At 44.3% G+C, this 285,054-nt stretch overlaps 12 protein-coding genes and 5 long non-coding RNA genes across 28 annotated transcripts; 7 read left to right on the plus strand and 10 right to left on the minus strand.

The window, feature by feature from the left end:
* Nucleotides 1-227: 227 nt before the first annotated feature.
* Nucleotides 228-21,955, minus strand: HNRNPR (heterogeneous nuclear ribonucleoprotein R). Of its 4 annotated transcripts, none has more exons than XM_081015423.1 (11): nt 21,830-21,950; nt 13,755-13,920; nt 11,649-11,767; nt 11,054-11,161; nt 9,401-9,514; nt 8,005-8,181; nt 6,260-6,395; nt 4,556-4,761; nt 3,598-3,747; nt 1,676-1,797; nt 228-1,509 (listed from the first exon to the last, which is right to left on the minus strand). In XM_081015423.1, the coding sequence occupies exons 2-11, from the start codon at nt 13,909-13,911 to the stop codon at nt 900-902; spliced, it is 1,899 nt and encodes a 632-aa protein (XP_080871549.1). In that variant the 5' UTR covers nt 13,912-13,920; nt 21,830-21,950; the 3' UTR covers nt 228-899. The 4 variants fall into 4 exon arrangements, with proteins under 4 accessions (XP_080871549.1, XP_080871550.1, XP_080871551.1 ...); XM_081015424.1 differs by having other exon boundaries at nt 13,755-13,923; nt 21,830-21,930; XM_081015425.1 differs by lacking the exon at nt 21,830-21,950 and adding an exon at nt 14,504-14,646.
* Nucleotides 21,956-24,724: 2,769 nt separating this feature from the next.
* Nucleotides 24,725-27,410, minus strand: ATP5IF1 (ATP synthase inhibitory factor subunit 1). Its single transcript, XM_081015479.1, has 3 exons — nt 27,250-27,410; nt 27,000-27,112; nt 24,725-24,976 (listed from the first exon to the last, which is right to left on the minus strand). The coding sequence occupies exons 1-3, from the start codon at nt 27,340-27,342 to the stop codon at nt 24,835-24,837; spliced, it is 348 nt and encodes a 115-aa protein (XP_080871605.1). The 5' UTR covers nt 27,343-27,410; the 3' UTR covers nt 24,725-24,834.
* A 2,855-nt stretch (nt 27,411-30,265) lies between these two features.
* DNAJC8 (DnaJ heat shock protein family (Hsp40) member C8) lies at nt 30,266-43,592 on the plus strand. The gene is made up of 9 exons (XM_081015474.1): nt 30,266-30,413; nt 33,210-33,311; nt 35,228-35,284; nt 36,796-36,862; nt 37,090-37,184; nt 38,760-38,831; nt 39,859-39,950; nt 41,961-42,036; nt 42,813-43,592. Exons 1-9 carry the CDS (start codon nt 30,345-30,347, stop codon nt 42,933-42,935), a joined length of 753 nt encoding a protein of 250 aa, XP_080871600.1. The 5' UTR covers nt 30,266-30,344; the 3' UTR covers nt 42,936-43,592.
* Nucleotides 43,593-50,121: 6,529 nt separating this feature from the next.
* Nucleotides 50,122-60,753, plus strand: LOC308482398. Its single transcript, XR_013989250.1, has 2 exons — nt 50,122-50,462; nt 60,587-60,753. It is a non-coding gene; the product is annotated as an uncharacterized lncRNA (long non-coding RNA).
* A 7,556-nt stretch (nt 60,754-68,309) lies between these two features.
* Nucleotides 68,310-69,371, plus strand: PTAFR (platelet activating factor receptor; the record flags this gene model as incomplete). Its single annotated transcript, XM_081016764.1, has 1 exon — nt 68,310-69,371. One exon carries the CDS (start codon nt 68,310-68,312, stop codon nt 69,369-69,371), a length of 1,062 nt encoding a protein of 353 aa, XP_080872890.1.
* Nucleotides 69,372-75,309: 5,938 nt separating this feature from the next.
* Nucleotides 75,310-130,494, plus strand: EYA3 (EYA transcriptional coactivator and phosphatase 3). 5 transcript variants are annotated; one of them, XM_081015428.1, is made up of 19 exons: nt 75,317-75,466; nt 79,681-79,820; nt 96,784-96,878; nt 102,072-102,115; nt 104,064-104,143; nt 106,398-106,464; nt 108,081-108,223; nt 111,735-111,872; nt 115,414-115,499; nt 115,695-115,878; nt 117,612-117,751; nt 119,356-119,439; nt 120,535-120,624; nt 120,931-120,989; nt 121,894-122,051; nt 123,964-124,078; nt 125,703-125,824; nt 126,872-126,972; nt 128,192-130,494. In XM_081015428.1, the coding sequence occupies exons 3-19, from the start codon at nt 96,846-96,848 to the stop codon at nt 128,270-128,272; spliced, it is 1,725 nt and encodes a 574-aa protein (XP_080871554.1). In that variant the 5' UTR covers nt 75,317-75,466; nt 79,681-79,820; nt 96,784-96,845; the 3' UTR covers nt 128,273-130,494. The 5 variants fall into 5 exon arrangements, with proteins under 5 accessions (XP_080871553.1, XP_080871557.1, XP_080871554.1 ...); XM_081015429.1 differs by lacking the exon at nt 75,317-75,466 and adding an exon at nt 75,666-75,958; XM_081015427.1 differs by lacking the exon at nt 79,681-79,820 and having other exon boundaries at nt 75,310-75,466.
* A 4,773-nt stretch (nt 130,495-135,267) lies between these two features.
* On the minus strand, nt 135,268-142,205 carry XKR8 (XK related 8). Its single transcript, XM_081015448.1, has 3 exons — nt 141,021-142,205; nt 139,859-140,049; nt 135,268-138,210 (listed from the first exon to the last, which is right to left on the minus strand). The coding sequence occupies exons 1-3, from the start codon at nt 141,341-141,343 to the stop codon at nt 137,438-137,440; spliced, it is 1,287 nt and encodes a 428-aa protein (XP_080871574.1). The 5' UTR covers nt 141,344-142,205; the 3' UTR covers nt 135,268-137,437.
* Nucleotides 142,206-144,771: 2,566 nt separating this feature from the next.
* SMPDL3B (sphingomyelin phosphodiesterase acid like 3B) lies at nt 144,772-160,397 on the minus strand. 3 transcript variants are annotated; one of them, XM_081015438.1, is made up of 9 exons: nt 160,076-160,397; nt 157,971-158,191; nt 156,348-156,564; nt 155,251-155,348; nt 152,395-152,538; nt 150,925-151,097; nt 148,646-148,826; nt 146,687-146,820; nt 144,772-145,724 (listed from the first exon to the last, which is right to left on the minus strand). In XM_081015438.1, the coding sequence occupies exons 2-9, from the start codon at nt 158,104-158,106 to the stop codon at nt 145,353-145,355; spliced, it is 1,455 nt and encodes a 484-aa protein (XP_080871564.1). In that variant the 5' UTR covers nt 158,107-158,191; nt 160,076-160,397; the 3' UTR covers nt 144,772-145,352. The 3 variants fall into 3 exon arrangements, with proteins under 3 accessions (XP_080871564.1, XP_080871563.1, XP_080871565.1); XM_081015437.1 differs by lacking the exon at nt 160,076-160,397 and having other exon boundaries at nt 157,971-158,691; XM_081015439.1 differs by lacking the exon at nt 160,076-160,397 and having other exon boundaries at nt 156,348-156,561; nt 157,971-158,689.
* Nucleotides 160,398-160,539: 142 nt separating this feature from the next.
* RPA2 (replication protein A2) lies at nt 160,540-169,929 on the plus strand. Its single transcript, XM_081016620.1, has 9 exons — nt 160,540-160,679; nt 164,103-164,194; nt 165,043-165,144; nt 165,469-165,582; nt 166,162-166,236; nt 167,031-167,144; nt 167,436-167,549; nt 169,088-169,182; nt 169,283-169,929. The coding sequence occupies exons 1-9, from the start codon at nt 160,661-160,663 to the stop codon at nt 169,365-169,367; spliced, it is 810 nt and encodes a 269-aa protein (XP_080872746.1). The 5' UTR covers nt 160,540-160,660; the 3' UTR covers nt 169,368-169,929.
* Nucleotides 169,930-172,203: 2,274 nt separating this feature from the next.
* On the minus strand, nt 172,204-191,804 carry THEMIS2 (thymocyte selection associated family member 2). The gene is made up of 6 exons (XM_081016616.1): nt 191,648-191,804; nt 185,525-185,665; nt 182,557-182,787; nt 178,331-179,361; nt 174,334-174,505; nt 172,204-172,591 (listed from the first exon to the last, which is right to left on the minus strand). The coding sequence occupies exons 1-6, from the start codon at nt 191,739-191,741 to the stop codon at nt 172,494-172,496; spliced, it is 1,767 nt and encodes a 588-aa protein (XP_080872742.1). The 5' UTR covers nt 191,742-191,804; the 3' UTR covers nt 172,204-172,493.
* A 5,476-nt stretch (nt 191,805-197,280) lies between these two features.
* Nucleotides 197,281-210,707, minus strand: PPP1R8 (protein phosphatase 1 regulatory subunit 8). Of its 2 annotated transcripts, none has more exons than XM_081016617.1 (7): nt 210,578-210,707; nt 206,235-206,295; nt 204,846-204,999; nt 201,857-202,077; nt 201,229-201,373; nt 200,965-201,029; nt 197,281-199,734 (listed from the first exon to the last, which is right to left on the minus strand). In XM_081016617.1, the coding sequence occupies exons 1-7, from the start codon at nt 210,655-210,657 to the stop codon at nt 199,381-199,383; spliced, it is 1,080 nt and encodes a 359-aa protein (XP_080872743.1). In that variant the 5' UTR covers nt 210,658-210,707; the 3' UTR covers nt 197,281-199,380. The 2 variants fall into 2 exon arrangements, with proteins under 2 accessions (XP_080872743.1, XP_080872744.1); XM_081016618.1 differs by lacking the exon at nt 210,578-210,707 and adding an exon at nt 208,477-210,547.
* An 895-nt stretch (nt 210,708-211,602) lies between these two features.
* Nucleotides 211,603-226,784, minus strand: STX12 (syntaxin 12). The gene is made up of 9 exons (XM_081016619.1): nt 226,521-226,784; nt 222,134-222,203; nt 221,324-221,423; nt 219,422-219,559; nt 218,217-218,260; nt 217,111-217,216; nt 215,773-215,845; nt 214,534-214,616; nt 211,603-213,078 (listed from the first exon to the last, which is right to left on the minus strand). The coding sequence occupies exons 1-9, from the start codon at nt 226,627-226,629 to the stop codon at nt 212,986-212,988; spliced, it is 816 nt and encodes a 271-aa protein (XP_080872745.1). The 5' UTR covers nt 226,630-226,784; the 3' UTR covers nt 211,603-212,985.
* A 113-nt stretch (nt 226,785-226,897) lies between these two features.
* Nucleotides 226,898-239,250, plus strand: LOC308483073. The gene is made up of 4 exons (XR_013989578.1): nt 226,898-227,382; nt 236,368-236,576; nt 237,222-237,308; nt 239,080-239,250. It is a non-coding gene; the product is annotated as an uncharacterized lncRNA (long non-coding RNA).
* LOC308483072 lies at nt 236,559-252,219 on the minus strand. Its single transcript, XR_013989577.1, has 4 exons — nt 251,828-252,219; nt 250,096-250,188; nt 241,424-241,549; nt 236,559-236,693 (listed from the first exon to the last, which is right to left on the minus strand). It is a non-coding gene; the product is annotated as an uncharacterized lncRNA (long non-coding RNA).
* LOC308483075 lies at nt 245,100-247,112 on the minus strand. The gene is made up of 2 exons (XR_013989580.1): nt 246,302-247,112; nt 245,100-245,294 (listed from the first exon to the last, which is right to left on the minus strand). It is a non-coding gene; the product is annotated as an uncharacterized lncRNA (long non-coding RNA).
* Nucleotides 250,195-256,351, plus strand: LOC308483074. The gene is made up of 3 exons (XR_013989579.1): nt 250,195-250,700; nt 250,812-250,942; nt 254,901-256,351. It is a non-coding gene; the product is annotated as an uncharacterized lncRNA (long non-coding RNA).
* Nucleotides 256,352-256,360: 9 nt separating this feature from the next.
* CITED4 (Cbp/p300 interacting transactivator with Glu/Asp rich carboxy-terminal domain 4) lies at nt 256,361-261,493 on the minus strand. 2 transcript variants are annotated; one of them, XM_081016622.1, is made up of 2 exons: nt 261,230-261,493; nt 256,361-257,947 (listed from the first exon to the last, which is right to left on the minus strand). In XM_081016622.1, the coding sequence occupies exon 2, from the start codon at nt 257,932-257,934 to the stop codon at nt 257,260-257,262; it is 675 nt and encodes a 224-aa protein (XP_080872748.1). In that variant the 5' UTR covers nt 257,935-257,947; nt 261,230-261,493; the 3' UTR covers nt 256,361-257,259. The 2 variants fall into 2 exon arrangements, with proteins under 2 accessions (XP_080872748.1, XP_080872747.1); XM_081016621.1 differs by having other exon boundaries at nt 261,167-261,492.
* Between the last annotated feature and the right edge of the window lie 23,561 nt (nt 261,494-285,054).

The following is a 285,054-nucleotide window of genomic DNA, read 5'->3' on the forward strand; positions in this document are numbered from 1 at the left end:
AAGTTAAATGCAACTAGATTAGATTAACAATTATGAAATTTCAATTTGATGCTATGATTAGACCTAGCTCTGACTCATATGCCACAAGTGCCAGATGTTGGAAATTGCAAGAAATTTGCATGAATTTGATCACTCACATAGGCAGTTTTTTTATATCTAAAAAAGATGTTTCTTGCAAGAATTACCAATAAAATGTTTTAGGACACAATTGAATTTGAAATAGGTAATGTTTTGAATAGATTTTTGAGTTTTATTGAAATCTTACATGAACAAGAAGAAATTGGAAATACAATCACATCAAGGAACAAATTGCCACGGATTTGACGTTTAGGCCAAACAAATTTTGTAGGGCAGATTTTCAAAAAGGTGTGAAGTTATAACAATTTAAAAACACAGTTAACCTACTTCTAGGAATGCAAAACATACAGTCATGTTATTTTCAATACAAGAAAACTTAATTTTGTTTTAATTTCTTAAAACTACGGAGACAAAGTACTAGCTTTACTTTATGTACAGCATATGCCTATGTAGTCTATTCCAAATCCAAAAAAGAAAAAGGAAAAAATGAAACTGTCCAAAAACAGAAGGTCTGCAAAATCATGATTTAACAGTGTCGCCCATCCTGCTGATAAACTGCTAAAATGAAGCCTAAAACGATAAAAAGCACTGTCTCCCAAAACTGTGTTTGGGAATTCTGCAAGCTCAGTAATGTCCAAGTGCATTTATGAGAAAAGAAAAAAATAATAAAAGACTTGAGTATATACACAATCGAGTGATTCTTCAGCCCAATACAAATGGCAGCCAATCACTACTGAAGGATGAAACATTAATTTTTGGAAGGATGTAGAGCTATAGCCAAATTCTATCTTTCCAATATTCCCACGCCCTCCTTATTTGTCTTACTTCCACTGTTGCCCATACGTATCCTGATAAAATTCCTGGTTGTCATTATTGTAACCATAGTTACCGGCATAGTCACCACCTTGCTGAAGCGGCTGCTGAGCGATGGGTTGGGAGCCCCAGTTTTGCTGGTTGTTGGTCTGGCGGCGCTTGGAATCCGGTTGGTTGTACCCATCAGCCTTTCTCTTGCCTCCCACGTTGCCCCCACGGTTGCCCCTGGCTCCACGAGCACCACGTCCTCTCTGCTGCTGGGCAGGACCCCCTCTCCCACCCCTGGCTCCTCTTGGTGGTCCCATTGGTGCCCCCCTCTGGGAATAGCCAGCTCTACCTCTTGGTGGTGGTGCTCCCCGCCCCCTAGGTGGTGGAGGTGCGCCTCGCCCACCCCTTCCTCCTCCTCTTCCTCTTATAGCATAGCCATCATCATAGCCGTAGTAAGGATCTTCATAGCCACCACGGTAGTCATGATAGTCATAGCCATAGTAATCATCATAATAATCTTCATAGCCATAGTAATCTGGGGGATAGCCATAGCCGCCTCTCCCTCCACGCCCTCGGCCTCTAATTGGAGGTGGCATACGAGGTGGAGGATAGTAATAATAATCTTCATACCTAGTGAGCAGGAAAAAAGCATTAGCATTAGTTCATGCTGCTTTCTCAATTTAAAAGTTCAAGCGGAGTTCAGCATGCCAGATTAAAGTAGATTTTTACTTATGTTGCTATCAGACAGAAACTCCCGTCTTTGAACTACAGTACAGTTAATGAAGTTAACACTCACGCAGTACTTCTGGAGGCTTGTCTGGCAGCCTGGCGTTCTTTCCTTTTCTTATCTGGAGGCTTAGCTAATACTATTTCAATTTCTTCCCCCTCTATCTCTTTTCCATTCATTTCGTTCATGGCCTGTTTGGAAGGGGAAAGAAGTTTAAATTCCATTCTACAGAGAAGAATCCTTCAGGATTTCCCACCTTTCCACTCTTCTAAGTTCTGATATTCTCATGTCCATAGTAATTCCATTTCAACACAATGCATATTTACATACTGAATGTTTTATGAAGTGAATGGCTTTAAATTTGCCTGGGACAAGAACAGAACACCTGTGTGTCTACTCTGATGTAGGAGAGACTTCTGTAACAATGAAGAGCTACTACTAGCTCTTTGTTTTAAAACAGGGCATTGGACTGAAGGCTGAATACCCTTTCTGGAAGGAAGAAAAGACAGTCTCCATTTGTGTTTCACAGTGAGAAACACTTTTTCTTGCTTGAGCTGCTTTTAAAGAAGGAGAAGTCTGGAAAGCAAATACAGTGGTACCTTGGTTCTCTAACGCCTTGGAACCCAAACACTGCAAACCCGGAAGTACCGTATTTTTCGCTCTATAAGACGCACCAGACCATGAGACGCACCTAGTTTTTGGAAGAGGAAAACAAGAAAAAAAATATTCTGAATCTCAGAATCCAGAACAATAGGGATTGCTGTGCAGCGAAAGCAGCGATCCCTCTTGCTGTTCTGGCTTCTGGGATAGCTGTGCAGCCTGCATTCGCTCCATAAGACGCACACACATTTCCTCTTACTTTTTAGGAGGGAAAAAGTGAGTCTTATAGAGCAAAAAATACGGTAAGTGTTCTGGTTTGCGAACTTATTTCAGAAGCCGAACATGCTCCATTTTGAGTGCCACGCTTCCGTTTTGAGCGTTACGCTGAGGTCTGTCTGTTTTTGCTCTTTATTTTACATTTTTGTTTTTGTGGCTCTTTGTTTTTGTGACTGTGTGGAACCCAGTTCAGCTACTGATTGATTGTGTGACTGCAATACATTGTTTATTGCTTTCATTTTATGGATCAATGGTCTCGTTATATAGTAAAACTCATGTTAAATTGATGTTTTAGGGGTTGTTTTTAAAAGTCTGGAACAGATTAATCCATTTTGCATTACTTTCTATGAGAAAGCACACCTTGGTTTTGGAACAGACTTCCAGAACGGATTAAGTTTGAGAACCAAGGTACCACCGAAGATGAAGCAGGACGAAAAGATTGGGAGTCTTCAGTGGGAGGGGAGAGAACTTTTTTAATACAGGGCAGCATATGCTGTTTAACATATGCAATGTGAACAATGCACTGGTAAAACCTTTCCAACGTACGGGGGGGGGGGGTGAGGGAGAGCAAGAAGATTTAAATGGAAAGTATCAGACTAAATGAACCAATTACAATATTCAGCATTTATAGAGCATTTTTAGGGGGTTCAAAGCATATACATTGGATTGCATCCAATACCATGCTTGTACTCCTCCTGCCAGTATGCCCTGAAAAACATCTCCTGAAGTTAGGAAAGAGTCTCAAGAAAGGCATGAGATGTGAGGTACAGGCTGTAGCGGGAGGGAGAAGTCAGGTAGAAGCTGACTGCAAAAGATGACTGCAACTACCATTTTGCTGCATAACGTAGGTCTGTATGCATCACCACGACATCAAATGAAGAGTTTTCCTTTGCCCATGCAGTCTGAAACAGGGAAAGGAACAGCAAACTCCAGTTTTGGCTGGGAGCTTTGTTTTCATCTACAGTGCACTTAATGTTATATATGACCTCATGTGCTGGGCAGGTGGGCGTGGCTTGGGGGAAACGACCTCACAGGCTGAAAGAGGATCCTTGCCAGGCATAATCAGGGACTGTTCCCCACCCACTGGCCTAGATAATGAAATTGTGCATACCTACCTTGACCGCTGCCCCCCTATCTTCAAAATGAACAAAAGCATAGTCTTTTAATTTCTTCACTCTTTCCAGCTTTCCAAATTCTGAAAAGGATTTCTCCAGTATTTCTTCCGTCACTGTAGTGGCCAAGTTTCTCACAAATAAAACTTTCACCTGTTAAAAAAGGGGGTGGGATTTTGACATCAGCTTCAGAAATCCAGTAACTCTTACAATACATGCTTGCTCAGATGCAAGAGTGCACTAAATATCCATCCAGGAAAAGATGGCTTTATCTCTGTATCACAAGAGGCGTTAATTTTATCACTAAAACTGAAACAGCAACTAACAACACGGACCACTGACAGCATGTTTCAGTGTTGGCTTCTGAATTAGGCCCCCATCAACTTTTACTTTCAAGATTTCATTTAAGAGATACAGGCACAATTCCATGTTGCTTATTTTTTGTAAGATTCCCAGGGAACGGATGACATTGACCAGCATCAGTACATTAACCCTACTGCCAGGTGGAGGAAAAGCATGGATGTACCTGGAATTGTATACTTCAGTAATTCTTACACCCCAGGGAGGGGGAAAGGCAAAGTATCATCGCAGACATGGGCACCCTACTGTAATGGCAAACTACTTTTGGCTCAAAGGGCTGCGTGTTCATTCTTGGCCAAACCCTCTGGGGTGTCCAGGTCAGTGATGGGCGTTGTCCCCCACACCTCAGTTGATGCACGCCAATCAGCTTAGGGGGATGTGTTATTGGCCCCTCCAGGCTCATCAAATGATTGATCCGATGACTGGGGAGAAGGCAATTCGTATCCCCATCAGGGTGCTGAGGTCCACCCACCCAAGCATAGTGTCTTTTTTATTTCCTTTTTCTTGCCCCCCCCCCCCAAATTTGTGAGATCTTGGGGGATGGGATCTGTGTCCCAATCTGGAGTTAGTCACTTCAGCAGTACAGCCTTTGCTCTATTACCTTTGCCATGACTTCTGGATCTGGTTCCTCTACAGGGTCAGCCCATTCCACAGTAACGACGTTTCCCCAGACTTTTACTTTCCCACTCATCAGCCGACGCCGAGCTTGAGCAGCTGATTTGTGATCCTCGTATTCCAGGAAGCAGAATCCCCGATTCTTCTTTTTATCATCAGGTTGGTGATACAAGATTACATCCACTAAACCCTCTGTAAGAACAAGACACCTGGATGTAACACAGAAGCCTATTTCTGGCTTGAAATGCGAACTGGAATGCAGAAGCTTCAGCATAAGCAGATCAAGTCTTCAGCACACTCAAATGATGCAGTGCCAGAATACACCGCACAATTAAGTTCTCCCTTCTCTAGGCACTGGCTCCATCGACTTTTGAACATAAACTTTCTTCTAGCATGAGGAGATGGTAGAAGTAATGTTTCTTTGCCCAGCACTCAAAATCTGATCCAGGGCTGCCATTCCTCTTCTTTTATATGGCCTCCCAGGTTGCAAGGTCTGCACCAATGACCATAAAGATGACACCATCTACCAAATCTAACGCCATCCGGGCGGAGGGAGATTCCTCCAATGAAATGGCAGCGCTCCAAATAGTCAGGGCCCAGGTCTTACCCATAGGCGCTAGGGGTGTGGGGCACCCAGGCTCTCAGGGGCGCCAGGCCGAGAGTCTGGGGCCCAAGAATTGAGTCCGGGGAAGAGCCCGCCCGTCGGTCAGAGTGCCACAGCTGGCTCTTCTGCTGCAGGTGGCTCTGCACCGCGAGTTCGGGGGGCGACCGAGCCAGTGAGACGCTGAGGTGGCCGGCTGGCTCCGCCCTCCTGCACACCTGGGACTGGGCAACCTGGGGGGTGGGAGTGCCAGGCAGATCTTTGCATCCCGGCATCGCATATGCTTAAGACAGCCCTGCAAATGGTACTGACATTCTCATTTTGCTGCCACTGGGAGACTCATTTTTACCATAGATGACCTCAACATGCATTCAAGGGATCACCAGTCCTGACTGGATTTGAACTTGGATGTTCAATATTGTACACCCCACTCCTTGCACACTCTCACCCCTTCTTTGCTACTTGGAAGCTTCCCCACCTTATCAAAACCACTTCTGGCCATTACAGGAAGGCAAAGAAGCACCTGGTACAGCACATCACTTCCTCTAAAAGTGGGAAAGCACTGGCACCCAAATGTATAGATTCTCCCCTTGCCACCTTCTCCCTTCCCAGTTATTTTAAGCCAATGGAAGCGGAAAGGAGGGGGGAAGCAAACTTGTTTTAAATAAGTACCAGTGGTCCTAGGGTTAAGAGAGAGAAGCAAGACCAGCCTGCAACCCTCTCAAAGACCTCAATTTTCATTAGACTTCAAACACCCTGAAATTCCCAAGTCCAAATGAGTGCCTGCGACTCCTACAAAATGTCTGCTGGAAGTTCAAGTAAAATGCAATTTAACTGCACAGCCACTTCAAGATGGATACCATTCAGGCCCTATGAAAAGGAACTGGGTGGTGTTTCATAGGTTAATATTGTTTGGTGTGTGCATTTTAAGTGGTGCCTTAGAAGGGTTTATATTCTGAAAGATAGAGGATATAACTGTACTAAATAAATTCAGAGTCTTAACAGGCATGTTTATTATCAACACTAGTCTGCTTGTTTCATGAGTGAAATGTTAATGCCTTACAACACGTCATATGCTCAACTCCTTACCTGTAACTTTGCTGAACTCTTCTAGTATGTTTTCCTTGGTCTTGTTTTTTGGAATTGAGCCAACGAACAGCCTGTTGTTTGCCACAGAGATGCATACGCCAAGGTGTTTACCAGGACGGATTTCATAGTTGTCACACTGAAAAGAACGTTAAGCTGAACACTCATCTTAAAGTTCCAATTTAATGGTACACAGATCAACAAACTCTCCACCTGCTCCAGTGGGGAAGATCTCAAAATAAAATGCTATCTACTACAAAAAAAGCTTCATACCTGCATCCCACTTTGGAAAGATTTAAGGTTTCCAGTAATCTAGCTCATTTCCCAATAATAGGCGTTTGCCGGCTCAAAATACACTGTCTAAGGAGACTTCTCAGGTTTAGAATGCTAAATCCAGCCTCACAAACTTCAGGCTAGATGTCTGAGAAGCTCACATGCACAAATCTCCTGTTTCATCCCAGTACCTGGTACTCAGGGGTACACTGATTCTGAACATGGAGGTTAGATTCTTAGCTATCATGGTCATTGTTATTCATAAATGTCTCTATTAAAGAACTGTGTACGTTAGTACAATTCACTGTAATGTAGCTCTGAAGGCTATCTTCAAAAGAAAGATGCTCCATTCCTAAGCACATCATCTACTGTTACTTCACTATCGATAAAACATCCTTTTTCAGATCAAGCAGCCTGGACTCGGGAGATTTTTATGACAGTGAACACCCCAGAACTTATATAAAGTCATCACTATTATCCATTTCCCAAGTGTGAATTTTCCTTTATCGCTGCTGGTACACACTAACATTTTCAGTAAGCTTTCTCCTTAAGAAGGGTTTTTTTAGGCTGTTACCAACAATTTACAATCCATTAGTGTATCAGCGAAGTTAGTATTCCCATTTACCCACTCAGTACATCACTCAAGATGCTCTTACATAGCATTTCAGCTTCTGCTCTGTTTGAAGAGAGCTTTTTATGGAACAATCCAATTGGTACTTACTTGAGAGTAGGTCCTACTGAGAGTAAGTCCTACTGAACTCAAAGGAACTTACTTCTGAGTAGACTAGTTTAGGACTGTGTTAGTGCCCGATTGGTAAAATCCTAATTTGCTATTATCTGCACACTTAGCTAACTCACCAATTAACTGTGCCTCCAGTTAATTTATGAAAGATAAATACCATCAATTACAGATCAATTACAGATCCTTGGGGACCCTTCTCTGTACTTGGAAAACTTCTCTGTACTCAGAAAACTATCAGTTAATTTTCCCTTGCCCCTTTTTAGCCAGTTTTATCCATCATTTTGTCCCTTTTCTATCAAACTTTAGGAGCTTCAGTGAGGAACCAACCATCCTTACCTACAACTGCAAATAATTCAAAAAATGTTAACCAAGCCTTTGCAGATGCCTTGCTATTTCATGTTTTCAACTAAAATTTACCTGGGCTGAAAAACAGCTATCAAGGAGGTCTCAATAATAACTGTGTCCAAGGTCCAAAAGGAGAACTCAAGTCAGATTCATCCTGCAATTTTCCTTATTAACATCAGATGGCATGGTTAAATTGAGAAGTGCCTTAAGTAGCAGCAATTAATGACTAGTTGTTTATAACTAGCTAACTGCTAATTTATAGCTCATGACTGAGTGATCTAGAATACTATGGGAGCCCACCTGCAAAGAAAGTATCTATGAGTTACAGTTTGTGACCACAGCGAAGTCATTCCATCCTCCAAGATATATAGCATAGCATAGTAATTACCAATTTGACTGCTTCTTGTGCTGCATCTTTACTACAGAAAGTGATGAAAGCGTAGCCTCTGTTCTGGCCAGAGAGGGGATCCATCATGAGCCGCAGGTCCCAAATTGGGCCTGCCTTCTCGAATAGTGGTACCAATTCATCTTCATACAAATCCCTAGGAATTTTACCAACAAAAACCTGGTGAGGAAAAGAAAAAAAATATTTTGTTTGTTAGTAAATGACATTTAAAAAAATAATTCTTAATTCAATAAAGAAAAACGCAATAGATTTGTGTGAGGTGATATTTCAAAATAGTTGATCTTCCTTTACAAACACTCAGAACAGAGAAGCTCCCGCTCTAAGCACATGGGCCACTACCTAGAGCTACTTTAGGAATACCCTTCCTTTAATCACTGCACACAACACAAATACTGGCTCAGTTCAGATGTAACAGGGAACAATGGTTTCCCACTACACAACCTTGGGCTTATGCACTTCCCCTCCTTCCCACCCGAAAGGACAGCAAAAGCTTCTGTTTTCAATTTTAAACTAGCCGCAGTTCCCTGTGATGGCGAATTTGTGGAACTCTGGTCATTTAACCCAGCGGTGGGAACCATTTTCAGTCAGAGGGTCACATTCCTTTCTGAGCAACCTTTTCAAGTGGGTGAGGCCAGGAGCCAATAGGGGCAGCCCAACTGATGGGACTCTTACCTTCACAATAGACTACATTCCAGTCAGGTAAAAGTCAGAGGTTTCTACACACACATTTCTCCATTCCCATCCAGGGAAACAAGAGGAATTATCATAGTTCAAGGACTCATTCCAGCTAGGCAAAAACACTTGGGAGGGCATGGAACACGGTCAGGGAGAGGTGTGGCCTGGGGAGAGTCCTATGGGCTGGAAAAAGAGAGGCAAATGACCGCATTTGTTCCCCACCTGCTTTGTGAACAAATCAGGATTTGAAACCTAATTTGATCCTGACTTGCTGTCACTAACCCTAGTTTAAACAAACCACAGTTCCAAGTTGGGCTGTCACGGGGCACCAAGGCTAGTTTAAAAATGAAAGCAGAAGTTTCAATCTCCTATTTGCAGGGGGGTGCGATGAAGAGTATGTGAGCTCATCGCTTACCGTAGCTCAAAGCTGCAGTGAGTAAACCACTGTTTTCTATTACACCTGGAGGGCCACAAGTTAGCCAAATGAACAACAGCTCTGAATATTACTGCAGTTAAAAGACAGGCTTTCAAAGTGTTTCCTGTCAAAATTTGGTTGGAAAACTCAGCTTAACAATTATTTTCATTATAGCTAAAACTAAATAATTAGTTTTTAAGTCTTATTAGATGAAATAGGCAACCATTGTTAGGTAAGGGCAATCTTTATGTATCTGCAATTTATGTGTAGCAGTATGTACATACAAACCTCTGTGCCGATGCCAGGCTGGGATCCTGAGTAGACCGTATCTGGAGGGGGGCCACCATACTTCCGCTGGCCTGTAGTCACGTCCAAAGTATAACCAGTCCTCTCTAGCAAAGCCTGAATAAAGGATGAAGAATTAGAAGTAGATGTTTTCGTCGCACAAGTGGCATTCAACAACACATTCTTTACCAAGACAGAAAAACAAACCAGAAAGAGCCCCATCCACAGAACCTCTTGCATATTCTATCTATCTATGTATGTATCTATCCTATACACCACCCTATACCCCGAGGTCTCAGGGCAGTTCACAACAAGACCACAACATATAAAATCAAACCAAAAGCAGTAACCCAATAACCCCCCACAAAAAGGCCACATTCTAAAAGGGTGTTGGATGTCAATAAGATCAACCAAAGAAGAGTCTGGATTTGATATCCTTGCTTTATCACTACCTGAAGGAGTCTCAAAGTGGCTAACAATCTTTTCCCTTCTTCCCCCACAACAAACACTCTGTGAGGTGAGTGAGGCTGAGAGACTTCAGAGAAGTGTGACTAGCCCAAGGTCACCCAACAACTGCATGTGGAGGAGCAGGGAAGCGAACCCGGTTCACCAGATTACAAGTCTACTGCTCTTAACCACTACACCATGCTGGCTCTCAGGCCTGGTTAAAAAGGAACATTTTTGCCTGACACCTAAAGGTGTATAATGAAGGCGCCAGGCGATCTTCCCTGGGGAGAGCATTCCATAGACGGGGAACCACTGCAGAGAAGGACCATTCTTGTGTCGCCACGCGAACAACTCAGTGCTGCACCCAGCTAAACGAAGTGCTCTTCCTCTTGCTGCTTATTGGGACCACAGACTAGGTGTTGTATCCAACTAAGTACTACTCAGAGTAGGCTTACTGAAATTAATGACTAGGGCTGGGTAATACCTGCTTGCCATCGTCGTAATACACCGACAGCTAAACATTGTGATATGGTGGTATATTACGATGTTGGAAAGAAGGCGGGGAGGAGGAAGGCAGTTGCCGGCCACAGAGACAATTAGTGTCACTGTGCACAGCTTCTGCCTCTTCCAAAACCGCAGCCACCTCTTCCAGTGCACGGCGCATGGAGGAAGGAACCCAACCATGCAAGGAACAGGGCGAAGTCGCCTCCTCCTCCAGCTCCCACCCATTCTAAGGCAACTGAGGAAGGCTCACAAATGCTCCGTCCGTGCGCCTGCATCAGCCGCTGCCGCCTTTGCATGGACAGGTGGGGGAGGGCTGCCTCTTTCTCCCAGGAGAAAGAGGTAGCTTGCACATGCTAAAGTGATTGAGGAAAGATGCGGCCATCGAGTCCCTGTCAGGGAAAATGGTGGGGTATAAATTAATAAATATATAATAATAATAATAATAATAATAATAATAATGGAGGCACGTTTCTCTCCTATATATAGATAGGGCTCTTTTGCTATTACGCATTTGCAACAGTCATGATTTTAACTATTTAATGTCATACAAGCCTTCCCCCCTCAATACGATTCTTTCCTCCAGTACAAGTCCTTAAAGCAACATCAGAACAATGCAATTAATTACTTAAATACAGAAATATCTACATAGAAGTTCAGAAGAACCTTTATCTGTTCCCCTGTACACTCAGCATATGTATTCATTACCTTAATCTTTGCTTCATCTGGCCCCTTTGTTGATTCTTGTACTTTGCTTCCTTGTTTCTCTCTCTGTCTGTAAGTCTTCATAACTCCACATAAAAATGCACTTTTGTTCTGCAGATACAATTTATGACATCATTCAAGAGGAAGGCATAAAAAGAAACCTGAAGCCATTGAACCTTGCATAACACTCAACTGCTGCAACTTTTGACAGAACTAAGTAGAGTGCTTTAAAAAAAAAATCACTTTGTACAATTTATTTAACACAAACAACCACTCCATTGAACACCACATCAGGCCAAGGACTCTGAATATGAGAGTCTTTTTACACGCATGCAACTCTAGACTTTAACAGTGCAGCCCTATACATGTCTACTCAGCAGTAAGCCCCACAGAGTTGAATGGGATTTCCTTCCAACTAAGGAAACATAGGATTCCAGCCTAAATGCAGTGTTTGAGGGGTAAGGTTGTCAAAAAGACACAGTGCAGAAGAGTTCAGAAAAAAGTATGACAACCTTTGTTGGAGCTTGTTATAGTCATGTTAGAAAGAATGCTACATTTGTGAACCTATTTCTTCACACCACAGGAGCTCTTACCTTACCTGTACATGCGACAGGTCACTTTCCTTAAACTGCTGTAATACAGAGAGGGCTCCTTCTTCGTTAAATTCTCTAAGAGCATCTATTGCTCTCTCATCAAGATCAACATAAGCTACCAATCCTAAAAAATTAAAAATAGAAAAAAGTTACAGATTCCCATTTAATTATACAGAGGCAATTTCATTCAAAAACACTATTTTATTTTGCTAAATTTGAAGTAATTTGAGCTCAGTACATCAAGGTAACTACGGCAAACTAAAAAGTTATATCCAGAAACAAAATTGTTTGAGGAACTGTGTGGATATTCTGCTGCGCAAAGCAACACTACATATCAGGGTTTGAAACAATGAACTCTGGCTCACATTCCCTTTTAGGATATTTCTTTAAGATGGAGCCATTACAAACGATGCTTAAACACTACATAATCTAACAACAATTGTGCTACAGCAGCTATTCGAGCAACCTATAAAACCAACTTCTCCCCTTCAAAAAAAACTAAAGTGAAAAATTATCCCCATTTCTATAAAAAGGAGATTACAATGAATGTTTTTTACTACAGATAAATACCATTTTGCCACAACTTTCCAGCCAGTGACATTATTTCAAGCCCTGTTATGTACATCAAGTACACTAATATTAAGCTTACAGGTGCAGACCCACATACAGTAGGACCAGTTCTGAAGCATAAAGTACTTTCTTTTACATTAAAGTTAATAGAAGTTTATGAAAAATGTAGACAATTTCTAATTCCATCAGTATTAAATGGTAAGGAGCTGAGATATTTGTACCAACTTCCAATAACTATCCAGAGTGTTTTGAATACTTCAGGATTTTAAAGAGCACTGAAAACATCTTTATTCTCTATCACACAGAATAGCAGTGCACAAAGACTGCATTTCAGAATTGATCCTGCATTTTGGAAGGCATATTTTGTACTGGGACAAAACTCAGCAGAGGTTTTAAAAATAATGAAGTTCAGCCCCAAGTTTAATTATAAAATTAGTTGTAGCGAACACTACTAACGGACACCAGTGGGGCAGGTTTAACCATGAAGATAGTTGTACAAATATTGTTGAATACTAGGTAGTAAAATGTTTTAACAAGTTTAGATAAATGTCAAACTCCTCATGACACAACCTCAGTTGCAACACATTCTAAAATCCTGTACATGCATTTCTCAGACACCTACACTCAAGCCACTAAGTGTACATCATCATATAGCACCGCCTTAGAGAAGTGTCTCTCTAAGGAAATAAAAGCTATCTGGCAGGCACTCATTGGGATTGTCATTCAAGACAGATCAGCCACATGAGTCAAAATATCAACATAAAGAAGACAGATATGGTATTGTTTTGAACTGCCTTAAACTTACATAACTTTTGGAGTATTTTAGGGAAAAAAGATAAACCAGATCTTGCCACTCAAATATTTGAGATAAGGGCATGAAGCAGTTCCATTTATATTTCTAAATATATTCACAACACGCATACTAAAGAGGAAGAGGAAGTTTCTATTTCACACCCCAAAAAATATGTGTTTCCTAAGCAGAACATGTGTTCTCTCTCTCTCTTTAGAATACACAATAAGCCACTTGCTCCATGCAAGATAAACGTAATTCAAATAATAATTATTAATCTGAACACATCAGTGTAATTACTGATATGGACTGAAATATTCACTAGGAGCTGGACAAACATGAAATTCACTTACAGACTGGAATTCAAACGTAGCCCTAAGTCAAGCAAGCAAGCTATTTCCCTCAATAAGCCAAGCACCTATTGAAATATTAAGTGTTTAACACAATAACTATAAATTGGTGATGGTAGAAAGGTAGAAACAAATGATTATTTTATAGAGGAAACTTATAATTCAGTAAGCTGGAATGTCCACTTTTACTTGTGTCTATGAAACAGTTAAGTGCCCTGATGACCTAAGATACTGTCAACATGTCAAACCCAATTTGACCTCAAAGAAGTGAAAGCAGCTGTACATTCAAAGCTACACAGTACAAAACACAAGTAAATTTTTTCAACTTTAAAACCTAAAAATTTGAAAATCGTTTGCCTTCACTTTCATAACCAATCAGAAACAAGAAATGCATATTATACCTGTCTGAAATATTTCATCAAGTCTCTCTGCCACCTTCTGTGGGAGGCCTGCCTCTATCAGTGTCTTGTAGTGTTCTGTGTGAGTTACACTGGAAGTATCCATTGGTTCTTCCTCTTCTTTTAACTGTACCGCATTACCATTCACCTGATTAGCCATTTTATTATGCTGCTGGAAAAAATTCAGGAGCTATATTACATAAAGCCAGAAATAACTAATTTGTAGGACAATGCATTTATCTAAACTAATTTGTAAACATGCTGCAAGTGACTTGAATTAAACCTATTATTTAAAGCCTTTAGAATGCAGCTCACCTACATTAAATAAGTACAGTTCTAAATACTGTGGAACATGTACATGGAATAGCGCACAATTTTAAGCACTTCATGTACATCAGATCTAATTTTGATTTTGGCATTAATTTCTGTGATCTTAGTGGTGGGGAGTATACTGAAATGCATGAACATCTGCCATTATTACCCTGGTCTCAAAAAGATTTTAAGTCAATGTGCTTAATACAGAGGCCTACAGGGCAGCTTAATATGCAAATGTCAATACTTGCTTTCCATCTTTCCCATAGTTTTCTGGCTTATTTCCATACCTTCCTTCAAATCCTGTTACATAAGAGAAGCCATGCTGCTTTAATGTACACTAGTTGCCAGAACACTTTTAAAAATAAAATAAAAAACAACATGCCACATTAGGTTTTGCACAAGTGGAACAATCGATAAACGAATTGCATGTCACATACCAGCAAGATGAACTTGTATTAAATTCTGCATATCATAGCACAGCATGTTATTCCAGATATTAGAGTTTAAATGAAAGGTTTAAACGAAAGGCAGCACCTTCAATTTTCCATATCAGTGAGAAAGACTTGATGCGAAAGTCAATAAGAAGACTGCAGAGATATGAATAAAAAAAGTAGCACTATCTTCTCAAACAAATACTGAGGTATTTTGCCAAGTTATTTTATGTGTCTGATTACAAACTGGTGCTTAATATTCAGGCATGACAGCACAGGTGATATAAACAACTACTTAAGGAAGAGGGCTGGTTGACAGTGCCATATTAGCAGAGGCAAAGCAATCTTGATTTCACCAGAAAACTCAGTAAGACATATGAAACAAAGATTATTAAAAAATGTTTTAAGTGCAGAACACTAAAACTAGTCCTTCAAATACTAGATACAACTTTAAGATAATCATCCAATTAAAAGCATGCAATACAATTAATGTATCAAAAGCAAGACAAAAGATGTCCCACTCCAGAAAAGTTTTGCCATCAAAACATTTTAGTTCAAGGTCAATGAGTACTTTAATGGGCTATGACCATACTGTAGCTTGTGCAGAATAACTGGTACACTATTCCATTTTTGTAGCAGATGCCACCACACTCCTTTCTACTACAGACTGTATAAAATCCCTGAAATTTTTGCTACTGCATGTTTTTGAGCACATGTCCTACTTTAAGACCAAAAGCACAAAAAGCTTTCAAGCTGAACAAAACTGTTTTGGTGATCCACAAAACCGAGGCCTTCTAGTTTATTGAGGTTGCTCCTTAATACCTCTGCACTTACATGAAAAGCAGCAGTGGTGCATGAAGAGACAAAACCCCACAAAGAATTAAGACCAGTTGCTTCTTAGCAAATACTGCACCCTGAACACGGGATTATGATGCTACAAGTTTTCCCCAAAGAATTTCTCAGTGGTTAGTCTGGTTATATTAAACCTCATTCCCCCCCCCCTCAAGTGAAAGCATGTTTAGAAGTGTTACATCCACACTACATGCAGCATTTTATGGGTTCCAGTTCTGCTTTGTCACGTGTTACTTCCTTTGCGGGGAACACAACACCCAAAAAAGTAGGTCCGTCACACACAAAGCCATTTTTCTAATGAAAATTGTATCCAAGCAAAGGCTAGTGGGACAAATGTAACCCATTTTGGGAGATTCATTGTTTCTAGATACCTCATCTGCACTATACAGTGGTACCTCGCAAGACGAATGCCTCGCAAGACAAAAAACTCGCTAGACGAAAGGGTTTTTTGTTTTTTGAGCTGCTTCGCAAGACGATTTTCCCTATGGGCTTGCTTCGCAAGACGGGAACGTCTTGCAAGTTTGTTTCCTTTTTCTTAACACCGTTAATACAGTTGCGACTTGACTTCGAGGAGCAACTCATAGAACGCGGTGTGGTAGCCTTTTTTGAGGTTTTTAAAGACTTTGGTGATTTTTGAAGCTTTTCCAAAACTTTCCCGGCACCGTGCTTCGCAAGACGAAAAAAATCGCAAGACGATAAAACTCGCGGAACGAATTAATTTTGTCTTGCGAGGCACCACTGTACAGTGAACCCTTAGGTTACGTACCTCTTTGGATATGTAATCTTCGGGTTGCGAAAGCGGCAAACCTGGAAGTATTTTTCCGGGTTTCGCCACTCGCGCATGCGCGGAAGCGCTCTATCACGCCATGCGCAGAAGCGGTGCCTCTGGTTACGGATTTTTTGAGGTGCGCACAGACCCCCGGAACAAATTAAATCCGTATCCAGAGGGTCCACTGTATATTTAAAACAGCATCAGACCACTAAAAACAGCATCTTCACCCTAAGACTCCTAATTTATTAAGGGTGTTGAGAGTACTTAGGAGACCCCCCCGGTACCATCACAGAGTTCCAACCTCCAGTCATCCTCTCTTCCCATAGAACTCTGTGAATTGTGGCTCTCTAAAGGGAATAGAAGTGTACTAACAACTCTCAGCATCCTTAACAACGTACACTTCCCAGGATTCTTTGGAGGAAGCCATGACTGTTTAAAGTGATATAATACTGCTTTAAATAGAAAGTGCAGACGGGACCCTTCGCCTGATCACAGGAACTTGGGCTTGATTATCTCCAACAATGAAATGCCAAAACTACCAAAGCAAAGACAACTTGAGGGATATGGGGATATGTAGCACCCGAACAAAAATTAACACCACCTTTACTTCTTATTCTAAATACTGTCGCTTCAAAGCATTCTCCTCCAACAGAATGTTCATATAGCTGACATTTATAAAGATTCTCAGTGCACTTCAGTACATCTCTCAAAGGCTTGAAAAAGAATACAGAAGACACAAGCATGTCTATCAATGTTTTAGTGATAAAAAGACGACTGGTTGATTAAGATATTTACAGATAAGTTTAGTTACCCTATGTACATAGAATTCCCAGAAAATACTTCAAGGCCATTCTAATTTCTCTTCAGAGCTGGTAGCACAATGAAAAAGAAACTTGGCCCTCCTGGACAGAGCTTCGCTTTTCTGCAGACAGGTGTGGGTTCCACAAGGAATCAGAGTCTGGAGTGTTTATGGGGAAGGGTTGGTTGGTTCATATTTTATAGAACTACTTAGTTATTAACATTATTAGAAATATGCTAATACAACTTTATTAGCAAAGCAGTAACCTTGCTGAAGCTAAACAAGTCTGGGTTGGCTCAGTGGATGGATGAGAGACTCCATGGGAATCCTATGTATGCTGACTTTTAAGTGTCACAAGAGAAGGAAGGTAAGTGTACTAAATAACCTATTAAAAAACAACAATATATCAATCCCAAGGAAATGACACCTTCACCACAGTTCAGTTTGTTACACAAATTACTTAACAAATATTCATGTATGAAAATTATATACAGTATAAGCAGAATGTCAGAACAAGCAAAACTCAAGATTTGTCTCCATATTTTACCGTTCTATTCTGCATGCAGCTGTGGAAGAACTGCATACAAGCTTTGACATGAAGTAAGCTTTTGGGACCAGGGAAATCCTTTCTGGAGGAAATGTGATTGTACCCCCCCACCCCGGGCCATGCTGATAACATTCAGGCACCAAACTGAAAACATTTATGTCTAGGCTTTTGGAACACAGTTGGTATGGAGCCTAAATATTTACTGTAAAGTACTGTTTATTTTTCACTACATGGCATTATAGTTCTTCATATAGACAGCTGATGATTTAAATTGCTTTATCGTATTTGTTTTTTATAGTTGCTGTTAAGACACCCTGACCTTCTGTAGAAAGATGGGAAGAACAAAAAATAAACTAACAGTCACTGTGCAATCGAAACCCATCAACAAATTCACATGATCCAGTACCACTATTGTTTTTGAGTCTTACCTTCACAACTCACTATAATGGACTCATTCGCACTGAATTTACAAATGCAGATAAAAAAACATTCAATAACACAGTTTATGATCCAATATAATTAGTTAAGAATTTTCCTCACACATTTATCAAGCTTCTGTTCTGCCTTTCCATAAAAGGCATAAAATTTCTTCTGAATATACCAAACTATGGCAAACTTAAAAACTAAACTAACTCGTTACACAAATAATTACAGAAACTGGGTATTTACCAGGCTATTCTTCTCAGCCTTCTGCTCTAATATTACTACTACCACCACCAAGCACAGGTTGCTGCAAATACAGCAATGCATATAACTAAAAGCCTGATGCTATGCTCAGAGGTCCACAGATTCACTCATCGCAGTTACCATGGCAACCACCCATCTTCCCTAGACTCTGACTTCACATTGCGCTTTCGAGTCACTAAACTTCCAAAGCAAGATAAAGAGACTTACCCTACCTCCCGCTGCCCCAAGTCTGGAACTCAGGCTAAAGGCACTCAGAATGCCTCTAAGGCACAGTGTGAAATCAAGGGTGAGACCCTCCCACCTATTAACCTTATTCCAAGCTCAGTCTCTTACACTGCATGACACTGTGTAGTGTCAGAGACGGAGCACACACATATAGACACTCTGTGCAGAGGGGTAGGGGTGGGGCCAGGGTTGGAGGTGACCATAAATAATGGCTGGCTACCAAAGCCCCACATTTGTGGGCTCTTCCTACACACTACTTTTTTGCTTTCACCTAGGCAAAATAACCTGCATCTTATGCTCCAGCCATCACTCCATGCAAGAGCAGGGACAGGGGGTGGCACTGTGGTCTAAACCACCGAGTCCAGGCTGGAGTGTAAAGTGGGGTGAGGTCCTGCTGCTTTATCCCAGCTCCTGCCAACCTGGCAGTTCAAAAGCATATCAGTGTGAGTAGGTACTGCTGCGGCAGAAAGGCAAACGGCGTTTCCATGCACTCTTGCACTTGTCATGGTGTTCTGTGCACGGTGCACCAGAAGCAGTTTTGTCATTCTGGCCAGATGACCTGGAAAAGCTGTCTGCGGACAAACACCAACTCCCTTGGCCTGAAAGCAGAGGTGAGTGCCACACCTCATAGTCAAATTTGACTGGACAACCATCCAGGGGTACTTTACCCTTTTACCATGCAAGATTCCTTTGCACTAGTACTTGGCTGATATTCTGTCAATGCACCAGTGGCTTTTGTAATGCCCCTGTGAGATATATTTGCCACCCTATTCTATGTTCTAGCAACCTGCTCCAAGGTGTTAGACCAAAGATTTGTGGAATGACAGCAGGACAGGGCAGCTGTATGAGACATACTGAAGAATCTTCTTTTGACCATGAATGTTGTAAATTCTTATGTGCAGAATAGAGTATATGTGCTGCCTATCCTATGGGCCCCTGCACTTGGATATTAGTCTTATGCATTTAGTTCTCATTCACATTTCAAAAGTGTAGCCTTGCACTAGTGCCAGTTAGGGTCCCAATTCCAGCATCCTATGCAGGAGGGCCAACTAATTTTATGCCTCCTATACACACTGTTATCCACTTGGAACTGCTGCAAAGCTTTATAGTTCTATGTGTTGAACTGGGCTGCCCAAGTTCATTGCACTGGTGTAGGAACAGGGCTTACAGACACACTAATGCAGGGCACATCCAAAACAACCCTAAGCTTGTTTGCACTCAAGTCCCACTGTATTCGCCATGGGTTGCTTCCTTAATTGTGACCCTAATCAGCTCAGTTGTTTCCTGATATGACTATGACTCAAGAAATAAACTTATTCTAAGATTATAGAATAACATTTTACACTAGAGTAATGTGAGGTTTATTCTATTTTAGTGTTTTTATTTTTATACCAAGCAAAAATCTTAATACAGTAAGTTATCCTAAAGTTTGATCAATAGTTAAAATCAATTAAAATAGGCACACAACCAACAGACAACATTGTTCTTACACTGGAATTTTATATCCTACTTCAAGAGAAGGCAAATAAGCAAAATAGATTTATTGTTACCAGAGTAGCCCACTAGACTCTACTGAAATTTGAGAAATGAGAGACATGTATAGTGCAATCCTATAAAGAAGCAAGTCCCACTGAGTTTAATGGGGCTTATTCCCAGGAAAGTGAGTCAGTACAGAGTTGCAGGATTGTAGCCACAGATACTGATCTATAATAGAAGCTAAATTATAACTTAAACCACTGCAGTACTACTGACACCCTTATACAACTTCTGAAAGAGGATATAGGTATGACAAAATGCTATGACAAAAATGTTACAGACTACTGTTTAGCAAACTACATTAAAATTATTCGTGTATATTTTTTTGTAACTGAAAAGTTATTCAGCAAGTTTCCCCACTCCATAGCAAGTTACTATGTTTTTACAAGCTAACAACACAGCACAGCTGCAATCTTTGTATGTGGAGTTTTTAAATCCCTTCTAACTCACATCAAGATTTCAATGAGAGTTTCAGAAATAACCCAGTTATTTTCTGAACTTAAAAATGAAAGCCATAGCTCTCCAATGATTCTATATGTCACCACAAACTCACAATAAACTCTACACTGTCTCTGCATATGTAAAATAGGTATATATACCTACAATTACAAGTAACCTGGCCGAGTAAACCAAGTATTATCACACACAGTCAGGATGGACCATATACCTAATATACCTAAACAGGACATTTAAGTAATTCCTGAAAATAGCACATGCTGCAGAAAGAACTTAGCTAGCCTACAGGTCGCATGGTGTAGTACTGTTACAGTTAAAACATTCACAAGTGTAGTACTGTTACAGTTAAAACATTCCACCCCATTTCCTCTACCATCAAAGTTAAACAAGTATCAGCAGCTGTCAACAGCTCCTATGGTATTCTCACCAACCAGAATTCCCAATTAATCACTGTCTTTCACAAAGAACCCTTACCACAACCAAATCTGATTCTGACAGCGCCACGAAAAAGCACTGTGATAAGTTTCAAATCAAATGGTACTTGTAGGCGGGGCAGGGATATGCTCCATTTGCAAAAATAAAAAATGGGGAGAATCCAGGCTCCCCTTAGGAAAAGGAACATTTGGCGGATGGGTGTTTTTTTTGTTTTGTTTTTAAGGACAGTAACTCAAGGCACATATGCTCGGAAGCTAAAAACCGTGCTGTGTTTCCGCAGGCCGGCGATGCACAGGAATGCAGCCCTGCAGCTCGATCCCCGAGTTACAGCTTCGCCCGCAACTTTAAAAATCCCTGCCGGCTTCCAATGGGACTCATTCCCGGATTTCAAAAGGCGCCTAAGGCTTATCCGAGAGAAATATTATGCCCGCCGGCCAAGCAAACACCCCTTAGGGACCACGACATTCAAGGCGGCAATTCGCAAACCGGAGGAGGGGGAAAGGCAGGAATAATAATAATAATAATAATAATAATAATAATTTCCATTTCTAAGGGAATGGAAACCCCCTGCAAACACGCCAGGCGCTCAAAAAGAAATCGCCGCATTGGTTTTAAACGCCCACACACCTTCTTCCTTCCTCCCCATCCCAGGTCATGATAACGGGGTTAGGCCTCCTTCCTTTTCCCATTCTCCCTCTCCCGGAAAGCGGCGGATCAGGGCCCTCCGCACTCAGCTGAGGAGGCGCCTCTGGAGGGGGGGGTCGCACGCAGCCGGGCCTACCTTCCCCGCCCCCACGTCGACGGCGCGGGGCCTGCACCGCCCAGACGCATCCCGCCAGGCGCGCCGCGGCCACAAAAGGCGCCTCGGAGAGCGCGGGCCTGGGCATCTCTCTCTCCCCACCCCCCCCGCGCGCCGCCGCCAACTACGAGAGCGCGCACTCCTCTCTCCCACCCTGCCAACATCCCTTCCCTCCCCCCGGTTACCGGTTCCTCGGCCAGGCGGGCCTTGGCGGACAGACTCACCGGAGCGGGACCTGCGCGGCGCGGCTTGGAGGCAGCGGCTGCAAATGGCGCGCGCTCCTCCTCTTCCCTCCCCTCATGGACGGCGGGAGCGACCCCGGCAACGCGAGGGGTTTCCCGGAACTGTTTCCAGGGACTGCTCCCCGGCGTCCAATCCGGGGGAGGCGTTTCGGAGAGGCAGGCCGGAGACTCTATCGGCGCCAGGAGGCGGGAGCAGGCGGAGGGCCCCCGCGGCCAATCAGAGCCCGAGGAGAGCCCCGGCCAATCCGCACGGCTGGGAAAGCCATGGCGCGCCGGTAGGGTTAGGCGGGGGAGGAGGTGAGGGGGGGGAGAGAGGGAAGGAATCCAGCGCTTAAAAAAAAGAGCGGACGATTCCCGCTTTTTGTAGTTCTTATGCAGACAAAGGAGGCTCGCTGGTCGCCTGGCTCTTTCAGCCTTGCGAAGGCCTCTCTGTTGAGGTATCTGGCGGTACTTCAGCCTGGACGTCTTTGAAGGCTCCCTCTTGAAAAACACACAAAATAAATCCCTTCACAAGTAAAAACCAAAAACAAAGCCTAGTTTCGCAAGAAGTTTAGTACAGATTCTCTCTTCCTGACACGCTCCTCTTCTAGATTTAGGGATTTATCCTTCTCATTTTATGGGGGCGCAGGTGTATTTCTGCAGCAGAGGCAGTGGTCGGACCTTTTCGGTTGTAGCCTCTAAATCACGTCCTTTCTTCCCAAAGACGTCTGTGTACTAGGACCCTTTCTTAATTCCCTTTAATAAATGGATTGAAACCTTTCTATTCGAAAGAAAAGAAGATAGGGCATTAGCGTTTTATATTACGGCGGCTTTTTTCCTTTAATTTGAAATATATATATATTGCAGTGCGTTATTTTGTTGATTTTGTGTTGGACTGAATTTAGGTTTCAACCCCCTATTTAACTCAGTGGAATTTATTTCTGTGTAGATATGTATAGGGCTGCACAATATGTTGACAATATGTTGGTGGATTTTCAACTTTCTATACTATATGAAACGTTACACTATATTATATATTATGTGTAACATAAATTATAAACAATTGTGGGCTGCTTGGTCCTTATACTGCTTATTTAATTTTAATGTATTAGAAGTTATTTTGAGTTTTAAACATTTAAACACTTGTAAAGACTAGAGGCATGTGCTTTATTTGTGTTTAACCTGTTGACTGTATATTTCTTGATGATCCATTTTTATTTAATTTTGAATTGTAATGACCTTAGGCTATTAAGTTATAATTTGTGATGTAACATATCCAGTTACATTTTGTGGTTGTCATCTTCCTCCAGTGCCGTTTTTAATGTAATGAATATAAATGTTTCAGTTAATTAGTGAAACCACACCTGAACTACATGTCACAACGGATGCAACTTTAGCTGTGTACACATAATACATTTAAAGCATGATCTCCCACAAAACCAAATTCTGAGGACTGTAGTTTACCTCCTCACAGAACTACAATTCCCAGTACCCTTAACAAACTACAGTTCCCAGGATTCATGGACTGGACCACACTTTGAATGTCCTTTAAATGCATGGTGTACATGCAGCCTAAGAGGTGTTTATCATTTCAGTAAGAAGGAAACAAAATGGGAAATAACCCACGATGAATCCAGTTGAAGGTGCTTGGTTGTCATTTCAAAGCCTATTTTGTGTCAGTAATGGTGGCAAAGTTATTCTTAGTGGCACACTTGTGTTTAGAAATACAGGAAGCTGCCTTGTACCGAATCAGACCATTGATTCATTAAGCTCAGCATCATCTGCAGTGCATTGACTAGACTTTCAGAAAGTATTTTCCCCAGCTCCATCTGGAATTGCCAAAGTTTGGACTTGGAAACTTTGAATGCAAAGCATGCCCTCTTTCAACAAACCCTTCTCTTCTTTGCACTGTGTAAGGCTATATTACATCCTGTCTGAAATGTGGTTGGTAGGCATACTTGCCATGCTGATATAATTCTGTAGGGTTTGTTTGTGTCTGTTCAGACTTGGATGTTACTGATAAATCAGAAACCGTAGCGGAAGTGTCCCGATCTTTCATTCTCTTTGATTTCATTGAATTTATTCCAGTTGTTTATTCATACTCAATTTAGCAATTTGGTGTTGCCTGTGCTTGTTCCATGCCCATCTTGGCTAATGATCACTGGTGGGCAGTCACCAACATATCAAGCAGCTGACACTACACTTTGAAGCCCCAACTATTAGGACTAGAATGAGCAGCATGGGTTTTTTGAAAGCCCTTTTCAAACATCTCCATGCTGCTTTTTGATCCTCCAAAAACTAGAGGTTCTGAGACAAAACCTCTCCTTTTTAAAGGCAGCCTATATCAGACATCTAGCAGGGTTCTGAGGCAACTGTCCAAGGATACCAGGTTCTGATGCTGGCCCTGCTTTACTGGGCAAAATGCTTCTGTTGGGAATAATCATTTGGGCTTGATGAGAAATACTGGATTCTGATATAAAAGTGGTTTCTCTTAGCTATAATTTCACTAGTGTTCACAGTCCACATTCATTCTATGGCACTAATTGTGTTGCTGGGTGTCAGCTCACACCATTCTGGCCACACAGGCTGGAAGTAAAGGGAGTTTCAAGTCCAACAGCATTTGGAGAGGTACATGTTTCCCACTCCTGATGTAGTAGCAAGTGACTAATGCAAAGGGAGTGTTATATTTGCCAACAGTTACAAGAAAAAGGTGCACAAAACAGTAAGAAAAATGGTTTGGTAATGCAATCATTACATCCCAAATTGCTCCTCAATGTGAGACTTTGCTAGCAATCTTTAATGTAACCCCCTGCCATCTCACCCTGGGGGAGGGGGAAGATTCAGTAGACATAATTATGGCTAGATATGCTGCTAAGTAAGAAAAAAACTGAGCAGGAAGAGAGTGAGTTGTTTATTTCACACTGATAAGAGCAAGACCTTGGATGTCGGCAGACACCATATTTAAAGCAATGCCAGATACATCTCACACCGATAAGGACGGAATTTACTTAATCATCATCAGTAAGCTTCTTGAGCTTGTACTTATGGCGTTCAATTTCCTTCTGCAGGCGCTCTATTTCTTTCTTCTGATGTTGTATTTCATCTTCATGATGTTTTTTCAATTCTGCCAATTGTTCTCTCTCTTTCTCCCTGCAATAGTATGGTATGAATTAATAATGAAGATTACCACAGCTAATCATTCAAGTTTCAGCTAAAGACAATGCACAAAAGATAGGGCAATACAGTGTACCCCCATCTACATATGCAACCTTAGCAAGCCTATTAGATGTGTACAATTGTAGGTGCAGCCTCACCATTTCACACCTTCACCCATATTCAGCAGATACTTGTTGACATCTGTCTATCTTGAGAAACAATGGATTGCGCTGCATTAGCAACATCAATGTGATTTCTCCGGGGCGGAAGCCTGGGCTGTGTGTATGGAGAACCTGGGCTGCCCAGACAATAAAAACTCCCTCTTGGTCTTGCTGATGTACTCTAAACGTCTTGTATGCCCTATCTGCCAGAGCCTGTCTTCGCATGCAGGGGAAGTCCATAACCCCCTGACGGTTTGAGACCCATTGGCTACCCTCACCTGGTTTAGCTGACCAGTTGAAGCTGTTTCCAGGGCTGTGGCTGTTGTTGCATGCTGACAGTTTATAGGAGCCACAGATAACTGAGTGCATGGTGGGGACCAAAGATGGACAACCTACCCCAGAAGGAGCACAGTACCACTAGAGGTACTACCCCTCCTCTAACACCCCATACACCACAGTCAGCAGATACAGTAATATAATAAAAATAGTCCAGCTCATTCAGAGGGCACAAAACAAACCATAAGGTAGGCAGTTAAGCAACCGCTATTTTCCAAGGTTTGCCACGGAGTTTGATTCCTGTAATATTTACTATTACTACATTAATATTCTGCCTTTCCTTCAAAGAGCTCAAGCCATTGTGATGGTTCTTTCCCATCACAATCTTGCACCTTAGGCTGAGAAATAATAGTGTTGGGTCTTCCTAGTCCAATTCTCTAGTGTAACCAGTATACTGCACTGGCTTTTGGTTAACTTTCTAAGATAGTACCTGTCATTAAGTATCTTCAATGGAATAAACAGACTAAGCATTCCTTCCACATTTACTTCTACACAAGTTCCACTGAGTTAAGTAAGCCTCTGAGGATGCTTGCAACTACTACAGCCACATGCCAAGCTACATATTACAATATATTGTCTGTAATAAAAGCCCTGAACTGATGATTATTAATTTTTTGAGAAGACAAAAACATTAAAAAGACTCAATCTTCCCCCTTCTGCTGTTTTTCTGCATCAAATCACATTTCCACCTCAGCCCATCTCCTTAAAGGCTGGGGCAGGGGAAGAAGAGAAAGATGAACCATCATGATTTATGTTTCAATTTAACTCTTAGAAGAAAAGAACAAAAACTAAAAGAAAAAAAAGTAGTGCAATAACTAAATTTGTTTATTGTGGTATAAGCTTTTATAATCTATATCCAACATCAGATGAGTGAAGTGCTATTCTTAATAGAGGAGCAGGTAGCTCATTTACACAAACAGAGCAAAAATGTGATCAATGGGGCTAAACGTCCGTACAATTCAGGGACTGGAGTCTATGGCATTTCTGTGCAGAGTTCAAAATGTACATAAAGCAAAGTCACTGTTTTGTGTAAAAAAAAAAAAAAAGCCCATTAGTTTGCTTCCACCGAGTCACCAAAAGCAGGGGAGAAAGAAAGGGACAGGCATTTCCTTTAATAAATGTATGTCCTGCATTTTAAGTGGCAAAAACATGATAAGTTTTAAACAATATTTAAAACATTATAACAAAGAATTTACCAAAAAAAATCCACACACAACACTTAGGTAAATAACACAATCCACTAAAATAATAATCCAGCAACCTAAAACAATTCGCCAGTTTATTTTGGCACACAAGGCCAAAAGAGAGAGAGGAGCTGAACAAATCCTACGAACGCCTCCTCTCCCAAAAACTATATCCAAAAATACAAAAGTACAAGTTGCAGATCCGTCTTTTAGTAGCCACTACGTGGACACGACCCAGAACTAGGCGTGACGCTTCCACCAGTACATTTAGGCAGCAGGTAGGATGGCGGGGGTGGAGGGAGGAAAGAAGATGTCGACATGCAAGGGGCAACGTACCTGAAGTAGCGCTCCTCCATGGCGGCTTGCCGCTTCCCAAAGGCCCCGCCAGCTTCACGGACGGCGCCGCCTCCGCCGCCGCCCTTCCCAGCACCTTTGCCCAGCTCGCCCAGCTGAGGGAGGGAAGAGGGGAAACAAGGGGAGAAAAGGAGGATCAGGCTCCAGATTCGCTTCCCTCTTCCAACCGCGCCTGCCGAGGCCTTTCGCGGCCCCGAAGCCCTCCGCTGCCCACCTCACCCCAGCCCAGTACCTGGTCGGCGCCAGAGCTCCAGGCCCGCTGTTGCTGGGGCAACGCCAGGGCTCCTCGAAAACCGCACCTCAGGACGGAACCCACCGCAGCCATCTCAAGTCTGCCCTTGTCGAGGGGCGTGGAACCAGCCCCAGCAAAATCTGATGATGCGCCTTCCTGTCTGGGAACCGGAAATGAGGGAGGAGTAAAGCAAGGGCCAATCAGGGCGAAGGAACGAGACAAAGCGGACCAATCGACGTTTCGCCCTGAAGGTCATGCGGAAGTGGAAAGGGAGGAAGGCGAAATCATAGAGATATGAAAGGTAGAGGGGAAGAAAGGCGACGGACGCTCACATTCTGAACTTCCGGCATCAGATTGCAAGGCTCGTGTGTGGTTTTTTTTTGTCATGGTGGTGTAAGTTATTCCCGGCCAGTTCGCCGAAGGAGGAATGTAGTGATAGTTAAAAAATGTTTAGGGACACACTCATTTTCCTACTCATATTGAAATGCTGCCCCTCAAAGAGGCCAAACTTAGATTCACAAAACGTTTAGGGGGTATGCGTACCCCCAGGAAAAAGCACTGGGGTTACATAGACCTAATGCCATCCCCAGCACACGTGCCTTGAGCTCAGTAGTACTGTGTTGGGCATATTTGGCGATCACTAGTGGCCAAGTAAAATTGCCTTTCATGAATGCAGCTTTAGCAGTGTGTTCCTACATGACTCTGGAGGCCAATTCTGAATCCACACGTCCTTCCACAGTGGGGACATAGGTTTCCAGGTGGGAATTGATCACACTGAGGATTTTCCAGACGCGTCTTCCTCTTTGCTCATTTCTCCCTTTCATCCAATATTCGTGCTTCTTCAAAATCCATGATGCCTTGGGTAGAAGCTATTCTGCAATTGGAGCGCTCACAGGCCAGTGTTCCCCAATTTTCGGTGCTTATACTGCTTTTCTTTTGCCTTGAGAGTGGCTTTAAACCTCTTGTTGTCCACCAGTATTTTGCCTTCCATTCCTGAGCTGGGAATAGAGTAGGCCTCAATGGAATTTACTTATGAGTACAGTGGTACCTTGGGTTAAGAACTTAATTCATTCCAGAGGTCCGTTCTTAACCTGAAACTGTTCTTAGCCTGAGGTACCACTTTAGCTAATGGGGCCCCTCGCTGCTGCCGCACGATTTCTGTTCTCATCCTGAAGCAAAATTTTTAACCCAAGGTACTATTTATGGGTTAGCAGAATCTGTAACCTGAAGCGTCTGTAACCTGAAGCGTATGTAACCTGAGGTACCACTGTAGACATATAAAATGCAGGTTGCAAGCCAATTCATAAAAAGAGCTAGATTGCATTAGTCCATAGACCAGAGTAAAAACAGAAACATAAAAGCCAATTCAATCTGTAGGTAGTACATCCTACATGACTAGAAGGCACTGATGACATTAACTGGTTTACACCTCTTTTCAAGCTGTTCAAATTGGAAACCATCACCACTTCTCATGGCTCCATCATTTAAAAACGTACTGTGTGAAGTAGTACATCATTTTGTCTGTCCTGAATCTTCCACCATTCAACTTCATTGGATAGCCCCAGCGTCTAGGTTATGAAAGAGTGAGAAAAACTTCTATCTACTTTCTCCATACCATACATAATTTTATAAACCTCTCTCATATACCCCCCTTACTTGTCTTTTTCCCAACTAAAAAATCCCAAATGTAACTTTTTTCTCATAAGGGAGTGGCTCTGTCCTACCAATCTGTTGCCTTTTTCTTCACCTTTTCCAACAGTGCAATATCCTTTTGGTGATACAGTGACCAGAACCGTGCATAATATTTCATTTTATTTACAAGGCTTCACAAAAGCGGCCAAAAACACCCACCTTGCCTAGTTTCTCTAATAGACACTTGACCCAAGCCATATTCCATACTGCCACTGCTCTGCACCCTTCTCAGGTACTTTTGCCTGGCTGAATGTATCATTGAACTACAACAATGCCTCTTGCTTACCTGGATGCAAAGGGTGTGTGTGTGTGTGTGTGTGTGTGTGTGTAGAACCCTTTGGTTTTTCCTAGCAAGAAATCCACTTTTTCACAGCAGCTGCATACTGCATTGACATTTTCACTTGAGCTATCCAAATGACCCCAGTATCTTTTTCAGATATTGGGGATATATTTTACCAGCTCATGTGTATGTGAAGTTAGAATGTTTGCACAATACTTTATGCTTACTTAAATTGAACCACAGTAGTACCATAGAGTAAGTTGTCTTGCCAGGCTTATCTATGTCACTTCCCCTTAGCTTGGTGGGAGCAGGTAGGCAAATAAAGCATTTGTGTTGTCTCCCCTCTTAGTCTACCCAAGAAACACAGTCTGTGAAGAACTTTGAGCTGGTTTGCTCCAGCTCAGCCACATTGCTCTCACCAGCCATTCTTGTGTTCCCATACCAATAATTTAGAAACTTTCACTACTTTGTAACGAAAAAAAGGTTTTACTGCTTCTGACTGATGTATGGAAAACCACATGAACCAGACCTTTGAAGGGTTTGGTAAGTAAACCAATTTGTAACTTGCCAAACGTGTGGCCTTTTCCTGCGTGGGGGAAGAGGGACATTTTAGAACTCACTTGGAAGGACCAACAGCCTATATTTCCATACCCTACTTCACTGTCTATTTTGTGACTTTCTCTGCTGGGATTCTCTCACCCAGGAGTACTTGCCCCAAACTTGGAATATGTTTGTATGTATGCACCATTAGCATTGACCTGATAAGGATTTGGGTGGAACCCACCTCACAGGGTTGAGGCGGAAGGAGAGAAGGAGAACTGACCATAAGTTCAGAAGGGCAGGCTAACAACGTCCCTTGTGGAGGGGGAGGGGGAAAGCTGCCATGTCGCTTAGCCCCGTTGGTTGCTACAGCACACCTGCTGCCGGTGGCAAGAGACCTGCGACATAAAACGCACTGACAGCCGCTGCAACCCCGCACTGGCCCTTTAAGAGCCCCTCCCGTCCCCTCCGAGGCAAGGCGGGCAGCTGCCGGTCACGTGTCGGCGGCTTCAGCCGAGGAGGGAGAGGAAAGGGGGTCCGTATCACGTGGGAAGGTCGAGCGGAGGGTCACGTGGCGCGAGAGATGGCGACCCCGGCGGAGCGAGAGGCGGGCCGCGGCGCCGAGGAGGCGTTTCTCACTTTCTACACGGAGGTGCGGAGTCCCTGGGCCCCTTTCCCCCCCTTGCGCTTCGAGCCCCCCCCGCTTTCCCTCGCCCTCCTCGGGCCTTGGCGCTGGCTAGGCCGCGGGGGGAGATCCACAAGGCGCTCCCTCCCTTCCTGGCCTCTTCCTTTGGGGCTCCCTGCGACTCCTGTCCCGCGAGGGCGGCAGGGACGCGCCTGTCCCTCTGCCGTTCCCACCTCACCCCCCCCGCTCCCTGGGGCGGAGGGGCCCATTTATGGGTGTTACTGCGGGGTGCATGACTAGAGCATCGGCGGTTCCCCAGGGCCTCTCTTGAACCCCCCCCCCCCGACTGTCCTGGCTATGGCTGCCTGGGGTTGCCAATCTGGTGTTTTTGCGGGGACCCCGGGGAGGGTCTTTAATGGTGAAGGAAGGGGCAGAGGGACCCATTCCTCATCTGGTGTGCATGCAGGGCCGGATTTAGGTTTGATGAGACCCTAAGCTATTGAAGGTAATGGGGCCTTTTATATGTCCAGCTGTCCTTTGTCAACAACAAATAGTCGCAGTTTTTTGTGTTGAATACAGTCATACATCATGTTATGTTTGCTTCATGTTACGTTTTTTCAGGTTGCATCCCGTGGTACCGGAAAGGGTTACTTCCGGGTTTTGCTGCTTGCGCATGCACAGTAGTGCTAAATCGCGCTTCGCGCCTGCGCACAAGCACCAAATCACGCCACGCACCTGCACAGATATGGCGCTTCAGGTTGCGGGCTCTTCAGGTTGCGAACAGGCCTCTGGAATGGATCCCTTTCGCAACCAGAGGTACCACTGTATATGCTATATGGTAATTTCTGGACCTAATAAATATCTAAAGCCATTTGCACATGTTGCCATGAAACCAGTCCATGATGCAGAATGTAGTCACCCTATATATAGAAATGAGCACCTAGTGATATTTTAGGGAGCAGGCTCGTAGCCGGGGCCCATTACTTGCATCATAAGAGCTACACAACACAAAAGACTGTTGCTGTATGTAGGTCTTATTTGTTTTTTAACTTGTATTTTGGAAATGTACATCCAGGTTTTTTTTCTTTACATTTTTGGGGGGCCCCAAGAGAGTGGGGCCCTAAGCTGTATAGCTTGTTTAGCTTATATGTAAATGCGGCGCTGTGTGCATGGAGTTGTTGTTACAGCATTAATTGAATTTATATAACGCCCTATACCCTCAGGTCTCAGGGCGGTTCGCAGGATAAAATCAGAATATAAAACTGCAAAGTGCATAATCAAAATAACAGCAGCAACCACAACCCAGTATAACACCCCTCAACACATTTAAAAAGGGCATACTGTGGCCATCACATACTTTGTTAACTACAGGGCTTTCTTAAAAGTGGCTGTAGTCCTATTTCTGCTTATCTGGGACCACTAACCCACCGCCCTGTGGATAAGACGCATTGACTCACACTGCAGGGCTTGTTGGGTGTTATTTACTTGCATCCTGCCTTTCTCCCCAAGTGGGGGATCCGAGGCAGTTTGCAACATTTAAAAGCAGCGTTTATTAAATTACAGTATAATAACCATAAGTTGCACAAAACTGATAATTAAAATAACATCTCTGTGTATGTAAATGCAGCAGTTAAAATATTATTTGTCCTGGCAGCAGCTTGAAGATCAGCACAGTCTGTACGGCAGCCTGGGGCCCAAGCCCAATAGGGCTTAGGTCAGAACTATTATTTTGAGTTGTGTCCAGAAATGGACCAGTAGCCAGTGAAGTTATTTTAACAGGGGAGTAACATGTTCCCTGTAACCCAGGCATAGGCAAACTCGGCCCTCCAGGTGTTTTGGGGATTACAACTCCCATCATCCCTAGCTAACAGGACCAGTGATCAGGGATGATGGGAATTGTAGTCCAAAACATATGGAGGGCCAAAGGTTGGGGATGCCTGGTTTAATGTATCCATCCTGTGTAAAGTCTTCTAAGTGACTAACAGTTGTCGGTGCACACCTGGAATAATTAATGCAGCTGCAGTTGTGTGCCCTCTGGAATTTGATACCTCACAGTCCGATCCACATGTTTGAGTACTGGCACTTACTTGGTGCAGGATTGTACCATATGATTTCAATGTGCAAATGCAGAAACTGGTATCGGGCACAGAAATCGTCATTCAGAGAATATCAGCCTTCATTATAATAAATGTCTATACCATGGTTCAGTTAGTCATTTGGCAGCACCTGATGCTGTAACATTGCAGAAGCCAAGCAGGTATGGTAGACCTGGTTAACTCCTTTAATGGGAGACTTCTTGGAACTTCATGTAAGAGCAGAATGAAATAATGATAATAATATATACACTCAAAAGAAAGCCTATACTATATCACTGAATTCACAAACCAGTATCCATCTCCTTTATTTTGAAACCTGTTGCACTACAAATATGGTTCTGGCATGCACCATATATTATTCACACATCTGGAAAATATATTTTTTTCCAGCAATGTAATTTGTTTTGAGGAAGGGACAGGGAAGACAGTTTGTACCAGTTTTCCCTGAAGTACCCCATACTGCCTCTCATGTTGCTGCAAAGGTCTCCTGACCCTCCGGGGCAGCTGTTCAGGTGGCAGGGGCTTGCTGGAGGAGGAGGGATCAGTCAAAATTGCTTTCCACTCCTTCCAGCATGAGCAGCACTTCTCTGAGTGCATCACTGAATCCAACCCATAATGATGCTTTGCTCTTGGGCTCTGAAGATAACCTTTATTTACAGATGTTCCTTTCAACATATGTTTTAATAATGTACAGTTTTAATAATTGATGGCTGTTTAATTTCTGCAGGTGAAACAAATAGAAAAGCGGGACTCTGTTCTAACGTCAAAAAACCAGATTGAGAGGCTTACTAGACCTGGATCATCCTATTTCAATCTGAATCCATTTGAGGTAAGTCCAAGCACATTTTCATTCATACGATTTTTTTTACAGCTGTTAATTTGTTTATTGTGTGATTGACAGTCATGCTCAGTTCATAGCTAGCACTTTCTTTAAGGCAGATGGAAGCTGCAATGTCATACTTGTCTCTTGAGTTTGCACCTGCAAAGAGTACCTGCCACAAAGTGTTGCAGTGTAGAGTGCTCTTGTTCAGATGTTTTATTTATGATTTTTAGATATACACATTTCAATAGTTTTACAATCATTTTAACATTTCATAACTCGACTTACTCCTCTTTCTGTCCTAAATTTGCAAATTTCTTTTAATATCTTCCCAGGTTTTTACATAATTATCTTTATGCAGATTTATATTATTTGCTGTTAACCATACACCTAGATACTTAACCTTCCTTTCAGTCTTTAGACCTGACACATCTTGTAATTTATTTTAACTCTCATCATTCATATTTTTTACCATGAGTTTGGTTTTGTCTTTATTAATCTTAAGACTTGCTACATCTCCAGTTTTTTAAATCTCTTGTAATACTTTTGGGATTGACTCTATTGGTTCTACAGATATCACCACGTCATCTGCAAATGCTTTTAATTTAATATTGTCTCTGTCCCACTCTTATACCTTTAATTTTTTTTATTACATCTTATTATTTGCGCCTGCCAGCCATGCTGTTTTCTAGGATACTCCATTCCATTCTCCGCTCTGCCCTGGTTTTACACACACACACACACACACACACACAAGATGGGTGACACCTGGCTTGAGAGCAGTACATGTGAAAAGGATCTAGGAGTCTTGGTTGACCACAAACTTGGCATGAGCCAACAGTGTGACGCAGCAGCTAAAAAAGCCAATGCAATTCTGGGCTGCATCAATAGGAGTATAGCATCTAGATCAAGGGAATAGTGCCACTGTATTCTGCTCTGGTCAGACCTCACCTGGAGTACTGTGTCCAGTTCTGGGCACCACAGTTCAAGAAGGACACTGACAAACTGGAACGTGTCCAGAGGAGGGCAGCCAAAATGGTCAAAGGCCTGGAAACGATGCCTTATGAGGAACGGCTAAGGGAGCTGGGCATGTTTAGTCTGGAGAAGAGGAGGTTAAGGGGTGATATGATAGCCATGTTCAAATATATAAAAGGATGTCACATAGAGGAGGGAGAAAGGTTGTTTTCTGCTGCTCCAGAGAAGCGGACACGGAGCAATGGATCCAAACTACAAGAAAGAAGATTCCACCTAAACATTAGGAAGAACTTCCTGACAGGAAGAGCTGTTCGACAGTGGAATTTGCTGCCAAGGAGTGTGGTGGAGTCTCCTTCTTTGGAGGTCTTTAAGCAGAGGCTTGACAACCATATGTCAGGAGTGCTCTGATGGTGTTTCCTGCTTGGAGGGGGTTGGACTCGATGGCCCTTGTGGTCTCTTCCAACTCTATGATTCTATGATATCCATAGCCAGTGAACATTCAACGGTCACTGGGCTGTTTGGGGACTTTTTCACCTAAGCCCCCTGACCCAAGGTTTTATATTTTTGCAAACATTGTTTTCTGAGCCTGTTGGTGTCTACCTCTTAAACATGGATGATGTGGGCTACATATCTGTCATCACCTGGAAAATGAGTTTATTTGTATATAGGTTTTTCTGAGGCAGTCCTCTTTCAAGGAAGCCACTTCTGTCAGTTTCTCAGTCTGTGTACCAAAGAAAAAAATGCTCATTTAGGCACACACAGGCCTGGATCCAGTTGCATAACCAAAGATGTAAGCTTGGGAAAGAGCATGAGTTTTGGCATGACATGTTATCACAGCCTCGTCTGCTGGAGTGTAACCCTTCTGCTGAAGAAAGTTTTGTGTAGTTTCCAGATTGCAGAAAGGCTCAGAATGTAGCTGCTTATGATGATGTTACTTTGGTCTCTTCCAGGTGTTGCAGTTGGACCCTGAAGTTACAGATGAGGAGATAAAGAAGAGATTCCGTCAGGTACATGCCTCTGTTGTTATTTTTGTAATACAAAGAGCCTTGGAGCAAATCATGTGAGGAGAGGGGAAAGTACTTCTCCTTCAAAGACAATGGCTACTATATTAGCCAGGATATGGCAGAAGTAGGAGGAAAAGTGTTCTCCCCTAGTATTTGCAGACAAACAACAATGGCTTTGAAGTTGGATATGAGCTTCCCCTAGAAAAACTTGGGGTTTGTTTTCCCAGAATGTATACTTGGTGGCATAATTATACCCAAATTTGGTTTCATGTCCTACTGGTTACTAGGTAACCTGTATGTTCATATACACATGCCTAGCCAGAGTATTTGTTAGAGAACTAGTTATTTAACAGTTTATTTATTTTTACTACTACAGTGGTACCTTGGTTCTCAAATTTAGTCCATTCCAAAACCAAAGCGTTCCAAAACCAAGGCATGCGTTCCCATAGAAAGTAATGCAAAATGGATTAATCTGTTCCAGACTTTTAAAAACAACCCCTAAAACAGCAATTTAACATGAATTTTACTATCTAACGAGACCATTGATCCATAAAATGAAAGCAATAAACTGTGTATTGCAGTCACACAATTAATCAGTAGCTGAACTGGGTTCCACACAGTCACAAAAACAAAAAAAAAGAGCCACAAAAACAAAAAACACAAAATAAATACCAAAAACAGGCAGACCTCAGAGTAATACCCAAAAAGGAAGCGTGGCACTCAAATCAGAAGTGTGACACTCAAAATGGAACACGTTCAGCTCCTGAGAAAAGTTCGCAAACCAGAACACTTACTTCCAGGTTTGCAGTGTTTGGGTTCCAAGTTGTTTGAGTACCAAGGCAGAACCAAGGTACCACTGTATTTGTTTGGGATGTGCCATGTGTCATAGGTTGGGACTGTGCAAGTAACCCTGAAGCCCCATCTCCACCGCCGTTCTAATTCCTTGAGCACTGGAAGTTCAGTTCTGACTTAGGTTGCATCAGAGACTACTCATTTTTGCAAGCTATCTCTTCCAACTAAATAGTATGGAAGTTGTGTGTGTTGTTTTGTTTTATTTGAAATTGAAGCTGAGACTCTCAAAATGCCAAATTTTGCACCAGGTAACAAGTCCTGGTCTTGCACTGTGAAATCACAGATGTGAATACTTTGGTGTTGTTTTTTTATTCACAGTTTGAATAAATTGCAGGGGAGCAAGATTTGAGGGCCCTCTAGGAAATTAGTTTGCCCTAACTGAATATCTATACAAAGATTCACAGTATTAAGGTCCACAAATCCGTAGTTATTTGGGGTGGGTTTCTTCATTTGATCTACTCAGCTGCTTTGCTGAGATTGGGGAGGCCTGGGAATCCAGATGAAGGGCTTATTCCAAAAAGAGGAGAATGAGTGGCAAATGTTTGGTGCCATTTTATTAATAAACAAGGCAGAGAAGCGAAAGCAGAGCATTCTGTTATGGGTAGCCCTGTGATAACAGCACACCTTTTGATAAAAGTACATTTTTACTCTGTCTTTTACAGTTATCCATATTGGTGCATCCCGACAAAAACCAAGATGATCCTGAAAGGGCACAGAAGGCATTTGAAGGTACCTCGCTGATTTTCCTGTGTTTCCAAAGCTCCAGATGCTAGCATTGCACCAAATGAATGCGGTTGGGTTTGATGCTAGAGCTTGGAAAGAGAGCTGCCTACTGCTGCTCTGTTGGATCTCTGGAAATAAACACGGCTTAGTGTTTTCTCAAGCTCTGATCGCATAAGCAGTGTAGACCATTCAAGTTATGTTGAGTGTGCTGATAGAAATGTTTGGTTTGTCAGCTGTCGACAAAGCATACAAGTTGTTGCTGGACCAGGAACAAAAGAAGAGGGCCTTGGACGTGATACAGGCTGGAAAGGAATATGTAGAGCACATTGTAAGTACCGTGGGTGTGTGACAGCTAGCCTCTGATTTGAGGGAGGGGATTAAGCGACTGAGCTTGATGCCTAGGGAGGGGGTGCAATTTTATGTTTGCCGAGAGCTAAAGTGTTTCCTCATCATAGTTCAGGTTAGAACAGAGCTTTTCTGTATTTTATTCAACCATGATTTTGATTTTCTGCAAATATAACTAGAACTGAAATGTTAGAAATGGGAACGGGGAGGCATACCAAATGTAACTATTGGTGCTTGGAATTTGATGAATGTATATTATGCAGATGAAATCTAATAGATCATTTAAACTTATTTTGAAGCTGTCTTATTAAAATTCTGCTAGGAAAAAAATGTAACTTGAAATTTTTTGCGGATGGGAGATAGGATTGATTTATTATGATACTTTCTACCATATATCATCCTAGACACAAGCTTGAGTGGATTATGTTTAAACATTTACATGTGTTCAGTGCTTTAGTTTGGCTAGGCCATATCCCTTCAGAGCTCTCTGCTCCCACATTGCTCACATTCTTGCTGTTGAATTAGATTGAATTCTTGCTGTGCCACTTTACCTTTGAGTATGTGATGGGTGAGGAGCTTATAGAGGCACTAGAATGCTGCCTAATTTTCCATCCTTGTCTAAATTCCTTACTCCTCTCCTTTGTCTCCAACCAGCCCCAAAAGCAGAATATTGCAGAGCTAGAAAATGAGCTTTGTTAAAAGCAAATGGGAAACTGTTTGGGACTGAACTGGAATCCTGTATCATAACCAGGGTGAATCCAGCGGGGGTGGAGGGGGATGCATTTGGCCTGTGCCTAATTTTAGATGCTTTTCATTTCTTTGGCGTTCAGAATTTTTTAAAATGTGCATCACACACAGATGTGACACACTCTCAACTTAGAGATGCATTTTTAAGCAAGTAAGAGATGAGATGTAGCAAAAGACATGATTTGTTTGTTAACTGATAAAGATTTTGCCACGTTAAAGAACTGTAACTTATACATATGAATAAAAAGATATCAGTTCTTGATGGCACAAGATTAGACAGATCAGCATGTTCTCTTAAGATCAGGTGACTATCAAGCCAACCAACCACCGGCTTTTTTCTATACCTCCCTCCCCACATATGTCATCATTTTTAAATTATTATTATTATAGCTAGGGGTCCCAAAAGCTGGAGGTGGCCTGGGACTCTATAGACTTCTGAGAGGGCCTGACCATAATGACATATATGTGGGAAGTAAGAGAAAGTTACAGAGTGTCCAACTTCTGTTCAGCTTGCAGTCTTTTTAGCTAGCCTCCTTTAAGCAGGATAACTATAAACTTTTCTTTAAAAAATAATCCGTAGTATTATCACTGATCATGTCTCCTTGTACTTGCATTTTTATATTTTTAACTTGCATATCCAGGCAGTAAAAAGTAAACAAATTCGGAAATCAGTTTTCACTCGGGGCCCATGACATCAGTGCCTGTTCTGATTGATCTTGTGGCTGTTGGAATGGGCCGCAGAAGTGATAACAAGCCTAGTGCAGTTCAGACTCTAAGATTTCTGTGCTCCTTACCTGTGATACCTTTTTAGGCAAAAGAGAAAAAGAAACAGTTAAAGAAAGAAGGCAGGCCAACCAACATAGAAGAAGATGATCAAGAAGTAGTAAGTTGACCAGCAGGATATACTTGGTTGGCAGGGCTGGGTTCTCCCAGGCCTGGGGTGTATCTCGTTGATTTATGATTTGGGAGCAATGCACATCTTGGAACATCTGAGGCCTTGAGGCTGGAGGCTCCTGAGTGCCTTTTGGGTCCCCTCTTACATTTGTGGGCCCCCAGTAGACTTAACAGGTGGTGGGATGCAACATCACTCTTATGAGTGCTGGACAGCCAGGCTGTTGCTATGTAAATTCCCCCACAGTGCTACTTGAGGAACACCTAAATGACAGCACTCCCAGACCTGGTGCCTGATATGTATGGCCTCGTTGCCATTATTCTGTTAATGTCAATATGTTTACCACCTGCTCACTCAGACCCAGCCACTTGGTGTGCTGGGGAGGGCTTGAAGGTGGGGACACTGTCAGGTTGCTTGGGTGCCACAGCTGTCTCAGGCTGCTGATGCTGGGCCCAGTCTGTTTTACCATGTTTTAAATATACTGTGACCTGCTTGGGAAACCTCGGCTAGCAGGTAATATGGAAGTATTCCCAATAGATATATATATATTTGCGAAGTCCCTGCTCGCTCTCCCTTCCTTTTCATTATTTGGTCCTCATTTTACTGTTGTGTGTTTTTCTGCTTTTACTGCTTTTCACTGCAGTTTTACGGGACAGCCTTAACCATGTCTACTCAGAGATTGCAGCCTCTGCTACTTTTCCCAAACTATTAAATAATTCCATTCTTAAGAACTTTACTACAGGGTGGCGTCTTGTATAAACACTTGAAAGATTATTCTGGAATGTGCTAGCGGCGTGATGGGTTGGTAGAAGATGTAGTATTTCAAGTCCCGGCCTCCGAAGTGTCCAACTAGTGTGTGCTGCGGTGTCATTTTTTGGTGCATGCAGTCCTGTGGAAGGGGGTGGGGGAAGGAGTTTTGTATAAAGCTTTTCATTTTTCCAGGCCCAGGGGTTATTAAATGAAAGGTTACATTGCAGCTGGGCCCTTGGTATGAGTGCTAAACCTGTGTTTCTTACAGTTCAAACAAGCGGTGTACAAACAGACAATGAAGCTCTTTGCAGAACTCGAAATTAAAAGGAAAGAAAGAGAAGCAAAAGAAATGCATGAAAGGTAGGAGAAGCAGTGGGGTATTGTGTTTGGTTTTCTTGAAGCCCATGTAATTAGGAATCGTGGAGCATGTAGGCAGCATCTGAAATCTGAGTTGTTGGGGTTTTCCAAAAGTAGCCTCAGGGGTACTTAGGGGGAGGGAAATGCTATTTTATTAAGCATTTTTATAACGCTTAACCCATGGGTGGGCAAACTAAGGCCCAGGGGCCAGCTCCGGCCCAATCGCCTTCTAAATCCGGCTCGCGGACAGTCCAGGAATCAATGTGTTTTTACATGAGTAGAATGTGTCCTTTTATTTAAAATGCATCTCTGGGTTATTTGTGGGGCATAGGAATTTGTTCATCCCCCCCCCCCAAAATATAGTCCAGCCCCCCACAAGGTCTGAGAGACAGTGGCCCGGCCCCCTGCTGAAAAAGTTTGCTGATCCCTGGCTTAACCCAATGAGCAGCTTTACACATGCTCCCAGAGAGACAGCTATGTTAAATCTGTTGCAAGAAACATAACAAAGAGGCTTTTGACACCTTAAAAAGAACCCTAATACATCTTATTGCTGTGTAATAAGAATGTGTGGTCTAGAACCTACTTCATCAGATGCATGAACTGTTACCCTCAGTTAATTTTTTTCTTGTGTGTGTATATAAATATATATCACACACATACACCTACCTTTGTGTTTGAAATTGAAAAAATGGCCAAGAAATACAACACAATTCTACAGAAAGCTTAAACGTATACAAGACAGGCATGGTGACCATTTATGAACAGCTGTAAATAGGTGATAGCATAGCATGCTATAATGTGAGTGGTTCAGAAATCTTCCAAGATAAAATATGCCAAAACTAGGAAATAGTTTTGATTAGGATTCATTATAAAATAAATAATTCTATGCCTGTATGCATGAGCCCATACCACAATAAATCTCTTATTATTTAAGTTGCCACAAGATGTTTTGTTTAGCTTATGATGTATGTTACATTAAGGGATTGAATACTTGTCTTATGCAGCCCTCTGAGCTGTATTGTGGAGCAGGGATTTGAATTCACCTAATACATGACCAAAAGCAGTGCTCTGCCCACTTATACCGCAAACTTAAGTTTTGTAGGAGAAAAAGTATTGCACTACATAAGTTATTTGCAAGGTGATGAGGTGGGTTGCAGTGTGTCTCATGTACTGGAAAAAGTAATAATCTAGGATGACTAGAAGAAAATACATAATTTAGGTATACTGTATGAGAAAAGAGCTCTTGCATTGTAATATCAAGATTGGAGCTCCAGGTGGCAGTCTTTGTTTTACAAGGCTTGTAGGCTGAGAGATCCAGTTAATGTGCTTTCTGCCCTTTTCTTTGCTCTGAAGCCAGGTTTATTTTTGTACTAAGTGCATCTCCTCTGGGCGGGTCCAAGTCCTGCATTTTATTTTGGGCCCCAGCACTCTGCACCCAAGGCCCTTTTCATTGCAGCAAGCGTTAAAATATGCCAGATTTCAACCCATTTTCAAAAGTGTCATCTTATAGCAGGAACAAGCTGTTCCAAAGGGCTTTATACAAGACAGTGTGGGTGGCTTGCCATATAGAAGCCTAATGTAATATTTGCTAAATTTGTACCCTGTCCTCTGCCAAGAGTTTGGTATGGGCAATACGCTGTTTCATTTTCAGAGGCACACACTTAAATTTAAAAGGTGGTGGTGAGGAGATACATGGATGGTCATAGCATAGAGATGTGGATATACTGAGGAATCTCTGGCTCTCCAGATGTTGTTGGGCTCTTGACTTCCACCAGCCCCAGCCAGCATGGCCAGTGGCCAGGGATGATGGGAGTCATATACACAAATAGGACTCCTTTCCCAGATTTCTCCCATCTGTTCTGTCTCCTGTATCCTTGTCGAGGGAAACATCCAGCTGATCTCCCTTAACTCATCCTGTCTCCTTGCTGAGCAACGCTGATCCTTAATCTAGTCCTGGTCCCCATTACTCACAGGGAATGCAATGCTAATTTTTCTCCCTGGCTCTTATTCTAGGAAGCGGCAACGAGAAGAAGAAATAGAGGCTCAAGAGAAAGCCAAGCGTGAGCGAGAGTGGCAGAAGAATTTTGAGGTAATTGTTATTTGCAGCTTTGGCTGTCCCATCAGCATTTTAGCAGTCTAATCTCAAAGCACACTTATTCGCTAGTAAGTCCCACTGATTTCAGTCAGGCTTGTGAGCAAATGTGCTTAGGATTGTGCTTCAAGGCTTGTGTCAAAAGGGTTATTATACGTGTGTGTGTGTGTGTGTGTGTGTGTGTATGTATGTATGTACGCATGCCTACCTACATATACTGCCCTTTTTACCAAAGTGCACAGCTTTGTTCTGGATACTCCCAGCATTCCCTGCAGATTCAGATATTAATTCTAGAAGCAAAGGAACACCCACCAGGGTGCCTCAAAAACCGTATAGTTTAGTTTTTCTTTTGCATATGAAGCTGTCATGTCTGGCAGTGGCTTTCCAAACTCTTAGCCTGATGTCCCTTTCCCATCCCTGGTAGCTGAAATCCTGTTAACTTGAGATAGCATGTACTGAAACAAGAGCCTTTGACTCCAGAGCATGTGCTCTGCCACTGAGCTGTGGTTCCTCCCCATACATTCCCCCCGCTCGTTATATGGCTTTTCTGTTCTTCCCACAAGCCCTAGCTGTTGTTACTAAGACAGACTGCTACAAAATCTCTTCCACCAACTCGCCCTTTTAGTGCTTTGAAGCCCTTTCCCTGCTTCTGGCGACTTGCGCTCCTTGAAAGGCGTCTCAGGAAACGCTTCCCTTTTGATATAAACAGGAAAGGACACTCTGGCGTCATGGCACTTGCTTCTTGTTTACACTCTCATCTTCCTCATACCTAGGAAAGTCGGGATGGACGTGTGGACAGCTGGAGAAATTTCCAGGCAAATACAAAAGGGAAGAAAGAGAAGAAAAACAGAACCTTCTTGAGGCCCCCCAAGGTGAAGATGGAGCAGCGTGAATGAGCCTGGCTTTTTCAGACTCCAGCGGACAATCCCATTACCGTCACGTTGAACCCTTTCTTGCTTTTCCAGTAGGATCTTTGTTTTCAGTATGATTGAATCTTGGTCAAAGTATTTACTGTCTCCTGCCCATTTGCCCTGAGGTTCATGATGTGATGTCCAGGGCCAAGCCTACTGCACTTAGAACACTTGGCTAACTTAGGAAGACCCCCACCATAACTGCTGTTGCATTTCCTCGTAGTCCCTGTAATTTAATGTTCTGTATTCCAAGGATGTTGCTGTTCAAATCGTCGTTAGGCCTAACTTGTGAGTGTCCAGCTAAGGCAGATGCTGGAGAATCTGATGCCTGGTGACTCCCTTGTTCACCTAGGCCGGTTGTCATGTTTCTGTCTGCATCAGTTTCCACTGTCAGTAGTGAAAATTGGAGCCTGCCATGGAGATGGATAGCTGGACTTTGCAAAAGTTCCCAACTCAGCTGCATGGAGCTGAACGTATGCCCCAGCTGTGACTTGCAGCTTGGCAACTCCTTTCTTCCAGGATTGCAGATGAGTTAACTGGCCAACTAGACTACCAGACCCTGCCCCTTGTAAATAAAAAGTCTTGCATTGAATATGCAGTTAGTGGCAATGTTCAGTATGTAAAATAAATTTTTACCCAAAACCTTTTGGTGTTGATGCTTAAGTCGCTCCTGAAATGTGAGATTTGCCTGCTCTAATAACGTTTAATCTCATTTAAGAAACTGCGTTTGATTTGTTTAACTAGCATTGGTGGAAGGTTGCCTCTACTGCCCAACGTACCGAATGGCTTACCAAACTGCTCCCCTAACTAGGAGTACAATGTGCTGCACTAGCAGTGCCTTGACAGTGCCTTTCAGGTATAACACAGCAAGTGCGGCCTCAACCCTGGTTTCTGAGGAAGTTTCACACACCAGACAGTTGGCTGCAGTTCCAGCTCTGCCCCAGAACAACAATCGCACGCTAGAGGACATCTATAAATAGTTGTAGCACATAAGTAGATCTAACACATTTGGGGTTGTGGCTCAGCTGCTCACAAGCATACTAGAGTGCAGCTGTCCTGAGTGCATCCATTCAGCAAGCTTTTGTGATTTCTTAAGAAATAAATTCTAAGATTGTAGCATGCAAACCACTTCTTGTTATTGGGCTGTTAGTGAGGGGTTTTAGTCATCAGGTAATACCCAACTAGCCATTTACATGCTGTCAGCCATGCATATCAGTCTTCATGGTTGTATAGTCAAACACTTTCATCAGAAATCTTTCCTCTTACTTCATGCCTGAGTGCATGAGTGCAGGCATGACTTTTGAACATGAATGTTGCTACAGGAAGTCCTCAGTGGGAACACCCTAAGGCATTTTAGGCCAGACTATACAAATGGGGCACATTTCCAAAGAAGGTATCCCGCAGGGTGCAGCTTTAGCAAGCCTCCAAGATCTAACATCACCTTCAGCTGACACTCCTATTCTGATTCTGGGATTCAGTCTTTCATATAAGCCAGACATGGCCAAACTGGGCCCTGCAGCTGTTTTTGGGACTACAACTCCCATCATCCCTAGCTAACAGGACCAGTGGATGGTCAAGTTTGGCCATGCCTGATAAGCAAACATGCGAAGAAGCAGAGGTACACTTACAGTATGTGCCATCCCCCCTCCAGGGAGTCGGTCATCTGTACACAGCTTAGGTTCCTCTAGTTTAGCTCCCCCTATGAGGAAATATAAGAAAATTGGAGCTTTTCAGTTCAGAGAAGAGGAGACATGGAACCATATAAATTGATGTGTGGCACGGAGAAAGTGGATAAAGAAAAGATTTTCTCCCTTTCTCATGACAGTAGAACTCGGGGAGAACAAATGAAGCTGAATGTTGGGAGATTAAGGACAGACAAAAGAAAGTTTGGCTTCACACAGCACGTGCTTGCAACTCTTGCTTTCCTTTGGACCACAACCTATCAGGGACGATAGGAATTGTGGTTCAGAAACTTCTGCTTTAAAACTCATTATCCAGCTTCCTTGCTTTGTCCAGACTAATTGGCTGCTAGCATCCTTAATGCAGTAAGGAACGAAAGCAGACTTATCTCCGTTTAGGTTTGCTGAAGTGTTGTGTGTGAGATGGGGGAGGGGGCTTCTGTAACCCTCCCCCCCCAATCCACAGTGCTGCTTTGATGCTACGTTAATGACATCTCATTGAGTTGTATGAGCAGCAACATTCTGACAAATCCCAGCTTTAAAAAGCAGCACACTTTTATGCGCCGGCTTGCTACAAATGTCTTGGGAAACTCCCTAGAGCTTGAGCAACTGTGGTGAGTTCAGAGCACGTGTGAGAGCTCTTGTTGCAACACCGCGAAAGCAGCCACCCTTCCCTCTCCTGCTGAACTTCTGCAATCCACACATTGGCACAAATGCCTGGAGAAGAAGCATCCATGTGAAACTAAGAAGGGCAGTTCCTCAACTCACATTTAAAGCACATGACTTTCCTCCAAAGGATGCTGGGAAATGGAGTTTCCTACTCAGAGAGCTACAATTTCCAGAACTGTTCACAAACTACAGTTCCTGTAATTCATTGGAGGAAGCCATGTGCTTCAGGTTTATGGTATGAATCTGCCTGAAGAAGCCTTAAGCACAAAAAGGCTTGAACAAGTACAATCTGCCTCATCGTAATTGAGTAAGGGGGGGCGGATCTCAATATTGCATTTTGCTTTTATTTCTGTGCTGCTCTTGTTCCAAGGAGTTCATAGTGGAGTGTTGCTGGCTTTACATCTGGGGGGCCCTCCACCCAAGTGGTTGGGCTCTCTGTGTCCAGCAGCCTTCTCTGTTTCAGTCTCCATCACTGTCCAGAAGAACGGCAAGGCAAGTGAAGGCTGCTGCCCCTTCTCCCTAGCCACTTACTAGGGTGGCAACATTAACCCCACCATGTGGGAATCCTTTGTCGATGACCACAGCGCCTGGAGATGAGACAGTCCGGGTGTGTATGCAGAGCAGTGACCAGAGAAGGAATGATCACTGGGAGGAGAAGAAAAACTGCGGTACATCTGCATCAGCACAACCAGATGTCTTCATCTGCCCTAGCTGCAACAAAACATGTCTCTCCCATATAGGTCTCAATGTCGGACTGGACAGAGGAGGAATGGTGGATACCGCCTCCCTCTCCTCCTGAATCTTCCAGAGAAGAGGAAGATGGTACTATAGATTTACAACAGTGGCTTGAGGAAGGTCACGGCTCAGAGGTAGATGACGAGCAAAGTTGGGAAGTAATGGGAAAGGAAGGGGGAGGAAGCAGATCTGGCTGACATGTTATCACTAGGAAGCATTCCAGACCCCCCTTCTCCCAGAACCCAGCAAGCATTGAAAGCAGGATGGCAAAGGGCTCGTAGTCAAATGGCCCTAAGCGGCCACCATAAGGTGGGTGGTGCTGTTGACGGTTGAGGAGAGAAGTGGGGTGGAGTTTACTTGGAGCAATGCCATTACTCCAAGAGGCGGCATTTCTAAGCCTCTCTCTGTGAATATTTAATAAAAGACTTTGGTAAGAGCTTCCCTTGTCTTTCTATTCTCGGCTTCCTACCGGCGGGGAGTGTGTGGATCAGATTCCCTGACACCTGACATCTACAGCCACAACCGGCTCTGTAACTCTCCAAAGGTTTGACTTCACCCTCAAAGGCACACTCTTCCATTGTCTCCCAAGACAGACGGATGCCAATCGCCAAATCAAATCTCTTATTTGCTTAAATTTGCAGTTCCAAGCTGCAAGAGTGTTTAAACTGTGTGAGAGATTTTGGTCCAATGTGCATAAAAACACGCAGTGAACGTTATCAATGCCAAAAAAATTAACGTGTGTGTAAATTTGAAGTCCCCTTTGAGCTTGAAGTGGGACGCGGGTGGCGCTGTGGGTTAAACCACAGAGCCTAGGACTTGCCGATCAGAAGGTCGGCAGTTCGAATCCCCACGACGGGGTGAGCTCCTGTTGCTTGGTCCCTGCTCCTGCCAACCTAGCAGTTCGAAAGCATGTCAAGTTCAAGTAGATAAATAGGTACCGCTCCGGCGGGAAGCTAAACAGCGTTTCCGTGCGCTGCTCTGGTTTACCAGAAGCGGCTTAGTCATGCTGGCCACATGACCCAGAAGATGTACACCAGCTCCCTTGGCCAATAAAGCGAAATGAGCACCACAACCCCAGAGTCGGTCATGACTGGACCTAATGGTCAGGGGTCCCTTTACCTTTACTTTGAGCTTGAAGCCCCAGGCCAAATGGCCTTCCTGCCCTCCCCTTGTCCCATCCTACCCTGATAGTTCCTGGTTGGGGCTCTGCAGACCTGCAGCAAGATATTTGCTAGACCAAGGGTGAGGTCTAGCCTGTGGCCCTCTGGATATTTTTTGATGATTACTGCCATTATTCCTGAGCATTGGTCATGCAGATGTTCTTGGATGCCAACTCCCATCAGCCCAAAGTCAATGGTCAGGAATGATGGACACTGGAGTCCAGAATTATCTGGGGGAAGGGCTGCAGGTTCTCCATCTCCACCCTAAAGAAACAAGGAGTCATTTTATTCAAATAATCACAAAATGGTGCTTGTAATCCCTGGATTGTGAAGCTGTCAGATTGAGTTTACTGTTTAATATGCATAAACACAAGGGATAGTTCCTGCAAACAGAGGCATGGGGAATGTGCACAGCTCTTTTGGTTGCAAAACAATAAAAAATAATGCCAAAAAGTGTGTGTGTGGGGGGGGGGGGAATGCACTGGATCTCCATACACAACCATCAAAACAGAATACTATCCCAGCACATTAAACTGATTTATCTCTCCAAATACTGACCTTTCAAAAATGCCTACCAACTGTTAGCATCAATAGCAAATGTTGCAGACCATTTGCACGCATTATCCAGCATTGCTTGGAAAATGTACAATTTGACCAGAAAGTGTGGAAATCCTCCTGTTTATGTTGTCACTTTACAAGCATTTTTCACATTAACCGGAAGGGTGTGGACCAACAGCAATGTTTATGAAAATCCATCATTTAATTTAGATTAATCCCTGATTCATCAAACTGTGGTTACAGCAGTTGAGTATAAGGTATAAGAGCAAGGCTAGAATGTTAGACCAGGTCTGAGGAGACTTGATATCATGGGCTCCTGGGGCAAACTCTCCATACTTGAGGAATGAGGCCATAAGCACCAAGAAAGATGAAGAATGGAAGAGGGATTTGATCTCAGCGCAGACCCCAGGTGACCCCATTTACTGCAGCGCCCCTGAACCTGAGGGATGGTTGGATGCCATTCTGTCACTATGTCCCCACCTAAGATCACATTACCATCTTCAGATTTCAAGGACTTCATCAAAGAAACTGCAGTTGAGCCTTGATCCACTCACTGCTCCTTACGTCAACGCTATCTCAAGAGGATTGCACTGAGAGCTGATCTCTGCTGGCCCCCAGAACAGCAACATGTACCCACCACAGGAAGTGGAAGCCAAGAGCACTTGGATTGCCATGGTAGACTTCTACTTGGCACAAACTCTTTCAGGGATCAAAAAAATGCCACATTAAAAGAGGAAAAGGCACAAGACAGTGGTGGGATAGGGGAGACCATCAAGGGGATGCCTCTATATTAACGGTAAACAGGCCAATGCAAATCCACATTATGCTCTGTTGTGGGCCAGCAGCCCCAAGGGAAGAATGTCTTCAGAAGCTGGTGGAATGTCAATACAGAGGGGACCTCCCATATTTCAGCAGGGAGTGCAGTCCGTAACTCCAAGATGGCACTAGATCCAGACAAGCCAACACTGCTGGGGCGGGCAGGCAAGGTAAGTTTGCAAGGAGGAACAAGCCCAATAGAGGACACTTTGATCAAGATCCGCTCAAGCTGGAGCCAGACCTGGTGGCCTTGAGAAGACTGGAGCCAATGTACCTAACTGGTCTCTATTGAATTTTCATGCCTGGAATTGCTATGCCTGTCCTCTGCACATCACATCAGCGGTGATGGTTGCGTGCAGGAGGACCATGGGCTTAAGTGTCAGGATGACACACAGAGTACCTTTGGTGGTGTCACTTTTATTGCTATTGCACAGTTATTCTTCTGCAGAGAAGGAAGCTGTTTGCTGTGATAAGCGTCCTGGGTGTATTCCAGGATTAGGCAACTGCATGTTGACTTACCCTTTCATGCTATGTCCAGTGGACCACTTCCAGAGCCTTTTCAATATATACTTGTAACATTCTCTGAGGGGACGGCTTGCTTGTAACACAGAATTGGAACACAACTTTGCAAATCAGTACTGGGCTCAGGGCCAGCCCTACCATTAGGCAGAGTGTTATGAATCATCGGCCTCCTCAGGGAGTTGATGTGGGTGTCATGACAGGGCAGAAAGTTTTTGTGGGGTTGTTGTTTTTTTGTATTTTTGATGGTGTTTAATTTGAGCACTCTGTATGATTCTTTGTGAGGAGTTCCCTCCTTTAAAAATGAGATATGGCAGCGGAACCCCAGTGCTGGCTTTACTGAATTTGTTTCTGAAGTAAAACCAGGACCAGAAGCACAAAGTCCTAATTGGATTTCTGCTGGTAGCAGGGTGTAATAATGATCATCACCATGTTTTGGAAGGACTTCAAGGGAGCAATCCCAACATCTTGGTACAAGAGAGCATGGCAGATAAAGTAGCTCTCATGGGGAAATTAACACAGAAACTGAAATTAGCAAAAGGAATAAAACACAAGGATGCTTTTGATGGAGAATGTCGGAACCTTATTATGTACACAAACATTCCGGAAAGTGAAAGACCAATCTCAAAGCTGTATGCCGACTTGTGGATAGCGTAGCAAATAATAACCTGTGCTTTGTTTGTTTTACCTTCTGTCATAAAGCAATATGCTACAGTTGTAAGGGAAATTCTAACATCACATGGGGGTCCCCCAAGCTGAAGCTGGCGTGTGGTGTTTTTCTGATGAAGAGTCCTTGTTCAAACTGTGTTGTATGGGACTGTAGGTCCTGAGTTGCTGGAAAATAACAATGAAAGTGATTTTTTAAAAATGGGATGCAGAATTTGTTGGATAGGTTGCTCTCTCTGACACAAGGTGATACCAGAATAAAATTAGAAGCAGAGACCTGCTGAAGCATGCCATGGGGCTGTGACTCACACACCAGAGAGTCCACTCCCTCTGCGGCGTTTTTGTTTTTTTTTGCTTCCTGCTATTACTACTAGTAAATGAGTTGGGCAACACGTCCAACATGATGGGATTTCCCAGGGCTTAATCCGTAAACACGCAGAGAGGGAGTGTGTGCGTTTCGGTGCTTCCGGCACCCTACTCTTTCTACATAGGGAAAGCTTCCCTTTGATTTTCAACCAGTGATTATTCCCTTCCCGAATAAGTAAAAAGCCACGCAGAGCACCTCTGACAGGAAGAAAGCCTAGTAAAAGCCACCCAAGCCCTACCAAGGAAGACGTTCCCTCAGCTGTGGGAGAATGTGGAGCAGAATCTGAGAAGCAGCCTGAGGATAAGGTCAAGGACCTGGGCTGATCTATAGCCTGTGGAAAGCGGTAAGACCTCTGCTTGGTTTTGAGGTGGCGCTAAATAGGGATGGGTGAATCCGGCAGTTCCGCTTTCTCTCAGTTTCTCTTTTTTCAAGCCTTAAATTTAATCTCCACATTTCCTCATTTATTTTTTTTAAGTCCTCATGAAAGTTCATTGGCACTTTGTGTCAATTTATCCTAATATGCACACATTCACGTGTAGTTTTGCCTAATAGATACATTTTTGAAGAGCAGTGTTCCCTGATGGAATACATTTGTATGAATTTGAAAGATCCGAAGGTAGGAAGTGGGCTCAGTCAGAGTGTTATGGAGCCCTAAAATCCGTAACCCCCTTGAGTGGGGCATCTTCCTGGGCGGTTAAGTGTAACTTTAGGCAATTTATGGTTTCCACTGGCTCCTCCTGAGCCTCAGATTTGTGAGGGCTAGTAGTGGAGGCCTCCTTCCCTGACATGGGTCTGTTTTCTTACTCTCTTTATCAGTTGCTGGCATGATAGAGATTCAAATGGTTAATGATGTGAAGAGAGCAAAGAGGGTTTTTCTAATTATTATTATTCCCTCACTCTAAAACCCCCAATTCAGAATTATCAAATGTTTTGGGAGGAGGATGCTGGGACAGACAAGGCATTTTGTACTTCAGGCTTTTACTGAGCTTACTCTTTTAAGTTCTGGTACAGACCCCTGGCCATAAGATGTGCCGAGCAGAGAAAAGCCAGGATGTGCATATTGTCGAACATAACAAGGAACTATTTATGTCACATATGAAGAATTGCCTCATTAGAAGGGATGGAAGACTGTCAATTTTGGTTCTCTAGGTTTCTCATATTTCCATTCTTAAATTCAGTTCTCTACATTCCTGCTGCACTTTGCTTTTAAAAAAATCCTCATGAAAATTCATCAGCATTTTGGTGAGAAATTCTCCTAAGAAACACATTTTTGTATGCTGTTTTGACTAATATACACAACTTTTGCAAATGACATTTCCTAACGCAATGCATTTTTGTCTATTATTTTCACTAATTTGTTAAATTTTATGTGCACTTTTCCTGAACATTTGCATTTTTGGCAAATGTTGGTTGGAGAACCACATCACAAAATTAGGATAGGATTCGAAGAAGGGCTGTATTTTGGTTCTCATATGGTAGAGCAATTGCTTTGCATGCGAAAGGTTCCTGATTCCATTCCAGGCATCTCCAACTAGGGCTGGGAAAGACTCCTTACTGGAAACCTTGGATAGCCAGTCAAGGTAGTCTATATATAGCTCAATGGACCAATTGGTCTGACACAATACAAGGTGGCTTCCAACGTTTCTTGATTATGATTACTACTCTCCAAGAGACGCTTACTTCCACATGTAATTGTGTGTGTGTGTTTGCGCATTTCAAATTGAACAAGAGTAGCAGTGGCAGCTCCATGTTTTGGAGGACCCTCAGGCAAGACACCCTCCATGGGTCCTGTTGTGATTAACTGGGTCAGTTACCTATTGAACCCTTTTTGCATGTGGAATGAGCAACATTTGGCGAGTGAACCTTAAAGAGTAGACTTCACTCGTTGCAATCACAGCTATGCACAGTGATGTTTGTAGAGTAAGAAAAATATCCAAGTAGTTCATTGTAGGATGAACATAATAATAATAATAATAATAATAATAATAATAATTTATTATTTATACCCCACCCATCTGGCTGAGTTTCCCCAGCCACTCTGGGCGGCTCCCAATCAAGTGTTAAAAACAGTACAGCGTTAAATATTAAAAACTTCCCTGAACAGGGCTGCCTTCAGATGTCTTTTAAAGATAGGATAGCTGCTTATTTCCTTCACATTTGAAGGGAGGGTGTTCCACAGGGTGGGTGCCACTACCGAGAAGGCCCTCTGTCTGGTTCCCTGTAACCTCACTTCTCGCAATTAGGGAACCGCCAGAAGGCCCTTGGCGCTGGATCTCAGTGTCCGGGCTGAACGATGGGGGTGGAGACGCTCCTTCAGGTATACAGGACTGAGGCAGATAAGGGCTTTAAAGCTCAGCACCAACACTTTGAATTGTGCTTGGAAACGTACTGGGAGCCAATGTAGGTCTTTCAGGACTGGTGTTATGTGTTCCCGGCGGCCACTCCCAGTCACCAGTCTAGCTGCCACATTGCAGTTTCCGGGTCACCTTCAAAGGTAGCCCCACGTAGAGCGTGTTGCAGTAGTCCAAGCGGGAGATAACTAGAGCATGCACCACTCTGGCGAGACAGTCAGAATAGATAGAATGACAGTCAGAATGGATAGAAATGTTTCCTGGTCTATCCTAACTCAGGAGGTTAGAGGTACAGGGATAATCTGGGAATCTGGAGGTCCCTATATCGTGTTGAGGAAAGGGGAGGTGATTTCACTCACTTCTCCTACACCCACTCCCTTGTGTTTATTTATTTCATATGGAATTCAAAATCATTGGTTTTCTTTTAGACTCTGTTACATTTAGAGAAGGAGTGGAGGGACCTAGAGCCCTCCATATATTTTTAGACTACAACTCCCATCATCCCTCACTGCTGGACATGGTGGGTGAGGCTGATGGAGGTTGTGGTCTAACAACATCTGGAGGGCCACAGGTTCCCTGCCCCCTGCATTAGCACCTCTAATCGAGGCAAAGTTACCACCACCACCTATCTTCATGCACCTTGGAGCCGCAAACTGTCTCACTAGAGTGGTGCATGCTCTAGTTATCTTCAACTTGGACTATTGCAATGTGCTCTACGTGGGGCTACCTTCGAAGGTGACCTGGAAATGACAACTAATCCAGAATTTGGCAGCTAGACTGGTGACTGGGAGTGGCCACCGAGACCATATAACACCAGTCCTGAAAGACCTACATTGGCTCCCAGTATGTTTCTGAACACAATTCAAAGTGTTGGTGTTGACCTTTAAAGCCCTAAATGGCCTTGGCCCAGTATACCCGAAGGAGCATCTCTACTACCATCGTTCAGCCCAGACACTGAGGTCCAGCTCTGAGGGCCTTCTGGCGGTTCCCTCACTGCGAGAAGCGAAGTTACAGGGAACCAGGCAGAGGGCCTTCTCGGTAGTGGCACCCACCATGTGGAACGCCCTCCCATCCGATGTCAAGGAAATAAACAATTATCTGACTTTTAGAAGACATCTGAAGGCAGCTCAGTTTAGGGTAGCTTTAATGTTTGGTGTTTTATCGTGTTTTTAATATTCTGTTGGGAGCCACCCAGAGTGGCTGGGGAAACCCAGCCAGATGAACGGGGTATTATTATTATTATTATTATTATTATTATTATTATTATTTTCCAATTTTCACCCCTGGTTTCTTCATGCCTGCTTAACCCTTTGTTTTACACCCCATTGGCAATGCTCTGATTTATATCATACAACTTTTTCTTGTGCGGAGAGAAGGTATGATGCAATTAGTTGATGCCAGACTGTGTGGGGTGAACAGGTTTGTTGAGATCAGAAGGAAATTGCAGAAACAAGGTCTCCTGATGATTCAGAGCCCTATTCAGCAGTGGTGTTAAGATTTTGATCTGTTTTCATATCCGGCCGCCCTGAAATTTCAAGCACATCGAGACTCGGTCATAAGTCAAATTATGGTCATTCTCATCCTCACAAGCTCCAGAGTTCTTTGGCCTAGTAGCTCTCACAGCACATAACATTGTACTTTCATGCAAGTTAGCACAGAATTCTGTCTGTTGGGTGGCATGGGGAATGATGATGATGATGATATGAATATGTTACTTATACCCACAACCCATCTGACTAGGTTTCACCAGCCACTCTGGGCAACTTCCAACAGAATATAAAAAATATAATGAAACACCAGACATTAAAAATTTCCCTATACAGGGCTGCCTTCAGATGTCTTCTAAAAGTTGTCTAGTTATTTATCTCCTTGACAACTGCTGCAAGGGCGTTCAACAGGGTGGGCTTCTCTGCCAAGAAGCCCCTCTGCCTGGTTCCCTGTAACTTCTCTTTTCACAATGAGTGGGCAAGGGTGCCATCTTGAATAAAATATTGGAGGGCCCAGGTAAGTCCCGCACTGGATATGTAGCACATGCACACCAGTTGAATGGCAATGCTCATTAACTTTTTTGGGGGGCTGGCCCCTTGGTTGTTGGACTACAACTCCCACCAACCCTAGCCAGCATGACCAATTGGCAGGGATGATGGGAGTTGTGGTCCAATATAACATCAAGAAACCTACACGTTGTCTATTCTTGAATAGGGATGGGAGATGAAATATACTCAGAGTCGCAAAGTGATTTCATGCTCTTTATTCAGCTCATAGTGGTGAGGAGGAATGAATAAATGTCCCCTCACAGTATCTGCTTTATATACATTATTTACACAATGGGCTGCACATGATTGGCTAATTCTGGAATTCTACTGTAAGCCAATCAGGTTGTGGATTCACTTCTATCTGGAGCAGGATTGGGTGGTTCCTGCCAACCAATCATACTGCTGCATTGTTCTAGGACCAATCAGACTGCTGCATTCTGAATCCTATTGTTCTAGGACCAATCAGACTGCTGCCTTTTGGATCCTATTGTTCTAGGACCAATCAGACTGCTACAGTTTGGATCCTATTCAACTCAGTACATAACACCCCTCCCCTCTAAGTTCCAGTCCTGCCCGGGAGGTCGCATTCATAGTCCTCAAGGTATGCCGGCGGCCTACGTGTGCGTTGTGGCCTGGGGTGTTCCCTGGTCCGGGCTCCGGGTTCTGGCTCGTGTTCCAAGGATGCTGGCTGTGATGCGGCTGTTTGGTCTGGTGCAACCGGCTCGCTCAGTCGTGGTTCTGGTTCCGGTGTCCTTTCGGCCTCACGGGTCCTCTCTGTATTTACTGATTCTGCCTCTCCTGCTGGCCCCTCCTGCTCTATGGGCCTCACTGCCCCGCTGTTCCCTTGGGACTCCTCTGACCTGTCCTCCTCCTGGTTTTCTCCCGGGAATCGTCGCCGTATCTGGTCGCAGTGGCGGCGCCAGCATTGCCCCCCATCCGTTAGCACCTCGTACGACACGGGGCCAGTGACCCTGGTGATTGTGGCGGGTACCCATGCTGGGCCTGCCCCAAAATTCTTTGCGTACACTGGGTCCTGGGCCTCGAAGGTCCGGGGGTTCCTGCCTTCCCCCACCACTATCTCATCCTGAGCTCTATCGGGGTGAAGGCGGTCCAATCTGATTGCAAGGCGCCGACCCATTAGTAGTTCAGCGGGGCTCCGGCCAGTCGTTGAGCTGGGGGTGCTGTGCTGTGCTAGAAGGAATGTGGCAAGGCGGTACTCCCAGTCCCCTTGCGTCATGCGGCGAAGGGTGTCCTTGGTGGTCCGCACCATGCGTTCTGCTTGGCCATTGGTGGCAGGGTGGAACGGCGCCGAACGGATGTGGCGGATGGCGTTCTGCGCTGTGAAGGTTTGGAATTCTCCTGACGTAAATGCAGTCCCGTTGTCTGAGACGAGAGTGTCAGGGAGCCCGTGGGTTGCAAACAGCCTGCGTAGTACCCGGATGGCTGCGGACGTGGAAGTGGACGGTACCAGTGCGACTTCCAGCCATTTGGTGTAGGAGTCCACCACTATGAAGAATGTTTTCCCCTGAAAGGGGCCAGCGAAATCCACATGCAGGCGTGACCATGGTGCTCGGGCGGACTCCCAGGACTGGACTGGGGCCCTTGGGGGATCTGGGCGGGATTCTTGGCAGGCCTGGCAGTGTTTGACCCAGGCCTCTATCTCTCCATCGATCCCCGGCCACCACACATAACTCCTGGCAAGGGCCTTCATTCTTACTACCCCTGGATGTGTCTCGTGTAGGGCTGTGAGGACCCTTTTGCAGAGGGGCTGGGGAACAACGACTCTGCTTCCCCATAACAGGCACCCCTTGTGGGCCGACAGTTCATGTTTGCGGGTTGTGTAGCCGGCGAATTCTGGCCCGGGGCTGCTGCTGGGCCATCCCCTCCACACCCAGTCCAGGACCCGGGAGATGACCCTATCTTTCTTGGAATGGTGTGCAACTTCTTGTGCCTGAATGGGGCGGTCGGGAAGCAGCTCCAGGCTCATAACCTCTTGTGCAGGTGCTGGGTCAGGGCCTGTTTCCGGTAGTGGTAGCCTGCTGAGGGCGTCCGCATGGCCCATCGCCTTCCCAGGTCGGTGAATCAGTGCATACTGGTAGCTGGCAAGGAAAATTGACCACCTGAGGACGCGAGGAGACAGCACTTGGGGGGTCTGCTTTTCGGGGGCAAACAAGCCAAGCAACGGCTTGTGGTCAGTCACCACGGTGAAGGGCCGCCCGTACAAGAAATCATGGAATTTTTTTACTCCCTTTACGATTGCCAGACCCTCCTTGTCGATTTGCGAGTAGTTCCGCTCGGTTGTGTTGAGTGTCTGGGAAAAGTACGCCACCGGTACCTCTCTTCCATCCGGGAGTTGGTGCCCCAGGACAGCTCCAATGCCATAGGGTGAGGCGTCGCATGCTAGCACCACCGGCAGCCTCTCGTCGAAGTGTGCCAAGACCGAGTTTGAGACAAGCAAGTCCTTGACTGCCTGGAATGCGGCCTCCTGGCGCTGGCCCCACACCCAAGGGGCCCGCTTGTCCAGGAGTCTGTGTAGGGGCTCCGCTACCGCCGCCTTGTGGGGAAGGAAGGAATGGTAAAAGTTCAATAGCCCCAAGAAGGCCTGAAGTTCAGTCTTGCTCTTGGGCGCTGGGGCATCACAAATGGCCCGTACCTTGTCCCCAGTCGGGTGGACCCCTTCTGCGTCCACCATAAATCCCAGAAAGTCCACCTGAGGCACTCCTAATAGACATTTTTCCCGCTTCACCTTGAGACCCGCCGTCTGGAAACGGTGCAGAACGGTGCGGAGGCGGTCCTCAAACTCCTCTGGTGTGGGGCCGGCAATCAACACATCATCGAAGAAGGGGGTGACGCCAGGAATCCCTTTAAGGAGAGAGTCCATTATATTCTGGAATATGCCTGGTGCCACGCTGACACCGAATTGCAGCCGCTTTACCCTGAACGCTCCTCTGTGCGTCACAATCGTCTGTGCCTCTGCTGTGGCCTCATCTACTGGCAGCTGTTGATATGCTTGGGCCAAGTCCAGCTTGCCAAAAATTTTCGACCCAGCCAGGGTGGCAAGGACATGGCTGACCACTGGCACTGGGTATGCGTGGGCCGTGAGGGCCTTGTTTATGGTACATTTGTAGTCTGCGCAGATGCGGACCGAACCATTAGGCTTGACGGGTGTGACGATTGGGGTTTCCCAGGGAGCATTAGGCACCGGCTCCAGCACTCCTTGCTCTACGAGTCGGTCCAATTCCTCGTCTATGCGGGGTTTCAAGGCGAACGGGACCCGGCGGGCCTTGAGCCTGACCGGTCGTACTGCGGGGTCAAGCTGTAGCGCAATGGGGGGGCCCGTATACTGTCCCAATTTCCCATCGAAAACCCCTGGAAATTCCTTGCATATGGCGTCCACGTCCACTTGTAAGCTAGTGTGGTTCACCCCGGTGACAGCTAGCCCCAGTGGTCCAAACCATGCCAATCCCAGTAAGCTAATGTAGGGGCCCTTGACCACAAGCAAGTCCAGTTGCCGCGTCCGCCCTCGGTATTGCACCCTGAAGGTCCCCACCCCCATTGTGGGGACCTTACGTTTCTGGAAGTCCCGGAGGGTGAATGGGGCCGGCCTGAGTTTGGGACCCCCAGTGGGACACAGTTTCCTTAAGGTCCTTGCCGAGATTATGGATAGAGTTGAACCCGTGTCAAGCTCCATGCGGCATGGGGCCCCCTCTATCTGTACCTCTACATAAATTTTCTCTACGTTGGGGTGGGGCAACTGGTATACCTGGAAGTCCGTGAGCTCCGTCGAGTTGCCTTGGTGTGTTGGGCCCCGGGACCTGGGGCTCTTGGATTGGTCATCTGATGCCTGGTGTCGGGTGGGCCGAGCCCGACACACCCGGGCGATGTGTCCCGATTTTCTGCACTGCCTGCACTCTGCGTTGCGGAAACGGCAGGTCCTCCTCTCGTGACTCTCCCCGCAGCTTGCGCAGTTCCCTCCTTCTCGTCGAGGCAGCTGTGGTCTGTGCGCTGCTTGAGTGCGCTGCTGTACTCGGTGCACCTCCTCCCTGTCGGATCCTGAGTCGTCGGTGAGGTCTTCATGGTGGACCCTCGGTTGGGATGGCAGGTTCGGCCGTGCCTCTTGGGTCGACCTCTCGGCAGCTTCTGTTGCCAGGGCCTCCTCCAGAGCGGCCTGGAACGTTAGGTCCTTCTTAGCGTAGAGGCGTCGTTGCAGCTTCTCATCCTTCAGGCCACCGACGAGGCGGTCACGAAGCATGTTCTCCAGCTCTGAGAAGTTGCAGAACCGGGCGGCTTGGCGGAGAGAGGTCACAAACCCAGTTATGGTTTCCCCAGGGGCTTGCCGCTTTGCGTAGAAGGCATTTCGACGAGCCACCACTGAGGGCTGCGGCGAAAAGTGCCCCTTCAGCTGTTCCATTATTGTTTTGTATGGAACAGTAGCGACGTCTTCAGGCGCAAGGAGAGCCCGGGCGATTTCAAACGTCTCCTCTCCGCAGACGCTGAAGAATATCGCCCTCTTCTTGGCGTCTTCTTCGTCGGTGACCCCTTTGGCTTCTAGGAGGAAGGTGAAACGGGAGGCGTACGCTTCCCAGTCTCCAGATGCTGGGTTGAATGGCGAGAAGCTGCTGTTGGCTGCCATTCTGAGTTCCTTGTGCCCCGGAGCTGAAGCCTGGATACACGGTGCGAGGCAGCGGTGCGGCAGTTGGCGGTGCTGCGGTGCTGTGTGTGGCAGTCAGCTCAGCGGGATCCCATCCTCGTCGCCAGTGAAATATACTCAGAGTCGCAAAGTGATTTCATGCTCTTTATTCAGCTCATAGTGGTGAGGAGGAATGAATAAATGTCCCCTCACAGTATCTGCTTTATATACATTATTTACACAATGGGCTGCACATGATTGGCTAATTCTGGAATTCTACTGTAAGCCAATCAGGTTGTGGATTCACTTCTATCTGGAGCAGGATTGGGTGGTTCCTGCCAACCAATCATACTGCTGCATTGTTCTAGGACCAATCAGACTGCTGCATTCTGAATCCTATTGTTCTAGGACCAATCAGACTGCTGCCTTTTGGATCCTATTGTTCTAGGACCAATCAGACTGCTACAGTTTGGATCCTATTCAACTCAGTACATAACAGGAGACAAATTTGATTCCATTTGCATTTAAAGGTGAACACTTTCTGAAACAATACATAGGCCGAAACAGAGCCAGACTTCTAAATTCAAACTTCTTCTTCGAATTTGGCAATGAATTTATCCAGTCAAGTAACGTGTACAAAAATGCATACGCTACGGTAAAGTGTGCATAAAAATGCATATATTAGTGAAAGTAACATTCAGAAGAGCATTATACTAAATAAAATTTCTCTGCAGAAATGTGCATTTATACAAAAATGTGTATATTTGGGGAAATTTGCAATTAAATGCTGATGAGGACTTTAAAGGCGGGAAACCACAAACTGGTGTTGAAATGTGAAGAAATGATCTTGAGATAAAAAAAAAAAGAAACTGAAAAATGTTGCTGATATCCTGTGTACAGAGAGGTATGATCCAGTGCAGGAGATATGTGCCCTGCTTCTGACCCTCTCCAATATCTGTCAGGAAGCCTTGTGAGCATTGCATCATGTTTTACTGGTTCCATTTGAATCCTACCCTCTGAAGTGGATGAGATTGTTGTGAGAAAAGCGTGTCGTTGCAGGCGAAAGCGTGCCACTCCAAGGGCAGCTGGGCTGGGGAGAGAGGTTCTCCGCTTGCTGCAAACTGACTTTTCACTTGCAAAGGCCAGATGAAGGCGTCCGTGCAGCTTTGGGGCAACGGCTTTCTGTGCTTACTGGAAGGAAGTCATTAAACGTTGTCATTAGATTTATGACTAATGATAGCGAGAAGCTCTTTCCCTGGAGCTTTGGTAGCAGACAGACCGTGGCTTGGTCACAAGAGCCTTTCAGAAGCAAATCTAGGTTAGCAATGGCTTGTCGTGGCTCTCCCGCCCTCTTGCAGTTAATTGTCTTCCTCTTAGCCTTACTCAACATTGCATTTCCTTGGTGGCAGTGATGACACCCCTTGTTTCTTCACTCCCAATGACTACGCAGGTGCCTCTTGCAGGGTCCTTCTGGTTTGTGGAAGTTGGCAGCGTGGCAAAGAGCCTCAAGCTTCAGACTGGCAGAGAGTTCGTTCGCAAGCACCCAAGACTCGCCTATTGATGAACTCCCTCTATCAACTTGGATTCAGTGGAGAATATCCTTCCTCTAGACTCTGGTAAGTGGAGACTGCTCTTACAGATGCAATTCTTAGGGCATTTGCTGGGACTATCTTCTGATTTTGCAGCCCTTTCCCAAAATGCTCAGAGGAGCTTGGTTGCACTCACAACACTGCATTTCCATTGAAAAAAAAGTACAATTATTGTTGTGATTGTGATTATATTTTGATTTCTTTCCTACCCTTCACCACTAGGTCTCAGACCTTGTTTCTGCACTTAATATTAAAAGTGGTTCAGAAGAAATAATGGTGATGATATTTAATAGTGTTAAAGTAATTATTATTATTTTTCAGGTCAGGCTTCCATTGGACTTTTTAATTTGTCTCTTAAACTGTCTCAAGGACTAACCATTACAAACATATAAAATTCAAATCATGTTGTTGTTGTTGTTTAGTTGTTTAGTCGTTTAGTTGTGTCCGACTCTTCGTGACCCCATGGACCTCCACTATGACCTGTCCATCTTGGGTGGCCCTGCATGACATAGCTCATAGCTTCCCTGAGTTATTCAAGCCCCTTTGCCATGGCAAGGCAGTGATCCATGAAAGGGATTCAAATCCTACACATAGTAAATACTACAAGGTTGATGTATGCTAAAGCCCATAAACCATACAAATCAGATATAACGAGGGGAAATGGTGAGCAATAAAATTTTATTACATTAGCAACTATGTTAAAGAACAGAGGAAACTATCAATAGCAACTTGGCGAATGGCGTTTACTAACCAGTTACATAAAAAAGGGAACTGAGAATATCCAGAGGCTGAATGAACTACTTTCTATTACAATGGGTAAAAGAGGTTTATAAGTGTAATATCATAATGCTTGAGGTGTAAATATAAGATTATTTTCACTAAATGGTGTGTGTGTGTCTGTGTGTATGCTTAATAATGTTGTGTATTTTGATATGGTCCATTACAAATGCAAAAATTATCTTTTTTTGGTATGCTTCTTCTGGTAGAAGTAAAAGATTTTGAATTTAATAATAATAATAATAATAATAATAATAGCAGTGATTATGATGATGCACTCAGGGGGTCCCTCCCTGATTGTTCCCCTCCTCTTTGCCACTGTCCCTGCGATCCTAAGATTGCCCTCTTCCTCTGGGCCCAATGTGAATAACCGTCCATAGAGAACAGGTGGGGTGAGCTGAGGTTGTTCCTGTCACTGCTCACGCAGTCCAAGAGAGGGCAGAGGACCGGCCATGTCTCAGGGACAGAGCATCTGCTTTGCATGCAGAAGGTCCTAGGTTCAATCCCTGGCATCGCCAGGTAGGGCTGTGCATGCCCCCTGCCTGAAACCCTGGACAGCCACTGCCGATCAGTGTAGACAATACTGAGCCAAGTGGACCAAGTGTTTGACTTAGTTTAAGGCAGCTCCCTATAAGACGTCGGGGGTCAGCAGTGAGTATGATGAGGCATGAACTTCTGCAGGTAACTAGCACACAGGCAACAATATGCAGTGGTACCTCAGGTTAAGAACTTAATTCATTCTGGAGGTCCGTTCTTAACCTGAAACTGTTCTTAACCTGAAGCACCACTTTCGCTAATGGGGCCTCCTGCTGCCGCCGCACCGCTGCTGCGTGATTTCTGTTCTCATCCTGAAGCAAAGTTCTTAACCGAGGGCAGGGAGAGGGCTAACCCCCCCCCCCATAGCATTATCAAGGTGGGCCCTGACTGAGTTCTGCTGCCCGAAAATGCTGGCTACTTATGCTACGTCTATGAGCTGGAGGCTGCATGCACACAACGTATTTGAAACACATGACTCCCCCTTGCCCGAGAATCCTGGGAACTGTAGTTTGTAAAGCGTGTTGGGAATTCTAGTTCTGTGAGGGACAAAGTAGAGCTCCCAGGATTCTTGGGCAAGGGGAAGTTATGCTGTTTAAATGTTTGGTGTGTCCGCAGATAGGGTGTTTCAACTTCCTTTCAATGTATTGCAGAGCTGTACCTACTGAGGTAGGTGGGAATGTGACGGACGAGTCCCCTCAGCAATGTCCCAAACATCCAACTTTCATTTAAATAAAAAATCAAATTAAATTAAGTCTCCAGCCTTCTGAACGTGTGTGGAGAGATAAGAGGATCTGACTGCAGGCATTGTTCTACCAAATTACTCCCTCAGAAGTATCTTTGGAGTGCTCATGTGCCCCCCTTGACATTCCTTTTATCCGTAGGACTGTTCAGTCCAAGCCTTGTTTAAAGATAAATAACTCGAAGAAGGGCGAGATGGGGGTGGAGGCAACCTGGAGTTAACAGCACCTGGAGAATGAATTCTAGAGTGGGAAGAGAAGGGCCAAAGTTCAATTATGGTGGTGGTGATGGGACAAGGGGAGGGAGAGCGGAGAAAAGAAGAAAGATTTGTCCCACATTTTAAGACTTCTGAAAGAAAAATGACACTGTATTCACACTCCTACGCTAAACATTTTTTCTCTGAAGTTCCATTGATTTGGATAGACTTCGCTTATAAGGAAGCACCCTCAGAATTCAGGGATGTGCAAATCTATCAGTTTTGGTTTCTATCCATGTCCCCCCCCCCCCCCAATTCTTAAGTTTGGTTCTCCACATATACTTGTGAATTTAAAAAAAAACAACTTCCCATGAGAACTCACCAGCCTTCTACGGTATATTTCTCCCAATAAACACATATTTGTATGTGCATTTTTGTACACAACACTTCACTAGAGAACTGGATTGCAAAGTGCGAATTTCAACAGAAGGTTGTGTTTTGGTTCTCATATTGTTTCGGAAAATGCATATTAAGGAGGTTCACCTTTAAATGTGAACTGCTACACTTGGGTGCAGTGTTGAAGGAAGTATGCTGTACATGAAATGGAATGGGTGTGTGGATGTCAGGGATGAAAGGATCTACCAATTTCAGTTGGCTCATTTTCTCATTTTTCCAATCTTAAATTCAGTTCTCTACATTTTGCAGCTATTTGTGATTTTATTTTTATTTTAAATCCCCATGAAAATTAATCGGCATTTTTGTGAGAGTTTCTCCTAATAAACAGTTTATATGCAGTTTTGCTTTCTGTACACAGTTTTGCAAGACGTTTCCACTAATAGATGCATTTTTGCAAACACTGTTTGGTTGGAGAACTGAATTGCAAAATTCTGCTAAGTGTGCATTTCGAAGGATAGCCGTGTCTCGGTTGTTATATTGTTTTGAAAAGTGTGGATTTGATATGATTAGGCTTTAAATGCATACCAAATTGAACTCTCCCGCTCCTGTCCCTAGTCAGTGCCATTCTGCTCTTTGCCTCAGACAGCAAAATTTCTTGGTCTGCCTTGCTCAGGCCTAAGCTTCCTCATCCTTGCTCTAAAGGACAAGAGACGCCCAAAGTGTAAAGAGGCTTCCAGAGTTAATCATGGCACAAAGTTAATGGGCAGATGACCTTATCTGGAAAAAGTGGTAGAAAACGACTGTGAGAGGAGGAAGCTCAGAGTTCTAAGAAAGAAAAGGTGTTTGTGGTTCCACTTCCTCTTTCCAAGCAACAGAACTGAAGAAACAGGAGCTTACCAACAAAAAACAACAACCCCAAAACACACATTTAAAATATTTCATGCCAGGGCCAAATAAGGGCACAAACTTCTCTATTTTCCACTTAGTTACTTATTACTCTAATTCCCCACCCTTCCTCCAAGGAGAACAGGGAAGTGTATCTGGGTCTTCCCCCCACCCTTAAAAAAAAAAAAACTAACACCAATCTTGCAAAGTAGATTAATGAGAGAGAGAGAGAGAGACTTTCTCCAAGTCTACCAATGAGATCTTTGTAATAGCTGAATAAGGATTTGGCCCCATGTAACACCCATCCTAATCTGGCTCTGTAACCCAGACTTCTGAATAAAGTTACTAGCCTGCATTTTTTGCTTTTTTTACTACTCTGCTGGGAGCTGGCAAAAAAAAGGGAGGGTGAGTCCAGTCCAGAGGCAGATTTAGGGCAGTGCAACCGCACTGGGTGCTGAGCTCAAGGGGTGCCACAGGGCGTTGCAACTATGAGCTGGTGAACTGAGCAGAACGGAAGGTGAGGGGCAGGAGGGTGAATTGAATTTTGGCATTGCACAGGGTGCCATTGAAATCTGAAAGACCAGTATCTCCCCCGTTCAGTCCTCCCTGCAGCAACCTGTTTCATTTTGGCGTTGAGCGCAGAGGGCAGAGAGAGCACTCTGCCCATCCTTTCCCAGCCTTCCCACCTGCGTAGAATTCCAATAATTCACCTGCTTGCATTTCCTTCTCACCTGTGGGTATCCAGCTAGTGCTTAAATACAAAGCTGTTCTTACTACTACAATACACTCTCTTGCACCTTTCTTTGTTTAAGGCTGTGTCCACACTAGGGCTTTAATATGTGTGTTTGTGCACCTTCAGTTTTATGCCTCCAAAATCTCTCTCCGTGTTTCCCATCCACACTAGTGGGTGGCGCTTGTTGGGATATATTTGGGATGTTGTCTCCTCCCCTCAGTTAACAGTTCCCCACCCTCCCTAAGTTTCTCAAGTCTGAGATCTGTTCTGGGCATGCACCCAGGTATTTGTGCCAGACCCCCAGGGAAGGATAACCTCAAAGGGGACATGCGCCATGACTTCCATAAGAGGTCAAAACAGAGGCAGCAATGTATGTCTGCTCAGCTGTAAGTCACTTTTTATTCCAGAAATGCAGCTTCACTTTATCAGCTTGCACCTCAGGCCTATATTCTTCCAGGCACCAAGTCCTTCAGCAGACCTCTGCTTCTCAGGGCTACTTCAGCGTCGTGCTTTCTTCAGAGTGTCAAATTCTCCTTTCTCCAATATTGTTTCCTCAAGAGTAAGTCCCAAACCACAGGGACAGTCAATTCCACCCAGAGCTGCCTCAGGATTCCAGGGGAGGCTCTTCCCCAAAGTGGACAGGAGTCTTCTGTATCAATTCTCTAGGCAGCGCTTAAATCCAAGCCTCACAGAATAGCTCAATTGGTTAGACCGTGGTGCTGGCAACACCAAGGTTGCAGGTTTCAACCCAGTAAGGGACAGCTGCACTTTCCTTCATTGCAGGGGGTTGATCCTCAAGGTCCAAACTCTATGATTGTATGAGATTCTATGAGATCTATGCCTCCCCAGGATGCAGGGGGACTAGATAAACATGGGTTGTTGGTCTCACCCCTTTGGCCACACCCCATGATGCTTAGGGGAACAGCCTGAAGAAGACCTCCAATGTGAGGACCACCTAATTTATGTGGAGGTATCTAATTTAGGCATTCAGCATGACCAGCCTGTTCCCTGTGTCTCCATTAGGCTTCTTCCTCTTCTCCTCTCCCTCTGGTGCTTTTTACATCCTCCCTGTCTCCCCTTCCTTCCTTCTGCCTAAGATTCCACAGCTAAGCTCCTTCTCTGCCATTAGGTAGAAGGTGGAATATGCCCTGCCCTTCTTCTCACAGAGGAGGTGTGATCAGGCAATGTCCAAATGTGGTCTCCTCAGGAGTCAATGCCTGGTTGATGCCTGCTGGCCATGCATGCAGGTATTTGTTTAGCTGTGACTACACTTTTTTTTAAATAAAAAAATACGTTTTCCTGTATATGAGTTTCGCACAAAAGAGCAGTCAAAGATAAGTAAATAAACGAGTCACTTCAAATCAAGCAAGCATTTGGAGCTGATTGTATCAAAGGCCGCCACTTTCTGTCTTCTGTTCTTCCTTTCTGACATCCTGTAGTTGCATGAGTAAATGTTATTTTTATTTTCAATGCAGATATTTTGGCAAACGGTAGTTTTCCACAAGTGCTCTGCTGAAAGAATAAAAATAAAGCTCTGCAACAACTAGTAGGAAAGGACAGGCTACATCCTTTCCTTTGGGCTGATGGAAGCAAAATGGAAGCAGAATTGCCACCACACATGTAAAAGTATCTGTCTACACAGCATGCTTCACTTCGTATGTCCACAGCTGGGTAACATTCAAGTTTATATCAGATTTTTGTTCCCAGTCTGATTATCTGCAGATTGGGAAAATCTAAATTTAACAGGGGGGTGAGGAGGACATTAGGTGGACCACGCAAAAAAAATAGACACAAGCAGTTTCAATTCCACATTAAACTCCAGTGTGGATGAGTTGCTTGTGAAGACTGTACTCAAATCATTTTCACCCCTTGGCAAAATGAGTTTTGCAGGCTTTCTTACTATACAAAAAACGCACACAACCAAATCTGTTTGAATAGAAACAGTAGTATGGGGAAAGAGGTATGTACACCGTAAGAGGGTCTGGAAATCAAGCCTAACAGGGAGTGGTTGAAGGAGCTGGGTATGTTTAGCCTGGAAAAGAGGAACCTGAGAGGAGATATGATGACTATCTTCAAATATTTCAAGAGCTGTCACATGGAAGATGGAGAAAGCTTGTTTTCTCCTGCTCTGGAAAGTAGGACTTGAACCGATGGCTTCAAATTATAAGAAAGGAGATTCCGACTGAACATATGGAAAAACTTTCTGACAGTAAGAGCTGTTTGCCAGTGGAACAGACTCCATCGGGAGGCTGTGGACTCTCCTTCCTTGGAGGTTTTTAAGCAGAGGTTGGATGGCTATCTGTCATGGATGTAGGAGATTCCTACATTGCAGGGGGTTGGACTTGATGACCCTTAGAGTCCCTTCCAACTCTATGATTCTATCCTTTGAGAAATGAATGTGGGTTTTTTTCAGCCTGAGACTCAATTTACACCCTGTGAAAGGCAGAATCCTAAAATGTTTAAACCCAGTTAATTGATGTGTTGGCAGTGGTATTTACTTTCTTTCTTTTACAATTACTATTTACTTTTATTATATTATGTATTTACAGTTTTATGCTGTAATAATATAATAAATTATTGTTCCTAAGTAAGCATGCATAGGACTGCAGTGTTAGGCCTCATAAAAATAGCTGTTTTCAAATCTTTTTTTATTTTATTTAAATAACAGCATAGGCATCTTGTTGTTTTATCCAAGAAAACACGAACAATTTAAGCAGGGGATTTTTATTTTTTTTAACCACACCACATTGGCAAATTACACAATTCTTTCTGTGGTTAATGTGACCCGTGGGCACTTCTCAATCTCACGGGGAAAGATCCTCTTCTGCAGATGTCTCTTTTCTACAGAGCTTTCACTTCCTCTTAGGAAGCAGTAAGAGGTTTAACATAGTCACACTGCTTTACAAAGTGTCAATCAAGCTGTGTAGTCTGAAAAAGTCAAATGATTCTTCTGTTCGGAAACAGGTGTGGTGCCATTCTGGATTTTGCAGGGGCTGGTCTGGGGCCCCCAAACTCCAGGCCCTTTCATTTGGGCCCCAGATCTCCTATCCCTCCCCCACTTTTCAAAAACCTTTTTTAAAGCTAGGGATGTTAAAGTCCATCAAAAATGGAAATGGGAACTGAAATGCCAGTTTGCTTATTCATCCCATCTCAGGACAGCGGGGCTTAACCACCTCCCTGTCAGGGATTGAACTTCTGCATACAAAGCATTGTGTTTCATTGCTGAATATTGCCTCCCTCTTGTATTATTCATTTCCTTCTCTCTCTTTTCAGGATAAGAAAAACAGAGCTTCATTAAAAGAATAACGTGATTGCTGCAGCCATGTCCCGAAAGGGTGAAAGTAAAAACTTCTCATTGCTTCCTGTCGCGAAGGAAGATTGCCACGTGGATTCCGAGTTCAGATATACCCTGTTCACTGTCTACTATAGCATCATTTTCATTCTGGGCTTTATAGCCAACAGCTACGTCCTGTGGCTTTTCACACAGGTTTATGCTACAAAGAAACTAAACGAAATAAAGATATTCATGGTCAGCTTGACGACAGCCGACCTGCTCTTCCTGATCACGTTGCCAATGTGGATCGTGTATTACCATTACAGAGGAGACTGGATCATGCCCAGCTTTTTGTGTAACTTGGCTGGTTACTTATTCTTTGTGAACACCTACTGCTCAGTTGCTTTCCTGGGAGTCATAACGTACAATCGGTACCAAGCAGTCACAAAGCCCATTTCAGCAGCTCAGTCTACCACGCGAAGAAGGGGCATCTATGTCACAATAGCTATCTGGGTCCTGATCGCGGGCCCTTCTTCATATTTCCTGTTTGGCAGCGGCACTACCCAAGAGGGGCACGTGACACGCTGTTTTGAGCGCTACGACCCAGAAAGCAGTAACATCCCTGTTCTTGCCTCCCACATCGTCATTTGCATTTGTTTCTTTATCACCTTCCTGATTGTCGTGGTATGCAACGCCTCCATTATCCGAACTCTGCTCTCCCAAAAACCTCAAGCTCGGAAGAGCGCCCACATCAGGCAAAGGGCGCTCTATTTGGTGTGCACTGTCATGATTGTGTTTGTGGTATGTTTCGTGCCTCACCACATTGTGGACCTTCCCTGGACCTTGATGGTTCTGGGCAAATGGGATATAAGCTGTAGGAGCAAAAGGTGGTGGGATCACATCCACCAGGTGACCCTGTTCCTCCTGGGGGCCAACTGCGTTCTGGATCCTGTCATTTACTGCTTCCTCACCAAAAAGTTCAGGAAACACCTTTCTGAGAACTTGAAAAACATAAAGGACAGTCGAAAGTGTTCCAGGCAAACAACTGAGACCACCGTGGAAGGGATGGTGGCGATGGAAGAGGGCTTCCATGCCTCCATCAAACCTTAAAAGTCTTCTGTTCTGCTTATGCAGCAGCAAATTCAGGCTGGTGACTGGCACAGACTCTGCATTTCATCAAGAGCTTGGCAGATGCACACAGCTTTCCAGCTCTTCTCTAGATGCAACGGCAGGAACTGAAATCCACTTAGGAGAGCTAGAACACTGTGACTCAGGAAAAACGCGGACTATCTAAGTTGTCTTTTGTTGTTGTAACAAAAGGGAAATGCTTGGAATCACTTATGATGTCTTTTAGAAAGATGGGCATTACATTCATTTTCTGGTTTGGATCTAGATTGTAGTGACATTTAGTTCCATAATTTCATCCTGAAGCTAGCTCAGAACTCTCCGGAGAGGGTTGGACATCAGGGATGGGCATCCTTGGGCACCTGCTGAGATTTGTCTCTCATCGCAAAGCCCACTGCCAACCCTTAGAGCCTCCTGGCTCTCTCCTTATTCCCCCAGAGTGATTGAGCTATCTCAGCTGTGATAGGAACAAGGAAAAGGAACATCAGTCTTGGCTCAGCTCAGCTTCCTCCTTTGAGTAGCTATTCAGATTGGGTCTACAGCAGTGAAAAGCTGGACAATAAGGGCAAATGGGGCACAACCCCACAAATTTGAGCCTACTCCCACCTGCCTGCTTTCTTTTTTACACTTGGCAAGGGGGTGGCTCTGGCTCCTACTGCTGGTTTCCCTGACTTTCACCCAGTGGGCACCAGCCACCCTGACCCAGAGAAAGAGGATAATTGACTGGCAACGGTGACAGTGGCATGGAGAAGGCGGGCCTGTCTGGGAGGAGGCTCCACTGAAGGCATCTAACCTAAAACATGCACACTTCCCCCAATCACTCTTGAATTGATACCATTTGGGCTTCAAAAGCAACAGGGACTATTGCAACACTCAGTGGCCATAGAACAGGGGTGGGGAACCAGTAGCACTCCAGACTTTGATAGATTACATCTTCCATCATCCCATAGCTATCAACGTTTCCCTTTTTTTAAGGGAAATCCCCTTATTCCAAATAGGATTCCTCGCAAGAAAAGGGAAAAGTTGACAGCTATGTATCGTCCCTCATGCTGACTGGTAGCTGAGCCCAGCAACAACTGGATGGCCACGTTCTCCATCTCTACCATAGGCTGTCATCCAGAAATCATCATAATCTGAGAGCAGAGATTTTGCATAAATTTACCTACGCGTCTCAGGTATGCATTCAATGTACACATGGTAGAAATGTCAGGAACTGAGGGGAGGAAAGGAATGGGTTCAGGAATAGACCATAGCTCAGGGGTTGAGAACATGCTTTTGCTATAATCAGGTCGTTGACTGATTAATGTTCTCTGGCCTTCTAAATGTTTTTGTGGGGAGGGGGGTGTTATTGGTTTGTTTTTGTTTTATTGTATTATTTTGTATTCTCATTTTGTATTTTTATGCTGTGAACCGCCCCGTGATTTTTGGATGAAGGATGGTATAAAAATTTAATAAGTAATAAAAAAATAATGCTGCTTCTCATTCAGAAGGTCCAAGGTTAAATTCATGGCATCTCTAGCTGAAAAGTTCAGATAGCAGGTGTTGGCTAATATTCAGATTGGGTATAAGACTGCTTAACAAGTATTTAAAATATTTCCACATTACTGCTTTTGTGATGTGAGGAGGGTAGGAGAAAGCCCTAGATCAGGCATAGGCAAACTTGATCCTCCAGATGTTTTGAAACTACAATTCCCATCATCCCTGACCACTGGTCCTGTTAGCTAGGGATCATGGGAGTTGTAGGCCAAAAACATCTGGAGGGCTGAGTTTGCCAATGCAAACTCTAGATCATAGAGGGCTGGTCCCTACCCAAATAGATTATCCATTTTTCTGCTTGGCAAACCATAGCACCAATGAAACGGCACTCAGAAGTGAAAGTGAGAAGCCACTGTAAACACCATGCTTATTCACTGCATATACAGAAACTATGCTAACACCATACTATCATGGAAAGCCTGAAAAGTTGTATACCTGTTGCTTGTCTGTAGTTTCATTAATAAAAACGACAGCTCTAACCATTATAGCTATTCAGCACTGCTACTTCCAGCCCAGTGGGCATGTCTGTAGATTTTTTTGGTGTAGGATCATATTGAGGGTCACACTAGTACAGATGTCTGGAAAAGAATAGCAGATTCTAGGCTAGGGACTTTAACCCATGGGCTGAGAACACCAGAGAGGGGCAGGAAAACATGAACAGGATGGGAGACAGAAGACCACCAAGTGGAATGTCTGGGATGTGGAAGAGCTACACTGCAGCTTCTGGGTCCACTAGAGCATGAATCCTCACACTTCCTCCTGCTGTCAAATCCAGGGAGATTTGAGCACTGAAACTCAAACCCAAGCTTCCTCAATAGAACAGGAAGGTTGAATGACATTGTAGGGCAGGGATGGGGAACTTGTGGTCCTTGAGATGTTGTTAAGATTTCAATGCCAATTGATCCCAGCCAGTAAGGCTAATGGTCTGAGATTACAGGAAGCCAAAATTTGGAGGGGCATAGGTTGTTGACCTCTGTTCTAGGGAACTCTATGGTCAGGAGACCTGGTTAATTCAATCCCTTAAAGGAGAGACCCTCTGTGAATATAAAATTATCCAATGATGTTGGGGTGGGGCCCACCAATGTATGATGAAAGGAGAGAAAGTGGAGAGCCAAATGCATACCATCTAACATTTCACAGATGGAAATACAGACATGATTGCCATACTCACAGCGCCACATAAAGGTTACCACTGCAGTGTCCCTACGTTACACACTGGTGCTCTATGCTGCTTGCTGAATCTGTCTATTATGCAGTAGCTTTGTCCCAATGGATTTAAAAGCCAATAACGTGATTATTCTTAAAGTTAACAGTATACTATTGTCCTCCAATGTATCGTCAACAATTCGAAACACAGCCCAGCAGCTTCAATGGGTGAAATCAACCCTCAGGAGGGAAGTGGAACCTGAGTAGCAACTCACATTAACATTTTAACATATTTACTCATCTTTTTTCATATATATATCCGTTGAGTGCTTTCAGAAGTAAAGTGTCATTAAATCAACCAATAGGTTTATTTGAACCAGGCAGAGGGGAATGGAAGGATAGGAAGATAAGAACCAGAAGGGGGCAGCACAGGCGAGAAAATCAAATACCAGGAAGCTAAAAAAGCAACAGATGTTTTTGTTGCACAGGCAAAGGGCCAAGTACTTTCTTAACAAAGAGCCAAATATAGCAGGTCAGGTGGTGCAAGATGAGACAGTTCTTGCCGGGAGTGTCTGAGGAAACGGTGGTTGCTACTTCGGCCACACGCAACCAGGACTTAACATCCTCATCTAACCCTTTGCTGTTCAACAAGACCACTGCAGGAGGTGACCTCTGATCCTGGTTTCAGCAATCTACAGGATAGAAATGTTCTCCACCCCAAGAAAGTATAATATGTCCATATCATAATAGAAAGGGGTTTCGGCTTTTGCTCTCAAACTTTTTATTTGGGAAAGGTTTTGTTGTTGTTGTTGTATAAACTTTCTGTATTATTACAGAACAAGCCTTACCATCCTAATACTTAATCAGAGCACATCAGTAGCCTCACAGTAATAAAATCAAACCCATCTAGATGTTAGATGTATACTCATTCCTTTAAAACAGAACTACAGTTCTGAGCATGCTTACTCGCAAGTCAGTTCCACTGAAACTAGTGGGACGTGCTTCCATGTAAATGTAGATTGAATTGGGCTGTAATCCTAATTACTAGGAAGCCTAGGGCTTGCCGATCAGAAGGTCGGCGGTTCGAATCCCCGCAATGGGGTGAGCTCCCGTTGTTCGGTCCCACCTCCTGCCAACCTAGCAGTTTGAAAGCACATCAAAGTACAAGCAGATAAATAGGTACCGCTCCAGCGGGAAGGTAAACGGCGTTTCCGTGCGCTGCTCTGATTCACCAGAAGCGACTTAGTCATGCTGGCCACATGACGCCGTATACCAGCTCCCTCAGCCAGTAAAGCGAGATGAGTGCCGCAACCCCAGAGTCGTCTGCGACTGGACCTAATGGTCAGGGATCCCTTTACCTTTAGGTTCCACTGAATTCAGAGGAGAAATGGGATCAATAGGACCTTACAGCTGTTAAATTCTTTTCTGGGTGTCTAACAATCCTTGTGTGGTTTTCTGTGCAAAAATGGGAGGATGCCTTTTAAAATACGTTATTTCTTCTAAAGTAGCTTGGCAACTGAAGAATTATCAAGACACTCTGTTGGTTCACTACCCTTTTACATTACATTCATAGCATTATAAAGTTAATTGAACTTCCTAGTATTATAAAGTTTAAATCATGGTGACAGCCATTCAGCAAAGAAACGGAAGGTTTTCGTACAGTGTGAAGACTACAAATAAGTGGTTAGATTCTACAGCCAAATGTCGTACCTAGGCTTACAGAGACGCTACAGTGATGTGTTATAAATGTCAAAAATGTTAAGGGCAAGAGAAATTGGAAAAGACTAGTAAGACTGTGGAAAGGCTTTATTGTATTAAAATAAATAAACTAAGTTTACCAAAAAAAAGCATTTGAATCTTCAGTTTTAAAAAAATGAACATTGAGTATGGGTTGTTTTTACACAAGCATGGATTCTACAAAAAAAGCCTGAAAATACATTACATGAGGCCACATGTAAGGGAACAATGGGCAAATCTCCATCCTGGCAATTACAGGAAGAGAGGCAATCTGGCAACTCCACACACATCATTCTAAGATCCTGTGAGGAAAAGCTGGAAACTGGGAAAGCCAAAACCCCTCAGATGTAATTGCCCTCACTTAAGTTTTTCTGTGCCCAGACTGGCATACTTTTAATAATGGGTAAGGGAGATTAGCAGACTTGGATGTTCTGCACAAGACACCATTTCAGAGCATAGCTTGTTGTGAGGATAAAAGGCTGCTCTGAGCTTCACAGAGGAAGGGATTATACAAGTAGAAAGCTACAAAAACTCAACACTTTCTAAGCTGAACCCTTGCGATAGGCAATGGGTCCAAATACTTCGTTTTAGGAGTGTGCTAGCATAGGGCACCCCATTGCCCAATCCTTGGAACAGCTGCTCCAATTAAGGCAGGGGTTGCTGTGGCCCTGCAGTTGTTGGGGCTGTAACTCCTATCACCCCTGACAAAAGATTATGCTGTCTCAGTTGGAATCCAGCCGGTTCTGGATTGCCACAGGTCCTTCATCTCTGGTTTAAAATCCAACCTGCCAAGGGTTTCAGGATGGCTTGTGTAGGCTGACTAATAATAAAAATAAAAGTTCTTATATACTGCCCTATGTCCTAAAGCAAACCAGGGCAGTGCACAACGTAATAAAAATTGCATGCATGCATTTATGTTTAGTACAATCGGCTGCGTGCACACAAACTATCTAAAGCGCACGACTTCCCACAAGGAATCCTGGGAACTGTAGTTCACACTCGAGAGTTCTACCTCCCACCACTCTTGAACTACAGTTCCCAGGATTCCCTTGAGAGAAACCGCGTACTCTAATCGCACGGCGTGCAGGCAGCCGCTGCGGCGGGCGACACCTAGAGGCGGAGACGAGTAACGCCGCCACATCTGCAGGCGGACGGCCGTTGCTTCCCCGCCGCCCTTTGCTAACCTTTGGCGAAGGTCGGGTCCGCAAAAAAAAAAAAAAAAAAAAAAAAAGCGGCGCATGCGCTGTAATTGACCGGCCTCCAGCGGGGAGCGAAGGCAGGCGAGGCTAAGCGGGCCGTTGCTTGACAGTCACGCAGCCCAAGCCTCATTGCTCCTCTCTTCCCCCGCCCACGGCTACCAACGGTCACTTTGAAAGACAGAAACGAAGCGCCATGTGGGGGTGGGGGGGAGAGAGAAAGGCTCGCCTCAGAGAAGCCCATAGCAAAGATTTGGCCAACCAAATCCCCGCTTTCCCTTCTCGTCACTTCCGGCACAGAACTTCCGCTTCCGGGTGTGAAGCCTAGCCGAGGTTTGCCGAAGCGGGTCTCGGTTCCTTCCTTCCCTCCCTTCCTTTTTTCTTCCTTTCTTCCCTGAGAGTCCGGTCCGTCGCCGCTGCCATGTCGCCCAGTGCTGAGGTCGGCCGCGCAAACGACTCGTCACGGTGAGAGGGGAAAGAGCTCTTACTCCGCCTCCTTTCCTCCGCCCTCCCCCCCACCTCACCCGCTCCTCTTTCCTCTCGCGCGATCGGCTCGCGGTCGGTGGGCGTGGCCCGGGCAGCTGTTGGCGTGGCTCCTCCCCCCTCGCTCGCCGGTTACCTTGTCAGTCAGCGCAAGGAGGGAGGGAGGGAAGGAGAGCGGTGGGAGGGAGAGCTGCTCGCTCCCAGGAACGGCGTGGCGGACCTGTGGAACTCACTGCCACATCATGCGTGTGATGGCTTTAAAACATGGGCAGAGAAGCTGTGGCCCTGCAGATGGTGTCGCGCTACAGCTCCTCAGCAGCCGTGACCGTTGGGCGGGCTGGCTGGGGCTGGCGGGAATTGGAGGCTGATGAGGGCCGCAGGTTTCTCACTCCTGCAGCTAAAAGCATACTTCGAATGTCACAGGGTTGATAGGGGTTTTTTGGAGGTCAGACGAGAGTCACAAAGGTGAAGAAGGTGTGTGGTCCTCTGAAAGGAGGGGGAGGACACAGCAACGGCATTGCTTTGCATTGTGATTTTTGGAGGCTTAAATAGAGCCACCATGTGCAGAGGGAGTGTATCTGAATACCATGTGACTGTGGCGATGCACCCAGGTGGAAGAAGGGCTGTTATTTTCAGGTCCTGCTTGTGTACCCCCCCCCCTTCGCCATATTTGGTTGGCCAGTCTGGATTCTGGGCTAGATAAGAATTTTGGACTGATCTTGAAGTACCTCTTATATAGGGGTAGTTGGGTCCCTGAGGAAAATCGCTGTGGGTTAAACCACAGAGCCTAGGGCTTGCTGATCAGAAGGTCAGCGGTTCAAATCCCTTCGACGGGGTGAGCTCCCGTTGATCAGTCCCTGCTCCTGCCAACCTAGCAGTTCAAAAACACGTCAAAGCGGAAGTAGATAAATAGGTACCGCTCCGGTGGGAAGGTAAACGGCGTTTCCGTGCGCTGCTCTGGTTCTCCAGAAGCGGCTTTGTCATGCTGGCCACATGACCTGGAAGCTGTAAGCCGGCTCCCTCGGCCAATAAAGCGAGATGAGCGCTGCAACCCCAGAGTCAGCCACAACTGGACCTAATGGTCAGGGGTTGCTTCACCTTTACCTTAAAAGAAGATAGGAGTCTAATAATATAGGACTCATAACAAGTAAAATATCAGCTCAGTGGTCATGCCGTCGTAGTTGTTGGGCCTTTTCTCTGATGGTCTGTAGCTTTATAGTGGTACCACGGGTTAAGAACTTAATTCATTCCGGAGGTCCGTTCTTAACCTGAAACTGTTCTTAACCTGAAGCACCACTTTAGCTAATGGGGCCTCCCACTGCCGCCGCGTGATTTCTGTTCTTATCCTGAAGCAAAGTTCTTAACCTGAGGTACTATTTCTGGGTTAGCGGAGTCTGTAACCTGAAGCGTCTGTAACCCGAGGTACCACTTACCGTATTTTTCGCCCCATAGGACGCACTTTTCCCCCTCCAAAAATGAAGGGGAAATGTGTGTGCGTCCTATGGGGCGAATGCAGGCTTTCACTGAAGCCTGGAGAGCGAGAGGCATCGGTGCGCACCAGCGGCGTAGCGTGGGTTGTCAGCACCCGGGGCAAGGCAAGTAATTTGCGCCCCCTAACCCGGGGCAAGGCAAGTAATTTGCGCCCCCTAACCCGGGGCAACCTGCCGCCCCCTAACCTGCCGCCGCTGCCAGCTTCTTCTTGCTGCTGCCTGGGGTGGTCTGGTGTGGTTCTCTCCTGCGCTCAGCGCTGCGCTGGGCGGCCGCTGCACTGTCCCTCCCCCAGATAGTCCCTCGCTCTCTCTCAGCACCGCATGCCTGGCGCCCACCCCCTCCACAGTGGGCGGCAACCCAGCGGCTCGGATCGGATTCGCACAGCCAGCACTGCAGTGAGAGAGAGAGAGTGAGCCAGGTAGGGGCAGAGAGCTGCAAGTGCGAGCGCCCCCCCCAGATGTTGCGCCCGGTGCGGCCGCCCCCCCGCCCCCCACCCTACGCCACTGGCGCGCACCGACCCCTCTCGCTCTCCAGGCTTCAGGAAGCTATCCGCAAGCCTTGCAAGCCCGGCGGGAGTTCCCGCGGGCTCACAAGGCTTGCGGGCAGCAGCCTGCAGCCCCGGCGAGTGTCCCCAAGCCTTGCGCGCCCGGCGGGAGGTCCCACCGAGTGCGCGAGGCTTGGGGCGGCAGCCTGTCGGCCGAAGCACGGGAAGCCCTCCGGAGGGCGCCCCGTGCTTCGGGCAGGTGTGTGCAAGGCTTGGGGCGGCAGCCGCGGCGGGGGGGGGGGGGAATATATTTTTTTTATTCATTTCCCCCCCCCAAAAAAAGAGGTGCGTCCTATGGGCCGGTGCGCCCTATAGGACGAAAAATACGGTATTTGTTCACTGCTGATTTGAAAGGGGAGGAGGGTGGTTGGAAGTAGTAAGTGAAGCTGAAAAACGTGAATGGAATCAAAACAGGAATGGTCCATGCTTCTGTATTTGAGATAGGGAAACCTGTGGCCATTTAAATGTGCGTATGTTGGTCACAGTTGATGGAGTTGTGCATCTGTTTTGCCATTTATGTACCCCAAGTTAATTTCAACTCCCAAGTGTGTGTTCTTTGATTACCCTTGTGTGGACTCTGGGAATCTCAATTTGTTGAAAAGATTCCTGAACCCCGGGCACAAATGGGCAGTGGTACAACAGTTGTGGCAAAATGCTGTGCAGTACTGGTATTTCACCACATGACGATCTTTTAAATCAACTATACTGGATCCAGACCTGCAATGGGAGTAATACCAGGAATAACACTTCAAAAATAACTGTCATATCAAAACATTATTAAGACATCCCTAGGAAGGGATACAAAATGGAATGATACATGTCGCTGAACCAACTTCCTATTGCTATTTGAAGAAAAAGGTACATAGGTCAGACCTGAACCAGAAAAATGGAAAAAGTAATTAATTTTAAACCCTAATGGCTACAAAAGGTATTGGAGCTCCATCATGGACTTGCTCTACCAGCAGAGGCATTCTAACAGCTGTGACATACCACTGTCACTCTAGTATTTATTATTTTATTCATTCAACTGCAAAAATGTTACAGGAACAGGCAGTTCCCGTAAGTTCAGCTTGGGTAATGTAATCTTCAAACATTAACCTGTAAGACTGTTCCGAGATCTGAATTACATGCTTGTAATATAGAAGCGTAATGGGAGTGGGGAATGTGGTTTGATGCCTATTCCTGGATTTCAAAGTTATTTGCAGAAGATAAAATAAAAGGCATCTTTCTTTTAAATTAGATTGTTGACAGGAATAAAAGTGGAGTGAAGAGATAAAGATTGGGGGTACAAGCATACATCGTTTTTACATCTTCACATATATTGCTCCTTATGAGACTGTGGGTCCAATTGCAAGCAGCCCAGCCACATGGGGGAAGGAAGCCCCTTGCTGCCCCTCTTTTAGCCATGGGAGTGGAACTGGCTAGGGTTTTACCCCTCCAACTCCTGCACCCAGAGGGTGACTGGTTTAATAGACTGCAGTATAGTGTAATAATAATAATAATAAATTTTTATTTGTATCCTGCCCTCCCTGGCCAAAGCCGGGCTCAGAGCTGCTAACAACAAGTAAAAATAGCACAGTGTACATAAAATCACACAGTCAATTAATTAAAATATATTCTTAAATCAATTCAGAATCAAATTAATGGCAACCATTGAGTTAGAGTTCTATGAGGGTTACAGAAGGAGAGAAGGAGTCAGACTGTGCCTTGGCCGAAGGCCTGGCGGAACAGCTTCGTCTTGCAGGCCCTGTGGAAAGATGTCAAGTCCCGCAGGGCCCTAGTCTCTTGTGATAGAGCGTTCCACCAGATTGGGGCCACGGCCAAAAAAGCCCTGGCTCTGGTCGAGGCCAGCCTAACCTCCCTGTGGCCCAGGATCTCCAATATGTTTTTATTTGAAGACCATAAGGTCCTCCATGGGACATACCAGGAGAGGCGGTCCCATAGGTAAAATATAATTTTTATATGCATGAGGGAACCAAAAAAGTAATGAGTCACTTTACTGCAAAAATTTGCTTTACTGTAGTGGTCTAGAACTGAACCAACAATATATTCTCTGAGGTATGCTTGTAGTTTTTGTGGGAAAGAACAGCTCAGTTCTGGGATTGAAAACAAATTCCTGTCCTGAGCATGTAACCAGAGGTACCCTGTTTCTTAATTCTAGGAATATTTCTCCCCTCGGCTATATTTTTACACCTGGTTTCAGTTGGTGGATCTTGAGGTTCTAATAAAAACAGCAGCAAAAAGAAAATAGATCCTGCAGCAGCAGACAGAAAAACCCAGAAGCTAACTATGAAGACTCAGGTAAAATAACTGAGTAATGGAGGTGGTGGCCATTTGTGTACATGATCTTGCATGCTATATAGACAAACCTGGATTCCTTTGAAATCTGGGTTAGCTAGGAGATTGTAAGGTACACCTGACAATGCCTATGGTGTAGTGGAGCGTTCACACAAATGGTCACAATGTTAAACACAACCACCCCATCATAGAATTGTGGAGTTGGAAAGGACCCCAAGGCTCATCTAGTCCAACCCCCTGCAATGCAGGAATCTCAGCTAAAGCATCCATGACAGATGGTCGTCCAACCTCTGCTTCAAAGCCTCCAAGGAAGGAGAATCCACCACCTCCAAAGGGTCCATTCCACTGTCAAAACAGCTCTTCCTGTCAGAAAGTTATTCCTGATGTTTAGTCAGAATCGTTCCCTTCCTCAAGCAACTTGGCAGAGTGGCAGGGCCTTGTTTCTGAAGCCAGTCCAAACTTCAGAGAATATCTGAAGAGCAATTGCTAAGAGGGTTCTTTGCCCCAGTTCCAAGTTTGGGAGTAGGGCAAGAGCTTGCCAGGGGTGGGGGAGCATGGGGCCAAATGAGGCTCAAGGATTCTCTCCAGGCCACAGTAAAATAGGCTTTAACTCACTGTTAAACAGTGAGACATACTGATAGACAATCATGAGATTATGAGCGTACACTTGCCTTGTACTCAGATCTTAGTTTACATCAGTTTTTTAAAAGAGACAATATGATTTTAAAAGAAAACTTAATTAGATTTCAGTAAAGTTCTGATTTTCTTGATTTTTTCAAAATAATTTTTATCTGCATTGTTTTGAGCCTGTTACTATGGTAACATGGTTGCTAAAGCATAAAGCACTAGACCTGGTTGCTTACTGCCAAATCGCATGGCTGCTTCTTGCTTTGAACAGCGTTCTTGTCAGAGGAATAGGCTAATGCAAAGCACTAAACATGTTTTGGAAAACAAATATAAAAGATCTTGCTAGAGATCTATACAGGCAGGACGTGCAGAATCTTGCGGCCTTCAGTGGTCAACATGTGAAACTATTATGTTTAATTGTCTACTTACACATCTATGAAAACGAATAAAAATTACTTACAAAAAAACCCCAACAACATCGAAGCCCTGCACGCATTTGGAACATTTTGCTCTTGCTGGTAATTGAAGCAAGCATTAGCTAACTAAATTAAGACTGATAGCAGCCTTAGTTAAATAAATACAACTCTTGTTTAGTGCTTTGATTTTGTCAGCCAACTGCTGGCAACACAGAAAGGTTAAGGCTGCAGTCCTCAGTGAACTTGCTGAATGAGACTTTCTTCTGAGTAAACATGCTGAGGATTACACCAATAGCTCAATCCTGTGCATGTCTACATGGAAGTAAGTCCTGCTGTGTTCAGTACAGCATCCTCCCTTGTCAGATTGCAGCCAATGTGTTTCTTTAAAGCTGATTGTTTTTCTTTTAATTATCCTGTACTGTAGTTTGCAGGTGTTCATAAAAGATTTTAACAGATTATTCATAGATACTAGTTGATCAATCAGTTCATCTGTCAGTGGGTAAAAATAGCATTTCTGAAGCCAGGGACATTCTTCTTGTATTTTTAGATTATGCACATATATACCATAGTAAGCATCATCCTTAGTCATTTATCTTTCACTGGAAACAAGAATGCTTCATTTAAGATGCTGCAGTTTTTAAGCACTTGTACTAAGAAATTGTGTATATCTGCTGTGTGATAAATGGAAGTTCCTTTATAGTCAGTGTAAAAGTTTTAGAATTGGTTTGTCTGGCTAAGTAATAGACTAAATGTTGTAGCTGTAATTTTGACACAAGGAGTAGGGCAAAGTCTTGGTCTCATTTTTTGTTGTGTGTGTACAAACCTTGACATCTGTTTTTGGTGGGGGGTTTTAAATTGTGAATCAGTTTGGCAGCCTGGAATGTTACAGTGGCAATTCTTGGTTTGTTGCTATGCTCAGTTTTAAAACAGCAACAATAATTATCGTAAGATAATTCTAAATTTATCACACACACTCACTCTGTTGTTCCCCAGGAAGCGGTACTGAGTTTCTGAACTTGGAGGTAACATATTGATTTATTGACTAAGAGCCATTGATGGCCTTCTATTCCAAGAATTCTTTCAGTTCTCTTTTAAAGCCCTCTATAACAGGCATGTCCAACGATCCAATATAAAAACTGGCAGTGATCTACCACCCAGGGATGGGTGGGCACACGCTGCTGGCTGCTTCTCCCGAAGGGGCAGGAATGGGAGCAGAGTGGGTGGGCGGTTGCTGGCTCCTTCCCCAGAGGGGGCAGGGATGGGTGGGCAGGTGGGCGCTGGCTGCTTCCCCCAAGGGGGCAGGGATTGGTGCAGAGTGGGTGGGCGGGCGATGCCGATCCTGCCTTCTCCCCCTGCCTCCCTCCACCCCTCCCTGTCAAAGAGAGCCACTCAGGCGATCCTCATGCCGATCCTGCCTTCTCCCCCTGCTCAGGCGATGCTGTTGCTGGTCCTGATCCCGCCTTCCCTTGTCAGATACCCGGCTCCTTCATGCCCCAAAGCCATTGTCTTTATGGCTGTTGAAGAGCATGCTGTGTTCCGGCTGCCTTGGGCCGGTGATCGACCCAGATCAACCCTGTGATCGACGGATCGATCAGGATTGACGGGTTGGACATAGAGGCTCTATCTATAAGAATGTAATAAATCACAAAATGCTGATTTTTTTATTGGAGGTTTTGGGGTGCCCAATCATCGCATGGCATCTGAATTCCCAGTTGCGTCTGTGCCCTCTGCTGCTAGATTATGCATGAAAAACAGTGCATTCTGCTTCAGAATTTGGATTTCTGACTCCATCAGATCATGATTATTTATTTAATTTGTATACTGCCCTATAACTGTAGATCTCAGTGTGGTTCCCAACATAAAAGTAAAGAACCACAAAACATAAACATAAAACATAAACGTAAAAGAACCACAAAACACATAATAAAAACAAAAACAGAGACAACCCAATAATCTCCCCTTCCACAACACATTTTAAAAGGGCATTAGCTGTCAATCAGCCAAAGGCCTGGTTAAAGAGGAATGTTTTCACCTGGTGCCTAAAAGTGTATAATGAAGGCACCAGTCAAACCTCTCTGGGAAGAGCATTCTGCAAGTGCAGAACATTCCTTCCACTGCAGAAAAGGCCCATTCTTGTGTTGCCATCCTTTGAACCTCTCGTGGAGGAGGCACATGAAGAAGGGCCTCAGAAGATGATCTCGGGGTCTGGATAGGTTCATATGGAGAGAGGCGGTCCTTGAAGTATCGCGGTCCTGAGCCATTTAAAGTAGTTAAAAAACATAACACCTCAGTAAAAGTTGATTGCATTAGAAGTTATTCCAAAGGCATGTCTGAAAGCAAAGTTTTTAAAATATGCCTAAAAGAAAGCAGGGATGACTCCTGCTGAACTACTTCTGGCAAGGGGTTCCACAAGGCAGGGCCTGCCTCACTAAAGGGTTGGCTCCTGAGAAAGACTGCCCAAACCTCAGGGGCATGGGAGATTCCCAAAAGTGCCCAATCAGAAGTTGTCAGTGATCAAGGTTGTAGCAGCATGAGGAATCAAGCAGTCTTTCAGATACTACATTTATTTCTCACCTTTCCCCTAAGGAGCTCAAAGTGGTGTATGTGGTTCCCCAATTCCAATGTCATTCTCACAGAAACACTGTTTGCATTATGTTCAGCCGAGAGACAGTAACTGGCCCACAGCAAGATACAGAGCTTCATGGCTAAATGGGGATTTCAACCCGGTTCTCCCAAGTACTCCAACACTCTTAACCACTACAGTATTCTGGCTCTCAAATCCAGGGCTACCTTAGGAATGTGGAACTAGTTGTGTGGTTTTTTTGGCTCTTTCCCAGTGATAGGAAATGTAAGATATGTTGAATAATAGCTAGATTAGTGATAGTAATTTTAACGATTTATTGCTTTTTTTAAAAAAAAATGTTGTGGTTCCTTCATTCTGGCATCACAATATTTTTAAAAACGAAAACGGCAACATAGACAGTCAGCTCTGTAATGCAAGCTCATCTTAAATAAATTATAGCACTTTGAAGTTGTGCTTATGGCCAGAATGCCAGAATTATTTAATTTTTTAAAAAAAGATTTCATATTGAGTATTGTTACAAAATAAAACAAAGTACACTGTGCTTTAAAGGGTATTAGATTTGTTCCAAACATGAAGGTTTTTTCGGAAAAGCAACAGGCAGTGCTGTTGAAAATTTGTTTGTGACACCTCCAGGAAAATTAGGTCATATGATGTAATTATAAGACCAGAAAAAAATAAATCTCAAGCTTCATTGTTAAGCATGCTAACAGGATTTATTTTTGAGTAAACATGGTTAAGATCAGGCTACAAGTTGTTTAACAGATATTACTCTTTGTTACTTTAGTAATTGATTGTATTTATTATCTAAGGTGGTTGCATAAGAGTGAGAAAGCAACTTCAGAAATCCCTGCTTTTCCCCAGAGGTGTGTCCACACCAGCCAATTTTTCGGTGATCTGTTCTCATTTAATCCGTTTTTTCTGCAGACTGAACCAAATGCTGTATTCTGTCTGTGTTTGAATTAATGAAAAGCCATTGTTTCAAGACTCTGAATGGAAGCAAATAACCTCTCTATATATGTGCTTTGTTTTTGAATTTATAAAACATGAAAACGAATACCACATAATATTGGAGTCAGCCTGTGTGCTGTCTTTTGCAGTAGAAATGCCACTATGGAGAAGCATTTCAGAGTTTTGTCTCATTTTGTAGTTCTATTCCCACCTCCTCAACCTGTGTTGGAGTTCTGTTTAGGTTTTCTTTTTTAAAACAGTCTTGACTTTCCCCCTGCCTTCCTCTTCGGCAGTCTTCACAAAGTGATATACCGTATATTCTCTTCTCATTGTTTTGGTTTTTTCTGCGTTTTGTATGTGGATGTTACTTGGAACACCTTTTTTTCCCCCATTGTCTCTCCTTTAACATTTTTTTGCACACTCCCATTACTGTACTGTTGCACTTCTGGGGGTTTTGGCACCGTTAAAATAAACCCAAATACCATACTCCCCCCCCCCCCCAGCTAGAAAAACCTGCAGCTCTGTTCATTTGGCTTAAAAGGTACAATGGGCAAATCTCACAGAGATGTGAAGGAACAAGGAGTATGGCCTCTTCTTGGGTTGCTTCAGAGTTGTAGAATGAGTACTAATTAATTTTTTCTATGATTTTGATTACCTTTATTTTATACATGTATTTTTAATTTGTTTGTTAACTATTGCCTGAATGTATTTATTGAAAGACAAGCTAGGAGTATTAGAAAGAAGGAAATAAATACTAAATGGGAAAACAGAACATTATAATAGTGAAGGTCTCCTGGGGTAGCTGTGCTTCAAAATGGAGGCAATTGAGAGATACATGAATTTTCATTGGATGTATTTTAAATAGTTTTATATTCTCACCATCTCCCAATTTATACAGTGCTCCTCATACTGTTTTTTGAAGTGCTTTTCATTCATTTATTATTTAAATGACTCTTCTCCCACTTTTCTACGCCAAAGTGTACTTGAGGCCGCTCCCAATAAAAAGACACCTGCAAATCAATTTTTAAAACCCAGTTAAAAAGCAATAAAATGATGCAGGTCTATAAAAATCAATACAAAACAATAAAATGCAAAATGTTAAAATACAAATCATGAATAAACAGTTAAAATCCAGCTGTTAAAACATCAAAGAAGGCTAATCAAGAGAATGCTTACTTGAATTTTGTTATTTCTCATCTATCCAGCCAAAGGGTTCAGGGATGATAATGATGCTATTAAAAAAAAGTTACTTACCTATATGCCAGTGGCATTCATATAGCTCCTCACTCCTAATCAATCTCATTTTTCATTGCAGAATCCAGCTGCCTCTCCATCATGGTGTTTCCCAGATTGGCATTGTTCAGTAATACATGTCAGAAAGACGAGGGATGAGTGATTGGGGTGGGGTTTCAGTGGAAGCAGGATAAGCCATTTACTAAATATACTATAGCTGTGGTGGCTTGCACCTTAAATGGCTCTTTGGGGAGGAGAAAACGGAAGTTGATGCAGAATTCCTGAGTGCCTAATTCATGGACATGATGGAGTGGCTATCCAGGACAGCTGACCCAGAAGTGAGTCTGCAAAGACCACCTGGCATGTGAAGGTTGTGCTAAGACAAGCTGCTTTTCTGCAGTTGAGGAGAAGAGAGTCCCTGCCCGGGGAAGGGAAAGGAAGATTCCCTGAACATGCTCTGTAAATTTGGCTGGCCTCTGACAGTAAGAGGAGGGCACTAGGAATCAAAGAGATGTTTTAGTATCGACATATGCTTTTTGGAATGAAAGTAAATTTACCTGCTGCAGCGATCCAGTATCCCAAGGAGTGGAGACAGGCACAAGTCCCTATCGCATTGTCCTAAACCAAAATAGACATACTGCCGTTCTGTTTTAGCTTTATTTGAGAATGGTGCTATACTTTTCGCCCCAGTGTGTCAGTTTTCTACACATTTGAGAAAGAGGCTTGTTTCCTGAATGCAAGGATTTTTTATTTTAAATGGGGCAACCATCTTAAGTGGCGTAGACCGGGGACGACGCTACCATGTGGTTTTTCAAAGGTTGGCTCCAGTTCATTCCATGGGTGCAAGAGACCACCTTGGTTGCAAATCCTGGGGAACATGCTTCCTGGCTTGCATGCCTTTTCCACCTGGCCTAGGAAGGCAGGGTGGGGGTTCTGTTGCTGTTACTGTTGCCTTAATTGTTTAAAACTGCTTTTTAACTTGTGTGTTTTTAAATTGGCGGGTTTTGTTTTGTTTTTTTAAATTAAGGGACCTAAGATGTGCCTGGGAAGAGAGGAGCTGGGGAGAGCAGGGATGACCCCAATTGATGTGGTTCTGAGCAAGGGGAGGTATTGTGTGCAGGTGGGGCATACGGCATGCGGACAGTTAGCAACTGTGCTGCGTGCCAGCCTTCTTCCAACCTGAGGAGTTGTGGTTGTCCTTTCAGCCAGCCCTCAGATGTGCTTGGATGGTTGTTTTTGGAGGGTGATGCTTCAGGAGTGTTCTTTAGCCTTGTGAAGCCTTCAATGTGGGGTTCGATTTTATCCCCTATTCTGTTTTAACATCTACATGAAACTACTGAATGGGGTTATCCAGAGTTTTGGAGTATGTTGTAAGCAATTTGCTGATGACACACAGTTCTGATCGGCAGGTGTGGCTGTGGATATGCTGGACCATTGTTTTGCCCTGGTAATGGACTGGATGAGAGCCAACTAACTGAATCTCAATCCAGACACTGTTAGTGGGTGCTTCCGTAGCATGGTTGGATGGGAGGTGGCCTGCTCTTGATGGTGTTGCACTCCCTCTGAAGGAGCGGATATGTAGTTTGGGGGTACTTCTTTGCTGTCACTTGAGTGCCTTACATCAGCTTTAGTTGGTGGTTCAGTCACACAGGGATAGCCTAACTTCTGTCTTCTATGCTCTGGTATACATAGGGAATAACTGTCTGAAGATGATTCAAAAACTTAAGCTGTTGCCGAATTTGGTGGCCAGGTTGCTAACCAGGGCAAGGTGATTTAAGCATATTACACTGATCCTGGCCCAACTGCACTGGCTGCTAATTAGTTTTGTGTTCTCATTTTTTATTTTTTGTTGTGAACCGCCCTGTGATCTTCAGATGAAGGGCACTACACAAAATTTATTAATAATAATCAAATGCAAACATAAATAAATACATAAATTCGCCAAAGTATTCAGGGTTATATGTAAAAGAGGTTTTTGTGTAAACTAATTTATGTAAATCACTTCTGATGATTAAGTGGTATATAAATCCTGTTCAATAAATAGTAAAGGGGTGATTAGAATGGTGGTGGTTTTCTTTTCTTTGTTTTCCTTGCAAACCATTTTTTTTGCTGCTGCAGATGGAATAGAACAGTGAATTTCTTACTGGTGATTGTTTTGGTCAGCCCTAGTTTTTACCTCACTCCCCCTCCCCCCTTTTATGTTATGCTTTTGTCATTTCCAGTCTTACAAGTAGACTCTTTTCTTTAAAAGGCATCAGTTTTGTTTCTTAGTCAGTGAGGGGGTGTTTTTTAACATCTTAAACTTTACTATAGTACACCATAGAAGCTGGATTGTTTTTGAAATCTCTTTCTCATACCAGCCAGTTGCTTGAGCAGACTGCAGCCATGAATGCATACCCTCTGACATTTCACAAACAAAATGGGGGGGGGGGTGCCCTTATCTATTCATAATGCCTCAATTCTGACACAAAGGATTATTCCCAAGTACATACTCTGCTTAAATATTACTCATTGTGGATGGCTCCTTCTTGATTGCTGTATTAATTTACCTTGCAATAACTGCATGCTAAGAGCATTAAAAAAATAAGTTTCCCCAAAACCTACTGACACCTCCCTCTTATGCATTGGTGGCACCACTTTGGCAATACAGTGGTACCTCGGGTTAAGAACTTAATTCGTTCTGGAGGTCCATTCTTAACCTGAATCTGTTATTAACCTGAGGTACCACTTTAGCTAATGGGGCCTCCCGCTGCCACCACGCCACCGCCGTGCAATTTCTGTTCTCATCCTGAGGTAAAGTTCTTAACCCGAGGTACTATTTCTGGGTTAGTGGAGTCTGTAACCTGAAGCATCTGTAACCCGAGGTACCACTGTATAAGGATTCATGCTTGGAGAATTTGCTGTTAGTATACTTAGGAACACAGGAAATTTCCTTATATTGAGTCTTTCTATTGGTCTATCTAGATTAGTATTGCCTACTGCATGGACTGGCAGTGGCTTTCCAACATTTTAAATAGGGAAAGATCTCTCTCAGCCCTACATGCAATGCCAAGGATTTAATATGGCATGCAAGGCAGATGGTCTAGAACTGAGTTGTGGCTCTTCCCCTCTACTTTCCACTGGTTAACCTCTGCCTCTCTAGATGCTGTTGTGTTCCAACTTCTGTCAGCCCCAGGCAGCATAGCCAATGGTCAGGGATGATGGGAGTTGAAGTGCAGCAATATCTGAATAGCCACAGACTCCTGCTTTACAGGATATGAAAGGCTGTCTGGAAAAAGAAGTCTAAACACTCAGCAATTTGCACATACATCTGTGCACCTGAAATTGTACTAAATTGTGTACAATGGTACTAAATTGTGGTCACACTAAACAAGTAAGAAGCATCTTTATTGGTCAGAAACTAGGGGAAGGGAAACCACAACAACTCCCATTATAAGAAGACTGGGGAAGACGTATATGGCACAGAACGTTAATTTTTAAAACAATGTATACTGTAATAGGAAATTTTGGAAGGGATTTCTAAGGCAAAAACCCAATGCTCTTTGAATTGTCGTATATATATATATTAGGTATTGGAACCAAAAAACACTATCAGAGTCTTGGAAGTAAACGAAACAAACAGCGTGGAAACAGAACCAGTGTGATTTATATTCAAAAACATAGATAAATGTTATATATTTTATTATCTAGTTTGTTAATGTTTTTGTCTCTTTCATTTCTTTAAAAGGAACATTATCCCGTCTTAGATTACAGGGCTAAGCACACTCGTGTGACACTCAGTTCTATTACAGATGGAGGGATCTGCTCGATGTCATTTCTAAAAGAAATGGTTGAAGCCTAAAGGAAGAAGGGACAGATACCCAAAGTAGTCACTGTCCTTGATATATTGAGAAGACGTGTGTCTTTGATTATTTTCAAAAGCGAAAGGCAAACCTCATTCCTTTTTTTAAAAAAAGAACTTTGAACCATAAAGGCTTTTAATAAAATTGATAGACTGTTCATTCTTCAAATTAATTTAAAATACCCACTTCTGTTTTCCTTAATAAACGGACCATGGATTATGACAAATAGTTATATCATCTTCACTTAACTGATTTTAGCACAGATTGACACAGAATGTGAGGTTGGTCTCATCTTTGAATGTTTATTAATGGCAATAATAAGAAGCCGTAAGTGTTGAGTCATGGTATCTTTCTATAGAAGCACAAAAAATTGTATCTTTTGTTTGATAACCACCTTTTGATTCAATGAGTCTCAAGACAGAGTTAAAGGAAATGAAGCGAAATGCAGTCGATAATGTGTTTGTAATTTGTCGCGTTCTTTCTGTACAGCTTCTGGGGAAGCTCGTTCAACCAGAGGTTGGTTAATGAAGCTTGCTTTTTTGCTCTGCACAGTTTCACATGCATCTGCTTGTAGTTGCTGTGCGGGTTTAGCATTTAAGTAATTTGAAGATCTAAGAAAACAATTGGCATGGGCATTAAACGTTGCTAAGCAATAGGAAATGACACTTTGTAGCAAGGGAAATTTATACAACGTTGTTGGGTTTGGAAAACGGTGGCACATGCTTCATTAAAGCTGCCATTTAAAGAGAGAAAGTTGCTGAAAAGTGGCAAATCTGGAGAACGAGGCCTTTGGATTCTTTGATTTTTCTGGGTTTCTGTGGGATGGAACCGACCATCCAGGAAGCTGTGGTATCAAAATTACTATTTGGATCAAAGGGAGATTATTGTTCTTATTCGTGGTTCTCGGTTTAAAACTCTTTTCTCTTGACAGATAAATCTAGTGGGGTGGGAGCTGTACAAGAAAACAAAAAATAACCCCAATACTGCATCAGGGAAATGGGATTTCTGTCTGCTGCGTGGAATATGCAAATGAACTAAATGTGTGCGGTTTGTATGCTTTTATCTGTTTATAGTCCTGGTGATGTTTAAGAAGCTATGCAAGGGACTGAACTCCACCCCCTGGCCACCGGAAATCCTGTTAATCAACCCCCCCCAATACTTTGTATTGCCTATATCAGCTTCCCCAACCCAGTGAGCTCCAGATATTGGGGACTACAACCTCTTGTCTGTTCCAGCCAGCATAACCAGTTGGTAGAGATGGTGGGAATTGTGGTCCAAAACATTGGAGAGAGCCAGGTTGGAGACTGCTGGCCTGGACACTTTCAGGCCCATTATTTCAGCTATAAAGTTTCATTTGATTCACTCTAATCTACGAAAGCTTATGACATAATAAATGTGTTAGATGCCGCAATACTTTTTGCTGTTTTTGCTGTGTCAGATAAGGTGGCTGCCCCTCTGGAAGTTGCAGTCATAAGTTCTAGAAATGTGGCACTTTCTGCAAATGCAAAGCTGAGATTCTTGGGCTACGATGAATTCTGTAGCCAGAACCAAATCCCCTGCTGAAATATTATAATACACACACCTGTAGAGAACTGCTCTTAATAATTTCATCATAGTTTGTTTGGATTTATAAGGTATAAAAACTCTTTTGCAGAAGGGCCTACTTGCACATAAATGCCCAGTGACAATGCTGTTGTTTCTTTATTCACCTTGGGATTATTTGTAGTGTTTTGATCTGCCTTGAAGCATTTAATGTTTCAGTTTTGCCCTTACAACATCTCCTTACTAATTTCTTTAATTTTATAAGGTAGCCCCCCCTTTTTTGCATTGTTCCAAGAGTGCATTATGTTAGCCTTTTTCAAAAATTAAAAATAAAACGTACGTTCAGAAAGACACATTTAGCCTTGTTATAGACAGGAGTGCAGTTAAAACATGCAGTGAGGATTTGAGTGCAAATGATGCTGGTATTTAATATTTCTCAGATTACAGGCGTTTACCTTGCAGTTTGTATAAAATGATTTGTGTTTTAAGGATGCAACTGTAGCGTTGGGTAGAGTAAAAATATTGAAAGCAATATTTCTAATCACTTAGTTTTGCATCATCAAGATTTGTTTTCAGAGCACCAACATGATTCTGTTTTTGTTTCATTGAAGGATGAAGTGGGTATTAAATTAAAATCTGGTAATGTCTAAACATGGGTTTTTGGGCTTGGGCATACTTATTCATTGCTGTTAGATTTGAACACAATGTACCTTTAAGAAGGAAAGACTTACTATCTGTTATATTTGATAAAGTTTTGGAATAATGGATTTTGAATAAGATTATACACACCATGATTAGTCCAAATTTCAAAGAAAATGTGTTACCAAGCTATCATACTGCTACATTAAAATATTTTTATCAAATGGCTAATTTTGGGAGATGTAACCCCACCAATGTTGACTTATGTTTTGTTTTGGGGGCCTAAGATTAAAATATGTGGGGAAACTAGTGAGATCTAAAATAAACAATGAACGGGTTTTGATAATGTTTACTGTCAAAATATGTATCATTTTTTGGGTTTAATTAAAAGGGGTTTCCTTATTCCAAAGTAAGATATCAAATTTGTATCAAGCTTGTTAGTACCTTTAGTGTAAAATGTTTCCTATAACTGGGGGAAGGGGGACACCCACATTTATTCTCAGTATTCCTTACTGGTTTCTTTGAAAAGGGTTGTGGCATATATGGTGAAATAGACGGACTAAGGTAACTCCTGAGCAGGGAAATTGAAAAGTTCATAAATCTATACGGATCAATATTTATCATGTACTGGAAAGAGGAGTTTATTAAGCCGTGGTTTATTATCCTGAGAAGGATTTTCTAAATTTGGCCACTGAGATTGTAAGTCTGTATGTGGACTGTGTCACTTCTTTGCAAGGGTTCAAATAATTTAAAAAATGCTTTTCATGTAGAAAACCAGGATGGCAGGGAGAAGGTCCTAGCTTAGCCTTCTCCTTAGCATATGTGATTTTTAAAAAGGGGCATTTAGTCATGTGAGGCCCATTTAAAAAATGGGGAGGAAATTATTGCAGTTTGCAGCCCAGACACAACTTTATACTGCTTGGAGGAAATGTGACTTGAAATCACACTGCAGTAATTTTGCATTGAATTATGTACTGTGGATTTCAGTATTTCTTAGAATAAATGTGCTCTTTGCTTTTCTGGACTGTGTTTTTAGTTTCCTATGCAAAAGGGTCTCTTTTGGGGAAATTGTGAGGAAAAAAGGCATTAAACTGCAAAGCAGATTTTTCTTGCCTAGAATTGATTTTTTTGTTTGGAGCTATTAGGCCATTTGTGTTGCAGTTCTGAATGAAAAACTTCAGAAATATTTACTTTTTGGTGGTAATACAGAACATTTAGAAAGCTAAAGCTTATTTAACTTGTTCCTAATTAGTACTGCTGGAGAAGGTTAAAATGTGATGCTGGAACCTAAGAAAATATAGCCAACACTGTCGGAGGCTGGCACTGACAGATTTTCTCCTGGCTCCTAAAATTTTCTCACCTAGGAGCTTTATTTTTTGGTAAATTAACTGTTGTAATATGAGAAACAAAAGAACATAAATGCAAAAAGGATTGCATTTCTATTATAATACAGAAAACAACACATATGAATAAATAACATTTTGGAATTTACGGTTTCAGTATATGACATACCTAATTCTAAGTAAATTTGTGTGTGGTCGAGATCTTTTCTTCATAGATTGAATTAGTTTCCTCATCACATAAGTAAAGCTGCAATCAGATACACAGTTCCCTAGTGGTAAGTAGACTGATACAGCTAAGTCTGCTTTAGGAAATTTAGAAAGATTAAAGGCCAAAGTTGCAAAAATGTTTTCCATATAATATATATGCAGATGTTTTGTAAAATAAATGCATGAAATTCTCCACGGAAGAGTTAACCTTTGAAAGCCAATTGTTGATAAACTATCTTACAAATGCTAATGCACACTGGACATTGTTGTTGATAAACAATCTTACAAATCCTAGTGCAGGCGCATATTGGCGATAAACCATCTTACAAATCCTCGTGCAGCCGCAGAAAGACAGAGTGAGAGCAGAGAGCAAAAAGGTAGTAACATTATGTTTAGCAGAATCATTTGCTGTTAAATTTTAACCTTTCCATGGAGAGCTTCAGTACCAAATGCAGTTTTTAGTTGCTGTTGGGTTTTATGTTATCTTCTGACCGTTTATTTTAAGAAATTGTTGTTAGCCATCTGCCGGAGCCCTTCTCTCTGTGCGTTCCCATCAAGCATATAGCCATTTGACTGAGGACCTTTTCTGTGGTGGCACCACAAATATTATTAGTCTTCTAGTAATGGAAATTGGTTGAATTTTTTCTCTCCTTCTGAGTTAAATGTAATTGTGGTTGGTATTGGTTTTATTCGTTTGTATTGGCTTTGGAATTTACTGTTGACTATATCCTTATGTGATCTTGTTGTCATGAATTTGTTGTATGACATCTAGAGAATTGGTGTGAGACACAGCACCATAACAAATATACACACCGGGGGGGGGGGAATTATGGATAAACTGTGGAATGCCCCAGGGAGGTTTTCTGCATGATCATCATTTCCCCCCCAGGCAAAAATATTTTTATTCTTCAAGGAATTTTATGCATTTTAGATCTGCTTATGACAAAGTAATTTGCTGGCTTATTTTAATGTTGTTGTGACTCTTTATTGTCATTTTCTTTGTTTTTAGATTATGTAGGATATTTTTCCTTTTTTGAAGAAGAGCAGTATAGTAATATTTTGCATAAATATTACATAAAACTATATAAAACTATATTGAACTAGTCCAGAAATTTTGATTCATCTTTACATTGTTTCTGTTTATCATTTGTGGCTCGAGAGGATACTTTTTCCTGTCTGTTTTATACTGAAGTATATGCAACCTGTGCATTTTTTAAGACAAATATTATTTTATGCTGCCTTTCAGGCCAAAATCCTATCAAGAGAGTCTTTAATAATTATAGAACTATGAAAACCATATAATATAAGTTCAGGTAGGTAGCTGTGTTGGTCTGACGCAATCAAAATAAATTAAAAAAATTAAAAAATGGTCCAGTAGCACCTTAGAGACCAACTAAGTTTGTTCTGGGTATAAGCTTTCGTGTGCATGCATACCCAGAACAAACTTAGTTGGTCTCTAAGGTGCTACTGCACCATTTTTTAATTTATTTCCTATAACAAATTTGAAAACCACAAAACTACAAATGTCATGTTTATTATTATTTTTTCATAAAGCTAACAGCAGTGCCTAATGTTGTTTAAAACACATTTCAGTCTGTGTGCTGTGGTTATAATCTGGAAAGGGGAGCCCTCCTGATTTTGGATATGTATGTGCTGTTTTGACGTTGCACGGAGACATGGGCGTCAGGTATTGGGCTGCCCCAAAGTCTGGTATGTCCTTTGAAGAAGGATTTACGTAGGGAGCAATCCTATGCACAAGAAGCTGACGTAAAGCCAGCCGTTGTAAATTAAGTCGGCGTAAAGTTACGCCAGATCCAAACCCTGTTCAGCAGTGGGGCTGCTGCTGCTCTGCCTAAGAGAAAACGAGCCTTTAAAATAGTGTTTCTCGCCAGGTCATATAAATGAGCTGAATGAGTTTAGGATCCAGCCTATGCCCTCCCTCTCTGGTCCCACTCCTGGAATGCCCCTTTGGGGATTTAGACTGGTCTTGGCTCAGCCAACTGAACCCCAGCTGAGCTGGCATGAGCAAGTTACACCACGGTATCTTAGGCTAAGCCAGGGTTGGGGACTTCACGATGCCTGAGCCGGAGATCTGCTACATCCTAAACTGCTCATCTCAGTGGATCTTGCCATAGCATCACCCTCTTGGACTCTTGGACGTTTTGGGATTATATGATTATGTTCGTACAATATTTTTCACATCCCTTCAGAATGAAGTTACTACCTTGATTTTTTTTAATGCCTTTGGGAAGGCTTCAGCCCAAGGTTAGGGTAGGATAGCTATCTCTTTTTTATTAATTTTTTATTAGGTAATCCTTTCAACATAATATCTTTCCAAGGAAGCATTTTGTGTAGGGACTATTCGGATAAATCGGCACAAGGTGCTCTTCTTTCCATTTATTTTAATTTGTGAAATTTTGAACGAAAAATTAATTCTGAGTACATATTATAGGCCCGCCTGAATTATGCATGCATTTTAGAAAGGCAGGTTAAAAATTATCATAAAAATAAATAAACGGGAAACAGAATCAAAGAGCCGCTGCAGAGGCAAAAAGGCTTTATCCTTGAATATTTTGTGGGACAAAAAGGTTTTAAAACACGCCCAAAGACTGCAAGAAAGGAGGCATGATGGATTTCCTCAAAGTTGTATAGTCATGCCACCACCACTGAAAAGGCCCTGTTTTGAATGTTTGTTTGTTTACAAAAATTGCAAGATGTACTCTTTTGACTTTCAGCTGTTGGTGGCTTTCTAAATTGATAGTTGTCTTTTCCTGTTATTGTTTGTGTTATTTGTGTTGTTATTCTTGGAAAATAATTAGAGCAACTAGGGGAAAAGTGGCAAATAAAACAAACAAACAAGAAATTAAGAAACTGGATCCATCTAGTCCTGATTTCTCATTTCCCAGTGTGGTTCACCTGATGCCTCCAGGAAACCCGCTGGCAAGGCATGAAGACAATACCAACTTGCCCCAAACTGATTCTCAGTGGTATATTTGTTAAGAGCCATTGATAGACTTTTGTCTAACCCCCTCCTTTATGGCCATCTATACTAGTGGCATTTACCTGTTTGTGCAGCTGTGACTATAACTTTTGTCCTGGTTTTGCGTTGATGATATGTGCTTGCGCATGTGTGTGTGTGACGGTTATGTAAGTGCTCTACATTAAAGCAGGTTAGATTGTATCGTAGCGTTCACTAACAACATGGCCTGGACTTTTATCATTTTAATGTAACTCTGGTAATCCTGAAGTATTTCTGCAAGTGCCCCACACGTGGCTCTTCTGAAGTACTGAAAATGCTGTCTTTTGTGCAGGCTATGTTGCAAGGGAAATGTTGTGGAAATGTGCCACGTGCCGCGGGTTGCACACATACACAAGTCTCTGTTATCTTGCCCTATCTATTGTACCTTGGGGCTTAATGGTAAATCTTTGCTGTTTCCCCTACGTGAATGTGGTGTCTCTTTGTTTTGGGCAAGCCCACCTGTTTTGTTTTTAAAACTGTCACATTAGATATGACTGTAGTCACTGATAGCCTAGATGATAAGCACTTCCAAAAGTACATAAAGCTATGGCCATCTTTTGTTCCAGACTTTGAAGACAGCAGAGGAAGACACACATTCTGCCCACTGGAGCATTTTGAAAAGACATCCATGGAAGAGGTACAAGATTTAGCGGAACAGCCTGTGAGTATATAAGAGAAACTGCAACAGCTATAGACAAACATATTTGTGTTTCACATGAATGAGTGAGTCTTCTGAAGTGCGGTACATTGATTCTGTGTCCTATTTGGCTTGCAGGAATAGAAAACAAAGAAGTAGAGAATTTTATATTTGAACCCAGTGGTTAATAGGCAGGATATTTGGAACACCATAGAGTTCATTGATAATTATTTTAATGAATTAATTTTTGCCAGAAAAGAAATTTTAGAAGCAGTTATTTCAGCATTATTTTTTAATCTCAATTTTCTGTGATGCTGTGGGAAAACGAAGTTTTAAAATTCAACTGTATCTATCCTGAGTGCACCATTTGCGGACGATTGGAAGCTGAAATTTGACTTGGGAACTACTGACATACAAATGCATGCAAAAAAGGTTTGCCTCATAAATCTAAACAAGTATTCATCACAGTTATATGTATACCTTCTGTTCAATAGATACTGCTTTGGGGCAATTCTTTATTCAAAAACAGCTCTTTTTGCATTTGTACACAACTGAAATGCAAGAGGCAGCTACCTAAAGCATTTTGTGAAACTGTGGTCTCAATGCAGTCGTCAACAACAACAACAAAAATACAAGAACTTCCGATAGCTTCCCAATCTGACCTTCATCCCATTACTTCTTTATACTGTCTCCTGAAGGTCCCTAATTTGGAACACAAATAAGAGAATGGAGGTATAGAAATATTAAAAGGATGAGATTTCTGTGGTGAACACTCATATGCCAATGTCAAAGTGTGGCAATATTAGCAAGAGCCATAGGAGGAATATTAATTCTTATGAAGGTGTCAGATCTCTAAGACAACGAGGTTCCAAACAAGAGAGAGCTTTGTAAATTAAATTTAGGAACCTGAAGGTTATTATAGGGACTGGGGATCATGTTTTCTTCTTGGCAGATGTTCAGAAACATGGTGTTTTCAAAGTACCTTTCTTCTGTTTTATGGACATGCGTTTGGATTTTTCCCCCCTCCAATAATAAGCGTTAGGAAACAAAACGAATTTTTTTGATGAATTACTCTTACTATTTTCTCTCTCTCCCCCCAAATGTATCTATGGATCTTTCCCAACTGAAACATACAATTTAATAACAACTGAGAGGAAGGTTTTTGCGCATGAGAGAAACATTCTGAATCCTAGCTAAGGGATGCAGAAGGCTGTAGAGACATAAGATGTGAGTGCCGGGAGATGCATTACATAGGATGATGTCAAATACGATCATCTGGCTTCCATAAGATCATCTGTTCCCATCCCCCCAGCCCTTGGGTGCTTCCAAAATCTGCTTGAGGCAGTTGGGGGGCACACAGCCCAGGGTAGTTTTTTTGAGGAGCGGAAGGAGAAGTCTTGTTGCGCCCACTGGCATGATAATTGGATATCACCCATTGTCTTAATATTTGGAGAGGGGGTGTCTTATTTGTTTAATTTTATTGGTTTATTTAAAATGGGGCATTGTTATTACTGCTAACCACAATTGCTTAAAATTGACCAGCTGGTCATAGGATGCTGGGAGTCAGCATCTCCTTAGATGTCTTGCTTAGGAACTTTCATTCTGGCTGTTCTGATTGGCCAGCAACACTGTTGGCATCAGGGACCTGGACCAGGTGAATAGTTTACTTGATTTAGCAAGGCATTTCCTACATGGTTTTTTTTCAGAGATCTGTGTCCCATATTTTCCATTATAGCAAACAACTCACAGCAGCTAAGAAAGCATATCTGACATGCACTTTACGAACGATAAATGTCAGCCACTCATTAATGAGTCCTAGCAACAGTGAGCAATTCCAGTATAAAAACTGACAGGCAGAGCAAGAAACTCAGAGCAGCGTCCAAATTCAAAGTATTTATCGGTGTGTCCCTTCCAAGCCCTCTCTAGAAAATGAAAATATTTTATGCAGCCCTGGAAGGCATCAAGTCCAGACAAGCTTTCTCGAGGGAAGATTTCTAGAGCTTATTGCAAAGACCCTGCCTCATGTACCTGCTTGCTTCACCTCAGATGACTGGGAGAAACACAGCAGAAACTCAACAAAACACCCAAGAGCGAATAGATTTTTAGTATTGCTTTAAATTTATTGATTGTTTTTGTGTTTTAGCTATTTGTACATGAATCACCTTGAGACTGTGGTTTAGAAGACGTTTAACAAATCAGTGTTAATAATAATAATAATAATAATAATAATACCCATGAACAATGTTTTAAAATTGCATACTACACTGAAAGAACTGCACTAGCTACCTTTTAGCTGCCTGGCCAAGTTGAAGGTTTTACTGCGGAAATGTAAAAACCTAAACAATTTGGGATCAAGGTGCCTAGCAGACCACCTCTCCTCTCCCACCTCCAGTCCCAGACCAAGCTGGTATTTGAAATATTTCAAGGAGACCTTGTCGGTCATGGGTAGGCAAACCAAGGTCCGGGGCTGGATCCGGCCCAATCGCCTTCTAAATCCAGCCTGCGGATGGTCCGGGAATCAGCATGTTTTTACATGAGTAGAATGTGTCCTTTTATTTAAAATGCATCTCTGGGTTATTTATGGGGCATAGGAATTCGTTCATTCCCCCCCCCCTCCAAAATATAGTCCGGCCCCGCACAAGGTCTGAGGGACAGTGGACTGGCCCCCTGCTGAAAAAGTTTGCTGACTCCTGTTGTAGGTTGTTCAATACCCAACTGATCGTGACAGTGAGAGTACCACCTTCTGGAACGCCCTCTCTTGGGCAGTTTGTGAGGCAGAAAACTTTTAATGCTTCTCTAAAATCTTGCATGTTTACCCTTTAACTCTCTGTTTTGTACACTGTTCAGTTTTATTTGTGAAATAATGGGGGTTTTAAGGAAGTTTTGCTGAATGTCAGATTTGTAAAATGATTATTATGCACACCACTGACAGATTTTTTTGTCTCAAAACAAAATTGTGCTTTTGTTTTGATGCAGTTAATCTTTTTTTTATTGCACGGAGAGGAGCTTAGGAAGCTGCCATATAGCAAGTCGGACCATTGGTCCAACTTGCTCAGTACTGACAACACAGACTGGCAGCAGCTCTCCAGAGTTTCAGACCGGATTCTTTCCCAACCTTACCTGGGATTGGACTTGGGGCATTTTGTATGCCAGTCATGTGTTTTGCTATGGCACTTCCTCAATATTTTTGAAAGAACAGTGGGATATAAATCAATAAATTATAATTACTTGAAACTAATATCATTTATATGTTTAGATTATTTATATCTTGCTTTTCAACAAAAAAAAAAACCTCAAAGCAGTTTATGTAGTACAAAGGTGGCTATCAAACTCTTTTCAGTAAAGTCACAAAGTAATTTAACAATTAGTAATAAAGTAATAAATGTTAACACTAAGTAATAAAGCAATTTAACACTGTGAGCTTTCACATGTAAATCTTCTATCCTTCAATAAGTACTATTACTACTAATAATAATATTTATTACATTTATTTGCCACTTACGACAAAAATATCTCAAAGTCACTTGCTGTTATAAAAGCATATCTAATGCAACGGTGGCAGCAGCAACAACAACAAATGATCACCAAATTATCATGTTTCCTTACACCATTTAATGTATTGACATTCTTCACTTTTTGGCAAACTTCTTCAGCCGCCACTGAATCTCCTGTTTGCCACAAAATGTATGCGTCCCCCCCTTAAAAATATTGTTAGCTTTTCTGCCACCACCACCACCATAATAATAATAATAATAATAATAATAATAATAATAATAATATACCGCCCTTCATCTAAATATTGCAGAGTGATTCACAAGATAAACTTTCACTGAAAAAGTTCCAGCTTTCAGAATATTTGCAGTAGGGAGTTAGCAGATCATGGAAACTGTTGGGCTTTCAGTGGTTTCAACACAAGAAACTGCCTTACACCAAGTCAGAACTTTGGTCCATATTGTCTACACAGATTGGCAGCAGTTTCAGGCAGGGGGCATGCCTGAAATCTCCTAACTGGAGAGTGAACCTAGGACCTTCTGCATGCAAGGCAGATCCTCTCCCACTGTGCTGTGGCCCTTGCCCAAGTGAAGTTCATTTGAGGAAGGAACTTTTAATACTAAAATCAGCTTCTCCTAGTTCTGTTTTGGCTGAACAGTGGAAGAAAATAAAATCTCCGCTTGCTCCTCTAGGCTGCGCTGTGCGCAACATTTATGTAAGTGCTCTACATTAAAGGTTAGATTGTATCCTCTTATTGACATAGTAACCCAGACTAGATAATTTAATGTTGCTTCCCAGTGTTTATTTCAGCACAGATGGCTATCGTTAAAACGTGCTAAGTGATCTTATTACAAGTGCTGTAGACGTGTGCCACATGCCAGGTTTGCAGGAAAATTAAAATTTCTTATCTGCGCTTGTTAGAGCTCAAGGCTTAATGGCAAAGCATTGGCAGATCTTTCCAGATGTGAGGCTGGTCTTTCATTTTCACTTCCCTAGAGAGAGGAGAAAGGTAGAAGCAGACGATACAGGCTCACTTTGGATGATTCCCCTGAGCATGGGCCCTAAAGTGAAGTCTGAATTGGCAAGCTATAATTAATGGCATGGGTGGGGAACTGTTTTCAGATTGAGGGCCACATTCCCTTATGGGGGCCACATGCCAGAGGCAAAAGCGGGTGGAGCAATGTAAAATTTACCTCAGACAATAGGCAAGTTTTAACACACCCTCACGCCTTTTTCTGTCCTTCATTTGGCAAGCAAAAGGCCTGATCACAGTTCAAGACATATTCCAGGCAGGCAAAAACACTCAAGGAAGGTGTGAATCTAAAAAATTGTAAGAAAACCAACAAGTGAAAATGGCAGTAAGGGCACTAGAAGAGGGTAAAACTACCCTTATATGCCTCACTTTGTTAGGTTCCAGTGGCTCTAAACTTGGATGGGAGATCCCGCTTTTAACATATTCCTCACCATATTTACAGAATAGGAAAAACCAATTTATGAAAACTAGATCTTTTGGATAATAGCTCTAGGGTACTTTGGCTGCTTTCTTAATCGTGGTTCCCCATAATGTCTGAGCCAAACCTTTGTGACTCGTATGCTATTTTTCATATTTAGGCAAACATAAATATATTGATTTACTACCAGCAGCATGCAGCCCTTTCTTTGTAGTCGAGAGTTGTATTAATGACATGGCTAACCTGATATCACTGAATATATTTCTCTTTGCAGATGAAAAAAGCCAAGATGCAGGAATCAGGTGAACAGCTGTTAAGGTGTGTAATTCTTGAATTTGTTTTTTAACTGCACTTGTCAGATTTCTGTGGGGTTTTTGTATATTTTGTTTAAAAGAAAGAGCTATTACTCTGTTTATATTTGTACTTTGTTTTAGTATCTGTTGGACATTACAAGTCTTACTTGACTAATCTTTACAACAACCCTGTGAAGTAGGTCACTGTTATTAACATTTCACAGATGGTGATCAGGAACTTAAAAAGAGCCATTTGTTTTCAAGGCTTTCATGAAGTAGGGATTGGAGCCAAATTCAGAGAGGGGGGAAGTCCCATTGAGTATAGTGCCCCGGTACAAGAAAAAGCTTAGTTATTATGAGAATGTGAATCTCTGAGCCTCGGGCTACAGCACACACACACCCATTCCTCTTTGCACGAAAGAGGAAGAGATTGCAAGGAAGTGCAGTTTTCTATTTTATTTGAGTATGGGAGGCTGGTTTGTAAAAATCAGAATATTGCACCATGGTTTGATCCTAGTTTGCATCCCAACTATAGTTTGCACAAACCACAGTTTCCCATATTCTGAAATGGAAAACTGTGGTTTGTTTCAAACTGTAGGAAGTTTTCGGTCTCTGCCCACACAGGGGGAGGGAAGAGGGAGCCATGAACACTTTAGGCTTGCAATTGCTCATTCTCATAACAATATGATGTTTTACAGAGAGCTTCTGCTTCTACGTAACTGTTTACTGGATCCCACTGCATGCTGCATCCTGCATGCTTTTTGTGTGTAATGTTGCATTCTAGAAAATTATTGAAAGCATTACTTTACTTACAGCTGGGAAACCCCCAAATTCCACATTATATTGAGTGCAAATAACACTTCTAACAACACACAAGAACATAGAAAGTAGTCTTCTACCAAGGCAGATCATTGGTTCATCTAGCTTAGTATTGTTTACATTGCCTGGCAATGGCACCCCAGCACTTCAGGCATCAAAGCCAGGAGTTTCTGCATGCCAAGCAGTTGCTCTATTGCTGTGACCCTTCCCATCTCTAAATTAGAGTTTTTATAGTCATTTCAGAATTTTAGCTAAGGGAAAACTTAATATGTGTACCCTCTCACTAGGAAAACATACTTGCCACAGTTAAGCTTCATACACAATTTTCAGCTGTGGGCAGATGATTACTCTAGAGCCCAGTTAAAGCACATGTTTTCATAGAATCATAGAGATAGAAGGGATCCCAGGGGTCATCTAGTCCAACCCCCTGCAATGCAGGAATCTCAGCTAAAGCATCCATGACAGATGGCCATCCAACCTCTGTTTAGAAACCTCCAAGGAAGGAGAGCCCACAACCTACCAAATATTCCAAAAATGTTTGTTTAGGGATAAAACCATTGCTGTACATTGTGCTAATAAAAAATTATCATCATCATCATGATGTCTAAAGCACCTCATGTCTACTAAGCACTGTGCACAGATTAAAAGCAAGGTCTAAAAGACACAACACAAAATGGATGGGTGGAGGGTGGCTGTGGGGACAGGAGAGGAAGAAGTTCCATTGCACACACAGAACTGCAGCATTAAACATGGCTCTCTGTCTTGAACTGGGATAAGGAATACAGTATTTAACTTCACAACGGTTTCAATTGTGAAAACTGGGAATGGAATGAAGAACATGGAGAGGGACTTTTCTGCCCCCCAGAACATGCACCCCTCAAGTCTTCCTAGATGGTATGAGATCCTCCTGCATGGTGTGGGGTGGGACCATCAGAGGAGAAGTGTTCCCAAAATTGGGTGGAGGCACCTTGTGCAAGTGGAGCTCCATTTGTGCAAGGCACCCCACTCAGTTTGCAATGATTCATCCCTTCTGGTTTGTCTTCTTAACTGTGCTTAGAGAGCAAGCTATAGTTTGACCTGATGTTGAAATTGAGCCAGTGCTTCTGTGCTGCAGAGATAAGCAACAGCTCCTGCTTCTGTATTGATCCTTTCAGGCAAGTGAACAGCACAGACGATAGTGATCAGAAACCTGAATCCTCAAGCCTTGGTTCAAACCTGTCCATGTCCAATGAAAGTAAGTGCCTTCTTTATCTTTATAGTTGAGTAGAAGAACTGGGTAAGTTTGTGTGCCTGAAATGTACAGACAAGTGCTTAGAATTCCCAGGTTTCTGAGGAGAATCTACACAAACACACACACACACACACACACACACACACACACACGAAAAATGCAAGGCTTCCTGAATCAACGAGCCATTAAGCTATTCCTTTGAACTTGCCTGTCAGTGAAACCAAATGGGGAAGAAAATGTACTACCTCTCTCTTTCATAGAAACATAGGGTGCTGCCTTATATTGAGTCAGATCATTTGGCTCAATATTGTCTATGCTGACAATATACTGAATATTGTCTAGGCTCCTCCAAGATTTCAGGGATTGAACCTGGGACCTTCTGCAGGCAGAGCAGATTCACTACCACTGAGCTACAGCCTCTTCCCTTTTCTCTGTTCTGTAACCACAAAGGAACCAGATGGAGATGGTATTAGCCCCATTGCCTCATGCACTTGGGGGTGTAAAAGCATCTGGCTGAAGGTCCCCTAGGTCTGTCAAAGGCTAAATTCAGGCATAACACTAATCATGGTGTGTAAAGCCATGGTTTGGCATAATGTTGGCACCTGCACCTTCTTTACAAACTATTGTTTGTGAGGGGCTGCTGAGCAAGGATATCAAGGGGCTGCTGCAACAGGAGAGAACATATGATGCTAATAATGAAAATGAAAGCCGTGAGCCACTACTACTGTTTTTTTAAGAAGGGGTGTCCACCACAGTATTCTCTCAAATCTCTCTGCTCCTTTAATTGTTTGGCTGGGTCATTCTGGTGACAGTCAATACATTGTCAGCTGAAGCATACCAAAACTGCCTTTTGCTCTCTCCTGCTGGTTCAGCCATAGCTGGCATTTGGTCCTAACCTGGGTATCTAACCAAGAGACTACTGCTCATAGCTTAAAGGCAATGGTGGGAAGGGCTGTAGTTGAGTAACCCTGTTTTCAGGTTCAGTCCCTGGTTTCTCCAGGTTAGGGCTGAGAAAGAATCCTGCCTGAAACACTACAGAGCTACAGTCAGTCAGTGGTGATAATATTGAACTTGATGGGCTTTAGTCTGACTTTAGAACAAGGCAGCTTCTTATGGGACACAACTAATTATAGTAAACCCATCCAAACTTTAGGTAACCTATAGGGAAGGATCTTGTCCTGGGCACACCACCCCCATAGCAAGTATAGTTGCAAACTGGTAGCTTGGGAAGTAGGTGCTGAGTTTCAGATACTATCGTTGAAATGCTATGCAATCACACTAGCCAGATTGTTATCTCCCTAACATAGGAAAAGAGCCATAGGACTCTAAGAATACACACATTACACACCAAGAATTCTGGGAACTGTAGATTGTAGTGCTGAGAATTGCAGCTCTGTGCTGGATAAACCACAGTTCCCAGGATTCTTGGAGGGGAAATGTGCTTTAAATGTATGATGTATACTAAGCCCAAAGAAGGAAAAGGGTGTATGGTAGTATATTGAAGACTTCTAATTATACAAAGCAATTATATAAGTAATTTCTAGGACTTACCCCCACTGCCTGCTGACTTGCCTGCTTATAGATAAGCACTGTGTAATATAGGAGGAGGGCATTCTCAGAGGAATATACAGTTACTTCTGTAAGCACAGCATGCAGAACACGTGGAACTAACCATACAGCTGTCCTTGAATACCCTCCTCTGGCATAAAGCTTGGGCAAAGTAGCTCATTTTAGTGAGCTGCTACACACATTCTCACAGCTAGAATTAGCTCTTGCTGTGATTCCTTCTTTTCTATGTAATGCTTCTCTGGCTTAATAATTCTCCCATGTTGGCCTAGTTCAGAGAATCATTTAAACCGGGAGTGGAGACCCTTTGGCCATGTATCTGTTGCTCGTCTACAAGCCCTATCATCTCTGACCATTAGCCATGCTGACTGGGTCTGAGGAGAGTTGAGTCCAACAGCATCTGGTGGACCCAGATGCCTTCTAAGCCATGCCTTGGATGATTGTGAATGAGTCACAGCGAGGCTCAAGGCCTAGCACTGCTCCCCTCATCTCCGTATTCCCTCATGAGAGAGGAGGGTGAAAACTCCCACTTCCTAACTCCCACTTCCATGTATTATTTACACTGGAATGCATATGTCTTCTAAATACAACAATGAACATTACAACTTTGTGATTCTTGCGCTGATATGTTCAAAATTATTGTTCTCTTAAATAATATATGTGTACTTATCAATCTCTATATATTTTCCAGTTATGCCATGCACTGATTACATCTCAAGGTCATCAAATGAATATACCTCACAGATGTATTCTGCAAAGTAAGTTGAATAGTTTGGCTCAACTGATGGTTTGTTTCTCCATAGTGTTCAATAGGGTTCCACTTTCACAACAGATACTACTACCTCAGTCGGTGAAGGGATTTGGGCCCAGTTTTCGTCTTAAGACACTTTACGTTGACAACACAGCGTTCACTCTCAGATCGGTAGCAACTTTGCCCATAGCTAAAGAATACTTTAAATGGCAAGAGAGACCACCTCCTTGCAATGAAAAGGATTGTGTGCTTACATGGGGAACGGGGAGCAATCAGCCATGGGCATGACTTCTTGAAAGCCTGCCTTGCCCTCCCCCCCCCCCCCCCCGGAAGAGTTGACCTTAAAAAATGCACACCATACAGTCCTTCTTCCCATGTCAGAAATACCTGTTAAACTGTGAGGGCGAATGCATTGCACCTAGAAATATATTTTCCTCCGCTGCCTGATGTGTACACCTTCTGTGCGACAGAAGTGCATGTAGCAATCTGGAGACCACATGCTCCTGTATACACCCCAGAAGCCTGAATGTGAGCAATAGGAGACCATGAATCTCATAAGACCCCCCATGTCCAAGACGTCGATCGCGATCGACTCAGGGACTGTAGACTGATTTTCGTTGATCGCAGGCTGAGAAAGGAAAGCCTTTCTCTGCAGCTGGACGCAGCAGCAGCAGCCACTGCTGCTGCCAGTCTCATGTAAGCCTGAGCTCCTCCTCCTCCATCTGAGCCTCCTTCCAAAGCTGGCTTGCCTTCCTTCCTTGCTGCCTCCTCTGCATTGCCTGCGTGTTTGACAAACTGGAGGAGGAAGCAGGGAACGAAAAGCTCCTTGCCTGCTTGCCCGCTAGTTCAGAAGCAAAGAAATAAAAAAGAAAGGAGGCCCCCCCCCCCCACAAACAGCGAGGGAGGCAAAGAACAAAACACACGGGGGAAAGCCCCCGTAGCGCTCCATGAGTTTGAGTGAGGGAAAGGCTTTAACGTGCAACATTAGGGGAAAGAGAGGTGGAGTAAGGGCTTGGGGATGCTGACACGAAGTCAGCTGCATTTAAAAGCAACAGTAGGGGAAAGCTGGAGGTGGAGTGAGTATGCTGTGTGTGTGTGTGTGTGTGTGTGTGTGTGTGAGAGAGAGAGAGAGAGAGAGAGAGAGAGAGAGAGAGAGAAGCCCTGCATGCTCTGACTGTGAAATAAAGATCCGCTTGTTTGTTTGTTTGTTTGTTTAATGACTTCGGGGGGTGGTAGATCACTGCCAGTTTTTGATATTGAATTACAGATCACAACCTCCTCAATGTTGGACGTGCCTGTCATAAGAGATGAGCTTTGTCTCCTGAGTTCCCTGGCTGTGACGAGGTTGCTTTGAAGCGAGGAGCGGTTTCCTCTCTCTCCCCAAAGGAGCAAGTGTGCAGCCTGTGGCAGCCTTGTGCTATCGGGAGGAAGCCAGGAAGGGGAGGCAATTCCATGTACCCCAGGCATACTCTCTCTTTCTGCTGTAATACTACTTATAGGGAATATATGTTGAGGGACAGGTTGAGCTTGGGAGTGGGAAACTCTTCACTCCCTTACCCAACCCTTTTACCTAGTTACTTATTAACATTCCTTAATGGCAATATTTTTCTTTTCTTTAACCAGGCCATATGCACATATTCTTTCTGTACCTGTATCGGAAACGATGGCCTCTTATTCTGGTCAGACTCAGTACCAAGCACTGCAGCAGTCGCAGACATACGCTGTTTATCCTCAGACAACCCAAGCCTATGGACTACCTCCTTTTGGTAAGCCAGAGTTCTTACAGTAAAAGGTATTTTGTGAAACTGTGTATGTAAATTACTATTTTCCTTCATAAGAACCTAAGAAGAGCCCTGCTGTGGATCAGGCCAAAGGCTCATCTAGTCCAGCCTTCTCCTTCTCACAATGTCCAGCGAGATACCAGGGGAAACCCATAAGCAGCTCTTCTTATATATATAATGCAAGAAGCCACACATGTTTCTGGAATGAGACACATGAGTCTTACATAAGAAACTGTACTTGCTTCATTGCCTGAATTATTGAATGTGAAAGCATCATGCATTTTCTAAAGCTATTTGGCATTCTTAATTTTGGGTGTGGGTGTGTTAACCCTAGCGTACTAACTTTATCATAATGGTTTACCAAGCTGCTCACAGAGAGTTTTCTAGTAATTTGATGGCAATTTTTAAAATTTCTTTGGTGAAATTCACCTAGGCACTATCTATCCTGTTACTGTTGTGATAGTACCACCCAACCTGCTGTCCAGCAGCCTTCTTTACCAAACTGATGTGGGAGGTCTCTGGCATGGTTTTGGAGAACCCTGGGAATATTGTCCTGGGTGACTTCAACATCCATGCTGAAACTGCTCTCAGTGGTCTGACTCAAGACTTCATGACCTCAATGTCAACCACAGAGCTGTCTCAAGATGTCTTTGACCTGTTACATAGTGAAGGGTACACGCTCAGTTTGGGTTTTGCCCTTGGTGGCACGTTTGGCGGCCTGGAAATAAGGTGGGTGGGCAGTTCTGTGACACTTTTTGATGAAGTTTGGGCTAATGCTACCAGTTTCCCCCCACAGGAGTGGAGAACCGATTAAGATGGTCCAACCCCAGATACTTAATGGATTCTGATGGAGTTCTTGATACTCCTTTCTCGATGCTGGTGATCCTTCCCAGGCTCTCACTTTGCAGTGGAATGGCAAGATGTGGAATGGCATTGATACAATTGCTCCTGAGTGCAGTCTCTGGTGCTGCAGAATGTGTTTGGCCTCTTGGTATACTGGAGAGCTGCTTGTTAAGAAACAAGCCAGATGAAATCTGGAGTGTGGGTTGTGGTGAAAGTAGCAAAGATGTAACAGTGTACTTTGCTGCCTTCATCTTATCCTCAAGTAAGCATTCAGTGGAGCTCTTCAGGGTGGTCCATTGGCTGTTGATATTTCTAACTTTAGGCAGAACCCAGAACCCTTGGGAGACCCACTGTGATGAGCACTTTGAGGTCAAAGTCACCCACCTCCATAGTTAGTTTGATGCCATGGTTATCACAGCTCCGTCAGGTTTCTAATGTTCCATCAAGCCTTGTTTTGCGGGATCATTTTCAGTTTTTGCAGCCCAGTGACATGCAAGTTTATGCCCAGCCACATTCTCCCTCAAACCTTCATGGCTGATTAAAGCTAGCCAATGTGAAAGGGCATAACTGGATGGGTCCAGGGTGTGGTTAATTGATCTTTGCATAAAGAGGTGGTGACTGCCGCCTTGAAGGAGGAAATGGTGCAGCCTCTCTTGAAAAAAACAACTGATTATTTAACAACTCCTACCGCTTAGTCTTAAATACCCTGTTTTGGGGCACAGTACTCAAGAAAGTAAGGCAGATAGGGCTTACCAACCTAGGAAGGTAGCCCATCTAGAAGAAGGAAAACTTTGATCCTAGACCTCTGCTGCCTTGCAGGATATATTCAAGAGAAGAAAAGGCCAAGGAGTAAACCCTGTGCAAATCCAGAGTAGAGTCCCTAAGGCAGTTGGATGTCTCCTTGTATGCCTTCTTTCGGCAACTCCTGCAGCCAAGCTGCTTTCCTTGGGACCACCTCAGTGAGGCCAAGAGGGCGTCTTGTCATCTGGACAGCCCAGGACCTCCATACACACTGCTCAGGCTTGCAACCCGGGGAGGTCACTTTGGTGCTAACACAGCAGTTTGACCTCACCCTCAGAGGCACACTCTGAGACGGAAAGACATGGCAATAGAATTCAGGCATTCTTGGAGATTATGAATTATCTAAACCCCTTCCAGTCTGGGTTCAGATCTGGCTTTAGGAGTGAATCAGGATGGATGACCTTTATCAGAAAAAGGATGAGAAGTGTCCCTGCTCTTTCTGCCCAATCTCTCATCAGCTTTTGCTACCATCAGCCTTGGGTATCGGGGCACTGTTCTGCAGTTCTATCCTTATTTCCAGAAGTCAGTATTGGATGAGTGTTTCTTGGGCCCCTGGCTGGCCCTTGAGCTGTGGGATGCTGCGGGGCATTATGGCATCTCCGGTGCTATTTTAAATATCTATTAAGATGTTGGGAGCGGTCATTAGGAGTGAGGTGTCATCAGTATGCTGATGGTAGCCAACTCTCTTTCTCTGTAACATCAGGAGTGGTTATGAAAGCCATGGACCAGTGTCTGGATGCAGTGTTGAGCTTGATCAGGACTAATAAGCTCAGCTTGAATCCTGGCAAGGTGGAAGCTCTGTGAGGGAGCAGTTCCTGGGTCCAGGAAGTTAGTCAGTTGTTTGCCCTGGATGAGGTTGCACTCTCCCTCAAGGGCAGGTACATAGTCTGCAGGTACTTTTAGATCAAGCTCTGTCACTGGAGGTGCAGGTGTCTCTGGTAGCTAGGAGTGCCTCAGAAATTCTCGCAGATTCCCTGGGATGTTGGTCATTGTTATCTGGCTTATTGTCACATGTGATCATGGCCAGTGGCTCTCCAGGATCTCTCCATAATTGCTACTTGATCTGTTTAATGCCAGGGATTATACCTGGGATCTTCTCTGTGCAAAGCACATACTGACCTGTGGTCTCCCTCTCTACCCAACACATCTGATAAGTTCTGACAAATGAAGAGTTACCTCGAATCTGGGTCATTTTAAACATAGTTGACAATAGATAAAAGATTACAGAGGAGCACAGTAGCAGAGAGTCGGATCTAGCTGCTCTTGTACGTGACAAGAGGATAGTTTGAGCAAAATAAATACCTTTTTTTCAAATTGATTTCATCAAGTGTGTGTGCTGTTCTCTTGTGCTTATCTCTCATGTATATTCTTGGTAATTGATCTTAAATGCATTATGCAGTAATTATCATTGAATGTGTCAGTGAAATATTCCTGTGGATAGTGTGCCACAGGAACAGTTCAGAACGGAAACAAATGCTGGTAACATTATCCTCCACACAACCAGCTCCCTGTAGTGCTGTGCAGGAATCGAAAGGGTGACAATCAGCTCCTTAGCATCAGTCTAGTAAGAGTTTCATTAGAAACGCCAGCACATTTTCCCCCTGCAAAGGCTTGGAAATTAACCTTACCATACCTCTTCTCCCTCTTTTAATTTTGGCTAGCTTTTCTCCCCATCTTCTTCCTCTTTGCTGTTTTCTCTAGGCTTGTGCCTCAAAATTTGCACATTAACCACCTTCCATATTTAGGTGATGGGTTTTGTCACTTGTACTCGGAGGCAAAAAGAATCTCAGTGGGAAGCCTGGCTTGACCACCACCAATTTTGTTTGTAACTGGTGCAATTTATCTGATTCAGGTGCACTGTGGCCAGGTATGAAACCTGAGAGTGGTTTAATTCAGACTCCATCTCCAAGTCAGCACAGTGTTCTTACCTGCACTACAGGGTTAACCACAAGCCAATCCAGCCCAGCACATTATTCTTATCCTATTCAAGGTAAAGGTCAGCATGGTTATTTATCTACATACCTCTTCCCTGTAACCCGGTCTAGAAACCGCGAAGAGGCCAGCACGTTTTTGTCTTTGTTTTGTGCATGCTTCTCTGTGCTTTGTGAGTCATGGTTCCCTCCCTCCCACCTTGCCTTAGCCTTCCCTTTTCACTGATTTGCCGAGATCCGCTGTCTGTAACAGGGTAATTTTACTTTGCCGTGCTTCTGAAACTCTCACAGAGGCAGGAGGGTGACTGTTTGGGAAAGGGAGGAATGGGTTACAGAAATCAAATGCATGCCACTGTTCAGCATGTCTGTGTTCGTTTCCCAATATCGCTGGGCTCAAGCTATCAGAATGCATAGGGGCCTAGCTGTTAAGAGCTAGCAACTATTACTTTCTTTATTTTAAAGATTTGTACCCCGCCTGTTGATCAAATGGTCTCTGTGGCAGATTGCAACAATTAAGAAAGGAAATAGCTATTCAATAGCTCTTGTTTTCCTAGCTAGTGACAGAGATCAATGTGTCCTTTTCCCCCACACTGCTGCAGTCCTGGTAACCTGGCAGTTAGAGTACTTTCTGACAGGGAAGAATCTCCTGCAAGCTGCTTATTTTGCGCTAATGGCTGCATATACACTCCAGTTCCCTCCTTCATGGCCTGCTTTGCAGTTACCACAGTATCTTGTTGCCTCTGAATTAAACACACTGTAGCTACTGCTGCAAACCACGGTTTACCTCTCAACTAGAATTGGAAACTCTGTTCCAACCATGGTTTGCAGGCCATCTGTTTTATGTTGGCATTTAGCTTATCCAGTTTGGATGTAACAACAAATTCTGGAGGGAGGAGGAAGAAGAGAGAGTATCTGGGCCCAAAGCCCATTCATGCTGTATCTGGCTGACTCAAGTTAAGCCACTTGCTGCTTCCTCAGATTGTGGTGGGAATATGGTTAACGCTCATTTCACTTACAGATGATTAGCTCCCCATGTTGTTAGAGCTGCTAGACGCAACTGTTTTAACTGTTACACATGCAGCAAGTGACCTGTTTCCATCCACATTTGCATGTGATGGTTTATGCTCCACCCCAATACTGACCTTGTTCACACGTCACAGTATTCCGTATTACCATGAACTCATCAATTTGGGTTTGCTTTGCTCCTCCCTGAAAATGTTTGGGGGAAACAAACAATGTTCCCTGGCTTAGTATTATGTTCAGACTGGGAATCATGGTTTGTTGCATGCCAAACAGTTCAATTAGAATATAAATTGGCCACCTCCTTCCTCTTCGGCTGGAAGAGGGCTGCTGGTCTCAAGCTACTAAAGCTAAGAGCCAATGAACATGTTAACGTTAGTTACATCTCTGTTCTTTTAAGTATAGGGTATTCCCCCCCCCCCCCCACAGTGTGGGGGCCCTGATCCAGATCAGCACCCTAGCATGGAGTGGGAGAGGAATTTATTTTTTTAACCCTTTGCCTTTATATAGTCCTGATCTGGATTTGGATTGGTGGGGGTGGGAGAAGCAGGTCCTACACCTGCAGTTTGTATAAGAAAAAGTGCTTCCATTCTAGTAAATGGGAGTAGTTTTTTCCACTGCAAATTGCAGGCACAGGGCTCCCCCACACCTGTTTGGACTGGGCCCCTCATACTGGCCATTTGTGTGCAAAAAGCCTGCATTTAAACTAATGTAAAATGTAGTTTGACCCTAACCAGATTTTATATAAATGAACAGAATCATACTGCCTGTCTACATTTGATTTTGAAGTAACGCTTAGTTTTGTAGCACATTCAAGTAGGTATAATAACCTCTGTTTTGTACTCGAAAACATCTAGTATTCACCCAGCTGGCCTTGTGTGAATCCTCATATTTCACAGGGTTTTTGTTGGGTTCATTTAAAAAAACCCAGCAGTGAAGAGTGTGATCTTAATGTTCTGGTTACCAGTATGCAGCTGTCTCCAAAACAAGAAACCAGACCTCGACTCTGGCACATTGTGTGTACTACGGGTACATGAATTTCAAAAACTCACTTTTGGTATCACTGAGCAGACCTGGGAAGAAATGCAGACCCAACCGCTTGCCCATAAGATGGAAATGCAGACTGCTGGGATAGATTTGGTGTTTTTCATCTAGATCTTATGTCCTTGTGACGCATAGCGGGCTTATTGATGAAAAACAAGCTGTGAACAATGTCACATAAGCAAGATGAGGAGAGCCACAGCCAAGCAGCTGGTAGATCTGGACTGAAAACAACAGCATGCTATCACCCCTAAGTGCACCTTTCTTTTTCTTTTCTTTTTGTCTGTTGCATTAAGAATTGTAAGCTGCAATACAGCACCACTGGAAAAAAACTAGCTTTGAGAGCTTTCTGCTTATCACACAAACAGTCTACTATAAAACAAGAGGCACACAAGCTGGAAGGAGCTCCCAGAAGGATTTCAGATGCTAATGTAGCTGATTTCCTAGAATTAAGTAACTTTCTATTGCCTTTGATGAAGTAGGTCATTCACTCTGGGGGATTAAATTGTTTGCTTCAACTCCATTAAGAGCATCTCTATATGGCTGCTGCTCAGCTGTGGCATGTGACAGAGCCCCCTCTCACATTCAGCTCATGGCCAGTTTGTTTAATATGGAAATTCTCGTGCAAAGGGACAATTATTCAGCCCAGCACGCAGGCTTAAATACAGCATAGAGTGAGGCATGCGTAAACCCCTTGATTTCAGTCGGCTTCACCATGCCTAATGATGTGTTGTCCTTCGTTTTTAAGAAGATCAACAAATTATTATTATTATTATTATTATTATTATTATTATTATTTATTTCTAGCCAGGAAGCTGCTCTATGGTACTTCTTTCCACTCCCCGCCCCTTTCCTTTTTTCTTTTCCAGCTGACACAACATTCTGTGACTATTGAGTATTCTCAGTCCTCCTTGGGCTGTTTCTGGTTTTGCTTCTTTTTTATAAAGACTTGTGTTTCTGTAAACCTCTGAGTTCCCTGGAGCACACTGATATCACTTGCATGTTCTTCAGTAGCCTTATTTTGGCTCCAATCCTGTTGGCAATCACCATAGTTCTCTATAGTGATGAAGATGATGATTGATTAGGTTGGATCCAGACGGTGTTATTCACACATGGGACCACTTGAAACCAATATGTTGGTTAATTTTTCACACTGGTTTTCCTGAAAGGTAAATGCAGATAACTTGGTCTGTTGTTAGTAATATTGTGCAGTTGAAGTTATAGTTTCCCGACTTTTATGTATGGAAGGAACAATCTTTTTCATGTAGGTTTTTTTAAAAAATGTAAAAAAACCTACTACTATCTTGCAGAATCTAAAAGCATTGCTTCCAGAACTGAGGACACTTGCATCCTGTTTAGCAAAAGGATGTCTGTGGGGCAGCATTGTTGGTCAGTCTTTGCAAACTCCACCTTTGATTAAGGAAAGCACAGGTGACGCTAAGAATGCCAGCACTGCAGTTTCCCTGCTCCAATGCCATTTGGCTTCACTGCTTGCACTTCTAGCAGATTGACACATAGCCATCTGCTTGATTTTTACAGCTTCAAGTACCAACGCCAACTCAGTTTCCACCACCTCACCTGCTGTCAATATTTCAGCATCAGCAGTAGCCAGCATCTCTCAACAGGTATGGTTTCCTCCCATAGAAATAAGCCTGCATCAAACTTATTTTACTCCATGCTTTTTGTTTTTGAATGGTAGAAAGCTTTTTATTATTTTTCAGACTGTATGCTTGAATGCTAACAGTGCAATAGTAAGCCATGTTTACTTGGAATAAGACTTACTTTGTTTTGTTGTCCCTTTCCCTCTTATTTTTGAATAGGAGTATCCTACGTATACAATTCTTGGCCAAAGTCAATACCAGCCATATTACTCAAGTTCAAGCTTTGGAGTTGTAGCACCAGCAGACAGCAGCACAGAGAGTCCCACCTTAGCAACAACCACATATCCTTCTGAAAAACCAAATGCCATGGTGCCTACTCAGACGGCGCAGAGACATTCCTCTGGTAATATGATGGGAAAAGGATACCGATTTCAGAATGCCCCTATATGCTCATGCTGCTTGTATGGAAATGCTTATGTCTGTACATATTGGGGTGAAGGGGTGGGGGACTCACCTATACAATAAGCTGTGTCTTAGTGCACCTTGGTCTGATTAATGCACTTTGCTTTTATCCCTGGGAAATTATTTTTTGCTATTCTAACCGATTGCCTTCTGCCCCAACCCTCAGTCCCAGAAGGTCTCAACTTCCACTTTACTTTTTAATTATTTGCAGATCACACCTTTCCCCCAAGGTATACAAGGTGGCATACATATTCTTCATACAATTATAGAATTGTAGAGATGGAAAGGACCCCAAGGGTCATCTAGTCCAACCCCCTGCAGTGCATCTAGTCCAGATTCCTGCTTCACACAGTGGTCAGCCAGGCATCCATGGAAAGCCCATAAGCAGAGCATAAGGGCAAATCACTATTCTGCTTGTGGAACCCAGGAACTGGTAATTCAGAAGCATGCAGCCTCTGATTCTGGGGGTAGCATATAGACACCATGACTTGTAGGCATTGGTCACCTTCTCCACAAATTCATCTAATCCCCCTTTAAAGCCGTCCAAGTGAGTGGCTGTCCGCACATCTTATGTGAGAGACACACAGAATTGCTCCCTAATAAAGGGGGACCCAGAGTATGAATTAAATCTTATGCTAAAGGCCTACACAGATTGAAACCCAGATACTTGAAGGAATACCTATCTCACCTCAACCTGCCTGAGCACTTAGGCCACCTTCAAAGTTTTGGAAAATGCCCTGGGGTGCCCCTGCAGCCCCCGAACTCTGATCTTCCTCCGGTATGTGCAGCTCTGGAAAATGCATTTCCCTTCTTACTCCAGTGCACTTCAGCAACATATATTAAATGATATATGCACACACTAATCTTCTAGCATAACACAGCAAGAAGCGTGAGACATCGTAGAGCTAATCTACATACTTATTTACACACTATGTACAGTGGTGCCTCGGGTTAAGTACTTAATTCGTTCCAGAGGTCCGTTCTTAACCTGAAACTGTTCTTAACCTGAGGTACCACTTTCGCTAATGGGGCCTCCCGCTGCCGCCGGAGCATGATTTCTGTTCTCATCCTGTAGCAAAGTTCTTAACCCGAGGTACTATTTCTGGGTTAGCGGAGTCTGTAACCTGAAGCATATGTAACCTGAAGCGTCTGTAACCCGAGGTACCACTGTACACACAAAGGATTCATGGCGTCTTCTCTCTCCAGCTCCAAGAGAAGAACAGACAGAAGTAAAAGCAAAAGTACAGTACATAGTACATACAGTGGAAGAGATAAGACTGTCTTCCATTCCCACACTCTTCCCAGACAGGCATGTGATTTACACCAATCTCTTCTGCAGCATCGGAGGTGTGAAATACTAACACAAAGACCCTCTTCTAGCTGGTTTCTCCACCATTTGAAATGTGGTGGGTGGGGAGAGATTCACATTTGGGATACTGGTCTGGTGCCTACTGTGATTTTTTAAAACTCATTTATGTTTTGTACCACCTACAAATGTTTCTCACTCCCAGGTGTGTTATACTGCTGCCTCCTTTGTTGTTTTGGGTGCCATGTTTATTACTCTGCATTTTGTTCTATTCTTTGTGTTATACCAGCTGCTGTAGAAATGCAATGTATTGAGGGTTGGTATATTGAGGCATAAAATAACGAGTCTGTGCTGTCCCTTTTTTCCAGGAGACCCATCTACAAGTCCATCGTTGCTGAGAGCGACAGCTAGTAAAGATGTAGAGGACCAGTCCAGGAAAAGCGTGACTGGGAAAAACAGGGGGAAGAGGAAAGCAGACGCTTCTTCCCCACAGGACAACGAGCTTGAAGTTAGTCTCCAGCTATTATCACACATCTCTCTCTCTCTCTCTCTCTCTCTCTCTCTCTCTCTCCTCTCTCTCCCTCTCTCTCCCCTCTCTCTCTCTCTCCAAAGCTTTAACAGTGTGTTTGGTATTGTAGATCAGATCAAACTTCTGTGTTTCTAGTCCATAGAGCATTGCAAAGCAATGTTTAACAATATAAAAGTAAGACAGAATAGATTAGTTGGACACAACTAAACTACAACATAAACAAACTTAGAATGCTGAAATGGCAAATCACACCTTGCCCCTTTAAAAAGAAGTGATTCTTACTCTAACAAATACTGAAATGGCTAAAATGAAATAAAATAGAAGTTGTACAAATGTGAATGGAAGTAGGTAAAACTAAATTACTGCCAATACAAAATGTGTGGTTTTATCTTGTCTGCTTAGTAAGTAACTTATAGACTCATCCCACTTCAAAATGGTAGCACTAGAAGGACTTGGAAGTCATCTGTGGTGATGAAAGAAACCTCCCAGTAAAGGTACCCTGCTGACCAGGCAAAGGCATAGGGCAGGCGTCTACTTTTTAGCCAATTGAAAGGTGGCATTCTGCCTGCCAATCAGAGGAGCTGCTGCTGCCCACACGTTACCTTCTGCAACTGAAAAGAGCTTTGTAACTTGGTCACACCCCAGCTCACAGTGGTTTACTATGGTAGGCCTCAGCCTCTGACTTCAAGCCCCAGAGTCTTTGACAGTGTCTCTTAATAAACATATTTATACATTCATGATGCAGTGTCATCAATCATCATTCCTGCACAGAAGATGCAAAACCCTCCTAGGGACATAAGAAAAGCCCTGTTGATTCGGATCAAAGGCCTGTCTAGTTCCGAATCCTGTTCTCTCAAAGGCCAACCATTTGCCCCCAAGTAGGACATGAGCACAATAGCCCTCTCCAACAAGTCTTCCCCAGCTACTAGTATTCAGAGCCATGCTATCTCCGAAACTGGATGTAATACATAGCCATCATGACTAGTAGCCTTATTCTTCCTGACTTTGTCCAATCCCATTTTAAAGGTGTCCAAGGTGGTAGCAAATATTTTACCTTGCGGCAAGTAAGTCCATAGTGTATGTGTTGTGTGAAGGACTTCCTTTTGACTCTGCTGAACCTCCTATTGTAGAGCTTCATTGGGTGATCTTCCCTCGGCTGCATTTAAGATTTTTTCAAAAGCAGACTTAATCTATGGTGTCCTCTGTGGTGTAGTGGTTAAGAGCGGTAGTCTCGTAATCTGGGAAACCGGGTTCGCGTCTCCACTCCTCCACATGCAGCTGCTGGGTGACCTTGGGCCAGTCACACTTCTTTGAAGTCTCTCAGCCCCACTCACCTCACAGAATGTTTGTTGTGGGGAGGAAGGGAAAGGAGAATGTTAGCCGCCTTGAGACTCCTTAAAGGGAGTGAAAGGCGGGATATCAGATCCAAACTCCTCTTCTTCTTCTTCTTCCTCTTCTTCTTCTTCTTCTTCTTCTTCTTCTTCTTCTTCTTCTTCTCTTTAAGCTTCTAAAAGGGGGGGGGCACTTTCTAGGCAGTTGAACAAAAGCAAGCTAACCTCTGCTGTTTGTCCTTTCTTCTTCAGCGAGTGTTCCTATGGGACTTGGATGAGACCATCATAATATTTCATTCTCTTCTAACAGGATCATATGCCCAGAAATACGGGAAGGTAACTAGTGTTTTTGCTTTTACTGCAAAACTTCTGAATTGTTTGATCTTTGCTCTAAGCTAATAAATACTAATTGAAAATCTAGTAAGTGTGCACTCTAGTAGCAGTGAATCAGGGATAGTGCTCAGAAGGAAATATGAGAAACTTTTTATCTGGCCCTGTTACAGAGATGGAATGTCCTTAGATCCATACTCTCATTCTCTCTCCTTTTTGGTGGTTTCCTTGCTTCAGACCTGGTCTTACTCCTAGGTAAGCCTACTGCTGCAGTCCCATAGACCTGGGAGTAAGTCCCATTGAACTCGCTGGGATTTACTTCTGACATGCATAAGAGTGCACTGTAGGGTATCTTTCATTGAGTGACAGCTCTACATACAAGGTGTGACTGGAATGTTCATGAATGGTCACAGAAATCAGACAGCGAAAAATATTCAAACATACATACCTTACAGGCCTTCAGGGTAGGCCCCCTCTGATACAATGCACCGTTGACAACGTTCGTAGAACTGTTGGAAACTCCTGGAGAAGTCCTCTTTTTGTACTGCTTTCAGTTCCCTCGTCACAGCAACTTGGACGTGTGAAATGTTGGAAAATCTGCACCATTGCAGTGCAGATTTCAGTTTTGGGAAAAGAAAGAAATCCGGTGGGGCCAGATCGGGAGAATATGGAGGGTGGGACACCTCAGTAATGATTTCATGCTGAATATGCAATTCTTCCGCCATCATTCGGATGGATAAACGCTGATCCTGCATCAAGAACTCTGTTGACATTGCTGCTGTTCTGCTCGTCGATGGTCTGCCAGACTGAGAGTCATCTTTGATGGCTTGCCACCTTTCATGAAAACACTTAAACCACTTATACACTGTCTTTTGAGTTACAGCTTCGTCTCCGTACACAATTGTGAGCATTTTGTGGGTTTCCGATGCCGATTGTATGTTCAAATATTTCTCGCTTTCCGATTTCTGTGACCATTCACCGAACTTTCCGGTCACACCTTGTAGAATGAGCTTCATGTTCTAAAATATCCCATTTTACTTCAATGCAGTTTAATACTGGCCTCTTCCTCTTTTCCATTCTATTTTCCATTCTAACTTCTAGGATCCAACTCTAGTGATCAGCTCTGGTTTGACCATGGAAGAAATGATTTTTGAAGTTGCCGACACACACTTATTTTTCAATGACTTAGAGGTATGTGTTCTCTTCCAAATTCCAGTTTTAATGCATGAACTTTCCAAAGGTTACTGGACTACACTTCCTATCATGCCCTCCTGCTAGCTATTCTGGCTAGGGCTGCTGGAAGTTGAAGTCTAGCAGCATTAGGAGAGTGGCAGGTTTCCTACTCATGGGGCAGACAATAACTGGGCTGGATGGACACATAGTCTGACTTAGAATCACAGAATTGTAGAGTTGGAAGGGACCCCAAGGGCCATCTAGTCCAACCCCTTGCAACTTGGTATAAGGGAACTTCCTAAACTTAATTTTATCTCATTGCAGGAGTGTGACCAAGTTCACGTGGAAGACGTTGCATCAGATGACAATGGGCAAGATTTAAGGTGATACATTTGTATTGGTTGCTTCCAAGGTCTAAAATGTGGCAACAGAAAGGGCCCCTTACAGTGTTTTTATGGGACTTTCAAACAGGTGATGTTTTGTCCACCCTACCTAGGAAGCAGTCACAATGACTTCCTGCCCCCCCTTCCTCCTCCTCCTCCACCTGCAACCTGAGATTTTTTTTAAACTGGAGGCACCAAGTATTAGAACTGGAACTGCATGCATAACATCTGCTCTACCACTGAGCTGCTGTCTCTCCTTTATAGACCTCTCGAATAGGGGCATTTTTGAAAGCAGCTCAAGAAACAATACTTGCTAACCCCATATTTCCCCCAGCTGTCAGGACTTAAGATTCAAGAGGAAACTGAGCCCAAGATACAGTGGTACCTTGGGTTACAGACGCTTCAGGTTACAGACTCCGCTAACCCAGAAATAGTACCTCGGGTTAAGAACTTTGCTTCAGGATGAGAACAGAAATTACGCACTGGCGGCGCAGTGGCAGCGGGAGGCCCCATTAGCTAAAGTGTTGCTTTAGGTTAAGAACAGTTTCAGGTTAAGAACGGACCTCCGGAACGAATTAAGTTCTTAACCAGAGGTACCACTATATATTTTTTATTTCATTTTATTTATTAAATTTGTATACCGCCCTATGCCTGTAGATCTCAGGGCGGACCTGCCCTGATCTGGTGATAATGATAAGGTGATCAGACCCTCAGCACACAAAGTCTAATTAGAACTGGTATTCAGGTTTCTGAGCAGCAGATCAGCAGGGAATGGAGCTGAGTATTTTCATGTGCAGGGAGATCTGCTGTGGGTTATGCAAGAGGACTTGAGTCATCCATCTAACAATGATCCAGGTAGAAGTTGCCAGTAGGTGTAATACAAATACAACGTTTTCTGTCTCAGCAACTACAATTTTTCCACGGATGGCTTCAGTGGCTCAGGAAACAACGCCAATCATGGTTCAGCAGGAGTCCAGGGTGGAGTGGATTGGATGAGGAAGCTGGCTTTCCGCTACCGGAAGGTGCGCGAGGTCTATGACAAATACAAAAGCAACGTAGTAGGTGAGTGTGAGCAGCGTCCATGTTCCTGCTGCAACCTGAGGGTATAGGCACTAGGCTGCAGGGGTAGATTTCTGCTGACGTTATTAAGCTCTTTTGTGTTGGAGAGGTGGGGCTACAATCAGCCAACCAACCCTGAAAATTGGAGTGGGCAGTTTCATTTTTCTGTCTTTTAAGACCTTGCCAGCATTGTAGTAACTGGGTTGGTTCACATGTAATGCCAAGGGGGGTTTACTGTTATGAGGAAAAGTTGCACTAAGCCTGGGACTTGCATTCCACTACTCCAGGGCTTCTGTTTTTTAAATGCAATTTATTAATTTTATAATAACAAAAAAAATCATAAACAAAATTTCAAACCATAAGTTTTAGCTCATCTGTATATACAAACCATAACATCACCATACTCTTGACTTCCCTCCACTCCCTCTCTTGGTTCCATTGTTTTGTGCTTATTCATACATATCCATAAATCCTTATATTCTGAACAGTCCAATTTTAAAGCCTTATTCATCTTATTGCAAGTGACTTTTAAAAGTTCAACTAATGTAGAAATCTATACACAAAGCTTAAAAAAAATATGCATTAAACATTTCCCTTTTTTTCAAAAATCAAAGTTCTCTTTCCTTCTTGGGTTTCAAATTATCCAATTTGTCCTGCATAGTTCACTAAGTTACTTTACAATTCTTCTTTATCTTCTTTGGCGGTGGCTTCTTCCTCCTTTGGGGGTGGGCTGATACTGGCCTGACATCCACTCTCAAATACAGGGGCAAAGTCTTTCGCTCTATAAGTCCATCAAGTCCTGTGCATCTCAACGTTATAGCTTCAGGGTTTTTTTTAACAAAAAACATTTTCAAATTCTCTTCAAGTCTTTATATGTCATTTCCCAGGCCTTTTAAATAATTTTACATTGGCACCATGTATAGTAGCCTCTCGTAGCTTTTGCAGGGCTTCTGTTTTTGATTAACCACAGTTTAGTATATCATCCAAACACTAAACTCTGAATGATTAATTTTATCTATGGTTTGCTAAACATGATCTGGCCCTTAAAAATATGGTTTGAAGTAGGCTTCTTTCAACAAACAGTAATTAAAAGTAACCTCAGTTTGTTAAGTTTGGACAACATAGGATGCTGTGATTAATCTAAAACAGGGAAAGATTCTAGATTTCTTATAGCCATGCACATGGGGGCCCGAGGCTTGCAGCAGCTCATCCTCATAATGCTAAACTGTGGCTTAGCATTTTGTCAAAACTGGATAAACTGGATTGTCTTAACAGTTTGACATCTGAATTGTCTGGAATTGAAAGACATATTGAAGGCAAAAGAGATAGCTAATCCATGTCTGTGAAATCCCCCGTTTTATAAAATAAGTACCTATTCCCACATTGGTGAAATGCCTGAAGAGGTATTTTCTTAAAACAGATTACTCAGAGATCTTTCGCCTTTTTACAATAGGTTATTTATCGCTGTATTTTAGCATAAATGTATCTGTGAGGGGCCAATTCAAAAATGAGTTCCATTAGTGGAGAGCAAGATTGTTTTTGTTCAATGTGGAATGTTTTATATGTAACCATTTGCAAACCATCTTGAGCGCAGAAAAGTAATCTATAAATTCCAAAATGAATAAATGTTGAAGATGTTTCACTTGACATTTTCATAATGTCATTTCTGTACCGAAACACTTCCAAATGAAGTGAATCCAGAAATCACAAAGTTGGGCCCTTGCTCTGATTGCACCAATAACATAGGGTTGTATCCAATGTGAGTCATACTCAGATCTATTTAAATTAATGGCTAACTTAGGTCCATTAATTTCAGTGGGTCTTCTCTGAGCAGAACTTAGTTTGGATACAACCCATTACTAGATATACTTATGTTTCTGCTTTCTGACAATTATAATTTGTGTGCATTCTGCAGCCCTTCTCAGCCCAGAAAAGAAGGAGGCTTTGCAGAGATTAAGGGAAGACATAGAAATGTTAACAGATTCCTGGTTGGGAACAGCGTTAAAGTCCCTGCTGCTCATCCAGTCAAGGTATGGAGATAAGTGTCTGCTCTGCCAGCTGCCATATTTACAGCTCTAGTGCAATGTGGTGCTTGCTATGCACTTTTTTCCAGTGATGTGTCTCATACACTATAGGGTAGAAATATAGGATCTGAATTGTGATACAACTACAATGTTTTAGTGGAGATCCTTGTGCCTTAGTACCCAAACGAATGGCTGCATTGCCTTTCATCCAGTCAAAGACGTAAAGGCCAGGGGAGGTGGGCAAGAGAAATGGGATAATTTGCATCTCATTAAAATGTACAGGAAATATGCATTTGTCAGATTATTATTTTTATTGATCATAGTACATGCTACATGCACACAATATTATATTACACCGTTCTGCCCGGACACTGAAGTCCAGTGCCGAGGGCCTTCTGGTGGTTCCCTCGCTGCAAGAAGCCAAGTTACAGGGAACCAGGCAGAGGGCCTTCTTGGTAGTGGCACCCGCCCTTGGTAGTGGCACCCGCCCTGTGGAACGCCCTCCCACCAGATGTCAAAGAGAAAAATAACTACCAAACTTTTAGAAGACATCTGAAGGCAGCCCTGTTTAGGGAAGCTTTTAATGTTTAATAGGTTATTGTATTTTAGTGTTTTGTTGGAAGCCGCCCAGTGTGGCTAGGGAAACCCAGCCAGATGGGCAGGGTATAAATAATAAATTATTATAATATTATTATTACATGCAGAAGCAGCTCACTGGGTAGAACGGTGTCACTACACTTGCTTGCCCCGTCATCAGAAGCAAAGGAGGGCAATTTCAGTTGTGTGCCCTGCTTATGTAGGTCCCTTCCCAAGGAGGCTCAGCCGCTGTCTTCTTTTGTTACCCTATAAATCCTGTGTGTTGTACAGCCAGGCACTTTTTAGATATGCTGTTTGATTGAGATTGAACTCTGCATTCTTTTCTTCTGCTGTAGTTTGAATGTGTTCACTTTTTTATTGAATTTTTACGTGGCACTACCCTGAAATCAAGTGAAACAGACTGGTATATAAAAATTTAAAAGAAATACACCACACACACATGCACACACATATTTAGATTTAGCGAGATAGAGAGACGCACATATAGATATACCCAGTGCTTTTTTTCTGGAAAAATAGGTGCCGGTTCTCACCTAGGAAGTTGTTACAGTAAGTACTACACTTTTTAACAGCAACAAAAGAGGTCTGCATGCCCCTAAGTACCCCCTGAAAAAAAGCACTGGATATACGTACCCATCTAGATATTAAACATGATTTTATCTCTGCCTTTTTATGTGCTTAATTTAATTGTTTCGAATGGATCTGTAGTGCATTATCAGGCAAACTCTTTGCAATTAATTTGCTGCTTCATAATATCACCATTTGAATAACTGGAAGCCAAGACCACCCTTAATACTGAACCATTGCAAATGTCAGCCCCGGAGAGCAAGGGTCGCTTGAAATATGGATGAGAGGTACAAAGAATAACAAATACTGTAATGCATAAAAGGGGAGGATCCAGTCTGGAGTTTCATGTCATTTCTTGTTCCTTCCATTAGTGCTTGCAAATATGAGGCTGGCAGCATCCCACCTTTTTTTCAACTTTGCATAAGCAAGCTCCTCCCCCTGACCCATTTCTCTTGCCACCTTCTAGAAAGAATTGTGTGAATGTTCTGATAACGACTACTCAGCTGGTGCCGGCTCTGGCCAAAGTTCTGCTGTATGGATTAGGTGACGTGTTCCCAATTGAAAATATTTATAGCGCAACAAAAATAGGTAGGTGGTGACATCAAATTCCAACTCTCTTTGGCAGTTGTCTTGGGTGGCGGTAGGGAGTCGGCCCTCTTGTACAAGCTGGGTTTGTACAACCTCTCCTGGAAAGAGGGGGAAACTTCAGTGCATCAAAGCAACCCCTACAGCACATGTTCCACTTTCTGCATGACTCCTTAAAAGACCTTTGTTGGCTCAAAGCCATTTGGAGCAAAGCTGTGCTCTCAGATACAGTCATACCTTGGGTTGAAGTTGCTTCAGGTTGAGCGTTTTCGGGTTGCGCTCCACGGCAACCTGGAAGTAATGGAACGTGTTACTTCTGGGTTTTGCCACTCGCCCATGCGCAGACGGTCAAAATGATGTCGTGCACAGAAGCGGCAAATCGCAACCCCACAGGCGCAGACACGGGTTTCGTTCGCTTCAGGATGCGAACGGGGCTCCGGAACGGATCCCGTTCGTATCCAGAGGTACCACTGTACTGTTGCAGTCTCTATACTGGGTGGATAAACTGGGCTTTAGCACTCCTATTGGCTACATAATTTTATTTATTTATTACTGTTTATTTCTTAAACAAGTTCTCTAAGTGTCTTACAATGTTGATCAATTTGCAAAGGTCATTAGTAGTAGTAGTAGTAGTAGTAGTAGTAGTAGTAGTTTTGGCATTTTTATCCTGCCCTTCCACCAAACAGGGCTTCCAGAATGGCTTACAAAAATCAGTGAGAAGACAGCCCCTGCCCCAGTTCACTAAGAGACACGATGCAACAAGAAAAAGAACTGGGAGGGAATAGGAAAAAAGCAAGCTCAGGCATTCTAAATTACAGAGATCTTGTAGTGAACAGCAGGAATGGAAACAATTTGGAGAAGAGCCAAAGGTTGCTGAGCTGTTGGAGAGGCCCTGCAGGCAAGGTTCAGGGTTCAAGGGAAGAGCGAGCCCTGCCATGGTGCTGGGGCCCAGACAGCTGCCCACAGGTACCACATACTGACGCCAGCCCCAGTGGGGCCTGTACCTTTCCTTTGACCATAAGCAACAGTGTGTTTGTAATCTCTTGACAGGTAAAGAGAGCTGTTTTGAAAGGATTATCTCTCGGTTTGGGAAGAAGGTGACATATGTGGTGATTGGAGATGGGCGTGATGAAGAGATGGCAGCCAAACAGGTGACCGTTGACTACGTTTGTCTTGCAGCACCCTTCCTGAGAAGAGCAGGCTCCCTTTTTGCACCCCAATAATAATCCATTGCCTCCCTTCCTTCTGCGGGCACTGCCAAATGGCTGGAGCCTGTTTGCCTTAGAGACAGCACAGCCATAGCATCATTGGGTGTCCTTTGCCCCCTTTTTTGTTGCGTATATTTCATTTCTCAGCGTGTTGGAGCTTGCCTGGGGTTTCTGTAGATGACCCAGGATATTCAAATGGAGATCTTCAGAAGGCGGGAGGGTGGCTCCACAGATAAGAATAAGAATAAGAATAACAATTAATATTATTTATTTATTTATACATACATACATACATACATACCCTGCCCATCTGGCTGGGTTTCCCCAGCCACTCTGGGCGGCTCCCAACAGAATATTAAAAACAGGATAAAACATCAAGCATTAAAAACTTCCCTAAACAGGGCTGCCTTCAGATGTCTTCTAAAAGTCAGATACAGTGGTGCCTCGCAAGACGAAATTAATTTGTTCTGCGAGTTTTTTCGTCTTGCGAATTTTTTGTCTTGCGAAGCACGGTTTCCCAAAGTCTTCAAAATCACCAAAGTCTTCAAAAACCTCAAAAAAGGCTACCACACCGCGTGCTATGAGTTGCTCCTCGAAGTCACCCTGGGTATTAATGGTTTTAAGAAAAAGGAAACAAACTTGCAAGACGTTTTCGTTTTTCGTCTTGCGAAGCAAGCCCATAGGGAAATCAAAAAACAAAAAACTCTTTCGTCTTGCGAGGCATTCGTCTTGCGAGGTACCACTGTAGTTGTTTATCTCTTTGACATCTGATGGGAGGGTGTTCTACAGGGCAGGCACCACTACCGAGAAGGCCCTCTGCCTGGTTCCCTGCAACCCCACTTCTCGCGGTGAGGGAACCGCCAGAAGGCCCTCGGAGCTGGACCTCAGTGTCAAAGGGGATTTTGAACATGCTCCCAGGGAAAGCCGCACCCTCACTAGGTAGGGTGGCCTAGCTGTACTTTAGCGACTGCTGTCAACTGCGTGCTTCTGCTTCTGAAAATATTGGCTGGTTGCCTGTGAACCTTTCCTGACTCTTTTTTCATTTTCTCACGGGTGAAGCCTGCGTTCACTCATCTCCTGCAGAGTACTGACTTCCATTCCCGCCGCACAAGTTGCTTATGTGCTTGTTTTTTAACACCCCTCTACCTCTTTTGTTTTGCAGCACAACATGCCCTTCTGGAGAATCACAAATCACGCCGATCTGGTGTCGCTCCACCAGGCCCTCGAACTGGACTTTCTGTGAGGAGCTGAGCAGCAGGCAGTCCGGCACAGCTCCCGACAGCCCCATCTTGGCAAGAGCAGACTTGGGGACTTCCTTTTTCATCCAGACAAAGCAATGTAGCTAACGGAAGTGTACAGTAGGAGGCGCCACAGCGTCGTTTTTCCCAGGAGAGCCACCCATGCCTTTCACTGCTGTCTGCGTTTGGGCAAAGGGAATTTGAGGAGGAGACCCAAAACAGAGCATCCTGGCTAGGAATCTCCAGCAGTACAGACCTAACCCACTGTGCAACCTTTGGTGGTATAATATTACGCATTTTCTTTTTAAAAAAAGGAAAGGAAAAAAAGCAGTGGGTTGTGGTTTTTGTTTTTTTGTAGAGTACTTTGTCACCTCCAGGCCTCTCTCTCGAGCTTTCAGAACATAAAGAGAAGTGAACTGATTGTTTATTTTTTTACAGAAAAGGGTCCAGAAACATTTCCCTTCCTGCAAAGCCAGAAAGGGCTGTAGATTTTCATGGAAAGGCCACAAAACAATTCTGTGTGTTGAGAGGGCGGAAGAAGTTCTCCCAGTGTCTGCTGGGGTACTGATTATAGGCAGCCATCCCCTCAGTGCCTGATGCCAAGAAGGGGTGGCTGAGGCCAGTTCTTCTGAAGAATCCGTCTCTCTGTCTCTCCACTCCCAAGTAGCAGCATGACATTTAGGTGCAGGTGAGGTCAGATTACCTGAGTGACAGAAAAGGGAAAAACACCATTTCTTCCTTCTTTTTGACAGCTGACTTGCATAAGTAGAAGCAGGATTTCTTAAGAGGCAGCACAGTGTGAAATGATAGGAGCTGCCCAGCCAGCAGAGAAAATCCAGCTAGGAAAACACCTCCTTTGCAAATACTTTAGTGTGATCTGCCAAATTTGCACGCAATATTCCAGCTTGGCAGGAACTGTAGCCTCCTCATTTTGCACCAAACATGCTGCCTCTTTGCATTTTTTTTGTGGTGCGGGGAGTTGGGCAGAATGGAGTGTCTGGCAACTTGCAGGTCTGTGAATCTTCTCTTTAATTCAGAATAGGAGATAGTTACCATAGTGTCAGGGTGAAGCACTGGCTTAGTGAAAGGGAAGTAGGGACACCTGTACTCACTTGCAGAGCAGAAAATGCAAAATGCTAATGACTATAGGGGTGGAAACCCCCGAAAGTTTCAAGGAGGAACCTCCAACAATTTATTTCATTATTTTTATTTCAACTATATGCCACTTAATATTCAGAATTCCAAAATGGGTTGCTGAAGCTAGGGACCCTGCCAAGTTCTTTGCATCTGGCTTTGACAGGTGCAGATGCATTTATTTTTTAGTCCCAGTCAAAGACTCTCATGTCCCAAGAAAAGTCCCCGTTGCATTTGGTACCATGCAGTACCTACTGCTGATCACCCACCCGACAGTGCTTTATCTGCATACTCCTTAAGTAGTAAGGCAGGAACTGGAGGGACTCATAATTCCATTCATACCAGCAGGTGGAGAATAAGTTCTTCTTGCCAGGTAGGCAGCATTCTGTTTTCTTTCCCTGCGGGAACATAGTGTATACTAGATGGGTAGATTCTGCACCACAGAGAAAGCCGTACAGGGTGCCAGAAAGCTGCTGTTTCCTGACGTTTATTGCAAGCTCACAGAAGGCAACATAACAGTATTCTTTGGGATGAAAATGCATCCCACTCCCTCAGAAAGGAAGCTCACTTCTAAAAGAGACCCTGTTTTTGTAATTCCAGCTTTCTGTGAATTTTTAACTCCTTTGCGAAGGCCAGAAAGGTCACTAGCTGAGCAGCCACTCCTGAGACATCTCCTACTGTATCGGTATGGGCTGTGCTTGACTTTGGAATCAACTCTGTGCCTTAACTTCCATTGCAACTCTTGGATATGTCAGCAACTGTAGAGGAATACCTTGCCCGGCCCCCATTTAAATTAACCTAGTTTTTTTGTGTGTTTTTTTAAGTGTTTGCAGAAAGCGTAGCGGGCAGAGATTTGTTAAGCCACCAGGAAACTGACCGTTGTTGCCCTGAGTTTTGTTTTACTTGGCGAAACTGTTTCGAACGCCTTCAAGATTTCAGAAGACCTTTAGCTGACGTGTGTGAAGCTTTGTTTTTGCATCAGATACCAATATTTATATAGTGTCCTCTCTGATGTTTCCTAACCCACTCAGGGGATGGTACATTTTCTGTGTTAACGTTAATAAACATTGTCCTGGCTCTTGTTATCATTGAACTCACTGGCTGCGTTTCTCTGGGGTCTTCATACAGTATTTGGAAACTGGCTCCTCGCCCCTTCCTACTCTTTCCCACTGTTTAGCATTCAAGCACCAGCCAGTTCCCTTCTAATGCAATCGTGGGCTCTCCGCATCCTTTACGTCCCTGCAGTGAGCTTGGGAGTCTTGCGTTCTCAGCTCCAACTCTGCCTGTGTTTCCATTGCAGTCTGAATCCCACCAAGCACCAGAGGCAGCTGCATGCGCTGGTGTAGATTAGAAATGCTGATTCACCCTCGGAGTCTTGCAGGTGTCCAGAATTGGCATCAGCTGTGCTTATGGTTATGATTAGAAGGCATTAACGGCTGTAGGTTTCCTCAAGCATCATGTTCTGTGTAATGGGAACTGTCCTTGTGAACTGGAAAAATAAAGTCTTTATTTTCTGTATAAAAAAAAGTTGTTCTATTCCTGCTTTCTGAAAACTCGATCCAAGCGCACTCTCGGTGCAAGGAAAGTTGGTGTGTGTGGATTCATATGTATTGAGACTTTATACCTCACATGCAAGCTGCAAGCCTTGTTAATTATAAGCCACACCGTTTATATAGCCAGACGCCCAAGAGATTTTTTTTGTGCCCTTCCAAAATTTTGTCGTTCCCTTTTTAGAAAAAACAATAATCCCCTATGCTGCCTGCCCCCCCCCCCATTTCCCCAAACTGGTTTAATGGTTCCCCCCACTGTGATGCCATGATCCTCCAAGGCCCACCAAACATTTTCCACTTGAAGGCTTAAAAACATTTTTATTGACTCTGATGTCCCCTGCCCCAATATTTTCTTCCTATTTTTAAATTTTGTTTAATGACAGCCCCCAATAGGTAATTCTATGATGCCAAAGGATTATTTGTGGTTCCCCAAAATTTTCCTCTCGATTTTTTTTTACTGACCGTTCCCCTGCTGTGATTCCGTAATAAGCTTTTTGTGTCACCTAACCCTCAACAACCTTTATTTTTAAAAGGCTAAGTTGGCCATGCCCTAGTTTATACTTTGACATGCCCCCAGTCGTCGTCCCCCAGCTTATCCCTGGATCAATGTGGCCCTTAGCTCAAATGTTTGTGGCCTGTACTGCCTGCAATTTGCTCAAAACAGTATACATCATGGACGGGTAATAATAATAATAATAATAATAATAATTTATACCCCACCCATCTGACTGAGTCTCCCCAGCCACTTTGGGCGGCTCCCAATCAAATGTTAAAAATAGTACAGCATTAAATATTAAAAACTTCCCTAAACAGGTAACGTGTGGCCCTCCATATATTGCCAGACTACAGCTCCTATCATCCCTATTGACCATCCTGGCTGGGGCTGATGAGAGTTGGATTCCAATAACAGCATCTGGAGGGCCACCAGTTCCTCACATCTCCTTGGTGAGACATGGCTCCTGTTACGTGCATATGCTCTGGGTAGTTTTAATGCAAGGGACAGCCCAAGGAAAGCATGGCAGACAGCCAGAGCCTTTGGGTCAGAGCTCTTATCTGCTGTGATGCAGAGACCTGCGAGCCCAGAGAAACAGCTGCCACCAGTATGATGTGGAGGAGGCTGATAATCACTTTCCTTCCCGAAATACGAAGCACAGCCAGACATGTGGGGCTCACGATCACAAGATAAGGAACTCCCAACGTGTCAGTCCATAGCCTCATAGCAAAGCTGGCATTGCATTTTTTTAGCAATTAGTCACGCCAAGCCAACATGTCTCCCCGCCTCTAAAATACCTAGATCAGTGGTTTGAAATTCCTTTGAAGGAGAGCTGAAATGAGCACAGGTGACCTGGCTTCAAAGGGAAAGGACTGTTCTCAGAAATGCCATGTGGATGCCATGTGCTGCACCCACTAAGCCACATATATTATTTCAACATTGACACTTTTCAGGGAGGAGCTTGGGAGTACTGTCTATCTCTGCATCACCCTGCCCTTTTCCTGAGATTGTTGGAGATTCTTCATCAGATGCCCTCACTGAACTGAGGTGCTGCAACTCTATAATTGCCTGTCAAGAGTGGCACGTCCTGGGCCTACATTCCTCTTGGCACACGAATTTCTTAGTTTCCCAGGCCTTAAAAAAACTTTCAGCCTCTCCCAGATTATGAGTGGCTGCTGCTATTGAAATTTGGGGCTTCAAAGTTTGCAAAAGCGGCCCCATCTTTCAGGTCAAATTCATGACGTTAGTCACATGCTTATTCTGGATGTTTCGTTTTAAAGCAGAAGCAAACAAATTTCTTTTGGGGGGAGGACAGGAAAAACAGCTGGGAGGGAAGGAGAGAGTTTCAGCAGATTTGTTCAAGGTCCCAGTTCAGCTCAGGAATCTGTTCCAGACTTGGGCCCTGTAACTGCTTTTGCTCCAAAATAAAAGTAGCCAGGTTAAGCACGCTTGCTGAAACACATGGCTAATAGCAACTGGAGTTTAGCCCTTAAGTGTGCCAACCTATATGAGCTAGGCTTTCAACTGGTTGATTGGCTTTTGTGTTAACTATTCATTTATGGGCCCCTGCTGTTCCACTCAGTGGTGTTCAGGACGCCAGCAGTTATGCAAATTCAGTTAAACAGAATACAAAGCCTTATCTTGCATGACCCAATTGTGGGATACCATTTGCTGGCTGAATTGAAACAAATGGGCATTTGTCTATTTTCAAATGACTCATCTAAGGATTATTTACTATCAGAGCAGATGAGGACCTCAAGAACTCATCTGCCTGAGTACTGGGAGAAAAGGGCAAGTTCATTCTTCTTAGGCATAATAAAGTTTCCTCGGTGTGTTCTTTGCAGCCAACAGCATCACCTACTGTTGATTTGCACAAAAAACTTGTTAACTCAGGTGCACGTTCCATATTATATCACACTGCGGTTGGTTTGAAAAGCTGGTGAGAGGAAGGTAGAAGTCCTATTAAAAGGCTTCTTCCTCTTTTTGGAGACTACTTTGTTGTTAAGGAAACATGTGCAACAAGGCATGATGTCCATAAAGTTCTCCACTGTATATGGGCAGTATGAAGCAAACTTCCTGTCAGAAGTTTCCATTCTCTTTAGTATTTTAGATCTGCGGCAGCTTCACGGCAGAAGTGACAGAATGCTATTGGACTCATGTCTGGCTGGTGGCCTTCCCTTCATGGAGACAGTGGATAGAGAGTTTTTCTCCCTCTTGTGACACCAGAATTCATGGACATCCAAAGGTTGGAAGATTCGAGAGATAAAAGTACAGGGCAGCCTCAGCAAGGCCTCATCTGATGTTCTTATGATAGGAAGACCCCATGCTCTAGTATTCTGAGAGAAAATATTCTCTGCTCATTCCCTCCACATTCTGTGCAGACTAACGGTGAAGTCATTCTGCAAATATGGAGCCTTAACATAGCCAAAACAGCACTACCCACAAGAAAATGGTACCAGCAGATTTGTTGTTAGGGGAGCAGGGATTCAACCGTAAGTTGGTTCCATGCTCATCAATATAGCCAATTTAATGCATGCTATACGTGACTGAAAGCTGAGAGAATGAATGGGTAGTGGGAAATGCTTTAGTGGGGCTCTCGTTTAAAAAACAACTGTCATCCCTGTGTGGTGGAAAACGTTTTGCTGTATTTATCCCTAGATAGCCTAAGGTGTACGGGCAATAAAATGAAGCATGAATACAATGTTGGGTGTTGTAAAAGAGCTGTGATGTCTGTGAAGAAGCTGCAGAGGAATTTGCTGACACAAATAGAGGAATCTATGGCCTTGTTCTTCCTCAAGCCTGTCCCTGTGAAGTTACTTTTGCTCTTCTGATAAGGTCGTTGCCTAGATACTTGACTGCAACTCTGCTTATGTGGCTTCATTTCTGTGCATGTGTAAAGCTAAGGCAAGCGAATGCCTCTCTAGAAGCCTGCGTGATTTATAGGCCTGTGGACTCCTGCTGTTCTGCCCAAGTAAATCTCGTGTCAAACATTTCACAACTGGTGTAGCTAATTGAAGAAAATCCACAGAAACTCCAGCGGGTGCAGAATGCTGCAGCGAGGCTCCTCACGGGGTCTCTGCCATGGAGGCATATTCACTCAGTGCTTTTCCAGCTGCACTGGCTCCCGGTGGAGTACAGGGTCAGATTTAAGGTGCTGGTTTTGACCTTTAAAGCCCTTCACGGCCTAGGACCCTCGTACCTACGGGACCGCCTCTCCTGGTATGCCCCACGGAGAGCCTCAAGGTCCATAAATAGCAACACTCTAGAGGTCCCGGGCCCTAAGGAAGTTAGATTAGCTTCAACCAGAGCCAGGGCCTTTTCAACACTGGCTCCGGCCTGGTAGAACGCTCTGCCTCATGAGACCGGGGCCCTGCAGGATCTGATTTCTTTCTGCAGGGCCTGTAAGACAGAGTTGTTCCGCCTGGCCTTTGGTTTGGAGCCAATTTGATTCTCTCCCCCTCTTTCTTTTTTCTTTTTCCTTTCTCCTCCTGTGATGAGGCTGTATTTTAATATTTTATTGTTTCAATATTTTAATGTTGTATTTTAATCTTGTTTTGAAATTGTATTCATTCAATTTGTTTTATTATTGTTTGTTAGCCGCCCTGAGCCCGGCCTTGGCTGGGGAGGGCAGGGTATAAATAAAAATTATTAATTATTATTATTATTATTATTATTATTATTATTATTAAACCTAGCAGCTACCTAAGGAACAGAGGAAGACGGAAGCCTACTCAAACTGTGGTTCGTGGAAGCACTTCAAAATCCTGCAAATTAGCATGCTTTGGGATTGTGCTCCTCTCACATAACTGCTGATAAAACAAGATTTGAACAAGAACTGAATCGCTTTATTCTTCTAAACAACTTCAACAATGTCAATAAGTTAACACTAGCTTTAAACTGAAGGCCCAACTCAGCAGCTCTGCTCATGCGTTACTCATGTGTTGGGCACACCCTCAGGTTAACCCCTCACCCACCCACTCCCAACACATGGATGTCTTCAAACCAACCCACTAAACAGGCGCAGGTGCTCATGCATAAGGGTTCCTTTGCCAATCAATCAACTATGTTGATTGCAAGGACATGGGAGTAGGGGGCTACCCCGGGGATGTTATGTTGAGGGTGGTGCCACAACACAGCCCTGCTCCAGCTTCAACATGTGATTGCCCTTTATACCCAAATAACTCGGGAATATGGCTGAAGTTATGCAGGAAAGGCACATCCAATTTTTAATGAAAAACAGTTGCAGGAGGCTGTGAGTCAGGGGAAGGAATGCGAGAGGGAGGTTCAGTGCCACAATACCCATATGCTTTCCCCTATGAGTGAAAAAGCAGGTTGGGATAAAGTTTGAGAAGAAAAACGGCTGAGGAGGAAAGGATCTTTCTCTCTTTTTCACTATCCCTCCCCCCATCCCTCCACTCAAACCTGCAACCTCCCAAAGCTGCTTTTCGCTTGAAAAAGAAAATACAGGAGACAATTAATGTGCCAGCTGAATAAAAATCTGCTTGCACTTGAGCCCTAGATCAGTTTTTTTTAAAAAAAAATAACAATAATCAGGCTCAACAATTTGAACACCTGAAACACATTGCTGTAACAACACTGGAAGCATTTTATCTTCAACTACATCAGGTGAGTGAGGAGGGAGAACAATTCCACCTAGAAATGTAGGACACATATTTGTGGTTCCTATAAAGAAGAACCTGGGACTGGTGTGCCAAGAAACTCAGTTTGTAGGGCTGTTCATGGAAGCGGCTCTTTGAGAATGGGCCATTTGGCGACATGAAGCCAGCAGCAAGTAGAAGCTTCATTGAAGCTAAGGGCTTAAGTCACTCAATGGGACAAGAACGTCAGAACAAAAGAGAGGAACCAGCAAGGGAAGGAAGGGAAGACTCCAAAAGTGCATTAGAAACTAATTAACTACAGCCTAACAAGGTTCAAGTTCTAGGATCCTGAGTCAGTTGCCCAACAAGGGATGGCTAAGATGGTATTGCATAGATAGCACCTGACTCAATCAAGGGACAGCTAAAGCAATGAAGCTTACAATATTATTTGAGCTGTCTCCTGAAGAGAGGAAGTAAAGCCTATTGGCTACAGAGAGGAGGTCAGCGCCACAGTCTTCCCCTGTAGTTTCCTCTCCTTTAATGCTACAATGAAGAATGCACCAGGTATGCAGGTTGAGGGATGCCTTGCACACATACAACTCTTCCAAGCCAATATGGGGTGTCACAGGAGATTAACAAAACAGGATGGGGTGTCTTTTTCTAAGGGTGCGCCAAGGGCTGTAGCAACCATAACCTCTATCTGAAATGAACCTCTGCAAGGATGGATAACCTGTCGCAGTCGTGTTGTTGGTGGACTCCAACTCCCATCAGCCCCAGCCAGCATGGCCAAGGATGCTGAGAGCTGTAATCTGGAAACATCTGGTGGGCCACAGGTTACCCACCTCTGGCCAAGAAGCATGGACACCACGTTCCTGACTTCACCTTCTAGGCTTAGCCCATGCTGGTGACCCTGGAGGCAGCTTTAACGTGTATCTGTGCCCCCACTCCAGGTGATGCATGAGTTGCAATGGGGCCAACAACACTCCTGTGAAGGTCAGCATGTGATGACATGAATTCCTTAGAGCGGGGATAGCCAACGTAGTGCCCTTGAGATGGTGCTGGCTACCACTCCCATCACTCCTTCCATTGGCCATGTTTGCTGGGATGAATAACATCTGGAGCGCAACATGTTGTGTACCCAGCCATAAGAGGGACACCATATGGGAAAAATAAATGATGGTGATGGGATTGACCATCTCCCCCAACCCCCCTGCCCTGTCTGATGTCCCTGCGAAGCTAGAAAAAAACTCTTACATTACAAAAAATAATGTTCAAAGGCAGGCCTGGGATCATCTTGACAGGTACAGACCAAAATATGGGTACACACACCCCAGAACTCCTCTCGCCTCTCTAGTAATAAGGCTTGGCCACATGGGACACAGCATATAGCTGGGCTTACAAACAGCTGTCCCCAAGAGTCCCATTTCCTTGATGCTGTGCAACCTTGGAAGTCCCAGCAAAGAAGCTTTGAGCAAGTCCATATGCCCGACGGTTGACATATCCTCGTATAGCCTCTTGGTCACCATGCCCTTGTACAACCAGCTGCCGGAAAGCTGGCATGTCTTTGCCAGCTAGATCTCCATTGTCCATTTCATCACCAGTGACCGGGACTGCAGCCTGCAAAGTAGGGTGCAAACATTTGTAGTAGACGCTTCTCAAAAGGATCCCGGCTACGTAGCAGGGCAGGGCTGCGTAGAGTGCGTGCGCCGCAAGGTGGGAGTCGTAGTTCAAGGGAACGGTGTTCCAGAGCCATGAGACAGCAAGGATGGCGCTGTCAACCAAGAGGAACGTGTAGTAGATTGCAGAGCGGTAGCATGTCTTCCCCTCGGCCACATTGAACCAGCAGAAGTAGAGAATGACGGCCACCACAGCCCGATAAGGCCACTCCAAGGCGGTGCGTTCCATGAAGTCTGTACCTTGCAACGTAACCCAGAGAAACATGGCGGACCAGACTGCCAGGAAATGGAGGGAAACGTAGCTTGGAAAGACCACCGCGAAGAGCGCCAGGCACAGGATGCGAGGGCACACCAACAGGAAGTTCCACAGGAAGTAGATGGTGGAGGACCGGCGGCCCAGCTTGTGCTTCTCCCGCAGGAAGCTGCGCAGGGTTTGGTGATAGTCCAAGAGGGCCCAGGCGATACACAGGAAAGAGGTGCAAATCCCAAGCACTGAAATGAGAGGAGGAAGAGACCAATCAAATCCACACTACACAAAGACAGGCACTGGTGCTACTAGGAAGAACATGCGGCCTGCTGACATTCTCAAGTTGCGTGTAAAAATAATAAGAATCCAGTACTTAAGACTGAAAGGATGCATTTGAAACTATGTGGGCGATATCTGTCGAAATCTGAGATGCCAGGGTGGGTGACAAAGTGTACAGAGGGCACTGATAGAACCACAGAATTGTAGAGTTGGAAGGGGACCTGTGGGTTATCTAGCCCACCCCCTGCAATGCAGGAATCTCAACAAAAGCATCCACAACAGACGACCACTTCCATAACCTCCTGTGGTCTTGGGGCAGGTTTTTAGTGCCCTGAACCAAACTATGTGATGTTGGGTCGGTAACTGTCTCTCAGTCCGACCCATCTTGCAGGGTGGTTGTGAGGATAAAAAAAAAATTAAGCAGGAAGAGAATAGAATATGCTGCCTTTACCTGATAAGAAGAAAGACAGTGTGAATTAGCAGAAGCAGCCAAAAATAATGGCCAACAAATGTATGTTTATGGCCTTTAAAATGGCCTTTGGGGGTGTATTAGTGAGGTGTTATGTTATGCATTTTGTGTTTTTTCCTCTGTAAACCACCCTCTGATCTTCCCATGAAGGGCGGCATATAACTTTAATAAATAATAATAATTTTGCTATTAGTGAATGTGATGTATACGAGTCACCTGGGGTGGTCCTATTTTCTCTGTACCTTTTAAACTGGTCTGTTGCCCTCAGGTGTGAAGTATGCTTCAGCTACCCACCCACCCAGCTTCTCCACAAGGAATGGGAGATGCCATCTTGTCCTTTGTCTCAGCAAAATGCCTTGGGTTGCGCCCAGCAGGGTGGGTTGGTGTGTTAAAGAAGGGTGGGTGGGGGTGGTGGGTGACCTCATTGCAATGTTTTTGTTTATTTGTTTATTTTTAAATAAATAAATTGTTAGGTTTAATACCTGCCCTTCACCATAAGATCTCAGGGCAGGTCATAATGACATAAAATATAACAGTAAAAACAATTTAAAAACAAATCAGAATCACAATTACAGTGGGTCCTAAAATATACATCTCGAGTGTCAAAAGCTGCATAATTAAGGTGCCAAACACACCTCTGGGGGAAGGGAATGCCAGGACTCAGGGGCCACCACAAAGAATGCCCTCTCTTGCCACCAAGCCACCACAAACTCTGGAGGATGGAGGAACTACCAAGAGGGCACTCACTCTCTGCTGATTTTAACATCTGAGAGGGAAGAAGGCCGTCTTTCAGATATTTGGGGGCTGAGTAATTTAGAGCTTTAAACACTAGTCTGTTGCCCTCAGTTCGTTGTTTCCCTTCATCTCGTTTGTATTCTGTACATGAAATGGGAGAGAGGCCCTTCTTCTTCTTCTTCGCCTCAGGTAGCAAAATCTCTTGGGCCTGCCCTGTTCTTAGCCATGGTTCGAGACAGGCACCTGGTTGGTAATGCGAGAATGGGATGCTGGACCAGTGGGAACTTAATAGGCTTTTCTTGTCTTCTTACTGGATTTAAACTGAAATGATCTACACAAACCACACAAGGAAACTTTGGGAACCAAACAAACCAGTCCTTTATCCTGCACCCTTCTGGACGGACACTCACCCTGAAATATCTCTGCTTTCTTCGTGCATAGGATAATGTAGAGCCCCAGGACGAGCTGAGGGGCGCTTTCCAGGAAGGTCTCAAAGAGGCGCAAGAAGCTGATGTCATGCGACAGGAAAACAGCATAAGCAATATCTTTGTCTGCTTTCGTCCGGCACACGCGGAAGCCCACCTTCAGAACATAGAAACACCTGTGAAAAGGGAAGGTGACACCAAGTTCATAGGGTGGGTCATGAAGGAGAGCCAATGTGGGGGTGGCAGGTGAACTGCGGAAATCCAGCTCAAATCCTCACGAGGCCCCAAACCATACAGTAAAGTGACCTGGGGGTAGTTTCCCTTTCTCTCTGCCTCACCTACCTCATAAGGTTGTTGTGAGGCTAAAAATAGGAAAGATCTTCGTGAGAAGGGCAGGTCATAAAAATGCAATAAATGTTGTTGCATGCCACCCCAATCTCCGAGTGATGAGAGATTCAAGCAGTGAGCGGTGAGAGATTCAAGACACTTACCTACGGTTCAGTTTCCTTGGAATGACACCACCCACACGAAAGAAAGAGCTGTCAGCAGACTCAAGGGAACCCCGAGGTTTCCAAAAGTACAAAAACCCCACAACCTTTTGCATAGGTGAAAACAACCCTCAGGGTTTTTGACCTGAGGCAATCCAGTCACATGAGTGGCATATAACAACAACAACTTATTATTATTATTATTATTATTATTATTATTATCCAAATAAGTTAAATAAGGATGATCACACTCACTGAGCAAGGAATGCTGATTGACTGTTGGGGGAACATGGAAACTGGGCAGAGAAGGGAAGGGAAGCTGATTGTCTGGAACATAGAACAGGGCATGCCACACTGCAGAATTTTGTTACAGGCCTCACCTGCCGATATTTTACTTGTCTGATTAACAGATACTATAATCACCCTACATTCTAGGAGGTAAGATCAATCCTCCTTGCATAGCCCAGTCTCCAAACTTAGGTTTGTATAGAATCACAGATTATTTTGCTGGGTTCCATAAGCTAAAAACAGACCTAAATGAGGGGCGGGGGGCTTGGCTCCTAGGAAAAGAGAACTCCCACATCCTATCACAGAACTTCACGGTACTTGCTCCCCGAGTACCTTACAGCAAGGGACACAGCATCCCTGATTGTCCTTACCTGTACAGGTAGCCCAGCTGTAGGATGTGTAACACAAGGAGGGTCCGCCGTGCGGGCAGCGCTTCCATAAGGTCTGGGGGGTCACTCCAGTACCAGGCGCAGCTGAAGAACTGCGTTACCAGCGACGACAAGGCCAACAGCCCCAGCACTAGCCCACCCCAGTGGTAGTCCCCGGCCTTCAAGTAGCTGGCGGCCACCCACGCGTCAGCGCCCAGGTCCACCAGAAATGCAGCCGTGCCCATCAAGGCAAAGGCTAGGTCCCAATAACGGTACCGAGGCGGCCAAGGTGCGTTGCAGCTGGGACCACAGCCAGACCATGCCATGGTTTGGGGGCCAACAGGTCCAAAGTGGGTCTGCGGTCCCTAGTGCCAACTCCAAAGGGGGCGGTCTGCAATCTCGCTGCTGCTAGTCACTTAGAAAAGGGACAAAGGTCCCCCACCTCAATTGCATCAAATTTTTTCCTAAAATCAAGTGAGAGCAACTTAACTAAGGCTTGCCCTAATGTCTCCTTCTTTCACGTGGGTGGTCTCCCTCCCAGTCGTCTTTTGGGGGAGGTATAGGGTCCAGGAAAGGGGTCTTTCCAGGGACAACAACCCCCCCCCTTTAAAAAAAATCCCCTACAACTTCCAAGAAATCCTTCCTTCCTGGACTCTTCGAGGGCGTCTCTCTGAGCCGCTATGTCCGGCTTGCTCCGCCTCCTCCGACGGCTTCCCCGCGGCTAGCTGACCCTACATGCTCCCCAGTTCTCCTCCTCCGCAGTCCTGGATCGCGCAGGATCCTTCCTTCCTCGACGACGGAAGGGGATTCGCTCTGGGTAGGTCGCCGGCCGATCGCCATGGCACCGTCAGCCCGCCTTTCTCCTCCTCCTCTTTTCGTCTCTTCCCGCGCTCCAGGCCTACCAGAAACTTTTGCAGACGGAGCGGGCTGCTGCCTCCACCTCCTACCGGCTTCCAAGCCCTCCTCGGGCCGGGCCGGGCCGAGCCTCCTTGGGCTGGGAGGCGGCATAGCAAGCGGGACAGAGCACGCCCATCACCCGCCCAGCAAGAGGGCAGGCCTTCTTCTCTCTCCAGGGCCCCACTCGCCGTCTAGTCTTGAACAGACGTGGCTGTTTTGCTGGTTCTTGTGCAACTGGCCTCGGGGAAATCACACACCAGGCTAAAAAAGGATCAGTCATGGCTCCGTTAGCTGAGATTCCGTTATGTGAAGCATTCATGTGCATATCTTCATTTTTATTGCATTTCATTTTTTAGAGGTTGTAGAAAGATTATTGCTACAACCTCTAAAAAATAAAATGCAATAAAAATCAAGTTGGTTGTACTTGGAACGAAACGTCAATGGTTTTTTTTCCTTATTTTTTATAAGTGTATATTTTGATTTAACGGAGGGTAGTGTACATGGAAACTCAAAGAATCGTAGGTTTGGAAGGGACCACACATTTGAAACCTGGGTCTCTGGGGTCCTAATCCCAAAAGTTTAATAGCTACACCACTGTAGGAAAAGCCCTTCCTCAAGTCTTGTCTGGTTTACAAATGGCTGAAGGCAAAAGCTTATGTGGTAAGATGTCGCAATACATACCCTTTGACTTGGACTTTAAACATGCAGTCTCTGTGACGAGAAAAAAAACCAAGGTTTGGGTTTTAAAATGTACAAGTGGGACCTGCAACAAAATATTGCAGTGTATTTTCACCTTGCAGGAGTGCTTCACTCTCTTGCTCGCTCGCTCACTCTCTCTCTAATTTTATTTAATTTATGCCCCATCCATGTGGTTCCAGGCCTATTTGCCAGTCAGCCACGTCCTCTAACATACTACATTCCACCCCTCCCTTCTGACACAACATTCCATGGTTACTGAGCATGCTCCAGCCTCATTTTACTCTTAAGTTTGCTTCTTTTTTAAAGATTGTCCTTCTATTAACCTCAGAATTCACCCAAGCGTTTGGGTACCTCCCTCTTGTTCCTTCATGGTTCCGTTTTGGTTCCATTTGTGTTTGCACTTACCAACTACATTTGTTATTAGAGAGAGTAATACATCTTTTAAAAAAAAAACCAACTGTGGCACTGCCCTTTACTTTGTATGGCACACCCTTCTATCACATGTTTATATTCCTCCTTGAAAGGTAGGCAGCACATGGGTAAATTAAAAGCAGAAAGTAAAACCAAATGGTATTCATCCTGTATTCAAACTGTTCCAATCACTCTTGATACATTCCCCAGAAACAAGGCAATCGCTTGTTCTTCTTTGTATTTGTTTTCTTAGTTTCGATTACCAGACAAATATTAATTTTCATATATATTACAGACATTGCTGAAAAGAATAATATTTAGCTTTTGGAGATGTGCATTTTAGTTTCTTACACTCTCTTGTTCCTTGTGTTCCGACTACTCCCAGGTTAGTTACATACACACCATTAGGACAAGATAACATAACATAATAAGAGTTTTTGTTTCATGCCAATGGCCCTTCTAGTCCAGCATACTGGTCTTAACAGTGGCCAATTCAAAGTGCATCCCTTCCACGAATCATGAGAACCCTAGTTCACTATAATCCCCAGCACCCTTAGCAGACTACAATTCCCAGAATTCTTTGGGGGAAGTTGTGTGCTTTACATGTTCTTTAAATGTATGGTGCAAATACAGCCTTAAAGACTGGAGGTTTCTCCTCTTGGTGTTCTGCTGATTGCCAGGGCTTCAAAGCACCACAAAAACAGGTCACCTGGAATCATGATGCCAGGTGATTTATGGGCAGCTCCACCCATATGCCAAACCTGGCCTGGGCAGGGAAAGATAAGAATCCAGCCCACCAGGCAGACACAGTTCCCCACCCCTGTTGCATAGGCAGTGGTGCAATTAGGTTATTTTAGACTTTGGACTTAATGGTGTTATGGGTCTGCTAGGAGAGGATATCTCGTTATCCAGGAAAAACAAATAAATAGGGAGCAGATGAATATTGTGCACAGCAGAATTTCAAGGCCAGAGGAATTAAAAGTATTCTTGAAACTTCAAATGATAGTACAGGACACAGCAGCTCAAATTTTCTTAGGAGCTTCAGGACATATATTTGGTTATCATCTTGGGCTTAGTGCACATAGCTTCCCAAATCCTGGGAACCATAGTATACTCCCCACAGGGCAAACAGGTGTCCCACGTAAGTTTTTAAGAATGTAAAAACCCTGCTAGATCGGCCAAGACTCATCTAATCCAGCAGACTGGCCAGCAGATTTGGCCAGCCAAATGCCTATGGGAAGCCTGGGTGCAACAGCAACTCTTCTCACTTGTGTTTTCCAGCAACTGGCATTCAGAGGTGTATCGCCTCGAACTGTGGAGGTAGAACATAGCCATTCTGGCTAGTAGATACTGATAGCCTTATCACCCACGAGTCCGCCTAATCTTTCTTAAGTTATCCACATTAGTGGCCATCATTACATCTCCTGGGAGAGAATCCCACAGTTTAACTATGTGTTGTGTGAAGAAGTTATTTCTGTTATCTTCCAACATTCAGCATCACTGATTGTCCCCACCCTCTCTCCCTCTCCCCCCACTTCCCCCACCCCCACTATGCATAGTTTTATACACCTCTTGCCATGTCACCTCTTAATTTCTCTTCTCTCTAAACCGAAAAGCCCCAAATGCTGTAACCGTTCATCATAGCAGTTGTTCCATTCCCGTGATCATTTCACTTCCTCTTTTCTGAACTTTCCCCAGGCAGCATTCCAAGCGGCAGTCGCACCACAAGACTTGCATGACGACAGTATAATATTGGCAATTTTATTTCCTAATGACCCCTTGCGTGGAATTCACTCCCCCAACCCCAGCTGCCGCACATTGGGTCAACGACGTCTTCACTGAGCTATCCGCTATGACCCAAGCACTCGTTCCTGGTCATTCAGTGCCAGTTCAGAGCACAAAAGCATACATGTGAAATTAGACATTTTTGCCCCACTGTGCATCATTTTACACTTGGTTTACATTGAATTCCATTTGCCATTTCACTGCCCATTCCCCCAGTTGGAGAAATCCTTTGGGAACTCCTTGCGAGAGGAGACCACGCTAAGCTTTGTTTCTTATTCTGCTAAAATGATCTTGCCTGATGCTGGAATGATGTTCATAATCCTGTGCTCAGACAGTCCAATAGCCCATGGAAGGAGGTGAGCTCCAATAGTCAGCCATTTGTATGCATACTTTCAATCCTAGGTTTGCCAAAACAAATAAAACCCAAACCCCAAGAAGGGTGATCTCCTTAGGATGCTGAGGCCTGTGGCAGTGGTCGCATCCTGTGCTTTTTCTGTGTAGAAGCCGGGTGCCCGTGCTCGTATCATGGTTCATTCAAGGCTCTCAAAGGCCTAGAGTAACAAGCCCCATCACGCAGCAGAAGAACAGAAGACCCAACTCTGGGATTGAAGGCACTGCTGCGGCACTTCTGGCTTGAATACACTGGTGGTATTTTGCAAAATCGACCTCCCTGATGGCACAGATGTGGTCGGTCTGGCAGGCGTCATCACAGTCTGAAAGGTCGTATTGAACTGAATTATACCGGTAGTATTTCTGTAGGTAGCTTTGGTCTTTCTCAAGCTTCTCCACCAGCAGCTGCATGGAGTGGGCGGAACCGTCTGGGATCTGGAAAGCTTCTGTTAGGCCGTACTCTTTCTCCCATTTAGGGGCCCCCATGTTAGCATGCGTGAGGTTTAAATAATAAGTTACCATATCCTGAAATGGAAGAGAAGACATTGGGTCAAAGGTGGGTATTTGGTTAAACTTATTTTGACCGACTAAATGCTGAACTCTTTAAAACACAAGAACATACACAATCAGCAGGCATCGTGTTAGAAAAGGTATTCCCTGCCTCAGACTCATGGAAACTTTTGGAAGGGCTTACTGGACTAGGGGCTATGGTTAGCCTTGCAAAAAAACACAACAAAAAAACACTCTTATGTTATCAGTATTTATCCTAAGCTGCTTTGTATGTTCTTTATGCTAAAAGAAAATAAGAAGTTGGCTGCCATTATTGTTTTAAAAGTTTTTACAGTGGTACCTCGGGTTACAAATGCTTCAGGTTACAGACTCTGCTAACCCAGAAATAGTACCTTGGGTTAAGAACTTTACCTCAGGATGAGAACAGAAATCACTTGGCAGCGGCAGGCCCCATTAGCTAAAGTGGTACCTCAGGTTAAGAACAGTTTCAGGTTAAGAACAGACCTCCAGAACGAATTAAGTTCTTAACCTGAGGTACCACTGTACAATAAAATACAATAAAAAAATCTCCCTGTCTCTGTCTCACTCAACAAACATATACACGCCAACAACCTTTTTCTAAGATGGTGTCTGCTGCAACATGCAGGTGCATTTAAAAAAAAAACAAGTAATTAAAAATAACGTTTTATTTTAATGCAAGAAACAAGGTAATTAAAAGCCCACATTAGCAGGACTGTGCCAGCTGCTGCTGTCTTCATGGCATCTACTGCCTTGCTGGCACTATGTAATGCAGTCCAGGGCAAAAGATAGTCCCAGCCAATCTCTGCAGAAGGCTGATCCACTTCTCTGGTCTTTACTGGGCAGGATTAATAACTCTGCTAGAATGCTCTCCCTCCATGGCCTAACTGTCAGGTCACCCTTGACATGAGCGCTTGCTTTACTAGAGACAAATGCAAGCAAATGACGGTGCCCCCTACCTTCACCAGCAGAGTGTCACGGTCATACGTGAAGACCCGGATGCCAGGGTTGTTGGCCCCATTGTGCACGCCCGGTAAGGTTGTCTTCCATGGTGTTACTCCTGGAGCTAAAAACATGACGCTGGTGGGAGAACCTGGAAGAAAAGGCAATATTAAACTTAAATTAGACCGCTTCCCAACAACTGGGTATTTGGGGTGGAACAGGCACATTCTAGTCACTCTTTTAATGAGGTATCGGCAGGATATAGTGATTGAAACATCCTCCTCCCATGTATTCCCTACTCAGAGCTCCAACTTCATTTTATTTTACTACGCAATGAAAGAACTGCAACCATTTCTTCCGAGTGTAGACAACCCAATGTACAGCTGTTTCAGCCTATACAGGGGTTAATTGCCTGTACTTTGGTACCTCAGGTTACAGACGCTTCAGGTTACAGACGCTTCAAGTTACAGACTCCGCTAACCCAGAAATAGTACCTCAGGTTAAGAACTTTGCTTCAGGATGAGAACAGAAATCGCGCAGCGGGAAGCCCTATTAGCTAAAGTGGTACCTCAGGTTAAGAACAGTTTCAGGTTAAGAACGGACCTCCAGAACGAATTGAGTTCTTAACCCGAGGTACCACTAGATAGTGCTGTAGGCATTTCCTTCTTTATGGTCCACAACTCCTCTTTCCAAAACAACTCTATCACCTTAACCATTGCATTCCCAACTAATACTGTCTTATATTCATTCTGCCCTCCCTGCTGTGTGGGGCAAACATGCTTGAGACTGCAACAAGGCGAACTATTTAACCCTTTTCAGTCCCAAAGAAAATTGGCCCTCTCCAGCATTTGGGGCTGGAGTGCCCAGTTCGTTACAGATTTTTTTTTTGGTTTACAGACGTCTGGAAACAGAGTCGCTATTTCACTTCCAGCTTAAAACAGAATAGCAATGTCTATGGAATGGCGTTAAATTATTATTATCATTTGTACTTTTAAACTGCTGGTTTTAATTATATTTTGAATTTTTAAAAACTTGCTTCTAACTTTGGCTGTTACTGATTATTCTGATGTATATGTTTTCTTTTTTTGTAAACCACTTCGAGGTTTCATTTGCAGTTAAGCAGTATACAAATAAAATAAATGAAAAGAAAATGGTGAAAAGAAGGAGCAGATCCAAGAGGGCACAGCAGAGTTTCACCAAACCATGCTGGACCTTTGATGCCAACCCAGTCCTGGTTCTATTGAAAAGCAGTGTAAAAACAACCTGACAGCCTACAGTGGATTTCTGAACTTGTAGGCATAGGAAGCTGCTGTATACTGAGTAAGACCATTGGTCTATCTAGCTCAGTATTGCCGACACCGGCTGGTAGTGGCCCACCAAGGTTTCATATAGGAGTCTCTCAAAGTCCTATATGGAGCATAGCTGTCAACTTACAGATTTGAAAATAAGGGACCAGCAGCCTCAAAAATAAGGGATCAGCAGCCAAAATAAGGGATTTTAGTTAACTAGCAGCCAAACGAAGTCTCAAAAGGTGGTTCCCACAGCGCAGCAACCCGGCAAAGGGGATGCAGCAAGAAAAACCACCGTCACCTCTCCGCTGGGAAGCGCTGAGCAAAGGCAAGTCCCCAGGCAACGTGGCCGATTTGATCGGCACAAAGCATGCAAGCTCCACCCTCCAGTTGTTCTTAGACTTCTTATTGGGTGAGCAACAAAGCCAAACAACACAGCTGGAGCCTCCCTCCTCCCTGGCCGGCAGGGAGGGAGGGAGAGGAGCTGCTTCCTTTGAAACCCGGGAAATTTAAGGGACATCATCAATGAGGGACAGCAGCGCGACACAGCGCTGGGATAAGGGACTTTCCTGCCAAATAAGGGACGGTTGACAGCTATGATGTGGAGGTGCTGAGGATTGAACATGGGACCCTCTGCAGGCAAGCCAGATGCTCTACCACTGAGCTATAGCATCAGGGGGAATGTACCTGTGTTACTGTAAAACATCCTAAAGCTATCAGTGTGATGATGCCCAAAGAACTGTGCCACGATCACTCCATGATGCTTCTGAATTATTTCGGTATATCTCTGGTTAAAGTGTTCTTGGAACCAAGGCTTGCCCCGTTTCTTCTCAAAGAAGCCAGGAGGGACGTGCCCAATAATATAGACCTGTAAAGAGAAGGAGGAAAACATGCTAAGGTCCAAGTGGACAGAGCAGTAGGACCTGCTTGGCAATACGTTCCTGTACAGCCCAAACGCCCGCAGGTTGTTGTTGTTGTTTAGTCGTTTCCAACTCTTTGTGACCCCACGGACCAGAGCACGCCAGGCACTCCTGTCTTCCACTGCCTCCCGCAGCTTGGTCAAACTCATGTTCATAGCTTCGAGAACACTGTCCAACCATCTCGTCCTCTGTCGTCCTCTTCTCCTTGTGCCCTCCATCTTTCCCAGCATCAGGGTCTTTTCCAGGGAGTCTTCTCTTCTCAGGAGGTGGCCAAAGTATTGGAGCCTCAGCTTCAGGATCTGTTCTTCCAGTGAGCACTCAGGGCTGATTTCCTTAAGAATGGATAGGTTTAATCTTCTTGCAGTCCATGGAACTCTCAAGAGTCTCCTCCAGCACCAGAACTCAAAAGCATCAATTCTTCAGTGATCAGCCTTCTTTATGGTCCAGCTCTCACTTCCATACATCAGTAGCCCACCAGGTAGCCATAGGTTAATAAATAACCTCCCAGCCTCAGTGCCTCATCTGTGCAATGGGAATTATAGTGATCCGCGCATTTCTTTTCAAATGCTGAAAACTAGAGCTGATGTTTTAATCATATGGGTTTATTGCTTATATGAGCATACATTTGCATAATAGTAAAAGCCATATGTCTAATGCAAGAAGCAGGCTTCCTTTGCTTTTAGGGTAACAGGCATAACCATAGAAGAAGCTTTCCTTCCTCTGTAGGAGAGAAGTGAGAATGTCTCTTTTAAGATGCTGCCTGCTAACTACAGTGTTAATAAACATTACAATAAAAAATACATATTTTTCAATATATACAAACACACACACACACATATACACACACACTACATAGTAGAAATGTCTACTATGAAAGCAATGACAAACCTAGACAGCATCTTAAAAAGCAGAGACATCACCTTGCCGACAAAGGTCCATATAGTTAAAGCTGTGGTTTTCCCAGTAGTGATATATGGAAGTGAGAGCTGGACCATAAAGAAGGCTGATCGCCGAAGAATTGGTGCTTTTGAATTATGGTGCTGGAGGAGACTCTTGAGAGTCCCATGGACTGCAAGAAGATCAAACCTCTCCATTCTTAAGGAAATCAGCCCTGAGTGCTCACTGGAAGGACAGATCCTGAAGCTGAGGCTCCAATACTTTGACCACCTCATGAGAAGAGAAGACTCCCTGGAAAAGACCCTGATGTTGGGAAAGACGGAGGGCACAAGGAGAAGGGGATGACAGAGGACGAGGTGATTGGACAGTGTTCTCGAAGCTTCTAACATGGGTTTGACCAAACTGTGGGAGGCAGTGGAAGACAGGAGTGCCTGGTGTGCTCTGGTCCATGGGATCACGAAGAGTCGGACACGACTAAATGACTAAACAACAACAGTAGAAATCTCAAAGCAGTTTATCTAAAATACACCTGACATCCTTGGGGAGCTATCAGCACTCCAAACAAGACCTACTGCTAACACCTACCTTGGTCTGCCTCAGCACAAGAAGCTCTGCTGATTGGCTGGGCCTAGATACCATGTTCATCTCCCACAATGTCCTGCAGTAGCACCACTCCAAGGCATTGTGGGAAATAACGATGAGACAAAACGCAACTACCTGGTCTTGCCTGTAGTATTGCTTCAAGTGCGGGCACCTGCCCTTGCCAGATAAGTCTGAGAGGGCCCACAAACAGACAAGAGGGCCCACTAAGAGGTCACTTTGCTCACAGACCCCTGAAACCTGGAGCCAGCCTCGCTACAGCAGACACATGCCACAGTCCTAAGTATCTGGGATGGAAATTTATATTTTACACAGATTTTACCGAATATATGTCACAGCCCAGTACAATGGTGCCTGCTTCATTTCACCTAATACTTTCCCTTGAGCCCAATCTATAATACTTGATATCATGCAACCTTGCCCCCCCCCAAAAAAAACTCTGATTGATACTGTTTCCGTGACCAATCTGTAGTAAGGCCTTCACCAGTCATGCAGCTTTCAACTGGGTAAGATTAGTAATCCGTAAACAATAAGGCAAGTTTAAGGAACCTTTTCTCCTGCTTCTGCTGCCTTGGTCAACATGTCTTCCAGCCAAAGGAACTGGCCTCCTGGATCTTCTAGGCTGCTGGTTTGATTATTATTGTCATAGTACAAGTTTGTGTTGAGGACAATCATTCGCCTTGCCGGGCCCAGACTAGATAACATCTGACTGTAGAAAGCACCTGCAAAACAACCAGTAACACAGTTCCATCTAGTTTTGTTGTGTTCCCCGTGCCATCTGATTTGCACTATACATTTAAAGCAGTACCAGATCACTTTAATCAGCATTGGCTTTCCCTAAAGAAGGTTTCAACTCTCTTAGTTAATGGCTTTTTACTTTTTGCTGAAAAGCCAGCAAACTATCTTTTGAAGAATGGACAGATTAGCACATGTCTATGACAAGTGAACAGAAATTTTAACACCTTGCCTTACTGAACTGTCAAATAGATACTAACCAACTGGATCAATCACAAAACAAAGAGATGGAAGCTCTATGGAACCGAAGATAAGCTACCCTCTAGATCAGGCATAGCCAAACTCGGCCCTCCAGATGTTTTGAGACTACAATTCCTACCATCCCTGATAACTGGTCCTGTTACCTAGGAATGATGGGTGTTGTAGTCCCAAAACATCTGGAGGGCTGAGTTTGCCTATGCCTGTTCTAGATCAGTGTTTCGCAAACTTGGGTCTCCAACTGTTTTTGGACTACAATTCCCATCATCCCTGACCTAGCTGGGGATGATGGGAGTTGTAGTCCAAAAGCAGCTGGAGACCCAAGTTTGGGAAACACTGCTCTAGATTTTCAGGGATAGAGAACAAAAAAATGATGGAATTAAAACTGTGATAGCTCAATGCCAGAGCACGGGCTTTTGCATGCAGAAGGTGCCGGGTTCAATCATACACATAGGAGGTTGTCTTATTTGAAATCAGTCTATTGGTGCATCTGGCTCAGTATTTCTATAGAGACTTGCAATGGCAATCTGGGATTTCAGAGCTGGAGTTTTTCCCATGAGGCCTACCTGGAGACGCTAGAAATTGAATTTGCGGGCCTCCTGTGTGCAAAGCAGGTCTGCTCTACCATGGAGCTACAACACTTCTCTGACATCTTCAGTTAAACGCATCAGGTAGCAGGTGAAGATAAGTATCATGCCAAACCATCTGCAATCAGAGTAGACCAGAGTTTCCCAAACTTGGGTCGCCAGCTGTTTTGGACAGCTCCCATCATCCCTTGCTAGCAGGAGCAGTGATCAGGGATGGTGGGAACTGCAATCCAAAAACAGCTGGAGACCCAAGGAAGCCCTGGAGTAGACCATACTGAGCTAGACAGGCAATAATCTGGCCTGATACAAAGCAGCTTCTGACATCCCCCTGCTTGTGATCTTTTAGTTTTCTTCTCACCTGCATTTCATTTCAGCCTACTGGATCCCTCTTCAATTTCCCATGACCCTCATCAGTTCCTCAACTGGATCTAGCACGCACCTGCTCTGAATGTTTGCAGAGAGCTATTGCTGAGCCAGGAGCACCACAGGTCTGCAGTTACATCGTAGATCCTATTCTCCTTAGCTGGAAATTGATTTTTGGGGTGGAAGTCATGGTTGCCCATTGCAGGATAGACCTGAGTTTCTGGAAGGGATACAAGAAAACAACAGTGCAGTGGGTTTAGAGGCAGAGGAAGAGAAGAATTTTTGCATCCAAACAGGCTGGAGGTGACTGCAGACAAAGAACTCAATGCTGGCAGTATCTGGAACCTGCTTTGTTGTCGCTTACAACAATTAACATTACAACATTGTCCTAAAATCATAATGTCAGGCAGAATGCAACAGAGGCAAACACTGTATCTACTTGATTCAGCTGGCAAATGGCAGCTTGTGTGAGGGCTGCCAAACCAGCATATCAAGCCATGGTTTGAAGCTGGCTTACAAATCACAGTTTGGCCCAACCGTGGTCTGCAGATCTGTCTGAATTCATGGTTAAGGGCCATTAAGAGCACCATGGACACTGGACTGCATTTATGAATTTCTGAAGCAGGGCGCTGAGCAGATGGAAGAAGAAAGCAGGCAAGCAGCTCTGAGTCTGCAGGCTCAGACCACGACATAGGTTCATAACAATGGTTAGCACAAACCATGGTTTGGCATGACGATTCAACTGAGCCACGGCTATGCTATCTACAAGCCTGGTAGATGAAGGGAACGCAGTGGAGGTAGCCTACCTTGATTTCAGCAAGGCATTTGACAAGGTGCCTCATGATTCTTGTAAAGAAGCTGGTAAAATGTGGTCTTGACTATGCTACCACTCAGTGGATTTGTAACTGGCTGACTGACCGAACCCAAAGGGTGTTCATCAATGGTTCCTCTTCATCCTGGAGAAGAGTGACTAGTGGGGTGCCACAGGGTTCTGTCTTGGGCCCGGTCTTATTCAACATCTTTATCAACGACTTGGATGATGGACTCAAGGGCATCCTGATCAAATTTGCAGATGACACCAAATTGGGAGGGGTGGCTAACACCCCAGAGGACAGGATCACACTTCAAAACGACCTTGACAAATTAGAGAACTGGGCCAAAACAAACAAGATGAATTTTAACAGGGAGAAATGTAAAGTATTGCACTTGGGCAAAAAAAATGAGAGGCACAAATACAAGATGGGGGACACCTGGCTTGAGAGCAGTACATGTGAAAAGGATCTAGGTGTCTTGGTTGACCACAAACTTGACATGAGCCAACAGTGTGACGCGGCAGCTAAAAAAGCCAATGCAATTCTGGGCCTCATCAATAGGAGTATAGCATCTAGATCAAGGGAAGTAATAGTGCCACTGTATTCTGCTCTGGTCAGACCTCACCTGGAGTACTGTGTCCAGTTCTGGGCACCACAGTTCAAGAAGGACACTGACAAACTGGAACGTGTCCAGAGGAGGGCAACCAAAATGGTCAAAGGCCTGGAAACGATGCCTTATGAGGAACGGCTAAGAGAGCTGGGCATGTTTAGCCTGGAGAAGAGGAGGTTAAGGGGTGATATGATAGCCATGTTCAAATATATAAAAGGATGTCACATAGAGGAGGGAGAAAGGTTGTTTTCTGCTGCTCCAGAGAAGCGGACACGGAGCAATGGATCCAAACTACAAGAAAGAAGATTCCACCTAAACATTAGGAAGAACTTCCTGACAGTAAGAGCTGTTCGACAGTGGAATTTGCTGCCAAGGAGTGTGGTGGAGTCTCCTTCTTTGGAGGTCTTTAAGCAGAGGCTTGACAACCATATGTCAGGAGTGCTCTGATGGTGTTTCCTGCTTGGCAGGGGGTTGGACTCGATGGCCCTTGTGGTCTCTTCCAACTCTATGATTCTATGATTCTATGATATGCTACAGGGAGTGAAGAAAGAGTATAGCAAGAATGGCTTACGTAAATCCTGCTTGTCACTCCAATGTGGGAAGAAATTAATGGGAACAAGCTGGGATCTAAATATCATTATGTAAAACAGGGGTGGGCAAGGAGGAGCCCTAGGGCTGAAGGTGATCCTTGACTTACTCTGGTGCAAGTGATAAGATGAAAAATGGGAGGGGAAGGAAGTGTAAGAAAGAGAAAGAAGAGGGTGGCTTGACTCACTTTTGGCTCTGCCAACCTTCAACAGATTACCTACAAGGGAATTGCAGGCCACTACAGAAAAAACGCAGGTGGAACGCAGGTGGCTCTGTGGGTTAAACCACAGAGCCTAGGACTTGCTGATTAGAAGGTCGGCGGTTCGAACCCCCACGACGGGGTGAGCTCCCATTGCTCGGTCCCAGCTCCTGCCAATCCAGCAGTTCGAAAGCACGTCAAAGTGCAAATAGATAAATAGGTACCGCTCCGGCGGGAAGGTAAACAGCGTTTCCATGCGCTGCTCTGGTTTGCCAGAAGCGGCTTAGTCATGCTGGCCACATGACCCGGAAGCTGTACGCCGGCTCCCTCGGCCAATAAAGCGAGATGAGCGCCGCAGCCCCAGAGTCGGTCACGACTGGACCTAATGGTCAGGGGTCCCTTTACCTTTACAGAAAAAATGCCCACCCCCGTAAAATAACTACCTGGATCATAAAATAATTTGGTGTTGAATTTATTGATTTTACTAATACAGAATATACACAACCCTACCTACACTTATGGGGTCAGCCCTGCCTGTTCTTGACACTCTTCAAGGAACTACATTCCACAGTTTGGCTCCATTGTTGAAACACGTAGGAGACTGAAGACATTCGCCAGCCTTAAATCTTCCTTCCTGCAATTCAAAACCCATTGCTTCTGTTTCTGGATTATTATTTTTTTGGCACAGCCTTCTTACTGCCCAATTGTTCTGACACACCCTACCTGGAAATACATGTTTGATCAGGTTGGTTAGGTTTTCAATTATCTCCAGCACAGTATCTTCACCCAGTTTCTCATCAGCTACATGAGGAGTGTCGTCTCTGGAAAACAGCACAAAGGCTATTTGGTTCGAGGACAGAGATACTGGGAAAAGTAAAGTCCCTGGATAGATGTAGAGGAGTTAGCAAATTAAGAACATAAGAGGAACCAAAAGGCCCATCTGGCCCAACATTATTTTATTTTATTTTTTAAATTTATTTTGTATATTCTGTTGCCAAACAGATGCCTACAGGAAACCCATAAGCAGGTGATGGGGGCAATAGACCCCTTCCACTCATAGGCCCCAGCAACTGGTATTACCTGTAGGTAATATGTAGTCATCATAACTAGTAGGCCACATTCACACCATGCATTTAAAGCACAATGACACTACTTTAAACAGTCATGGATTCTTCCAAAGAATTCTGGGACCTGTAGTTTGTTAAGGGCGGACAAAGTTGTTGGGAGACCCCTAGTTCCCTCACGGAGCTACAATTCCCAGAGCGGCTTAACAATCAATCCCTCTTCACAGGGAACTCTGACCATTGTAGCTCTGTGAGAGGAATATGGGCCTCCTAACAATTCTCAATACCCTTAACGACCTACAGTTCCCAGGATTTTTGTGTGTGGAAGCCATGCCTGTTTAAAGTGGGAGAGTTAAAGTGGTGGGAGTTGCAATTCAGCAACATCTGGAAGGGCAAAGGATCTCCACACCTGGCTGATACAAAGGTTGGCCAAACTTCAGTGAGCAATGAAATGGCAAAGAAGAAAGTCATACAGTTGTACCTCGGGTTAAGTTCTTAATTTGTTCTGGAGGTCCGTTCTTAACCTGAAACTGTTCTGAACCTGAAGCACCACTTTAGCTAATGGGGCCTCCTGCTGCTGCTGCTGCAAGATTTCTGTTCTCATCCTGAAGCAAAGTTCTTAACCCGAGGTACTATTTCTGGGTTAGCGGAGTCTGTAACCTGAAGCGTATGTAACCTGAAGCGTATGTAACCCGAGGTACCACTGTATTTGTTTTGTTTACGGCAAAAAACAACAACGCACAAGCACTTCCTTACCCAGTCCAGAGAATGAAGTCTGGGTTCGGGAGGACGTGCTTCATAGCATAAACAGAAGAGTTGACAAGAATCCATGGAGCATCACACAAGTAATTTCCCCAAGCCCCAGGATTGGCCACCGGTTGGGCGCCAGCGGACGGGCACACCTTCAAGGGGTCTGGGCTCACTTTGTACTGTGGGTCCAGATGAAGGTCTGTGATGTGCCAAAAATAACCTGCTAAGGACAAAAGGAAAAATTTAAAAAGGAACCTAAGAGCCCTGCAAGATCACGCCAGGGGCCCATCTAGTCCAGCATCTTGTTATCACGGGGCAACCAAGTACCTGTGGGACCTGAGAGCAACAGCCGAACCCTTGCACCATGGTTTCCAGAAACTAGTATTCAGGAGCCTACTGCCTCCAATAGTGGAGGCAGAATATTGTCATCAGGATTAGTAGCTAGCCATTGGACTCAGCTACACTCATCAATTATATCGTTATAACCATGTTATAAACATGTGGCACCAGATGGCACTGTGGAGCAGCTATCCATTGCCAATAGGATTTTGCACTGAGAGCTCGTATAGCGTTTTTTAATCAGTGTAGATCCAGCCATTGATAGTCTTATGAAAGGGTTCTGCTTTTGCTTTAGGAAGTGCTTAGTGAAATCCAGAGCAGGAGTATTCACTCCTGGGCCATATAGAGCCCACAGCCAGATTTCATCCAGCCCACTAGATCCTTCCCCTCCCCACCAGCCATTCTGGGGAGGGGGAGGAGCTTTTGTGTTGTGCAAGGCACACAGTTGTAGCTCCTTCCTCTGCAATAAGATCTGCTAAAAGAAGACCAAAGTACAAGCTGAGCTCCCTGACAGAGGGCAAACTATTATTATTTATCAATTCATATATCTTGCCATGATAGGCTTCTAAATGTTTTTAAAAGCCCCATTACACATGCATTAAAACATAAACATCCATAATTAAAATACGCAATAAACCAATCCCTTAATAAAACAACACAGCAATTAAAAAAACCCAAAACCTAGCTGCTACACCAGGTGTGTGGGACCTGTCGCCCTTCTAGTTCTGTTAGGGATCCAGTGCCCATCAACTTTGGCTACAATAAATTATCTGCATTTTAATGCAATTTTCTCTTAATCTACACAGCGTTGATTCATATACAGATTTCTGCAAGCAATTTCCCCCAAATTAATACATTTTTGTAAGCTTTTTTCATGTATGCATTTGAATACACACATTCTCCTAACAGATGCGTTTTTATGCAGCATACACAATCGGGTTGGAGAACTGCCTTGTAAAATTCAGATGCGCATGAATTCCAAAAGATAATTGTGTCTCAGTTCACTTGTGGGTTTGAGGTAGTAGGAATTGGGCAATTTCTCATTAAAATGCATACAAAACTAAATTCCACCCCCCCCATCCCTACATAAAACATGGGTGTGAGAGGCGCAACCTTATCTTTGTCCTCAAGCAGCAAAACTTCATAGGTTGGCTCTGTGCAACCAGGACTTAGTGCCATGGCTGTCCAGCCTAACTGTGAAACAAGCAACCTACCTTCTTCCTTTAACCCCCCACGCCTGAGTTGTTTCCTCTCAAACTACCAACTTGTGCAGCCAAAAGGGTAAGTTACCTGAGGCAGCGGTTGCGGCTCTGAAGTGCATCAAGAGCAACAGGACTCCCAAAAGACCCATCTTCTGCTGCCAGCGATCCCTGGCTGAAGTTCCATGCCTGTAGTCGCAGCTCTGGGGAATGTTAGCAGGTTCCATTTCAGGCTTGCCTCTATCAGATCTCTGACTCACAGGCGCCTTTTGCTGCTGCAGCAACTCTGCTCTGATTCAGAACTGTACCTGCCTGTTTAGCAGAGGGTTTGCAATACTTTTTTTAAAAAAAGGTGTGTGAGACTTGCAGGCTTTTACCAAAGGTGTATGCTAGGACGCTGAAGGAGGCAGCTAGCTAGCTGGAAGCCGGTCCTGCTGTCATCTTACAAAGGAACTCTCCAAAAGCGCTCAAGCTGCGTTGCTTTGGAATCTCCTACTCTGGGGCTTCAGTCGCTGAAATATATTGCTGACCCAGCAGGGCAGATTTGGCTCGCTTCTAATTTCTTGGCACAAAGGCCAGCTTGGAATGGCAGAGAGTGGAAGTTCAAGCTTTGTGGCCCTTCCTCTCTACGTCAAGAATATGCAAGTTCAGGTGAACTTTACTGGCAGGGAGGAGCCTAGGTTGCTGTTATTGTACCCGACCTATTTAATGCTTGCTTTTTATTGGGTGCACTCTTCCCACCTTGGATCACATCTATGCTTCCAGGTGTCATAAGAAAGCTGCAGAGATAGTGCAGGATAGTGCGCACCCCGGAAATGATCTCTTTCAGCTTCTGCCTTCTGGAAGAAGGTTATAAAGACTAGCCCCAGCCACCTGAGAAACAGTTTCTATCCAATTGTGATTTTGGTTTTAAACACAGTGTAAGCCTTAAGATAGTCTCTATGGGAGTATATTGTATTTAATTATAGGGTATCAGAGTTTTTAGGGGGTTAACCAGGCTGGGATAGCTGGGATAGCAGGCTTGTTAGTTTTTGAATGTCTGATGTAGGTTTTTTCAATTTCATTGTTCTGTATGGGACAATGACAAGAAAGATTATTGTATCGTATCGTATTCCTTACATGATTGTTATGAAGACAACAATAAAAAGAAACAGGGTAAATAACAGAATTTGGCAAGTTTTTAAGGAGTCTATTGAAGCAGCTCCTGTACACTGGAACTCCCTGCCTCTTGATATAGGCGGGCATCATTACGGTATTCTTCTAGACACCTGCTGAAAACTTTTCTTTTGGCAGACCCAGACAGATGAGTTGGATGCATCTGTTCCGAAAATTTGTATTAGGTGTTTTATTGTGTTGTATTTAGATGTTTTAATATGCTTTTAATAGCTTTCAGAAGTTTTAAAGAGCTTGCAGGTGTTTAAAAAAATTGTGTTTATTTCGTCTGTGTGTGTGTAAGTGTAATTACAGAACTGTTTTCTGTCCTGGGCTCCTTTTGGGAAGCAGGGTGGGATATAAATTTAATAAATAAAAATATATAATATCCAAAAAAGCAGCGTGGGAGACATTTCATTCTCTCAGGACACTCCGTAAGTGGTCTTAAAGTGGCGATTCTGGAACAAAGGAATTCCTAAAGGAGGCTGCAAAGTGAAGCTACTGAATCAGGAGGCTCGATGGATGTGTGGACTGAACCTAGACAAAGGAGTTTCAGCACTTCATAGGTGTTACTTAGTTTGTCAACATCAGGAGGACCTCTAAGTAAGCCATTAACTATGTAATGATCACTATCTGTGCTTTTCTGAATTTTATTTCCCTCAGAACTCGCTGAGCTGTATTGCTAAGTCCTACTCACGAGTAGATCTATTGAAATGAACGGGCTTAAGCTAGCCATGTTGATTGATTTCAGTGGGTCTGCACTGAATAGGACAAACCCTGGAGACAGACAGCCTACTGATTACAATTCCACCTCAGGCATCTGATGAGGTGGACTGTAGTAGCCCACAAAAGCCCATGCCATAATAGATTTTGTTAATTTTTAAAGTGCCACAAGACTCTATACAATGATTTCATATCCCCACTTGCTTGCCAGACGTTAACCGTAGTATCTAGGTGTGCAATGCAATGGAAACCTATAGCTAATAGCTGAATCCTGGCTTGTTCGAATGGAGAAGCAGAAGTGCTCCAAGGAACTATACTCACATGCATTCCTTAAGTCATGAAGCCTCGAATCAATCATGCCGGACCAGTCCAAATGCAATCGCAGGGTGGAGTGCAGTTGTGCAAATGCAACTTTCTAACTCCCACCCACCCTTACATTGAAATTTGTGGTGAGTAATTAATAAGCAATGGTCTACTCTGAAGGCATATGATGCACCTGCCTTCCTGAAACGCTGCAGGCTTTGCATATTGCTTTAGCGTGCGCATAAGAGGCAGCCACCGATTTGGACAGCTTTAGCCCGCCGCCATCGAAAGCCCGACCAGCCAGCCTTGGCGTTCGCACGAGTACCTAGAGCGTCGCGCTTGTCTGCACAAGACCCTTTCCTCTATACTCCCGGGGCTTCGCGCGCGGCGCGTCAACAGGACCCGCCCCTCCCGCGAGTACCTCCCCTTTGCCTTTCCTCGATTGGCCCGCTCGCGTGGGCTGGCCTATCCTGAGCGCTCGTTTGGCGCGCTCGGGATGGGGCGGCGCGAGAGGGGAAGAGCCTGGTGAGGAAGAAGAAGAGCTCGTGGCGCCGCTTTCCCGCAACGGTCCCTCTCTCGGCGCGCGCTCCTCCTCCTCGCGGCATGTGGCTCGGCGGTGCCGGTGAGCGGCTGCGCGCGGTGCCCGTGCTTGTGGGGACCCGCCGTTCCGTGAAGGTGGCTGGCCAGGGAACGCCGCGGAGCCTCTTCCCCGGGGTGGGGGTGGGGGTCTCGGGCTCCCCCTCCTCCCTCGGGCCCCGCTTCTCCAAGCCCAGAGTTTGGGAGTCAATCCAAGTCTCCTCGACGTGCCTCGCCTCAGGCCTGCAAAACCCCGACGAGGGAGGGGGGGCACGGGAGCAGGCAGGATTTACGTGGGGGGAGGGGCAGAACCTCATTGAGTTATTTTTTTAAAAAATGATTTAGGGCCTGCCCTCCCCCCTTGGCTACGTCCATAGAGGGGGGGGCAGTTTTGGGGCGGCACCCCTGAGCCACGGCTGGCTACCATGGGTAAACTAGGCAGCGTCCCCACATTTTAGGAAGCCTCTTCCCTCCCCCCACAAGCAAAAAACAACCATTTGTGCAGCAGCTTTGCGCCTCCTTTATGCAACCAGCCAGCCTACGTCTTCTTTGTATTTAACATTGCATTACATTCTTTTCATTATTAATATTAATTGCATTATTAATCCTATAAGGAAAAAGCTGTTAAACGTTGAGCAACACAGATAACTAGTGATTCTGAGTCACAAGGTTGCTGGAAGAACTAAGACTCTTTTATTGGGGAAGTCATTTAACAAAATAGGAAGAGTGGAAAGGTACACAGATATTGGCACAGAAGCACGTGCATTGGGGTAAGAGATTCAACACGGCTCGACCGAGTTGCCAAGGGGCTGCTTAAAGCAACCAGAAGTAGCTTTCGTTCCATTCTGAGTTCATTTGGCTATGCAGGGCTGCCCTAACCACTAGGCGGGGTTGCTAGGTTCACGCCCAGAGAAAGCACCAATGCGTGTCCTGCATTACAGAGAGCAGTGGTGGGGGCTGTACTGTTGGAGAAGCTGGCCACTGACACTGCTGCTGCAGCATGCTTAGTGCTGGTATGGTAGGGCCAAAGGGGCCTTTTCGTTTCTGGTGGCGGCAGCTGGGTGGCTACGCCTGCAAAGAAGGGAGATGGCTTTGGGGGAAGGCTTTGCTGTGCAGAAGGTCCCACATTCAGCTTCCAAGGTAGGGCTGGGAGAGGTCCTCTGCCTTGAAACCCGGGATAGCTGCTGCTACCGGTCAGTGTGGACTGTACTGAGTTAGGTGGCTTAATGCCATGACTCTGGATGAGGACTCTTCCTCGGTTGCCTTCTTCCATACACTTCTGAGGCTTCAGTTCCTGCACCTGATGGCTTGGCTTTGCCAGGCAAAGTTGGGGGAGGTGGGGAAGATAATAAACCACCCAATCACCACCCCATGTCACAGTAGGATTCTCATCATCACTTGAATGAAATTGTATGGACTCTCCTTCCTTGGAGGTTTTTAAGCAGAGGTTGGATGGCCATCTGTCATGGATGCTTTAGCTAAGATTCCAGCATTTCGGAGGCTTGGACTAGATGAGCCTTGGCTTCCTTCCAGCTCTATGATTTTATTGAATTTTAATGAATTGGCGAGGTGGAGGTAAAAGGTGTATCAAAGTGGGAAGAGGGCAGCTCTGTGTGTAAAACATCTGGGTGTGGAAGAGAATGTTGCGGGTGATCCTCAAAGACAGAGGTGTGGGTTAAAATGACTGGTGGGCCGTGCCTTCAACACTTTCCCTTCTGCTCAGGTACCGTATTTTTCGCTCTATAGGACGCACTTTTTTCCCTTCAAAAATGAAGGGAAAATGTGTGTGCGTCCTATGGAGCGAAGACGCCATAGCCCCGCGACCCTCTCCCGGCTGGAGAGGTGACGGGCGGCTATGGCAAGAGCCTCAATAGCCGCCCGTCACCTCTCCAGCCGGGAGATGGTCGTGGGGGGCTGCTTTAGCCCCGCGCGCGCTCTCCCGGCTGGAGAGGTGACGGGCGGCTATGGCAAGAGCCTCAATAGCCGCCCGTCACCTCTCCAGCCGGGAGATGGTCGTGGGGGGCTGCTTTAGCCCCGCGCACGCTCTCCCGGCTGGAGAGGTGACGGGCGGCTATGGCAAGAGCCTCAATAGCCGCCCGTCACCTCTCCAGCCGGGAGAGGGTCGCGGGGGGCTGCTTTAGCCCTGCGCTCGCTCTCCCGGCTGGAGAGGTGACGGGCGGCTATGGCAGGAGCTTCTATAGCCGCCCGTCACCTCTCCAGCCGGGAGAGCGCGCGCGGGCACCCCGCGACCCTCTCCCGGCTGGAGAGGTGACGGGCGGCTATTGAGGCTCTTGCCATAGCCGCCCGTCACCTCTCCAGCCGGGAGAGCGCGCGCGGGGCTGCTGGAGAGGTGACCGGCGGCTATAGAAGCTCCTGCCATAGCCGCCCGTCACCTCTCCAGCCGGGAGAGCGCGCGTGGGGCTGCTGGAGAGGTGACGGGCGGCTATAGAAGCTCCTGCCATAGCCGCCCGTCACCTCTCCAGCCGGGAGAGGGTCGCGGGGGGCTGCTTTAGCCCCGCGCGCGCTCTCCCGGCTGGAGAGGTGACGGGCGGCTATGGCAAGAGCCTCAATAGCCGCCCGTCACCTCTCCAGCCAGGAGAGGGTCGCAGGGGGCTGCTTTAGCCCCGCGCGCACTCTCCCGGCTGGAGAGGTGACAGGCGGCTATGGCAGGAGCCTCTCTGCTGCGCCTTTCCGCTGCTCCCTGACCTGCTCTTTGGGGCTGGTGGTGGGCTTCCCCCCGCCAGCCCCAAAGAGCAGGTCGAAATGAACCTGAAGCCTGGAGAGCGAGAGGGGTCAGTGCACACCGCCCCCTCTCGCTCTCCAGGCTTCCAAGGTAGCCGCCTGAACGCACCTTAAACGGCACCTTGTTTTAGAGCGGGAAAACAAGAGGGGGAAAGTTCTCCCCCTCTCTGCGCAGCGCCTCCTGCCACTTCGCTGAAGGGGCGCTGGGCAGAGAGGGGGAGAAAATTTTTTTCTTGTTCTCCCCCCTCTAAAACAAAGTGCGTCCTATTGTCCGGTGCGTCCTATGGTGCGAAAAATACGGTATTTTGTCACCTACCTCTGGCCATGCAGCTTAGCTTAACTTTGCATATGAACCAGTGCTGCTTTGTTTATAAGTAATAAGCCAAGAACAAACCTTAGCTTCCACGGTTTGTGGAAAGAAAATTGGGTGCTGGTTCACGTGTAATGTGAAGCCAAGTTTTGCGAGTAAGCTGTGGTTTATTTCTGACCATGGCTTATTGCTATCAGTGAACCAGGACAGTGTGATGGGCTTCTTTGGGGTTTCTTGGCAGCTGCAACTAATGGCTTCTAGGATCCTTGTGTCTATCAACTCTCTCTAAAGTGTTCTGTAACTTCTTTCATAGATTTTGCTCCATTCACTTGGATGACTTTTGCTCTTTTTAAGTTCAGTGACCTAACAGTGTGAAAATAGCTTTGCAACTTATTTTTATTCTGATCTCATTCCCAGGTGGCTATGACAATAGTTATGGTGGTAGTGGATATACACAATCACCTGGAGGGTTTGCATCACCTTCAGCAACCCAAGGCGAAAGAAAACCGGTAAGTAACTTGCCTGTAACAAGTGAGGACTGTTACACTTCTGAAATTTTATTATTATTATCTGCTTCCCTTCTGAAAGAGTTGTATTGGTTTCATAGAATGAAATGCACTTTGTTACAGAAATAATGTTTGGATCACAACCGTTCTCCTCATCTGAGGACAGAGCTGAATTAGCTGCTCCTAGGCTAACCTATTGCCCTTGGGTGTAGTGGTGCAGACATTGTTCCATCACCACTGTTGAAGTAAGAGTCAATTGCTAGTCTGATTGGTGTCTATATTTGGAATGGGCTAGGGCACTATCTTGTTCTTTGCCTTGGGCAGCAAAATGTATTGCATGGGCCAGTTGTGCTGTACTGGTCCTCATGACTCATTAGCATGTTTATTTTATGTGCAGCTTTTAATAGTTGGCTTCTTGGTGTATAACAGTTATAATAGCACCACAAAAATCCCATTCTCTCAAAGCTAGAAATTGAAATTTTAACATTTAAACTTGATAATGGCAGTCTTAATTTATGTGGAAAGAGGTAAACTGTGATTTCTATTGGTGGCAGTTTATCTGTGAATCATATTTTAGGAATTTTTTACAGGCTTTGTAGTTTGTTATGCATTCATTTTAATTGTTTGCAGTGATCCATAGCAGTACAATGATAATTAATTAGAACACTTTTACTACTCTTGCTTATTTTTATAAAAGTTTCTCATTTCTTCCTCTAAGCATTCTTGCTGTTCTGTGTATATATATTTTTTCAAGCTGCAACAAAACTTGTTAATTGAACTCTGCAATATATATTTTTCTTTTCAAAGAGCAAGTTCCTGAAGATAAAAATTTTAAAATATTGTCTTTGCAGAGGTCAAGATCACAAAATATTGTTCCATGTACAGTGTCCCAGTTACTTTCCGCTGAACAGGTAGATGATGCTTTCAGGGTCCGAGATGTTGAGCTTTCACAGGTAAGCTGGCCAGCCATACTGCTGTATATTGTTCTGGGATTAAGGAAATCTGCCATGTGCCACTTGGATTGTTTTACTAAAGTACTCCTCAGAATTTCCCTACCTGCTTCCTTAAATCGAGCATTCTTCTCAATCATGAGACATCTCTGCTGGTTGTGGCAAACTATTATTCATTTGGGGTGGATAGATTTGTGGGCATTAGTTAATAATATATAGAATGTTACATTATTTAACTAAATGCCCTTGAGATAGTTTCTAAGCTCGTGATACAACTTGAAGCTAGAGGTTGTGTCAGTAAGAAATGTCATCTGTTTCTCTGTGCAGGTCATTGTTGTTGGCATAATCAGGCAAGCAGAAAAAGCACCAACAAACATTCTCTACAAAGTGGATGACATGACCGCAGCCCCGATGGATGTCAGGCAGTGGGTCGATGCAGATGTAAATATCAGTTTGTCTAAACTAAGAGAGCCAGCATAATGTTATAGTTAGAGTTCCCGACTAGAACTGGGGAGACTTGGTGGTAGGAGACTTGCCTGGCATCTTACCTTTCTCTCCTTTTCCTGTGCAGCAGAAGTAGAATACATAATTTAAAATAGGTAAATAGTTCAAATTTGCTTGATTGAATTCTTAATGCAAGTTACATAGAATTTAACTTCATTTGGTGCAGAATTTTTTAAATTTGGCCTAGTGTCTGTCCAGTCCCTGCCCATGATTGTTCCACAGGTTTGTGATCAGGCAATGATGTATTCTTGCTTGTACCCATTGCAGCAGAAAAACTTGTAGGGAAGCAGTCATAAAAACAAGAGGAGCCCTTCTGATTGGACTATGCAAACTACTGTCATCTCTCTAACTGTGCCATAATTATGGAAAAGTGAGAAATTGTGTTTTGAATGGCTTTACCCATATTGTTATATGTATTCTATATGATGGTTGTTAAAACACTTTTCTCAAGTTTGATTACCAAATTGCTGGTAAAGGCCAAGAAACCACTATCCTATTCTCAATTTTATTATACAGGAGGCAGGTAGTGAGAATGTTGTGGTGCCTCCTGGAACATATGTGAAAGTTCTAGGCCATCTGCGATCTTTCCAGGTAAGAAGACAAGATTATCCATTACTAATATTACTCTTCCCTCCCACACACCAAAAGGACTAAGCCTTGCTATACAGAGTCCTGTTCATTTTTTGTGTGACTATTAATTACTCAAGTAGGAAGGATCTGTGCTCCTGTGAAATCAGTCCTTGATACTTAATTTGAAATGTGTTCCTCCTCTGTTGGGAATTGGATTGTATTTAGTTTATTAGTATATACTCTCTAGCTTCATTGAGATGGAAAACGTGCTTCCAAGCCTAATATACCCCTCCCCATTTTATTCACCACTATATAAAATATAGTGTCAGAACAAGTGGATTTGGCATATGTGAAAACAATATTCCCTCTAGAGAGAGAATATGATTTGTCAACTTCTGGTGTACCAAATTCATTATAATTCTTTGAAAATGTTGATTAGTAGTGGTTCATTTACCAGTGTATTCTTGGATGCAGAAGACTCTTTAAGATGTGGGGCTAGTCCTCCACAAACGCTGAAAATTTGAGCTTTGGCTTTAAAAGGGAGAGTGAAAGTTTCTTAAGATCATGAACATAATTAGGAAAATGCACTCAACCATTGTTTTAAGATGCCACTAAAATTAGCAGGGAGCACATTTACATTTTTTAAAAAAGTTTGTTTCCCCCTATCACTAATGTAAAAAATTTAGAAGCTAACATTTTATCTGTAAGTTGCCTTGAGTCCCTGCCAGGAAAAAGGCAGGGTATAAATAAATATATAACAGTAATACCTGGGCAATAACTGTTCAATGAGATGTCATTTGTTTCCTTTATCACAGAACAAGAAGAGCCTGGTTGCATTCAAGATCCTGCCGCTTGAAGATATGAACGAATTTACTACGCACCTGCTTGAAGTCGTAAATGCCCATATGATCCTCAGAAAAGGCAATATGGTACATGTAGAAACGAGGCGCACACTAACCTTTTCATGGAGGGCAAACAACTTTGAAACATTTGATTGAGCAGCACAGAAAGTGTTAGCAAGCAGGAGGTTTGCCCTAGCACAGCCAGAGGGGCCTTGGGTCTTTTTCAGTGGCACAGACAAACCTCCCAACAACCCTATCTTTTAGAATCTTGTAGTTGCCTTTCAGATGTTTTTTCCCAGTTCTAAAACTTCTAATTTCACACCTGTAGTATTATATAATAACCAAAGTTGGTGGTTGTTCCTTTTCCTTGTATCTTAGCCCATGTCAATGAAGATGCCGCAACCAGTTGGTTTGATGGGGATGGGCAACACGTCAAGCTATGGAGGAAATGGCGCCTTGCCAGTGAGTGGGCTCACAGCACACCAAACTCAGGTATGCATAAGGATGACAGGACAATTCTGGGCAGCGTGTCAGATTTCTTGTATCTCCGTCTTCCAGTGACTGCTTTGTCCGAGGTCTTGGGATCTGGGTCACTTTTGTTGCCTTTTCTAATGAGAATAAAAACTCCTGGCTTCGAACTCATTGCTTTCAGCCCCTATATCTACAGAGGCAGCAGTCTGACTGCCTCTTCTGAGTTTCTGTCATGCACACAATTTATTGTACTTTGGGAATTTGCCATACAGTCTAGTCATAAATGCAGTGGGTGATAACCAATTCTAGTCATGCTAAGACTAGCCCTTTCAGTGGGTCTACTCATGAGTAAGACTAACATTAGATATCAAGCAACATAAAACACTAAAGCAGCCTTCTAGGAGTGACAGTTGGCTGTTTAGAAAGTGGGGAACTTCCCTGATTGGCAAAAACAAAACCCTAAGAATGAACTGAATTGCAACAGAGGAGATTCACATAAGCTAGGGCCTTGCTGCTTCTTTTTCATGTAAACATTGCTTAAGGTAGAGTAAAAACACTTCTTGCTGTGTTCTTCCCCTGAGATCAAGTACAGAAAGCTGCATATGAATTATTAATTCTGTCAAAAGGCCCCAATTACCGTATTTTTCGCTCTATAACACGCACCAGACCATAACACGCACATAGTTTTTAGAGGAAAACAAGAAAAAAATATTCTAAACAAAATAGTGGATATATGATTTTTGTGGTTCATGCTGTGGCCACAGACATGTGATCTGACAGTGAGTTTGGAGTAGCCCAATGCAAAAATCCTGAGGATCCATGTGGATCCATGCTTTGTAACCACGGAGGAGGGAAGGAAGGGGAACCATGGATCCTCTGCTCATGACTGCAGTAGATCCCCCCCGCCACCTGCAGGCATTCACTCCATAACACGCACAGACATTTCCCCTTACTTTCTAGGAGGAAAAAAGTGAGTGTTGTGGTGCAAAAAATACGGTACTTTTGCAAAATTATTGTTAAAAATACATATTATTTCCAACACTTATTTTTGATCGTTTCTATTTTGTCTTTTTGTTAATAATCAAGGCAGCTAAATAAAAAATGAATATGATCAGCTAAAATGTTATAATTTGATGTGACAGTGACAAACACACAGTAATAGTATGAAATACCAAACCATCCATCATAGTATAAAAAAAATAATATCAGAATAAAATCCTGTTTGGATCATAGCTTGCTAAAGACCTTCCTGAACAGGAAGGCCTTGAATTGTTCTCTAAAAATGTGCAAGTAGTCTTTGTCAGTAGTAGTTTAACCTCTTTATTATCAGTTAAAGTTAGTATATTATTCCACTGCTGAAAGTTGATTTGCTTTTGCTACACCTCTGTTTAGGATTTCAGCAGTTATGTTCATCATGACAACAGGAGGAATAACATTCTTTCTTAAAATTGTGATGTGCATTGAATGTATTTCTTAAAACAGATCGAATATTAGTCTTGGAAGTCTATACTGCACTGCTATTTGTGTTTGGGTAACACTTTTATTTCTTTCTGTTCAAGATTCTGAATTTGATTAAAAGCTCCACATCTGCTGAGGGGATAAGTCTTCAGGATCTGCAGTCCCAGTTGCGTAGTATTAATCTGCCAACACTGAAGTACGTATATATAGGCAGCCTAGGCTTTTGAAAGGAGAACTTACCCAGTGTTTATCTCAATTTTCCAATTGGATCTTTTATTTCTTGTTCTCTTTTCCAGGAAAGCTGTTGAATTTCTTAGCAGCGAGGGACATATCTATTCCACTATTGATGATGAACACTTTAAATCTACAGATGCCGATTAATGCTTTGTTTAGATATAATACCTTGGTCTAGTAAACTGTTAGACCAAGATCATTATATCTGAACTGAGCTGAAGTGTCCTTTGAATTTGACTGTTATGGAATAAGTGGTTTCTGCCCAGATCAACCATCAGATGATAATGCAGAAGTGACAACAAGCTGTACATTTATAGAAGGTAGTATCTTTATCTGTTGATGGTGAACTTACTATTCTGGATAGACATAAGTAGTGCACAAATTTATAATAGTATTAAGGATACACAAGCAAGTGTATGTATTTCAGAAGAGAAAAATGGGCTTGATGGGAAGAACATACAAACTTATAAGTCTTTGATCGTGTTATATTTTGGGCAATTTTGGAAGTGATCACTCCACCCAGCTGTGACCCTTGACTGGTTGCCATGGTTTGGAAATGGCATGTCAGATTTCTCTATAGGTAGAAGAAAAATGCTTAGAGTTATATTTTTTTTAATTCTGAACACGTCTGTTCCCCACTGCACTTTGAATGCCAAGTAGCCTTTTTTCAAGAAATATTTCCTATCTCAATAAAGCTATTTTTATTTTGCATCAGTGTTTCTTTGTCTTTTGTTGAGAATAGTTGATCATGCAATTACTATATATAGCTAACACAAGGGTGGGGAACTTCTCGGTCTGGGGGACTCTGGAATCTAGCGTGGCATATATATTTTACTGCAGTACTGATAAGACCTAAAAGCTAGGCTTTTTTTAGTGTGGCATAAAAAGTAGTTCAGTGACATTAAAAAAGAAAGTCAGTCAAGCCTCAAAATTTAACCACCACTTGCATTTTAGTTACGCTAAAATAGACCGTTGTCAATACACAATGCAAATGCAACTGTGCAGTTTTGAAATAGGCAAAAGTCTTATGTTGAAACCCTTAACATATTTGTGTTCCCAGTACACTGGTAAAAAACAGCTGCATTTGAATTGCAGACCCATATCATTTTATGCTTTAGCACTTTTTTTTTAATGGTAGCTCTTAGGCCCCAGAAATATGTCATCTCCAAGGGAGTCTGGCAGCCCAGATAGGAGGGACCCCTTATAGTTTCTATGTACTGCATTGTGTTTGGCATGGTTGCTTTTTGCCTAAGGTTACCACATTTTTTTTCAATGAATCTGGGGACTCTCTCTAACTTTAATGGATTTTGTATGGGGACTGATTGGTAAATCTGGGGACTGTCCCCGGGAAATGGGGACATCTGGTAACCTTATTCTAGCCTAACTTCAGGTCCTCATTTTACTGTAAGGGTGGGGACAGGCGACAGTACTCTTAAAAACCCTCTTTGTTGCCAAAGCTAAGTCTCCTGAAACAAGGAGATTGCAGTTTCTTCACCCTGGGTGGTCTTTAATAATAATAATAATAATAATAAATTTTATTTATATCCCGCCCTCCCCAGCCGAAGCCGGGCTCAGGGCGGCTAACAACAATCAAATAATCAAAAAATCAAATAATCACACAATCTAAAAATATTTCATTATAAAAATTAATTAAATCAAATTGATGGCAACCAATTAAGCAAAGTTCTGTGCAGGTTGCCAGAGGAGGGAGTCAGGCTGCGCCCTGATCAAAGGCCTGGCGGAACAACTCTGTCTTGCAGGCCCTGCGGAAAGATGTCAAGTCCCGCAGGGCCCTAGTCTCTTGTGACAGAGCATTCCACCAGATTGGAGCCGCAGCCGAGAAGGCCCTGGCTCTAGTTGAGGCCAGCCTAACCTCTCTGAGGCCTGGGACCTTGAGGATGTTATTATTTGCAGACCGTAGGTTTCTCTGTGGGGCATACCAGGAGAGGCGGTCCCGTAGGTACGAGGGTCCTAGGCCGTATAGGGCTTTAAAGGTTAAAACCAGCACCTTAAACCTGATCCTGTACTCCACCGGGAGCCAGTGCAGCTGGTATAGTACCGGATGAATGTGATCTCGCAGCGAAGACCCCATAAGGAGTCTCGCCGCGGCATTCTGCACCCGCTGGAGTTTCTGGGTCAGTCTCAAGGGCAGCCCCACGTAGAGCGAGTTACAATAATCCAGTCTGGAGGTGACCGTCGCATGGATCACAGTGGCTAGGTCAGGGCGAGAGAGATAAGGGGCCAACTGCTTAGCTTGGCGGAGATGAAAAAATGCCGCCTTTGTTATAGCTGTAATCTGCGCCTCCATAGAAAGGGAGGTATTGAAGATTACACCCAAACTCTTAACGGACGGTGCTGGCACCAATTGCACCCCCGCAAGAGATGGGAGTTGCCCCCTCAATCCCATATCGTCCCGCCCCAGCCAGAGGACCTCTGTCTTCGAAGGATTTAACTTCAACCGGCTCCCACGTAACCATCCAGCCACAGCTTCCAGACATCTGGTCAGTGTGTCTGGGGCCGAGTCAGGATGGCCATCCATCAACAGATAGAGTTGGGTGTCATCAGCATACTGGTAATGTTGATTCCTTGCAGTGCTGGTGACTTATTTTGGAACCAGACTTCCTTTAGGTAAAGCATAAGGACACATGTGAGGCTCTAAAGACCACATTTCATACGTTGTGCTTTCTTCGGAATGGAGAAAGTGGTCATGGTCTGCCAGTTTGGGGCTTGGAAGTTATAATTACAGTCGCACACAGTCTCTCCAGGCACTGGGCTCAAAAGCAAGGCTGCTGCTGGGCAAAAATAATGGGAAAAGAACGAGCAGCTTGTTATAGTGGCCTAGGGATGGACAAATCTGTTTCTGGTGTAATTTCACAAGTGTTCTTTCACAAGTCCATTCTTAACCCATTTCTACATCAACCTCTGAACACGAATGCACACGAAAGCTCATACTAATAACAAACTTAGTTGGTCTCTAAGGTGCTACTGGAAGGAATTTTTTTTATTTTGTTTCGACTATGGCAGACCAACACGGCTACCTACCTGTAACTAGAACCTCTGAACATGGTTATCTGAATATGTATTTGAGCTCAGGGTCCATAAATTCAGTGAAGTGTGCAGTATGACATTCTGATTGGTGTATTAGTCCAGGAAGTGTAAAGTTGATCTGTTTGCTTAAAAATACAGAATTCCCCTCATTCCTGAACTGGCTCTGACCATGGAAGTGGGGAACGAAAGACCTAGCCTAGCACTGTGGCTTTGTAGACAGGTATCTCAGTGTTTAATAACAGCTCTTTGCAGTTTGGAAGTCATTTCATAAACCTCCTTAACTTCTTCATAGTCATGATCCGAATCATCACTGAAAGCTGTGCCTGAAAAATAATTCATGTAAAATATTTATTATATCCCACTATGGTACTTTCGCATTCTGAAAGGTAGCATAAAATAATAATAATAATAATAATAATAATAATAATAATAATAATACACACTTCAAATCAAGCAACAATTTACTGAAGGCAGCAAAAGAAAATGTAAAAAAGTCATTGCAGGGCAATTTATTCTATATCCTCATGTGTTCTGCATTAACTGCACATTGACCTGCTGTGTAGGATTGTTTGATGAGTCAGGTGAGATTTTCACAAAGGAGGCACCACTGTAGAAATGGCTGTGTCTTGCCTAGTCTAGCTAGTTGGCAGTTCAGACAGGAAATATAACACAGGACCTTGGATCATGATTTAAAGAGCATAATTGTCAACCTTCCCTTTTTTGCGGGAAATTCCCTTATTTCAGTGCCATTTCCCGCTGCTATCCCAGATTGTTAGATATCCCGTAGACTCCCCGGGACAGGTGAGGCTGCTGATCCCTTATTTTCAAATCTGAATGTTGACAGCGATGTTTAAAGGCATATAAGGATCACTTGCCATATGAGCCTAAAAAAATGAGTTTGACACCTGTACACCCAGCATGAACTTAGGCCTTCAGATTCCTGCAGCAGGAACTTCACTCACTATTCCCCACAAGCAGCCCTGGTCAGCATAAATAGGTAAATTATTTTATAACACTGAGGCAGGTGAAGAAGGATAATGTTGCCTCAGCAAGAATGTGAAGCCAGGTCTCTCTCAGGCTATGTCCAGTACTCTACCATCAATACACTGAAGGGAGTCATGCAATTAATACAAATCATTTTTATCTACTTATTCTGTTGTCCTAGTGTTGGTATCCAGGGACTTGCAGGTGAAGACCTCTACTGTTGATTCCATTAATTTCTAAGATTCCTTGCTGCTAAACTACATTATAATTTAAAACTCCATTCTAATCTCTGATGCACAAGGTTTCCCCTTACTGAATACAGGTGCAATTGGAACAGTTTACTTGTTAAGGTGTGTCCATCCTTTTCATAATTTCTTGGGAGTAATCTGATTTCATAGGTTCAATTTCTAAACCATTTGCATTTCTAATTGATTCAGTCTTGCAATGATATTTATCATTAAAAGTACTAGCATTCAGCCTCTTCTTGGACTTTTATCCTCATTTTCTCAACATCTGTATTAGTCTGGCAAACTGCACCCCTGTGCTCCCAATCCATCTATTCTGACTAGGGTCTTTCACGTCATCTGCTATGTGATCTTTTAACTGCAGCTAACCGGGATTGACAAGAGCATATGCTCTTTTGAGTTATGGTCCCTTTCCCACTTAGCCTGTTTGCTCCCCTTTCCAGAGAATACTGAGCTATTGATTTGGGAGATCTAGGGAGAATTTGATTGGTTTGATATGTTCAGTGCCTTCACTGTAATTCAGAGTTGGGGAACCTCAGGCCCAGGGGCCAAATGCAGCCCTCTAAGCCTTACTGTCTGGCTGTGGGCAATCTACCCAGGCCAGAGCCCTCTCTAGGCTAGCTTCATACGCCCTTGAGTGTTTTTGCTTGGCTGGAGTGTACCCTTGAACTGATAAATGACTTGCTTTCCTGGATGGAAGACAATGAGGAATGTGTGTAGAAGCTAGCTTACTCAACAAAGTATTCATTGCTCCACCCACTTTTTCCTTTGGCCCTTGGGCTGAACAAGGTTCCCCACCCCTGCTGTAGTTGTTCACAAGCAAAAAGTCGTCATACCTGTGGTTTGTTTCTTGGGTTTAGAACACTCCTGGAATCTTTGACATTCGCATTCCATGGTGTACTCATTAAGATTGTTCAGGACACTCCCACTTGCGCCTGTTTGCTTAGGTCCAGAGAAGGGAAGTTTTGCAGGCTCTCTAGATGTGCTGCTTGACTTGCCAGAAGGTAACTGGTACAGGAAAACAGAACAAGTATTTTTCCCCCTGAAGGCAATTTATATCTGTCAGGGGTTCAGGGACAGAGGCACAGGGTAGGCAGGAGATGGAGAGCGATGGGGATGAATCCCAGGACAGCGAGGAAGAGGATGACAATGACTCAAGAGATTCCATGAGTCTTTCCAGCGAATCAGAGGATTCCCAGAAGGGGGCGCCGGTGGTCAGGGCCAGGGGAGCCCCAGGGGGGACGTGTCAGGAGCAGGGGGCCAGCGGGGGATCCCAAAGTGGCAGCTGGGCGTCAGGACCAGTCTCCCCGCCAGAGTGCAGCGAAGGGGGTGGAGGTTCCAGTGTATCAGGGGAAGCAGCTCCGGCAGCAGAGAAGGGAGGGAGGTCGGAGCAAGCCACCCTCCCGGAAGGGGAGGGGAGTAGTGAAGGGAGTAGTGTAACTGTCAAAAGGAAGGTTAGAGGTTGGGCGCGCGCGCCAAGTTCAAATGTGGAGGCGCGCGGAAGTACAGGGAGCCCGGAGGAGGAGCCAGGTCCCAAAGCCCGCAGGAGGGGGCAAGAGCAATCTGGGGATTCCGCGTCAGGGGAATCCAGGAGGGGTGAAACCCCAGCGGGCAGGAAGACCCTGCGGAAAAGGAAAGAGAGGAAGAGGTGGAGCAGCGCAAGCCTCTTAAACTGGTGCAGGGGAGGGACTGACTCAGAGGGGACTTCAAAGGTCTAAGCGTAACAGACGTGGGGCTGCGCGCCTCGGATGTGAAGCAAACAATGAACTGCAATAAACTCTTTTGTATATAAGAAGAGATTGGCGTTGGTCTTTTGTGAGCTGAGACCTGAGGCAGCCCTTACAATATCTTAAGATGCTAAGACCAGTTTAACAAACCTACTCAAAACACAGCCCTTAACTTCTGTCTTTAAGAAGGAAACTTAATGATTGCTTCAGAAGCCAGTGGGATAAGCTAGGTAAAGGTAAAGGGACCCCTGAACATTAGGTCCAGTTGTGGCCGACTCTGGGGTTGCGGCGCTCATCTCGCTTTATTGGCTGAGGGAGCTGGCGTACAGCTTCCGGGTCATGTGGCCAGCATGACTAAGCCGCTTCTGGCGAACCAGAGCAGCACATGGAAACACCGTTTACCTTCCCACCGGAGAGGTACCTATTTATCTACTTGCACTTTGATGTGCTTTCGAATTGCTAGGTTGGCAGGAGCAGGGACCAAGCAACGGGAGCTCACCCCGTTGCGGGGATTCAAATCACCAACCTTCTGATCGGCAAGTCCTAGGTTCTGTGGTTTAACCCACAGCGCCACCCACCCCCTGTGGGATAAGCTACTGCACAGTAAATAAGCAGAGGCTAGCAGGCTAAGAAGAATCTTTTAGCAGTGTGTTAATAGTTGAGGGCAGAGCTGGATTTTGTGGAAAGTGCCCTCCTAGAGTGCCAAAGTGGGAAGTGGGTGTCTGGCTCAAGAAGCAAGGCGGTGGGGTTGAGGTAGGGCTCCTGTGTAGTTAGTTAATTTTACACTTAACTGAATGGTCTTATCAGGGGTGGATGCTTAAGATAGTAATGTGTATTACAGTCATACCTCATGTTACGTTTGCTTCAGGTTGCACGTTTTCAGGTTGCGTCCCACAGTGACCCGGAAGTACCAGAAAGGGTTACTTCCAGGTTTCGCCACTTGCGCATGCGCAGACGCACAAAATGATGTCACGCGCATTTGCTGAAACGGCGAGTCGTGACCTGCGCATGCTCAGACGTGGGTTGCGTTCTTTTCAGGTTGCGAACAGGCCTCCAGAACGGATCCCGTTCGCAACCAGAGGTACCACTGTACTTCCTGGACTTCAAATGGCCTTACAGGGGTTGAAGTTATTACTTTGCATAACTGTTGTTGGACCATTCCTGTTTATTGTGTTGAGCCATCTACTCTGCCATCCTCTGTACTGTCAGAAAGTCAGAACGAACTTTCTGAGCGTAAACACTGTTAGACAGTGGAACAGTTTCCCTTGAGAGGTTGTGGACTCTACTTCCTTGGAAGTTTTTAAGCAGAGGTTGGGTGAACATTGTCATGAATGCTTTAGTTGAGATTCCTGCATTGTGGGGGGTTGGACTAGATTATCCCCTTTGCCCCATCCAACTCTATGGTTCTATGATTGTATGATTCCATTATTCTAAGTCTTAACCAGATGGTGCTCTTGCTTGCCACCTTCTGTCTACTCAGCTATCCCCTCAACAGCTGAGATAAATAACACAAACATTTCATCTTATTTTGTCAAGTTGGCAACTCTGACCAGCATGGCCAATGTTGTACTAACATTCCTTTTCTTTCTTTTTTAATTCACTGGAAAAATGATAAGAGGTAAAGGTAAAGGTACCCCTGCCCATATGGGCCAGTCGTGTCCGACTCTAGGGTTGCGTGCTCATCTCGCTCTAGAGGCCGTGAGCCGGCGCCGTCCGAAGACACTACCGGATCACATGGCCAGCGTGACGAAGCTGCAGCTGGCGAGCCAGCACCAGCGCAGCACACGGAAATGCTGTTTACCTTCCCGCTATAAAGCGGTACCTATTTATCTACTTGCACTTAAGAGTGCTTTCGAACTGCTAGGTGGGCAGGAGCTGGGACCGAACGACGGGAGCTCACCCCGCCGCGGGTATTCGAACCGCCGACCATACGATCGGCAAGTCCTAGGCACTGAGGTTTTACCCACAGTGCCACCCGCGTCCATGATATCCATGCCCAATTAACAAATCAGTGGGTGGCAGGGGGCGAGCACAATTGTGATTAGATCCATGCATGCAAAGTTAGCACCTTGTGTTAGGAATTAATCATTCATTCAACTCATGCATCCAAGTCATGAAATGGGCCACCTATACAATTTTTTAAAAGCTATTCAGAAGTTGAACAAATGGAAGAGGGGAATCAAAAGGCACAACTTGTTGGGAGACATAACTAGGTTTGGAGATGGTTCTGCCCTTACATCAGTATTATTTTGTCTGCTCCTAGGGACAGCACACAATTTGGCTTTCCCAATCTTTCAATATGATGAAACTGGTTCTGAACATGAGGGTTATCTTTATTCATTTTTAGATTATGTGTACCTGTGTCATAGCAGACACAATTTTAGAAGCATTTCCAAATGAAAGAATGCCTCTTCTGAGATACCTGCAATCTATAAACCTTTAAGGCCACAAAATACAAATAAGTATTCTTTGTTTAAAAACTTGCTGGCTTATTAAGCAGTGGCAACAAGCTGTGCTATCATAATGATTAAGTAAATGATAATTTTAGGTTATATTTTAGTGGCCAAGTTTTAATTTATATATTTTTTAACTTGCTATATCTGTATTGTCCCTGCTATACCTAATTGCAAATTCAAATGTATCCCTATCGTGTTTTATGACTTCCTTGATACTGTGGGCTGGAACTGGTCTGTGACTGAAATAATAAATTCAATCAGTGGCACCTCTTTCATCAGTCAGTTTTTTGGAAATGCATTACAGTGGTACCTTGGTTTACGAACTTAATCCATTCCGGAAGTCCGTTCTTAAACCAAAGCGTTCTTAAACCAAGGTGTGCTTTCTCATAGCAGCAGGGGACTCAATTTACAAATAGAACACACTCAACAGGAAGCAAAACATGTTCTTATTCCAAGGTAAAGTTCACAAACCAAAACACCCACTTCCGGGTTTGCAGTGTTCTTCATCCAAGTTGTTCATAAACTAAGCTGTTCTTAAGCCAAAGTACCACTATAGTTGACTAAACGGTTCCAGTCCTAGTATTTAATGCTTTGCACGAACACATCCTGCCCCTGCTGTATTTCTCTAATTCTCCCATATTCCTTATTACCTTAGATGTTTCTGCTGCATTCTTCTCTCCTCCTTTGGCCTTTCTGAGGTCCATGTTGCACCTGGAGTCCTTTTGCTTTGGAGGTCTCGGAGGTGCTGATGCATTGCTGGGCAGTAACTTTAGCAAACGATAATAAAAGGCCTCTGTCAACTCTTCCACCGCCGGACTGCAAGTGGGAGGGGTGGCCTTTGCTGGCCCTCCAGTGAAGAAGAGAGACATGTCCAACCACTGTGGAGGAATGTCAAAGGTGAGAGCTGGCTCCTTAGCCAGGCTGATGGTGAGAAATTGCAAGTTGATCCTGGTCTCCAGGGTCAGGACAGAGGAGCAGCCTAGAGGATCAGAGGCACAGTCAGTGCTAAGCACCTTGACCTCACAGGGCAGCTGCAGGTGCTCCACTGCCTCAGAGATGGTATATTTCCGGTTGTCACGGACATCCTCTACAAAGCCGGCTTCCAGGAACAGGGGCACATGGATTTGCTCTCTGTCCTCATCTCCATTGTCCCTGCAGCACACAAGCATGTCCATGGCTGAAGGCTTGTTGGCTCTCGCGACCCACAGCACCTCTAGCCGGTCTCCTACACTGAACAAAGGAAATTCCCCTTCGCTGCTCTCGCAGTCTTTGGTGACAATGACCTGCAGTTTCTTGGCTGTGGCTAAACTGAGGGCCAGCTCCGAAGTGCAGCTAAATCTGCGTGGGCATCGGCGAAAGCGGCCTTCGTAGCTGCTGGAGAGGAGGAAGTAGCAGGTCCGGGTCTTGCCTTTGCGAGAAGAGGCCAGGACCCTCCATGCCGAGGACTTGCTGTGGATGTGAATCTGGCAGCCCTTCTGTAGGTGGGAGAACCAGTCGCTCTGGAAGACCGGCAGGCTCTCTGGGGCCTCAAGGATCTCTGCCTCCGCTGGCAGGGCTTCCTCCATTGCCAGAACCTCGCTGAGCATCAGCGGCTTAATAAAGTGGATGTGCCGCGACTCCTTGGTGACGTCGACCACCTCTACATCCAGGGTAGAGTTGATTTGCACAACGTCATTTCGAACTGGAGAAATAAGCAGCACATGGTCATTAAGAGCCCTGGGAAAGATTCCCACAAACAGGAACCTGACCATCAGTTGAGATATCCTGTGGAAGCTGTGTTTGGAAGATGGGTGGAAGGCTTAAGGGAGAGAGGACTTAACATATATATATGTATATGTATGTATATATATCCACCTGTTGCCATCATTATTGTCTAGACTCCAAAGACAGCCAATCTTGATCTCAAACCAGTAATGCAGAGGTAGGAAACCTGTCTCCCTCCTGCGGGACTTCAGCTGCCATCAGCTGGAGGGCCACAGTTTCCCCATCAACTGCTTTAATGATGTTTCATGCTGTCCCCCTTTGCCCAGTTTACTGTTATATTGAGTTCCTTTTTTTGCTGCTTTCTCCCCTGGCATTTATTGTCTTACCTGTGCTTCTTGTGTGTTTCAATAGTATATTAATTTTTTAAAAAGTGTGTTACTAATGTAAGGTTTTAGTCAGTTGCAAAGGGCAAAATAAAACACAAAGAGGTAATATGTACGTGAAGGATTGGGGGCAGGGAAGGGGAAAGAGTGGCACCAGTCTGGTGCCTTCGAGGGAAAAATCAAATCCTTTTCTGGCAAGGGTGGCTTAGCAGTGCCACAAGAAAGAAGCAAATTGCAAGAAATCAGTTCCACCGTCCGGCTGCAGTGTTAACTCAGGACTGGAAAACCTGTGCAACTGGTCAGATGTTGCCGGACTACAGCTCCCATCATCTTTGACCCTTGGCTATGCTGGCTGGGGCTGATGGGAGTTGTATTCCAGCAAGATCTAGAGGGCCACAGTTTACCAACCCTGTTTTGATTTCATACTTCAGCAGCTTTCTTCCTGTGCCAAATAGCACTTTCAGAAGCAGGAGGAGCCTTGTATGGGCTAAAGCCCTTCCCTTGCACCACACAGGCTTCTATTTTAAAAGGAGGAGGCATGAAAACTGGGCAGTATTCTGCCATGTGCCATCAGCGCAACAATTGCTGCTAGTGTAGTGGGACTTCCCCTCTCTTCTCCCTTTGCCCATTCCAAATATGTTCCAGTGTGTTGGGGAACCCCCAGAACAGATTTAGGCGGTATAGAAGGGGTTTCAGTTGCACAGGCAAATAATCCTTATGCTGCTCAATCATCCCCAGCCTTAAAAAAATTAATCATTTCTGCAGCTTGAAACTACTTCCGGGTAGTTGAAATACTCTATGTATTTAATGTAACAAACATTAAATTGGGGTTCTCCAAGCACACTGATAACACCTCCCTTGTACATTGTATATTGGCTGTATAACCAATGACACAGTCTGAATATTGAAAAGAGAAGGAATGATATTGCTAGTGCTTTGCATTTTATTTACTACTGCCATTCAATTCAAAAGCCCAACATAAGGACAATAAATTTAAAATACATAACTGTCAATAAATATAATAAAACAGTACAGTGGTACCTTGGTTCTCAAACGCCTTGGTACTCAACTCGGAACCCAAACACTGCAGACCTGGAAGTAAGTGTTTCGGTTTGCGAACTTTTCTCGGAAGCCGAATGTGCTCTATTTTGAATGTTACGTTTCCAATTTGAGTGCCACACTTCCATTTCGAATGTTGCGCTGAGGTCTGTTTGTTTCTATTTATTTTTCTTTTTTGTTTCTGCGGCTCTTTTTGTTCTGTTTTTGTGACTGTGTGGATCCCAGTTCAGCTACTCATTGATTGTGCAGTACATAGTTTATTGCTTTCATTTTATGGCTCAATAGTCTCATTAGATAGTAAAATTCATGTTAAATTGCTGTTTTAGGGGTTGTTTTTAAAAGTCTGGAACGGATTAATTCATTTTGCATTATTTTCTATGGGAAAGCGTGCCTTGGTTTTGGAACGCTTTGGTTTTGGAACGGACTTCCGGAACGGATTATGTTTGAGAACCAAGGTACCACTGTACCATGAAACAGGCAGTAGATGCACACTACAATCCCAGTGGCAGAAATATATTGGCCATCAAACTCAATTCCCAAAAGCCTCCCAGAAGAGCTGTGCTACAACCAGCTGGTGGAATGTATATGGCGATGGGTCCAGGGTGGTTTCCTTGGGGAGTGCATTCCAAAGCATCAGTGCCATGACTAAAAAGGGGGCCTGCTTTTTGTACCCATCTGCCTCACAGCAGTCAGAAGGGTAAGGACCTTAGATCACCGAAGAGCATCTGCTTTGCATGCAGAATGTCTCTCGGGTTCAATCCCTGGCATCTCCTGCCTGAAAGCCTGGAGAGCTGCTACCAGTCAGTGTAGACAGTACTGAGTTAGATTAATCAATGGCCTGATTCGGTATAAGGAAGCTTCCTGTGACATAGACTCATAGAAGCGTAGACTCATTATCAGTGGCATTCCAGAGTCTACAGGGGAATCCCATCACCTGCTGCTATGGCTATACTCGGATGGATCTGCAAATGGTATAAATATGGAAACCATCTCTGTCTTTGTAGAACTTGCCACATGCACCAAAATTCTTCAGCATTGGTGGCAAGAACAGCAAATCTGCCTCTTGATTTCTCTCTCTAATTTCAGCAGTGTTAAGGTCAGCTTTCCCTATCGCCGCATCAACTTTTGATTTCTTTTTAAAGAGTCCTCATGAAAATTTATCAGCATTGTAGTGCGATTTTCTCCTAATATACACATTTGTATTCACTTTTGCCTAATATACGCATTTTTGCTAAACAATTTCCCCCCAAAGAATGCATTTGTATGTGCTTTTCACTCGTCTACGAATCTTTATGCAGACTTTGCCCTAGTATATAAATTTTTGCATACATTTACTTGGCTGGAGAGGTGCACTGCAAAATTTGGAAACTTGTGAATTTTGAAGGATGGTTGTGTTTCAGTTTGCCTATTTCTTCAGAGAGTGCCAGTTAGATAGGTTTCAGAGTGGAACTGAATTGAATTTCACACAGCTACCATTTTTGTAACCCCCAAACGGCATGGGCTTTCCCATTGCCTGCTATCAGATTTTTTAAGCAGGGAGATATCGGGGTCTGAACCTGGAACTTCTCGTGTGCAAAGAAGATGCTCTATCAGGAAGGTATGTTCCCCAAGCAGACATTTTGGCAGATGTGTACACATGCACCTTGCCTTGCAAAGGCAAACCAAATCACACTCTTCCCTCCACCACGCCTTCCCAGCCTAGAGGAAGCCGCAGCTCAGTCTATACTTACAATGCATTATCGCTTTCACTTTATACGTTGGGTAGAGCTGGACCTCACTCTTGCCAATTTCCGGGCAGGTTAGCCTCTTCCGCCGCAAGACTGCTGACCGCAGGACCTCCTGGATCGTGTAGCGCTGTGGCTGTTGGCAGTCCAAAAACTTGTCCTTGCGGAAGGGAGAGCCCCGAGAGAAAGATTTCCTCTTTGCTCCATGCGGCAGTTCTGAACTGGGCTGAAAAAGACCTGGGTGGGGTATGCAAAATTAGAGTTGTTATTTTAAGTAGTTATATCCTGAGAAGGGGCCACCTGCAAATTGCCAGGGTGGCGGTGATGGAGAGGACACCGATTTGCATAGCAACTTCATGTGCTAATTTATATGTACAGACGCCAAATTATAAGTAATTCCTATTGCTTTGATAGGAATACAGTACGATCTCACCATAGCAGGAAAGACCAGGTGGCTCTGGCGACTGCTCAGTTCGTCTATGGGCAACTCCAAGTCTGCTGCTCTCTCTTCATAGGGCTCTTGATCTTTAAACTAGACTTGGACTGAACAGCCCTTCAAAGAGAGCAATGGCCAGTGTGGTGAGTTGTGGCCGCCTGCCTGACACCAGGTTACCTGGATGGGGCAGGACAATGGCGAGGTTGCAGGCAGGGCTGGTACAGCAGCAGAGACAGTCGGGTGCTTCCGCTGGTGGTCTGCACTGCCCCAACCTCACCATTGCCTTGATGCATTAGGTAATAATAATAATAATAATAATAATAATAATAATAATTTATTATTTATACCCTGCCCATCTGGCTGGGTTTCCCCAGTCACTCTGGGCGGCTTCCAACAAAATATTAAAATACAGTGGTAACATTAAAAGCTTCCCTAAACAGGGCTGCCTTCAGATGTCTTCTGAAGGTAAGCAGCAGCAATGGCAGTGTCAGGAGGAGAGTCCTGCCCCACCTGTTCCTAGCACTGTTCCATGTGAAGCAAAACATATGACAGCCCTATACACGCCACTTTCATTACAAGCTATTTCTAAAGCAATAAAATACAAGGCAAGAGCTGTGTACACGCCGGAGTGTTAATTCACATGGGCTTTTATGCACCATCATCCACACACAAGCACTTTCGGTTGAACTCAAATCTCAGTGTTTGCCATTCACAAACGTGGGTGGTACTTGATGGGATGCATTTGCACACTGTGTTTTTGTCTCCTCCCCACAATTAGTACTGTACTTCTTCACCCTCCCTATTCTAGGAACCTAATGTCCATTGTGGCCATGCATGCAGGTAGAACATTTTTTAAATAGGGAACAGGTTTTCTGATATATCGAACCTGCACAAAACAGAGGGTTAAGAAAATAAAGTTGGAGGGGGTGGGTGGGTGTCAGGCCCCAGCAACAGCCCACTAAATAGTGCCTCTCACCAGTGGAAGCAGAGCGTGTTGGCACCCTTGTCCAAGTATAAACTCTGTGCAAGTACATCACATTGAATGCTGAATAAACAGGTCATCAGGAGGGGCCCAGTGTACATTTAAAGTACATTGCTTCCTCCAGAGAATCGTGGGAATTGTAGTTACTCCCGGTCCCAGCACCCTCAACAAATTACAGCTGCCAATATTATTTGCTTTAAATGTATGGTGTGTATACGCAGTGTGAGCCTGGTCTACCTAACAAAGTGATTGTGTGCCAGGTCCTGCCTTGTCTTCTAAACCCCTGGCAAATCCTGCTCTTGCAGATGACATATTCACTCCCGAGAGAAAAAGCACCAGGCTCTTCTGTTTCCTTGCCCTACGAGAGGGCTCATGTGATTCATATTGTTGTGAAGTTTGAAGAGGAGAGAGTTAATGTCGCCAGAAGTCCCGGTCCTTTGGCCTGGAGATGCCAGGGATGAAAACTGGGGCCTGAATGCAAAGCCCATGCTTTACCGCTGAACTATGGCCCAATCAACAGCGAGATCGGGGCAGATGGCTGACAGCATGCAACACCTCTGCTAAGACATCTGCACTGGCCACCCATAAAATTAATAAAATAATAATAATACTTTTTTAACATTTATATCCCGCCCATCTGGCTGGGATATAAATCCACTGAGGTCATCCAGAGTAGCGATGGCAGCTGTTGCCCACATTATGGAGCCGCAGCTTGTCTTAAGCAGAAGTCGGGTATTTGGTGTCACTAGGCCCATGGCCCTCTTCTCTGTCTCGATACTGTTTCTGCTAAGCCACTTCCTGGTGTCTGTTCTCTTAATACAGTGGTACCTTGGGTTACATACACTTCAGGTTACATACGCTTCAGGTTACAGACTCCACTAACCCAGAAATAGTACCTCGGCTTAAGAACTTTGCTTCAGAACAGAAATTGTGCTCTGGTGGCGCGGCAGCATCAGGAGGCCCCATTAGCTAAAGTGGTACCTCAGGTTAAGAACAGTTTCAGGTTAAGAACGGACCTCTTCGAGGCGTCTCTTGAAAACTCCTTTTTCCTGCTGGCAGGACTAGGCCCTTGTTTAATATTTTCTTGAGTAGCCAGTCATTTCCATGAATTGTTTCATACTGCTTTTGAAAGGTGTTTTTGTATTGCTGTACACAGCCTTAATATTCTACAAGAGGGTGGGTTTATAAATGCTGTTATAACTAACTAAACAAAATGCAATTTCAGCCAAACCATGCCTACCTGCCCAAAGCACCTGACATTATATATGACATCATGTATGTGAAGTTATATAAGGAGAGACTGGAAGCAGAAGTGGCTCACGAGTCGTGTGTTCCAGCGGAAGTCCACTGTAAAAGTAAACGTAAAAAATCCACACACACCCAGTCATGCAGGAAGGTTCACATGTTAGACCCATGATCTGTGAAAATTCCACTGTGGGCACTACTAAAAAGGGCAGAGAACACTTTTTTGTATTGTAAACTGCCTTGAGAGCATGGGAACCTTCAGCGGAAGGACAGAGTACAAATTTAATCAAACAAGCAAACAATGCACATACCTTTAAAATCCAGCGGCAGCTCATATATGTGCCCATCCTCCACATTCTTGCAGGAGATGTTCTGCAGCTGAACATCAATAATTTTCATCAGATCTCCTGTTGATAAGCAGCATTCATTGCCAGAGACTTCATAAACAGATCCTGGAGAAAGTGGAGGTCTTAGTTAGTATTCAGGAAGCCAAACTGCTAGCAGGGTGGTTAAAAAGACAATACTGTAAAAACATTAGTCATCATCAAATATCCTTTATTAGGCATAGCAAACCACACATTATCAAACAGACACAGTATACAAATTGTGCAAAATACGAGCTCAGCATAACGAGGTTTGTCCCAGTCAGATCTGTAACTCCAGAGGAAATCAATTTGCATAAATAATACAATACAACACTACCACATCACTGATCAATTAAGAACCACTAAATCTCTTTATAATGGCCTAGTCTTTCTACATGGACAGCACTCAAAAATTCAGCCATTATTAAAGTAAGTTATAATAATAATAATGTTTTTAAAAATTACTTTAAAAACATTATTAATTAATTAATTAATTAATTATAAAAGACAATATGGTCTAGTGGGTAGAGTGTAGGACCAGAGCTGTGGTGCTCCTAGTTCAAATCCAGGGAGGTACTTTGAAGAGCTGCTGTCTCTCAGTTTTAGGAGCCCCCTCTCTTCTCTCTAATGTTGGGAATAGCAGTATTGTCCTACCTTTCAGGAAGGCTGTAAAGATTTTAAAAAGTAATGAAAAGCATTCTACAAATGCTAAGTATTATTATTATAAGATCAGATTATTATTATTATTATTAACCTAGATAGAAGTAGGGCACACAGCCACTCTAGGTGGGAGAAGTAATGCAACTTTTCCTTACAGGTTTGGGAGTGGGGGGGAAACAAATCTGTTCAAATAGCATTATTTGTTCCTCTTTTTAATGACCCTTGGAAAAGAGGTAGCCTACATCTGCTTCATCAAGTGTATGCAGAATCCAAATGAGGGAAGGGAAGGCACAGGTGTGTGTCTGACTCAGAGCCAGCCTAAAGATTCAGGATTGGATAGAAGTAAAAAGCCACACAGGCGAGTAATGACTCAGGCCAGTGCTCCCTTGCCCTAACAGACCAGAATCAAGTGACTAAAACCAGCACAACACCTTCCCACTCTTTCTCAGATCTCTTTTTCCCCATTCTTCCTTGCCCGCCCCATCTAACCCCATTTTGCTCAATATCCTTTTTCCCAGCCACCAATCACGGGCCCCATCACCTTGAAGCAGACTTCCCTAGCTCAGTACTATGGAAATGATCCCTGAAAGCATGAGACCATGGGTAGGCAAACTAAGGCCTGGGGGCCAGATCTGGCCCAATCGCCTTCTCAATCCGGCCCGCAGACGGTCCGGGAATCAGCGTTATTTTTACATAAGTAGAATGTGACCTTTTATTTAAAATGCATCTCTGGGTTATTTGTGGGGCATAGGAATTGGTTCAAACCCCCTCCCCCATATAGTCCTGCCCGCCACAAGGTCTGAGGGACAGTGGACCGGCCCCCTGCTGAAAAAGTTTGCTGACCCCTGCATGAGACCAATGGAATCTGAGTCCTTTGCAGATATTAAACCTTGATTCACATCTTCCCCTCTCTCTTTCATAAAATTTGTACGCTGCTTGTTTTTTAAAAAACCAACCCTCCAAGTTCTTTATGATGCTTTTAGCCTTTCCAATTTACATGTTCCTAATTTGTATACATGCCATCCTCAAGTTGGTATTCTCTACTCTGAGCATTCATCAATGCACACAACTCTATGCCACTTTCTGCTGTCTGTTTAGTAGGGGAGAGAAAGGGGAAGCCCACAGGGCCTGAAATAAACCAGTCCTCTGCTGTTCCCACCCCCATACAAGCTACTCCGAAGGGTTCTGCTTAGCTTTGCCCTTCTTTAACCCAAGGCCCTGCAATCTGTCACAAGAACTTCCTGATTTCACATACCCAATCTATTTTGTCTTCCCGGTAACATCACCAGTTCCCACTTTTCAACTCTGACGCAATATGTGTAGTTTCACCCTTCTGCTTTATAGCTTCCCTCAATATCTTCCATGCTCAGGCCAAAGAAAGAAAAAGCCCAATGCAATTAGCGATAGGGGAGAAATAATCTGAAATGCATACTACCAAAATTGCAGTGTCCGAAACAATACAGAAACTGAAACCGCCCTTTTTCGAAATTCATACTTCACAGAATTATTGCAATGCAGTTCTTCAGCCGTGTAATGTTTGCAAAAACGCATATGGGTTGTTGTTAGAATCTGTCTTGAAATACAATCGAGTGTTGCCTCCAGGGGCGAAGTCAAATCAGTGGAGAATCACAGCGCTTGCTGTGGCTGCAGAGACCAGTAATGTCTGCCTCTCGCTTTGTTTTTGTTGCATTAGCAGAACCAAAGTGAACTCTGCAAGGCACACACCTGGGCAGTGTATATGGAGGTCCTGGGCTGCCTCGACAACATGACCCATCCCCCTCAGCCTTGCTGATGTGGCACCAACCTGGCTGCAGGAGTTGCTGGAAGGAGGCGTACAGACGCCATCCAGCCATCTTGGGGACTCCATTTTGGATTTGAGTAGGTTTTACTCCTTAGGCTTTTCTTTTCCAGAAGAGGTCCCACAAGGCAGCATATGGGTGAAGTGTGCATATTAGTGACGATTACACCCCAAAATGCATTATATAAGGAGAAATTGCTTTGCAAAAATGTGCATACAGTGGTACCTCAGGTTAAGAACTTAACTCCTTCTGGAGATCCGTTCTTAAACTGAAACTGTTCTTAACCTGAGGTACCACTTTAGCTAATGGGGCCTCCCGCTGCCGCTGCGCCGCTGCTGCACAATTTCTGTTCTCATCCTGAAGCAAAGTTCTTAACCTGAAGCACTATTTCTGGGTTAGCAGAGTCTGTAACCTGAAGCGTATGTAACCTGAAGTGTATGTAACCCGAGGTACCACTGTATTGGACAAAGTGACATACTATTGTGTATAATAGGAGAAATTCAGACTAAAATGCTGATGAATTTTCATAAGGACTTAAAAAAGTGAAATCTCAAACCAATTTGGATCTTTGAAGGACTGAACTTAAAAATGAAGAGAGAGAGAGAGAGAGAGAGAGAGAGAGAGAGAGAGAGAGAACTGAGGGAAACCAAAATTGACAGATTTACCCACCCATACAAATAAAACAGGATTCAGTACAGGAGACAACACAGGAGCCCTGGCTGGATCAGTGTGTGAGAGAATGAAGTGAGAAAGCAAAGCCCTGCTCTCAATGTCTCCACACGTGAATACCACTTTAGACCAGGGATAGTCAAAAAAGTGCCCTCCAGAGAGATTGTTGGACTGCAGCTCCCATCATCCACAACCAGCATGGCCAGTGGTCTGGGATGATGGGAGTTGTAGTCCAGCAACATCAGGAAGGCAATCATGGGCAATCTCATGGGCAATCTCTGCTTTAGCCCTATCCACATTCAGCGCAAAGGTCTGGAGGATCAGATAAAGGCTCTGATAAAAAAGCGGGCAAAGTAAACAAGTCAGCAGGAAACAATAAAGAGGAACCCTGAGCAGCAGTTTCAAATAGCATGCATGCCACAAACGCACACCATTTAAAAATAGAATCAAATCTAAGATACGCTTAGAATCCCCACGCACTGTAGACTCACACATATTTGCTGAAAACAGGTTTCTTTCTTCAAACTTTTATTTTTCTTACTTTCTCCAAAACACTGATGTAATTGCACATGTGATTGTTGTGACACAGAAACTTCCATTTTTCAAAATTGTGTCAATTATAAAGGTGTCTTAACAACATTGGTCATAATAGCAAAATAGCAAAATAGTATTCCGTCAAAACAGTATCTTAACACCATCTTAGCCATCGCTTAATGTTTTATTTCACTTTCCAAATTTACTCCAATAAAACTTTGAGGCTAAGATGATTATCATTACATATGTCTTTTAAAAAGGTTGCTCATTCTCCTCTTCCCAAATTGTGGCATCAGAATGCAATGTTCAGGCAGAAGCTCATTGGATGCTTTTGGTGTCTTAACACCATTTTTCTACCTAGTATACATATATAGCCTGAAATGTGGAGGAGAAAGACTTTGTGCTGGCCACCGGGCAATGGGTTTTTCCACCTGCCTTGCCCCATCAACCAACCCTAGGAGCATTATCTGCAGATGTCTTTTCACAAACCGAATAGAGTGGAAGATGATTAGTCATGGGGGTGGGGAGTGTGGGGGTGTGAATTCAACAGAACTTAAGCTTATTTTTTATTTGCTATTTTGTTAATGTTAATATTGTTTTATATACAGTGGTACCTCAGGTTAAGTACAGTGGTACCTCAGGTTAAGTACTTAATTCGTTCCGGAGGTCCGTACTTAACCTGAAACTGTTCTTAACCTGAAGCACCACTTTAGCTAATGGGGCCTCCTGCTGCCACTGCACGATTTCTGTTTTCATCCTGAAGCAAAGTTCTTAACCCGAGGTACTATTTCTGTAACCTGAAGTGTCTGTCAACCTGAAGCGTATGTCACCTGAAGCGTATGTAACCCGAGGTACCAATGTATTATGAATACTGTAGTGCATTGTGAATGCTGTAATTGTGTTGTTTAGCTTATTTTTGTTGTTGTTTTGTTAATAGTGTTTTATAGACGGTAATTGTTTTACTGATGATTTGTTAATTGTTTTATATGATTTGTGTTGTATTTGTGATGTTCTATTATGTTATTCATTGTTTGTAAGCCACTTTGCAATTTATGTGAATGAAAAGCGGCATAGAAATAAAACAAAATAAATTGAATCAAGTCAAGTCATGCCACTTCAAGATCCAGCTTCTTAACCAGCCTGACTCATTGCTGCCCCAAGGCCACCCTCCTCTCCAGCCTCCACTTCCGCCACCGATTCTGAACTGCTCTCTGTCACAGACTCTTCCTGTTCACTAAACCCTGTTACCTCTTCAGCTTCCGACACCCCTCCTCCCAGTCTGCTCCCTCTTCTCCCTCTGGCCACTCATGGTCATCCCACCGCCAATCCCTGGGCTCTGAGCCTTCTTCCCTTGGGGGTTCCCCACAGCTGCTGCCTCCCACCACCTCCTCTGCATCCAGCCAGCCCATGGCAAGTGGTCCGTGGAAGGAAAAGGCTTGGGGACCACTGTTCTATAGTGCTAGCAATGGAGCTCTATTAATTAACCTTGACCTTCCATCCTCCCAAGTAAATTTGTTGCATAAATGCTGCACCATGGCTCCTGATCACATCCAGGAACAGCCTTGCTCAAGTCACTTAGGAAGGTAAGAAGGGCCCTCAGAAGACAGAAAAAAAGGTTGACCTAGTCCACCATTCTGTTCTTCACAACCAAATGCCTCTGGCAAGCCTACAAACAGGCCTACATGAAAGCAACAGCCCTCTCCCATTTTCGCTTGCCAGCAACAATCATTTCAAGGTATACTTTCCCTGAACATGGCAGTCCCCTTTTGCTGCTGTTGGCTAACAGCCACTGATTGACATATACCGTCAATTTGTTTATAAGAACGGGGGGGGGGGGGGACATGCCAATGTCTTCTTCAAGGAACTTGGATCAATCAGAACTGAGGTTTCCATTTCCCATAGTGGACAATCAGATACCTTTGACAAGTCCAAAAGCTGGGTGGGAGATCAGCGACATCTCCTGTTCCCACTTCCCCACTTAGACACAGTTGTGGAAGGAGTCCTCACGCACAACTCTTTCACAGTGAGCAACACAATCATTGCTTCCCCAAACCCTGAACACTGGCCATCTCACCCGCAATGGCTACGCAAATCAATCCTGGCATATCGTAACAGCTTTGGGCAGGTCTGGGCAGAGGGGAAGCAGCCAGGGACACTTGCACTGGAACTTGGAGGGCTAAGTTGGGAGGGGGGGAGCACCAAGGGCTTGCTGGCCTTATGCTGTCCTGCCAAGAACAAGACTCTCATCCCAGGCCAATCTTGGCTTTGGGTTAAGATTGCAGCTCAAGCTTTGTCTTAATTACAACCAGCATGCTCAAAAAGCTCCATTACTTGTCTTCACCTCCCGCCTCCCAACTTTAGGATGAATCTGCTGGCGGCAAAGAGAGAAGCAGTCAGTGATGCTCACCTTGGAAGTAGACTCCAGAGCAGATCTTCACCACTCTAGGCAAGGAGCAAAGATCCAGATCGCAGATGTACTGGTGGAAGGAAACAGAATCCATAACTCCTGTTGCAGGCAGTGCTGCTGCAGTGTGTGGGAGAATTTTCTGCTCTGCGGGACAGCCGTGCTGCGTCTGTGGATGTTCAGCTGTGATTTTCACTTCCTCTTTTAAGGGTTGTCTTAAAGAGGTAGCCTTCACCAGACTGGGTTTAATGCTTGGCACTTAACAAGAAGTGCAACACAGACAAGAGGTAGTGGCTTATTGTGGTGACAGTGCACCACATAAATGGGCTCTGTCACCTGAGCTTATCCTACTGGTGGCCAAATTGCCATTTAAAGTACCGTAGTCAAGTTTGACAGGAAATCATAATGCAGTCCCTGGGTGATTTGGGACATGTTCACAGCCTACAGTTAAAGCACTCTTATATCACGTTAACAGTCATGAGGAATCCTGGGAACTGTTGTTCGTTAAGCGTGCTGGAAATGGTAGATCTGTGAGGTCAGCACCTTTTGCAAAGTTCCCAGGATATTTTTTTTGGGGGGGGGGGGAAACCATGACTGTAGAAGTGTGCTTTAAATGTATGGCACCCACCAAAACCGCCCCATTGGAAGTGGCAGAAGAGTGCTTTTGCACCTTTTTGAAGCAGGCCTGCAGGAAATGTACAGTTTCGCACAAGGAAGTTATCAGGTTCAGGGAGGGATCATGATGTAGTGGTAGAGCAGATGCCTGCTTTGGATGCAGAAAGTTCAACGTTCAGTCCCTGGTATCTCCAGTTGAAAGAATCAGGTAGCAGCTGATGGGGAAGACTTTTTCTGCCTGACCTTGGAAAACCACAGAGGAGCAGGGATAGGGGAGAAATTCGATTCAGTTCACTTTTAAAGGCAGGTCTATGAAACTCATGCCTTACAAAAACAACCAGAAAACTGAAACACAGCCAGCCACCTTTCAGAATCCACACCCATCCAAATTTTGCAACGCAGTTCTTCCAACCAACCAATGCTTACAAACAGGCATATTAGCAGACAGTATGTATACAAATGAATATACTGTGGTGGAGAGTAACACACAAGAATGCAATCTATTAGGAGGAGAAATTGCTTGCAAAACTGTGTAAAAAAATATGTTGATCAGGAGAAATCTGCACTAACGTGCTGGAGAATTTACATGAAGGTTTTTTTTTTAACTGCTGCAGAAATGTGGAGAACTGAATTTAACATTCATAAAAATGAGCAATTAAGAGAACTGAAATTGACGGATCATTCCACCCCTATAGAGGAGACAGTCTTCATCTGGGTGGCCCAATGCCTTGACCTGATATAAGGCAGTTTCCTATGTTCACATTGGCTGCAAACCAACTTTTGCACATCTAGCAAGGGTTTTATGCTGATATACAGTTATTAGGGGCTGCTTCCTCCTACACATGACCAACCCCCTCCCTTTAGAGGTCATTCCCCCTCACCCCAAGCCTTCTCTCCTCTCCCCAATGCTTCTCCCCCTTACACTGGGGTGGGGGAAGATGTGCTTTATATGTATGGTGCATATGCAACCTAAGTCATGTTTAGAAATGCACTCAAGGCACCTTTTCAAACAACAAATACTCCCTGGAGGATGAAGTGATATGAAGGTTCAGAACAATGGATACTTAACCTGAAGGAAATATTAATCAGTTGGAATCTTTAACTTTAAAATCAAAACGTATGCACACATATACAGCAACACTGATGCAATATGCAGTCAAGCAAGTAGCATCTCATAGATACACTCCCACGGAAGTTGGATAGAGAAACAATAAACAGAGTGGTTTTTTAATGGGAAAAAAATGAGTGGATTTAAAAAACCCCACTGATGTGCAATTTTTAAAGTTTCAGCTTCAGTTTCTCTTTCAAAGAATTGCCTGGTTGAAAATGAAAGCTAAATTTGATGCAAATGCATAGTTTGCTAGAATTTCTCTATGAGCCTCTTATGAAGTGATGAAGCTTCCGCTTTCATTCTTTTATTCATTTATTTTTTAAAGAGAACTTTGTGGAAAATGCTATTCTGACAATGCCTTGGCCCCCAACATCAATTATCTGCTGAAAATTCTTCAGGATCCTAGCAACACAACATTTAGGGAACCTACTGAGGAAATGTTTGTTTAAGAAGGCATTCCCTGAAGCGCGGCCTAGTCGTTTATTAATTTATTAATTGTACATCTATAGAAATGGTTTTATTGCTTTTAGAGTTTGTATGAATGGTTTCAATTGTTTTTAGAACTTTTCCGGGGGTATTTTATCTCGTTTTTATCTTGCTGGACACAGCTTTGATGGCTTCTGGCTGCGAGTCAGTTTCTAAATTTCTAAGTAACTAGATGAATACATTATATACGGGAAGCCTGTTCCTCTCCAGAGTCCGGTCACTGATGACTACTGACATCTATTTCCTGGAAGTCTCACTTTACACATGTACGCCTTTCAGATCTTCTTTTTGAAACTCTTGTTTTCCCCTCCCCCCAACACACCTATTTTCATGCATCACTAGGCAGAATCACACACATTCATGACCAACCTTTGTAAACTCAATAATGGCTTAAAAAAAAAAAGTGAGTCTGTTTTGGTCACCCTTGTTACCAGATAGAGGTTCAGTGGTATGACCGGCTATCCATGGTACTTAGGGCTATCATTTTGCTGTGGTCTAAACCACAGAGCCTAGGGCTCGCCGATCAGGTCGGCAGTTCGAATCCCCGCGACGGGGTGAGCTCCCATTGCTTGGTCCCTGCTCCTGCCAACCTAGCAGTTCAAAAGCACGTCAAAGTGCAAGTAAATAAATAGGTACTGCTCCGGCGGGAAGGTAAACGGCGTTTCCATGCGCTGCTCTGGTTCACCAGAAGCAGCTTAGTCATGCTGGCTACATGGCCCGGAAGCTGTCTGCGGACAAACACCAGCTTCCTCGGCCAGTAAAGCGAGATGAGCACCGCAACCCCGGAGTCGGTCATGACTGGACCTAACGGTCAGGGGTCCCTTTACCTAAAGCAGTGATATAGGGTAGGTTGCTGGCGTCCATAGGGTTGGGGCTAGTACTGCCCCACCCAGTGGACTGGGCAGCCCACATGGAGGGTGAACAGAGCAGTGGCCTAACACATTTATTTGCAACCACAAAAGGGGTTAATTAGGAAGCTTAATGCATTTATTCACAACACCAGCCCAATGTGCTTTATGCAACGGCCAGAGTTCTAAAGACCCCACAAAACTTAGAATACAGTGGTACCTCGGGTTATAGATGCTTCAGGTTACAGACTCCGCTAAGCCAGAAATAGTACCTCGGGTTAAGAACTTTACCTCAGGATGAGAACAGAAATTGTGCGGCGGCGGCGGCGTGGTGGCAGCAGCAGCGGGAGGCCCCATTAGCTAAAGTGGTACCTCAGGTTAAGAACAGTCTCAGGTTAAGAACGGATGTCCAGAATGAATAAAGTTCTTAACCCGAGGTACCACTGTAATAGAATTGTGGAGTTGGAAGGGACCCCAAGCAAAGTCTTAGTTCAATCCCCTGCAATTCAGGGAATTCTTAACATACCGGAGCCTGCTTGGCTTTACAAATGTGCTAGCAGTTTTCTTTCACTATATATCAAGAGCCAGTGTACTATAGTGGCTAGAGTGTTGGACACCCCCCCCCCCCAATTCGGCTATGAAGCTCACTGGGTGACCTTGGGCCATTTGCCATCTCTAAGCCTAACCTATTTCACAAGGTTGTTGTGAGGATAAAATGGGGAGGAGAACCATGTTCATCATCTTGAGCTCTTTGGAGAAGATGTGGTATAAAAATGTAAAATTATTATTATTATTATTATTAACTTGGAAGTCCCAATTAATACAGGAGCATACATATACAGTGCAGGATGTAAGATTAAGGTTCCTTTCTGAAACGCTCTAGTTTGCATACAAAGTGTGTGTTGGTTTTCCCCTTTAATTTCCTGTAAGATTCTCAGTTTGCCAATCAGGAGGTAGTACCTTTCAGTTCCTGATAAAAGATCACGAATCATTTCTTTTGCAGGGGTAGGGGGTAGAAATCTATTAAAAACTTGCACAACAAAATATAGTACAAAAATAAATAGCCCTCAGCCACCCTTTAAATCAGGTTTAGCCACAATCACAACCCCCCTCCCAAAAAAAACCCCACCCCAATTTGTTTTCAGCATCACCCTATGCATCAAGTTCAGTGGTGTTTACTCCCAGGTAAAAAGGAGAAGATTGCAACCCCATTTGGCTTTATAATGAAATATGCAACCTGACTATGCACCTTTATTTTCAGAGATGGAAAACTCTACGTTTGATTAAGGCTTCTGAGGGGATGCAAGGAGGACCAGGGGATGGAAAAATTCAAAAGATAGGTGGTTTTCCTACCTTTATCCATAGGGGTTGAAGCTCTGGCTTTTTCCTTCAACAGGGTGCGGTGGAGCCACAACACCTGAGCCCCCTTCTTTACCTGGGAAACAAAATGTACTAGATTTGCCCCCTGCACCATCAACAGCCTTATAACAGGCTGAAATTCTACAGATGAAGAGTTCCCACCATTGCACCTCTATAGTGGGAAAGGCTGCACACACCTGTTTAATTTCACCCTGCCAACTGGCTTTTAACGCACCAACACCCTGCAGTTTCCTGCACTTTGGTGGTCATAGAGTGTAGTCCTCCAAGGCATGCAGAGTGGCCTTGGTGCAACCATGGTGGCCAAAAACGCAGCAAACCAAGAGTCAAGTTTCTTTAAGGAATGAGTGGGAATTAAAGCAGCCTGCTTCTAGAGGCCCACTCTCATAAAAGAAAAAACAGGGTTTCCTGGTTCTCCTTTCCATTGAAGCTACACACCCCCAGCAGGAACCTGGGCTGTCTGATACATCAGCCATGCAAGCCCAACAATATGGAAGTTCACCATGCCAACTGGAATTTGCCAGAATGAACATGCTCTGCTTGTGCGGAAAGAGCTATACAGGTTTTCAGTATGTTTCTGGATGTACTTCAAAGTGCTGGGTTTGATTCATGAAGTGTTTAAACAGCCTGGGTCCACTGTATTCATATATTGTATTCTATGAACCTGCCTGCTTACTTAGATCAGGGGAAGGGAAACTGTTGTCCTCCAGATGTGTCTGGACTCCCAACTCCCATCATCCCTGACCACTGGTTATGCTGGCTGGACCTGATGGGAGCCCGACATCTGGGTGGCACCAGGTTGCTTGCTTCCAATTTTGATCCTGGCTGGTGGACCTGATCTGGGTACCCCTCTCCTTCCAAGGTCAGATGGATGGCAACATGAGAAAGGGCTTCTTCTGCAAGCACATGTTTGGAACACCATGCTTTGTGCCAAAGCTTTTGTCATTTAGGTGCCATTTTATATTCCTAGGCTTTAAAAAAATTCTTTATTGGACTCTGCTTATTGCTGTTATTATTATTTTCTGTTAGCTTGTTCACGGATTAATGTTCTTCCTGGTTTTTTAAAAACGCGATAAGCTGCTTCAGAAAATACTGTAAGCTGGTTTGGGAAAAGAAATATTTAAAACAAATAGACCAGAAATGGCAAAGTCCTGGGCCGACTGCGCTGTTAAGATTTGGGACACACATTGAACTCTCAATTTGGCAAAACAGTAATTTAATTTACAGTGTAGTAAAGGTTACAGGTAAAAAGCTCAACAGTGTGAAAAGGCCTATTACACAAATGTACAAACTTCTGTACAGAGCCCCACACCTTTCACTCATCCTCCCCCATGCTCAATGTTGGCCAGAACTGGCTTCCAAGAAATTTAAATTTTGAAATTAAAAGTCTGCATCATCCCACGGAGGTGAGGGGCCAAGACCAGCAATCAGTAAAATCCCAAGGGACACATCTTGCAAAACAAGTCACTTAAAAAAAAAAATCATTTAAAATCCAGCAAGGGAAACCTTAACTGTTTTAAACTGGTCACATATCCTGAAGAGCTGCCTTCCATACCAGAAGACTGCTTAATAGCCGGGTAAAAATTAACTAAAAATATCCCAAAGATGAGAGGTTGCAAGTGAAGCTACAGAAGATTTGGAGTATGGAATCCTACAGCTCACGAGCCATTTCATCACAACCTAGAATATGATGTTATATAACTACACAATATAGACACAACTTCATCTTCACAAAAGGGTCCTATGTACACCGTCAGATGAAACAGACAAAAGCAGATTGTGTAGAAGTGAAGTGACTTCAAGACATTCTATTCAGACTCCCCCCATGATAGAATACGTTGTCTCATTTTTTAAAGCAGCAGCAGATATCCTGAATTATTTGGCCCCAAATTCTCTGTCCTGCTCAATACTTTAGGTGGTAAATGGAACCTTGGATAGTTGTAATGTTTCTGCAATAACAGACACAACCTAGCTGTATTACTCACTTTTTAAAATCCCACTTGGTTCATTTGGAGGACTTAAGAATGTGGTTAACTCCCCACCCCCCTGGGGAAAAACCAAACCAAACAGGATGTGCCTGACTTTGGCTGAGCTTTGACCACTGTTCTGCCATGCTGTACTGCAGGGAACAGTAAACCACTGAAGTTACTAACCATCTAAGTACACAGAACCAAGAAGAGACCCATCAAGCAGTGTGATTAAGAGCCTGCCCAGCGCCAGGAGCCTGGATAATAAGACTCTCAAACAAAGACAATACAACTCTGCTTCCATAGTTACTTTAGTGTGTACAATATACACATCTCAATCAAGTCTTTTGATTCCAAACATCTGGAACTGGAGCCTTAGAGCTACTTTTGGTTCAATGAAAAACTGAAGTCAAACTGCACAATGGTGGAGCTGAGATCTGGAAACTATTTTAGCTCGTGCAATATCCCCATTTGACAGAACTGCAGTCATTATGCACTTCAGAAACTGGCTAACCTTTCATGGGCTTTGGGATTAGTTCAGGGGGGGAAGAACTGTGTGACAAATTCTGCTTGTGTATGGGAAACCAACCCACACGGAGTGTTATGCAAGTACACTGCTTTTTCTCTGGAAGGGCCACTGTTAAAAGTACCTTAAGAGCTCTCATTTGATATTCCTTTTCTTCTTGGTGCATTCAATCTAGAATGCTAAGCAGCAAATAATCTGCTTGATTTTTATTTCTTAACATTTCCCTGTGCTTCCAGCCTTCAAGATGATACTCACTTACAAGGCAAGCACAACGGGCTGTACCTAGACTAAAAGCACTTCATGATCCGCGTGTTTAAAAGCAAGCTATGGTTATCTGACTTACATGAGTACTACTTATACCCGAACCAGGTGCTTCTTTAGAAAACTGATCAGGTCCACATACACTTCTGAGGATGAATCTTCACCTGAGACCAGCTGGTTAAGCTTAACTCTGCAAGACAGAGTTGTTAATTTTGACTCTGTGTTACACCTGACAGTGCCCCTTAAATTCATGAATAACCTTAGGATAAAAATAACCATGGTTGAGTAAAAGAAGAAAAGGTTGGTAGGCAGTGTGGTTCCGCAGAAGGGGGGGGGAGGAGGAGGGGGAGAACGCCTCTCTTTTCTAGATGCCTGTAGAGTTCTTCCAGAGGTTGGTTTTGTAGGGGAGCTTACCCCTGTAACCTGGCTATGACACACAGTTAGGACCCCGATTCTGAAAGCTGTGGGTGCTGCACTTGGAAGAGTTTTTTGTCCACTCTGGCTGGTTGTGCTCCTGTCTCCCAGGACAGATCAAGCTCTGCTCCTCAGATCAAGAGAGAAGGGGTAGGCTTCTTGCCCGGCCAAGCTTCTTTTGCATACTTCTTCTTCTTGGGCTCATTCACAACTTCGGGATTAAAGACAGCAGGGTTTGGAGCTGGGTTCATGGTGACCGTTGAGGGTGCAACCGGAGTCAAGTCCACATCCGGGGCAAGATTAGGATAGGGCATTGGCAGGCCTCCAATGAGCGCAGTGCCGTGAATGCTATGGGCCTGGGCGCCTGTCTCGTTGTGAGTGGGAGGCAAGCCGCCGTACAATCCTCCGCTATAGGGAAAGTTCTGCATGCGCCGCGTGGCAGACTCATCCGCGCTCAGGGAACCGGAGTTGTCCATCCGCTTTTTCTGCAGTAGAAAGGACAACTATTTACTTTTTGAAACAACCTCTCAATACAAACCACTGAAGAGGAATCTGTGCTTCCCTCTTTCCAAATATTCACTGGTATATATGAAATCTTCATAATTTATATGGTGTATGAAGAATTAGTGCCTGAATCGGCTTGGTTTTCATGTTCGATGTGGCCCTCGGGTGGATGCAATGAGTTGCTTAATGCAACTACTTTGTAGCATCAAGCCCATTCCTGTCAGTTCCATCATCACTTTCATTAAGTACTTGCTGGAATGAACCTGGCAAGGAGTAATACCCTCAGGGAATTGGTTGCTTAGTCACAACACAGTAAGAGGTTCCAAGGATGTTATCTGTTTTATCTGGTTTAACCTAACAAATCTCCTTCCTACCAAAACATAATGTCACTTGGCATGGACAAAAAGCAGAGAACAGTGGGAAACATATTATAGCCACCTAGGAAGCTGTACAGAATACAACTGCATTATAGAGTAGCAGGACGTGGTATTAACAACATATTACTTTTTTGACAATCCAAATCCTTCCTGAGTTCATAAATTCCAAGGCACAGGCCTAAGTAAGGCTGGCACTTGCAACTGTGACTGCCTTGAGGTGGCTGCCTTTGGTGTTTTCTTTTTAAGTACAGTGGTACCTCGGGTTACATACGGTTCAGGTTACAGACTCCACTAACCCAGAAATAGTATCTCGGGTTAAGAAATTTGCTTCAGGATGAGAACAGAAATCGTGTTCCGGCGGCATGGCAGCAGCAGCAGCAGGGCCCATTAGCTAAAGTGGTGCTTCAGGTTAAGAACAGTTTCAGGTTAAGAACGGACCTCCAGAACAAATTAAGTACTTAACCCGAGGTACCACTGTAATGGAAACAACTTACTGATCGAGGAAGGAGCACAGCACGAGCTTGCCAGAAGCCATTTCGTTGCAGTAAAAAAAAAAAAAGACTACTTATAACTTAACCATGTCTTTCTAAATAAAAAATAAATTAAAAAGGTTAAACTGCAATCCACCGTACAAAGCAAAGGTAAAATGTAAAATGTCACTTGCGGCTGCAAGTCTTTTTTACATGTCTTACCTATAAACATATTTCTACTGGTCTAGCAATAAAAAGAACCGAACATCTGGATCTAATATTATCCTGGCTACAACTATCCCTATCTAAGATAGCAGTTTTCACAGGCTATGTTAACAGGCTCTTTTCTGATTTAGAAGCATACCTTCACTGGGACAACTGCAGTCTGTACCATGTTTCTGAAGCGTCCAACAGAAGGGTCCACATCCTCTGTATGGGTAAATCAGATTGAAATACCGTGGTTAGTTTTAAAATGAATTTTGAAGAGTGTATTCAGCACCAAAGGGGGTTTAATGCCAGCTTTTTCAAAGTGAAAGGTTATTACCAGCAAAACCTCTATTCATTAACGCTCACGGAACAGATAGCAATATGCAGCGAGGCCTACATAGAACACATCCACAGTGCTCACCTGGATTGATGATTTCGTCATCATCACTGAATGTTACTCTGGAATTCTTTCGTTTTCTTTTTGGTCTCTGGATATCCAAATTTCCTTCTTCTATAGTTAACGTGGAGATCCTCTTGTTATGGGCTGTGTTAAATTCTGTCAGGTTCTAAAAAACCAAAGATGAGACTGTCAACGAAGAATAAAGATTAAACTTCCCATCTCCTGCCCCCATGAACATTTAGGATTGGACAGGCTTCAAGGTGCCCACAATAACATAGGAGCTAGCCAACAGCAAGTCACCTGGTTTAGCCGGGGGAGAATGGGAATTTGGTCTAGTGGTCTGAAATAGCACAAGACTCACGGTTGTGGGTTGGAGCCCCACTTTGTGCAAAATGTTCCTGCCTTGCAAGGGGTTGGACTAGATGACATTCACAGACCCTCCAACTCTACAATTCTATGAAAAGGTTTGGCCATACTTGCCAGACCATGGGGGGCTGCAAAAGTAGGTATGTCACACACAAGCACAGACTAACATTTGCAAGGTCAGAAGACTTTTGTTCTGGTGCTGTTGCTTATGCCATGCTTCCAGCCAAGGAACCCCGTCTCCCTCCACAAGGGAAAATGGGTGTCATGCTGTGGGTGAACTCACATCTAATTCTGTCTCCTCTTCTGGAAGTCCAAGCAAACCCTTGAGCTCATCGTCCTCATTGGTCATCTTCTCGTCTCCTTTTACTGCAGAGGGCAATGTCTGAGGTTTTTCCCTCAGAGTATAGGCCCTTGTGGAGGCACCAAATGAAACCGTAGAGTCAATGGGAATCTGCTGTGGCTTATGAGGCTCCAAACGAATATGACCCAAAAACGTGCCATGTGCTGGGAATATTGGAATAAAAAAGAAGAAACTGTCCATTAGCTGTCAGTTTATTCAAAGCTAGATGTGGGGCCCCACTGAAAGTGTATGAAATTATTTCACTGTGTTCTTCCAGGAAAATCTGAATTAGTTGATTAAATGAAACATTTGCAACCCAATTCTCCAAGGCTTTTGAAACAGCTTCCAAGAGACAAGCAGCACTAAACAGCCAGCGTTCTGCAATTTTGCTCGCTATGGCAAACGATCCATTGGCCTCTGGCATGAGTCAGAAGGAACTTGGGTGGTTAAGAGTAATTCTTCAGCTTGAAGAGGTTAGTTTTGTTTGTTTGTTTATTTGTTTGTTTTCATACATTCCTGTTCTACCTTTCTTCCGTTACAGAACTCAATGTGGTGTGATTTATAGGTGGTATATGACACCAGTCAAGCTTGCAAAAATTTATCATTTGCACGACAATAAATGTTGGAAATGTAATGAGACTGAAGGTACATTCTTTCACCTTTGGTGGACATGCCCAAGGATTAAGACATTCTGGGAGATGATCTATAACGAAATGAAAAAGGTATTTAAAAATACCTTTCTGAAGAAACCAGAGGCCTTTCTCCTGGGCATGGTTGGCCAATTGGTGTCAAAGAAGGATAGAACTTTTTTTATGTATGCAACAACATCAGCAAGAATGCTCATCGTGAAGTATTGGAAGACACAAGATTTACCCACTTGGGAAGAATGGCAGATGAAATTGATGGACTATATGGAATTGGCGGAAATGACTGGCAGAATCCGAGACCAGGGAGAAGAGTCGGTGGAAGAAGACTGGAAAAAGTTTAAAGACTATTTACAGAAATATTGTAAAATTAATGAATGTTAGAAAAATGTTGGAATGAAGTTATATGGCTTTAGTAGAAATGTTATAAGGAATTAAGTATAAATAGACTAATAGAGTATCAAAGGGAAAAATAAGGCTAGAATCTGTTAAGATAATTAAAGGATAGAAAGCAGAGGAAGATGGAAAGGAATTGCTGACACAATCAACAGAAGTGGAATACAAAAAGGGAGGTGTGAGGAGGCCACGGAAATAAGTGAATGAAAGATAAGATATTGAAATTGTTTGATTTTTTTAAAACTGTTTTTGTTTTGTTTTGTTAGTTTAATGTGTTATGTAGTGTTTTTGTACTGTATTGTATTGTTCTTTTTTCTTTTTCTTTTTTTATGTGTTTAAATTGTTGGGAAAGTAATAAATATTATTAAAAAACAACAACAACAGAACTCAATGTGGTGTATTGGCTTTGCGTTTCCCCCCTTACAATAAAGAGGTATATGCATATGAAATAAAGTACATAGGTGTTCCCTGGTGGTCACCCATCCAGACACTGATCAGACTAAATCTGCTTAGTTCAGTAAGGTGTCAGGCTCATGTGCCTTCAGACCACAGCTGAGCTATGCTTCCAGGAAGAGCTGCAGTTCTAGGGCTGGCTGTGTTGGCACATGTCGTGGCAGCACTTTCCTGCCTGCCCAGTGCTCTCAAAGCAAAGGGTGAGGCTGGCTGTTTTGGTGCTGAAGACATTCAAAAGGGCCTCAGCATCGCGTTACCAAAATACTCTCCTCCTCCCAACTCCAAATTCGGAGTTAGGGAAGGGGCTGGAGATTGTTCCTGAAGTAGTTTCCACAACTATGGGGTTGGCCCCAACCGCTCCAGCTCCAAACTTAAGAGCTGGGGAGGAGGGGAAGTGAATGTCCTTGACAAACATGTAAGCTCGTAATTGGGGGAGGATTCCGGCACCCTCAAATTTTGGCTTTGGGACGAAGGCCAGCCAAAATCTGTGAACCCTTAGAACAGCAATGAACACAAGTCAATAAAATACAATACAAATTGACAGTGCAACAAAAGATCACAGCTTCCCTTTCTGAGTGTGAGCTGAGTGCAGCAACTTATCTGAAAAAGCCACAAGAACAGATCAGGGATGAACCTCACTAGGGAGGCCATTCTAAACCCTTGGAGCAATTGCAGTGAAGGCCCTGTAATGATAGTAATAATAATATAGCTAGGAAGAAGAAAGATAACTTGAGAATGTTGCTCAGAGAAGTACTGTTTCAAGAGCACCACCCACTGCCATGGGAGTCTTAAAGCTATAGTGGAAACCACCAGGGCATCCTTTTTGGAAACGACACTATCAGGGTTCGAAATTAGCAGGGCACCAGCTGCATTTTGCACCTAAAAATTCTCCATTTGCGAGCACCTCAAAAAGCCCAGGTGCCATTTTTTGCACCTGGCTGACACTCAAGGATTACTGAAATGTAAGTGCTTTGAAGCCTTGAAGTATATATTAAGGACAGACAATATGTTAAGGAGTTTAACAATAAAGAGTAGAGTGTTTTGAAAACTGAAGTATGGTACCAATATTTTTATTGTAAACACCAAATTAAACATATATTAACAATTTCTGCTAAAAATGTGATATTAACAATGTGTCACTTATGTGAATTGCGTATTAGTTCATGCTTTTCAAAATAAAAAGTGTTGCCACCCCCCCCCCCCCGTGGGGACTAGGCATTCTGTTTTGGTGCCCAGAACCCAGGTCCCAGAAGCCTTTTTGTTCCTAGCTTTTCTATCCCAGTTTTAACACTGGCCACCATGGTATATAATGAAGCCTTTTTCTACTTCTGCTAAATGTAAGGATAAACAAATCCCAGCTCCCTTGAAAATTCACCCCACACATTCCTTTTGCACCACCCACCCCTGTATATTACCTGGTTAATCATCAATCAACTTACTGCTGTTGAGGTCTATAAGAAAAACCCTCTTCAGATGTTTGTGGTAGACTAAGGCAGCATGGACCCGAGAGCATGACTGGTGATCAATGGTGAAGTCGCACAGGTCAGGGTTTCTCCCAAAGAGATAGTATTTCTTTTCATCAATGATCAGTTTCTATGATAAGACATCAGACAGACAGCAACATAAGGTCACTAGAAGACGACATTTCCATCATGACTGCTGCTGCTACAGAAGACTATGAGCTATCAGCAACAGAGGGAAGGGCTTATCCATTTTTTTATCAGTGCTGCTAGACCAGGCATCCCCAAACTCGGCCCTCCAGCTGTTTTGGGACTACAATTCCCATCATCCCTGACCACTGGTCCTGTTAGCTAGGGATGAGGGGAGTTGTAGTCCCAAAACAGCTGGAGGGCCGGGTTTGGGGATGCCTGTGCCAGGGGAGTGGCCATATTCAGTTACAAATTAAAAATGATGTTCCATGCAGCAATTATGTTTCTTGGTATTGCTATTGGTAAAGATAGAAACAGCTTTTACAAGTCGAAATGGGAACAAAGGATCAGCTTCACTGCTGTTGAAGCCACAAGATGGATAAAAACTCATTTGTGCCTCTGAGTTATAACCCAGTGTGATCCTCCACACACTGAGCTTGATTACGTCATGGCTTGTTTTGATGTTGCACTTTTTAGACCTAGCCGATCACTAGTTATACCTTTGAACTCGAAACGAGAACAAAGGTAAAGATGGCTTGGTTAGTATCAAGTGCTTAAGAAACCTGTGTGAATTGAACAACATGTGTACGTTGCAACTGACAGTTTTCAGCTTTGTGGGGCTTGAAAGGTATTCCATCCTAGGGGATGCTTACAGTTCAAACAGATAGTTTGGAGGTAAATATCTCATGTTAATAAGCAGAGATATGGGCAATTCTTGTGTCAACACAGTCCATTCCCTCCTTGGCATGCTACAATTGAACTTGGACCTGGGAGCCCTTCAGCATATCACTTTGTCATACTTGTCTGTAAAATGGAAATATCTGGGATTCAGTTACTGTGAAAACTAACACAACCCCCTCAGAACAGCAAAAAATAGGTTTGCCCTTCTAGTTCTGAACTGTCACCTGTTAAAAGGTGATGCCAGAAGGAAGCACTGGGTACCAACACCTGCTTCTAAGGTACTTTGGGATACTTGGATGCACAGTGGGTATTCAAGCAAAATGGGAAGCAACTCGGGGAGCTTGCTAAACGTGCTCATCAGACACTGAGGGAGAGAAAGGGAAAAGGATGCAGGAGATTTTACTGCTGTGTTTGATGCTTGTGATTATTTCTATAGCTACCTAGTACTAGAAGTGTATTCCTAGTCCAGGATAATTTGTTCTGCATCTATTTTCATACCTCAATAAGTTTGTCTCCTTTGACTACATCCAGGTGCAACCCAGGTGGAGGCTTTCCTGCCCTAGGAAACAAAAACAGAAATATATTTTGTTTTGGAATAAAGTCACATTTAGAACTCCTACAGTTACCCATTGATCTGAAGTCGCCATAAAAACAAAATCCAACTCTCATACTTTTTTTTCTTAAGCAATACGTTAACCATAAATGCTGCAACACATTGAAATTAGATAGATGGAAAACCTGGACTTTAACACAGGAAATTGGTGCAAAAAGTATCAGCTGAAGTGAAATTAATAGTCAGCACCTTTAGGACACTGCCATGTACATGGGTCTTCAGATAACGTATAGTATGGCACTACCATAAGACGAGATGCTGGTCACTAGCTTACATGGCTCTAAAGTGGAATAGATTGGGCCAGGCCTACTCATGACTATTGGCAACAATAGTGACCAGAATCGGTATTAAGAGAAGAGCCATAGCTCAGTAGAAAAACACATGCATTGCATGCAAAAGGGCCCAGGCTCAATTCCCAGCATCTCCAGGTAGGGCTGGAAAAACTCCTGTCTGAAAGCATGGAGAGCTACTGCCAGTGAAAGTAAACCAGGGATGGGGAACCAGTTACCTCTAGGCATTGCTGAACCTAACTTCTCATAATTCTGGATCACTGGCCATGGTAGGTGGGGCTGATGGGTATCCAACCATATCTGGTGGTTCTCTATCCCTGAGGTGGGCAGAGCACTGGTCTCAGTGTAAGGCAGCTTCCTTTGATATTGCATACTAGTTGGCCTTTTGCCTGATCCAGTTGGGCTTTGCACATACCTTCAGTGGAGTACCATCAGCCTACTGGCACACCCCTTTTGATAAGAACTCCTCTACAGTAATGGATATCTCATTTAAGCAATTTAGTATGGAAGAAAACAAAAACTGCGTTTGCAAACACTTAAGGTTTTCTGTGTTATTCAGAAGTCATTATACTTCATTTAGAGGGGCTTGTTTGTAATAGTGGCTAAGAGAGTGAGCTACAAATTGGGAGTTCCCCATTCAAATCTGCTATGAAGTCACTAGGTGTTTCCGCCTCAGTGTCTCACACCATCTACAACATGGCGCTTGTTTGTAATAGTGCAGGCATAGGCAAACTCGGCCCTACAGATGTTTTGAGACTACAATTCCCATCATCTCTGACCCTGTTAGCTCATCCCTCATCCTGTTAGCTAGGGATGATGGGAGTTGTAGTCCCAAAACATCTGGAGGGCTGAGTTTGCCTATGCCTGTAATAGTGGCTAAGAGAGTGAGCTACAAACTGGGAGTTCGCCATTCAAATCTGCTATGAAGTTGCTAGGTGTCTCACACCATCTATAACATGGGGATAATAATATTCACTTTACAACAGAAGTGAGGAATTTGGTCTGGCCAGTGGGCCGAATTCTTATTTCTTCCAAACCTTGCCAGCAAACTTTGGCTGGTGGGCGCAGCTGCCCACCTGCCAAAGTTCAAAGGGGCTCACTTTGACCACCATTACAGTGGAGCCCCTTTGAAGTCCATTTGTGGGCATCGTATGAATTCAAACGGCACGTGCACTTGGACAAAGTGGGGCTCGCGGATCAAGGAGCCCCATTTGCAAAGCAACAACTGGGATCTCACATCAAGTTCTCAACTGTTCCTTTGTAGCCACATCTTTACCTGTCTCACACTTGACATCTCACACATTGACAGGTGTGGGGCAGGTGGATGTAGTTTGGGGGAAACGGCTTTGTTAGGCCTAATTAGTTCCATGATCTGGAGATTCCTTGCCCCTTGCTTTATAGGGTATTTGTAAGGATAACAAGATAAAGTATATGAAGTGCTTTGAACACTCAAAAGCAATGCAAGGTCTTATCAGCTTAATTTTTTCAGAGTCCATTACTTAGGTTTTCTCCATCAGAAAGATGAAGCTCACTCAGTGCATGTCACAATGCCTTAGGAACACCAGGGGATGTCTTATACTGAGTCAAACCATTGGTCCATTTAACTCAGTATTGTTAACACTGGCTGGCAGTGATTATCCAGTTTCAGGCAGGAGGTTCTTCCAGTGTATTTGGAGATGCCAGGGGTTGCACCTGGGACATTCTGCATGCAAAGCATTTCATGCCCAATCTGTGCCAAATATGTACTAGAACTCACTGCTAAATAGTTAACTGCTGGAGAACAATACCCAGGGGCATTGTTCCTGTGTGGCAGATAGAAGCAACCATATGAACTTACCTGAGCCCCAAGGTTAGCATCAGAGCCCCTCCTGTCATTAGTTAAAATTCAGATTGGTGGGTAGAGAAAGGTCCTTCTTGGTGGTGGTGACATGACTGTGCAGCTCTCTTCCCAGGGAAATCCTACAAGTCCACTCCCTTCCCATTTTTAGATGGCCTTTTTGAATTTGTTTTTATTGTCAGGCTTTTTAGGACTGGTTGGTTTTTTGCTGATTAGATTTTTATACTGCTGTTTTTGCTGTGTGAAACTGTAATTTTTATTTATTTATATTTCCTGTTTTGTGAGCTGCTTTGGAAAAATAGTTTTTAAAGACAGAAGAAAAAGCATCTAACAACAAGGGTGGGGAAATATTACAATATCCTTCCACAGAAAAAGATAAATTGGAACTTGATTTTATGAAGAATATGTCATCTATCTTCCACTCACTATAATTCTTCCTTCTGTCATTAAAAAAAGAGTGACACAGTGGATAGCTCCAGCTATAATTAGCACGGAAGGTAAAACTTTGCTAAGTCACAACCCAGAGAGCTCTTCTGATGATTTAGCAGCCCCGTCATCATAAAGGAAGATGTGTTCATTAGACTCTCAAAGGATATTAATTATATAATTCATTGTTTAACCAAAAACTGAAACATGACATCTGTACCAAAAGATAAACCTTTGTGGGCAGTTACCAAAATCCTTTCACTGTGAACATATATGACATACTTCCAGTCCTGTCATCAAAACCTGTCCTTCCAAGAACAGTTTTGGCAAAGTGGGTTGCAGACCACATTACACTAAACCTTCTGCTTTAGAGGAAGGAAGAAACTTAACCTCTAAGTCACTATGTATGTATGTATGTATGTATTAGGATGAAAGGGGCAAATTCTATAACTCAAATGCATTCCAATGTGTTATACTACAAAAACTCATCCTTTCCTTTCAGTCCTTCAGCATAGTTTCAGACAGCTGGGGCAAGCACTATGACCAGAGTGACCACTGCTTTTGTCATAAAATTTGTTACTCAAAAACAAATTCCCAGAAAACACAGGTGCAGTTACCTATGTAACTCCTAGAATTGGCACAGAAGAAAATTGTTTCTGTATGAAGAAGAAACGCTTAGTAGGCTCAACACCCATTGAAGCAGAATACCAAACAAGCAAAATGAATGATCCATTTCCAGCAGGGAGTAATCCCCCAAAGACACATTTTCTTTTGCTTCTCCAACCCACAATACTAACACTTTAAAAAAAAAGTTTTCTGAATTTTAGACATACTTGCATGACCTAGTTCTCAAATAAAACAAAGAATTTTCCTAGACACCTAGGTTCAATTAGCATGTAAACACCTCAACAAAGACAGAATTCACAGTGCTGGCCAGTACCTGACAGCGAAAAACACACATAGGCAATACTGAGAATATATCCCTTAGATGCAGGTCACTGTGTACATCTTTCAACACAACTCCAGAGAGCCCCAGGTTTCATGTTTTGGTTAATGACCCCAGCCATAAACATGACCTGCTACTCAGACCTTAACAAACCGTCATTCCTCTTTGCAATAAGGTTGTCTCTCCTCCAAAGCATTGCAGCTACGGGATCAAAATGGGCCTCTGCGCAGGGGCACCCAGCCACAAATGCTTAACGTGCAGATCAAACATAACTAGAAGCACTCACTCCCATATTTCCGAGTTTAGCAGTACTGAATGAAATTGTTTTATTAGGGAGGCACGCTCAGTGATAAAACGGGTCGTTTCCCCCCTTGCCTTCCAGGCGCAGAAATACCCTCCCTTCACTAAGAGACAGGCACTCTGCTCATGTTCAGAGACGCCCTTTTAACTCCACACAGCAGTGTAAGAAACACGTTCTCTGTCCATGCTCAGAAGCACCCTCCGTGGGTTTTTAAAAACTTATTTTTAATATATATTAAATATATATAGGTGCATAACATTCCAGGGCGCGTAGCACTTTCCCGGTCCTTCCCCCGCTTGCAGGGGCTGCTGCACCCAGGCCCACTCCCCGCTTCATGATGCCGCTCCCGTCTCCCCGGGGGAAATATAGGCCCTTCTGCACGGCGGGACCCTTTCCCGCTCTCCAGCGCCACAGGCCCCCGCCCTCACCAGGTCGGGCAGTCAAAAAGTGGGAGGATGCCGCCGCCGCCGCCGCCGCCACCACCGGCAGAGTTCGCGTTCGCCGCCATCTTGTGACTGCCCCCATTCAGCTGGGCGCGGGGCACGCCGGGAAGCTGGAAGACCCGGCGGGCGGGAGGCGATCCCGGGATGCACCGCGGCGAGGCGGGTGTGTGGAGGAGGGAGCAGCGCGGGTCCTGTCTGGTCTGGTGCAGAGAAGCTCGAGCGCGGCGTTGCGTAGCGACGTCAAAGCGACGGTACGAAAAGCGCGGGAACCTGGCGGCGCGCTTACGCTTCAGCTCCGATGTCTGTCAGTTGCATGGGATGCCGCGGCGGCGGCGGCCATGTTGACGGCAGAAGTCCAAACGGCCCAATGCGGAGCGCTGGGCTTCGCCTCATTCCTCAACTCGGCCCGCTCCTTAACCGCAATCTGCAGGCTTCACTCTCATTTTCCTCCCTTTCACCTATTTTTGATGTGTAATTCATTTCTTACTGTTTTACAGATGGCATAAGCACATTACACATAAAAGGGGAAGAAGCGTCGTGATGCACGTTACCAATCATTGCATTAAATTATCTAACTTTTTGTAACACTGGCATCTCCTGAGCAAGATTTTGATAAAACTATTAGCTCTAATCCATTGGTTCCCAATTGCTGATGACCCTGTGCATATTATCCATTTCCACTTTTCTTTTTTAAAAAAAAACCTCACAGAATGAGGCATACACTATATCAGGAACAGCATTTCAGACGTTCCTGTCACTTGTTTTAAAAACTAATTTATTATGATGCAAACTTCCAGATACAAATTCACGTCAGAAGCATTAACTATAAAATTTATTAAATTATATTATGTGCTTCCTTCCAAACAAGTCCAGTATAGCAAAAACTAGCAGCATAATAAATTATCGGAATGTCAAAGACTTTACCCAAAGACTGTTGTTTTCTCCAGGCATTGAAAGTGATTTGATCCTTGCATTTAGGTCTGAGCTGAAGAAAATACACAATGTCAAAACACTTTAAAAAAATGTTTATTGACAGTTAAATGGATGGAATGATGGAGCAATAGTGCAAAGAAAGATGTGCAACTGAGGGCATCAATCTTCTCCAGCGCCAACTTTCACAGTTTAGTAATTTCAATAAGTAAAATGTGAAAAAGAATAAATAGTTAGTGTGTCAGTAAAAAGATTTACAATTCTACCCAAGAAATTGCTACAAGTCTATAAACAAGTCAACTTTTCAGCCTTTTTTTTTACATCAGTTATCCTGCAGGAGTGGAATAGACCTAAGAGCTCTACCCAGCAATTCAGAGCAGAGAAAAGGTCTAGGTCAGATCTCTCAGCCAAAGGAGATAAGTAACGTTCCTAGCCTGCAAAGGTGAAAATCTTCTCTTGGAAAGACAGATTTGCCATAGTTGCTCACAAAATGTATAACTATTTTTCTATGCCACCTCCATTTTTTACCCATTACAGGCTCTGTGCTGTATTTTTTACGTGCTGCAAATGTATAATATATGGGCTTAGAGGTACAAGTTGGGAAGACAAGAGTAAAGCAGCCCACCATCAAATACAGCTTCATTAGGCAACAATACATTTGGACACACTGCTAAATGATTCACTGTCACCACAAAAATGGATCAAGGAGAAAACCTCTTACTGAATACTAGGTACAAATATCTCTAGCTCAGAAAAGTAATCACAGAGTACATTCTCAGTTCCAAATGCAAGTGACCAAAACATTTTTCATGGTATACCATTAAAAAAGATGGGAGATGTTTAAAGTTCTCTTGAGAAGTTTAAAACAAAGGCTACTGTGTAGCTTGGACTTTTAATCACAAGACTACCATGCTGCAATGAAGAGCAACTTCTGGAAGTTTCAGAAGTGGTATACAAGGCAGCAGAGGAACTGAAAAAGAGTTGCAGCTCACCGCACACTCTTAAAGCAAATCTCTGGATCACAGCAACAAATTCATTGGAGAGTTGCTTAGTTAGTGAGATTCTGGCGTTCTCAGAAGTTATTCCTATGCAAGTCGCTTATAAAAGCAGTATGTATTTTTAAAAAGTTAAATTTGTAGTGTATGTTGTCAATTAACAGGTTACCGATCACACTCTCCAACACTTTATATTCAGGACAGCAATAGTATAGTAAACAAAAAAACCCCACAAGTTTGATTACATAAAATAATTTTACATTAACTGATAAATACTGTCTTCATGGTTCACTAAATCCAATAACTAGTTATCTTCATGTTAGTTTCTATATATTATAATTACTAGAGGAAAACCAGTTTGTGTTTCATCTCCTCTCAATCAATTCATTCCACAGGGTTTGTCTACTTGTTTTCCCTTTGGGGAGGAAAACAACAACTCTGCAATTCATTCAGTTCCACATAAGGGCTTCATTTTGATGCCTGCCAGATAATGAGTCCCAGGATTAGAACAGCCACAGACAGACCAAGAATCAGGATACAGATCTTCTTACGAGATTTCTTCTGTTAAAAGAAAACAAATAGGGAAAAATCCATTTACACTGGGAAGATGGTAAGAAAACAACATTCAGCTCATTACAATAGGAAGGTGGGATGTGTTTGGACGCAATACTTAACCAAAGAGAAAAGGAACAAGATATCAACAAGAGGAGGACAACAACAGAAATTGTCAAAAGAGTACTTAAACTATCAAGCCTGAATATTTAACATGTATTTAAAAGGAAGCAATAGAAGGTACAAATTTATTGCTAGTGGTGTTGACTGAGAGAAGCAACCAGGTAGATTTGTGCACCAAGTGGGGCTTTCCCACTTCTCCTTTTCATTAAGGCTCCATACTGCATTGAAAGCTCCTTTCCAATTCCCCTGTTTAAAAAACACCAGCAGGTTTGGGCATATGATAAATGCTGTTCAGAAAAACGATGAAAATGCCTGTTCATGCATAGGTTGCTCTGTGCACATTTCTGAATTGCTAGCAATGTAATAATCACGACTGTCAGATAAAAAAATGCTTTATTGATAGGTGTGGGGGATATTGGCTTATTTTGCTTCTGTATTTTTAACATAGGGAAATTTTCTGAAGTGGCTACCAGAGCCTTTTCAGTGTTGGTGCTTCAGTTACGAAATGCTTGCTAGACATCACTCTTTCATAATTCCAGTGCCAAGCAAAGATATCATTTTCTTAAGCCTTTTAAACTCAGTGTCTCATGGCAGGCTTCCCCCCTTGTTCTATTCTACTTGAGATTTACAGTTTAGTTGTTTTTATAGTTATTTCTGCCATTTTAATTACTGAATATTATTGTAAACCACACGCAAAATTTTATTAAAGGGCAATACATAAATACCTGTAATAAATATGTCATTGGCCATGTATCATTTGCACTTTTCATGTAGCTTTAACATTAATATTTTAAGATGGTGCCACACAGTCCGGGAGATAGAAATAGAATGTGTTAGAAATTCAAGAGAAGAAAGGACACAGTCAAGTGGGTAGGATGTTGGTGTACATAAGGTCCCGGGTTCAACAATAGGCAATTCTAGCTTTCCACCACTCTGTTACAGGTCCTCATATATAGACTTCAGTTGTGCTTACTGCCTCTAGATTGTGCAAAGGGCAAATTCACTGGGAAGAATCTCTACATTAAAAGCTATGCATTTTTCCATCAGTTTGAATTTCAAGGTGTCACAAGGAATTGAAAAAGAGAAGTATGTAGATACCATTTTCCTTTTGTTTTAGAAGAACCATGGGTGGTATCCAATATTAGAGCCAGCTCACTGAAATTAATGGGCAAGACTAACTTAGATCCATTAATTTCAAAGGGTCTTCTCTGAACAGAACGTAGCTGGAATCCAATCCGTCGGTTTCAAGAGGCTTTGCTTTCTCTTTTCTGAAGAAACTTAGCAAGACTGATTCCGCTCCCACATCCCTTCCTTTTAAAGTGGTTGTGCAGACATTGTTACCTGATAATAAGCGGCTCTTTGTAACTGGTCATTGGCACTTTCCACGTGGACTTCTGCATTTTCTACATTTGCTTCTATACTATCTATAGGGAAGAAGAGCGCACACAGATGTACAATTCTCTTACAACAGTCTGTATATATAACAACAACAACAACAACAACAGCCTGTATACCGGTGATTGGGAATCTTGTTCTGTCGAGGGCTCCATTCCCGCAGGAGTAACCTATGGAGTGGTGGTGGGTGGGGCCAGAGTTAAACTCTGAATTTTATGAAATACAACTAACTAACTAACTAACTAACTAACTTGGATGGGGTCACTTGCTTCTATTCCTATCACCCTTCCTGCTTGCCTGGTGGGCTGGCAGGGCAGGGAATGCTCACCTTTGCCAGAGGTCAGGCAATGCTGGCAAAGAACTCCTCACCTGACCCTTCCATTTGCTCCATCTGGTTTCATTTTTTTTTGCACCATTTTGATCTTCCTCGCCTTTCTATTCTCCTTCCACCCACATGAAATAAGACCAAGGGACACAGCTTTCCCACCCCTACTATTAAACATTGCTATAATGAGGGTTGCCATACGTCCAGAATTTCCTGGACATACAGCAGTCGGAAGCAGTGTCCGGGTGGAAATTGGGAAAATGTCAGGAAAATCCGGATGTATGGTAACCCCAACAACTTTTGTGTCCAGGTTTTCACTTTTTGAAATAAAGCCTGCTTAGTCAGTATATAAAATTGTTTTATCATAAAAATCACAGGTGCTGTGAGCCCTGATATACTGTGTCTCATAAACCACTGACAAACTACTACTGGCTCATTTTCAAAAGGTATAGCGTGAACAAGTACTTTAGGCCCCACCTTCTGAAGTGGTAAAAAATGCCTCTATTTTGCCCAATTTTTTAAAAAAGAAAAGTTTAAAATGAGAATGCTCCTGTGCAAGTATCTAATGTGTCCACACATTTTCTTACACTTGCAGCATTATCAAATCAACTCAAAAGAAGCCAAATCAGTTTCTGCTACTGGTTCAGCGACAGCTTATATACAATAGTTCAAGTCAAATGATATATTTGGAGCACACTGCCTGGCACAAAGAACACTCAATTTGTTTCAAAGATCTCCAATATGGATTCGCAGCTAGTAACACACCATAGGCTGAACATATAACCATAAGCATCCATAAAAAGTTGCACAATTAGCAATTTGGAGGGAAACTGTCATAGCAAACACAGGTATCATCTTACCAATCATGTCTCCCTGATCATGGATCATCATAGCCAAATCTTTAAATATCTGGTTCACATCCAGGATATCTGCCTGAAAGGAAAAAGGTCATGAAGAGTTATTCTCTCCAAACTGCATGCTTACAGAACCCATTTGAAAAAGTAACACAAATGGACATCCACTCTGCTATGGTTTAGATCTAAATAACAACACCCACATGATGAGGCTTTCCTGCCTACTTTTCTGCTATAGTAGTCTGATCCCCTGAAAAGTGACCCCTGGGAAACTGTCTTAGTATTATTTACAAACCTTTGAGATGACATAGTTAATAGGGTGGTATAAAAATGCCAAAAATTAAAATTACATTTTTATTTTTGGATCCAAGTCCTCACATCCCTTTGAGATGAAACATTTACAACCACATTTTCCAGAATTTATGAAGAGGTCTCTGTCTTCAAAACTTGGATGAGTTTCTATAACTTATCCCCCGTTCAACACCAAAGAAACAGCATTGGCTCCATCTGTCTGGTTCCTATATTCCAAAGTGCTGCTTCTTGCCCATCTGACCTGCTTATACCTCCTTCAAGCAGATCTCCTTCCTTTTCCTAGTAGCTCCTACATTTGTCTCTGGCCTGGGATAGCCACATCCTTCACTCCTCCCTTTCGGCAAATTCAAGAGAGTCACAGCCTATGTTTTCTGAACACTTACCCCAATCTTTGACTGTGTATATGTTAGGGCTGTGTGATAAATTTGTGATAAGTATTTCAACAAGGCATTACTGTATACTGGTGAAAAAAAGGTTGAGACTTGACAGCTTCCCAGGGGGTAGCTCAGCTGAACCGATACTGTACTTTACAGATACTTTGCCCCATCTGTCAGGACTTCAAAGTGCAGTACAGGGTTGTTTGAAAAGCAGTGTGGGACTGCTTGCAAAAGGGCTTTCAAACCCCACTGTACCCAACTGCTCTTTAAACCTGTAGCTTTCAGAGGTTCAAAAAGCAGCATGGAACTCTTCTGTTTTGGTTGTATTCATCCATTCCCAACGGGGTACTGGAGCATACAGTTAATGCAGAATGAAACACCCCCCCCCCCACATATCCGATGAATGGCATGTGGGCATGGCTTCCCCAAAAAATGGCCTCATGAGCCAAATTTTACCCCCTGGCAGGTCAAGATTCCTGTGGGTCAGAGGTTCCCCATTGCTGAGTTACAGTGTATCCCAGTATGCAATTAAAGAAAATACAGATGGGACCAGTGTGGTTCAGAAGAACCTCAAAGTCTTCTCGCTTAGACCTATTTAAATACAACAAAGCAATTTTTAAAACTTTGCATCTGGTTCAAGTCCTAATCCACTCACCTCCAATTGCCTAATGGCAGTTTCTCTCTCCTTAATTAGTTCAAGATCTTGTTCTGTTATTGCTACGTCTTCCTCTTGAGACTGCATCTGATTCCACTCTTCATTGCTGCAGGGAGAATGCTACATTACAGTCTGCTATTCCAACTATTACTGAATACTCACTTGGATTTTCACCTAAATGCCTGATTTGTATTAAAGGAGGGAGAGTGCTCTCCAAATAATCACTTACCTATTTCACAATTTATTGCAAAAATATTTGTCTGTTTTATCCTGTTTCTCCAATGAAATTCCTATGCTCAGATCATAAGTCTACTACTCCAGAAAAATCTGAAGCTGTTTTTATAGGTATTGATGTATTTTTGCCACCTAGGTTTCAAAAGCTTGCAGACATCATCCTAAAGTGAATTAAAACACATAAACTGGCGACCATATGCATGCTAATAGTTCATTGGGACTGAAAGTACCAAGAAAATAATCTGAAATGTCCTATCACATAGAGAGTCAGAGTTTTCTTGCAACTCTGCCCCCTACAGTCAAATGTAAAAATTATGTTGGTAAAAATCAGGATCTGTATTTATACTTAAGTGCAACAGGTCTGACTGAGATGTTACAGCTCAGCTAAAGTTTGACAATCAGAGCTGTGTCCAAGACTGGCACGCTCCCTCCTAACCCTCCCAAATTACCTCTCTCTCTTCCTGGTTTGCGTTAACAATTACTTGCTGAAACCAGATGCCGCAAACAAGTGCCCACAAACCAGTTTGCTTCTAAGCCAGAATTGAAGCCATGGTTCAAACTCAATTTCCAAAGTCTGGATAAAGACCATGGTTCAGGTCTTGGCCATCATTGATGCAAACTGGGAAGTAAGTGAGAGAATCAGAGAGATATCAAGGGAGCACATCAGCCTGACATCTGAAATGGGCCATTTTTGTTCTGATTCAAGAGTAAGAAGCTTATGTACTATTGGAACACATTGTTAATTCACCAATGCCTGTCCCCCACCCCCTGTTCCCCACCCATTTTCCCCCAAGTCAAGAGATATGATTAAGAGATATGATTGCATTTGAAGAGATTAAAATTATTTATAACTTTAAAGAAGGAAACATTACCTGTCAAATGAGACCAGCTGTTCTTCCCTGGACCTGTCATCTCCCTGAAAAAAACAATTTAGTTCTCATCAGTCAACAAGGTAAGGTTTGTACTAAGTAGGCTGGAGGATGTGACGAAACACTGAAGCATTATAATGCCTGATCACTATCAGTATTGTCTTCATGTCCTGCTGATTTCAATGGGCAGGACAAAGAATGATAGATTAAAAGGCTTTGTGATAGTCAAGAGAAGATAACTTATTTTTAGCTAAAAGATTTTAAGGTTGCCTTTCAAACTAAGCTTTCAAGGTGGCTAATAACCAGTACAGGAAGTTGGGCGTTTTTTGTTTCTAAAAAACACCAATAACTTGAACAGAGCAAAACTAAATAGGAAGGGATAGTGATCTCATCAGTCAAGCCCTCTGTTGCACGGCATGATCACTCACTATAATTAATCCTCTTAATCCTGTGTGTGCCACAAGTGTGTGCAAGGGAAACATATGCAATCCAGGATCACTACTCACATGACTAGGAGTATTGCTTCCTGTCCTTAAATATGGGAATTAGTCAGACTCCTATCTACTCACCCAACTTGCCCAATGCTGACCTCAATGCTGAAGGAGGGAGAAACTCCCCAATGCAGGGGAGAAACCATTTTAATGCAGTGTTTTGGAAGAGTTTTAGTGGGAGCAGGAACCTTATTCAACATTAAAAAAATACAGATAGGAGAATTCACCTAATTACTGTGGTTCAAGGGGTGGCTTTGACTCATAGTCCCAGGAAGTAACTGTCCCTCAGCAAAGCACTTACCCTGGTAGGCTTCCCAGATCAATACAACGCATCAGAAGTCTGTTCTTGGTAGGATGACCTACCAAGGTATGATGCCCTTGGCTGATTAAACAATCTCTGACCTTTAAAATTTGTTTGTGGCAGGGGGTGTTGTTGTTGTTGTTGTTGTTGTTGTATGTATTGCCTCCAAGTGGGAATCATGGTGTATTCTGAACACACTTCAACTATATTTTGGTACTGTGTTTGCTGAAAGAGTAATCTCAACCTCACAGAATAGGCAGAGTATAGGATCTGTTATGAACCCTAGCTAAAACCAGGGTCAAGAACTGTCATGTTTACAGGATACAATGCAAAGCATTTAAATGCTTAAAAAGAAACATTTGAACGGAGCCTGTAACAGCCTTTTTCTTTAGGAGAGGCTTGGCTGACAAACTTACAGAAAGACGAGAACCAGCTCTTGCCCGGGCAACAGTCTCCTTTTCTTTTTCAGACACTCTTCTTTGCACTGCTTGAAAGTTATTTAAGGCTGCGGAAAAGTCATTCATTAAACGTTCCTTCTGAAGTTTCTGCTGGCGCTAGAAAACACAAATTATGTCCATGGCTTATTGTGTAGAACAGCAAAAAGGAGCATCCAATAACAAGGAGATGTATATGCCTTATTTCTACCTTTTATGGATTCTGTTTGTAACAGTATTCCAACAGGATTTCCAAGGGTTATTTCCAAGGTGGAAATAACACCTTGTTCCACAGATCAAAGTACAGCTTCACAAACTGTGAGGGAGGAGACACACAAACCACAGCATTTCCAGTACATGTTTCTGGGTCTATACTGTAGTTTATAGGCATCTGACAACAGAAATGCAACTGAGCAAAGTGGACTAAGGCTGCAATCCTAACCTCTGGCTATGCTTGATCAGCCCGATTGCTCATACCAGTTCAATAGCTCTGGTCTAACATTTGGGCAGATGGGTGCACTGAGGTGCTCCTCCCCAGTAGAACTCCCTTGCTGATGTTGGAGCTTCTCCCCTAGACAAAGCTGGTGAAGCCCAGCAGGGCTGGGCGGAAGGAGACCTCTGCTCCATCCAAACCCCCTCCAGCACAGCACGTCAAGGGCTTGGATTCCTTTGCCCAGCCTCCATTCCATCTTCTTTTGAAGTTAGTGGGATACATATTTATTTAACTTTTTTTGCAGCTCCATAGACAACTTGTCTTTTGTTTGCTGGTGCAGCAGTGAGCAAAAAGGCAAACTACTTAAGAATGTTCTACAGAAGCTGTAGGCAGGAATGGGGCAGGGAAGTGAAAGAGGAGTTTCAGCTGACTATCATCGCAGTGCTACTTGGGCAATAATCTCTCTTATTGTTTATTGGCATTACACACTGAAATAAAAGCCCCTCACTTTCAGCTGTGCTACCATTTGATATGACATGGGGAAGTTCATCAATAGGTCATAGTTAAGCAGAAGTGATCCCCCCCCCCATTTAACCTCTTTCTCCCTTCCTCCGTGGTTTGCAAAGCAAAATAATACAGAAGTGGATAAAGCCTTGTTACACACAAGCAGAGGTACACAGGCAATACACAGGCAGTCTTAAAAGCTGGCCTCTTAACTTTAGTATTAGTATTAGCCCATGTGCTGAATCTTCCTATTATCATTTCAAACACTTCTCTGCACTGTGTCTTGCCCAAAGCTAGTCACCTCATCTGCTTGTCAGGTGTTGAGGAGAGCAGCAGATCTTGCTTGTTATTAGACACCCACAGCATCTCATATCTGCTGTAGGCAAATACCAGTCTACATTTATGGCTCGATATATGAACATTAGCAGCCTGGGAAGGGAAAAGAACTGGCCTAGATAACATTCAGCTTTAGACTAGCATTTAGAGTCCTAAAACTGAGTGTTTACATCCATTTCATGCACTAGCAGATACTGAAAGATTCCCTTGCCTTCAACCATCTGTTGTTTCCTCACTCACTACAGCAGATGGAAATGAGGGATTAACCCTCTTCCACAGAATACTAATTACATTCCAATGGAAAAACCACCATGTGCCAGTAAATTGCAGATATAAAGAGTTCAGCCTTTAAATTAGGGATGGGAAACCTGTGGGCTCCCCATGTTGGTGCATTACAATCTCCATCATTCCTGACTGTTGCCTATGCTGGTGGCTGTGGTCCACAGGTTAACCATCCCTGCTCTAAATGGACCTCACTCACCTTTTCACAGTATCCTACACATCCCATCAAAACAATGATGTTGGTATTCCATTAAAAACATCACTAATATCGCCATTTTCAAGAAATAAGCTTTCCTTCCAACCTATCGCAGCACAGAAGACTCAGATACCTGTTCCGATGCAGATAAGGGGAGTGGCAGGGAGCCCAGCTCCTTCAGGTATTCATTGGTCTCTTTGGCAAGCCGGTTTGCTGTGTTCTGCAACTGCTGTCTATGAAAAAAGAATACATTTTTCAGCTTTGATTTCTAGACTCTTCAAAATGGAAGCTTGAGCACATAAACAGGAACTATGCTACCCACAAATCTAATTTTTCATTCACTCGGTTATGCAGCAATTTAGGACAGCCACATGATTCTTGTTGAGTGCCTCCCAATACTAAATTTCATTTCCCCCAGAAGTGAATAGACATTCCTTCCGTATAAGCATTTCTAGTCTCTTTGGAATTAACAAGTTGTCCAGCAGTTTGTTACTGTGTCCACTGGCCTACAGATGCAGCCGCATGAGATGGGGAAGTCTTGATGTAGAATGGGCAGTTTTTTAGACTGCAGGTGGAGAATCACATTCATGAATGTTCTGCTACATTAGCCATGCTGGCAGAAGCTGATGGGACTAAAAGTCCAACAGAATCTGTAGATTCCCCATCCCTGCCCTATATGAACTTACCCAAAGTAGTGTACTAGCACAACAGGCAGCAGTCTGGGCTAAAACCCCTCTCCTTAAAATACTATAGCTATTTTATTTTGTGGGATACACAAACAGGAGAGTATTAAAAAATGCTATGCCTCCCCTTGCAGACTGAAGTGGCATCATCTCTTCAACCAACCACATTCTACTGCCCATGCAGGATATTCAAAATTTATCCAAGTATTTGGGTTTGCCATTGTAATGTGCACTTTAAGAACTGCTCAGGTCATACGTACAGGTTTTCCTGCAGTTTGCTGGAGTCCTGCTTAGTTCCCAGCTGACTCATCAAGTTCTTTATCTGAGAAGCTGTGGAAGCAAAGTTGATTGTGCGTTATCATTGTGCATAAAAGTTCTCCTCTAAGGACGTATTGCCAGGGGAAAAAAACATTGCTCAAATCATAGCCTGATCCTAACTATAATTACTTGAGGATAGGTTGCATCCATTTCAGTGGTGTGTTTAGCCTAAAGCTTCAAAAGGAATTTAAAGGGGATTTCACTATTTTCAGAAGGAGACGTTCTTTGGGGCAACACAAAGTTGTCTTTCAATGAATTAATTAAAAAAATATTGTTATGACTGTAGAGAGTACTGGAAGAAAACTTCAATCGATTAAAAAACTGCTTCTGAAATCACTACATCTGTCAGCAATAAGTGACAAAGTACAAAGCAGCAATAAAACAAGTAAGTGACAGTGCAAAGGTTAAATCTAAAATAAAAAGGGAGGGAGGTTGGGGAGAAGACGACAGACTTGGGAACCCTATTGTAGCCTTCACTGACCTAGTGCTCTCTAGATACCTTGGGGTACAACTCATATCAGCCCCAACCAGCACAGCCAACAACCATGTTCAGCCAACATGGCCAATCGGGGTTGTAGACTCAAATAACTAGAGAGCATCAGATTAATAAATCATACCCCCCACTGAATTCAATGGGACTGACTTCTTGTAAATTTCCATAGGAATGGGCAGGAAGTCTTTCTTTGGAACTTAATATTAATATATATTTCAGTGACTTCCTTCCTTTTTTCTTGTACAAATAGCAACTTTTTGAAAGATGAATTGAGATGAGGTAGAGACAGGTTCAAAGACAGAGACAGGAAGAGAACTATTCTGCATTCACATTTCAAAACTGTTCAGTCCCAGGTTGATGCTTATTTTGGCCTTATGTCAGTAAACCACAGAACAGATAATTAAATCAGACATAATAAACACCTTCTGAGAGTTATAAGCAAATACAGTATATATAGTCCTAACACTCATGGCTTGCTTGTGCTAGGTTGCGAACATGATGAAATCAAGCTAGTCTGTAACAATGCTTAAATAAAGCCCGAAAATATAAAAAATCTTGCAATTGTGAATTACTTGTGCAGAATCACAGAACAGTTCTCTTGAATATTAGTCTGGCAGAGCATGCACATTTGACTGTTTCAGCATAACACTAAATCCTGGTTTAGTGTTAGGTGGACAAATCTCTATGAACCCAAGAAAGTGTCATACTCGCATGCTGCTGCTCCCCATCTTGTGGCTACATGGGATGGGAAGCATGCAAGCCAAACACTTTGTGCTCACAGAGGTTCATCAAACCACAGTTTAGCATTATGTGCAAACTGGGCCACAGCTTCCTAATTAGCTTCAGAGTGTGGCTACAGTTCAGCTACAAGTCTGCTCAGAAAATGTGGATTATCTAGGCCAATTTCAGTCCAGCTTCAAGTCCAGGTATAACACCTAAAGTGCACTAGACACCTAGGTGGCAGAAGGGCAGGAGGACGACAACCCCGCTGGTTCTCTTACTCTCAGCAGCTTTTGATACCATCAACTACAGTAAACTCCTTGAGTGATTCGGTGAGTGGGAAGTAGACGACACCATGGTATGGTGGGTCTGCTCCTAGTACTAGGACTGTTTCCTGGGAACAGCATCAGGCAATTGTTGCTCAATGCCGTTGAAGTTGACCTGTGGTTTCCTACAGGGTTCAGTTTTGTCCCCCTTGCTGTTTGACCCCAAATGGAGCCACCCAGTGTTCAAACTCCCATTGTTCTAGGCACATTTTGCACCAGGGAATTTCAGTAGCGTGAGTAGTTTCTTAGCTCTGGGTGCAATACTGCGCCTAAGATTTCAGATTAAAAATGCAGAGTGGAAGGAAAGGAGGACCTTTTTCTGCCTCACACTGAACACCTTAACCTGATCTTATATTGTTTTATTGTGATATATTGCTTGGTTTTTGTGTGCCTTGGTAATAGCTGCTTTAGGCATTTTTTGATAGAAAGGTGAGAAACATATGTAACAAATAATTTATTTACTAAAATATTTATACACCATTATTTATATTAAAAAAATCAGAGTGGTTTACAATATTAAAAAATAAAACATGGGATGCATCTGGGGAAAGGGCAATTGTCTTTTTTCTAGCATACTTCTCATGCTCCCAGTCATGAACTACAGAGGCAAAATGTAACCTCTGGAGGTTGTTTTATATCTATACCTACCAATATCAAAGGAGACACAAATGTTACTAAAGGTAGCTAATAATTGAAACTAACTGCTTATGCAAATTGTCTACTCCCCCCAGCCCTTATTTAGCTCCACAGCATCTGAGATCAGGACTAGTGGAAAGGCTGCAGTGCAGTAGAGTAGGAGCTGCAAGATTATTTTTTCCCAGCCACAAAAGTAGTACAGTGGACGCTCGGGTTGCGAATGTGATCCGTGCGAGATTCGTTCGCAACCTGCAGCGTTCGCAACCTGCGTCTGTGCACGCACGGGTTGCGATTCGGGGCTTCTCCGCATGCGCAAAGCATGATTTAGCGCTTCTGTGCATGCACGACTGCCGAAACCCAGAAGTAATCCGTTCCGGTACTTCCAGGTTTCGGCAGTCCGCAACCCGAAAAAACGCAACCTGAAGTGGCTGTAACCCGAGGTATGACTGTAGCTGTGTTCCTCTGTACATTTCCACTTCAGATATTAATTTATACATAAAAATTGGAAAGTCTTTCAAAGCTCAAGAAGTCTGTCCTTTCTTCCTTCTGTAGCATTTGCAAATGGGAGCAGGAGAAAGGGATCAGACAGGTAACTATGTATATTTTCTAGGCACTGTTGTCAGACTTAAGACTGGGTGAGCTCTAGGCATAAATAAAAGTCAAAGAAACGACATGGCAAATAGGTCTCTTAAGGCCCATCCCGATTTGCCCATAAAACCCTTGTTTTACATAAGGGCTTTGTCCTCTTGCAATCTATACTTGAGCAGTTTATATTCTGATATGATTTTAACCCAGAGTTTTGGCATCAGTTCTCCCTGTTTTCCACTATATGCTGTTTCAAGGAACCCCACCTTTGAAGAAGTTGCTTCACATTAAAAAAAAAAAAAAAGAGAGAACCAAAGATGCCCCAAGCTGACAGGGGCACTTTTAAAAGGAAGCATATGTCCTTTTTGGATTTTTGAAGGACCGGGAAACTGTCCAGATTTAGGAAGGAGAAAGTTTGGGACAGCAGCTCTCTCTGGTGATGATTGTATTGATGAGGGGGAATTAAAGGGTACATGTTCCATATTAAGATGAGGTTGGATGGGCCCTTACTAACTAGACTCAAGACAATTTCAGAGACTGTTCTTGCCTTCCTCAAAAGCACTTTTGTGTAGCTGGAAACAATATATAGAGACTGTTACGCAGTGATCACATGCAAGTGTATTTTGCTACATGTACACATAGGGAAACCAGAAGAGATGTCAATGGTTTGGCAGAATTAAGACACACAATGAAATACATAACCACAGGGCCATTATATTCTATATGCAGGTCACACCTCTTGACTACAATAAAGTGATTGCCTTTTAGTCAACAAAGAACACGTGAAGTGGCCTCAGTGATATTTATAATTGTTAGGAAGCTATTAGGTGAAGCATGGGCAAGGTAGCAATGAGCAGAGATTGACTCATCCCTTTGCAATAATTCTCCCACTCATTCTGAATATGAATAATGAGACTGCCTGTGGCTTTAACTTCTTCTTTTGTTATAAATACAGATCTTGCTTCCTCTTGTTTATGTTGGTCTATTTTACTGTATTTTTTGAAAGCAATACTTTATGATGCAGACCAAACCAAATAAATAAATAAAATAATCCTTATGACAGAAACACGGAGGAAAGGCAGGATGTGGGGTGTAGATAAGGGGGGGGGGGACGGACCTATTGGGGAAAAAGTGGGCCTTAAAAAAAAGAGAGAGAGCCATGGGGGCGAGGGATTATAATGGCTTTCTATCGGTTTTAAATATTGTCTTTAATAGACCATCGGGGTAGAGAGCGGGCAGTCCCTGCGGATTAAAGTTTGCTAAATAGGGGCCCTTGGAACTGCCTGCCACTGCAGCTAAAGGAATCAAGTGTACAGAAGGTCGAGAAATTGCCTTAGGGAGCTGTGAGCCGCCTTGAACGTATTGTAAACGGAAAGGCGGGATCTTAAAAGAAAAAAAAAAGACGAATCTGAGGAGGATAAGGCGGCGTTGGGAGGTGGAACACATGACAGGGGGGCGGTAACAGAGATTGTTTAGGCGGTCGGGGGACAGAATTCAGGAGGCCTGAGGGGGCAAGACTTAAGACACAGCGGGTCGTGTGGGGAAGGGGAGGAAGCGGTTTTCACTCACTGCATTGTGCCAGGCGCTGTACATTGGTGCTGCAGGTCTGGATAATGGCGCTGAAGTCCCGGGGCGGAAGCCCCCCGGGCCGGTACGTCTCTAACGGGCCGTACGACATGGCCGAGCCTGAAACCCGGACAGAAAACGAAAGAAGGGAAAACACACAATAAACAACACAGGATCTGTGTCAGGGTCAGCCGAATCTGACTAGCGCCGCTTCCGCCGCCTTCACGAAGACGCACGCGCAAAGGACAAGGCCCTGCCTTCTTTTCCCCTGCTCCGCGCAGGCGCGGGAAAGAAATGCGCGCACCCGCCCCGCAAGTGACAGCATGCGACGCGACCTGCCCTCGGCTTCCCCTTTCCTAGGCGGGTGCTGCGCGTGCGTCGCGTTCCCCTCCTCGCCCCGCCCACCGAGACGCGCGCGGCCTGAAAAAAAAATGGAGGCTGGGTGTCATGGCAACCGAATGCGGCTCGGAGATGTCGCTGCTTTGGGGCAGGCCGCAACCGCGGACGACGCCTTTGTAGTGAATGTACTGTACGTACAAGGGCGGATGTAGCTCGTCCCGCACCCGTTAATATGCAGAAATACACATTGCCCCTTCCGCGTCCCGCCCGTGCATTATTTTTCTGGTGCCCCCACAGATTATGCGGGCGGCCCTGGGCTGCGCCTTGCCAGGCATCTTGTGATAAGGTTCCTCTCCCGGTCAAAAGCACGATTATCCGTCTGGTATATTTTCCTGGGGGTAACTGTCGGTGTATGCAGTGAGCCCTGCTTCCAGATCAACTGCACAGGATTGCACCTCTGACACGAAATTCTGTGCATGCTCCTTGAGAGGCAAGTTCCACTGTGCTCAGAGGAATTTGCTCCCAGGTAAATGTACATAGAATTGCATCGGCACAAGAATCCTCTGCAAATTTACTGAGAAACAAGATTATTTATTCTAAGTACTGACATGCGTTAGCAGCGAGTTCAGCAAGACTCCCTCGGAAGTAGGCTTGGGCAGGATAGCAGCCCATCCAGCACATTTCATTATAAATTTAATTAATTGGAAATCCCACTGTATTTAGGATGGTGCGCATTGGATTGCTGCCTTGGGTGTAATGTTGCACTATTAGTTGTTGCTGCAGAAACAATAGTCCATAGTACCTTTAATAGTTTTACTGTGGCATCAGAAGTTTTTGTGAGCTAGTGTCAAATCATATTCATGAAGTGGCAGATACAGTATATGCTTGCATGGGGAGCTGTAAAACAGAGAGCCAAAAAGGTCATAAAATGTGAGAGGTGCAGTCATTACTCATGCAAATTGGAAGGCGCAGAAGTCGTTTCCATTTGGCTCCACCTGTTCATAATTTATGTATTTATATATCTGCCAACTGAATGCATCTGATGTGGTGGACTCTGGTCCATGAAAGCTTATGCCACAATAAATCTGTTGAGTCTTTAAGATGCCCTCAAATTCCTTGTTAACTGGTTGTATCTGTTGTATTTCAAGGCTTAATTTATAGCAGCACTTAGCCCTAGAATCTCTTCTTAGGGATCACCTCTATGATAAGTGATATATATATATAAATATGAGAGTATAGAGATGGGAAACCTGTTGGATTCCAAATTCCATCAGTCACAGCCAGCATGGGCATCTGTCAGGGAAAATGAGACTTGTACTCCAGCAACATCTGGATTGCCACAGTAACTGCACTGGCCCGACAACACTGGCTGCCAATTAGTTTCCGGGCCCAATTTAAAGTGCTGGTTTTGACCTATAAAGCCTTAAACAGCTCAGGACCACAATACGTCAAGGACCGTCTCTCCGCATATGAACCAACCCGGACCCTGCAAGCCTCACCTGTGCCTCCTCCATGAGAGGTCCAGAGGGTGGCAACATGAGAACATGCCTTTTCTGCAGTGGCTGCCCCTTTGTGGAATCCTTTCCCCAGCACCTTTGTTACATATCTTTCGGCATCAAGCAAAAACACTCTTTTTCTCCCAGGCCTCTGGCCAATTAAGCAATCTGGCCTTTTAAATGGGTGTATGTTTGTTACTATGTTATGTATTTTTGTGTCTTTATGTTATAACTGCTCTGTGATCCTTGGATGAAGGGCTGTATAGAAATTTAATACATAGTAAATAATAAGTCAATAGAGTACTTGTGTTCATACAATCACATCTCAGCTTAATTAGCCAAGTGGATCTGCTTGACTCTAAGCTGGTCTCAGTGCTGTCATGTGGTGGCATCAGCACCCATTTTGAGCTGTATACCAATTTGGTCCAAATTGGGCTTAGTCATTCTGCTACCACCACCACCACCCCATCCCACCCCCTGCGAAGATGCAGCCACGGCTGTGTCACTCTCCAGCGTGACTGGGTGGGTTGGGTAGGATTGCATCTTAACTGTGCATGCCTTATTTTGAACTGTTTGTATGATTCCTTTCAATTGATTTTATCCACTCTATGCTTTTTTGTAATCTTTATGTGCACCACTTATAAACATTGGTGACTAAGCAGTATATAAACAGCTTAAATTAATAAACTGGGTCCAGCTTTAAAAGCCTGAATGTTTTTCAGGGCCAGGCAGCATGGGTTTGCACACATCACTAGATATCACAGCAAGATATGAAAATGACATTGAAGTTGTTTGATTGAAGGACACATCCAGTCTTCTGAAAGGGCTTCATTTCAGCATTGTATATTATTGATGAAATTCAACTTCCTTTCCTTTTCCTGAAGCCTAATGACTTGACAAAAAAAGGATCTTTTTGTTGCCTTCTGCTTTGCATACTGAGGGATTTGATGAGGTGACAATCAGAAAGCCCCCTGTGAGACTAGCCTGCTTTATTGTGCAAATTTTCCAGCCTTGATAATTTTCTGCATTGTTGTCTGACTTGGAAGAAGGAGCCTTGTCTCTGGATGCCTCTGTAGTCCTTGTGAGTTCACAGTGAGGGATGCTGTGCTGTGACTGGATCTCCTGAGGCAATTTTCATCTTCTATAAGTAGATATAAGGGGCTCAGTTTAGATCAGGGCTACAGCATAGTGGGGAGAGGGGATTGATTGAATTCATATCCTTCCCAGCCAAGAGGACAGGCACAGTACAGGTGCCTGTATATATATTTTCTCTCCACAGATAACAGCAGCTTTGATATATGTGTGTGTGCTTTGGATCTGGGTCACGGCATGGGAGAAAGTATTAGATCTCTTTCCTCTCATCATGGAACATCTAGTTTGACACTCAGAAACATAACTCACATACGTTCTGCATATGTTGATTCAAAATAGCATTATCTGCTATTGTTAGCTATTCTAATTCATGGGCCACACTTGTCAGATTGCAGATAATCTTCACCAATAGGTCTTTCTGTAGTAACATCCCTTTTAACCAGGACTAAAAGTGCAACCCTATTATTATTATTATTATTATTAAAATTTCTATTCTACCCTTCCTTCCAAAGAGTCCAGGGTGGCAAACATCAAAATGTTAAAATAATGCAATTTAAAGCACATTACAAACATTTGAAAGTGATCACATGCCCCACTGTTACTAATGTTAAGGTATCTTTTAGCCATCAAATGCCTCAGTAGACATTTTAGAACATTTTAAAATTTATCGTGAAATTTCCTTGGGGTAGGGGAGCACCTGTTTTGCATTTTAAAATTCTCAGGTTCAATCCTCAGCATCTCCATTTAGGGCTGGGAGAGACCCCAGTCTGAAATGCTAGAAGAGATCTGCTGCCAGTTCACTGTAGACAATATTTAGCTAGATGAACCAATGGTCTGGCTCAGTATAAGGCAGCTTCCTATATACCTAATAATGAGTGAGACAGATGCAGCTATACGTTTCTACTCAGAATTCAGTCCCTGTTACCGTATTTTTCGCCCTATAGGACGCACCGGCCCATAGGGCGCACCTAGTTTTTTGGGGGGGAAATAAAGGAATTTTTTTTTATCCCCCCCCCCAGCCGCGGATATCTGCCCGAAGCGCGGGGCGCTCTGCTTCGGCGCGCCCCACGCTCTGGGCAAGCAGGCTGCTATCCGCAGCCTAGGGAGCCCTGCGGGAACTCCTGCAGGCTCCCCAGGCTTGCTGATAGCTTCCGACCGCTCTCGCTCTCTACGCTTCAGCAAAAGCCTGCATTCGCCCCATAGGATGCATGCAGATTTCCCCTTCATTTTTGGAGGGGGAAAAGTGCGTCCTATAGGGCGAAAAATACGGTAAGTTTAACAAGGCGGACTCCCAGGTTAGCAGCAACCTAGAACAAATTTTGAACAGAAGAAACTCTTGTTTTGAGCAATTTGCTATGCATCAATAAGGCTGCCTGGATACGGGTATTGTTAGGTCCTACGGGCTTAGCTATCCTGCCCACTTCCTTCCCTTTTAAAACACAGGGTGACTGAGCACACTGCAAAATGCAGTGCTGAGACCCCAGCCTCCTACTCCAGCTCTATACATAAGGTAAAGGGCCATTAAGTCCAGTCATGACCAACTCTGGGGTTGCGGCTCTCATCTCGCTTTATTGGCCAAGGGAGTCAGCGTACTGCTTCCGGGTCATGTGGCCAGCATGACTAAGCCGCTTCTGGCGAACCAGAGCAGCACACGGAAATGCCGTTTACCTTCCTGCTGGAGCAGTACCTATTTATCTACTTGCACTTTGACATGCTTTTGAATTGCTAGGTTGGCAGGAGCAGGGACCGAGCAACGGGAGCTCATACATACCATACATTTAAAGCACATGACTTCCTCCAAAGAATCCTGGGAACTGTAGTTTATACCTCACTTAGCAACTACAGTTGCAAGGATTCTTTGGCATGTACTTAAAACATATGATGTGTGCACAGCTTATTTTATTGACCCCACAGGCACGCTGTATATTTGTGCAAATTTGTGGCAGGCCTGAGTGCTTTGAGCACCTGGTGACACTCCTGTGCATTCTGCAGCTGCTTTAAATTTAATTTTTTAACAAATAAACTTGGGAAGGTGGGAGGTTCCAGTTGTGTTTGTTTGGGTCCATGGGTACATTTGCTGAAGATCACCCTGTTAACAAAGCACAATGACTTTAGGGCAATTCCCTTCAACTCTTTGTCAGATCCCAGAAGGAAAATAATTGTTAGCCTTGATAACAGAGAGGACAACAATAGAAACAGGTCACACAGGATAAGTATTAACCTTTGGACAGAATATAGTCAATACACTAAAAGTTGGGGTGGGGTGTACGGAAAAACCTTTGAAATATTCTTTGGCTGACTTGGCTTTTATGATAAGTAAAATATGGATACCTAGAAAGAAAGGTTTGGGAGAGCTGTTCTCAGATCATACGCAGGAAGTCTAGTTGGCACAAACCCTCTGGAAAAGGGGTCTCTGCTCTTTCGGTGCCTGTGGACACATTTGCAAGCCAGAGAAACTGCAGTGATGACTGCACACATACCGCAACCTGTTTTATTGGCTACAGAGGAATGCTTCTTACAAGCCTAATTTCAGCAGGGGGATGGGCACATTCTGCGAGTGCCAGGGACGTCTCCTCCCTGTAGGAGCATGCTGGTGACCCATGATCTGGAATTGCTGCTAGAGAATTGCATTTTGGAAGAAAGCAGGCAGCAGGGGGCAGCAGCATCTCGTGAAAGCTTTTCAGTGGCGCACATACGACTTGATAAGCGGAGCTCAGAACTGTTAAGTGTTATGATGAAATGGCAAGCTTCCTTTCTTTGTTTATTTGCTTTTGCTGGCTAAGTTTCAGAACAGCAGGAGCTGGTTCTCAGGGCATGTGTCAGTGACACATTTGCTCTTGAAAGCCACTACCCTCCCCACCACAAGAGAGACCTTCAAAGTAAGCAGGGCTTGTTGTTATCCTACAAAGCTTTTAATAACTCAGATGCCAGAGACCACTGCCTCCTTTATGCCCCATTGCGGTCAGTCTCAGCCTGAAATATCTCCTGTTTAGGATCCATCTTGTCTGTGTGCAAAGTCCATATAGGGAAGACACTTTTAACTAGGGACGCGGGTGGCGCTGTGGGTAAAACCTCAGTGCCTAGGACTTGCCGATCGTATGGTCGGCGGTTCGAATCCCTGAGCTCCCGTCTTTCGGTCCCAGCTCCTGCCCACCTAGCAGTTCGAAAGCACTCCTAAGTGCAAGTAGATAAATAGGTACCGCTTTATAGTGGGAAGGTAAACGGCGTTTCCGTGTGCTGCGCTGGTGCTGGCTCGCCAGAGCAGCTTTGTCACGCTGGCCACGTGACCCGGACGTGTCTCCGGACAGCGCTGGCCCCCGGCCTCTTAAGTGAGATGGGCGCACAACCCTAGAGTCGGACACGACTGGCCCGTACGGGCAGGGGTACCTTTACCTTATAAATAGACTACGTATCTTTTGGGCCTTTAACAGTTATAACTTGCTACATGAAGCTTTTCCCAGCAGGGACTGGAAAAAGCTTCACCTGTTGATTTCAGCCTACCCTTTAGCTGTTAAAAACACATGGTCTCTGTCCATAAAACAACGTGACAACCCTAGAGAGATGTGGCCTCTTGATAGCTGTCTCACCTGTAGAACTTGCTTCTCCTAGCTAGATGCTTACTAAAGTCTGCAATTGCTGTTGAGCTCTCTGAGTGGGCTGGCTTTGGAAAGATGAGGTTGAACATCAAGCTGTCTTAAGTTGTGCACTAGTATTTTAACCACGTCTTATTTATCTGGGCTCTCAGGGTGGGTTAGAAAGGTAACGAGATCAGGGCTGCCACCTGAATAAAGACATCTTAGTCAATTCATCCTATGAGCTGGATCAAGAAATCCTATAGTCTAGTTACATCTGTGTGAGGGGAAATGCTGCCATATCCTACAGCTGGCATAACTTGAGTATAGGATTGCACCCTCAGCTAATTAAATTTGCAAATTAAAAAAAATTCTGCAGTACTTCATTTGTCTTTTAAGTGCTACACATGTGTGTTGTAGCAGTCATCATCTCCAGTGTGTGGCAAGAGGGTGCCTGCCACCTGCATTTTTTATGAGTATTAAAAATGATAGGCATGTTTTTTTTAAAAAGATTGCCACCAAATTAGGGATACCTTTGAAGCCTTAAAAAAAAAATCTCTGATTACTTGCTTTAAACGTTGCTGCGCTAAAATTAGTATGTAACACCAGCAATGTTAGAGAAGAAGCATATTTCTATTTATTTGTTGGCATTATTTTGGCACTCAGGTGCCTCACAGTGACACATTAAAAATAGAATTAGCAAAGACATTAAAATCAGATATAAAAACAACAGTAAACGAAAGCTAAAATACTCATCTGAAAATATACTTAAAAGGCACAAGTCCTATCTTAGTTGAGCAGAACTAAGACCACTGACATATCTAACTACCCTCCCAATTAAAAACCCAAAGAGTAGGTAAATAAGTACATTTTTCTCTGGCACCTAACGACAAACAACAATAGTGCCAGGCATGCTTCCTTGTGGAGAGCATTCCAGAAGTGGCAGTCATTAAAAAGGTCCATTCTTGTGGCGCCACCTTCCACTCTTCCCACAGAGAGGGCACATGAAGAAGGGCCTCAGATGACAAATGTAGTGTCCAGATTAGTTCATGTGGGAGAGGCAGTCCTCAAAATACAGGGGGTCCTGAGCTGCAGAAGATTTATAGCTCAAAACCAGTACTTTGTATTAAGCCCAGAAACTAAGCATACCTTAATAAAAGAGCAACAAATTGGACACTTCATATTCAGAAGTGGCACTCACCCACTTCTGAGACTTCTTCCTTCCTTCCTTCCTTCCTTCCTTCCTTCCTTCCCCTCTCCCCTGTTGCTCTTTTCTGAGAGCCTAGTCGTTACAATGACCAGGGCCTGGGAGACCTGTGTTCAAATTCCTACACAGTTTTGAAGCTCACAGGATGGCCAGTCACTATCTTTCAGCCTAACCTACCGCACGGGGCTGTGAGACTAAAATACAGGATAAATGGTGGTGGGTGAGGGCGGGCACACACGACAACCATTGAGGAAAAGTGGGATATAAATATAATAAAATTTTAAAACTATTTCCAGAGGAGTAGCTGTGTTACTCTGTTGCTACAAGAGCAAAGAATCATATGATACATTAAAGACACATTTAGGCCCCCTCCAGATGTTTCTTTATTTCATTCATACAAATTTGTGCTCTTGATGGCGTCGGGGTGGTAATACATGCTATTGCTTTCAAAGCTGCTTGTGGCTGCAATATTTTGGGGGTGGGGCAGGAATACTGCTTTGTTTTCAAACAGTGCTTGTCCTGTGGCTTCCTGATAAAACCCTGTAACTTTTCATACTGCAAATGTTCTGGGGTTTGTTCATTTTTTGTTCCACTTTTGTTGCATTATACCCCAGAAGTGCCACTCTAGACTACAGTGATGCCATAACACTGGGAATAATAATAATAATAATAATAATAATAATAATAATACATAATTTATTTATACCCCGCCCGTCTGGCTGGGTTTCCCCAGCTATTCTGGGAAGCATTGCAGAATGACTAATAAAGCAGAATGATGTATGGATGGTCCAGTATAGTATAAAGGTAAAGGTGACCCCTGACCATTAGGTCCAGTTGTGACCGACTCTGGGGTTGCGGCGCTCATCTCGCTTTATTGGCCGAGGGAGCCGGCATACAGCTTCCGGGTCATGTGGCCAGCATGACTAAGCCGCTTCTGGCAAACCAGAGCAGCGCACGGAAATGCCGTTTACCTTCCCGCTGGAGTGGTACCTATTTATCTACTTGCACTTTGACATGCTTTCGAACTGCTAGGTTGGCAGGAGCAGGGGCCGAGCAACGAGAGCTCACCCCATTGCGGGGATTCGAACCGCCGACCTGCTGATCGGCAAGTCCTAGGCTCTGTGGTTTAACCCACAGTGCCACCCGCGTCCCTGTAGTATAGTATAAATCTACCACTAATTCACTATCTTCAAGTCAATGACACATTTTTGTAAAGTGCTTTTAGTTTGCTTCTTTTTGTAAACAACTGAGGGTTTTTGTTTAATGATCAAGCAGTATGTAAATTGAGAGCCAGTGTGGTGTAGTGGTTAAGAGCGGTAGTCTCGTAATCTGGGGAACCGGGTTCGCGTCTCCGCTCCTCCACATGCAGCTGCTGGGTGACCTTGGGCTAGTCACACTTCTTTGAAGTCTCTCAGCCCCACTCACCTCACAGAGTGTTTGTTGTGGGGGAGGAAGGGAAAGGAGAATGTTAGCCGCTTTGAGACTCCTTAAAGGGAGTGAAAGGCGGGATATCAAATCCAAACTCTTCTTCTTCTTCTTCTATGAAATAAAATAGAGAGAAATGTTGGATAATGCATCTGTAAAAACAAAACAACAAAACCAGGCTGGAGGGGCTCTTAATATGAGTTTCTGGGCACCAGAGTCCACGTCATCAGATGCATGGAATGTTATTATCAGCTGGCCGTATGGTGGCAATAAGGTCAGAAAGAAACCAAATGCAGAATATGCAGATTGTGATAATTGTATTGCAGCTTAAATGTAAAAAATAAAAAAAATCAGTGACCATTCATAACATCCTGGCATTCGTAAGCTATTGTTGCTATTGCTGAATAAATGGCACCACTTGTTCCTCATACCTGGTTTATATTCAACTGTTGTCATCCACACATCTGTGACTATGAACTTTGACAAGTGCTAGTGCCAAAACAAATGTTTGAAGAACTGCTGAGAGCACGACATGTGTGAGTATTTAACCTCTGGGGAAGATTGCATCTGATTTGCACATCTCAGTCCCCTGTGCCTCTACTCATACGTAAGCCCTATCGAGTTCAGTGGGATTTCTTCCACATAAGTAATCACAGAATTGCAGACACAGTGTTGGGTTTATAACCAGCTACTCAAAGAAAGCTATTTTCATCTTTTAGGCTGCAAATGACTAAGACAGGTGTACATGCATCAGACAAGTCAATACTTTATTTCCCTTGGGAGAGGATGGAGTAGCATTGGGACTTTCATGGCCTTACCTGCAAGGGGAGCTTATAAAACCAGTCCAGAATGGGATCGGAACCAATGGAAGAAAATTACAAACAGGACAGGGGAGTAGGGAGATAAGTTCACCCCATCTCCCATTCTGGTAAGTGCAAGGCAGCAGAACATTGAAAGTGGTGGATGGTCACACTTAGGATTGCACCATAGTTGTATTTTCCAAGGATTGTGTCCAATGCTAGTCCTCCTCAAAGCATCAGACCCACTGAAATAAATGAACATGAGTAAGTTAGATCCGTTAATTCCAACTGTATCACTCTGAGTAAAGCTTAGATTCTCAAACGTCTAAACAAATGTTGATACCTTTTTGAAGCAAGAACAGGTTTGCAACATTTGGGAAGCATGGAAGGTAGTGGATTAGAAAATTCCCTTAGGTACACTCATCAAGAAGGAGCAGATCAGATCAGTCAGCACCACAATTGGCAGAGGTAAAATCCCTCAAGCATCTCTGGGCTGAACTAAGAATCATTGCTTCCCTTCAGTACTTGAATTAAAGCCGGAGGGGGTCTATTTTTCTGGTGGCTCCTGTAGCTGTTGTCTTCAGAAGGTTTTTGAGAGAGGGAGGCATGGTATGACTAAAAGCAGCTCTCTCGGACAGCTCTACCTATCTTTGAACAATTTCTATAACAATTGGTCATTATTAGAACTACTGTTTAAGAACTGCTGTCCAAGTTTGCCTCCCCTGGCTTCCATCTCCAATCCTTTTTCCTTTTGTGTCCTGTTTTTTTTTTAGATTGTCAGCCCCTGAGCAGAGGCTGGGGGTGGGAAAGACTTCTGCGATCAGAGCTTCATCTCCTCTCCACCCTGAGACCAAACTTAGGTAAAGATAAAGGTACCCCCGACCATTAGGTCCAGTCGCGGACAACTCTGGGGTTGTACGCTCATCTTGCTCTATAGGCCGAGGGAGCCGCCGTTTGTCCGCAGACAGCTTCCAGGTCATGTGGCCAGCATGACTATACCGCTTCTGGTGAACCAGAGCAGCGCACGGAAACGCTGTTTACCTTCCCGCCGGAGCGGTACTTATTTATCTACTTGCACTTTGACATGCTTTTGAACTGCTAGGTGGGCAGGAGCTGGGACTGAGCAACGGGAGCTCACCCCGTTGTGAGGATTCGAACCACCGACCTTCTGATTGGCAAGCCCTGGGCTCTGTGGTTAAGACCACAGTGCCACCTGCGTCCCCAGAGACCAACCTTAACCCACCTGCAAATCACATGCCGCCTGTCAAAGTTGGCCTGCAAGGCAGGGCGAAAGAGATAGTGAAAAAAGCAGGATTGAACTCCCCATCCATCAGCTGATAGGTGGGAAATTCAATGCTGCTTTTTGCAGAGACTGGCTGTACTAGCATTTCTACCTGACATCTCATATATGACATCAGGTATGGGGCTGGAGGGCGTGGTTTGGGGGGGGACAGCCTGGTGTGACAAATGCAGAGGGCTGGTGGGCCAAATTTGACCCATGGGTCAGATGTTTCCCATTTCTGCTTTAACTGATCGGTGTAAACTGTTCAGGGAGCCATTTGTCCTGAGCAGGGCATTAGAAATGCTGTTAAGAAATTGGGGGAGTCAGAAGTTGTGAAATTCAGTAAGGGCTCCTCTACCTTTCCTTCCATAATTTGAGCGCTGATTCCCTGCAAGAAACCAGGTGTCCCCTTCAGCAGTGTGTGTGTGAAGGACAGACTGGCATCTGAAATGGGTGAAGCCAGGTGGGTATGAATGAAGTCCAGTCGTTGTAAAAGTGCACCAGATGCAAGGCTTTCAAACCAAAAGGATAAGGCGGCCCTTTTTCAGCTCAAAAAGCTGTTGATTCACATTTGTGTTCTTCTGACAGCCAAGCGGAAAGTGCCTTTTCCTGAACCTGGTTATTTATATACAAGAACTTGCTGGTGCTCATGCTAGGGGCCAGTGGGCTTGCTTGCAAAGTTATTCTCTCTCCCCGCTTTCTATTCACTCAAGGATGTTTCAGATCTGGGTAGAAGAAAATGGAGCTTGATTATGATCTACTGCAGGCATTCAACAGAACAAAGGCATTCATGTCCTTGTTTGGGAGTTTAATAAAGTCCAATGAATATCTAATTAAGTTTCAAATATCTCTGCCTTGCAGTTAGCATGGTTTCCAAAAACACAAACATTTGTGCAGGGTTTGTGTGTGTGCATGTGTTTTCCTCTCTGCTGTGATGACTGATTGCCTCTTAAAATGATACTGAAACGATACTGAAACGTATCAATGCTGAATTTCAAAAAAATGGGGATGGGGAAGCTGGGACCAATTGGATGTTGTGTTCCCTGCCTGTTGGCTGCACTGGCTGCCTGGGGCTGATTGGAGCTGAAATCCAACAACATTTGGAGGACCTTCGCTCAGGTCCCGCTTGCAGGTTTCCTGCAATGGGCTGGCCACTGTGAGAACAGGGTGATGGACTAGGTGAGCCACTGGCCTGATCCAACAGGCTTTTCTTATGTTATTATGTCACTGCTTCCCTATCCCTCTTCTTGCAGGGAGTCCACAGCAGCCACACCCTCTGACCCCCAACTATGTGACTACTTTGATCATTTGCTTTTTCATCATATTTATATCCCTCCTTTCCTCCACAGAGCTCAAGTTGGCAGCTGTGGAGATTTACTACTGTACTTTTAACCTCACGACAACCCTGTGAGGTAGGTGCGACCAAGATGTAGCGACTGGCCCAAGGTCACCCAGCTTCTTGGCTGGGTGAGGAGTTATACCTGTATCTCCCCTCTCTTCATATATAACCATTTACACTATTTGTGATTACTTTGATTGTTCACAATCTATGCACATGGCACTTTGCAAGGAACAGTTCCGATAAGTCACTATCTCCCAAGGGACTCGCACCCTGAGTGCTGGCCATTACATATGTTCCATTTGGCCCTATTTACTAGGGCTGGTCCCTATTTTGTGGACATTACTGCCCTGTTTTTGCGATGGTCATCTAATCTAGCCTCCAACCTAGTGCACTGACAGATGTCTATCCAGTCTCTGCTTAAATGCTGCCAGGGAAGGACAGCCTACCTCCAGTGACAGCAGGCTGGTAAAAATGTTGTTGGTTTGAGTTCCTAGAGATGCCATTCTCCTGCGTCCGGCTCTCACCCTGGCATCTCAGTCAGTTTAATCTCCCCCCTCCCTTTCACTTTATCTTCTCTCTCCCTGACATGCATGTAAATGCACATAGGTGAACACTTACACACACTTGCACACAGCTTGCCATTCTGCCCGATTCTAAGACAACCTTTTGAACTGAGCAGATTGTCAGACAGGGCTTGCGTAACCTGTTGCGCTCCGGATGTTCTTGCACTCCAAATCCCATCAGCTCTAGCCAGCATAACCAATGCTCAGAGTTCCCTATCCTTGCTGTAGGACAAACCCAGGGGTCAGCAATTTTTTCCAGCAGGGGTCCGGTCCACTGTCCCTCAGACCTTGTGGGAGGCTGGACTATATTTTGAAGGGGGAAAAAAGAATGAATTCCTATTCCCCACAAAGAACCCAGAGATGCATTTTAAATAAAAGGACACATTCTACTCATGTAAAAACATGCTGATTCCTGGACCGTCCGCGGGCCGGATTTAGAAGGCGATTGGGCTGGATCTGGCCCCCCGGGCCTTAGTTTGCCTACTCATGGACAAACCTCTCCCCTCTCCAACACATATTTAACCAAAGGACTGCACACTTTATTGACTTTTAAAATAGCACAGGACCTGCTGTTGCAGAGTAAATGATCGCATCATGAAAGCAGATGTGTAAATGGCCCTGGAGAGGCTTGGCCAAGTAGCCCTTGGTGTGGGTGTTGAGGGTGTTAAAAGCTTGTTTCTATCTTTAGCTGTGAAATGTTGGAAGGGATGTAGTTTGGTGAGAAGGGGAAAGTTCTCTGCACTCGGAAGGAGGCGTTCTCTCTTTATGCCTGCGTTTTCAGGCTAAACCCAAGCAGTGAAAACAGGGTCTAGGGTTGAACTCTGTTTTGCCCAAGCTCAAAATGAAGCTCCTTCCTTGGAATCCGACAATTTGGTTGGAAGAGGCAGGGGTTGGTGGTTACCATCTGTTATTGCATTGTGATATTTGAAGCCGTCTGTTTAACGGTCTGCGGCATTAGTCTTCAGCTGCATTTGATGTTGCAACTAATATGTGCAATAAGGTGGGGAGGGGGAAGTCGGGGTGGTGGTGGAGAGAGTCTTTTGACTGTGGCAAAACAGTGAGTTTTTGCTTCCACCTCACTCCCCCATGCGTTGCAGATCTGTGATCTCTCTCCCACTTTCCCTGTCTGTTACGCCCATTGTTGACTGCAAGCCTTCTGGGAAGGTGTTGTGGCACTTTGTCACAGTCTCCTGCACAGTGCCTAGCAAGTTGTTAGCACTACAGGAATATAGCAGAACAGGTGAGCACCAAGGTAGCACTTTTGGGCACAACCTGAGGGTGTGGTGCCCCCACAGCATCGGATCAAAAATCCAATTTATTTTGGCCCACAAGTCTACAAAGGTTGGCACAGTCTTGGGTGCAAGATCTGTATCACTGGAGGGCTGCAAAGTGCATACACAACAATATATCGTGCCTTGAAATTGTCTGGTGTTCCATCTGAGCTTATAGATGAGTGCCCGGGGGCTTCTTCAAACACCTTTGCAAAACTGATTGCAAACTCCGGAATGGAGATGCTAAGGTTGTAAATTAATTCTCATTAAAATACACTGCCTGACTCTTTTTCAAAGATTATAGGGCTCTTCCCTCAACACACACACACAGATGCATATTCTCTGCCTATCCTCCACATTTAGATGGAGCGAACTTCTGCAGCTGCCACCAGTGTGGATTTGACGCATTTGTAATGCGCATCTGATTTGCATCTTATCTCTGTTGTCTGCTCTGAGAAGATACGGGAGCTGGCATGCCTGCAATACAGTGATGTGTGGCTGTGTTGAAAACTGCTACCTTGAAGAGGTCACCTTGCCACACTGCAAAAAGTGAATCAAGATCTTCTGTAGTTTGCTGTAGTTTGAAGTGTTTTAACTGTTTTGCATACCGCGCATTGCCTAGAGGTTTATCGCCAGGAGTGACCTATAAAAACATACAAACAAACAAACAAACAAACAAACAAACAAACAAACAAATAAATGTCAGCTTCTCTTCCTTTAACCATCTTGTCTGGTACAAGAAATGTTCGACAATGATGATGATGTAATTCATTGTCCTGGCCTTTTCACAGTTGCACTAGTTCAGCATTAGTGGTCTCCTTTGATGAAGAACGAAAGAGAAGCATGTATGATTGCTACTATGCCAAGGCATAGGGACCAGTATTTGAGATTGGCACCCATGAATCTGGGTGGGAAAAGGCACTGCTGCTCCCCACTTGTATTAGCTGTTTCCAGTTCATACTGTGGTCCCTGTGAGATAACCATCTTCATATAACTAACATGCTTAAGTCTAAGAAATGCATGAAGGGGTTAATACCATAGAGTAAGCTGTCCTACCAGGCTTAGCTATGTCCCCCTGCACCTTGGGAGGAACTAGATAATCAAGCGTTTGTTCTCCTCCAATCTACCCTGAGAAGCTCCCTGTGTCAATAGGTTTGAGTTGTTTGCTCCTGCTCAGACTGCATGGCTATCACCAGCCACCAATAATTTAGGAACTTTGATCACTTTGTAAAACATCTAAATTTTACTGCCAACACAACTTTTCTTTTACTGATGTATGGAAAATCACATGAACCAGACCTTTGAATAGTTTGTAAGTGAACCAATTTCAACTTACCGAATGTGTGATTTTTTTCTATGCTTCGGGAATTGGGAAACTTTGGAAAGAGAACTTTTAAAGTACTATTATTGTCTTAATACATTGTCAGCGAAGCTCTGGTGCTGACAGGAGTAGAAGGAGTAGGCATAGGCATAGGCATAGGGAGAGAACAGTTAGCAGCAGAAAGCAGAGAGGAGGGGGACAGCAGCTGTAATCTGAGCTCTGACCAAAGGGACAGACAGATGTGTGAGAACTTCGATAGTGGGCAAGATGTTGGAATGCAGGAAATATGCTCTGCCAAATCTTGTAGGATTTCAAAAGTGGCAGAAATGCATGAAAGATACTGGAAGAGAAGGTGGGGGCTTCCGTGCTGGGGAAGGGGGAGGAGCTCAGTCCGGGCAACTCCATCTTCTGGGGAGGACGATGAGTAGAGGAGCTCCGTCTTAGTTTGTTGTTTTAGCAATAAATCTGAAATAATTAACAGCCAGAGTCGTCTCGCGTTTGTGGGAGAGACCAAGCTGTAACATAATCAATCAATCAATCAATCAATCAATCAATCAATCCGCCCATCTGGCTGGGCTTCCCCAGCCACTCTGGGCGGCTTCCAACAAAATATTAAAATACAGTAATGCATCAAACATTAAAAGCTTCCTTAAACAGAGCTGCCTTCAGATGTCTTCTAAAAGTCTGGTAGTCTCTTTGACATCTGGTGGGAGGGCGTTCCACAGGGTGGGCACCACTACCAAGAAGGCCCTCTGCCTGGTTCCCTCTAACTTGGCTTTTCGTAGGAAGGGAACCGCCAGAAGGCCCTCGGCGCTGGACCTCAGTGTCCGGGCAGGATGATGGGGGTGGAGACACTCCTTCAGGTGTACTGGACTGAGGCCGTTTAGGGCTTTAAAGGTCAGCACCAACACTTTGAATTGTGCTTGGAAACGTACTGGGAGCCAATATACATATATGATTATCAATAACATACTATATTCTGTATAAACTCATTCCAATTGCACGGGTTGTTTTGGACCTGGAAGAGGGAGGAATGGGGGCAGAATGGGGCAGGGCAGGCTTAAGCATGCTCCGCTAATGTGTGCTTTAACCCAGAATGCAACCCCTGCAGAAATGGGGAGTTGCCTGGTACTAAATTAGATGTGGCAATGGTCTGGTTTAGTATAAGAGCAGATTCCTATTTTCCTATGTTCCTATGTTGAACAGCTTTTAACGAATAGAGAAATTCATAGACTCATAGAGTTGGAAGGGACCCTGAGAGTCATCTACTGTAGTCCAAAACCCTGCAATGCAGGAATGCTTTGGATTTCCTGGAGGATGAGCCTATATTGGCTACAAGTCATGAGGGTTATCTATCAGAGTCTAGTATCAGAGGCAGTATGACAGAGGCAGGTGCAAGAAGCTGGGGCTTATTAACAGGAGTGTTGTTTTGCTCATGCCCTGGTTATCCTGCATGAGAATGCAAGGCTAGATGGGTCCCTGGCCTGAACGAACAGATATTCTTGACTATATTGCAAATCTTGGCTGCGCAATGTGCTACCACAGGGAAGATGACAAAAGACCTTTGGATTTTGTCATCCAAGCCAAACAGTCAAGTCAAACAAACACACCCACCCACCCATGCAGCAGATCCACAAAGCTGCATTCATCTTTCGGAACAGAAAACAGAGCAATGCCTTTTACACAAAGGGTACTCAATGCAGGGTTGGGTTGCCGCATTCATACAGTAAAAAACGCTGGAGTACCAAAGCGCAACTCTGTGAAGAAGCCCATCCTGGCCCTTTGAGGGGAGGACCAGGGCCAAGGTCAAATTTAATTTTTTTGCTGCACCTTGAGTGAAGTGCAAAAGCGCTACTGATTTAAGCTGCTTACACTAATCCTCTCCTTCCTGGGTCACTTCCAAGCTCTACTTTGCACCCTGCTTGGTGCTTTTGCCTGGCTAGAAATGTGTCCTTGCCTGGGTGGAGGACCGAGATGTGTGTGTCAGTGTGTGAAGAAACTACCCCGCTGTACAAGGGAAAATGCACACAGGGCCGTCTTAAGCATATGCGGCGCTGGGGTGCAAAGATCCGCCCAGCACCCCTAGGTTACCCAGAGTTGTTGACCATTTTTTAGGGGGGACACCCCAAAGTTGTTGTCCTTTTGACCTTTTTTAGGGATAGAACCCCCGAAATTGTTGACCTTTTTTTAAAAGTAAATAGTTATTTACCTTTAGAATAGTTATTTACCTTTAGGGACTCACAGTGCCAACCAACGGGGGTGCCAGCGCCCCCCCCCAGGGGCTTATGAAGGTGGGTGTGGGTTCCATGTTGGGAGGGGCACAGCCGCCTGCTGCCTCCCCCCCTCAGCTCGGTCCTGGACTCTCGGCCTGGCGCCCAGGTGCCATGCACCCGGCTAAGACGGCCCGGAATGCACATGTATTGTCCTGTCTACCACTGCCTCTTTCCCTGCCACCAATCACATGTGGCTCTCGGAATGTTGCCCAGAAGAGAATGTGGCCCTCAGGCTGGAAAAGTTCCCCCACCCCGGACTGACAAGGATCCCTTCCACTGAGTATGTGAAGACTCCTGGTAGGATCAGCAAACCCTCCTGCCCCCAGCCACTCAGAGAGCTCAGCAGCCCAATGCCCTTTCTGGCTGCACAAGTGACCCTTGTGCTGTGGAAACTCTGCTGTCCACCCCAGGTTTAACCCCTCTCACTCCCCACTGGCTTCTGAGTAGCATGTGCCCTCAGAGTCCCTTGCCATCCAAGGTCTCTCCCTTTGGATGATGAAGCATGGCATGGAGAAAGTAGACAGAGGAAAAGTTTTCTCCCTCTCCCCTAACACTGGATATCTGATGAAGGTGAATGTTGGGAGATTCAGGACAGAAAATAAAAGAAAGTACTTTTTAATACAGAGCATAGCAGACTTTCCAAGTGTCCCTATTTTCCAGGGATGTCCCTGATTTAGAGACACCGTTGCGGTTTCTGGATTTGTTCCCACTTTTCCTTAGGATGTCCCAGTTTTCATTGGAGAAATGTTGGAGGGTATGAAGTTATCCAACCCCTGAACCATCTGAAGGCAAACCTGTATAGGGAAGGTTTTTTTTAAAAAATAAAAATGTCCAATGTTTTATTATGTTTTTATAAGCTGCCCAGAGTGGCTGCGGCAACCCAGTAAGATGTGTGGGGTACAAATAGTAAAATTATCATTATGGAATGGGACGTCCCTATTTTCATCGGAGGGTATGGCATAGTTAAAACAATGGACCTTGCTCCCATAGGAGGCAGTGATGGCCACCATCTTGGATGCTTCAAAATAGATGGAAGTGAGGTCTCTTGAAGGCTGCTAGCTGCAGTGGCTATGCTCTGCCCTCCACAGTTGGAGGTAGCAGTGCTTCTGAATATCACTTGCAGGAAACTGCAAGAGGGGAGAGTGCTCTTCTGCACGAAACCTGATCACAAGTTTCCCACAGTGATCTGCTGGGCCACCGTGAAAGCAGGACACTGATCCAGCAAGCTCTTCCTATGCTCTTATGGATACAGACACTCTGTTTTGGCCTCGATTTAACGGCTTGCAACTCCGCTTGGATTTTGCAACAGAGACAGGAAATGAAGAGCTGTCTGTTTTTTCTTGCTGGCTTGCCTGTGAGGCAACCCAACGGAGAACCATTCACAACATTTCTGTGTTTTGAAATGGATCTTCCTCCGTTTTGCAGTAGTGGCATCAAAACAAAACCAAGCCAACTTTGTGGGATGAAGAAGATGGTGTGTGGGGTTCGAGTAGTCCAATTATGCACAGCTATCCCATCCTCTTCTATAGGTACTTTATAGGGGAAATGTCCTATGTGTAGCCTTTCCTGACCTGTTGTAGCCTCCAGCATTTGGGGTCAAAATAAAGTGATTTAAAACAACCGTTTTTGAGACATTTCATTCCGAATCTGCTAGACAGATCCAGACAGAGGATGATGACAGGTGGGTGTCCTGCCCCCCACAACATAAATCCTGGCTACACCCATGGCAGAGAAAATAGCCTACCATAACAAAGGTATAACACTCATGCATTGTTCCTCCTATTTTTGCCTGCGGCCCTACCTGCCACCGGGATGCTGCTCTCAGAAGGTTCTCCAGAAGAAGCTTAATATCTGATGAAAAGGGAATGAAATACCGGTAGTTCCCTGCCCCTCCCCTAGGGCATTGTGGGGAATAAATATGGTGGCTCCCAGCACTTTTTAAAGCAATCACCCAAGAATGCTGCCTGTTCCCCTTACAGAGATTGCAGGACATTTCAAGTAGGCGACCATACCGCTTCCATTCTCTCAGCCGCTCAGCACGCAGCTGTATCGACATATGTTCGTTTATTTTGTTATACGTTAATTAAATTTGTATAGTCACCCATCAGTAAATATTCCCTGGATGGCTTCCATAAAAAGGAAGGGAAGGAGGGGAAAGAAAATATTGACAATATAAGATGCAATAATTAAAATTAACAATAAACAATAAAATACAACTGTATGAGTGTGTGTAAACCTATCTTGCAGCAAGGACAGTACTATACACAGTTTACAACTTGGGTTAGGGGAACAACAAACTCAGTTTCCTACAAACAACAGAGTTTCCTACAAAGTTTAAAAGCCTGGGTCTTTGCCTCAAGAAGAAGAAGAAGAAGAGTTTGGATTTGATATCCCGCCTTTCACTCCCCTTCAGGAGTCTCAAAGCGGCTAACATTCTCCTTTCCCTTCTTCCCCCACAACAAACACTCTGTGAGGTGAGTGGGGCTGAGAGACTTCAGAGAAGTGTGACTGGCCCAAGGTCACCCAGCAGCTGCATGTGGAGGAGCGGGGAAGCGAACCCAGTTCACCAGATTACGAGACTACCGCTCTTAACCACTACACCACACTGGCTCTCACCTCAAATTGAAACCACCACAGAATCATCAGATGAACCTCTCTGAGGAGTCTTTTATGCAGCTGGGGTGCCACTACCAAAAAGGCTCTCTCCTTGGAAGGCCCCTGTCTCCCTTCACTTGGCAGTGGCAGCAGAGGATGTGGTTTGACCGACAAGCATCTGAGGGCACGGTGCCTAGCAGTGCGTACCTTTAACTAGAGTCATCTTCCTCCCCTTTCATGTCATCCTGAACAACAACATAGCATAGCTGCATGGGAAGGAGCTGAGCTTTAATATGGCACTTGAACCAACTGCCTCTGAAAAACACTGTTTGCACTCTGCTGCCCCATTCTTACTCTGGCACATTACACGACTGCAGTGGTAGATGGTGCCCATTGGAACTGGAAGGGCAGAAAGCAAGGAGTCCAACCGCAGGGGAAGCCAGAGCCAATTGCAGGCAGAGGCAACAAATTCTAATTTCGACCCCATCCTCCTCCCTGCTGTGTTCTACAAAGGCAAGGCTGAGTCTACGGAGGAGGAAGGTGGCAGCCAGGACAAACCCCATGGACTGGTTCAAAGCAGGCAGGTGGGTAAAGGCTGACTGAAGGCAGGCCATGGCTTTTGGGACAATGGCCCCTTGGCCCTACGGAACAACTTCCATTGCTCAAATGTACTGTGAAAACCGCAGACCTACTTTCTAGCTAAAGCTGTCAGGATTCTGTTCCAAAGGACCAAGGAAATCTGAAATCTGGGTCACCTATTAAAAATGCAAATGACTCCAAAGTGCATATATCTTATTACTTTGCCTAATACGTTCATCATAGGGAGGGGTAAGGAGCTCAGGAGGAGTATCCCCTGGTCTCTGGAAGTCCTCTTTCCGGTTCTGAAACCTCACCAGGTATTACTCACGCATTTCCAAGCAGAAGGGGCTAGGAGCTTGCTTTTTAAAAGCAAACAAATTAAAAAGAGCATTCTCCTCATGCTAAGTTTTGTGCCCGCTGCTGAAGCCTGTGCTTATACAAAAAATACAAAACAACAATAACAATAGCAGCGTTGTGTATTTGAGTGCTGCCTAGGGTTGTGCAGCCATGGCTTGTGTCATAAGAATTCTAAGGTATCAAATATAGAATCATGGAGATGAAGGCCGGTTAACCTACAGACAGTTGTTTTTGGCAATGCATTTCCTATTATCGCCCTGCAGTTTCCTAGTTTAGGAATGATTTCAAGGCTTGCCACTTTGCAGCTTGTTAAACCCCAGTTTGAGAGAACCTAATGCACTTTGATGGCTCTTGCCTGAAACATAGCTGACAATCAGTGTAGCTCCTTTAGTGACTATCTAAACAAATTGCCCAGTTCCATTGTTAATTCAGAACCTTGCTACCCTATTCAGGAACCAGCTGTATCCCTGCTGATCCCCTGTTCAATTTGTATAGTAATCAGTTCTTGTTTTATTACGGATGTTAAGCACTTTCATTGACGTGTTGATTTGCACTTTCTGTTTTATTTCTGTGCTGTATTGTCTGTAAACCGCTTTGAGAGTTACTGAGTGGGAAAGAAGAAGAAGAAGAGGAGAAGGAGGAGCAGGAGGAGTTTGGACTTGATATCCCACCTTTCACTCCCCTTAAAGGGAACCCTGACCATTAGGTCCAGTCATGACCGACTCTGGGGTTGCGGCTCTCATCTCGCTTTATTGGCCGAGGGAGCTGGCGTACAGCTTCTGGATCATGTGGCCAGCATGACTAAGCCGTTTCTGGCAAACCAGAGCAGTGCACGGAAACGCCGTTTACCTTCCTGCTGGAGCGATACCTATTTATCTACTTGCACTTTGATGCGCTTTCAAACTGCTAGGTTGGCAGGAGCAGGGACCGAGCAACGGGAGCTCACCCCGTTGCGGGGATTCGAACCGCCGACCTTCTGATCGGCAAGCGCTAGGCTCTGTGGTTTAACCCACAGCACCACCCACATCCCTTCACTCCCGTTAAGAAGTCTCAAAGCGGCTAACAATCTCCTTTTCCCTTCCTCCCCCACAACAAACACTCTGTGAGGTGAGTGAGGCTGAGAGACTTCAGAGAAGTGTGACTAGCCCAAGGTCACCCAGCAGCTGCATGTGGAGTAGCGGGGCAGCGAACCCTGTTCACCAGATTACGAGTCCACCGTTTTTGACCACTACACCACGCTGCCAGAGTGCTGGACTAGGATGTGGGAGACGCTTGTTCAAATCCCCACTCAGCCAGGAAGCTTGTTAGTAACTTTGGGCCAGACACCTCCCTTGCAGGGTTGTTGTGAAGTGAAAATAGGGTAGGGAAAACTATGGGTGCTACTTTCAGCTCCTTGGAGAAAACACGGGATATAAATGTGAATAAATAGTTTAATTTATCATTATTATGAATATTACGGCCATACTCTCAGTCTCCTTTCTCTGCATCCCTGTCCTGCTGTCGGAAGATTATGCACGGATCTGAGTTGAATGACAATTTCCAATTTCCTAAAGTGTAGCTATGATGGTCTGTTGCAGCAAAATTAACAAAAAGCCTTGTAGCATCTTAAGGACTTGAAGGGCTTTGTGTGCTGAGACAGCATATTGAAGCTCTAACAACAAAACAAAAGGAAGCATGCCCCAAGATGGCAGCATAGTCTTAAAACAACAACACCCAATGTCTAATGCTAATTATGCAACTCACGAGACTTAAAAAAAAATGTTTAGTGGTATGACAAGCAAGTTAATTCCTGGCAGTCCAATTATTCTGTTTACTCCAGGCACTGTGTGTCAATATGCACATGCATCTAGGTGTGTGCATGCATGTGCACACAAGTGCCACACATGAGCCTTGGAGCAAAAGGAAGAAAGCAAAAGAAAACAGGGCACAAGAACGGGCTGGCAGTGCGCACAGGCTGTACATGGTGTAAAAATAATATAAAATTGTGCAATCTTGCAGAGCGGACAGAACCCCAGCTCTCTGGATTTATTTTTCAATAGGGTGGAAGCTCTTTTTTTTCTGTACCTGTGGATTGGCATTAAGAGTTCTCTGGAGATGTTCAGCTTTGCTGGCTCTTGGAGATCAGGGAAGAAATCGGGATAGCATGACTTAAGAATCCTGTAAGAGGCAAAAGGTCCATGTTGCTCAGTTTCATGTTTCACTCAAGTACCAGCGAGAGGCTTCCAGGAAGCAATATATAGCCCTCTCCTCTTGTTCTCAGAATAAATACACTGGGTCATACCTGTCTCCCCCTATGTCATATCCAGAGCCGTAGCCACATTTTTTGCCCGGGGTGAAGCCTCCAGAGGGGCGCCATTGAGGCTCCCAGCCTGTGTGTGAACACAAATGTGCATGGGGTGTGCCAAACTGGGTCTTTCACCGAGGTGAAATAAAGCCTAGTTTCGCCCCTGCCATATCAGGCTGTCAGTCTTGGCCAACATCGTCTGCTCTGACTGCCCCCATCATTTGCTGCCTGGTCCTTTGAACTGGAGATGCTAGGCAGGGACTGAACCTGGACCTTTTGCATGTGCCGTATTGTGATCCACCACTCAAACGCACAAGCTGGACTGCTGAAATCCTGCCCTATTCTGATTTGCTTCAGTTCTTGAATCTCCCCACTGCCAAAGAACGTGGGTTTCACACATAGCTGTCAACTGTCCCTTATTTGGTGGGAAACTCCCTTATCCTAGCTCCGTGTCCTGCTGCGGTCCCTTATTGATGATGTCCCTTAATTTTCCCAGGTTTTGTGCTCTCCCGGCTTGGGAGGGAAGCAGCCGCTTGGGGTCCTCCACCGCGAGAGAGAGCACGTGCACGAGCTGCTGCGTCTCCATCTCTCCCTTTCCCCCCTCAGGGGCGCATCGTGAGGAGTCGGGTAAGCAAAATCCCTTATTTTCGAGGCTGCTGGTCCCTTATTTTCAAATCTGTAAGTTGACAGCTATGGTTTCACACCTTTGTAGAAGCCTCTTCTTGGACCCTGATAGTCTGTCGCAGGACTAGCCTAGATAGTACCGGCATAGCTGGATATTACCAGCATAGCAGAGATCCAGACAAGAGGAGGAATTAATCCACCTATTTCCTCAGCATACGATGACCTGTTGCGGTTAAACTGTTACTGCTGTTGCTGTTAAACTATGTTAAACTGGGGGGCAGGGGATGTGTTTCATCTCTGCAGACATTTGGGAGGGATGTCAGTGGACGAAGTGGGATACAGGTTGCGTACACACCATACATTGATATGTTTTTTATTATTGTTATTATTATTATTGCTAGTGGTTTTTTCTAAAAAAATGTTCAGGGGTACTCTTATTTTCCTACTCATATTGAAATACTGCCCCTCAATGAGGCGAAACTTAGATTCACAAAATGTTTAGGGGTATGTGTCTCCTGCGTCCCCCCAGAAAAAGCACTGATTGTTGTTGTTGTTGTTAATAATAATAATAATAATAATAATAATAATATTCCGCCCTATACCCAGGGGTCTCAGGGTGGTTCACATAAAATCAAGATATAAAACCACAAAATACATAGTAAAAATTAAAACAAGTTATAGCATAAGGCTTCTCCCTAATAATCCTGAGAACCGTACTTTCCCCTTCACAAAGCTGTAGTTCCCAGCACCCTTAAGTAACTCTAGTTCCCCAGATTCTTTGGGAAAGTCATGTGCTTTAAATGTGTGCTGTGCGCCCAGTCACAGAGATCATGGCAACCAGCTGAGAGCAAGCTGCTAAGAGCTGGAGAGAAGCTCCAGTTCACATACCTGGCGATAACTAGAGCAAGCCAAACGCTGTTTGGAGAAGCAGTCTCTTCATGTGAGAGGAGCAGAGAATAATCCCATCAATGAACAATTGTTCCAGGCCAAGAAGCGCATGAAGTGGCCCTTTGTCATGAGCGTTTCCTGTTGTTGCGCAGCAGGCTGGGGTTTGTGTATGTTGACCGCTAGTCAGCCGCTGAGAGAAGGTGACCGGGCTCAGAACGACCCATGATGCAATTGAAAGGAGGCGGCAGCTCGGGAGTCATAACATTTGTTCACAGCTCTGCCAGGGGTGTTAATAAGCCAGGATTCAGCGCTGGCATCTCTTCTGTGATGCTATGGCTTCTTAAAACATGCGAAGACACAACATTGGAAACTGCCTTCTAGCAAGTCAGGTCATCATCGCTCCATCTGAGTAAGAAGAGTCTTGCGGAATCAGGCCCATCTAGTCTCACAGTGGGTCTCCAGGTGCTTATGAGAAGCCCCCCAAGCAGGACCCATGAGCAAAAGCACCCTCCCTTCCTGTGGTTTCTAGCTCCTAGCATTTGGAAGCATACAGACTCCAACCATGGAGGCAGAGCACAGCCATCATAGCTAGTAGCCATGGATAGCCATATCCCCCCAAAATTTGTCGAATCCTCTTTTAAAGGCAACCCAATTGGCAGCCATTGCTGCCTCCCGTGGAAGCCAATTCCATAGTCTATAACTATGTGCTGTGTGACTACTTTGTAAAATCTGCCCTGAACGTTTCCACGTTCAGCTTCATCGGAAATCCACGAGTTCTAAAGTTACAAGCAGTGCTATTTTTCTAGAAAAATAGGTGCTCTGGAACTCACCATGAATGCCTCCCTCGTTCTCTTGGAATGGCGCCCACCTGAGAGGTGCCAGAACTGGGTTTTATTTTTTTGTTTAAAGAATCAGTTTTGCAAGCCATTTGAAACACCTTTCTCTCTCCCTGAAATCCTGGAGTGGGCTAGATAGAGAAATGGTCTCATCTGACAGAGGGAAGATGTCGTATATCAAAGTAAAATATGACAAAAGTTGGAAGTTACTGTGGTACCTCGGGTTAAGTACTTAATTCGTTCTGGAGGTCCGTTCTTAACCTGAAACTTTTCTTAACCTGAAGCACCACTTTAGCTAATGGGGCCTCCTGCTGCCGCCACGCTGCCGGAGCACGATTTCTGTTCTTATCTTGAAGCAAAGTTCTTAATCTGAAGCACTATTTCTGGGTTAGCGGAGTCTGTAACCTGAAGCGTATGTAACTCTCTCTCTCTCTCTCTCTCTCTCTCTCACACACACACACACACACACAAACAAAAACACACAGTGTCTCCTCTGCAACAACTGTAGATTTCCTGAAAATGTGAATATATCCTTTATGGTGGTTGTTTTGCAATTCCTCTTTCAGGTGTTGTTTGTCTGTAGGTATTAAGAGGTCCAGCTGCTCATTACCAAAGAGACCCTTGCTACTTCTTCTTGACATCCCATTTACACTTTTCGCTGTTCCCTGTACACAGGGTCACGTAATACTTTACATCTAGGAACCAAGAATTATTTCTTTGTTGCCTCCTATCCAAACCCTGAGCCGTCCCAGAGCTGCTTACTTTCAAGAACTTCGCATCACATTCCTGCAGACCATCCTTCCCCTATTAGGTGCCCTCCAGAAGTTTTGGACGGCATCAGGTTGGAGAAAGTTGCTTCAGTCATAGTCTGAGACCAAGCTGTTGTTTTACAGCTCCAGTGCAAGCATGTAATAGGGTAACTGCATCTGAACAATAATTATTCATTGCATTTATATGCGATCAGGCAGAATGCCTTCTTGGTAGTGGCACCCTCCCTGTGGAACGCCCTCCCATGAGATGTCAAGGAGATAAAGAACCACACAACTTTTAGAATACATCTGAAAGCAGCCTTGTATTGCGAAGTTTTTAATATTTGACATTTTATTAAGCTTTTATGTGTGTTGGAAGCCACCCAGAGTGGCTGGGACAACCCAGCAGATGGGCTGGTTACAAATAATAATAATAGAAGTAATTTTATTATTACCCCACCTTTTCCTCTAAGGAGCTCAAGGTGGCGTACATCGTTTTCACCCCCCTCATTTAATCCCCACAACAACCTTGTGAGGTAGGTTAGGCTGGGAGGCGATGACTGACCCGAAGCGGGAATTTGAACACTGGTCTCCCAGTTCCTAGGCCTGACACTATAACCGCTACATAAAGGTAAAGGTACCCCTGACAGCTAGGTCCAGTCGCGGACGACTCTGGGGTTGCGGCGCTTATTTCGCTTTACTGGCCGAGGGAGCCGGCGTACAGCTTCCGGGTTGTGTGGCCAGCATGACTAAGCTGCTTCTGGCGAACCAGAGCAGCGCACGGAAACGCTACATAACACTGGCCAATATCAGGAGCCAATAGCATTTTTTACTGGAACTTCCAGGAAAACTTGTTTTATCTCCTGCTTCACTGCAGACCTATCCACTTTTAAAGAAACACAAACTTGTATTGTTTAATCACAGGTACACTGCATAAAATCAGCAGTTTTGAACTATACATTAGAAGCTGTATTCATTTTCATATGTTGCTTCATCTTTTTAACACAGCTGTTTTTATTTTAATAAATGCTAGGCTTTTTAATATCTACTTTCATTGGTTATTTTATGCAACCACTTGGAGGTTTTCATCAATAAATTAAATACATTTCACACACGCACAAAATATAGCTGTGCTGGCCCACAAGAGAGGGGGATGAATCCAAAATCTGAGTTTTGTGAGGATAATGTGGAGAGGGGCAGAGAGCCACCTTAAGTACCTCAGAGGGAAGGAGGGATATAAATGGAATTAAAACTATGCTCCTAGGAAAATACTTCATCAGAGGTCACCACTAGAGACACATGGAGTGTCCAGTTTTTGAGAAGTTGCAATAAGATCAAATTTTACAAGCATGGCAAAATGGCAGCACAGACAGGGGTACAGACAGGTCAGGAGAAATTTTTAATTTGCAGTTCAATGTGAACGACCTAAAACCTACCCTGTTTCGCTCTGCTCTGAATTCTACATCTCTGCCCCATCTGCTTCTCCAGAAACTCTTCACCACAAAGTATTAAGGCAGCCAGTTAACAAGGGCTTTGTAATCCAGGGCATACAGACACACAGGAATCAGCAAACCTGCCGAGGTAAGCAAGTCAACTCCTCACTAAACCATTATCACAGGAAGAAACTGAAATGCTAAATTTAATCAACAATTAGGTGGGTTTTTTGGGGGGGCAGGTGGTACAACAGTAGGAATAAAGAACCGGCGCTGGATTGAGTTACTAGTTGTGTACATTGGCAAACCAGGCAGAAATGCAGTTAACTGCTAGTTTATCTCCGTTTCCTTTTTACTCGAGGCACACCAACAAAACCTAAATTTAGTCTGGCCGCAAACGCCAAAATGTTGTTGACTCATCTTATTTAGATCAGAGAGACTACTCTGCCAGTTCTATATAGAAGACACACATTTGAAGCTGACAGTGGGAGGTATAACGGTAATTTCAAAAGGCATCTTTAATATAACCCTTCCCCCCCTTGCAACTCATGTGAAGTCACTGAATGTACTGGAAGCTGCCTTATACAAAGCCAGGGCGCTAGTCCACTGAGCCCAGCATTGTGTACATGGACTGGCAGCATCTCTCCAGACCACCAGGCAGAGGTTCTTCCCAGCACCTGCTCCTTGGAGATCCTTCTTTAATGGGATCTGCCGTAACTGAACCTAGGATTTTCTGCGGGCAAGTGAGGTGTCTTGTTTCCAGGCAAGCAAGAAACTCTCGCTTAGCTTTGCACATGTGCTGGTTGTCGGTTTCGTAGAGAAAACGGGACGACTCGCGGTTGTCCGAGAGACACTTAAGCGCACACAAGTCACTTTTTAGAAAAAAAAGACAGGAAACCTAGAGACTTTCAACCACTTCCAGGACCCACGCTGCATTTTCTAAACAGGGAGGTTTAAAAAGCAAGAGGCACGACCCAAACAAAACCGGTTCATTGTTGAGGTTTTAGCTTTTATTTTGGAAAAAAAAAAATCACCTGTACATTCTCACTTCATCGATCAACAATGATGTGCTACCGTGTGCTTGCGACAAGAGGGGACAGTAGAAGCTCCAGAGGCCTGCCAACCTGAGCAGCAAACTTTCCAAAAGCCTTTGGAAACGAGACCGAGAAAGGAAACAAGCCGCTCAGCCGCAAACTTATTTTCCTCTTTTCCGAGAAACACAATTAAGAACTAAGAATTTACATTTGAGCCCCAGCAGAGAGGGAGGGAGAGAGAGAGAGAGAGAGATAGATAGGGTGCTGGTTTTTGTTTTTTTCAGCCTTGCTCTCAGTTACTGATAGCAGAACAAAAACCCCATGGAAGTGTTGGAGGGGCATGCATTCCCCAGCCTTTATCGTTAGCCCTTCCCAATAATCTCAGAAGGCAAATAAATCCGAGCCCTTCCAAATAAATACGGACTAGAAACACACAAGTGATAAATAAGATTTTTTTTTTTAAAAAAAAGAATCAGTAATATACACAATTACAAGGATTTTATTTGGTTTCAGAGGCAGAGAAAGAAGAGCTCCGATGGCATCTTAAAAGCCCGTGTTTGTAGTAGCCGGAAAAGGAAGTCAAAGGATCTTATAACCGATTGGTTAATCCCACTCTCCCCTGCACCGAACCCCAAAATGTCATCCGCTGAAGTTTCGCTTTAAAAACAAAACAAAAACCCGATGGAAGTAAAAAAGAACACAGAACAAAACACAACCTGAGGGCACTGATCTCTTCAAGTCAAGGAGAGAGACTGGTTGCTAATTCCACAGTACTGAGGAGCAATAAAGAGATTGAGGCTTACAAAGAAGAGCAAGCCATTTATTTATTTTTACCTCCTGCCCACTCTTTCAGTGAAAGAATGGCTTAAAAATAAAAACCAGACACTGAATGTAGAGGGGCTTGCTAGACTTTCTTGACAAAGCCAACAGCGGAGTGGATTCTCAGCAACTTGCCCCCCCTTGTAGTCCAAACTCAAGACGGAAGTTGTTTTTTGCAGGGTGGGGGGAGAGAGAAGGCCATGCAGGTGAAAAAAAGGCCATTTTGTTTTTCTTGAAATTCTGTAGCTGCCATAGGCACAACCCGAGGACCCGACTCCATCTCTGCGCCGTCTCGTCTGCAAAAAACAACAACACAGACACCTTTCCGATTCCTCCCCCCTCCCCTACACAAGAGGAGCACGACAGTGCAAAGCAAAAAAGAGGGCGGGGGGGGGTGAAGCCTCCAAATGATTGTCCATTGTTATTTCCAGGAGGTGTGGGCAAGGGTGACCTGGGAAAGCCTGTAGATCTGTGCAGGGGGAAGATCAGGAAGTAGGGGTGTGTGGTGGTGGTGGAGATCAAGCCACAAAGAGAAGCGCCAGCTTCCACAGCAGAGCCACCTCAACAGCTGATGGCGCTGGTCTGCTGTTTGCTGACAAAGTCCGAGATGAAGTCAAACTCGTTCTGTCCCAGAAAGAGTTCAGGCAGCTCCTGAACCCGGTCCAAGCCGAGCTCCATGACCAGAGACGTCAAGACCTCTTCGTCGATGGGATCCGTGTCCATAACGTTCAAGGTCAGGGCCGGAGAGGGCAGGTGCTGCATCCCCAGGTGCTGCCCGGGTCCCATCCTGTATTGCGGCACCCCTGCCCCAATGGGCCCGTTGCTCATGCCCATGAGGGGGTGGCCCTGGTATTGCGTGTTCAGTTTCTGCAAGTGCATGCTAGCCATGAGCTGCTGAGTGCCCACCGGTCCCAAGTATTGTTGCTGTTGCTGCTGCTGTTGCTGCTGCTGCTGGTGGTGTTGTTGTTGTTGTTGCTGCTGCTGCTGGCTCGGATTGCTGAACATCATGGCGCCTGGGACCTGGTGGTGACCCATCTGTCCATTGATGCTGGGCCTCTGCCTCATGCCTCCGTCCAGGGCAGGGCCTCCGTACTGCATCATCTGGTGGTTGGCGGGGAGCGTCCTTAGCACGTGCTGCTGCTGCTGCGGAGGACCTTGCATCCCGTTCATGCCTATCCGGTAGCCCTGCATCCCGTTCACCCCGTGGCTCATCGACATCATCATGTGGTCAGCCATCGCAAGCTGGGCACTGGAAGACAAGAGGAGGAGGGTCACGTACAAGGCAGCACAGGGTCCCGTCCCCCCCAAAGACCAGGCAGTGTTTGAAATTAGCCAGGCGCATTTTGCACCCTGGCAATCAACCGCTTGCGACCAAGTGAAGATGCTTGGAGCCAGGACAGCACCTGATATCTCCGCCACCTGGAAAGGTGCGTGCCCGGGGATCACACGCTAACACCACATCCTATAGGATTCTCTTAGTTGTTATCTTTTAAACCTGCACAACTGGAATGAATTTCAGGAACCCCGAACGCTTTTTCTGTGCAGCCAGAGCAGCAGCAGTCACCGATAAGAAAAAGAGGTCGGAATAGGCCGATATATGTGGACTGTCCCTGGGTCAAGTGACTTTTCTTCTTTAAGTTCTCCAAATTATTAACCTAGCTCAAGGTTGTCCTCTGAACTAGCCAGATGTTCAACTGAGAATCAATCGCAGTCAGCCAGCCCATCATTTGAAAATTAAGACTTTAGAGGCGCCTCCCCAAAAATGGCGACTAGACATTCTGTTTTGGCAACTGTAACTGTGGTTTAAGGGGCCATTTGGCGCCTAGTTTATATACCCGAGTTTCTAACACTGCTGCCACGACATATGCAAGCCTGCTCCTGGGATAGCAACACATGAGTCTAGAGTGGGATGGTCAAGGCCTTTTTTGGCAGCCCCCAGCCTTCGTGCCTCCTTCCCAAAGCTGGTAAGCAAGGAAATGGGCTTTGGAAAGGCAGTGTGAGGCTCTGACATAGTCCTAGAGTATTCCTGCCTCCTTCCCAAAGCCTCCTTAGCACTTTCCCACATTTGGGAAGGAGGTGGGATCCTGCCAGAGCCTTGGGAAGGCAGCGGGGGGGGGGGGGGTTTGCTGTCAAATTTTTGCCTCGTTTCCCCTGCCCGAGAGAAGTACTCTTGCAGCCACTTGGTGTGAAAAGTTGGGCTGCCCCATTCTAGAGGGTATGGGGCTCCCAAGTGCCCCCTTCCCCTGCTCCAGAAGTTATATTTTGTAGACATCTTTTCAACAAGGTGTTTCACAGTGACACACTCACGGTTTCTGCACCATTCATCCTCTCAACCACCCTGCAAGGTAGGCTGGGCCAAGAACTCAGCGGAGAGGCAAACCTGGTTTGCGAGTTAACAGGCACATATTGTTTCTCTAAAACAGTGTTTCCTAAACTTGACTCACTAGCTGTTTCCCCCTGAACTACAATTCCCATCATCCATGATCGCTGGTCTTACTAGCTCGGGATGATGGGAGTTGTAGTCCAAAACCAGATGGAGACTCAAGTTTGGGAAACACTGTTCTAAAGCCAGGGTGGAGAATGTGTGAGCCTCCCTGTACTCCTGCCCCCGCCCCCAAATTCTCATCAGCCTCAGTCAGAATGGCCCTATGGCTGGGGTGATGGGAGCATTAAGTGTGGCAACCTCTGGCTGGACCCAGGTTGTGCCAACGTACTGAAGGAAACTGTGCTTTGTGTGTGCGCGCATGCACATATAGAATTACAACCTCATTCTTATCTACAGTGGCAGATGGCAGCGACTCCCCCTTCCCTAACAGGTCATGTGGTAGAGAGGCTTTGGGGGTGGAGGAAAAGTTTATAGTGGGAGGCAGCTAGAGTGTCCACTAAGGCAGAACTGTCCAACAAACATGGCCAGCTGAGAAGGGGACACACATCCAAGGACACAAGAGACCACAAAGCCCTTCCTGGGCCAGGACAAATGCAACAGCCCGTTTGTCACAGCAGCCAATCAAATGCCTCCAAAAGGCTGTTAAACACAGCCTGTTTAACACAACCCTCTCCTTGTTGCTGCTGCTCCCAAGGAACTGGTAATTCCGAGATATATTGCCCCTGAACATGGAGGCTCCATATGGGCCGGAGTGGGGAACTGCAACATGATGTTGCAGCGTATGGTCGCCACCCAACAAATAGTCCCGACATGGGCACCAGTGTCACCCTGGAGCAAAGGTTATGTAGTTCTGCCTAGGCCTCCCAGGGGGAGGAAAAGGAAAAGAAAGTGTGTGTGCGGAGAGGGGGGGGGGGACTCTTCTTCCCATGGCTTTTCCCCGCAAGGCTATCTAGTGCTTCAGGGACAAAGTTTGGGCTGTCAACCTAAATCCTTTTGTATGTATCATGGTTCTTGAAAGTGCAATAATGGGTGCTTAAGCTCACAGCATACACCCCTTCCCCTTTCAATCCACAACTCTTAGGCTGAGGTTTTAAAATTCTGTTCTCCAAGTATGTAGAAACAAGTACCTCCACCGATGCCCCCCCCTTTACTTCCCAGCTGACATATACTCAGCCAACAGGATCAGATATCAGGATGCATTGCCCTATCCTAACAGACTGGCCAGGCATGCACTCATCCAACCCCCTTTTAAAAACAGATCTAAGCTGGTGGCCCTCTTAACCCAAGCCGAGGCTCCACGGCGCCCCCTAGAGGAGCGACAGGGGAACGACAATGCTGCCCCCTACCGCCCGGGAGGATGAAGATCCGCTTAAGGACGCTGCAAGCTCAGTAGGCAATGAAATCGAGGTTGGTTACCTCGCCACCCTCCCCAAGTCACCGATTTGTCATTCCTGCCCAACCCCGGGACACCTTAAGCAGCTTGCAAATACGAAAGCAGGCCGCTGGCAGCGAACAGAGCATTTATGCAATGGGTTTTACATCCGGATAAACGAAGGCGACCTTGTGCATGGAAATAAGAAGTCTGTTGCAACCTCCCCGACGCCGTCGGATCGCAGAACCCGGCGCTGGTAATGCGCCTCGCAGAATGCAAGGAGCAGCGCGCCCGTTCCCTAACCCGCTTCCCATGGCCAACCCCCCTCCCCGCTTCCCTCTCTTTTTCTCTCCCTCCTCCTCCTCCTCCCCTTTGCCGGCTCCAGGCAGCTCCCGCCCCGGCACATTCCGCCAGCACAAAGATCAGCACTTTGAACACAGAAGTTTAACCCTTCCCTGCCTGCTCCCGAGCAAAAGACAATGCCGCCGAAGGAGCGCTCCGCGCAAATGAGGGCTCGGGGTGGTGCTGAGGCTGGAAAGGAGAAGGAAAAAAGCCCGTTTTCCTGGCCACCCCGACGAACGGCAGGCAATGCAAAAATAAATAATAATAATAGTTTTCAGATCGCGGCCGTTTCTGCGGAGCCTCTCGACGCCCAATGTCACCCTCCTTTCCCCGCCGTGGTTTGCTCGGCTCCCTCCTCGGCTACATACCCCAAAGGCGGCGATCCGAAGGGAAGGCTGCAAACTCGCAAATGGCCCGGCTGGAAAAGTCACCTCGGCAGAAGGAGGAAAGCGGCGGCGGCGGCGGCTCCTCTTTCTTTCCTTCCTTACACGCGGCTGCTATTCCCACGAGCGAGCTGGCCAGCCTGCCCGCCGCGCTTGCAAAGGCACCCCCAGCCCGGCCGCATCAATTCCAAGCGGCGGGTCCCTCCGGCGGCTGCTGCTGCTGCTGCTGCTCCTCCGCCTCCTCTTTCTCCGGCTCCCAGCCGAACCCTCTCAGGCGCCGCTGTGTGTATTTGCAAGGAGGTTAAACTTCAGCGTTTTTTAATATATATACATACACACACAGAGAGAGGGAGAAGCCAGAGGGGGGGCGGAGCCAAAGTCCCCGCCCCTGCGCCTCTGATTGGTCCAGCTCTCCCAAATGGCTCTTCTCCCCCCTCCCCAGCCTGGATGCTTTTTCCAAAGCGGCGAAGAGGGGGCCGAGGTGAAGAATCGCAGGGTCCCGCCTACCTGTTTTTGTTTCATCTCCGAAGAAGGAGGGATTGCAACACAATGGCGGGAGTTTGCAGCATATGCAAAGGCAGGAGGAGGAAAGGACGGGTGGGGGGAAGCGCTGCCTGCCTGCCTGCCTGCCTGCTTGCTTTCTTCCATCTGTCCATCTCTCCTCCTTCGCTCTCCAAACCGGCTCGCCTAACAACCCTCCTTGCCGGCGTTCATCTTGCACACGATGGCGTGCGCGCACGTAACGTGTGAATGCATGCAAACACGAGGACAGAGGGAGAGAGTGGAAAGCGGGGGGGGGGGCGAGGAGAGGATCCTTGCAGCCTTTGCTCTCCCCTGGCGATTGGCGAAGCGTGAGCGGGTGAGAGGGCGCAGAGGATGGCTGCCGGCTGCCGGCCAAGATATTGCGAGGCGCATTGTTTATAATTAACTCCCGGGCCCCGGTGGGGAGCGCATTCCTCGCCCTGACCTGCCTTTTGTTATGCAAATACAGAGGGGATGTTAATCTGCTGCCACGCGGTTGGAAAGAGGTGGCCCTCGCGAATGGCTCAATTAACCACAGGGCGCTGGACGGGGAGGAGCGGGTGGCGCAATACGGCGCGTTCCCGCTGGTCGCGCGCGCGATGCCTTCCTCCTCCTCCTCCTCCTGCTAATTTCCCAAGCGTTTTCCAAGAAAAGCGAGGGAACTATAAGGGCATCTGAGTGACTCGTCCCCTGAATTGCTGTTTGGGGTTTTTGGGGTTTTTTTTCTGCGCACCCCACTTTGCTTTTCATTCTTACGCGTCAACTCTGTTAACACCTGAAAGGATAACAAAGGAACTTCAAAGGGAGGCTGCAGTGAGAAGCTGCTGCTTCAGAACTTCTCAAGAAATTCAATTCCTTTCGTTTGGGCCTGAATACAGACAGTGGTTTCCCACCTTAGATGCTGATTGACTCAGCATTTCTGAAGGTGTAAAGGGCCGTTGCATATTTTGCCTACATTCAAACTCTAATTGAATTGTTCCAGCTTGCCCCCCCCCCATTCCAATTGCCGTATAACTTCTACTATTTCTTCCTTATACTGTATTGCTCTTAACAAAAAAATTCCTTCAGTAGCACCTTAAAGACCAACTAAGTTAGTTCTTGGTATGAGCTTTCGTGTGCAAGCACACTTCTTCAGATACCTATGTATTGCTCTTGTTATGCCTATCACCAGGGCCTGCTTGTTAGAAGTGGGTCACGCCCCTACTGGTTGGCTTATGCATTTGTTCGATTGGACATAGTGGAAAGACACACCTACTCCTTATCTGTTCCATTGCTTGACCTTTTGGCTTCACTTTCCAAAGCCCGCCTCCAGTTTTGTGTCTCTTTGCTCAGGGCCTATGTACCTGACACACTTAATCGACTACTTACTGAAGCAACAAATGAGACTTTGGCCCACATGTTTGTGTGATGAAAACAGCCTAATTTCAGATTGGTTGCAGTATCAAGTTGCTAGATCTCAAAGAGTAGGATTTTTCTCTCTTCCCTAGGGTTGGAATATCTGGAGGGGGTTTCCCTTTGGGGCAAAATCCAGGACAAAATTCACCTTTCAAAAACTAGGCTAAAACCAAGGATTCTTATGGTATTACTGTACATTTGTTTGGTTGGAGTTTGTATTCATTTGACCTTTTCATATTGCTAAGACAAAGCTAATCCTATGAATTGCATTACTAGAATATCTAGGACCAGGGTAAAACTGTTCAAAATTATTATTTTTGCTGCTGCTACTGCCAGAAGTGCAATGTTTACATTAACAATGTTGAAGCGTACATTTACAATATTGAAATGTTGTTTTCCACACTGTGTTCTTTGTTGCTTTTTTGCTGCTACTACTATTTTGCTACTACTACTGTTACGAAATTGTGCTTTACAAAATATTTTTATTGAGAAATATAGTGTAACTGAACCACTGCATTGTTGTAAGGCTCTTTAAACTGCTCCCAGACTTTGGAATTACCTTCCTAGAGAGGCTAGACCGGCTCTTTCCTTGCTGTCCTTCTGCTGGCAGGTGAAGACTATTTTATTCTGAAAAGCTTTTGGGAACTTTTTTTTCTTTTTTTAAAAGGAAAGTGCTTTGAATAGTGCTTTGCTGTTTTTACTGTCTGTATTTTAATAGATTTGGTTTTATAATTTTTATATAGTTTAATTACTATTACCTTACAAGAAAGGAGATTCTGACTAAACACAAGAAATAACTTTCTGACTGTAAGAGCTGTTTGATAGTGGGGTGGACTCTCTCTGAAGGTGGGGACTCCCCTTTATTGTGGGATTTTAAGCAGCGGTTGGGTAGCCATCAGTCATGGATGCTTTAGCTCAGTGGTGTCCAAACTTTTTTCAAAGAGGGCCAGATTTGATGACGTGAAGGGCCATGGGGGCCGACCAAAGTTGTTGACCTTTTTAAGAGTTGGAGTTGTTGAGCTTCTTTTAGGATTGAAGTTATTGAGGGTTTTTTAAAGGATTTTACCCCAGGAAATAAACTGCCACAGGGGGCGGATTAAATCGACCAGCGGGCCGGATTAGGCCCTCGAAACAGACTTTGGACATGCCTGCTTTAGCTGAAATCCCTGCATTGGTGACCCTCAGTGTCCCTCTCCCAACTCTACAGTTCTAAGATTCTATGATCCTGTATATGGTTTTCAGCTTTCTGTATGTTATCCGTGTTGTTTTTATTTCTGTAAGCTGCCTTGAGTCCTGGTGTGAGAAAAAGGCTGGTTATAAATAAACACAATTCTTGAGGAAAGGCTGCATACAAATAAACGCAATGATGATAGTATGGTTGTATGGTTGGGAAGCACTGAGAAGTATGCCTTTCCCATCCTTGTGCAAAAGACCTCCACTTTTAGACGTGAGGTCTCTGCTTTTGGGTAGCCGCGAAATGGAGCAGATGAGAATCTTCTGTTCCTCTTTCTCAGGTATACAAAAATAGCATGTGATGCGGACCTGTTGCCACTTCCTTGGAGTTAAGTGGCTTGGGAAAGCACACACCAAATATTGACTTCAATTCTGCTCTGTTAGGCCCAGGAACTTAGTTCTAGCAGTTGGGCTCTTCCTCCTGCTGTTTTCAGGCCTGGTGCCACACAGCACAGCATCCTTGAGTAGCTACCAGCTCCAGCGCTGTGGCACAGACCGCTGCTGATGTCTGATTGGTGCTGGCTGGGTGGCCGGCTCCACTTCCCACAATGCACCACTGTTCTGGGGGCATTGTGGGAAATTAAAATGGCTGCCCACCACCCATTGTGGGGTTGGCAGTTATCATTTATGTTTCCCATAATGCCCCTGATGTGGCATGGCTCCAGGGCATTATGGGAAATTTAGATAGCCCCTTGCTGTCTGCCATTGATGAGAATGCTGTCACCGCCAGGTGAACCCACTGATGTAGAAGAGGACCCACTTTTCCAAAGGTCTACTTCAAACTTGGAGCCAGCCTGGACTATACTTCTCATTGGGTCTCTTTTACCTACCTCACAAGGTTGTTGTGAGGATAAAATGGAGGGGAACCATCTTGAGGTCCATAGTGATAGGCTCAGTGAAAAATACATCAATAAATACACCATACATTTAAAACACATGGCTTAAGCCCCCCCAAATCCTGGGATTTGAAGTTTACCCCTCACAGAGCTACAGTTCCCAGGAGTCTTAGCAAATTGGAGTTATTGGGGGACGCGCCACTTGATTTAAATATGCTTTAAATGTATTGTATGGATGTAACCATAGATGGTGCTTGAATTCCCCCAAAGAATCCTGGGAACTGTCATTTGTTAAGGGTGCAGGGAATTGTAACTTTGTGGGTGGCAAATCGTAGTTCCCAGGGCTTTTTGAGAGAAGCCATGTGCTTTCTTTCAGTGTATGATGTGAACGCAGCCAATAACTGATGGATAAAAGTGGTATGTCCCTGGAAAAACAAACCACACATCTCCACCTTTACTTGACAGAACAGAGGGATTGGACCCACCCTTTAAAACAAAAATGGTTAAAACAAAATGATACGGGATCATGGGAGAATTTCATAGGGGCTGGTGAAAATGATTTGATCCCTGTTCATGTTGCATACAAATAACCTTGTGAGCAATGAAGGGTCTTATCCAACTCAGCCAAAAGTGGGTGGTTTATATCCAAAATACAAAAGGTTTCATTTTATTTCTACCTCTTCTTTGCATTGTGGATTTATTTGTGGGGCAGAACAAGTTTGACTTCATCTCGGATTTTGGCACCAGGGCGGCTGGCAAAGGAAAGGGGATTTGCGCAATGCAATTAGAAATGAGACGCGGGCTCTGTTGTGATGAGGCAATGTGCAGAAGTGATGAAGGTTGGGAAAAATAATCCCAACTTCCCCTGTGGATGCAGAGATTGCTGGAGTCTTAATGGCTGCTACCACTCAGGGAATAGATTCTGGAGTCATTGTGGATTCACTCACTGGAAAACAAACAGCAGTGCAACGTAAACAGAAGGTTAGGAATGATTCATAGTTCAGGATGCTGTTGTCTGATGATTTCAGTGAATGAGGGCCCTTTCGGACGCAATGCTTCTCATATCTGGAAGCCTTCAGCCCAGGGATGGGAATTCTGTAGCTCTCCAGATATTCTTCAACTCCATCTCCCATTAGCCCTGGCCAGCATGGTCAACAGTCCAGGATGATGGGAGTTGTAGTCCAGCAACACCTTCGTTGCCACAGATTCCCCCATCCCTTTAGCCAGTTTATTGCAATACCTTGAATGTTGGACTTAGAGCAGGGAGACATGGGTTCAAGTCTCCACTTATCCTAGAAGGGCCCTCGATAAACTTGGGTCTGTCAGTATCGTTCAACATATCCTACTAATAATATGTAATCATACCTGATTGCTCATTCATGTGTAGATAAATAAGTTGAAGCGCAGGGCTGGAAGATTCTTTCTTTAACTAACTAACTCAGAGGAGCTGAGTTCCAGATGGAGGTCTGTCTGATCACAATATGCCAGTCAGCCATGTAGCTCAATGGGTGATCTTGGGCCAGCCTAACCTACCTCCCAGGGTTGTTGGGAGGATAAAATGGGGGGGGGAATGTAATAATCAATTTATTAATCAGGCAGTTTCTGTTCCATTGTCAAATAGCTCTTACTGTTAGGATGTTTTGCCTAATGTTTAGCAGAAACCCGCTTCCTTGGAATTTCCTCCCATCAGTACTTTGCCTTCTGGAAAAACAGGGAACAAATCTCCTTCATCAGCCTTCTGTGTGTAGCAGGCATGCATGGGGGAAGGAACATACGGTAGCTTAGTGGCAGAGCAGCTGCCTTGCAAGCGGAAAGTCTCAGTTTCAATCCTGGTATCTCCAGGTTGGGTCAGGAATTCACCTGCCTGAAACCCTGGAAAACCCCATCCGCTCCACTCCCCATCACGGACCACTTGAAAATTGCTGACAGTCTTGGAGGACCACTGAATGGTTTTCCTGCCTGTTGTCGCAATTGTTCTGTGCTGTGTTAGATGCTACATGGTTTCTAAGAATATTTGTATTGTTTCTTCCGTTGCACATATAACACTACAACTGAATTTTAGGGAACATAAATTGTAATGCAATAAAACCTGCTATCTAGCCCAAATATTTCCTTATTGTGATTGAATAAAATGCGTGCATCCCCCCTTTTAATCTCGGTACCCCAAAGGGCAAGAGATTTACTATTTCAAAAGGTGAACATTCCACAAAAGTGGCCCAGTATTTTCCTACAGGCAGTGGGGATGGGCAGCTACAGCCCCTGCCCTGACCTCACAATATTTCAGCCCTTGCCATTTTTCTAAAACAGTGTTGCTGCTCTCATGGCCAGGGATTTTTTTTACAAGGCATCCCTTCATGGCCTCAGCCCTCCATCGTTCTTCTACCCTCTTATTTACCCCTCATTTCCTTGTGTTTACAGTGTGTGATATATTTCAACACTCCCTGTGGACCAGTTACAATGCTACTTTCCCCATGTTTCACCCACAGGGAACGTGGTTGCATGAGTAGAGTATGAGGTCACATTCCACCCCCAGGGGATATATATTTATAGATTAGTTTCTGGGCCATGTGGTTTCCTCCCCCCTCTCTCTCCCCCCCCCAGCTCCAAAATCAGCAGGTTCTTGCTTCAGCCTCTCTTCTTCACCGCCAAGGCAAACTCTCTTTCTTCTCTACATCCCTAGTACTGTTTAACACAGGATCTTTTTCCTGAACAAGTACAAGGGGGGAAAGCCACACTCATGCACCCTTCTTACTTGTGAACATCATGCATGGGTCCATTCAGCCATGTCTTTGTAGAAACTGATTTAATAACAAACAAGAGCTGATACCTACCCCTTCGCTAGCATCGCTGGGGATACGGGGTGGGACAAATGAAGATGGATTGGATAAAGTATTGATTCTGTATTTATTGTTAGCTGCCGGGTGCCAATTGTTAAGAAGATGGAAATATTTACAGGGGACAAATAAGGATTTATGGTACAGTCAAAACGGCCTATAACTGTTGCTCAGAAATCAAGGTGTAGTAAGTCACACTTAGAAAAAAAGCTCACTGAAATCCATGAGAAATTACCATGATTAACTCAGTCAACTGATTTTGCCAGGTCTACTGTTTTTTGTAGGGTTTTGCTGCGCCAGAAAGTTCCCCTGAAGAATTCATTGGCAGGATTGAACTCCCTGCCCATCAGCTGATGGGTGGCAGGTTCAATCCTGCATTTTGCAGGGTTTGGCTGCACCAGTGACTTCCCCACAGGGAACAAAGGGAGCCAAACAGGATTGAACCCCCCAGCCAAATGCTGATGGACACAGAGTTTATTCCTGTTTTCTCACTGATTGGCTGTGCAACTCACATCTCTCTCTGCCCCTACACCTAATATCAGGTGTGGGGAAGGTGGGCATAGGGTTCCTCACCCCTGCTCTGCTCCACACTTGGCCTGGATCCAATTTTATGTGCTACAACATGCTAGACTTTGGCGAATTTCCTTAAAAATAGCTCCAAAACTGTAAGAAAAGCTCAACAACTTTGGTAAAAAATACCAAAACACCACCCAATTTTGAGGCAACTGATGAACACAGCTATGTTACCATATATTTATTTAAAATATTTGTAGGCTATGTTTAGGAGCATACCCTTTCAAGATGGCTTCCAATAAAAATCACCGATGTACATTATATTCACAAATAAAATGATAACAAACTAGGATCTAATAAGACAAACAGCTGCCCCAGGGATGCCTGGCCAAAAGTCCCTTCAGAATGTGACCAAGCTCAATAGCAGCAGAATCCAAATAAAGAAATGCTTTTAGGAAAAAGCTAGTGGAAACAGGTGAGTTTTCAGATCTTTCCCCCCCAAATGCAATAAGTAACAAAGATTAGGGATCCAGTACTGAGCAGGAGTTTGGACTAGGTGTCATCCAGAGTATGCTTCCAAGCAGGCAGCTGCCATTTCCCCATAGTTAATTAACAATTAACTTGTTTAAAACCATTCCGCTTGGAATGTAAACATGTCAGGTGATTTATACTTAGGTTTTTACTGTTTTGTGCATTGACTTAATGATCGCCCTGCAGTGTATTTTTGCGTGTTTACTCAGAGGTAAGACAACTCCCTGACAAGTATGCTTTGAATTGTAGGCTCCGTCATCCTAGTGTTTTTGACTGTAGGCCTAAGTCAAGAGACAGTTTGGGGGAACGGACTCCATAGTAGCAGCCCATTATCAGCCACTAGAAAAGGGCAGTGGGGATATCTTTCCACTTGGATTAGATCCTGCACAACTCTCAGGAGCTAGAGACTGTTGACCTTCAACACATTTGGGAGGATTGCTTCTGTTTACACAGGGCCTGCCCCAGCAGGAGGTTGGGTTGGGTGCTCAGGGGCTGTGCTCAGAAGGAGGGGTTTTGGCTTTTCAAACAGGCGATGACTAAGTCAATTAATTGTTTAATTATGTAATGATTGTTTGTAACTTTGGAACTGTCAGCGTGCACTTGCCAAATCCAGCGTGTGCAGTTCTGTTATGTATACCTGCGGAGGGAGTACATGTGCGCACACACGCATGGATGCAAATCCATGCACGGCCCTGACCATGGAAGTGATCGAGATTGCGCAGCTGAGCTTACTTCTGCACTTTGAATCGGCCCTGCAAAGCTGTGTCTTTGGCCCCATCTGCACTATGTATTTAAAACAGTAACAACTATAGCAGGGGTCAGCAAACTTTTTCAGCAGGGGGCCGGTCCACTGTCCCTCAGACCTTGTGGGGGGGCTGGACTATATTTTGAAAAATTAAATAAATAAATGCACGAATTCCTATGCCCCACAAATAACCCAGAGATGCATTTTAAATAAAAGCACAAATTCTACTCATGTAAATACACGCTGATTCCCGGACCATTCGGGGCCGGATTTAGAAGGTGATTGGGCAGGATCCGGCCCCTGGGCCTTAATTTGTCTCCCTATGAACTATACAATAGCATCTCTCAAAGAATAGAATCCTGGGAACTGCTGTTTGTTAAGGGTGCTGAGAGTTGTTCCCCTCAAGGAATGGTTTAACAGCCAATCTTTCTTCCCAGGGAACTCTGGGAATTGCAGAAGGATAGAGTTCTCTCAATAACTCTCAAGATACAGTGCCCAGGATTCTTTGGGGGAAAGCCAAGTGGTATGGTGCCATTTTAAATGTGTAGTGTGGATGGGGTCTTAACAAGAGACTTACTTCTTTTGCAAGAGATGCTTAGAAGTCAAAATGAGTGTGCCGTGTTGCATCTGTCCTGGAAGAGTATTCCACGGCATGGGACTGGCATGACATTAGATGCCTGACTTGTAGTTGAGGCCAGCTGGGCCTCTGTAACTGGTGGCAGTTCCTCCTCAGACTGAGCTGGAAGGTATCCTGGACCCAAGTGATTCAGGGAATTGTGAACAAAAACAAGAGCTGTGAACCTAGCCAGTTCGGATGCTCTAGCAGAGGCAGAGCCATAGCTAGGTGATCTTGCGCCCCTGGCAGAACCGTCCAGATTGCGCCCCCTTGCCACGGACAAATTAGCTCTTCTTTCCACCTCTCCTCCAACCCCTCCTCCACCCATTCAATTCACCCTCTATTTAAAACCATTTCCTATGAGGCAATAATCAATATTTATATTTATGGACATGTTTTTAGTTGATTTTGTGCCTCCTTCATCATCTGTGCCCCTGGCGGGGGCCCACCTCATCACCCCCTAACTATGGCCCTGAGCAGAGGTGTCATATGCTATACGTTTCCGAGCACAATTCAAAGTATTGGTGCTGACCTTTAAAGTCCTAAACGGCCTCGGCCCAGTATACCTGAAGGAGCGTCTCCACCCCCATCGTTCTGCCCGTACACTGAGGTCCAGCGCCAAGGGCCTTCTGGCGGTTCCCTCATTGCGAGAAGCAAAGCTACAGGGAACCAGGCAGAGGGCCTTCTCGGTAGTGGCGCCCGCCCTGTGGAACGCCCTCCCATCAGATGTCAAAGCGATCAACAACTACCTGACATTCAGAAGACATCTTAAGGCAGCCCTGTTCAGGGAAGTTTTTAATGTGTGATTTTAGTGTATTTTTGGTTTCTGTGGAAGCCGCCCAGAGTGGCTGGGGAAACCCAGCCAGATGGGCGGGGTACAAATAATAAATTATTATTATTATTATTATTATTATTATTATTATTATTATTATTATTATCAACTGTACCCAGCACCAGTCTAGCTGCTACTTTCTGCACACGCTAGAGCTTCCAGACGAGGCCCAAGGGCAGCCTCACATAATAATCCAGTCCTGAGGTGACCAGTAGCTGGACTATGGTGGGCAAGTAACCTTATACAGTGGTACCTTGGGTTAAGTACTTAATTTGTCCTGGAGGTCCATTTTTAACCTGAAACTGTTCTTAATCTGAAGCACCACTTTAGCTAATGGGGCCTCCTGCTGTTGCCGCGCCGCCAGAGCACGATTTCTGTTCTCATCCTGAAGCAAAGTTCTTAACCCGAGGGACTATTTCTGGGTTAGCGGAGTCTGTAACCTGAAGCGTATGTAACCTGAAGTGTATGTAACCTGAGGGACCACTGTACAGATATGCCCATAGCTGACATACCAGGCCAAGTTGGTAAAAGGCACTCATAGCCACAGAGACCATATTTTGATGCTAACAGTGTTGTGTGGATGCGGCGAAAAACTTGCAGGCCTAAGGAGCACCTAGCCAGTAAAACGTTTGTGAACCAAGAGGCCTCCTCCTCATTCTTGCTGCTGTTGCCTGCTCACCTGTCCTCTTTGAGCACGCAAGCAGTGACTAGCACGAGGAGATGAAGGAGCACGCACCATTTCCCCTGCCGTGGGCTCCCTTGCTGAGGTGTGGGCCTGCTCGAGCCGAATCACGGAGCGCACATAGCCCTAGTCATAGCACAAACAAACGATCTATCTAGGCAGTTCTGAGAGAGCCATATAATCATGACAGGAACAAGCTCCACACTTTCATGGGCGGGTAGGATGTCCTTGGCTTGCCCTGGCAGCTGAACCAAAGTCACCTTGTCTGCACTGAGTCACAATGAATTGAGCGACTTGCCCCAAAAAGTCACATGTGAGAAAGTTGGTAGGGAGGACCAGCTTCCTTGCTCTTGCTGCTCAGCAAATGGCCTTTGCTAGAAGCTGTTCCTAAAATAATGTTATGAGTTTTCGATCAGATTTCTGGGAATGGGTCCCCCCCCCATCAATGTAGGTTACCTGAGGCACACTTGGCCAGAGATTTAGATTTATTAATAGTTCTGGCAAAGTTGCCAAGTGCCTTGTATATTTGTTTCAGGAAGATTGGATGATTATAACTGATGGTTGGGAAAGGCTGGAGAATCTTTCTACCCTCCCAGCTGAGGAATGTTGAAATCTAATCAGTGGATGAATGAATGGTTAAGAAAGAATCGAGATATCTTTACTTTTATTCATTGCTTACATTTTAATCCCACCCTTCTTTCAAAATAGCTCAGGGTGGTGTTGTTCATATCCCACCACCAGCTTTATCTCCACAAAAATCCGGTGAGGTAGTTGATATATAATGACTGACCTAAGGTTACCTATTCTGAGAGGGATGAGAGGGGTTGTGGTGTTAGTCTGTTGCAACAAAAAACCAACCAAGCAAACAAACAAAACAAAGAACCCTGAAAGACCAACATATTAACACATAAACGTAAGGCAGCTTCTAGACTGTCTTGACCGTCAAATTCAAAGTACGCAGTAGAAGTCACTTTGGCATTCTTTGCACAACAAACCTACTTCCAAATGGAGCTTTTTTTGTGAGCAAGAAAATGATAGGAAAACGTACAACAATTGCTTGGCGTCACTTGAGGCCCCCACTTGCATTATACATTTTTATGTTATTTCATTTCATTTATTTAATAAAATTTATACCCCGCTTTGCTGTAAAACACAAACAAAACTGAAGCAGTTTACAATACATTTAAAGCAGTATTATACTACTTTAAACAGTCGTGGCTTCCCCCAAGGATTCTTGGGAGTGCTAACAGTTGTTACAAGACCCCTATTTCCATCAGAGAGCTAAAATTTCCAGAGTTTCCTGGGAGGAGGGAATGACTGTTAAACCGCTCTGAGATTATCAATAGAAGTCGAAATAAAAAACAAGGGTTTTTTGTTTTTTTTTAAACAGAAAATAAAGAAAATTGTCAAAAGAGCATTATAAGCTACAATTACAGATTAAAACAAATGTCAGCTTTATATGTCTGGGTAGGTTTGCCTAAACAAGAAAGTTTTTAGCAGGTGTTGAAAAAGGATACAGTGAAGGTACCTTCCTAATGTCAAGAGGCAGGGAGTTCCGCAGTGTAGAAGCTGCCACACTAAAAGATCAATTCCTTACAAATACATAAAAGGCAACATGCTCCACTTTTAAAAGTGCAAGTTCTGCAGACTGAAGCACTTCAGTAGGCATATGTGAAGCAAATATGAATCCATTTCGTAAAAATGAACGAAAAGTGATGCCAGCCACACACCGTGCAAATTCCCCTCTATACATTTATGCAACATTTACGTTTGGGTTGTTGCCGAGGGCGTAGGAAAAGCACTCTGTGGCCCCATCCCACCTTGCCGGCTTGTTCCAGACTTAAAAGTAGCAAAATAAAAGTGCAAACTTCCTGAATTGTTCTCTTGTATTTACTTTTCCTCTTGGCCTTTGGAGGCTGGCTTTGCTGACTGGTTTTCCTGCTACGCTTCCCACTCTCCTTGCCTTGGTGTTTGCTTTTAATTAAAAGCAAAAGAGGCAGCTGAGGGGAGACCCGAGTCAATTTAGCTCCGTTTATTGGAGAGCAGCCATTTTGGAGGCTTGCTCCACTTCCCCCAACATCGCTCAGAACTCGCAGCGCTATTCGTAATTAGCTGGTCTTTGCTCATCATCCTTGGTCTTTGCTTTGACATAAACATGCACAGCAAGTTCCTACATGGTCTAATTAAACACCTCTCCCCCATGAGGAGGATGTGAAAGGCTTGTAATACCTGCTGGAATAAGAGAGCACAGACAGGGTGCAGCTGAGGTCTACTCCTGTTGGTTGTTTCAACAGGAGCCGAACCAGAAGATGGGCTCGTTTCACCTCTCCTGCCCTCAGCAAAGGGCTTCAGAACCAGCTCTTCACAGGGCTTGGCATCTGAAGCCTGTTTTAAGTGCCAGGGATCTGGCCTGGGAGCATGTGGTGCACTGTGTCAATACGAGAGAGAGAGAGAGAGAGAGAGAGAGAGAGAGAGAGAGAGTGTTTGTGGGCATGTGCCCATCCTCTTCATCAGTTACCATACTTTTCCATGTATAAGACTACAGTGGTACCTCGGGTTACATATGCTTCAGGTTACATACACTTCAGGTTATAGACTCCGCCAACCCAGAAATAGTGCTTCAGGTTAAGAACTTTGCTTCAGGATGAGAACAGAAATCGTGCTCCGGCGGTGCAGCGGCAGCAGGAGGCCCCATTAGCTAAAGTGGTGCTTCAGGTTAAGAACAGTTTCAGATTAAGAACGGACCTCTGGAACGAATTAAGTAATTAACCCGAGGTACCACTGTATGTTTTTTTCTTTTAAAATCATACTAAAAAGTGGGGGTCGTCTAATACTGTACATGGGTAGTGCATAGGGTAGACGTTTGATTGGTTGCTCAACAACTCTGTGCCATCTCCCCCTCAAATTTCTTAAATTTGAGTCAAATTTCTCAAATTTCTTAAATTTGAGTCCCTCAAAATAAGGGGCGGCCTATACATGGGGGCGTCTTATAGACGGAAAAGTCTGGTAATTGTTTTTTAAAAAATGAAAAGTGACAATCTCTAACCGTTTTAATTGTGCAGGGCAAGCATGGACATAGGTTACTGAGCACCATTCACTAAGAACCAAACTTGACCACCCCAGGGCTGCTTCTCGGTAGCATCCACACACAACTCCCACCATCCCTGGTCATGCTTGTTGGGCTGATACAAGTTCTAGTTCTGTGACATCTGGAGACAAAACCAAAGGTTCTCCACACGTGGCCTATGTGATGCAATTAAATCATTTTTAAATACAGTGGTACCTCGGTTGTCAAACGTAATCTGTTCCGGAAGGCCGTTCGGCTTCCGAAACGTTAGAAAACTGAGGTGTGGCTTCCCATTGGTTGCAAGAGCTTATTGCAGTCAGCAGAAGCTGCGTCGCACATTTGAGTTCCAAAGAGCGTTCGAAAATGGAAAAATTTACTTCCAGGTTTTCGGCATTTGAGAACCGAAACGTTCGACAATGGAGGCATTTGGGAACTGAGGTACCACTGTATATGACTCTGTCTATTTCTGCGTTCTGGATTTTTGGTGAAGATTTGAAGCACTGAGCTTTGTGAACTCAGGCAGGCGTCATCTTTGATTATATTTTGGCGCTTCCTTAAAACACGCTTATTTAAGAAGGCCTTTGTAGCTGTGCCATTCCGATTCTGCTTCTTCGCCGCTGCAGCTGCGTTTTATTCTGAATATTGTTCGCACTTTTTCTTTTTTGTACATTGTTGTGTCTTTATTATAGCGGCTTCAGTGAAGAGGCGGCATAGGAATGTTTGAAATATTACTGCTAAGGAGGTTCCTCATCCCCTTTAGGCCCCAGACAACAAAATTTACAGCTACAAGCCTGCCAGGAAGTACCACTGTGGGAAGGAGCATTTGTCAAGTTAAGCCGAGATTAACTTTACATGGTTAACCTTACTCTGGAAGAGAAAGCTCTGCAGCCCCACCCGGTGAACTGTTTGCCTTCAGTCCGTATGTGGAGTGGGATGCTTCTGCATGCTTCAGCTGAATCTGTGAACAGAAACCTCCCAACTTGTTTCATGCGCTCACTCTGTTCATCTGGGGACCCTGCTTTTTTCAGTGTTCCTGATCATGTATTCAGATGCGGGTGGCGCTGTGGTCTAAACCACTGAGCCTCTTGGACTTGCCAATTGAAAGGTCGGCGGTTCGAATCCCTGCAACAGAGTGAGTGCCCGTTGCTCTGTCCCAGCTCCTGCCAACCTAGCAGTTCAAAAGCACGCCAGTGCAAGTAGATAAATAGGTACCACTGCGGCGGGAAGGTAAATGGTGTTTCCGTGTGCTCTGGCGCTCATCATGGTGTCCTGTTGCACCAGAAGTGGTTTAGTCATTCTGGCCAAATGACCTGGAAAGCTGTCTGTGGACAAACACCAGCTCCCTCGGCCTGAAAGCGAGATGAGCACCACAACCCCATAGTCGCCTTTGACTGGACTTAACCATCCAGGGGTCCTTTACCTTTACCTATTCAGAATTTATGTGGGTGCGGCAATATCTGAAAAACCACCTCCATCTCTACAGGCTGGTTTTAAGACTGGCAGAGGAGTCTCTCCACCACTTTCGATAATGTGAGGAATGGGAACTGTTTTTATGGAAGCCCCTAAATTGTGTTGCTCCCTCCTCACAGATCTAGCACCACCATTATTCAATTTCTGCCATATGCTGACGGCACACCTCTTTATCCTGACCTACCGGCAGTGAAAGTTCTTTTTGCTGGGACCCATCTCTTTTGCTGAATTGATATTCTTCTAATCTGGTTTTACTTGTTTTAATGATTGCAACTGTTTTATTTGTTTTTATAACTATATATTATGTTGTAGCTTGCCCTTGGGCCTTATGGCGAAAGGCGGGTGAGAAATCTTATAAATAAATAAAAATCGACACCAGTGGTTCCCAAACTTTCCCCCCTCACAGACCACTTGAAAAGTGCTTGGCAGACCACTTAAGGGTTTTGGGCTTTTTTGCCTGCCCTAGCAATTTTAATGTGCTGTGCTAGATGCTGTATGATTTGTTACTGTATTTTTGTCAAACACACTGTGGAGCACAGGAACAAAGCTAAGGAAAAACACTTAGAATCATTGTGTTGGAGGGTCCTTGTGGGTCATGCGATCTGTGCAGTGCCATGCATGATAGTTTAGATTTTATTGAGCAAAAGCTCAATACCCTTAAGAACAAAGGGACTTGCGTCTCTGAAATGCCAGGTAATGTACACGTGTCTATCTATTCATCTGTTCCTAATTTTTAGACAAAACAACATTGTGGAAGAGATTTTGCTGGCGTCAATGGACTCATAGAGTTCTGCATTTTGGCAGCTGTTGTCAAAAGGAGTTCTGCTTCTATTACGACCCTGGCATAATTAGTCACACACACTACTACACATTCACTGTTGTGTCATGGGCAAAATCCTTTTTCCTTCTCCCATTCACCCCTTGGGAACAGGCGGGTGGCCAACCACCTATGTTCTAGCAGGCCATTATTATTGTTTATTATATAGACTTGATTTATGCCACCCCTCGTTGGGTGGAGATGTCCGCTTTGGGTGAGACATATAACATGTGAGCCAGTGTGAGCTCATGGATGCTGGGCACAGGTCATTTGGGCTTGTCTTGGGCTGGGTTGCTCCCTTGGTTCATCTGGTTTGGCTTTGGTGTGGCGGGAGGGGAATGTGGAAGAGGACAGTGTCAGGACTCCCCCCCACCCCGGCCGCAGCAGAAGCAAATGACATTATCTGCTGGAGCACCTCAACTCAAGGTGGCATCTCTGAGTGTGAGGCGCCCTGATTTAGCCTCATAATCATCTCATAATAAGGTTGGGATAGGTCGTAACAGCAACTGCCCCAGTGAACTTCGTGGTTGGTCAGGGATGTGGATCCCAGGCTCCCCAGTCAATATGATGGGGGGAAGGGCTACAGTCCTTTCCGCTTTTGCATGCAGAAGACCTCCATTTCCCATTCCAATCTTCATCTCCAGATTAGGGCTGTGAACATCAACAGCTTGAAACCAGGGAGGGCTTTTGCTCATCAGCACAGATCGTGTTCTGCTAGAGGGACCCTTGCCACTTTGCTATTCTACAACTGTCAGCTGATCCCAATAAATTTGGCTATTATGCTATGAACTATAATGATCTTTGGGAGATATGCATGTATACAATACATCAATACAGGGGCCTGCATTTTTGAACTGCACTTGTGGGTGTGGCTTTGAGGACCACCACAACAAACTTCTCTTACCCTTTACCATCACCACTCTGTGATCTTGCATGGGTCACATGACTCACACGGGAGCACGGCCGGGAAGATGTGTGGCCTGGTTTTGGGAGTTAATATGTTGCAGAGTATGCCAGGCTGCTTTTTTTGTTTACAACAAGGAGCCCAAGGGCTTGCACTGCCTGTCGGCTTCCTCCTTCTTGGTCTCAGCGCTGGCCTTGCAGAACTCAGCAGGGAGCAGGTATAAGGACAAATCTAAACCGAGTTGGCTCTGCCGGTTATGGTCTGTGACTCCACCTACTGCGGGGCTCGCTGCCCTCCACCCCACCAGCCCCAGTGGTCACCCACCACCCCTGCTCTCTTTACGAATTTACAACTCAGCATTGCTTATGGGAAGGGCTAACTATTCTGCAAGGGGGTGGGGCAGAGCCTAAACACAGTGTGTGAATCGGCTTTTGTTTGCACTGCAGAACCTCCCCTGTTTCACAAGACCTCGCCTTTAGCTTCTTTCACAATTGGCTGTGAACTAAGCAGCCGTGCAATTGTTCTCCATAATTGGCAACACTGGAAATCAAAGCTCATTGCAGGAACTTCCAAAGAACACAAACAGCACCAGCAGACACATCTTCCACTTGCATGGATGCAAACGTGTGTGCATGTGCTTGAGGGATTTGGCAGACTTCCCATTCCCCACTGTGCTCTGCTTAAGGCTAGTCTCTCTAGATCAGCATTTCACAGTGTTCCGGACTGGAGGGGCTCCCACATCTGTGTTAATGGTTGGATTGGTGTTCCTCGTGCACAAACATTTTTGCAGCATCCACCAGTGCTGGATTAACCAATAATAAGACTAAGCACATGCTTAGGGCATTAACAAAGTAGGGACAAAAAAAGAGAGGTTCTTGTTGTTGTTAAAAGCATTTGACATTTGATTTTTCAAAGGAGGCATCTCCAAAGGTCTTACTCTGGCCCTGAAGTCCACACAATGTTGTTGGGGGCGGGGGAAGACATGCCAGTCCATGCTTTTTCTCAATTTAATGAATTATCCTGTCCAGGAGAAACCCAATAAGAGTAAAAACAAAATATCTCAATGGCCCACTTGCAAATTATGCCCCCTTTTGGAAGTACCCTCTGCCTCTTAGCATAATAATAATAAGAACAAGAGTAGTTTGGATTTGATATCCCGCTTTATCACTACCCTAAGGAGTCTCAAAGCAGTTAACATTCTCCTTTCCCTTTCTCCCTCACAACAAACACTCTGTGAGGTGAGTGAGGCTGAGAGACTTCAGAGAAGTGTGACTAGCCCAAGGTCACCCAGCAGCGGCATGTGGAGGAGCGGAGACGCGAACCCGGTTCACCAGATTACAAGTCCACCGCTCTTAACCACTAGGAGTAAACCCTACACAAATCTGCAGTGGACTCCCTAAGACGGTTGGATGGCACCATGTATGCCTACAGTCCTTCTGGCCACTCCTGCAGCCAAGCTGGTGCCAAATGTGTGGCTCTGCTTTCCTTTGGACCACAACAGCACGGCCAAGAGGAGGGTTTTGTTGTCTGGGCAGCCAAGGACCTCCACATGCCCTGCCCAGGCTTGCGCCCTGGGGAGGTCATTTTGGTGCTGCTAATGCAGCCGTTTGACTTCACTCCATTGTCTCTCGAGACAGTCAGACGCCAGCAAAATAGATATATAAAGGCTACACCTCCGAACACTCCTGACCACTGGCCATGCTGGCAGAGTCTGATGGGAGCTGGAGTCCAGCAATGTCTCCCACATTGGTTACCCCCAACCCAGGCTGCTTAGGAGTTTCAAGGTGATTACCAAGTCTTTGAATTGCACTGGAAACTGGTGGAGGTACAGCAGGATAGGCATGATATTGTCTCACGAGGCCAGCACACATCACATTCCTTGCTACTGCCTTCTGGGTCAGCTGAAGGTTCCAAAGGCAGCCCCCCCCCCATGCAGGGTGCAATGCAGTAATCCAGTCTAGACGTCACTAAGGCATGGGTTGCTGTCGCCCCACCTGACCTCAGGAGCAGGAGCAGCTGGTGCACCCATCTAAACTGGGTAAAAGATTCACCTGGCTGCTACATGGGCATCAAGGTACAAGGCCAAATCAAGAAGAGAAGAAAACCAGACATCTGATTTTTCAAGTACCACCCCACCCCAAACAGAGCTGAATTCCTTTCTTTGCCATTTGTGAGCCTGGCGGTCCTCCTCTCCTTGGGGCAGGTTTTTAAGCCTGCCTGGTAGCGCTTGCTTCTTCTGCTAGGCCTGGAGTGGGTAGTTAGTTGTATATGTGACTCACGGCCAGCTGGAGCTGTTCCATCAAGAGGTCACAGAGACCTGTTTTACAGGTTCCTCTCTCTTTTTTTTGGTTATTCCTAAGCACCCGAGAAACGACTGAGGTGTACGAAATCTGCTGTCACTGAAGGAAAAAGCAGCAACAAGCCCGCTGAGTTGATAAAAGTCCTTGTGCCCTAAGCAAGGTGATTCCCTCACCTGCCACCTTTACATTTTGGCCTTGAATGGGCAGCAGCTGCCTCCACGTTCCATCCCTGCTTTGTGCCATGTGGCAAGCATACCTGGCTTCACCCGTCTGCCACGTGCGCACACGCCTTGTTGCTGGAAACCTCTTGCGCTGAGCACAAGGACAGGAGAGCAGAGTCCACCGTTCTTGTTTAACCATTTCCTACGCAAGAACACATGGAGATAACGTGTTAAGCCCAGGTCTTCCCAAACGTGTGTTTTTCCTGCTTTTAAAAGGCCAACCACGCCTTTCCTTGTTGAACCAGATGAATAAGATACTTTTGTCCCCTTCTTGTCCTGCACAGGCCAATGGTGCAAATTTGCATAAAATTTGTATATCCTAATAGACATATGCCTGTTGTCTTTGTCCATGGAGTTTTCTTGGCAGGGATACTGGAGTGGCTTGCCGGTTCCTGCTCCAGGTGGATCACGTTTGCTCAAAACTCTCCACTATGACCTGTCCATCTTGGGTGGCCCTGCACGGCATAGCTCATAGCTTCTCTGAGTTATTCAAGCCCCTTCGCCACGGCAAGGCAGTGATCCATGAAGATCAAACCGTTCCATTCTTAAGGAAATCAGTCCTGAGTGCTCACTGGAAGGACAGATCCTGAAGCTGAGGCTCCAATACTTTGGCCACCTCATGAGAATAGAAGACTCCCTGGAAAAGACCCTGATGCTGGGAAAGATGGAGGGCACAAGGAGAAGGGGACGACAGAGGACGAGATGGTTGGGCAGTGTTCTCGAAGCTACAAACATGAGTCTGACCAAACTGTGGGAGGCAGCGGAAAACAGGAGTGCCTGGCGTGCTCTGGTCCATGGGGTCACGAAGAGTCGGACATGACTAAACGACTAAACAACAACAATAGACATATATAGATGCAAGATTAGGCTGAATTTTCGGGTTGGGGAAAAGAGGGAAACAAACTCCAGCCGCCAGCTTATTTTGAGTTAAAGGGTGCTAACAGGGTTTCCTGGGCCCAGTGTACAGTATCTGGATTGGGCCCTCTTTTGCCTCACCCGCAGTTTATTAGCAAGAATGGTTGCTTATGTACATATGAATGCCAGAGTTTAGAAAGTTCATTTTAAAAAGGAACAAGTCCTGGTTCAAGTTCCACTGATTGCAGTTCACATTAACTTGCAGTGCTGGGTTCGAATCATGCAGTACTATGGGAAGTTTCCCTAAGTATGCAAACGGAGAAATTAGTCACTTTCTTTGGTCTTATACGTTCTACTGTATAATCACGAGATCCGGAAATCTGCGTGGATGTGGTTGCCCAGAAGCAGGCAGCTGTCTTCTCCCCTCGCACAAATAACAGAATCTGAAAATATATGGCCAGCTTCTGCTAAACTAGAAACCAGAAAGGGTCTGCACAGACCTTCTAAGGCTATTTCTTAAATTTGCTGCTGTTCACTGGGTTCCTCTGCCTCTGCGAACTTAATTCAACCAGCTGTCCTCCTCACTAAAATCAATGGGGGCAGCCCCTCTTCCCTCAGGGTATTTGAAGCGCCAAGGAGCCGTGACTCAGTAATAATAACTAAAAAGCCTTCTTCCTGCACTTTTACATGTGCCAGCTCTATTCTAAGCGCAGCTCCAGCCAGCATGGCCAATGGTCAGGGACAGAGGGAGCCCAACAGCACCGAGTGTGCTGCTCTGGTTCTGTGATTACTGGCTTTGGGGACCAGGCCCATTGGCAGGCCAACTCTCATACCCTGCAATATGAAGCGGCCCCAAACTGGAACACTATCTTCTGGGTGAGTCACATGTGTGAGTCACATGACCTGCATGAGACTGCGGACTCCCAAAAACGCTTTTTGGGGGGCACAGTGCCCCAAACTGCATGTTTTGGGGCATTGCGTAAGATCACCACCTTGAAAAAAGAGCCTTTTGGGGGCGAGAGTGGGACAAGAGATTGCAGCGGCCATTTGGACCACTGTTCTTTCACAAGAAAATACGGGACTGTTCTATTTCCCCCATGGGACAGTTGACGGATATGAGCTCTGTGTTAGAAAGAGGTCTGTGATTGTGACGTGAAGGCTGGCAACATTAAACCTGCCGTGTGGGAATGCCTCACAGACAACTGCAGGGCCTGGAGACAGACAATCAGGTTGTGTATCCATAGCAGTGGCCAGAGGAGAAATGACCGCTGGGCGGAGCGCAGAGAGGAGAAACGCCATGGTGCATCAGTAGCAGCGCAACCAGACCGCCTTCATCTGCCCCAGCTGCAACAAAACATGTCTTTCCCGCATCAATCTCTACAGCCACAGCTGGCGTTGCAACTGTCCAACACCTGGACTTCTCTTGCAAAGGCATACTTCTCCATTGTCTCCAGAGACAAACGGATGCCAACAATAACAATCTCTCAACCATACACTCACACTCATTTTGTTGTTGTTGTTGTGAACAATTCCTTATTGTTCTTCAGCCAACACGATTCCCAGAGTGCTTTGCAGAGAAAAATATAGAAGCAATCAGATCAGTGCAATGAAATAGAATACATAATCCTTTATTTATTTATTTATTTGCTTGTTTCAAAAGACGCAGTTATATAACAAGGTCAAAGCCTGGAGATAAAAATGTACAAAGCCTCTGGGAATAACAAAGAAAGGTCTTTGTTTGGCATTGAAGGCTGTGTACACACAATATATTTAAAGCACAGTGGGGTCATTCCATATCAAGTGATCCAGCTTTTTTTACTTCATGTCATCCAATTTTCTTAACATTTTGTACACTTGTTGAATGATCAAAACTAAGTTGAAATCTATTTTTTTTTAATCTCATCCCATTTTTGAGTTATGAGGGTTTGGAATTAAAGAAAACAGACAATTTTGGCCTTGCCGGACTACACAAAAACTTTAAAAGCTCAGCCCAGAATTGAGATACGTCAAAACTAAAAAGACCAACCTCTTTAGAACTTCATGGGCTTCAATATGATATGTCACATGATAGAGTTACTTTGAATTTTAAATTTAAGTTACAAAATTTAAAATTTAAAAAAGTTATTAAAAAAATGTGATACAACATTTTCTTTAAAAATGCATAGATTATTTAATATTTCTAAGAGCTGCCTGCAAAATTTCATCTTGGGATCTCAATGGGATCACATTAAAACTATATATATATCTGTATATATTGTACATACAAAATATACAAAAGTATTATAGGCGCTGTAGTTTATCCTTCACAAGACAGAATTTCTGGCAACCCTTAACAAGCCGCAGTTCCCGTGTTCCCTGAGAAGAGGGATTGATTGTTAAACCACAGGGAATTGTAGCTCTGTGAGGGAAATAGGGGTCTCTCAGTTCCCTTAAAAAATGACCACGTCCAGGATTCTTTAGGGGAAGCCATGACTGTTTAAAATAGTATGATACTGTTTTAAGTACATACCCTCTAGTCCAGTATAAAGCAGCCCCAAACCGGGGTGCCATCTTCTGGGGCCTGTGTGAGTCATGTGTCCCATGTGAGATCGCAGCCCTCACAAACGTACTTTTTTCAGACATGGCGCCAAAAATTGCCCGTTTTGGGGTGCCATGCAAGGTCACTTCCCTGAAAAAGTGCTTCCCCCCCCCCCCAGGGTGAGAATACGGCCTGAAATTGCACAAAATTGCGGTGGCCGTTTTGGCTGCCATCTTCTCACAAGAATAAATAGGATGCCACTTTTTTTCCAGGACAGTTGACAGATATGTAAATATATAATGTAGATGGGGCCTTAAAAGTTCAGGTCTGGCTGGTGGGCCAACAGGAAAAAAAGTCCTTTTGCAGTTGTGGCATGTTGAATTTGGAATGCGCTCCCCAGAGAAGTGCACCTGCTACCAAAAACAATGTCATTTTTTCACTTTGTGAAAACTTTTCATTCCAGCATCTTTTATGATGGGGTTTTCCAAAATGGCTCCCCCAAATTTCCACCTCCATTTGGAAGTGAAGATTTGAGCATCGGTTTCAGTATTTTGGGGGACCCTCATTACTGAAACCCTGCAATGGCTTGATGATGTGGGCAGATAACAGTTTTTGTTTTGTTTCATAGCTTTGCTGGGTTATTTTAGTATTGTTGGGGTTTTTTTGGCTGCGGTTTCCAAGGGTAGTTTTGTTTTCATTTTCGTGCTTTTTATTAAGTTGTGTGCTACCTAAGAGTCCTGTTACTGACTTACAGCAAAGTCTCAGATTCAGTCCCAGGCATCTCCAAGTTGGGCGGGACAAAGACTTCTGCATGAAACCCCAGAGAGTCGCTGCCAATCAGTGTTGACAATATGGAGCTATTTATCCATTTATCAAAATTTATATAAGGCTTGATTGCAATAAAACCTTAAGCGGATTGCAATGAATTAAAATGAGCAATAAAATGGACAAAAGCAAGTAGTTTAAACATTTAAAAACAATT

Source organism: Podarcis pityusensis (genome assembly GCF_964106645.2).
Source record: "Podarcis pityusensis genome assembly, chromosome: 8".
Lineage (NCBI taxonomy): Eukaryota > Metazoa > Chordata > Lepidosauria > Squamata > Lacertidae > Podarcis > Podarcis pityusensis.

Coding starts and splice junctions, on each gene's coding strand:
- CITED4 (XM_081016622.1), bottom strand. CDS start 257,934: ATGGCTGACCACATGATGATGTCGATGAGCCACGGGGTGAACGGGATG.
- STX12 (XM_081016619.1), bottom strand. CDS start 226,629: ATGTCGTACGGCCCGTTAGAGACGTACCGGCCCGGGGGGCTTCCGCCC. Junction 222,204..226,520: donor ACAGCGCCTGGCACAATGCA/GTGAGTGAAAAC, acceptor TTGCTTCCACAG/CTTCTCAGATAAAGAACTTG. Junction 217,217..218,216: donor CAGCTGGTCTCATTTGACAG/GTAATGTTTCCT, acceptor TTCTCCCTGCAG/CAATGAAGAGTGGAATCAGA.
- SMPDL3B (XM_081015438.1), bottom strand. CDS start 158,106: ATGGAACCTGCTAACATTCCCCAGAGCTGCGACTACAGGCATGGAACT. Junction 156,565..157,970: donor AGCCGCAACCGCTGCCTCAG/GTAACTTACCCT, acceptor TTTTGTCCTTAG/CAGGTTATTTTTGGCACATC. Junction 146,821..148,645: donor GATGTTTTACAGTAACACAG/GTACATTCCCCC, acceptor CTTTTCTTCCAG/GTTCTCCCACCAGCGTCATG.
- HNRNPR (XM_081015423.1), bottom strand. CDS start 13,911: ATGGCTAATCAGGTGAATGGTAATGCGGTACAGTTAAAAGAAGAGGAA. Junction 11,162..11,648: donor GTGACCTGTCGCATGTACAG/GTAAGGTAAGAG, acceptor TTGTATCTGCAG/AACAAAAGTGCATTTTTATG. Junction 1,798..3,597: donor ATAGGGGGGCAGCGGTCAAG/GTAGGTATGCAC, acceptor CCTTCCAAACAG/GCCATGAACGAAATGAATGG.
- PPP1R8 (XM_081016617.1), bottom strand. CDS start 210,657: ATGGCGGCGAACGCGAACTCTGCCGGTGGTGGCGGCGGCGGCGGCGGC. Junction 205,000..206,234: donor AAGGAGACAAACTTATTGAG/GTATGAAAATAG, acceptor GTCTTATCATAG/AAACTGATCATTGATGAAAA. Junction 201,374..201,856: donor AAGAGGAGACAGAATTAGAT/GTGAGTTCACCC, acceptor TTGGTTTTTTAG/AACCTGACAGAATTTAACAC.
- RPA2 (XM_081016620.1), top strand. Junction 165,145..165,468: donor GAGATGTTGAGCTTTCACAG/GTAAGCTGGCCA, acceptor TTCTCTGTGCAG/GTCATTGTTGTTGGCATAAT. Junction 167,145..167,435: donor TCCTCAGAAAAGGCAATATG/GTACATGTAGAA, acceptor CTTGTATCTTAG/CCCATGTCAATGAAGATGCC.
- ATP5IF1 (XM_081015479.1), bottom strand. CDS start 27,342: ATGGCTGCGGTGGGTTCCGTCCTGAGGTGCGGTTTTCGAGGAGCCCTG. Junction 27,113..27,249: donor GGAGCTCTGGCGCCGACCAG/GTACTGGGCTGG, acceptor TCCCTCCCTCAG/CTGGGCGAGCTGGGCAAAGG. Junction 24,977..26,999: donor ATGGAGGAGCGCTACTTCAG/GTACGTTGCCCC, acceptor ATACTATTGCAG/GGAGAAAGAGAGAGAACAAT.
- DNAJC8 (XM_081015474.1), top strand. CDS start 30,345: ATGGCGACCCCGGCGGAGCGAGAGGCGGGCCGCGGCGCCGAGGAGGCG. Junction 37,185..38,759: donor AGGAATATGTAGAGCACATT/GTAAGTACCGTG, acceptor ATACCTTTTTAG/GCAAAAGAGAAAAAGAAACA. Junction 38,832..39,858: donor AAGAAGATGATCAAGAAGTA/GTAAGTTGACCA, acceptor TGTTTCTTACAG/TTCAAACAAGCGGTGTACAA.
- XKR8 (XM_081015448.1), bottom strand. CDS start 141,343: ATGGCATGGTCTGGCTGTGGTCCCAGCTGCAACGCACCTTGGCCGCCT. Junction 140,050..141,020: donor CAGCTGGGCTACCTGTACAG/GTAAGGACAATC, acceptor CCCTTTTCACAG/GTGTTTCTATGTTCTGAAGG. Junction 138,211..139,858: donor GAAAGCAGAGATATTTCAGG/GTGAGTGTCCGT, acceptor CTCTCATTTCAG/TGCTTGGGATTTGCACCTCT.
- THEMIS2 (XM_081016616.1), bottom strand. CDS start 191,741: ATGGATTCTGTTTCCTTCCACCAGTACATCTGCGATCTGGATCTTTGC. Junction 185,666..191,647: donor CTCTGGAGTCTACTTCCAAG/GTGAGCATCACT, acceptor CACTTTCTCCAG/GATCTGTTTATGAAGTCTCT. Junction 182,788..185,524: donor GCTGCCGCTGGATTTTAAAG/GTATGTGCATTG, acceptor TACCCCACCCAG/GTCTTTTTCAGCCCAGTTCA.
- EYA3 (XM_081015427.1), top strand. CDS start 96,846: ATGGAAGAGGTACAAGATTTAGCGGAACAGCCT. Junction 111,873..115,413: donor TTATTCTTATCCTATTCAAG/GTAAAGGTCAGC, acceptor TGATTTTTACAG/CTTCAAGTACCAACGCCAAC. Junction 122,052..123,963: donor ATACAAAAGCAACGTAGTAG/GTGAGTGTGAGC, acceptor TGCATTCTGCAG/CCCTTCTCAGCCCAGAAAAG.